The sequence below is a fragment of the Chelmon rostratus genome, chromosome 1 (assembly GCF_017976325.1).
Source record: "Chelmon rostratus isolate fCheRos1 chromosome 1, fCheRos1.pri, whole genome shotgun sequence".
In the NCBI taxonomy this organism is placed as follows: Eukaryota; Metazoa; Chordata; class Actinopteri; order Chaetodontiformes; family Chaetodontidae; genus Chelmon; species Chelmon rostratus.
In genome coordinates this window covers 23,722,873-24,010,079 of record NC_055658.1, presented here as the reverse complement: position 1 = coordinate 24,010,079, position 287,207 = coordinate 23,722,873, and the positions used below count along the sequence as shown (strand labels likewise).

The window sequence follows — 287,207 nt, the reverse complement described above, 5'->3', positions numbered from 1 at the left end:
TTTCCATGACAACCCCAGACTCAGGCCACCTAACAATAGCTGCCCCAGTCTCGCGTCTGCTAACGGGCTACAACAGGACTTAATGAGGACAAGGCGAGACAGGGCTCCTTCAGCACCATGACTGTTGTCACTTTAAAGAAAAAATCTGCACTAAAATGGAAACTTTTGTTATTTTTTTCAGTAGTTGAACCCCCAGTTGTGTACGGGCTTCTGTTCTAATTACATGCTGTATTACATTCACATAATTAATATTTAAATTCTCCTAGCATTCAAGACAGGAAAAATGTGTGCTCAGTAGTGTCAGAGCTCAAAATAAAGTTAAAAAAAAGTTGTTGTTGTTTTCAGTTTTACTGACTTTCAGCGCTGCAAATCTTCCTGATAGCTGTTGATTTCTTGTATGCGAAGTGCCAAAGCATACAGTGTCAATGGTTGTACAAATTCTGCCTTGTACTGAAGTGTGTAACTGCGTTGGATGAGAGCCTGAACTCAAAAATGAAAGAAAAATACATCCTGTACCTGCAGTTTCTCCATAATTAAATCGAGTACAGACTAGGTCTGTTTTCAGTGACTTTTTCTTTTTGACACCTGCAGAACGTTTTACAACTCCATGATAATCACTCAGAGAGAAAACTTTCTTTGTTTTACTTATTTTTTTGCCTATCCTCGTAAGTGGATTCTGTTTGGGTGGCATGTGGAAGTCCCACATCGGTGGGCTGTCTGCCACCCAATCTGGTGTCGTAGCCCACACTCAGAGAAAGAGCCAGACCAGCCTCCTTAGATTAGTATCAATCCCTGAAGGCTATTAAAAAGCCATTTGTCTCAATACAAATGGCAGCCAGTCATACGCAGCCCAAGTGTTGCTTGTTATACTTTAACCCTGTAGATTCTCCTCTGTCTGCCGTAGTGCTGCTTGTGTTACACCAGAGAGTCAAGATAAAAAAAGCTGAGGGGGTGTTCTCATCTCACTTATACACACTTTTACTGATTGTCCAGCTGTTAATACACACCGTGACAACAGAGATTCTTTCCACTGCGTCAATTAAAAAAAGTTACAGAAAAAGCACAAAAACAGTGTTGAAACTGGTGATTAATGTGACAGCACAATGTTTAATTGATGTCACAGAAATAAGTATCTAAATTCTTTGTACAGTTTTTTTCAGTTAAACAATGATCATATTAATGCTCCCAACCTCATATCAACTCTGGATATCAACCTTGCCACCAGGAATACAATGAAACACAACAGTAAAAACAGCAAAAAAGGCTTGAAATATAATTTGTAATTGATATTAGTTTTTTGTAGTTAGGCAAAGTTAACTAAAATAGAAAGCAAATGAGATGCGCTGATTTATTGACAAATGGCAAACTCTTATGTTTACAGTATGTCAATAAAATATTACTGAGTTACTAGCAGAATATTTCCACTGACTTTACTTGATCAGTCGCAAACATACAGCAGTACTGTACTCAATCATCTATATTAATCTTTTACATCTCTATCCAGCTGTCTGTTCCCTCGTCCTTCCTTTAATTCACTCACCGACACTGAGCAGGTGACCTCAGTTTCCTGCCCTGGATGTTAGTGAAGACTCCCTTTCTTTCAAGCATTACTTTTAGAGACAGAACTGTGCTGCAGTGAGGATGATGAGGCATTTTACCTGAGTGAACAAGGCAAGAAAAGGCACTTTATCGCTAACATTACAAATTAGTCACTGGGCTGCATGGCCTTTGTTGTGCTTGAGACCAGCGAGACGGAGAGCCAGATGGAGACAGTAGTGCAGCGAATGACAGATGACAACACTGAGAGAGAAAAGAAAAAGAGATAAGCATCGAGACAAAGGGAGGGTGAGAACGAGAGCTGTAGAGAACAGGCAGGTTGGAGTGTGCTGGCCGGGCCCCAGTGGAGCCATCGATCCAGGCTGGCCTTACATCAGAGACAGGAAACCTGAGCTGCATGCTTCATCACCTTCCCCACGGAGTCCTCCCTCTCTCCACTCCTCTAACTCATTCCCTACAACCATCTCCTCTCTTCTCCTCTCCTCTCCTCTCCTCTCCTCTCCTCCTCTCTCCTCTCCTCTCGTCTCGTCTCGTCTCGTCTGCTCCTCTCGTCTCTCGTCTCGTCTTTTCTCCTTTCCTCTTCTCTCTTCTCCTCTCCTCTCATCTGCTCCTCTCTTTTCTCGTCTCGTCTCCTTTCCTCTCCTATCCTCTCCTTTCCTCTCCTTTCGTCTAGTCTGCTCCTCTCTTCTCTTGTCTCGTCTCCTTTCCTCTCCTCTCATCTCCTCTCCTTTCCTTTCCTCTTGTCTGCTCCTCTCTTATCTCATCTCATCACCTTTCCTCTCCTCTCCCCTCCTCTCATCTCCTCTTCTCCTCTCCTCTTCTCCTCTCCTCTCCTCTCCTCTCGTCTGCTCCTCTCTTCTCTCGTCTCGTCTCCTTTCCTCTCCTCTCCCCTCCTCTCCCCTCCTCTCCCCTCCTCTCATCTCCTCTTCTCCTCTCCTCTTCTCCTCTCCTCTCCTCCCGTCTGCTCCTGGCTTCTCTCGTCTTGTCTCCTTTCCTCTCTTTTCCTCTCCTCTCATCTCCTCTTCTCCTCTCCTCTCAGCTGCTCCTCTCTTCTCTCGTCTCGTCTCCTTTCCTTTCCTCTCCTCTCCCCTCCTCTCATCTCCTCTTCTCCTCTCCTCCTCTCCTCTCCTCTCCTCTCGTCTGCTCCTCTCTCGTCTCGTCTCGTCTCGTCTCGTCTCCTCTCCTCTCCCCTCCTCTCATCTCCTCTTCTCCTCTCCTCCCCTCCTCCTCTCCTCTCCTCTCCTCTCGTCTGCTCCTCTCTTCTCTCGTCTCGTCTCCTCTCCTCTCCTCTCCTGTGATCCAGGGCCTGTCAGCCTCCTCTACAAGCTGCTGTCAATTCATCATTCTATGGCCGAGGCTGGCTGCACCCGGCGCTAAGTGCACACAGCCGTCCATTCACAACCACTCATTCATTATACTCCCTGTGCATGTGTGTGTGCACTTGTGGCTTTCAGTGTGTGAACATGTGTGCACATCAGTGTGTATATTATGCACAACCTGTCTTGCCTGTCTGCTTAAGCTATTGTTTTGAATGGGGGTATGTGTGTGTGTGGGGGGGGGGGGGGGGGGGGGGGGGGGGGGGGGGGGGGGTATTATGAAGGCTAGTGCCATGCGAGTCGGGGGTAACAAGGTTAGGTTATCGAATTTGTTTAGGCGTCACTGTCTCCTGTGGGACTGAGCTCAACCCCCACACTCCACTACCTCAACCCTCAGCTCTCAGCCCGCTCAGTCTAAAATATCTCAGCAGGCCAGTGTTAAGGGCTCTGTTGTGTAGCAGCTTGGGTGTTTGCTTATATATGTTTCATGACACTCTTAGACTCCATTCACTATACAGTTTAGGAGATGTTATCATTTACGCTCTGTAATTAGCCACAGCAAACAGTTAAGGACTAAAGCCATTACAGAGTGTCTTAAGTTTCACTGCTGAGTCTGGCAATAGTGACTGCTTTGAAAGTAATTATAAAATCAGGTTAAGAAAACTTAAATTCAAAACACAGTGCTGTTAAAGTGCTTGGTAGTTCTTCCTGTTTTCCACTGGCAGGAGGTCTTTATTCCAAAAGCAGAGTTTGGGTATAATCTGCTCTAATAAAAGTTCAAGTCAAGTTGCATTATACATCAGATTATAAATCAGAACGCTTCAGAAGAATTGGAGGAACTGGAAAATAATGCAGCTATCCTCACAGAAGACAGCAGATTCACAGCCGGTGAAATAATTTCAGTGAATCTGATTTAAAAGAATGTCTTACGGGGAAATATTTTAGCTATGAAACAGTCTGACCATGCCAAGTTGCAACAGCGATGCTGTTTGGATTACCTTTTGATGAGCATAATGAGAAAACGTTAATTATTAAACATGTTGATACTGAACATTTGTGCAAAATTTTCACTGACTCAACGTATTTTATCTGTAATGTAAGCATTATTTAACTTGTCTATGGTTGTGCTTAGGCACTCACAGTATTTTATTAAGGTTAGGGAAAGAATGTGGTAGTTTTGGTTAAATACTGAAGAAGTCGAACATGAAGGATGAGACAGGACATGTGTGACATACAGATACCCCAACAGGATCTCCTGTTGTTTCCTGCAGCGCCAATGTGCCCTTGATTTTTTTTTTTTTTATTATTGATGTATCTTAACAACTTTTGAATGGCATGCTGTTACATTTGGTGCAAACATTTATGTTCCCTGGAAGGTTAATTTTAATAACTTTGATCCAGACCTTTCATCAAATGGCATGAGGTAAAAGTTTCATTTTGTCCAGTTCTGTGGTTTATGTTTAAATACCACCAACTCTAATGACATCCCCATCAGCCTCAGCTGTACTTTCCCTTTAGTGCTAACTTGCAAATATTAGCATGCTAAGTGGCTAAACTAAGCTTTTGAATATAGTGAAAACTATACCTGTTAAATATCAACATGCTAGCATTATCGCTATGATAGGCTGCTGTAGGCTCACACAGCTGCCAGCACGGCTGCAGGCTCTTGTTTCAAACTCACCACTGATGTGATTTTTTTTGCATTAATCTGTAATGTAGCTAAAGATAATTTCTACATCTAACTGTCCAGGGAAACCCCAGTCCAGCTTCGCTGTTGAGTCCCATGCCATCTTTCAGACCACACATTCTGCACAACACACACTGCGTGGTACTCTCAGCTTTCACCAGGAGACATGACCCTAATGAACAACCCAAACAGGACAAACACACTTTTTCTCCTTTCTCATAGCGTATTGATTTATTCTGTTGATATCATGCTCCCTCCCTCCCTCTCACATACAAACGCACACCCCTATGATGTGTCCCTCCTCACACATCACCCCATCAAGTCTGCGCATCTAAAAGTTTAACAGCATTAACCGAGACGAATCCTCTTGAATTCCCTGCCTTCTTCTTCGTATCCTCCTCCTGCACATCCTGTTCGTCTGCTGTCCAGATCAATGCTGATGGAATTCCCTGGATGAGACCAGTGGAAGAAAAATATGCAGTATATATATACATTTTCCTATGAATAATACATTAACTAAGACCTGCAGAATGACATCACTGTGTGTGACTGTGTGTGCTTATCAGGAGAGATAAGATGCTTTTGATGACAGTTGCATCTTGGGGTTATAAACTTGTAGTCTCGTTTTTTTTTTTCTTTTTACTCATCCATCTAATCATCTCCAGGTGTTGTCTCCTAAAATCTGCATATATTTTCAGCAATCCAAAAGTAACTAATTAAAGAGTTGAGGCTTGGAGCTTTTTATGAAAGATGTTCGTAAAAATGATTATCTACTCACTGGTGTGAAGAAACATGGAGATGGAGAGGCAGATGTATGAGGGCTGATGACAGCAGAGCCTTTGTGAAATATTTCCCAAGATGCCCGTTTAGCTGTTCATGGCATCATGGCTAACTGGACTATCCTGAAAGGACATTAGCCTGTCCTTTTTACATGCATGACTAGTTGGTGCACTTGGTCCCTTCAATGAATTTTTCAACATCACAGGTAAGTTCAGGAGCCTGTTAAAAAAAAACTGCAGACACTAACAGAAGCTGAAAGCCCAGGCTTTAGTGTCTGGGCAAACAGATTTCTGCCATATGAATAATGTAAAAACCAGAAGAGAGGAGCTACATAAATAGCTGAGAGAAGAAGAGGATATGGCTTCATCTCCTACTGGTGGCAGAAAAATATGTGCCACCCTGGTAGATGGGCCTCAGCACAAAGGCTCTCGTCAACATTACAAGTTCGACAAAATGAAAAACAGGTCACAGATACATACTTTCATTACTGAAAAGGGCGACATAATTCCCTAGAACAGCTGGGAACAGTAGTTTTCAGCAAACCTTCCTGGAACTGCAGTTTATAGTGCATTTGCTGGGGACTATTTTCAGACGTGGATCCGATGCCTGCAAGAGTATGCATTGAGAACGGTGTATGTGGGATGTGTGTCGCCCAGTGCAACAGTGTGGTTCATTTATGTGTTTTTAATAGCTTAAATCCAGCTTTGGATACACATACAATACTTCATAGAATCTATTCATGTTGGTTTTGGTCTTTTCATGGGGCTTGTTGAAAATCGGGAATATATATAAGGTATCATCAGACTTGTTGTATATAGAAAACACAAGGCTGTTGTCTCCAATGAGTCTAAAAGGCAGCAGTGCCATCTCTATTCAACTAAGAACCTTCTTGGCAGGTCTTGCTTGGCCCCCCACGCAGCCACAGAGTGAGTAAATGGTCATCATGATCAATATCTATTTCCTGTGGTGTCAGGTTTCAGAATAATGTCCATATTGAACCAATGTTTCAGCAGACTCCCACCACAGTTTTACTCTCCCAGCCGTGCACCGTTTCCGTTGCTGAAGGAGAGAAAATCCCTACAAATCAGATTAAACAAATGATTTTCAGAGAAGCCATTGATCATCCATCTTGCTCCACTGGCCTAACTGGGAGATCCTAACAGCGCAGACTGGGCATCTGAGAAGGGAATGTGCCTCTAATCTGGTTTGCAATTCCTGTTTATCCTGCACAGATCAGCAGGGTTAACTTAATAGGTGGAAAATCTTGATCTCACTGCAACTCTAAGCTCGAGAAAATCCACCCTAAAACAAAATTCATGTGAAATGCGAAGGCCAAAAGCTTTTGATTTGTGAACAAAAACTCTCTAGAAACCAGAAACGGTGACCTGTGATCTCAGTAAAACCAGCTTACCTCCCTGACATTTCAGAGGACACTAATTTTATGAAATTTACCGTGGGTCAGGTCACTGTTTTGCGTTGCTGAGCACTGTAAATCAAGAAGGGGCTCGTGATCTGCCCGGTTTTGGCTATCATGTGTCCAACTGTGGGAAAGAGTTCAAGATTGACACCCCAAGATCAAAGAAACAAAAAGCATATATTTTGTTCAAAGGTGGATTTTCTCTTTGAAGGACAGTTAGGAATGAGATTTTATCAATAGAAAGCTTTCCTGAGAGGCGGCACTAGTCGGTGTGATGGTGAGTGGACCGCCCTGTTACTACCTCTCCCCACTAGTTTGTAACACTAAAAACCAGCTCATGTAAAATACATTTCTACATCAGTAAACAGTGTTATTACCCTAAGAGGAAACAAAAAGGCCAGAACCCATGCAAAGCACAAGTAAGCCAATCAATGTACAGTCTGTGCTAAAAGCACATATCGGGGAAGGGGGTACCTACTTAAAAGCCTGCACTTTAATGCCTTAATCAATTTATGGGTGTACTGGTCATTCTGTTTAAGCCAATAAAGTGGTGGATTACCTTGAAATACTGCTTAGTCCATCGACCAGCTATGTTTATGATGCCAGTTACAGAGGGGTGTGTGTGTGTGTGTGTGTGTGTATGTGGCCATGTATTACTCATGTTGTAAGGACATAAATCTGTTTACACAGTCACATTGTGGGGACTCACCTTACTTGTGGGGACACAATGCAAGTTCCCATAATGTAAATCATTCTGTTTTAGGTTGTACATTTGGGTTAAGGTTAGGCTAAGGTTAGGTTTAGGTTAAGGTTAGGGTACGGATTAGGCTTAGGCAAGTAGTGGTTATGGTTATGGTTAGGGTAAATCCAGGAAATGACTGTAAATCTATATAAAGTCCCCAGAAGTGATGGAACATGTTTGTGTATGTACGTGTGGGTGTGTTTTTCTGTTTAGATTTAGGCTGAACATGGTCACTGGTGCCTGTATTAGACCGCAGGAGTTACCCTGAAACACTGCTGGACTGAATACTCTGATGTTGTGAAGTCGAAGAGAGGTTAGGGTTTGTGCAGTGATTGAAGGCCTTGCAGATAATGAAGGTGACACACAATACGTGAGCATGAGAAATTTTGCACTTGAACTATGAGAAGAAAACAAGCACGCTTTCTTACTAATCAAATTTCTTACTAATCAAGCAAATGAAGTGATAGTGGTAGAGTGGTAGAGAGAGTGGACAAAGATGACGTCATGTACCTCTGGGCAGCAGTCGGGGTTGATCAATATTTGAATCTGATGACTAGCTTGGTTGCTTATTTTTATGTGAATTTTTTCAGCTGTTTTTTTTTTTTTTTTTTTTAGTCTCAGTCTCAGTCCTTTGTCAAATGTCCTTGTTAGTTTTGTCCTTGGTGTTTTTTGCTGTTGTTTGAGAATTTTTGTCTCAGCCTTTAGTCTAGATTTTGTCAATGAAGCCTGACATTTTTAGTCATCAGATTATATTGAACATTTCAGTGAGTGTTCTCTAGCCAAAACCATCATTTTTTGTCATTTGTTGTCATTTTTGATGGTAAAATTATTTAAGTTTAAGTATAAGTTTTTATCTTATTATTATCTGATGAAAAACATTAGTTGAATGACTAAGAGTGCAGCGTTGCGTTTGGTCTACTGATCTGATGATATAATTTAAGCAACGCATCTACATATAATTGACAGTTTCGAAATTGGCCGATACACATACCACACACACATACTGACATCTGCATTTACTGACACACAATTCCTCTCTCACACACACGTACTTACTTACACGAGTGACTGTGTTGTGCCGGTGTTGTTCTGATCTGCATGCAGTACAGGAAATGCTAATATAACAATATTGCACATTGATATAGTCACAGTTAACGTTTAATGATGTCGTCTCATCTCGTTATCGTCTGTGTGTGTGTGTGTCTTAGTCAATGAAAAAAGGTTGTTGACGAACATGCAGTCTGTCGTCATAGTTTTCGTTTAGGCAGCTAACATTGGTTTAGCTATTGTGAATCAAACCTGATCACACGACACTACTAACTGATTTTTGACTAATCTTCTCGTTTGGCGTCTTGCTGTGACCACTGGGGTCATATATAAAAAGGGAATTTTCTGCCACTGTTAGAACAGTTTGGATTATTTCATCCAGCATGAGCAATTTCTGTATTGCTGTCATTTAAATAAATGTGTGGGGTCTTTTTATGCTTTGTAAAATACAACAATAAGAACCAGGTTGTATTAAGCTGGAAGTGCCCTCAGACTGACTCAACTGCTGATACTCAGATGTCAGAACTAAGGGTAATAATTGTGACCTGAGACGTTCTGCAGCGGAGCTGGCTCTACATTTGAATGCAAATGCGCATGCTCCCTCATGGCACACACTCACTCGTCCCATTTCACTCACAGGTCCTGTCGCTAATGTCTAATCCTCATTCGGTTTCATTTTCAGTCTCTCACACTTTTCCCTCCGCCTTCCTGTCCTCCTGTCCTCCTGTCCTCCCACTCCTCTCTCTTTCTGCTCAGGCAGACAGGAAGTGTCAGGTCAGACCAGGTTATTTCAGGCCTAATTGGGAGACTGATGTTCCTCCAGAAACCTGGCACCTTGACATGCCTTTCATCCTCCCTCATGCACTTCCTCCCAAACGGCAAGAGCCAGACATGTTGACGGCTCGCCGAAACACAGACAACTGTCCTTTTTGAGGACTTTTCCAAGCCAATCAAAGGCAGGGATGACACTGGAGTGATAAACAGTTGCATCAGGGGGAAACCGCAAACAGTCAGAAAGATCTCTCGAGAAATGACTGCTTTTGATAACCACCTCTATCTCCCACAATTCCATTGCACTGGACTTACCTGTTACTGAGGCTATAGAAACGCTGAAAGGAAGAGAGTATCCTTGACTGGGCTGGAAGAATAGGGGCATCGGTCCCGGCTAATGGGGCTATTTGTGGGGAATGTCTGCAGGGGAACAGTGGGGGCAGTGGCTCTATCGTGTCCCCTATCACTAGGCCACGTTGGAGTGGGCCGCAACCTGAACCTCACGTCCACCACTTCTACAACACAAGCAACAAGCAGCTGGGGCAGAGGAGAGCCAGCGGAGCATGTCCTGACCAGCGTTTCCTGTTTAAATAAGATGAGACTCCGAGGGGTCTCGTCCACTTTTAAAGGGTTAGATCACCCAATTTACAAAAAACACATTTCCTCACTTAAAGGGTCAGTATGTTGAACACCATCTGAACACACACACATACACACCTTTCCAATGTTGCAGCTACATCCAACATTTTTGTGAGTTTTCAAAACTGACAATCTGACATTCACACTCCAAGCGACAATTCACCAGGTGTGCAGAGGTGAGGAAGTAAGCAGGGTTTGAACTTCTCTCTCGAGCTTGGTGTATTTTAGCTTTTACACAACCACTTTTGTCACTTTTTGTTTGAGAGCTTGTGCCAGTATCGGCATTTAAACTCCTGCATCTCACAGCTCAGTTTGATGGCAGGATTTGTGTCCCACCATCGAGTGTGACCTTTCAGAAAAGCCACAAAAATTTGTTGTACAAACTAGTTGGTTTCAAGCTTTCTTCAGATTTTACTCTTTGTGATGCTACTTCTAGTCATCTAGACTTCACATACAGGAGTTTAACTGTCCCATACCAATGTAATGGTAGAAATTGGTAGATATTAGCATGCTAACAGGCTAACCTACGTGTGAACAAGTAGTAGTAGCGCAATATTTGGTGCCTGGATATCTCAAAACCTGGGAAAATAGAACCTGAACAGTCTACACGGCCTGATACTACAAGAGATGATGCATGTTTTTTTTTGTTTTTTTTTTTTTTGTGTAATTTGTGCGAACCAATCCACAAAGAACAGTGATTCAACTTTACATTCACCTGCAATAAATTTTGTGCCAATTTTTAAAACAAAATATCAGGGAAAACACAATGCTACAAAAGTGAACCCATGAAACACTGGGAACCGCTGGGGTCTTCAGTGATTTCAGTAGCTCTGCAGCCACACAGCTCTGGGCTTTGCTAGCCTGAAGCCAAAAGCTGCACTTTTTTTGAGCACTGCCACAGTGAACAAAAGTCCGTCTGAGAGGCTCCCACCTAGAACGCCAGCACCAGCGGCCACAGCTAGATGCCCATCCATGACTAGATGGGCAGCTGAAATTACCAATTAGTTTACCAATTGGCTGCAGCGGATTCGATTGGTTTGTAATTAATTCTAGTTACTGGCCCGTAGAGCAGGACGGATGGCGCCATGCCTTTGTCCTACTGACACACTATCCCACAGAGCTGGGCCTCGGGGGGGGAGGCAGCGGACATCAATACAGAGCCCTGCAGCAACTGAGCCCTCCACCTCCTCCTCAGCACACACACACACACACACACACACAGAATACGCAGAGACAGCCCGCTCACGCTCACACACACTACGACACACAATACCTTACACACACTCACACTCTGATACACAAACACGCACAGACGGACCCCCTCGCAGCGCTCGGCTGATTCCGGAGAAGGCGAAACCTCAACCGCCTGAGAAGGTGCTGACGACAAACAAAGACAACAGAAATCTTGTGTTTCGAGACCCCGACCCCCTCCGTGTGTGTGTGTGTGTGTGTGTGTGTGTGTGTGTAGGAGGGTGTCTGTTTGAAAGGAGAGAAAGAAAAGGACAGAGACTCTTCTGCATGTGCAACAACTGGAGTCCAGTGTGGTTGGAGCGCAGAGGGAACTTTACACCTTTAATTTTCCTGCTTTTATTTTTTTGCTTATTGTTACCTATGATACCCTAAGCACATTTTTGCGTGTGCAAGCAGGTGTGTGTGAGTCCTCGTGTGTATTAGGGAGTGTGAGAGAACGGTGTTGCAGCAGTGGCCCAGAGCGGAGGTCACATGGCTCATTGATACCTCCCACACTGAAGGTCAAGGCTTCTACACCCAGGAGCAGAGGAGGGGAGGTTGAAACAGATCGATGATCCAGATAAAAATACACTGCACCTCAGCTACTCTCCTTTATAAACACAGAGACACACACATTCACAAACGTATTCGCACACCCTCAACAAATGACTTAAATGCCATTACAAATGATCCTGGCCTGCTTTTAATGAAAGTGATATCAAAGCGAGAGCAGCGACTGCTGGCTTTTAGGATAGCGATCCAGTAATGGAAGACTATTAAAAGATCATAACAGCTTAAACGATGAGGTCTCTATTGTTGCTCCGTCCTAAACCTGCTGCAATCAAACCACCGTTTGCACTCAATAGAAAGGGGGACAGGTTGGGAGGTAAAGTTACTTCTTCTTCTCATAATGGCACTACATTCAGAGAGCACGCTGGTCCAAAAAAAAAAAAAGGGAAAAAAGCTCCATGTGGTACAAAGATAGAAAGCTTAGTGGGGGAGTGGACAGCGGTGGGCTGGAGACAGAAAATCAGACAAGAGTGCAGCTTATGAGAGACGACCATGTGTGATTTATGTGAGCAGTGAGAGGAGTGGTAATTGGGAGTAAAGCTCTGCAATGCTTTTAGTTAATGACAAGTCGACTAGTGAGAGATGTCCACGCCACCACCGCTCCTTATTATGGATGCTGGTTAACAGCGGGAAGAGGGCCGTGCCGGTGAGCACTCATCAGGTAATGAATGAAGAGGCAAGCTGAGAAAGGATGGGGGCCCGTGGCGGCTACAGAGCATGTGCATGCGATCTGGTATTCAGGCAACCTTCTTTAATGGTCATCTGGCCAGTACATTATAGGAAGCTGCCAAAAATAGTTTGATAATGCTTGCAACTGATCTGCTCTGCTTTTAAACAAAGTTCCTAACGCTGTCCTCTGCAAAAACAATTCAAATTTCAATGACAATGCTCCCTAGAATGCTGCTAAAACACAGCGCTGCCTGAGTGACTAAGAGCCTTCAAGTCAACCGTGTAAAGAAACGGCCGCTTCATCCGAGAAAATGAATGAGCAACACATCTGATCTCACCGCACTCCTCATCATCAGCCATCAGCAGCAGAGACAGATGACTGAAATCACCACAGGAGAGTTCAAATCAATATTGTTGCTATCTTTCACCCAGAGACAACTGCTGGCATGACGCTGTTTGTTATTAGGATTAAATAAGAACTACGCCCTTCATCAGCTAACCTACCCCATCAGAGCACAGGAGCAGACCAAAGTTCTCCCACTCAGCGCATCGATGAGTTTCGTTCCACTCGTGCCCCGATGCGTTTGGCAAGAAATTATGCAAATAGTGGTCATTTGCAAGACAGTGAGAAGCGCTTTGTGTCCGGTAATATATGAGGTGACATAAATAAAGACAAGATGGGAGACAGTGTTTGATAAAAACTAATTAGGTATTTACACTCTGGGTTAGTGGGGTGTTATCCAAACACACTCATTAATCACAATGTGACTGTCAGTGGAAGATATACAGACTGAAGCATGACTGAGCTCATGCTGACACTTCCGCTGATATTACTAAAACAGAGGGCACTCAAGATATGAGGCAAATGGATAATAATGAGCTCATTTGCATCATCAAGCTAATAAACTTAATGTGACCATTCAAATTGTTAGGATTTATTCAGAGTTGCGGCTGAGCCGGCTCTTGCTTTGTAAAATGTGTCGCTGCAGCTTTAATCGACAGACCTGCAGACTGTACCAGCAAATCAGGTTAGAACTGTGATCCCTGGCTTCTCTGTGGACATTCATATTTGTCCAGTTGAATATGTGTATGAAAATTTTTCGTCCAATCCCATAGTTTCATGTAAATTCATTTATTCAGTCACTGGGCATGGCATCAGAGTGCACACATGCAGCCTTCCTTCATCCTGAAGTCACAAAGTTTATTGCACGTTGGGAAAAAAAAGTCCCGCAAAAGTGTAATAACGCTAACAAAACCACAATCAATAGTTCCAGGGTGTCATGACAAGAATCAGGCACAGTCAAGGTTAAATACATCGCATCAAACAATCGACTTTATGTTGAATGAGATGTCCCCATTCCACCACGACTGTATCAGAACTGCTCAAGCTTGCAAAACATACTGAGAGGGGACAGAGAAAGCAGAGGTTTAGGGTGCTCGGAGCATGCCTGTGGCAAACCTCCGTCAGATATTGTTTGTGTTTAGCGCTGGGCCACATGAAGAATTGATGAAGCTCTCTGGAATGGTGCTATCATCAGGACAGGGAAGAATCAGAGCATGGCAAAAACTACATCTCTGCCTCCCCCGTGCAAAGCTCCCGCCATTTATGAGAGCCATCCATTAGCTACAGCCACGGGGCCCAACTCCTGCACGCATCTGTGGTCACTGTGGTGAGAGGATGAGTGTGTGTGTGTGTGTGTGTGTGTGTGTGTGTGTGTGTGTGTGCATGCACATGGCAGCAGGGAGGGACAGGAGAATGGACAAAACAAATAAGAAAATAAGCAGGAGATGAGAGGGAGAACAACATGAAGTATCATATTATATTTCATATCTGCGAAGACTCAGTCAGCCAAGCAGTGAGGTGATTGGTTGAAAACATTTCCCTGCATATCAAAGTGTGCGCTGTGGCAAACATACACTCTGACGCAGTAGAGCCATTAGTACCGGTGGCTTGTTTGAAGCCTAAGGCACTTCCCAAATGCTCAATGGTAAACGTGCAAGTGTGTCTATGTCGTGTGTGTGTGTGTGTGTGTGTGTGTGTGTGTGTGTGTGTGTGTGTAAATTGAGGCAGAGAGAACAATAGCAGAAGAAATGAAAAGAAAAAAATGATGGACTGAATTTTCTTGTGTTTTGGACACTATGAACATTTCATGTAAATAAAATGATGATCGTCACATGAGACTTACTTCTTATTGCCAGTAGGTGGCACAAAGACTATGACTCCTAACTGACATGTAGATGTCCTCAAGCTGGGACTCTTATAAAAGGGAAGTTTTGGGTAAACTGTATGATGTATATGTGAGTTACAACATTCAATGAAGCATTTCGTAATTGTGTGTTTTACAAAAGTGTTATATAAAGTAGCAAAAAATGTACTCACTTACTTACAACAACTTCCTATTTCATGGCGAAAGCATCAAAATTTGCTCTGATTAATATTCTGTGGGAGTTTGTAGTACAACCCCTGAAATGACAAATACCAGCTTCCTGTTGAGTTTAGAGTTTGGCTCCAAGAGGCTTTTTTGTAAGTCTGGACATGATGCATGTGCCTACTAAATGTAGTACATCTAGATGAAATGTTCTGCCAGCCCCTGGAATACCTTCAGCTCCTCCAAAACGCAATTCACTTTGGCATTGAATAATAATCCCTTCCATTACAATAGGGCCTTAAATGTAGTAATAATGTGCAAAGATACAAAAAAATGAATACTACACGGAAAGGGCAGGAAAGTAGAAGAACCCTGTACACACACACACACACACACACACACACAGCTGATCTTCTTACACAGCCTTGGCTGTCTCTAGGCTAACCACAATCCTGCTCCCTGCAGTGCTGACCGCAAAGCAGTCAACAGAGGCACACTGGGCCTTATCCTGCATGACACGCTGGTCGATAATCATGCACACCACCGCATAGCACAACACCACTGTAACTGCTATACCTGGGCCTGCCTGCCTGCCGGCCGGCCTGCCTGCCTGCCTGCATAAACAAACACGTCTGGATGGAGCCACACTCACACAACAGCAATTCATACTGTGGAAATTAAGAATTTTTAAAGACTTACTGAAAATTTCTCCTCACGTGCAATATATGTGAGATTAAAGCAGTTTGAAGACACACGATGATCTTGTGGGGGACATAAAAGGAAGGCATCGGAGAATCAGTTAACAATCTTCCATGTGCTGTGTGACTTAGATATGAATTTATAGTGTATTTGAAGCATTTAGCACAATATAGATTTTATTATAACAATGATACATTTGCTCCGTCCTTGCAGTTGCAGGTACTGTTTGTTGAATTGTTGCAGATGTTGAGGCACAACGTAACGGATGTTGGTGGTAAAGATGTTCTGGTTGTGAACATCCAAAAATACGTTTCTGATTGCCACTTGGGCAGGGGCAGTGGAAAGTGTTTTTAGTGGTTTACTGGTAGGAAATGGTTACTATGACTACTGGTTTGTCAGATTATGACGATTAAAGATACACTGAGATGCACACTCAAACAAAACACTGAGTTCTTTTGAAATGTTATGTTAAATAAGTTAAGATATTCATAGTTATACATAATAAGCAGTCATTCTGTAGTTGATTGCCACCCTGAAAAGAATATAGATGATCTCTCTAATCCTCTATATCTTTACAAAACTTATATAAGTATTAGTATATATACGACCCATATCAGTGCAGTCATACACACAGCATTCATTATTTATTAGCTGTCATACATTTTGCTAGCTTAACAAACCGGATGGAGGACTGCAACAAGCCTGTGATGGAGGTAAAGAAAAGAAACGCTAAATAACTGTGAGACAACTGCCACCATCTTTCCTTCCTGTAATACTGTAAAATGCAACCTGTGCTGTCCTCTGTTTTACCATGGCAATAAAATGTTTGATGGATCACCAACAACCAACCTTGCAGTGTACAAAGTAACACAACAACAAAGACAAACTGTCACATAAAGCTGTGAAGTAGCCCTTATATAAGTCCTACATCTGCATGCACCACCAAATTACTGTTGCACCATCGGCCAATTCCCAGCATGAAGTTTGTGAACTGAACATCAGTTTAGTCCTCTTTTTTCACATATCAGCTGATGCAGGAAATAATCAGCTGTTTATGCACCATAAAGACCGTGATGGAGAGCAGGTGCTTGTGCTCTTTGCAACATTCTCTCGGCATCATATAAAGAGATGACTGAAATGCACATATCACGCAGGGTCAGACCTTAGGAGGCGGCCAGAAATATGAATTCAGACAGGATTGTGAAAGAATTTCATTTCCAGGTGTAAAAAAAAAATGCTTGAAAGCTTGAAAGAGGTTATAAAAGATGTATAAGAGAATATCTACTATTCACCATGTAGTGTGTGATGTGAACTTTTCTAAGGTTTTTGGTAGATTTAGCAAGACACTGTTGACAACAGTGGAGAAAGGAATTCAAGAGATACAATCCCAAACCAGCGAACAACATCTGGGCGGATGAAGTAAATGAGAAACATTCTGTCTTTATTTATGAACTATTGTTGCAGTACTGACAACTATTGCATCAGTGAAGCCTATTGTTGTACTGGGAAGCTTCCCGGTGTGAATGAAACAGTGATGCAGAGAGTTTGTTGGGATCTGGTTGACATGATCATTCAGATAAAGGTTAGAATTAGCTGCAATCATTAGAATTTAATCATCTGAGTGCATGTACTGTATCCTTTGTTTTTGTTTTTGTTTTTTTTTTCCCGCAGCTATTTGACAGCTCTGTCTGTGAATCACTCTGTGTTATCAGGCTTCCTCATATGTGGTGGACGAGCAGCAGAGCGGCCGGCGATAACTCCTCTCAGACGGCTTCACCGTTTGCCATGAGACTGAACAGAAAAACAAAAGGAATGTGGACGGAGAGATGTGTGAGGTGTGAAACTCGCATGACAACTTCAGAAACTCCACAGCCCCACCTGCTGTCTCATGTGTGCACTGACCCCTTGGCTCAAGTTTATCAGTGACTGGAGTCATTTTCACAGCATGCATGATTTCCAAATGTGCAGCGGAGGGTGGCTTTAAAAAGTCTGAATAAAAATTCTGATGAAAGGACAGTACAAAGTGTTCAAAGCAGGGGAGAAAACAACAGATTTAGTCAAGTCTATACTAAAATTCAAGGGCCATTCCAGTGATTTTACACTCATCAGGAGTGTCCATGAAACCCTGGGCTTGAGACTCTCATTGTTTGGGATTTGAAAGAGGTGGCCAGAGGAAATAATGAAAGACACTATCATGTTGCATTATGGGAAATGTAGGTGTGTCTGAGTTCATATTAGGTATGGATATCTGGACCTCTGCTGTTTTGATTTTGACCACTCTTTTTTCTTTTTTTATCTGTATGTTATTATTCCACCAACTTAATGAAAGTTCAGTACTAAATTGCTGGGGTGACCCTTTAAAACTCAATAAAATCGTGACAATAGAGACAGACATATGCATTCTGTTGTCCTCAGGCACATTATTCAAAGTCCTGGAGCCTCTTGCTGCATGTTGTTGAAACCAATAGAAATTTTCTCAGCAGTCCCAGCAAATGGCTCACATTGCTCTAAGACAGGCATCTCAAACCGGTTCCATAAAGGTTTTCATTCCAACCCAGGAGGAGCACATCAGGCCAACCAATCAACATCAAGGGATCACTTAGTTATCAGCTGAAGACTGAGATCAGCTGATTAATTGATTCCAGCCTGGTGTGTTCCTCCTTGGTTGGAATGAAAACTTGCAGCCACGCGGCCCTTTATGGAACTGGTTTGAGATGCCTGCTCTAAGACAGTGTTTCCCAACCCTGGTCCTGGAGTACCACTGCCCTGCATGTTTTAGATGTTTCCGTGCTCCAACACACCTGATTCAAATGCTCAGCTCGTTACTGGGCTCTGCTGAGGCCTGATAACGAGCCATTCATTTGAATCAGGTGTGTTGGAGCACGGAAACATCTAAAACATGCAGGGCAGTGGTACTCCAGGACCAGGGTTGGGAAACGCTGCTCTAAGACACAGCTTGAAAGCAGGCCAATCCAGTCTTAAATGAGATAAGTAAAACCGGTCAAACTTTAACATAGTTCTAGACATGTAAAAGTAGTGGAATGAAATTAAGATTTTTTTTTCCAGATACATAAAGAATAAATCCTGATTTATTTTCAATTTTTTACAAGTTTGAACAAACAATTTCATTTCAATTTAGCAAAGATGATTATTTGTGGAGTGGTTTGAAATGTCATAATGTCGGTAATTTTAAAAAGCCGAAATCAAGTTAAAACTGAGGTCGTGGCTGACACCTTAAGGTGGAATGTTTACGAATGAAAGAAAACAACCTGATACCTTTTATCGGTTTGTCAAATCACAGGTCATTTTCCACTTTATAGCCCTTTAAACCCAACAAACAAACACACACAAAGGGGAGTATGTGCAAGCACACACACACACACACACGCACACACAATCCATTATCTTCCACTGAACAAACATAAACTAAACCTGCACACACCTACGTGCATGCCCACACACATAAAAATCCATTTGTACTCTTTGAACAGACACAACAAAGCAAAGAAGGCTGCTGGTCCAGACTGAGTGGCCGCGTGTGTTGGTCTGCATCTGGGCGGACTTTGACTCCCCTTGTGGCCTGGATCAGAGGAGTGAAGCCAAGCAGAATCTCTGTCCTCTGTCAGATGGATGAAACCACTTAGCAAATTAGCAGCCTTCCGTCTCTGGCTTCACAACACACACATGGACACACGCAATGCAGATGCACTGTAAAGGCACACACAGAGGTGCACACACAAACAAGCGACACGGAGCGGTAAAAGGCCACGTCATGAGAGACCGGCAGGACTGGAAACATGCACAGGCCGGAGAGAGAACGACTGAGAGGAAAATGGGGAGTGAGAGAGAGGAGGTGGTCAGGAGGTGTAAGGAAAGAGGGGAAGAGGGAAGGGGAGGACAGGGGGGCAGGTGAGGGGGACAGGGTGCGTCCCTGTGGAGAGAGTGGCCGCCGGGCGAATTAGCGTAACACCAAAATCCAGTCTGCTGAAAAGACGGTGCGGGGGAAGGAGAGAGGAGCAGGACGAAGGGGGAATTGCCTGCAGCACGCATCCCTTTTACAGGGGTCATCACCAGTACACACCCACTCAAATGTACAGACGCACTCTTACATGCATGCAAGCACCCCACACACAATCCTTTCCCCACATACATATTATTATATCAACATAAAAACGTACACACACATGCAGGCGTCCGTGGACATTTTCGAATCACCACATGAACAGAAACATGGCCAAGATCGCATTATGTGACATCAGTGCTAATTAAATATTTATACAAAGGAAAATCCGCACAAACATGCATGGTAGACATGTATGTGTGTGTGTGTTCACACTGCCTTCATCCCAGTGTCCAGACAAACACATGAGGGAATAAGGGACACATGAGGATCAAACTGATTAAGGCTGGAGTTCTTAGCAGTAATACTGAGGATTAAGACAGCTAATAAATGTTTCATTCAAAGCCAGACGTAGATCAAACGTGAGAAAGGCCCTCGGCTCGCTCTCCGGGGTTAGTGTGTTTCTGCTCTTTCCTCCCCTGCTCTCCGCCTCCTTCTCCTCCTCCTCCGCCTCCCTCAGCTGTTGGTTTTCGGCTATATTATGACAGCCACTACAGATCGTCTCACTAGCAACTACAGGCCCTGCCCTTGTGCCTACACATCATTAGCTCTCCATCTGTCAGCTTCCTAACAGGTTCCCACTAATGCGGCCAAGGACTCACTTCATTGCATTCCTATCCAACAGGCAGCAGCAGTCAATTCAGAGAATCTCTCCTCTTTGACTTTTACTCCTCTCTCTTTCACTTCTTCCCTCTGATCTCTTGCCTGTCCTCTTGCATCCTTTTTGCCTAACCCCACCCCCATCCACTTTCAACCCCTCCACTCTGCTCTTCTCATCCCCTTCTTCATTCTTCTCCTTCCGACTTGTTCCCTACAGTTTCTAGTGAGATTCAGGGCTGGTGCCAATGGTCAACAGGGGATTAGCAAGAATGGAGGTTGGAGAATGTGTGAAAACCAGTTAAGTCACACACTCTGCAGGCCAGAGGCTCCCTCTCTCTCTATCTATCTCACACATACACACACAAGCATAGTTAGCACTAAGCAACCAGGCACAAGCTGCATCTGGCATCACATGTTTATCATCAACATGCACACATGGTCAAGACCCCTACCACGCGGTGCAATATATGCACAAAAAAAGGAATAAATGCTGTATGTGTTGCAGCTAAAGGTATGAGCAGGCTTAAAATGAAATGAAAATAAAATAGAAATATTTGTCAGAAAGCACAGAAAGATGTATTGGCTAATGGCAGCGACGGTGACACCGGTCCTGGCAAATGGGCTTTGTGGCCGTGTGTGTAACTCTATCTGTGGAGGGGGAATACAGCAGTGGTTGGGTAATGGAAAGGTCATTTAGCCAATCCCCCAGGTAGGGGGGCTGGTCTGACACGGCTCGTTTGTCACAGTTCAATAACTGCCACTCCGGGGAGTGTGAGGGAGAGAGAGAAAACGAGTGAGAGAGGGGCAGGAAACTTAAGTGTGTGTGTGTGTGTGTGTGTGCTGCAGCCCTGGTGTGTGATAGCGCACACAGACCCTGGCAGCACAGCTGATTCCCAGAGCTTGTCCCTCCATTAGAGGCCTCAAACGGGGTCACAGCGAAGGCCAAGCACCACGGACTCAGTCATCTCAACGTGAAAACTTGCAAGCCTTGGTCTGGAAGATTAGCCTCGCTCTAACTGGTAGATGTTTGCTTTTCCAAGTGGGAAAACTAAATTCTTACACCCTCTTGAACCCAAAGATGGCCTCTTCAGAAGGATGGCTAGCTGTAATTCAAGGATCAAGCATCAGAATGAGAAATAGTGTAGCCTGAATTACATTTTTACCAGGTTGAATTGTTAAACATACAGTAGGTTGAGAGGATGGGCTAGCTACAGTAAAATACATCTTCTGTATAAACTATGAACTGATATGGTAATCGCATCAGTACACTATTGAATTATTTAAAAATTAATCATTCCTCATGATTCAAATCATTAATTTGAAATATGTCTTAGTGGCGGCAGCCCACAAAAATCTGACACTTGATGCTCTTTATATAATACAGGTTTTTCGGTGCATTATGTGCGCCAATGCAGCTCAAAGTGCTTTACAATTTTTTTTTCCAAAAAGGACATATTCCTATAAAAGGAATAAAAACAGTAGAAGACTAAGCTCCATTATTCTCGGTTAGCTGTATTGATCGGCGCTGTCCCTTTAGCATGTCGTTAGGTGTGTGACAGAATGATCCCCCAGCTTAGTGAGAGAGCCAAAGATTTTCACACATCTCACTGAGCGACTGGTGAGAGGCACCAGTCTGTCCTTCTTCTCACTTTGAAAATCAATAATAAGCTTCGATGTGCTCGTTCACGTGTCTCCGTGTCTTCCCGGAGAGATGCCCGAGGCACAGATTTGTATTCATCTCGACTGGATTGAGAGATTTTGGATTTTATGTCCGACCCCCCATGGAGATTTAAGAGCTGCTGTCTCAGTGTGATGGGAGGGTTTGATCCCATGAAGTATTTAAATCCTGGATATGTTTGAGGTGGTTTAGAAAGGTCTGTGTCTCCCCCTTGTGGTCATCACAGGAATGTACACAACAACTGTCGGATGAAATTGTTTGAAATTGAACAACTAAGCTTTTGGAGATATTGTGAAAAATTTAATTTGCCTTTTATAATAAACCTGGAGGCCCAGTAAAAACAAAAGAAATGACTAAAATGAAGGAGCAGAAGAAACAAACAAACAAACAATAAAATACATGCTCTTCTGAGATTTGTACTGAATTCATTCAAATGAATAGAAGGTGTTAACTTATTGGTAAAAAAAATATAATAATTTCAGAAGTATAAGATAATAATCCAGGCCTACTCTAGGTGCCTGCTGGCAGCTGGTAAGCCTTCAGCCATCAGTGTTACTCACACCAACTGTGACTGAAACCGTCCTCGATATCTGTGTGAACTTGTCACTGCAAATCACCAAACCACCACTTTCTTCATCTGCAGCCAACAGATTATATCAAACACACACGGACCACATTATGTAAAAAGACAATTACAGTATATGATCTACTGATTTGTTTGACAAACAGAACAAGACTTTCTGTTGTACAGCGACCAAATGATAGTGAAAGAGATGCTGTCTCGCACATGCAGCCCTCGCTGAGCTGACTGTGGTCAGTGACATCATGGGACAGAAGCTCTTCCTCATTCAAAATGACTCACTGACGTTTGGGCCACTCACCGTTTTAAACACAGTGTACAGGCGTCCTACGACCTTCAGCAGCTTTATTTGAATTGCTGGTGAGAGATTAAGAGAGGTTCACACTGAGAAAAGCAACTGTGCTCAGTTCAAGGAATACTTGGGATGGCACCTTTAATGTTTAAAGATGCTTTCTGGGTAAGTCTATTTTTATGGTTTCATGCTTTGTGAAGCTGTGTGAAAACTGAAAGATCATGGTTAAGTTTATGGCCGTCCAATAATTTGTCTTAAACTTTTTTAATTTTTACATTGAGTTCACATGGCAAGTAAACTACAATCTAATTTATGCATTATACAGATAATCTAAAGTACCTACAAAACAAACAAACACTTGGGTTGTCGCTGGTATGTTTATGCTATATCTGAACTTGGGCCAGTCATTTGCAGACCTACATTAGCCCACATTTACACCACATTGATGTCATATAATGTAAACTGTGAGTAACAACACTCTATAGACCAGTATTTTACTTGCATGATGCGAATCGTAGAACGAAACTATTATGAGATAAAAGAACCTCTGTTGGGTTCATACGTTCTGGAAAAGTGCTGGTGAGCGGTACAGGTCACCAGTCCCACAAACTGTTCCTGCACTGTGCTACAAGTCAAATGAGCACTCTTCACCTTTACCTTATTTCACATCTGTTCTGTTCATAAAGGGCAGTTTGATGAAGCACTGAGCACGTTGCCATGTCGCATATATTTCTGCTAAATGCTACTTCTGCAATTTTACCACATAGAGAGCCCAGAATTGACTCAACAGCATGTTGCAATAGTTGTTGAGCAATGCTGTTCACTGCAGCATTTCTCTAAGGTTTTTCTATGTCTTCTCAATACAGGGGTCAGAGTTTACCTGTCATGCCGGGTATGACGCTGTGATCCAAAGGTTACGGGATGGAAGGGAAATGTGCAAAGATGTGGAGGAGCTTTTAAAAATGAGGTGTCTGTTTGTTTTTCAGTTGCTGAAATCAAACCTGAGTGCTAAACTCAGGGATTTGGGAAATTCTTAAAGCCACACGTTGCTAATTTTTGTGGTTGTTGTGTAATTAAAGCCATGACGAATTAGAATAAATATAAATGGAAGTAAATATCGCTTTTTCCAGCAAAGAATGACAGAACCATGGTGTTACCTGATTACTGTGTAATTCAATAATTTAATAATTAACATGTGACAGCAGAAGCTTAAAGCGCACCACTCAACAATATGAGGCTTGGATTATAATACCTATAAACTTAAACTTCCTAAAATTCTAGTGATAATTTGATCTAACCGTGAATCAGTCGTGGTAAGTGTTCAGTCAGCCTCACCACTTATTTGTGTCACAGTAAGTTAATAATTTATCTGATTGTTGACAGATTCCTAAACGGCGCTTTAGTGTGCTGGTCGGGTGTTCATGATGTGCAAAGAATACCTCTGTCTGTGAGGCACAAATACTCAGCACCACTCACACTGATTACTACACTGACTGCTACTTTGTACTTGTACTCCACTACATGTCAGAGGGAAATATTAAACTTTTTTATATGTAATTTATATGACGCTTTTAGTTATTATCATGAAATAACACACATGCTTATATGATAAGATGCAGTAATATAATACAAATCTAGCTAATAGTAGAGCAAGTATCTAAAATTGGCTCCATAATGATGAACTACAACATTAAAACACTCTTACACGTATTCGTTAATGATAAAAACAGAAAAATATAATATATTCACTGAGAATAGTAGATTAATTCAAGGTGAACTTCAACATTTTACCAAAGTGTAACAAAAGATGCGTCAGGCCAATGAAGGACATTTTATCAGCAAGAAAAATATGTGACTGTAATGGCATCATACAACTGTTAAGTGATTCTTGTTGCTAAACTGGCTTAATATAAAAGTCAGTTACTTTGTGCGGAAGAGTGAAGCCTCTTAAGCCTCTGTGGTCACAGGGTGAATAGTGCAAATGATAGTATCTGCATATCAAGACTAAATATGGTGCTTGCACACTGCTTCACTTTTGTTTGGACATATAACACAGTTCAGTTTTAGGACAAAATACTAAAACACATTCTGGGTATCTGTTCGTACCACACAGGGCGCTAGCAGAGGAGAAGTATGGGAGGGAACTGGTGACTATAGTTCGCAAAGCTGGAGGACACACAGAGATCAGGTAAAGTGTTTTCAGAGTCTGATGGTAATCAGTATATCCACATGCATGCCCATAATGTAAGTATAAGATATTGGTTAAAAAAATGTAGAAACTGGAAAGGGGTTACATATTAATTTTGTTGAAAGACAATGTGACGAGTTTACAGTACGGTTTAATGTGGATGGAAACTGACCTGTAACATAAAATCTAAAACATCAGTCAGGCGCCTATGAGTCATATTAATTTTAGAGGAAACACATATTTCTGTGCCTGTGAGACAGAAAGAGAAAAAAACAGACTGTGTGTGTGTGTGTGTGTGTGTGTGTGTGTGTGTGTGTGTTGGATGAGTGTGTACCTACTGCAGCGACCCCCCCTCAGTGTACAGAAGGTCATTATCTGTTGCCAGTTTCCTGTTGTGTGAGTTGTAATCAGCCACAATTTACCCTCTTTCAGCAAAGTGCCTGTGAGGTGACCTTGATACTGCGTTCAAACTGCTCTGGTGGAGCTGCTTAGTCACCACAGTCAGACAGTAATGTTGTGCTGACTGACTGTGACTGTGAGTTCTTAGGGATGAATAGGAAGAAACACACAAGGCTCAACACACATGGTATAATATGCACATCATATTATTATAACATTAACTGCAAAATATAGCAGTATGGATTAGCTCTCACACTGACATAGTTTTCAACTAGTCTATAAAACTATGATAGAACTCCTAAAGTTCAGTTCTGCCTTCTGGTTTTGGGGGCCACCCAAAGATTTTCAGTGGTCCTTTAGGACCACCCCTTTGAAAAGTGTCTGGGGGTGCCACTGCTGTATACCCTACAAACAATGTATACAGTTACTGAGTGGTTTCTGATCTGATCTGACTTAATGTCTTTTTCCAGCACCTTGAGAGCATCTTTTGAACAATTAAAAACACGTAAGTCCATCCAGCCAATCACAGTCCTAATTACTGCTGCTGTTGTTCATATTTGTGCCAAGTGCAGTGATTAATTTTTGCTGTTTTTGGCTGCAGAAATCGAGAACATCGGGAACTTTCACATCCAATTGGCTGATGTATTGAAAGAGGAGGTGAAAAAGCTTGAGACATTCAGAGAACGGCAGAAAGAGCAGAGGAAGAAGGTACTGGGCAATATGTGTTGCTCAAAGAGTCACTTAATGTACACAAATAGAGAGGTGAGGCTTGATGGCGAGAGTGCAGCAATCAATCTGTGAACGTTACACTGATTCTTGAAACTTTGGCAAAAACATGTCCCACTAAGAAAAGTGCTAATTCTGTTGGAAATAATTAACATTTTCATGAAAAAAAGAATCAAGGTTATAATCAGGGGGTCCTTTGCACATATGTAAGGTTCTTTTATAGGTTTATTTTTATTTTTTATTAATTCAATGATAAATGCTGGCCTATTACCTACAAAACCAGTTGTCCTCAGGTAGGAGATAATAATTTCAACTTGATTAAAAAAAACAAAAAGTAATTATTGAATTGAACAATATCTTTACCACATGAAAGAGTCATTACAATATGTATTAAAAACTACAAACAGGGAGCTTTGAACAATATTTACTATTATTTTTTGGTTGCTCAAAATGTGTCCCACATATTCGTCACCACTGTCAGATATTTATAAAAAGCAATAAAATCAGTCACCTACAAGGTCGGCTACATTCCTGAGGACCCCATTTTCACACCTTCAGCTCCACCGCATGCTTCAAGATCACTCAAGCTCCTGTAAGTTAGCTATTTTCTCTTAAACTTAATATTTTTGGAAACTGCTACTGTCGCAACCATGACATGTTAACACCGTCTCTTTTGTATAAAAAATATTACATTAGATTTTGACATAAATGTATACTTTTTAAGAAGAGGTATGAAGTAGCTAGCAACAGAGGGGAAGCAAGATGTCTAATGCTGACAACTCATGCATATCATGTGAAAGAGTAGGTTTTTGTCACCACCGTCAGACGTCACCACCGTCAGGTTTTCTGTCTGACGGTGCTGACAAAAACGTCCAAATGGTCCTTAATGGAGGCTAGAATAAAATTGTTGTTCACAATAAATACCAATATGACCTGTAATGTTTCATTAATCTCTTTTCTTGTAATTCCCCCTATATTTCTTCCATATTGTCCAACCCTAGGGGATAAGATGTGTCTTCCCCTCTCTCAAGTCACTATTATGCCATGTTCATTTGGCTTATGTCATTACATCTCCAATGACTAAAGCCAAATAAAAATGGCATGACAACATTTAACCAAATCTAACATTCACTGTAATTCCCCTCAATTTCATAGTCATTATTTTACAAAAAAAAAAAAGATACAAAAAGAGGAGGTTGCACCAGTACATCGCTGAACAGCCAAGACCTTGGTCTATAAAGATATACCTTTAGATTTTGTAATTTAACAAACTTTTTATTTTCAAAATTAAAACCTGTTTTATCCAAATTCCCAAGAATCAGTGATTACAATGTTCAGTTTTTGTTTACCATGAATTCTAAAAACCCTACGGTCAATTAATTACCTTTGCAGGTAAGATAAATAAATCATGTTCCACTGACATTCCCACAATATTCCAGTCATGAGCAAAGATAATGTCAACAGGAAGCTGAAAACCTTTTCTCAGCATTTCTATTCTCTATTTTATTTTTATTAAGTTTCTCCAGCATGATAGGAACTGTGGGTATCACAAGGATGTACAGTGGATGAAAAATGTTCCATGAAAATCTGAAGTCTGTTCATTTGGACCCGTCTGCTTCCTCTTATAGTTTCAAAGCATCATGGAGAAGGTTCAGAAGAAAAAGGTTTCTTTGTACAAGAAGACCATGGAGGTACTGGATCCACAGCTGATATCATTTAAATTAGTGTTTGACATTTAATCCAGCAAACACGTCTCATTTTCTCATTGTCATGTCTCACGACCATCACTGATATAAAGTGCCAACACTAAACAGCTCTTTCCTGTAAGTGGAACCTTGAAGCCTCTGTGGTTTCTCTCTGTCACAGTCAAAGAAGAACTATGAGCTGAGATGCAGGGAGGCGGACGAGGCCGAACACGGCGCTGAGAAGATGAGCGTTACTTCCAAAAACCCAGAAAAGGTGCAAAAAACTGAATGAGCTTGCTCACAATTAAATAATTCCGGACAAGTTTGTGGATTAAAGGGTACAAACTTTCAAGGTGTCTCATTTAGATCGTCTTTGCATCCCGCCTCACCACGGAAATGTCCATCACTTCAGTTCTGTTCATGGACTACAAATTTTTTGCAGTTGTGCACAGTGGCACAATAATGCAACATCTAGCAAGAGGAACTGATGTTCATGTGCTACTGAGGCATCTGTCATCACCAGTACATTTAATCTTAGGCAATTTCCCAAATGTCCCTGATTCAACTTTTGTGTATTCAGGTGCCAAAGTAACCTTCCCAGCACATCAGACATGCTTTCTTTCTTTTTGGGGGGATGATGTTGCATTAGTTTGTGATCAGAGGTTGTCACAGTGGTCATGCATGTCGCTTCCTGTGTAAAATTTATTTCACAGGTTCGTCTCAGAGCCAAGCAGTGCAGACAGACAGCCAATGAAGCAGGTATGAACCACATTTCATCTATGTATTTGTAACCTGTATGCACTTGTATTTTACTGTATTTTGTGACATTTCTTCATACAGATACCACCTGATTATGTTTAGAGAATACGTTATGCAAAGTCTTCTCTGTACATTGTTTATTAAACAAATCTTGAAAAAGATTAGACAAACTCAGCTTATTTCATATGGTCTCATTGCTGAGTTTCATTTCTAACTACACTCTAATCTCTTGCAGAGAAGCTGTACTTTACCAACACTGTTCAGCTAGAAAGTGTTCGCCAGGACTGGGAAGAAACACACAAGAGCACATGTGAGGTACCGTGCACCATATTCCTGTTACCTGTGCTGCTCTCTAACACATGCACAACCCAGAACAAGAGCTTCTACCCACAGACTAAACCTCACACCACATCCCCTGCAAAGTAGGATTTCATGTAATAGCACCTTCCTACTGCTGGCCAGACAGGAAATACATTTCATCTTGCTCCTGTGTGCTAAAAATGCAACATCAAACCCACAATCACACAAGTCAACTTTTTCTTTTAAGTAAATGAAAAGAATGAAGTCCCTGCAGATAGTTGCAGTACAGAGGAATCCAGTGGTCTGTATATATTTCTCAGGTGTTCCAGCAACTGGAGGGGGACCGCATCAGCATGCTCAGGTATGCTCTCTGGGACCACTGCAATCATTTCTCCATGCAGTGCGTCAAAGATGATGAGGTGAGCTCTCTTTCTTATTATTTATATGGTAGCATATGGATACAAACACAACTTCACCCTAGTGTTTAAAAGCAATTAGCTAAGATTTTCAAACTTCAATGAATCTGTTATTTTTTTTTTTATCAGCCATGTAAAAAAACAACAACAATTGGATGAACTGCAATTCAATTTTGTACAGATCTTCATGATCCCGAGAGGATGTGTGAATTAGCAAATGTTAGCATGCTAACAGGCTGAACATTGTGAAACAACAGAGTACGGTATAACTGCTAAACAACAACATGGTAACAGTCCTAGCTGATGTTAGCATTTAGCACAAAGCACAGCCAAGGTAAGCACAGTGCCAACACCAGTTGTTTGCATGGATAGCTGCACTTGAAGTGAAAGTCTCCAACCAATGAAATGTTTGCACAGTCGACCTTTTGAGTTGCACAGGAACAATGTACAGTTCTTATCTAAGAGGAATTGCCTCCTGTTTTAAAATCAGTTTTACGAGGAGGTGAGGAAGGTACTGGAACGGTGTGACATCACGACGGACAACAACTATTTCATAGAGACGAAAGGCACCGGATTGAGGCCTCCAGGTGAGCTGTCATGGTGGGTCGGGCATCTGACGTGACAAACTTGAAAACTACAAACTTGAAGTGGACAAGTGCCATTACAGAAGAACAGATCAGAGTGCTACTCATGTTGTAGACTTTCTGTTTCAGAAAGTCACACACAGGCACAAAGCAACGCTTGATCTCACTTCTCAATTGAGCAGCTTCCCATTTCCCCTCACAGAAGCCATTCTGTTTGAGAGCTGCTACCAGGGGGTCACCTCCAGGGACAGCAATGGCCAAGCTCAATTCACAGGAGCAGGAGACGCCATGAGGAGGTCTGCACCTTCGAGGAGGTGTCAGGAGGAGACAGCATTGTTACAGTGCAACCTGCCAGTGATGAGAGGATAACACATGAGTACTGGCAGGTTGTAGTGACAGTATGCTCTCTCCTCCTGGTTCATCTTTCTTCAGTATCTTCTTCTTGTTCTCGACCACATTTAGACCCTTTTGTCTGTTCATTGTGTGTCTATCCTAATATCTCTCCTGGCCTAGATCACTCAGCTGCTCTGGTCCCCTTTTTGTGAGTTCTGTGAGCATCAACGTGGACAGTCTTCAAAACTCAACCTCAGCACTGACATCTGTTGACGAGTGTATGTACTGCATCCACTTGTTAATTCTCTCCTGTATTGTGAGGTTTAATGTTGTTCCCAGTGGATCTTTTTTTATTGGAACACGGATTCTCATATTTAAACTTGTGCTTGTATAATCTTACATTTGGACTTTTAGCAGCCATAACAGTAAACACAACTCTTAAAAAGAAAGCTGCTCTAGATGTGTTGAAATAATGATACAGTAGTGACTCAAATAGACTATATAAATCAATTAGAAAGTCTAATTCCTCACCCCACTCTTCCAACTTTATACCTATACTTTTATTCACCATTATTATTTTAGTCATGTTTTACTCTGTGCTTTCTTCTCTTGGTTTTATTATTGCTATTACCTGAACTGGGACCTGAACCAAGTACCTAATTTCCTTCTCTTCCACGTTTAACATGTTTTTGGAAATAAAAATATAGTTTTCCTCAAAGATTGAGAGTGTAGGTTACATTTTTTATTATTTCTGATCTCTTAAGTCTAACTTTTTAAAGGAGTTAACATTTTTCATTTGTCTGCTATCACTCTGGCTTTAGCTCAGATTTCAGACGGAGGATATGCACCCCTACCAGGCCTCCAGTATGCACAATCACTGGCCACACTTCCATCTGATGAAGACAGTTACATTGTACTTTATGAATTTGCTGCACAGGTGATCACTACGAACACTCTATCTGGTCATATTGAGGTTGCCCATAGCAGAGTAACATGACTCTAATTGTACAGTATGTTAAAAAAGATATTTGGCAAGAGATTGTTAGTGTCACTCATCTGTAAGATTTGTCATCTTTTGTTCATGTTGACCAATCAGGAAGGAGATGAACTGTCGGTCAGTAGAGGGGACATGGTCCAAGTGCTGCAGCGAGGACACGATGGCTGGTGGCTAGTGGACAGGAACGGGCTGACTGGACTGGTGCCAGGAAACTATCTGGGCAAAATCTGAACGCACGCGCACACACACACACACACACACAAACATACATACATACACAGGAAAGCACAGACAAACACACACACAGAGAAAAGGCATCACACACATAGTCACATACCAAAACATGTGCAGGGTCATATGCTTAGAAATAGTAGTGTGCACATGCACACGCCACTTCACCCACACATTCACACATCTATCACACACACACACAAACACATTTGTCAGGCTTTCTAGATGACTTCTCTTTACAATCAAATGGATGTTCAAACTTCTAGTGTCCTTTCATCGGTAGTAGGTTATTTGAGCAATTAACCAAAGTTATGAAAAGTCTTCATTAGAGACCCTTTGCTTATTTACGCTGTAAAGCTTTCCAGAAAGACTTCCGAACTGATATGATTCTTTGGCATTATTATTTATAATAATGAATTATTCCTGAAAAGATGTTATATTGTGACCCTGCTACCTCATGTTTTGCACAGCCAGGATTGTCACTGTCCCAACTCCTTGTGCTTTCCAAAACTGTGCACACAGTTAGTTACAGTCTCGTGGGACTGAAGACTGATAAACCATCTGGTGTTGCAAATTTGAATGATAACAAAATGCAGCTGTATTGATTGACCTGAGCCTTGCATTTCATGTGATAAATCATGTGTTAGAATTAAGTAAAGTGTGTATGATTGAACCAAGGTACTCCAAGGATCTTCCATCAGTATGCACCAGGTGGGTTTCAGTTCCATGACAGCAAACTTCCAAGAGAAAGAAAGGGACTGAAACCAAATGATTAGAAGATCTGAAGCCTTTAAATGCACAAATGGATGAATGTTTTAACAGAATCAAAACTTTGTCTGCACACATAAATGCTGCAAATCAGTCGTTGTGCTTCGTCCCTTTATTCCCTTTTAAGTGTGTATGTTATACTGAAACAGACATTTTTTTGTTAAACTGTGTATAAAGATGATCCAACAGTCAACTTGGGATAAGTAGCATGTCGAACTAGCACCTCATTTGGTTTTGTTGCTCAGGTTATAGGTGTCACTTGTGTGTTTTTGTGTGTGTAGATATGCACTCACTGGCCACTTTATTAGGTACACCTTGCTAGTACCGGGTTGGACCCCCTTTTGCCTCCAGAGCTGCCTTAATCCTCCATGGCATAGATTCAACAAGGTACTAGAAACATTCCTCAGAGAGTTTGGTCCATATTGACATGATAGCATCATGCAGTTGCTGCAGATTTGTCGGCTGCACATCCATGAGGCGAATCTCCTGTTCCACCACATCCCAAAGGTTCTCTATGGATTGAAATCTGGTGACTGTGGAGGCCATTTGAGTACAGTGAACTCATTGTCATGTTCAAGAAACCAATCTGAGATGATTCGAGCTTTATGACATGGTGCGTTATCCTGCTGGAAGTAGCCATCAGAAGATTGGTACACTGTGGTCATAAAGGGATGGACATGGTCAGCAACAATACTCAGGTAGGCTGTGGCATTGAAACGATGCTCAATTGGTACCAAGGGGTCCAAAATGTGCCAAGAAAATATCCCCCACACCATTACACCACCAGCAGCCTGAACTGTTGATACAAGGCAGGATGGATCCATGCTTTCATGTTGTTGACGCTAAATTCTGACCCTACCATCTGAATGTCGCTGCAGAAATCGAGACTCATCAGAGCAGGCAACATTTTTCCAATCTTCTATTGTCCAATTTTGGTGAGCCTGTGCGAATTATAGCCTCAGTTTTCTGTTCTTAGCTGACAGGAGTGCCACGCGGTGTGGTCTTCTGCTGCTGTAGCCCATTTGCCTCAAGGTTCAACATGTTGTGCGTTCAGAGATGCTCTTCTGCATACCTCGGTTGTAATGAGTGGTTATTTGAGTTACTGTTGCCTTTCTGTCAGCTCGAACCAGTCCGGCCATTCTCCTCTGACCTCTGGCATCAACAAGGCATTTTCGCCCACGGAACTGCCGGACTCGCTTGATATTTTCTTTTTTTCTGACCATTCTCTGTAAACCCTAGAGATGGTTGTGCGTGAAAATCCCAGTAGTTGAGCAGTTTCTGAAATACTCAGATCAGCCCGTCTGGCACCAACAACCATGCCACGTTCAAAGTCACTTAAATCACCTTTCTTTCTCATTCTGATGCTCGGTTTGAACTGCAGCAGATGGTCTTAACCATGTCTACATGCCTAAATGCATTGAGTTGCTGCCATGTGATTGGCTGATTAAAACATGTATTAACGAGCAGTTGGACAGGTGTGCCTAATAAAGTGGCCAGTGAGTGTAGATGGTTAGTTCTGTATGTATCTGCTGTCCATAGGTATTTTTACCCATGGGTAGACGATTAGCACCATGGTAGCAGCTAATGGACATCAAAAATCTAATTTATATAACTGAAAAAACTATTTTCAGATCTGTCAACTGATGGCACAGCTGTTTGCTTTAATAAACATCAACTCAGTGCTTCTGTATGTATTGTTTAACTGGTAATATATTCACTTTCATATACAACCGCGTGGAAGAAATTAAACGGTCAAGTTGGAATGAGTTTATTCGCCTCCTCTCCGTTCTCCAGTCTATACACAATGTTTGCCATGTTTTTTTTTCTGTGGCACTAGCTAAATATCTAGGGGTCAACTTAACAGCTCAAAAATATCAAAACAGTGCACAACTTCACTAAAACGTAGAAAATAATGTGTCATGATTCTTTGTAGCAGGTTTATAAGTAACAAACTAAACCGAAGGAATTCTCAGACTGCAACAAACTGAATCTACACAGACACAGGTCTTCAGGTAACACTGATAATACATAGCACTGGAGACTAAAAGGTTCATTCACAATCTATATATTGGCAGTGCCTCACTAGGGAAGCCTGATTCAGAGCATCCACACCAAAACAATGTACATTATTCACAACCTGAATATTTGTGAATATGAAGAACTTTTTTCTACCAAACATGGCTTTGAGTGTCAAAACAGAGCTGCTCCACAGACTAAAGTGTAAAGATAAAACCATGAGATAAAATCACTGAATTTGTCTCTCTGTGGTAAAAAAAGTTGTTTTCATTTTCACAAGGTCAAACCAAGTTCTCAAGAATAGTGTGCATTTTTTTTGAGCATAGATTTTCCATTTTAACGACCATGAAATATCTCCAGAGCTCCAGTCATAGTGCAAACTAGCACACAAGGAAATACATTCCAACACTCCCAATCATAATTTCACACATATGCTCCAAATTACTTCTCATCATCCTCACTGGGGATGAGCCCAAATTTTATGAAGCCACATTTAATCGAAAAAAAAAAAAAAAAAAACTGCATCAACATCAGTAATGTCAATTAGCCATACACAACTTTGGCTTCTGTAAATATTTCAGTATTTGTAAGAAAAAGGAACATTTAAAGTAACAGTGACTTACAAAGCATGTCAATAAATAACTGGTTTCCCCCTTGAAGCTCCCTCCCACCCAAACCACATCATCAGTGTCGGCTACTTTATCATGAATTGTGCAAGGTGTGCTTGAGCTTATATAACTACAGCTGAAATCTACTGTGGACATGTCCGGTGACGCTCCTTTTGATTTTCTGAGTGCTTCGTTTGGCTAGCTGCGTTCTTCATGCATAGCTGTTGGTTGTGACCAGCAGCTCATACGCCGGGTCATGACTCCTCCTGCACAGCACCACACAGGCACAGAGCATGCCCAGCATCTGCAGGTAGACACCAAGGGAACAAAAAAAAATGTTACTTGAGCATGTATACCTGTCAGCAAACTGGGCAGGAATAAATCATGAGTATAATTAAAAAGCAAGAACTAATGATCAGTTCTTTTGAATCTGATCAAGCATCCTGGTCCTTCATCTCCTTTTACCTCTCTGGGAAATCAAACTGTATAAATGAATCATGTTAAACCAAGAAGCATCATCTTTTCACACATGCAGGATGCATAGTGTGTTCTAATGAGTGTGCCTGAGTGTAACATTAAGTGACTGTCCACACCGTCTGGGGTTTCCTGGTCAGCAGCAGCCCTGCTGAGCTGCTCAACACAGCAGAAGTCCTTTGACACAATCAGGTCAAAGCTACTGTCAGTGCAGACAGAGATTATTGCAGCGTTAATTATGCTACCAATAAACATGCTTTCACTCGAGTCAAAGAAAGTCACATCGTATTTTGTCTGCACACACACCCTGCTGATTGTGTCACTTTTCAGGTGACTCTCTTTGTCCTCCTCACCTGTATAGATGCAAAAGTGAGAGCAGCCCATATGACATACATCATGATCTCCTTCAACTTCTTCACAACAAGAGCTTCACAACCCTAAGACAGAACATAAATGACATTAGTCACGACATTTCTTACGAAACAAAATGTGTGTTTGTGCCATGACATGCATCATGCTGTGTGTTTATAGCTGGCATGCCCCAACACTTGAGCGTGCTGTTCGTACCTCTTGGTAGAGATCTGCTGGTCGAGTGAGAGTGCCAGTGCAGTTACTGATGCTGGGCTGACAGCAGCTGACTGGAACGCTGTTGTTCTTGGATTCTTTGAACCAGCGTGTGTTCCTCCAGTCAGAGTAGTTGTGAATGCCGCAGCAGTGCAGCTAACAGGAGGACAGAGGAGAACGGTGAGGGAAAATTTGCAGATTCTGGAGTTCAGAGTACGATTTGGTTCACAATCTCAATCTCAAATGTGCACACATCAAAACAATATATACATGATAAAGCATAAAAATGTGAATTTTTTGCCGTTTCTTCTCACCTGCCTCTGCACATAGTCTATAGCCCGGCTGGGAGCATCAGTGTTGGTGCCGTTGTATTCGTTGTAAACCTTCTGGATGGAGTGATTCACTTCATCTTCTACCTGAAACACAAACACAGCAGCTGTTACTGCCCCCGTTCAATGGCTGCACTACTTTTACATGTTATCTCTAAGAACTAAACAACTAAAAACTAATTTGCAATGTAGGCCCTTAGGCAACATTCGTACTGTACCATTCTTACCGGTTTTTGAAACACGAGAAGACAGTGGCGTGCACTAAAGTGCCCTCTTGAGAGCCAAAACACACGCTAAAGTGCCCCCTTGGTATCCAAAACGCGTGCTAAAGTGCCCTCTTGGGAGCCAAAACGCGTGCTAAAGTGCCCTCTTGGACGCCAAAACGCGTGCTAAAGTGCCCCCTGGGAGCCAAAACGCGCACTAAAGTGCCCTCTTGGACGCCAAAACGCGCTCTAAAGTGCCCTCTTGGACGCCAAAACGCGCTCTAAAGTGCCCCCTGGGAGCCAAAACGCGTGTTAAAGTGCCCTCTTGGACGCCAAAACGCGTGCTAAAGTGCCCCCTGGGAGCCAAAACACGTGCTAAAGTGCCCTCTTCAGTGGCGAGGACACACTATATGTGCCCTTTTTTTTTCCTTTCCGCCCCTGCCCTTCAAAAAGTCTGTGCACGCCACTGCGAGAAGAGCTAAACAAATCAACATTAATGAATAACAGCACAGGAAGTGTGGAGTCAATATGCTATGAGCTATATCAATCCTTTCTTCCACCAGGAACAAACATATAAAACTAGCTACATGGAATACAACATCACACTATATATATATATATATATATATATATATATATATATATATAAAATAAATGGATGATCAGCCTTTGCTGCAAACTTTCACCCACTTTTATTTAACTTCACTCGTGATATAAAACACTCGCTGTTTACCTTTGCCCTGTATATGTAGCCAAGCACCACCACCACACACTCTGTTGCAAACACCAGCAGGAGGATGGCAGCAAACTGAAACGACAACAGACACACATTGTTCAGAGGAAGTTCAGTTCAGTAAGAAATGCAATAACTATCTGACATGGCTAATGACGTTTCTGTGATGTTAAATCAACATTTTCCACAAATTCAGTGGATTTTAAAGGGTGCCGATCAAAGCAGTCCACACTCACAGTCACCAGACCACAGGAGCTTTCACGTATTGTTGCGCAGCAGCCGATCAAGCCGATGATGAAGAGAAGAGTCCCGACTGCTATTATTATGACAGCAGGGATCAGAGTGTACACGTCTTCGAAGAAGTGGTCATAGTCGTCATATGTGATGAACACGTAGGCTCCGATGTAGCATAAAATCCCAGCTGCGGCCTGCAGAGAGAAACAGAGGAACAGGAGTCAGAGATTTGTTTTCATTCATCTTTATCTGTTCTCTTCTCTGGGTTTCACATGGTAATTCCATGTTTCTTTGTTAATGATTAGTCTGTGATGATTAGTTTTACTTTTAATATGCTCTGCTTAATTCAGGTGGGTAGTGTATTATGTATGTTGTGTGTGCATACAGATGTGCTCAGCACTGCAGACTGAATACTATGATGTTATACAGTGAAGGATTTTGCAGAGCAGTTTTTGCCTTTTTTCCCAATCACAGTTAGCACACATTAAAACCCGTGTGTATGTCCAGCTAAAGAAAAGCAAAGGCAGCTTTTAAAGACTGCTGCAGTGTGAGCTGGGCCACGTTATCTCCACATTACTCAGACAAGCAGGGATAGATCGCATTCTGCACACTAAACCACTCGGACCTCTGTTCATCCTTCCCGTGTTCAACATATAATCATCTACATCCAACTCTGCTGGCCCGTTCGTGTCATGGCACACTCAGACAGCACTGCAGGTGAACCCAGCCGCCGCCACAGCACCTGGCAGCTGCTGCATAACGTCATAGCCACAACCTGTGGGCGGCAGCCACCGACACACTGTATCTCGCCGCCGTCGCATTATTGTTCCTCCAGCTAGCAGCCGTCAGTGAACACTGCAGTGGCTCCGTGTCCGTGGACACCTCGGCTCAGACGCGGCTCGGCACACCGCGGCGCATCTCTGGCGCAGTTTGCTAGCCTGCTAATGCTCTCCATCCCTGGCCTCTCTCGGGATGCTGCACATTGTTCAAACATCTGTCGTTTTCTTACCCAAAATATGAGATTGAGAAAAACCAGGACGGTTTTGGATGACGTAATTCCACACTGGCCCATGGTGCCGTGAGCTCTGAAACGAAAACTGTGGCTGTATTTAAAAATATGTACTGATGCACCTGCAGCTCTGCTGTTACAATAATAAAATGGCTTCGGTGTTCCTGCCCCGCTGTGCGGATTCCTGCGGGCTCCACCAATGAAATCGCAACAAAGAAATTAAATCAGAGGGTCACGTGCTCCTGTGACGTCACCATTCAAAACAAACAGGCTGATGGAGGACGTCGACAGCGGACCCCTGCAAGAATGTAGCATATCATACATTACATTCTATAAATACAGTGAAGCTTGAGCATCTATCTTAATTTGTGTGTAACGTATTTGAAGTTTGTGCTATTATTTACGGCAGCGAAACCTTGTTACACAGCCCATGATGTAATGTGGCAGAAGCAGCAGTGTGTTTCAGTTCACCCAGTGCTGGCACCATCATTCAGTGTCGTCTGTCCAAGGCTGCCTGTTTGACAGCTGAGTGTTTTCTTTAGATTTTTATTCTATTGGGAAGTCTTGGAATTTGATGCTGAGCGCTGAGATGCGTTCATGTGTAGTGTGGGTTTTACGCCAGGAGGTGGCAGTGTAGCATCGTTCCGCTGGCATAAAATGTGTGAGAGGAAGATGTATGAAGCGTAAGCAGTTGGCGATAACACCCTACAACCATATGGTAATCCTGTGCTCACCACATACATTTTTCATATGTTCAGTTATCAGGCTTGAATTAATTAATGATATGCACACTGCACCTACACAGTCCCTTGGCAAAAATGAATGATTATAAGAGACATGTGACATGCCTCTTCTTTCTTTATTTAAACCTACAAGATCTATGTATCTCCTATGAGAGCAGGATTGATTACTCACTTGAATATGAGTGCCTTAAAGGCTTGATTTTATTGAGTTAAAGCTTGCCACATTTGTCTCTGTCAGCTTTTGGTGCTCAAATAGAAGCCGATGCTACTACTGTTCTGACACAGCATACATTCATATTGTGAATTATGCATCAGGGCTACCTGTTGGCTAGAAATTGAGTCATTATTAAAACAGAACAATATAAAACAAAGAAAGAAGCAGATGTGCAGGGTAACAAAGACAGGATACCAAATGTCAAGGCATACACATACCTGTGACTCTGGGTCATGTGCTTCCAACTTCCACTGAATATGTTAGCGGCTGTGTTACAGTTTAAGTGTATAAAAATCACAGATTTCTGCATTATATGTTATGAAAAATTATGGATGTTTGTTTAATATGGCATCAAAAGCAAAAGAACTTGGTCATGTTCACACATGTTGCTCCTCTTTTACATGCCAGGTGAAAACACAAGATTTATTTTCATCCAAATGATTTCAAATTTCCAGTTCAGTCTAGCGACAAAATGAAAAAAAAATGATGATAAATCACTCTTGCACGAATGCAAATTGAGTTGCCTGGACAGGATATCACTATTTGCATGATAAACAAAACAATGTCCTACTGCGTGTCATGTTTGTTCAAATTAGAACGCCCTCTCGTGACATGTGAAACACATTTACAACCAAAGCTTTAATTAGTGAAAGACAAAAAGAAACATGCTCATGGAAACAACTGACACACTGTAAATCACGTTTTCAAAACATGAGCAAATAAAGACATTAGTGATGCATAACTGAAATAATCTGTCACCCAGCAGCAGTTTAGGATAACTGGTATTATTTTACAGCTGTATCCCCCCTTCTAGCCACTATACACAAGCCACATGGACATTTAATTTGAATTATTTTAATCACATCACAGCAGAGAGTTTACTGTTCGCTTAAATGATCATCTAAGCATTTCCAAGCTTTGGTGATTGTTAAATACAAAGCAAAGTATAGCGAATATATAAACTATTAAGGGCATCTTTTTTATATACATTTTTGTACAGTCCATACCTCAATTACCTCAAAAATTCAAGTCTTTCTCTAAAACATTCCAGCTTTCTCCCTTCCTCTCTAATTGAGATCAAAATAATTGTTGCCTGGATTCACTCAAGCCAACAAAATTAACAAAAAAAGGAAGAAAGAAAGAAAGAAAATCATGCAGTAATAACATTTTCTTTTCCTGAAATTTCATTTTCTAGTGGTCTTTGACAAGCATCGACCCTCGTGTGAATTCAGACGCAGAGCTGTTCATTTGTGTAGGTCGACAGAACGAGGGATTACTAGATAAAGCTGAACATATGAAGGAACGAAGCCTTTATGTGAGCAAACATTCAAAGTAAGCACAGGGCTCAGTGATGCTAATTGAACCTCTTATTCCCCCAAGAGTGAAGAATACGCTGTGAGAGATCCGTGCACGCTCAAATTGTGTGGAGACGTTTCTTTCCTCAGCAGTCAACACTGCAACATGTTTGGATCTGCAGTTTTAATTCATGAGAGGACTGTTGTACTCTCTAATGCACACAGTCACATATACACACATCCACACTCACAAATGAATAATTACAGCATCAACACATTGAGCTGCACTGTGCAACAGATTCACTTGCAGTTGCCTACATTTCAAATTAATTAATAAAAGACAGTGTTTGATGAAATTTCTCTCAATGTTCTTATCGGTGCTATCAGTGAAGCTCTGGCTGACTCATTACTACACAATACGATGTCCTGGATTTTAGCTTTTAAAAGAGTTTTCACTGCAAAGACCGAGGAACAGTTTGTATTTTCAACCCAAAACAACAAACAGACTGAAGAATATGTTTTCAAGCTGCTCGCTCTCCTCCTCAAAGTTTGAATGCTTTTCCTAAGGCACTTAAATTTCCTCCAACCTGTTGAGTCAGCTTATTTTTCAAATTGTACCCAATTTTCCAACCTACTAACCTACTTGTGTACAATGTTCTGCACCTGGCAGTTCCAGGACCTCGAGGCTGTTATTTGGCAAAATAATGACATCTTAAAATGTGTATTTATGGAGAAAAAAAAAACGATTTCTCGTCCTCCACTCACCAAGACTTGGTTTATACTGAAAAACTCTGAACAAAGACCTTGCTAAAATTGACTAATACAACGTGAAATTACCAACCTAATGGTCAATTTGTGTGACTGTGAAAACAAAAAGGCTAGACAAATTTATTAGAAACACCTCTCAGTGTCATGCAATACAATTCACCACAAACAAAAACCTCCAAAAAAGACCATAACACCAGTTTCAACAAAAACTGAAGTCAGAAGGTGCATGAAGGGAGGAATACTGCAGGACTTTTGTATCAGTCTACATTAGTTTTAGCTCAGTGTGCCTAATAAACTGGCAACTGTGTGTGTTCTTCACTCTGATACACTTATTGGGCCACAACTGTGTGGAGTTATCCAGATATCGAGACTCACAACTTTCATCTCTCACTCAAGTAGTGGATTTATAGTCTGCATGTTTCCACCCACCACTTTGGACAGGGAGCATATTCCTCACCTTGAAAATGACATAAAACAGCAGACAAAGCCTTGTGGGAGGATTATTGAAATAGCTTGCCCATTACCTACAAAAGATCAGCCCAAGGCAGGGAATGGGCCATCTCACTTCACCACTATTGATCGAAAGAACAGATCATCCCTTTATGCAAAGGACAGGGAAAGTACACAAGATGATATCGATCTCATGTTGAAATTTTCAGGAAACTGGAAAATGTGATTTATATAAGCTGCCTACATTTGTATTTATATAAGTGTTATTTTGGAAAATGCCTTTGGCACAGACATGAAAAAAATCATAGTCATGCTGACCAATCAGCCGGTTGAGTTGGGCCTATAAATAAGGGCTCTGAAGGTCACATGTACCAGACCCCTGTGAGGAAAACAGAAGCCGGCAAACTCAGTGTGAAAGTTTGCATGTTGTAAAGAGCAACATACTGCTTTAATGATGGAAACTGGTCTCTGTTCGTTATGGAACCTTAAGCGTCATGTGCACAGTGGGGCCACAATGAAGAATGAGTCATATTTCTCTCTAAAGGGGCTCTAGACATGATCTTATCTGAATTCTCCATAATCACACACTGATGCTTTAGAAACAAACAGAAGAATCACTTCGTGCTGATGTTCATTGTGACAGGATCTCAGAAATCACACCAAATCTACCAATATGTCATAATTCATCTACCAAAGTCACAGCAGTGCAAATAATTATTTAATATAAATAACTTTAAACGACAAGACAGTGCGAAATATCAGCATCAAAACAAATTGAGAACCTTCACGTGTATTGCAAATGGCACAAGAGCTGGAGGCTAAGTATGACAGTTACAGTAAGTTGCAATAATGATGAGCTGGACACTGCAGACTGTGTCTAACTTGTTTATTTAAACCCATGGGGCCGGATGACCAGGGATCCGTGTTCATGCGTGCCAGACTTCCATCCTCTGCATCACTTTCTGCTTTGGATGTAGCTTTCTAAAATCTTCATCAACAAGTCCGCCTCCTGAAACAGAGTCCATTGGAGCAACATTAGAGAATCATCATTTCAGTCCTTTTGGTCCTCAAAAATAATAATAATATTTATAATGATGATAATTAATTAAAAGTACTCACCTGATTTTTCGAGCGACTCTCTTGTGTATCCACCTGCGCTTGCAACGCCACCCGCAGGAACTCCTGGAAGAGCTCCCCGAGAGCGCTCTGCTCCGCAGGCAGGGTGACTTCCAGCGCATCGGCGCCCTGTCCCTCAGCTGCAGGCAGCAGGGGGGTATCCATCACACTCTTTTTGCCCATGAAATGTCCTGCCGAGTCGAAGAAAACGCTTATTAATATAGACTTAGATTAAATAAGACCTGAGTGAGGGAAAAGCCTTTTAGGGGCATGATGAATTCATCATCGTTAGCGGCAGAAAAGGTGGTCATGTTTAAAGAAATGTTTTACATAAGTAAATGAAATGAAAATTATGAGATTCCATCCAATGCAAACATAACCGATCGATCCATAGCTGCTGGACCAGAAGATGATTCTTACCTGTAGCCCAGAGATTGCCTCTTGGATTCACTTTAATCTTTGCAACTTTATTCCTAAGCTCAGTCAGGTCGAAACTGACCGCGGCGGTAAAAGACACGAAAGAAAAGAAGACAAGATAAGTAAATAAGCCACAGTGGCAAACAGTATTCAGCGTAAACCCTCTCATGTCAGCGCGGAGCGGCGAGCTGTTCTCCAGGGCGCAAATTTCCAAGCGTCTCCTCCAGGTCGTGGATCGCTCAGGCGCATCCTGCTTTTATAGGCTCTCCTGAGCGGGGTGGGCTCTGTTTATGTTGCGTGTGCTTTTTATTTAGCCAGCTGCATGAATCGAAACGTCTCCAGTCATTGACAAGGCTCCGTGCGTCTTTTACGCACCACGCGGGTCATCTAGAACTCGTGGCAGATGTGAATGTTTGCTGAAACAGACCAGCAACAACGTAGCATTGTGTTCATAAGGGTTAAGGGTTGATCATGTTTTCCGCTGTTAAAGGTTGAAATGATTTTCAGGTTTTGGGGCATGGTTTGGCGACATGATGGAGGTACCCCGCACAAACAGTAGTAAATATTTATATTTATTTGACGGGGATTTCCTCAAATATATTAATCGTGCTCTTACAGTTCATATTAACGCACTATACTGGAAACATTAATAGAAGCTCCCTAGAAATTGACTTAATTTCTTAGAGGTGCACTGTTGGTGTAAATGTGTGTAAAAATTGTTCAAAATGGCAGAAGTGATAGCTAATGCTTCTTTATAGTGGAACACATGTTGTCATTTCCTTCCCTCTATCCCCAAACCCCAGACTCTCAGGGCCAGGCCCAGCCGCCTTACAATGAGCAACATGACATTTGGCCAGTTGCAGCATGCTGCTGTGATCGCCATCAGTCCTCTGAGGGCAGGAGAACCTGCTGATTCTCTCTGCTAATTTAGAGCTGATAAGACAGGCCTCTTTGTCACTTCAGGGTGCTAAAGTTGCAAGTTCAGTGGAAGGGCCCCAGCTTGTATCTTGCTCTTTTAATAACCTTTGGCATTCACACACCATACTTGTGATTTCAGACATTCTGCACAGCTGAATGTCAGTCTCATTAGAAGACTGTCTGCCCATCACAGCATCACTCTCACTAAGTTCACAGATGAGATGAACTGAGACAGCTGTGGTTTTATGCTACGCTGCATTTTCCTTAAAAGACGTGATGGATATTTGCATCTCAGGCTCAAAACAATTGATTCGTGGATCAAGGGCCACAATTACAGCGCAATACTTTGTTTGCTCAGGGCCACACCAGAGGCTCTTATTCATTCCACAACTGATGCTGTGCTAACAACAAAACTATGCAAAGTTGATCTAAAAAGTAGTTAAGTTTAAAAGCACACTGCTTCAAGTCTGATCAGTTCAATTTCCTATTTCACATGACTTCTTTTGTCTAGTCGTGACCACTGAAGCACACTGGTTTTGTGCCAAACTGCTGAAAATAGCAGCGGTAAAACGCCTTACCCGACAGGTAACAAGCTCCAGGTCAAGGTCCTTGAGGTGTAATAGCTCCTCTAAGCTAGCACAGTATTTCAATAGAGTTTCAAGTGGATCCATATCAAATTATACTGTATGTTGACCCAAACTACTGTATGATTACATGCTACATTCCTGCGCTGAATAGCCTCGGCCCCATTCACCTTGGCTCCAAGAACACTGAAGTGTGCTCACATTGTATGAATGAGGAGACAAGGTTAATGCTTAAAGCACTAATGAAAAGCCCAGCCGACTGAAAGAGACAGAGCCTGTGTGCCACTCTAGTGACCTTTGCATAAGAAAGTTACCAACTGAGCCACTATGCCCTTTTCATTTGACTGAGGATGGTACTGGTTCCATAGAATATTTGGATGCTTTATACTACTTTTTTATGAAACAATACATTGCTCAACATGAGTAACAATGATTTAAAGGTCCATTTAATGTACGTTTCTATTTCACAGCAACAGAAAAAGTAAATTTTCCTGCAAAGAGATGTTACTTATCTCTTGCTAAAACAAATACTGACAGAAGACATTCCTACTTTTTGTGAAAGAATTTGATTCTGCATATTAATAAAACAGATGTAGACACAATAATCAGCCCCCTTGTGACATGCGCTCTATATTTCAAGGTCACTACTGCTCCATTGCATAAGAGAAGTCTGCAGGGCAGATATCCTCTGCAGTGCCTTTAATGTAGAGCAGGTGCCAAAAGAAAATGAGACAAAGAGTTGAAATAATCCGTAGTGAATGGTAACCAGATTTCATATTTAATATCATTCATATTCAGTTGTCATAAAATACTTCACATATCTTTTTCAAAGACAATGATTCAACAGGAAAGAAACAAGACTTAATTTATCTCGATGAATGCTCTTTCACATTCTGAGGATTACAAATAAAGATCGATTTCAAACTAAATCTAGCCTAGTTCCCTCACAAAAATATTTTAAAGCTTGGATTTTTCAAATGTAAACACCCTATCCACATTTCTACAAAATGTTCAAACAAATGGTACAAAAGAGCCAGTTGGGTTAACTTAGTTCTGTTTTGAAAGGCATGACTGAGGCTTCCTGGACGTAGTTTATCCTTCTGGAGTCCTGAAGTTTGGCTCACTCCCGATGGACCAACACAAAGAGACCCAGCATGAAGAGAACCGCATACTGCAGAACGGAAACACAGGAGATTTAGCAAATTAGATCATCACACTGAACATTTTGAGGCGTAAAAATTCTTGCAATTCTTGTCAACTGGGACTGGTGCGATGGGGTCGACCAACTTACTTTGAACTTGGGGTAATCGTTCATGAGAATGGTGACAATTCCAATGTATGGCACAAACCTGGAGATGATAAAAATGCGTGTCAAGAAATATCATTGATGCGTAATATATGTCCATTTGTAAAGGATAAAATTTCCCATGGTACACAACTTAATCTTAAAAATGAAAAAGCCAAAGTTTTAATACTAGAATTAAAAAAAGTATTCTTCGTCATATTGTACAATGCTCTTTCAAGCAATATGGCAAGGCAAGTACCGACAAGGCCACTACAAAATAAATAAAAAAGTTAAATAAATGGACACTGGGGATGCAGCCATGTGCTGAGAATAAAAGGGAAATGTAACTAATATATATCTTATCAGATATTGTCCAAGAACTTCATACAGCTACATTATACCCTAGTGTCTCTTTGACCTAATTTCAGCTAATTCGTGTTAGCTAAATTTGCAGTCGCTGGCAGATTTGTGTCTGTTTTAACGGACAAACACCTGATCACAGTTTAATTAAAACAAAAAAAAACGAGACAGAACTACACACCTTGCCTGTTTTATCTCCATTTTGTGACGGATCAAGCTTTATCAGGGCCATTAGCTTTGAAATAGCTAACATTAAATCAGGGTAGTTAGCTTTATCAAGCATTAGCTTTAAAATAGCTTCTTAAGGGGCGCAAAAACAGGAGGAAACAGACAAAGTGCATTTGTGTGTGTTACATTTCTTTTTAAATTTGAACCTGTAATCAAGTGTTTCTCCACTGTGTGGTTACTCTTTGCCTCGGCCATTTTTCAAATGCTTACACCAGAGACAAAGCAGACATCATTTTCCGCAGTTCATCGTGTGAACTGCCCAAGGTGCGGCGTTGGCGGGCTTACTGCCTCCACCTTAGCAGACGTTGCCACAGATGCTGTGCATCATCACATAGACCCAACTAATTAATGATGAAATTTGCTGCTCGTAATTTTCCTCCAGTTTTGAGGCACAAACATATCTTTCTGATACTTGTGACCTATACAATATCGCAGATTATCCGTCCTGCTATGTTATTAAGATTTCATTACTATTATAGATTTTTTTCCACAAGAGGTACTTACCCTCTAGCTCGTCCCACCACATCTTTTTTCTCCAGCCAGTGTTGGCCCTGCTTGTACAGTCCTCTGTCATCCACTGCATTGTTGTCCCCTTTGGTCAAGAACTTAATGTCTCCATTTTCCCTGTCGACAAAGAGATTTTAGACCACAATGTAAACCATTTTTTCCTTTTCAACACATCTGTATCTGGCTGAGGATACATGATAAGTGTGAAATATCACAGATGCCTCTCAGAGGATTTTTCAATACAGGAGACACACTATGAATGCCATTCTCAGGTTTGACACAAAGGCTTAGGACTCAGTGATACGTAAAGTACAACTTACTCATAGACAACAACATAAATAAAATGAGTATTCATACTTTTCATGGATCTTTAGTACTCTGTGTACTATTGGGATTTCTCTGCCTTCTATTCTGAAGACGACAATCTCTCCGACTCTAATGGGATCCTCTACCCGGTTGGTGAGAAACAGCAGATCTCCTCTGTGGAAAGCTGGTTCCATACTGCCACTGAAATGAAGAGCAGATACACATTATCAAAATCAGTGAAGACTTCTGAGATCATTTAAGCAGACCATTTCAAGGTGCTTTCACACCTAACTTGTTTGGTTATGTTAAAAATAACTCTGGTCAGTTTGCCCAGCTAGTACAGTTCATTTGGGTTGGTGTGAAAGCTGTCAATCAAACCCTGATATGGCCCAAAAAACCAGACTGAGACCGCTTGAAAAAAGGTGAGTCTCAGCCTGCTGTCAAGCGGTTTGTGGGGTGAAAGCAAACAAACCAACCACAGCATTTTAGCACAGCAGATAGTTGATTTCAGCAAGATTTCAAAAGCTAAACTACTAATAAATCCCTCTGCAGATTGTAACTGTTCAGGAAGCGGTCTTACAATTTATCCGTATAAGCATTGCAATCATTTGGTAGCCATGGTAACACATGTATGCGTCAGAGAGGGTATTTTGACTGATTAATAGGTCAAAAGCTGTTCAAACAGCTGTGCTTGTACCCTACTCAGTGTACTCAGTCAGTTCATGAAGTCCATTAAGAAGTGTGTGACAGCGACCCCACACTGATAAGCCCAGTATCATATGCCTCATTTTCGTCCTGTGTTTAACTGTTAGCATCATTTCATTGTGACACCAAAGGACATAAATATACACATCTGAAGCATTAAAGTGCTGCATAAACTTTATGTCAGTCGCCAGAACTTTATTTCCCCATGTGTGTCCTGATGATGCAATGATGATACAGGATGACATCGCTATTTTGTATAACTTCATGTTTACGCCTCTTGGTTTGTTCGTTAAAAAGTCAGTGTGAAAAGGAAAGCGTTTCCTTATCCACATAGAAGATTTAGACCCTGTTTACACTTGGCATCAACATGCGTCTTGGGTGATTTGATCACAAGTGCACACATGCACAGTTATTACATGTCACCAGATTTGTTCCACAAGGGCTGACAGCCAGCACAGAAAACAAAAATGTTTTAGGAGCTAATAAACATGTAATGTATCAGTTAAGATTGACATGATTGACATTGACATGACTTGCAAATGAGCAACACAAGTGTTGATGCTCAGTCACCAAAACAGCCCCCATGTCTGTATTGATGAGGTATGTTCCCGTTCTGTCCTTGTCAGGGACGCATCAGAACACAGTAGCGCTTTACACTACAAAAAGATATGTGGTCACATGCGTCCCTACCTTGGCAAGTAGTTTGAGTGATCAGACCATGCTTGGTGGTTGTTTAGAGTTGTATTTAGCAATGTCCAGTTGTGATTGGATCACCCTTGACATATGTTAATACCAGGTGTGAACAATGTCATAGGGATAGAGGGTGTGGTATGCTGTACAGATTGCAAAGCCCCTGTAGACAAATTTTAGGATTTGTGATACTGCGCTATATAAATAAAATTGACTTGATGAAGGTGGTCATTATGGTATTCTTTGTTGTTGGTAAAATCAGTGAAAAACTAGTTTGCTTACAGCCGAATGGACTAAAATGCATGACCAGGTATAACTGGAGCTAAACATATGGACTCTGGGCAGACTTTTTACCTTTCCAAATGGTGGCATTAGTGTGATCTTTTAAAGAGTCGTGTTTTTCTTTCGGAAACCAACAAAATCTAATTATCTGCTATCTACTTTAACTCAGTTTAATTGAGACTGAGGGCATGGGTGATCCTAACCCCCATGAACACTTAAACTGTAAATTTACAGTGGATAGAGACAGACGGTATAAAGTATAGAGATAAGTGGGAAAATTAAAATGAGAAAATCCACTGATGGACAGGCTTTGTGGTACAATGTAGTTTAAATGTTTGCAATTGCGCTACCAAAGGCCTCACCTCTTAGTGTCTCCATTTAATAATTTACAGCTGCGCGAGGGAAAATGTGAACCGCAAAAAAAAAAACAAATAATATCCATTGTTGAGGTATAAACCTTGTATGAAGCCACCAATGGCTTCATAAATTCATAACCCACTGTCCTTTTCTGTGCAAGACCGTATGTATACGTCCATGCAGAAATCACCACGATGAGTGGTTCTTTACAACTCGGTGAAAGCTAGCTAAGATCTCACAACACTACCTCTTCAGCAGACTCAACATCCCAACTTACCTGAGAACAACAACAATTGGACTCTCACTGCCAGTGACAACCATCAGACCCTTCCAGATCATCAGCGCAGAGGAAACAATCATACCAAAGTTCAGCACCTGGTAATAGAGCTGCAGGCAAAAAAGGGATATTGTTAAAGGATATGTGTGCTATATGAGCATAAATAAGACCATTTCAGGTATAAACTAGCTCAGGAAACAAGTACGCTAGCAGTGAACTCTTGAATTTCCCAGCATATGTTTGAGATTCTTTATTCTTTAAGCGGGTTAGCCCTATTAGCTTCCACAAAGTGGTCGCTAGTCTACTTGGGGTCCACTGAAAATAAGAACAATAAAGACACTGTCCCAAGTTAACATTAAATTCACTGGCGGATCACTGGAACGCATGTCTGCCGTTAGACTTGAGCTAACAGTGCCATGACAATAGTGTGGCAAAAGGAGGAAAACAGCTAGCTACACTGAAGTCAGGATTCATGTTTGAACACGGTTTCTATATGTATTTTACGCTACAGTAGAAATGGGACCTTTTAGAGACACGTGTGCATAAAACCGTTCACTTTATATGCTGGTAACAAGTGACAGACAGGGTGCAACGGTAAGAAGCGGTCGACGGCTAGTTACCGCTAGCTCATACAAAGAGGCGGTCGAAACAGCAGAGTAAACTACAGCTCGAGTACCTACCTGCCGCTTGTTCATGCGACGAACATCGTCAAGAAAGTCTAAAGATAACATTGCTGCAAATACTACTGGGTAGAAAAAGCACCTAAATCACATTAAAACGTTTTAAGTCACGAGCATATGGATGCACGGTCAAGCAGCGAAACTTGCATCCGAATCTTCCGGGTGCGCTCAACCGGAAGTCCCGCCCGCCAGCGAGCGCTGTGTTGAGGTGTCAGTTTAGGATACGAGAGAGCGCAGAGGGGCCCTCCAAAAGCACCACCCGGTTCACATGAAACGTGCACACACTGCCTCTGTGTTTGCTTAGCGGTGCAGCCAAATTGTCATTTAGGCAATCCATCCAAGTCAGAGTTCAATTAAAATATGCACAATACTTTGACAGTTGCTTTGATTTAAAACAGAGTAAAGAGACTAATTATTATTCAAGTAGCCAAAATGAATAATTAGATTTGTTTATGGATAGTATGTTGATGTTGTTATCTTGTTGTAATTTAGGAACATACAACATATAGGCACTCATAGGAAATAAAACAGGACCCACCTTAAAGCCATTATGTGTGAGCTGATAGTGTGCTTTTGTTTTTCCAAAACAAATTTCCAATAGAATTTGTGCAAAGCAAAGAAAAAAAACTATCTGTACTTCCAGCAAACACAGAGCAACAGTTGGAGACATTTTTCTGCTACCTGACAAATGAACATTGCGTCCAATATTTTTCTTCCTTTCCTCATCCACATTCCATTATCTAGTTTTGTCTCTACCAACCCTGACACAAAATACCTGGCTCGTCCTTAACTGCTAAACACACTTACTTTACTAGCTAGTTGATATCTTTGCCTATCATTTGGTGCTGGGCAGGTAGCGCTAGTTCATTGGAACTTTTTTGATGCAATCAGCTGCCTGCTTTTGACAGAAATGAGGTTAATGAGAGAGGTGAGAGTGAATCAATATGCAGGGAGTCTCTAAAACGCTCTGCGGTAATGAATCGGGTGATATTTCTCTGTGGGTTTTTTTAGATCGCACATTGTTGCACTGTTTTGATAAAAATATTGATGACTGCAGCTTTAAAAAAAAAAGTCATGCTTCGGCAAAACATTCACAATACAGACTAGCCTTTCCTTTAATAATTGTGAGTCGTAAGGCTTACAATCAGTGACATAGTTATTATGAGTCAGTGGGTATCACAAATCAAACAACCACTAAAAAAAACAATTACTCTGAATTAATCATTTATGACACTTTAATGGCTGCCTGTAAACTCTATTATGCAAATAAAACAGTGTGGGTTAAGGTGAGTTTGCTTTTCACTATAGGCTTATTAGTACCAGGACCATCTCTTAATCATAATGCTATAATGTAGCTCAAAGTGAGTGAGGCTTTGAGCACCACTAATTATTAACTGCTCTCTTTTATCGCGGGCCACGTCTAATTTCCTGGAGGAATTGAGTGTGACTGAGTAAGTGATAACAGAATAGTGACCACACACCTGAAATCCACTAGCCATTTTTGCTTGTTGACTTAGTCTGTGGGGATTATTAGGAACACATATGTTACACATGTTTGAGCCATCATTAAAAAGTCAGGTTTTATGTTAGCATTTCTCTGACTCATGTGTAATTGTGCCACCGCCCTCCCCCCAAGTGTTTAAAAGGGTTAGGGTTTCATTCATTTCACAATATGATTGGAGGCCATGTGTTTTACTGAATTGTGCTTTGTTTTCCCCTGATGTAATCTGTTTTATCAAGACTGTTTGGTTTTCCTGGGGACACCCATGTTTGCAGGGACACAATAATTAAAGGGCTGTCATACTAACATGTCATACTAACATAGTGTTTTGGAACTGTATAATAAATTGCAAATGTTCTGTCATTTTTAGCGGTCAAGTTTTATATTTCTCCACTGAAGAAGAACATAATGCACATTAATAACTGTTGATGTGGAACACAAGTTTATTCAACAGTTCCCATGTTTAAAAGAGTATCCTGAAAAGTATTATTCAAGATTCAAGATAACTTTATCATCATTAAGCATGACATGTCAATGAAATTTGCATTGCAACCCCCATGTTAGAAACAAGATAATAAGAAAGAAAGATTCTAAAAAAAATAAGATACTAGAATAAAATAACCAACACTGCAATAAAAATATTTGTAAATGCAATTAAAAATATACCAGAAATGAAAATATACTAAGACAATAAAATATACTAAACACTTGTGTCCCCTGATTTAGATTTGTATGATCTAATCTTTCAAACCAATCAAACATGGATTTAAGTTAACTCAAATCTTCCATAGTTTTGTGCATTATCAATTTTGAAAATATCTGATGTCATTTTGTGTTTTGACTTATTTGTGCTATCTGTGCTGCGTGCATGAATATCAGGTGCATTTATGGATGAACGGCACCTGTCAAGTTCCCACACACTGCAGAGTTGAGTTATTCATTAATTTCTATCTCTTAGGCAATTTCTAACCTCAGATTATTCTTTGGGTTCATTTCTTGTATATTCCTTAAAGCAATATTTAACTCAGCTTTGGCTGTCTCACTACTTGCATATATGCTGAAGGTAAGTGTATATCAACAAAGCAGAGTGTTGTATGCAAAGATCAGTTTCACAGTTGGTCCACGGTGGCTTTACGCTCCGTTAGATTGTTGTGATCTTTGAACATTGTGGCGACACATTTGCCATGCTTCATACAGAGGATGCTGTGGTCGCTGCATATCCTCTATCTGTTTTGCTGCAACCCTCCTCCTCGGAGCAGAGGAGGGTTGTTGTGAGGTGACATCAACTGTTCCAGAAACGATATTAAAGACTCATGTTTTTTAAAAACTACATCCCACCAACAGCACTGATTTTCCGCTATTGTGAAACCATTATTAGGTAATTCACTAAAGCTGTTTGGAGTTTGTTCACATGGCCTTTTGATGATCGTGGATAGTAGGGTGGTAGCTCAGGTGTTTTGATGTAGATATTACAGATGTCTCTTGACATCCAGTCATAAGACTGAGGTGAGCTTAATGCAAACCATAATTGTGTAGATTTTTTCCTTCACTTGGCAGCATATTGTTGTGGTTTCTTCTATCCTTACCTCCTTCTGCTGTATTGGAAAGGGAGACTGCACAAAGCTCAATTGGACCGCGCTAGCTCATGTGCAAATCTGTGCATATACAGCATTTAGACAACACTGATTTTATTCAGATGTAGCCTTTAAGTTCCCCCATGAGAGGAAATAACGTGAGATATGCATCAGAATGTCATTATTTCATAGTCAGCAAAAGCTTTCTGTGATATGGCAGATTAACTCGGCACTGACAGTCAACTTAGCGATGGCACCGAGACCACCGGCAGCCTGCGACTTTTGGTGTACCGGAGATAAAAGTTTTTTCAAATGCCAACTAGTCTGTGGCATTTAGGGACGTGTGATCCTTTTCATATCACCTGCCTAAATGGTCACAACTACCCTGGCCCGCCAATGGTAATTGAGGTCAGCCAGGGACAACGATGTGAGGTCAGAATCACAGGCAGCCTTGTGTGAAGGTGGACTTTACTGTAGATGCCACACTTGCCAGCCGCTGTTCCTATTTTTCCATTTTTTCCCCTATTTTATTTAATGAGATCTTACTGACTGTACATTCTCATTGTGAGTCTGATGTCCTCCGGCTTGCCTAATGTCTGGCTGAATGTAAAGATATTATTCTACATCTTGATATAACCTTGTACAGCTTTTGTAGACCATTTTTTCTGCTATCTGTTGCTGCTGTCATCTGTCCAAACCACCAAAATGAAATGCAAATACGATTTTCTATGTGGAGCACATTTTTACATGTTGCTACATAATGAGCCTGAATATGAGACTGAAGGCTGCAAATGGGTTTAATGTGCTAAAGACCCGGGTGCTGAGTCTGAGAACTTCACATCAACTCAACATTATGTCCTATTAAATGAAATGGCAATTACTTAGCCCTAAATGTACACACAGAATTTCTGCGGTTAGGGACTAACAATTCTCTCATTTGCTGTGCCTTATCATGGATATTAATGCTGAGATTACTGTGAGTGATCCAGTACACTTTATAGCATTCCGCCGGCACCGCTCAGTGCAGCAGGAAGAGCTGTGCCAATGCATCTTTTCTATGTAATTTCCGTGCTTCGCTCATAATTTTTTCTGTAATGACTTGCAGGAAACTCATTTGGATTTAGGTATGTCTCATTTCTGAAATCATTCCTCTCAGACAAATGACGTGATTTTTCAAAGAGACAAAGATACTGACAATGTGACCAGATCTTACTGTTAAATTTCGTGTATATTTCGTGATGGGTAAGTCACTTCTTGGAATAACATAACAAGGCATATTATACGATACTCCCCCTTTGTATATTGTGCTTATTTGCCATTGCCAGTTTGAAAACCACAAATCAGCAGCTATGTTTGGTTCATGAAACCTTAGTTGAGCACAAAAACTGTATTGGCAGATGTGATACAGACAGTGAGAAAAGTGTTCAGCAGGTTAACCATTTTCACAGATAAATCAAACATTCACCTCAATATCTCTGCATAGAGACGTCATTTGTGCAGGTAAGTAGTCCCTTTACTTGTCCTATTTTCATTAATGGTACGGTGATTGAACTAACAGTAGATGGCAGGAGTGTCTTGTCTCATGATAGGCCAAATCTTCTCCATGTTGTTACCACACATCAATTACTCTCGATCCAGTCTGATCCATCTCATCCTCTAGGATACCCAACAAACATACACCCAAGTCTTCAGAGAAAAGTAATGAATGGAGTACACCAGGTTCAGTAAATGGGCACATGGTGGAAATCACTGAATTAATGACACTCATGGGCCAGATGTCATTCAGTTTTGTTCGATTTTGCGTTAAATAAAGGATTGCTCTTATTACTACAGAAGACTGTTTCCTTTGCTCAAAACTATGAAACACATTGTAAAGTCTATGAATGCCATTCCTGATGGTGCTGTAGTACTGAAGCATTATTAACTGCTTTCAGGACAATATCAGGCATTTTGTTACAAATACTTATATACAGTAGTCTTTTTCGCTTGTGTCTTTAGTTCATACTGGGGGATCATTTACTGGGGTCCGATTGTACTGGCAGTCCTATTTCTGTCCTGCTGCCAACAAAGTACACATGCCACAGACTATAACAAACTGGTCGCGTGTAGGAAATATGGACTGTACAACAGAAGCATCAGCTACCTCCCACTAAGTCTGTCGTCTCTTCTTCCTGTTGACAGTGTCTGACCCTTTCATGCTACTGGACGACATCAGAAGTGACACAAAGTGAAATTTTTTATTGAGCGTACATTTAGCTTCCCGGCACTGTTCACACTTGTGCGTGAGCCCCCCACTTACATAAACGATGACTCACTAATGATCACAAACGATTACCCTGATGAAGTTAGCCTTTCACCCCACACGCGCTGGTTGCGAGCAACACTTCATTCTCTAATGTCTGTGAAGGAATCTGATTTGCCCCTGAGTGGTAGAGCTACTGAGCATGCAATGGCTGACAGAGGGATTCTGTATTTATTTTACACTAGCCACACTGCTTGTTCATGCTACACTGGATAACAGGATATTACTTTGATGAAGGATACGACAGCAAAGTAGATCGAAATTCTGAGGTAGCTGGAAAAATATTAGCAAAATATAGTGTTGCTTTACTAATATTGTCTAAAGGAATCAGCCCAAATATAGTAGACCTGGTGCCTGTCTGTGTGATGACAGAACGAAATGTGACGGGGTCCTCTCATATAATAGGAGTCAGCGAGATAACAGCAGGTTACTTTTCTTTCTAGAAGATAGATATGATAATGAGTGACTGCTGATGTCAGATAGAGTGAGTGGGATGGCTTTCATTACAGTGATTCAGCCCGCTCCATAATATGCTCATTTCTATCCAAAATGTTTAAAAAGCACGTGTCATTCACTTTCACAGCGTCTCCAAACGTACGAGGCGTAGTCATATCTTTTATTTTACAGGCAGTCGCATTCGAAGGTGCAGTACTGTGTCTAAAAATGCAGTGCAAGGTAGAACACCAAGTAAACATGACAGGGTACAATATAAAAGCACAGCACCGTTAGCCACTGTACAACAGTGTCACATGAACTGAAGTCTCGCAGCCTTAAAAACATGCTGTATGACCATGGAGCTTATTGTATATCCACGTTGTGGTTTCACTTCAATTGACACAATAATTCCCCTACATTCTCACAAGGGTGACTACAGAAGATACATGCTTGTGCTCTTACATCGAAAATTACACATAGGCTACATATAATGCCACTTCAGTTCAAAATGTTTTATTTTGCACATTCATTTAGTACAAATAGACTTACCTGAGACTGAGATCCACAATCTGTCACCTACAGCGGTACATGGATTGATAGAATACAAACCCAGGAAAGCTACTAATCACTACTAGCATAAACTGTGCCGAATGTAGGGTACACTAGATATTCACCACAACATGTGAGGGCATCAATCCACAATTAGTGATAATGGAGAGGAATGGTGGCTGTAAAAATTAAATAGTTAAGTCATATTATTTTTTAATCAATGTCCTGGTCACTGAGGGGTTTTTTACCTCACCCCAAAATTAGAGGCGTCATTAGCTTTCTGTCTTTCTTCCAGTTCCTCCTGTCATGTTTTGCTGATACGAGCCCAATAGTGGCTGGTTTAAACATGGCATATGATCAGGATACTGCTCCACATGTCTAATTACTTTATTCCATCTTAACAACTTTGGGAGCATCGGCAGGTTTTTGTTTAGTGGGGGTCTTTCTGCCCTCCTGCTCCGTCTTCCTGGGCAGTCTGGGGCTGCCAGCAGATTTCCGGCCGGTCTGAGGGCTGGAGGAGCCGGCAGCCATCTTGCGTTGAAGTAAGGGGCTCCTGGAGCCTTTGGGCTTTGTTGGCGTCAATAAAGAGTCCATGACCTTTAGTGACCTCAGGCTGAGCAGACCACAGAAGTAGTTACACTGGTGCTGGGAGACAAACTGCTCAAAAACTTTGGGATTCCCATCAACAGAAAGACCTTGATGCCTGCAGCAGACACACATCACACAACAAAACCAAATGTTACTGTCATGATCTGTATAAATGTAAATTACCTGTAAAATTAGCTTTTCACAGTATAATTTACAGGAACAACACAGTACAAATATACTGACCCTGTCGATTTCACTGAGATTCCAACATTGGTGATCTTAGTGTCAACACCTGCAAAATAACACCACGCAATTACTTTACTTTCTGTTGTTCAGGTAAAATATTCAAATGTGACAAACATGCAGCGTGAGCTGTCATCGCATTCACTCAAGCACTAAAAAATGTAAGAGGTAGAAAAAAAATACCATTAGAGTTTCTGTAATGCAGCAAATTTAACTTTTTTTGAAGTATCTTAAATCAAGGCAGTAAGTGCTTGTTTTCTGTCTAACATGATTGACCTCCTTCACAAGCAGTTTCTGTCAGAGCATTTCATTTGTTTCAGGCTTTTTGTCCTTACTTATAAGAGCATGAGCAGCAGGATTATAAAGCTGATTTATCAATCAGTACAAAACTGCCTTGTCGAAGTCAGAATGACTTTGTATCCAGACAAACGCACTTGGCTGCACCCTTTTAAGAGAACGATGTTTGATACCAGATATTTTTACTTGTTTAAAAAAAAGGGACATTTTACTCTTCTGTTGGCAATAATTTTGCTTATTTTGAGTAAAAGTTTTTACCATGTACTGCTTATTTTCTTGTTTTTGAGAGTTATTGCAGTGATATTGCTCTGCAGCATATGTCGCGTATGTTGTTTATGTGTGGCCTTAAAGTTGTTTATAATATATTTTCCTCTTTTAATTTCAAAATAAGGAAAGAGGAGGTACAATTAGCTCAGCACAAACAAATGTTTGCTCTCTCATATTTTACCTCCTCGTTTATGGCAAGGTGTGGAATCCATCAACTAATTTTGAGCTTCACAAGTTTATTACCTCTTCAATATGCTACCGATTTGAACCCAAACCTGGCAGGTGTGACTGTTTGTTGTGCTCTGTTGTGTTCATGTGTCAGCCCACCTTCTAGCCGACTGAGCAGCAGATTGCCATTGGTCCACTGAAAGATCCAGTGCTGCAGGGCGCAGCACTTCTGCTCCACCTCAGAGCCAGTCTTCATATCCATTCTGCCTGTATGATCCAGGGCGGAGTATGTCTGATAGACTCCTGTCAGATCAGCCTCCACGGTGGCATACGGGACAGCGTTTGCAGGTCGGTACATCAAGTAGACTGGCATCACCCTGTGTGACAGAGATTATTGTGAGGCCAATCACCCTTAGAGAGGCTAAATGGCTCATGTACTGTAAATAATACTCAGGAGAATGTTAACTTGGTGTAAACTGATCATACTCACTCAAGAGAGGGGCCAAAGTTTTCAATAACTCTTGCTTCCGTGGAGAAGATTTTGCAGTATTCACGAGCCAAGTTCTGGATTTTACACTCCTGTATGCAGAACATTGTAGAATAGCCAGCAACGATAAGCTCAACCTACACCAGTATCTTCATTCAATCTCCATTTGATTAGAGTTACAGTAATCCTACGTGGGTGGCAGGAATTATACCGTACTGATTCTCCGTCAGGTGACTGAATGACACATTTGAATTTAAGATGACACAAATAGATTAAAAAATCAAACCCTTCTCACATACCTGCTTGACAATGTCCAGGTTCCTCTCTATAAGGCAGCTTTCTCCTTTGCCTCCATAGGCGATGGGGTTGCGTGCTTTTATGATGCACGTGTTTCCAGACTCAAACACAGGCTCCAGACCATAGATGACTTTCGCTCTCCACACTTTATGTGAGCAGCCATCACCAATGTGAGATTCCTGCATCATTATACGGCCAAAGAATTTGTTGCCCCAGATGCCAGAATCAGCCACACCCTTGTTGAATATCAGCGGCGTCATTTCGATCTCTTCTCCAACTGCATGCAGAGGAATGTAAGAATGGTGATCAGAAGGACATTTGGGCTCTGACGCAGTAAACCTGTGATCTAAACACGTAAAATCTCATCTTACCTCCGAGGTCCTCACAGAGGGACATTCCAGCCAAGACTGCAACACGGTGAGAGAGAACACAGAGTGAGACTGTGGCCCATTAATGAAAGCAAAAATATGTATTTCATGCCACATGTAAGGTTAACGAGCACATACTGTCTGCACTAAGAAGACAGTCCGTTGAGTCTGTCCCATATTCATTTGTGATCGTGCATCCGTAAACACCAGAGTCTCTGCATGACGCCTGAACAATGGCCAGATTGACCTGAGTTTCATCCCCTGCACTGAGAAACACAAATAGCAAATGACCCAGAATGCTTCAGAAAATGTGCGGAGTCTTTATCTCTGGAACTTGTAGGGGTATATCTGTCAGCCCACTATTATGTTAATCCGAAGGGATTTGAAAGCAGTTTTTCTTGCAAGGAGAATTCATTTTAAAAAGCACAACATTTTATTGATGTGTTTCTACAGGTCTTTCTGAATACTTTATTTCCTGTGAAGCTGCAGATTTACTTTAGAGATACCCTGGAAACTTACTGTCTTTTAATCTGAGCAATCTCCTCTTCATTTCTGTACCATTTGATTGTAGAGTCACAAAGGACGTTGAAGAACTGGCACCACAGTTTCAAGTGTCCCGAGGCATCTGCAAAGGTTTCGCCCCTGATTTTACGTATAACTTGAGGAGCTGGAGACCCAACACAGACAACATGGTGAAGATGCACACTCTTCTATGTTCTAACTATCCTTAATGCAAACACATACTGCATGCACTATGTACAGTATACTTCCCACATTGCACAGTGTACTGGGATTGTATGAATAGTACAAAAGTGTCACATATAATATGTAAAACTCAGTTTAATTTGGTAAAGATTAAGTGAGAGTGAATTCTGAGGAGGTTGTGAATCACATCTCTCAGGTGGCTCTGGCAGCATCGCTGTCTTTTTTGATGGGGAGGGATGAAGAATTTTCAACTATTTCGATTAAAGCAGCAAGTCTTCAAGCAACTTTTGAAAGTGCTATTTCAACATGAAGACCATTTTACCTTTATATGGGTCATGCTTGTCCTTCTCTGCCGGTTTCCCCTCAGTTTTGGGCTGCTGGCTTGGTGCTTGAGTCTCAGACGTCATCTTCCTCCTGCTCAAGAGCGGAGAACGTCTTTCTGCGGGAGAGCTTTGCTCACCAGGGGGCTGCAGCAAAGCTGATTGTCGTGACGGGCTTTGGGGCATACAGAGGGTCACGGGACTCGTGGAAGGCTTGCTGCTCTGTGCAGAAACTTCCTTTTTCTGGGTTGGGCTTTCAACCGGTGATGTGGCCTCTGAGGCCTCTGAGGCTTTGGCCTTGGGTGTTAGGATTTTGCGTCGGGCCCCAGAGGCCAGCTCTTGTGCAGTAGCAGAAGGAATGGGAGATGCACAGTTTCTTGTCTTTAACAATGGACTAACCTCACCTGTTGGATTGACTGAGGAGTCAGTCCTATGCACAAGCGTAGAGCTGTCCTGCTGAATAAGCTGAAGATTATTCTCTCCTGTACCTGTGCCAAGTACACTTTTAGAGGAACACTTTTCTACACACTGCAAAGAACTGTTTTTTGTGCTGTGGTCTTCCAGGTTGTATTGATCTAAAAGTGTTTCCATAGTCCCCCTTCCAGGTTTGCTGTTACGTTTCATTTCTGGAGTTAACTTTTGTTTAAATCCCACGTCCTTGCCTTGAACTGGTTTATCTTTGACATGCTCCGAAATATTAATATTTGACTCTTGACTAGCAACCATTATAGGTGTCTCTGTAAGTGGAGTCCCGTGGTCTCGACTGACAGTTCCAGATTGGTTTGAAAGTGATCTGTTGGTCAGTTTGTCCTTAGAAGTCGAACAAAGATAATTGTGTTTGACATTTTCAGTCCCAGACAGGGAAACAACGGGGTAATCTTTCAGAGTAACCAGGGTCGATGCTCCAGTTTCCTGGCAAATGTCTGTCACACCTTCACTGTATTTTTTGGCACTGCCATGAGGTCCTGCAGTGTCTACAGTGGTGCCAGTGTCTACAACAGATTTAGGTGTGGTTACAAGAGGTTTTTGTAAGGCCTGAGCAGGTGGTGAAGTTGCACCTTGAGTCTGACTCTGTTCCTGATCAGTTTTATGTAGTTGATGATAAACCTCCATGAGTGTTTCCTTTAAGTTTCTGGGAGGAGCATTGTCAACATGCGTCTCAGTTTTCCTGTCAGGCATCGACTTCTTCGCTTCCTGTTTACATTTGCTTTCATCCTTTTTTAATTCCTTACACGTTTCTGTAAAAGTTGTAGTTGAATCTTCAACACGAACTGGTATGGTGGTCACTGAATTGGCAAGCATGGCGTCAAGAGCCTTTATTTGTGATCTCAAAAGTTCAGCTATAGATATGACTTTTGTTACAGGTTTTTGGATTTCTTGGAAGTCTTTAATTTGGGGTTCAGGCAAGTTTGTGTTTTCTGGAGTTTTTCCTAGGAGCGTGACAGCAGGCTCAGATATTTTGGACTTCAGATTGTGCAATTCTGAATTAGTTTCCTCTCCTATCTCTATTATATGCTCATTCCTCTTCATTTCTTGAGCAGATGCATCCACAACTGCTGCATCTTTGGTCTTTTCTGTTTCAGTGTGTTCAGTCATGTGCAGAGCAGCACTTTCCGTCTCCATCTCAACTATCTTCTCATCTGGGGCCACACTGTCAGACACTAATAACTTACCTACCTCCTTACCCTCTACCTTCTCACCAACTTGTATTTCTGTCCCTTCAACAGTTTTTATAGCTGTATCAACTTGGCTTTGCTGGGCGCTGGAAGAAATGTTACACCCTCGGGTGTTCTCACCACCACGAGGGCTTTGGAGGGGTGACTTCTGTAGGTCTGTAAAAAGGGCCGTATGGCTTTCATTTGATCCTCTGGAATGATCCCATGTGTCCTGTGTCATTTTGTCAATGGCTGCTCGAAGACCACTGTTCAAAGAAGGGGTCTGGATGTCATCTGTCGACGTATCTCTCTCTGATGGGGTCTTTTGTGGTGGTGGTTGTGCGTCCGTCGCACGCTGGTTGAGTGGAAGCTCAAGGTTGACAGGTGCATCATTCCTGTTCATCTTTGTCTGGGCATGTGTAACCTTGGGACATAATACAAGCAGAGGTTTCCATGCTGTGAATACTTATTCCTTTATCCCTGGCTATGCTGGACATGGATAAACACATGCAATTTTAAAAACAGCAACTGTGTAACCAGCAACAGAGAAAGAACAGAAACACCTCTGAGCAAAAAGAAATGTACAGACCAGAAAACAATACAGTTATTGATCGTGACAAGGACCTTTCCCTCATCTGTTCGATTGGCAATGTTGACATGGCTGTCAAAAGCTTGAAAACATGCCTGCCATATTAGTATTTGCAATCATGTTAGTAGATTGTATACAAATATTAGGATATTTCTATTTCTTTCTTCTTTTTTTTTAGCATGATAGCATATCAATTCACCTTTACCCAGAGTCCAAACACTTGTTTGAGAGTCTCCTTTTTGCCATGAAGCTTATGAACTGCAGGGCAGTGTGATGTATCTGCTATATATCACTATATATCATTGAGACATATGCATGGTAGGTTGCTTTGTTCCACAGCTATGTGCCATATAAGCATGTTTATTGAGCTGAATCCCTTTGTAAATCAGTTTTATATAGAAATCAGTATGTGTCATGTTACATTACAGATGAGATGAGCCATTATATAGCTCAAGGGTCATTCTCTTTTCCTATATTAAAATCATTATAAATATGTATATCAATAATAGTCATTATAAAATACAATCCTTGTATCTGATTCTGACATTGTGAGGCCCGTTCACATGTAAGGTTGCTATTTTACATTTAAGTGTAGCCAGAAAGGAATGCGAACCATTTCAAGAGGTACTTCAGCTGTGCAGTGTTTTGTCTCAGTGACGTCAGTATTCAGCCATGCAACTGGCGATTGCATAAGCAGACTGACAATACAAATAGCAAAAGAAGTGTCTTTTTCCAAAGAAAGCTAATAACTTCTTCATTCTTTATGCTATGTCTGCATATTCAGTTAGTTATATGCACTTACTTATATGACATCATCAATCTGGTCACCCCCCATTCACTTTCACTTTTAGAGGAATTAGTTGGACAATTGGGGAAATACACTGATTTGTTTTCTGGGAGAGAGTTAGATGAGAATATCAATACCACCCTCACGTCTGTTGGTTAAAGTTCAACTGAAATTAAATTGCATTTTTTTGTCTGCTGCAGAATACATATCTGCTCTAAGGCTACAGTCAGCAGCTGTTAGCTTAGCCTTGTACAGGCCTCTGTCAGATGTCAGTTTCTGTTGTTAGCCTGTATCTTATTGATTAATGCATACAATACCTGGAGTGTAAAAAGAAAAATTACCATCTGACAGAGACAGGCTAGCTGTTTTCCTGTTTCCAGTCTTCAATCATAATCAATTGTGCAAAGGCCAACTCTCAGACCTTTGAACTTCCAATATCAAATGCAGTGCATTAATATACCTGTTGTGTCTGTCAACATGTGCGTCATTTAATTCTCGTCACACAGCGGGGCATACTTGTAAAAGCCATAAATAGCTCCAGGTTGCTTGTGTTACTGATGAGGCCTGTGTTGGCAGCACAAAGCACTCATGAGCTCATGCGAAAAGGCTCACTCACCTCACTCAGCAGCGCTGGCCCAGACACACACACATTTTTTTGGCAGGAGCTTGTTTCCTTCTCAGACAGCTGATCTGCAGCCTGTTCACACGGACGCTGGGGTAAAGCAACCCCGCTTTCACACGGTGCGTTCACGGACTCTCTGTGTGCTAAAGATGCACCAGTGGGAGTATTTGACTTCTCGTCAACGTCCATGACTGTCACACGTTCTGTTTTTGAAATGTCCTCCTTTGCTATGCTGGGGGGTTGTTGGGATGGCGCAGCACTCATCTGCAGTTGTGTTGAGGTTATGTGGGGACTTTGGTTCTGCTTTTCCAAATGTTCCTCTGTACCTTTGCGTCCAGCTTCCTTCTCACGCTTTGCAGCTTGTTTACCTTCAGTTCCTGACAAAGTATGGCTTGTAGATCTAAGAGCAGCAGGGAAAACCGAGGCACTGAACTGTTTCTTCTGTGAAGGCACAGCTGCCTTAGTACATGTGTTTTCATGCTTTGACGGCCTTTCAACAAGAAATACTTCCGCTGTTTCTGATTCCTGATGTTCTGTCAGGTTTGTGGAGTTTGAATCCACAACGGCATTCTCTACTTCCATAACCTCTTCTGAATTGCCCTCAGACTGTACTGACTCTGTGCAGGCCAGAGCTCCAGAGGTAGAAGTCTCATCTTTTGCCCTTCTCTCCTCAGATGCTCGCTCTCCTGGCGTGTCTGATTTTGCAACCTTTGCACTGTTGGAAATTTTAATCTTCTTTTTGATGAAGGGAGTTTTGGGTTGATGTGCAGTAAAAATCTTTTGGGCAGAGTCATATATATATGTCCCACTCTTGTTACCGTTTTCACTGATGGCCTGTCCACTGGCGACAGGAGACACTGCTCCATTAGTGATGGGGATCAGCTTTTCTTCCACCTCTTCCACAGCAGCCTCCTGCAGCCTGGCTTCAGGTTCTACAGCTACAGCCTGGTGGCTCTCCTCATTGCCCTCATCCTCCATGGAGCTTGGCGTGCTGAGAAAGGCTTCCATCGTGGAGCGGCGTTTCCTCTGTGTGCGTTCTGGACTGATGGTTCGTAGTGGCTCCTGGTTTTCTTTCCCTTCCACTTCCCTGCGTCTGTTGTCGGCCTTTTGTTTGAGCTTGGCAAAGTAGCGCTGGTGGATCTTGAACTCATTCATTTCACCCACCTCCAGAACCCCAGAGCAGGACACAATGCCTTTGCTGTTGCTGGCTGAAGCCTGGTACATAGCTGCGTCCTCCACAGTGCAACTGCAAAGAAAAGCCAATAGAAGTTGCCTTTATTAAAATTAAAAGATTCAAATAATACACTATGGTTTTGTTGCCTCTTTGAGAGTGCCCTTTGCTGAGTAGTAATTTAAATGTCTTTATGGAGAGTTAATACAATGCTGATATTGGTATCTTGATAGAAAAAGTGCAGTCAGATGTCATACATACTTGTAAATGTGCAGGGAATGATTTTGTCCATTGCGGAATATTTCATATTTAGGCAGTCCACAGTATCTGTCTAACTGCACATCATCCTTATACCAGACAACTTGAGGAGCAGGGTGTCCTAAAAAAGAAACAAAGATGTGGCCATCAGGAAAAACAACTAGAACTAGTTTGCAATTGTGTAGCACACTAGAGAAAATTGGGTGCATCATACTTGCCTTGTGGGTATTATTATATTTCAAATGTAACCTGTGAAGCAGCGTTTACCTGTAACCACGCAGGAGAACTTCACATTGCAATTCTCGGACACGGCTTTTGACTTGAGGGTAGTTTCGAAGGAGGGCTGCGTTTCCTCCGTTAACTGTGCCATCATACTGCAGAGCGTGCTCCTGTGCGAGAAAAGAGAGCCGGTCAGTCGAGCTGTAAAGGTTTTTAAATTCAATACTGCATTATTGTTGCATGCAGATGAGCAGTTTTCAGACTCAATAGAAAAGGTATTGGCTGGAATGATTTATATGGTTGTTGGAATTAAAAATTGCAGCCTCTGATAGCTGGAGATGGTGGTGATCATTCTAACACAGGGCAGACAAAGAATCTGAAATAAAAACACCAGATGTGTTACTTGTCTTAAGACTGATGATGACAATTTCTGATTAAAACTCAAGATTTCTGTACCAACCACTGTAGAAAAAATGGACATAGTGACTGTGACGGCACACATAGTATCAGAAAAAGGATGCAAATAGTAAATAAATGTTTTGAACCAGTTTGTCACAAGATGAACAAGACAATCCAAATATCGGTTAGATCTCAATATGATGGAGGATTATTTTTTTTAAAGAACTAAAAAGACATAAGCTGTCATTGTATTATATGTTCTAGGAATTTAAAGAACTACTGAGCTTTTTGTAGTTTTATTTGTTCATCAAAAGCAAGTTTGAATGTATGCCTTCAATTACTTCAATAATACAAACTAAGACTAGACTAAGATTGATCTGTACTGAGTGTTAGGAAGCAAAATGTTCACATTCTTATTTTTACAGCCCACATAACACAGAAACAAAAGGAAAGTGTGTCTTGTGATCTTTAACTTCTACAATTCACTATGAACAGTTAGTTGGCGTGTCCTTAGAGAGGTCTAATTAGACCATATGACACTCATTATAAAAATGAAGCTATAAATATAATGGTTTAAGAATATTGAACCATTATAGCACTATAATGGAAAGGCGAAAGAAACGTCTCACAGATGCCGTATAATCTAAATCGATGTGGGCTTGCATGCATGATGTAAACGCTTTATAGTGATGCTTGTATGTATTCCGTGCAGTTGACCCACGTCCGATGCTGACATCCATTTCAGTGTTGGTTCAGTGCACGGTTAAAAGACACTGTTACACTTCACTGCATGTTACTCATGATTAAGCCGATTAAACAAGACACTAATACTAAAGACAGCCACACTTAAATAACAAAGTGTGCATACTGTATGGCGTGTAGCATGCGCTGTGTATTGCTATTTATCTTGTCAGAGTTCATTGCTGACCTATAGCAAATACAATAAAAGTGCTATAGTAATTTAGCTATGACAAAGGGAATTTTTAAGCTAAATTTCACTTTCGCAAGAAATTTTGCCCAACAGCATTTTCTGTTGCTTGTTTCAGGATATGATTTACTTTTTCCTCACAATGCTTGCCTCAGTTCCTGCTGTTGGAAACAATGCCTGCATCCATTGCTAAAAACTACCTTAACTTGTGATTTTGCAGTTAGAACACACGTGAATGACACAAGCAATTGTCTTGTTAAGGGCCAACAAAGGGTGACCCAAAATCAAATGTGTAGTTTTCCTCACTGGACTCCTGGAATCTAGTAAGGATGCATATCATTCTTATAGCAAATAACATGTGGGGTATGGTATCGTGGAAAAAGAGAGAGCAAAAAACGGCAATTTTAAATAACTTCTGTATCCTCCATAGTTACTTTGGTAATGTGGCTGTAGAGGCTGCCCTGTGCCACTGGCCACAAGACAAGGAGTGTTTATGATCATCTTAAAACACAGTTTCTTCTCTTGAACTGAGGCATAATTAGAGAGTCGGTCCTAAGTGTATTGCTTGTTGTGAAATGGGGCCCATGCTGCATTACTGAGATGCTGATCTTAATCACAAGTTTATTTAAACTTTGGTGGCCATGGCAACAAACAAAGAAATAACATGCCATACACGGACGCCCGCAGTTAGGAAAATCTTGAGGTAGTGATTATTATAGAGCACATGTTGGACTAACATGGTCCCTACAGAGGTGTGCAGGTAGCACAGCGCACTGTTAGTGTTGCACAGTACCTGTTTTCTGGCCTCACGCTGGAGAGGTAGCTGCAGCCACTGAGCCGGCTACTCCCACTGATATCATCCCCATTACTGGATCTTCCGTTGCCAAAAGAGGAGCGCGTCATCCTCCGTGAACCCATTTTCCACCAGATCGAGGAAAACTCAGGAAAAAAAAAAGTTCTCAGGGACGAAAAAAAAGTTTGTGGTGTTACTTATTTTTGTCTCTCAAGAGAGATTAGCAAGAGCTAAAAGAGAACAAGACATGAACAGTGATGACTTGACCACAGGCAGAACAGCAGGAAGTTATATTACATAAACTTACATTTTAACACTAATAAAAAAGTTATTCTGTAGTTAAGATTAAAAATACAAACATCAGGAGGAGATGCCATGTACAAACACACCTCTGTCCTATTTATGACTTACATAAACTACATTCAGCCATCGATTTCACTCAGTTAACTCACCATTCACAGGCTTCTTTCCCTCCTTTGACAGATACCCCACAGCAATGTCTGAAGGCACTGCAATTTCCAATCAAACATGAGCATGCGTAGGCTGCTGGACTATTTATAGTTGGCCTGCAAATAGGCACAAGAGCACATCACACTTTCCGAAACTTGCCTTTGGACCACTTTATATAAAACAATTTGCCAACACCGGAAAATTAAAAGCCAAGTAATAAAAAGTCTCTACAGAGACAAGAAAAATCCTTTTAAGGAACAAAAGTCCACGATTATTCCGAGTTAAACACAAGGTCATCCCAGGTTTGGTAGTTCCCTGAATAGGAGGAGAGGATTTCAAAAACAGAACGAATCTGTGACCAATAGATTACATGCGCTCAGAGAGGAGAGGGACCACTTGTGTGGTCAGTAGTCGGCGTTTAGCTCCGTGTACAAACTGTAGTTAAGAATCATATGAGCCTGTCAATCAGGAGGCTGACGCCTTCACTTTTAAGTCCATTAATATGAGCAGTGCATTCTCTCAGTCACACTTTCCAAACATACCAGTGACCTCTGTTTACCAGACGACTTGTTGACAGAGTTTTAAGCAGAACCAAACAAAAACAGCACAAATTGGTGCATTTGGTCTGGTTTTAAATAAAGATAAAAGTACATTTTTATCATATAATACAACCAAAAGATGTTGAAACCTACCAAGCTCTGTGGAATGCATTGTCCAGTGAGTGACAATTGCTTTGGATCCCCGGAGGAAAAGCAGTAGGAATAGAACAGCCTTATATAGGCAGATCCCTCTGACTGCCAAAGAGCTCTTATCTTTACACAAGCATGCACGTACACAGTCTTTCTCTCACACACACAAATCAGTGATTGCTGCTTCAGTTAGACTAGTGCTTACTTGATGAGTTGATTTTTAAAAATATATGTATAATAGGTTCCCTGACGGTGTTTTTCCTTTGAATCAAACAAACCATAATAAAGTACAGGTTGAATTAACCTGTGAGGTTGAGAACTAAAAGCTATTAAATCACCTTTAAGAATATTTATTTCCACCTTGAACTTATTTTGCCTGGTAAACAAACTGCAAACAACCAGATCTCCTTTGAACTGATAGCAACTGGCAGCAGGACTTCTCTGAATTACAGCGTACTGAGTGTGTTCTCCCTAAATCAAGTTCAAAGGTATCAATCCGAATTTTCTCTCATGTTACCGCACACGCTCCTCATATTACACATGCCTATGTGCCTTCTGATCAGCTATTTTAATTTTTTTGTTCCGTCCATCCATCATGGTCTTCTGCAACTCCCACACTTTCCACTTTTCTTGCCAGGGCGGTGATATACTGACTCAACTGAACCACCAACATGAGAAGAGAAACAAGCTTATGACATGTAAATATTCTTGTGAAAAAACAACTAAATTGGTGAGACAATGAGAGACCTTTAACCCCACAAAATGGACACACAGTGAGGTATTTCAGAATGGATTCCAGGAGCGATTCCCACACACACACACACACTCACACTGTAGAGACATGTGTGGGCTGCACAGCCTTGTGTGTGACTGGCTGCCAGTCCTCTGTGAAGGGGCTGGAAAACACAGTTGCCTCAGCGTGGTCTTTATGGTCTGGACGGGGCGTGCACAGACAGATCAAAGCACAGCAGCGTGTGAAGACACTACAGAGACTTGTGTGACTCTGTTTGACAGTGAATTCCCCTTTAAGCATGTTACCCAGCTGTGATGGTTGGAGAGGGATTTCCTAATGCTGAACCACATTTATGAAGATGGAGGAAAATGTTGTCAGGCAAGCGTAAAAATCTGACGACCTGCTCACAACAACAGCACCAATGGACAGAAAAGATTCTTCAGATGATAACACTTTGACAGACATCCATATGCAACTTTTCCAGGAACTTTTGTTTCGTCTTTTTTTTTTTTTTTTGCTATCCACCTAATATTATTCCCACTTTCCCCAAAGCAAATAATCACACCAATGTTTTAACAACCCTGTTCTAAATCTGAATTCAGATGGGGTCTGTTGGGGCCATGATTTCAGCATTGCGTGCCCATTGCCTCATGCTTTGCTATGTATAGCGCTTCTCAAAACCCTGTTGTGGCTTACTCTGGCAGATTTATAGGTGGGCTGTACATGATGCTCACTGGGATCTCTACCTCTGGCTTTGTTGATACCATTATCTGTCTTTTGCAAACATAATTGTGCACTCTCAAGAATAGTTGCAGGTTACCGCGGGGCACATGTAAATTGTCATGATCAGTCATTAGAGCCAGAGTGGTAATGGACATGCCCTGGTCTAGAGGTCTGCTGTTGTTCAGGATGTGTGCAGAGGTGTGTGCGTGCATGGAAATAGGGATAGACCAAAAGGTATGAAGCAGGTTGGACAACTGTCAGCTCTTCAGTTTCACTGTGGCATTTATTTACCAGCTCCATAGCCGTCCAATAAATAGTGACCTTTCAGCGTGTGGTCATGAACCTTTCACTCACAACTTGCTCTTGTCCGGTTCTCTTTCTCTGGTTATAGTGCCATTAGTGCAACTAAAAGGGAAAATTGTGATGTCTGCGCAGGATTCAGTTCCACTAATCTTCCTCCTTATTTGTTAGTGTAACTGGCCATTTAGAGAACGCCTGCCTTCAGCCTCCAGCAAACCATTATGCCCCTGATTCACGTACAATCTCAGCCAAAATGAACGTCAACGCAGTGTCATTTTTCTGCAAAACTGAGCTGCTGCCTGTTACTTGTCAGTGGTCTGACTGACGCAGCTCTGACAGTCCATTTTATTTGTCGGCTTTACGTACAAGCATATCATCAGAATGGGTATGTCCACTGGTGTTGAGGTGATCTTCAGGAAAAGTTTTAAAAGGTGGTGTAAACCTGGACTGATCCACTTTTAGCCGATGAAGCCAGCGCCTGCTTCAAATGAGTGACTGCTGGCCAATATTGTGCTTCCTCTTGTTTGTTCCTGCTAGCTAATCAAGTGGTTGAGTGCATTCACATTATTTGTAATGTCACTTGATGAAAAACATTTTGTACAAATGATGCTCCTAATGATCTTTGAGGAGCCCCTGCCCTATTATTGTGGCCACAGATTTGTTAAAAATAAAGGCTTAATTGGGAATTAACTGTTTGATGTTGCTGCCCACACAAACTCCTGAGATAAATCACTACTATTAAAGCTATATGTAACACCAGCTGCATGAGGAACACACTGTTCTAATCCAGCTGGGATATCACAGCAACCCAGATCCGAGATGGTTCGAGTGGCAAGGTGTCGACATGGGCAGGCGGGGAGAGGGGAACACCAGTGGGTAAGCAGGGATCGAGGTAGTTTTTATTGGGGATTTGATCACTGATTAATGACTCTTGGGAGCTGGGTCCAGTTTATAGGACCAAACTTGCAGAATGTATGTCGGCCTACTGACTTTTTGATCATTGTCTCTCATCTTAGAAAACATGTCACATAAATTTGTAATAAACTTAATCATTTCAGTTCAGCTCAGTTCTGTAAGGTTCTGCCATGAGAGCTTACTGGCAGGGTGGCCCCGTGCCAAGTGTACCCCCAAACACCCTCCCACCACATGCACAGTTGGACAGCAGAGTGTTTTGATGTTTGACAGGTCTCTGTGGAAACTGAGCTTGGCTTTGTACAGGCGTCCGGCCCGCCGCTGAGGCGGTGACATCATCTTCTGGATATTCACACCAGTGTCAGCTCCAAGGAAGCAGAAACAGGAGAAGACTTGACCTCCAAGGACAGCTGTGTGCCCCGCACACTCACACACATATTACGACTTTATACGCAGCATTGCTCACACCGCCTTAAGCCAATCACATGCACAGACTGGAAACACACAGTTGCCTATGCAGTCCTGTATTGACTAATGGTGCTACTTATTAGTGCAGGATATTTCAGCAGCTGACAGCCATTATGTTATTGGTGATAAATTTGGCCTCTTCCCGTTTTTAGTTAAACATTTTAGGAGTGAAGATGTGACTGAAGGGTGAAAATGAAATTCTCACAGAAAGCAGATGAATGGCAGTTTGGTGGGAGTTACTGCACGCTGGAGGTAAAATACAATATGAGCTTTTTGTTTGGGATATTAGAATTAAGAAATTGAATATGTAACACTGCAAAATTACATCACTTCTGATCTCACTATAATTTTGCAGGCTTGTGGTATCATCCGTTCGTTCCTTTGCCATACAAAGTTAGCATAAAATGGTCTGCTGCTCAGTGTTGACCACAGCTGCAGGGTGTGTATAAAATCATCAACTTTTTTTTGTTGTTGTAATTTTTGGTTATTTTAACAAATGTACAAATGCATTCAGAAATATTTCAGAACTCAACCTTTTGAAGATTAAAGCCCTAAACATATTTCGAGCACTTCTTCAGTTAACTTCTTCTAATTAATAAATAAATAATATAGAGAGCCAGTGAGTATCAGCAGGTGGACTTACAGTGACCTCTAGTGGCAACACTGGGAACTCTGTATTAACACCGGTGTACTTGCTTGGGTTTCATTTGGCCATTTGCTGCTCTAAGATGCTCTACAATCACCTCACTTGAGAATATCTGGCACATGTTTGGTATCAGTTTTAATTGAATTAGATGCAAACACCAAGAATAAAAAATAACAGTGAATTTCAAAGGCGTAACAGTTTTCCATTTCAGTTACAAAAAACAAAAACCTGAGAAGCAGACACAGTGTGTCTGAATACAAACTGAAGCCTTTACACAAAATGAGTCCATTAACTTTAGAAATGTTAACTTAATCCCCGTGAAAGAAACATTCTTCAAGCATACTGACCTAATCTAATTTACATTCACTTCTAAACAATGAAACAGATACAAAAAGTGAAAAATAAAAAAAGTACTTGAAATATACAATGGTAAACAATAAGTAGGAAGATATTGTAGACAGCCTGCATGTCTGAGTCCTGCAGCCCAGTGTGCAACATTACTTTTTTCTCTCTTTCTTATTCAGCATATCAACAACGGATGGTGTCTTGCGCTTTACACCTAGAAGGAAAATGTGAGAGGAAACAGTGAAGAAGCAGGGTTTTATTTAGATCAAACTACAATCAAAGGAGATGAGCCTCTAATATACTTTGAGTATGATTCCTCCAATACCTTGCTTTTTGCTGGGTGATGCTGCAGGGTCTGCAGATCTTTTGGCATAAGCTAACTTCATCCTCTGGATGTTCTTCTTGCTGATCACTTCATGCTGTACAATAGGATGCGGGTAGTCTTTACCCACAATGCATCCTGCTGCCTGCTGAACACTGTGCGGAGCTTTCCAGGGCTCATAGATATACTCAGCTGGGAACTTCTTCAGAAGAGGAAGGTACTTTCTTTAAAGCAGAGCAGAGGAAAAATGTTTGATAGAGTACATACTGTATATCATTTCTGAAAGCTTGAGATTGTTTGCATCGTGATCTTACTTGATGTAGTCTCCATGTTTGTCTGTCTTCTTTCCAAATGCAACAGGAGAGTAGACTCTGAAGAACTGGTGGAAGAAGGCACTTGCCGATAGCCACTGCCAGTTTCCAGCGTTCAGAGCCCAGTCCCCGTCCAATAAAAGCTCCTCAAACACCTTCAGAAGCAGCGAACAGACTCTGAAGAGTCAGGTTTAGCATTGCACCCCTACAGCTAGCCTCAAGCAGAAATGAGGAGTGGGCTACAGCGGTCTGGTTAAGACCCTACTTTCTAACTCTACACCACAGAGTGTAGAGTCTTCAGACTCGAGTGACATCGCTTAAGGCAATTTGTCAAACTCACTGGAGCCCTGAAAGGCTTCACACAACTTTCTTTCACATGTGCAGTAGCGCTCCCCAAAACCTGTAAATGGACTCTGTTGAGGCAAATCGATTGAGTTCCCCTTTATGATGGCTGGAGAAACCCTTCTGATAACAATAAAATCCTGTAGATGACAGAAGCCATTTCATCCAGATGTCAACATAGTGAGGTGTTATTCTGTAGCTGCCTACCACATACTGTAAACATGGGCTTGTGTGGCTTTTGTGCCTGTTCTTTGGCAAAGACATCATGCTTGACTTTATCCACAGCAGCAATAAAGGCAAGCTCGTTTTCTCACCTTCTGTCCTTCTTCCCAGCTGATCCACAGGTCTCCCCTGGTGAGAAAACAAGCGACAGCATGTCTGGCCAGGTGGTGGATCCAGCCCTCCTGCCTCAGCTGAGTCATGATGGCATCAATGAAGGGGAAACCAGTCCGAGCCTTAAGAGACACATTTACGACGCAGGAGATTAGATAATCTCTAATTAACAGTGATACCACTGAATCAACATGAACTCTTTTTCCAACAGCATCATCTCTCATCTCATCATCATTTAAGATAAGTTTAAAGCACTCAGTACCTCCCTCCACGCAGCCAGGTATTCAGGGTTTGTGTCCCAATCCACCTGGGTACAAACAGAGTTGCCCTCCATCTTGTTAAAGTGCGGGATCCCCACACTGGCTGTGTAGAAGAACTCCCTCCACAGCAGCTGGCCATGCAGGGAAACTGGGGGATCTGAGTGCTTCTTCTGCAAATACCACAAACCCACAACAGTCAAACTGAGTCAAGCTTCGACAGGATTTCAAAGTTAGGATGATGCATTATTAGCTTAACACATTTTCTGCCGTTTCTTTATCTTAATTTCTGCAAAAACCGTACTGTGACGGTGGCACTCACCCCCCGATAGACGTCTGTCAACCTCCACCAGAAGGTGCGTGCAGACAAGCAGCCAAAAGTGACATATGGACTGAGAACAGTGGTGCTGGGGCTCAGAGAGTTTGGAGAAGTCTGCGGCTTCTCAAAGCTACACACCCATGCCTGAAGTAAGAAAACAGATGTAACACGTAAATCCGACAGAGCAGACAAGTGTCCCTGTTACGACACCAAGATTCACTGACGCCTTCTTTCTTGCTGGTGTGGATGTTGGTTTTTTTTGTATCTCAGCAGATGTCTAAAGAAATTTGATTTCTATAAGTCTCAGCGGAGAGTTTCAGTGTATAAAGGCCTAGCAATGCTTCACATCCTTCAGCCATGTAGCACCAATGATACACGTGTATGAAGCTGAAATACCGTTCTTTTCATATGCTCATCCAGTCTCCTCAGAGCCTCCTGCTCTCCTCCCGGGAACTGCTCCTCTACAAGAGCCGCAGTGTCCCGGCCGAGCTCCTCCAGCGTAGGGATCCCGTATTTCTTCTCATGGTTTTCTGAAATAGGGGTCTTCACATCTTTGACAAGAGAGATACAGTTCGATTAAATGCTGCTTACGTTTAAAAATGTTACATTTTAAACAAATTGGTTTTAGTCTTTAAGACATTATAACACATTGGCATCATCCAGTGTTGTTTGTAGCACCTTTCATATCTTCCATGGTGGGAGCAGGGATCGGTCTCTTAGGGGGGCCAAGAGTCTTCACTATTGCCTGCATTCGGTTATAAGTCAGGGGAGCCTTCCCATTGTTGTCCTCAATTATCCTATGAAGAAATGACAGACAGAGGTATGCAGCAGCCTTAAAAAATTTAATACTACTGTCGAGGAAGTAAGATGTATGGAAGTAAAAACCATGCCGTGATGTGTGTACATGTTCAGCACGAGTAATACCTGTCTATATCGTAAAGAGTGTGTGAGATTTTGTAGATGACTTCGACTCCATGTTCTTTGGCCAGCGCGGTAACCGTTTTGTCCCGACTCACACTGTAGGGCTCTGTGTCGTACTCATAAGTCAGCTTTGTTACCTTCCATTCGTTGAACAGCTTGGGGAACACATCCTCCGGCTTCCCTCTCACGACAAAGAGCCTGAAGGAGTCCAAACACACCGACATGTGACGACAATATGATAGCAGCAGTGCAACCAGCCTCATAAATTCAGACCTAACAATTGCTTTATAATAGCAACTTTACTTCAGTTCAAGATTACTGAGTGAGCCCAGTGTCTCCACCTGGAGTTGAGTTTCCTGAGGCTGCAGTCCAGGTCTTTAAGGGCTCCGATGAGGAACCTCCAGCGGTTGATACCCACACAGGAGTTGTTATGGAGGTGTGGGTCCAGGATGAAGACTGGGTAGAGCTCCTTACAGTCCCTCAGAGCAGCCATCAGTGCTGGGTTGTCATGCAGCCTGAGTCCCTTGCGGAACCAGTGGACACATGTGTGAGCCATGCCTGTGAACGCATCAATCACAGACATTTCTTTAGACTTTTCTGTGTGACCCCTGAAAGAGGTACATGGTCACACAGACACACAGTTCCAGTCTCAAAGTGCAGGATGCATGTTTAAACACTGTCAAATGTAACAGCATGAGCTCGAATATTTAAAAAAGTCGACCACTTTTCACAGAGCTGCTTTAATATGATGCATCTGGAAGTTCAAGGCATCGACTCAGAGTCACAAACTCACAATATGAACCCTTTGCAGAAACAATGTGTACAATTATCAACCCATTACAGCCAACAAACGATATTAAAACAACATATCGCAGCGTCTCACTCTTAAAATAAATCCATATGGTGCACAGTTGTGCGGCGAAACTTTACCTTAACTGTGTCTTACTAAAGCTACAATTCCGCTCGTTGTGTAGCCTTCAGTGTTTACCGAATAACTTGTGTTTGGTAACCAGCGCGTCGGCTGCGTTACAAAACCGGACGCTCTGCTACGTCAGCAGCACCAACAGCCAACCAGAGGAGAGCTGGCGATGTCACGCATGCGTACACACGCAGCACCAGCAGTTCGTCAGTTTGCACACTAGATGTCACTGTAGTGCCAACAATACTAGAGGTGAGTGGTCAAAGCATTGTCACTATAACTTTATATTACAAACAACCGTTACCTGAGAGGTTACCTCCTGCACTGCCAAAGGGTCCTTCAGGATATATGACTTCACCCAGCTAAAGAGACGTCAGTTGGATATGTTGGATAAATTGTTAAAGGTGGTGGTGGGCAGATTCCTGAATGAAAATCTTCGTGCTCTGTGCTCTCCAGGTTTACTTTCCATTAAGCAGGAACAATTAGTTAATTTAAATCATATTTAAATAATCAGTAGTACATTGCGACTGTTCTCTTTACACCCCTCATGTATCAGGCACAGGGTCTGGGTCCGATTCAACACACCATACTGTGACTCACGTTTACCCGCCAGCTCATCGTAGCTCGCCGTGATCGTATAGTGGTTAGTACTCTGCGTTGTGGCCGCAGCAACCCCGGTTCGAATCCGGGTCACGGCATTGTGGTACAATGTCACGGCAGATGGGCTTCTTTTGACACTTGTTGTACGTTGTTATTACTCTATTGTGACAAACACTGATACATAAAACACAATTAAGAGCAACGACCCTCCTCTTCCCGCATGGAAAGCGTGTTAATTTTAGAAGATATATTATGGTGGTCGACATAGAGCCTAACTCTCGGAAGCAAGAGGTAAATTCAGGATGTCACTTAAAAAAATAGCCTAGATCGGAAATGATGATTTTACTCGCGCGTTTTATTGCCTTACATTGTCCTTACCATAAAAGCACCGCCAGAGGGAAACAAAGTAAGGGAAATGCGGAGACCGTACAGTTAACAGGTTGCCTCAACTCATCCAACAGAAACGGCTTTCGCTGCAGTAATCAGTTAAGGTGATCGGGGTATCAGTGCCCCTTTCAATGCATAGGCTATATAGGCGGCGTTTGTTTGCACAAACAAGGCAATTAATCCCCACTGATTTCAGTAGAGTTCAATCAATGCATTCTGCTAGCTACATCTCGTCTACATGAATGCGACTGAGACTGGTGCCAGAAAACAAGTAGTTGGTGTTTTTTTTTTTTTTAATCGGTTGTAGTTTCAAGGTGAAAGAAATGCATATTGGTCACGTGTCTGCTATGCATGTTATTTGACGTTTTGTGTGATCCGAAGGACTTCCAACACTGTAAAATACTCATTTATTTAGTTTATGACATTTAGAAAAAGTTCAACTTTTCGAGCCTAGTTGGTTGATCTCTCAAACGGACTCTGGTTACATGAAGCATGACTGTAATATAACAGATAATCAGAAACAAGTTATATCCTTGTTTAACATGGGTACTTGTTATACCGGCTGGAAGAACAGGAGATCTACCTGTGGAGAAAAAAACGTAAAATTTGGTGCTGCCTTCCAGTTCTGTCGGAAATATTGCCGCTGAGCAAAGAGCGCGAGCCAACACAGTGGTATAGGGCAATGTGGCTCATACTTGACGTGTCATTGAATGAATAAACACATTTTAAGGAAATCAAAGCACATGTATTTTATGACTGTAGTTATTTATGTGACATTAAATGTGTCTTTAATTTCACGTTTCATGTGCCTCGTGATAAATTGCAAAGCGATGCTAAGTGTTAATTTTCATTTCGTTCATTCACTCCTGCAGCAGCACAGGCTAAAGCGCCTGCCCATTGTTTGACTTGTGAAACTCCAGCCCCCTCCACACTGTGTTATTACTCTCAGCCATGTGGCTTTAGTCACGACGGACACCAGCCTATCGGAATTTCGCCTTCACTCGTGAACTCTGTGAAGGCAGCATCCCACTGGTGGCTTCGTTGGCTGACAGCCTCGCCAGTCACCGGCCTCGGCCCGCCCAGCAGCATTAGAGCGGCATGGCAACGGCGAGGAGGAGACAGGGGGGAGAAGGTGTGGTGAGGGGTGACAGTCTAACCGGACCAGAGAGGGAGCAGCAGCAGCTCCTCGCTGACTGAAGACGCGCACCGTGCGGCACCCCGGCGCTCACACACTGACGGAAACGATGCACCCCCGCCGCCGCTCTGCACACTCGCTGCAGCCGACCAGGTGCTGGACCAGAGAACAGGGACGGCGTTGATGCGACAGAAGCTCAAACTTGTATGTATGTGCAGAGAGACCTTCTCCCTGGTCCCGTACGCAGACGATCGAGAAAATGCTGAGCCGACTGATGAGCAGCAGCATCAGGAGTCTGGACAGGGAATGCAACTGCACTGTGAGGCTGCTGGACGATTCGGAGTACACCTGCACGATTCAGGTCAGTTGGGGACCAATCTTTTCTGTTTCCCATATTACCTTGTTGTGGAGGACGTGCTATTGACACGTAACGGGGTAGGGATCAGGTAAAATGACTTTACCCCCTGCACACATCCCTCTCTCTCTCTCTCTCTCTCTCTCTCTCTCTCTCTCTCTCTCTCTCTCTCTCTCTCTCTCTCAAGCTGCTGCTCATGAAAAACGTTGTGACTGAAGGAGATGTCATTCAGTGTCACCCAAATGTTTGCATGTTGCGTTGCGTTTATGGCCAGACGTCTGTCCTCAATGGGCTGCAGACGTTACCTGTGTGGACATCATGTGCTGTGCATAGCGTAGCAAATTCAAGGGTTATTAATCAGCACTATTCTGAATTTCCAAAAGAAGGTGGGAAATGATAAAATGAAATCAAATAAAATCTCCTCATAAGCTGTTGTCATTTCAGCAGCTTCATGCAGGCATTGATTTGAATGCATTATGAAACAAATCTGGTTAATCTGATCTTGAACGATTTCAGCGGAGGGCTCAGAGAGGATTTCTGGATCCTCTGGCTACATGAGACAATCCATTATCGAGACAGGTTTAAGGCTGTTTAGATTCTAATTAGTCTATGTAGAGGGAGGGCATCTTAATTTGCCTTAACAAAGCAGGTGTCATACCCTTGGTTGTCAGTTTGCCCTTCAGACTGACCCTGGGTTTGACCATGGGGGTATCACTGTGCTTTCTGGACCCCAGGAAGAATAGCTCCTGTGTTAATGGGGTACATTATGCAACTTACTTTACAGCAAGAACTGATCCCACTTTATCCGGGCCCATAAAGCTTTGAAGCAATGTCACGAATATCTGCTCAGCCTGATCTTGTTTCTCAGTGTTTTGGTAGAAGGAAGTCGTTGAAACACGGTGTGCTTTAGCTTCTTCCATCACTTACAGCTGAAGTAAGAGGAAACAAAATAAAAACTTTTGCTCCTACTTCAGAATGCATTCATGAAAGCTGAATGTTGGAAATGTTTAGCTTTAAAAACAAAGTAGTTTAAGTGTCTTTGGTTTAGTGCTGTGGTTTACTAAGTTTTACTTCCAACGTCCTCACTTTGTGGTTGTGGTTATTTATTTCAGCTCTTATACGAGTCCATCATTGGATTTATTTGTTGTTAATACACTGGCATTGATTCTGCTTTATGGCCACTTCTGAGGTTGTAGTTTGCAGTGTTGTTGTATAAGATGGACTAAGGCAGAATTTATAGCAGGCTTCCTCTGTTGCATCATGAGGGTGTTTCCATTTTTCTGGTTACTCGTTGTAGATCAGTGTCTTTTGTTCCCGTGACGTGTTTACTGATCGGTCTTCCATTTAATCTGGTAGCCTCGATTAATTCTGCACATTGGATTAGTCAGTCACTCAGTGAGTCCCTAGCAGACTTGTTTGAAGCATTTCTCTTTATTTCTCGCACTGAGTTGTCTCAAAAATCAATTGCTGTATTGACATGGATGAAGGCGAGACATGACCGGAGTCAATAAACAGAGTGTGTGTTTATGAGCGACAGAGCGGAGGAGTAAGCAACCGGTTCATGTCTGTTACCTGATTTGTTAACCTAATGTGTGTGTGAGCGTCTCTGTAGCGTCTGTGCAGAGAGAGTCTGTCGTGTGCGTCGTCTAACCTGGTCCCTTGAGTCGCTGGAGCTGCGTTTGATGCTCGCTTCTCGAAGGGATTCCATTGCTGCTGAATTAGAGACGACAGCACACAAAGACCATCACCACCTGTTCATTTCTGGGCTCTGATGGCAAAGGCAAGGCAAGCCTTTCAGCGTGCAACATCTTAAAGTGGAGGTGCTCGAGGGGACAGATGAAATGGTGATTTCACGTCAGCCTGCGGGCTCTTGCCTGCTTGTCCTCATCCCGTCTGTACCTGAACAATAAATATCGGCAACAAGTTGTTTTTCATGAGATGTCGTGCGCAGCCTCGTGTTTTTAATATAACACCATCGCATGGTTCTGGCCGTGACTTTCAGGCCAAGTGTTTAACTTTCTGTCAAGTCCATTTTCAGATAAAAAGAAATGCTCTGTCATTTATAGAAGTTTCGACCAACTTCCCGTCAGGTTTTAATGTTAACGTTTTACAAGCAAAACACTATGTGTGTTTTTGCCTTCTGACTGGTTAGGGGAAGACATGGTGTGCCTTGTGTATTTTAATGAGTGCTGTTTACCAAAGTACAGCCTGCACTTGTTCCCCCTTGACTTCTGAGCAGCTCCTTCAGTCAGTCATGATTCAAAGTGTTTGGCTGTCAAGATATGCTGATCCCACCCTTCTAGCAACTGAAAGCACACAGCAGGGACAGAATGCTTAATTTCTAGTGGAGCTTCTATTGAGAGGGATTAGCTCTCTACTGGCAATGTCATTATTTCCACCGTGGGAAATAATGAAATATGGCATTATTTCACACTATGGGGCTCTTCATGAAGCACAACTGGTCTAAATGGAAACATAAATAGGATCATCAGCTTAATCAGTCGTCTATTGTTTACAACAACAACATCACCATTTTTTTGCTGGCATTAGAATGTGTGAACACCACACACAGGGAGCGGTATTAATTATGCTTTACACTAAGCATCTGTAAAGCTAAATAAGCACAGGTGAGCATGCCATTTTTCATCTGCGTAAAGGACATCACGGTGACCTTACTGGAGCATGACAACACCGCCGGCTTACTGAAAATGGGAGCGGATGGCTGCTGTCCTCTCTCGCACACCTTGGAGATGTGGCCCAGAATAAAGGCACCTCGTGGGGCTCAACGATGGTCACGCTCTCCATTTAGCTCAATTAGCCTTCACCTTGAACTGCTGCTGCTATACTGAAGTCACATCATAGTGGAGCGATGGTAGATATGACCTTCATGACTGGAAAAAAAAAATAAAAATCTCAGTGTGCAGGCGGGATGGAGTGGAACATTAACATGGTCACAGAGACCCAGATCATCCAGATCCTTTTGGCCATCACTTTGGCAGGCGTACCTACTGTAACAGCCTCATCAGGCTCCACTACCACCACCCATGTACCTCAGCCATGCTGTGTGCGTCTCCCATTCTCATACTGGTGACATTGTTGCTGATTACATCATGACCCTGGAAGCACGGGGAGACTCATGTTGATTGTTTTCTCCTGTTCCTTTAACACCATTATGCCCTCCAGGATATTCACAGGCTTCTCGCAGCCACAGGTCACAATAGAGCCTCTTAAAGCCTCAATCCAGCATTGACAGAGAATTCAGCAGAGGGTTAATTGATGGGGGAGCGAGCAGAGGGCGAGCATGTGAATGTGCTGCGGAGATGGTGGGCTGCTGTGGGAAAGCAGTGGACGGTGCAGCACCACGGGAGCTTAGGGAAGCTCTGGACAGGCACCAGGCAGCAAGGAAAATTAGGATTTTGAAGAAACCAGCCACAGTGCAACGGAGAGTGTCGTCTCACCAGACATGGCCTGGCAAGAATGGTAGAGCAGCAACATGGACAGTGATACTTTGGCCACTTCCTCAAAGAAGACGTGTGGATCTTCCAACCAAATGTGTTTGGCGCAAAGCCTGCTTTCCTCCACACGACTGGGCTGGGCTAAACAGAGCTCAGAAGTGTCTGCAAGGCAAGCTTGGGCAAGGCAAAGGATTGAGATTTAGCCTTATAGCCAGAGGGATCAATATCTGGTTTGGAGTCCTTCTCAAGGGCACCGAGACATGTGGACAGAAGATGCCAGGGACCAGTTCTAGCTGCTGAGCCACAGCCGCCCGATCAGTAAGCAGGATAAACAGCTGCTTGATCGAATTTTTAGAAAATTTGTCACAATATATAAATATTGTGGTATGTCACAGAATAGTTTGTCATGTCGTCCACGCTGAGGTCCATGATTTCCCAGCACAGTTAAAAGATAAGCATGAAGAAACGCTTCTTTTTGTCATCAAATCCCATAAAATGACTAAACAAGCTATTCACTGATCCTGGATTCTGCTGTACGTTTTGTTTGGCAGTTCCACCCTGGATGGCTTTGAATGATGTAGTCATGTAGGGCGGTTTAACAGCCGCAGCCTAGCACCGTTCATCAGCAGTATCTCATTAGATACTGACCCACATCCTGTGCAGTTTAATTGAATGAGTTTATTATAGGATCATACAAGCTGTGTGATTCAAATCAACATTCATAACTCGCTCAGTGTAACATAACAGAGTAAACACAATGTGGAGCGAGGTTTACCATATGGTTAAAACATAGATATTTATCACTCAGAGCTCAACTTATTATACGGTATACAGCTCATCATCTGAAGAGGCACCGCAGCAGCCAGCCTGGGTACGTTTTTCAAGGAGAATGCTGTGAGCCATTTGCTCTAGATTAATATTCCTAGCGTGAACCAAAAGATGTATATCAGAGAGTGAAAGCGAGATGAATGATGGTATAGCATTGATCCAGAAAGATCCTGTGAGTAAGTGGTTCAGTCACCTGGCACCAACTCAGATCCTGTATAGTCCACTAATGAAATTAGGGCCCTTCTTTTGAAGCCAAAGGCAGAACTGCAAGCAGCTCCTCTTGTTTTGTGTGGTGAATGCATTATTGAAATAGGTTGCTCTTGTCTCCTAAGTGTCTCTCTGCATATCTCATATTGTTTTCTTCTTTGTGTGCACTGCTAAAATTGGACTAGAGGTTGTAACATATTTGGTTTTCATACAGGGGAGGACCTGCTCTTCTTCTGCCTCCTCACTGAAATAATGATGAATTCAACAACTTACCCCTAAATCAGACCAGAAGTTTCATCATTTCAATCTGCCCAAACCAGACTTACACTAATGTGCAAATGCATTTAATTTATTCATTTATTTATTTGAAGCCAGAAGAAGAACCGAGAGAGTGCTGGAGCATTTTACATTTACTGTAACATAGCAAAGTTAAAACATCAGTGCATTGTTCTTCCCTGTGGCTGGTGAGTATTTCAATGGGTCTAATGCACTGAACTACAGCAAGCCTTGATTCATGCTTGATAGATTCTAATGCACTTGACTGATCAGAGAGGATTTTACCTGCTGCAGTGGTTTTGATAGGACATTGAGGACATTAATGCCTATATCTTTTATATATCTCCAGGTACAGTCATCACCTCTGGCCAGAACAAATGTTTTATGTTGTGCTAAAATGACTAGCTGATTACTACATAGAAAATTATTTCCTGATAATTGTGATGAGCAATAAATCATTTAAGGTGTATATCAAAAAAACAGAATAAGGGCCCGATTCTCGAGGTGGCACAATAAGAAGCTCCAGCAGCACGCCGACCTTTTTCCTGACCTTGAAAATCACTTCCGTCTCTGTGGTATTTTGGTCCCAAGCGCAGAGCACACGGTGCACAGGTGAGAGGTGAGGAACAAACAGGTGGGAGAATTATTTAAATGAGGCAGCACTTAGCAAACTGTTGGTATTTTGGTGGAAATGAGGACTTTGCTGAGAGTAGACGTCTCATAGCCACGTCTGTTTATGGTACAGCATCAATCAGCTGACACTTTGGTGCTTTCATGAACTGAGTAAATGCTCAGCTGTAACACAGTTAAGCTTAACATGTAAATAAACTATTTTACTTAATCACCCTCTACCAGTAGGGTTCCAGTTGGCATCAAAAATTTAGTTTAATTGTGTTTATAGCAGAAAGTTCTATACATCAATGTGCATCTAATATGAGTGATTCTTACTGTATGTGTTGTCCAGAGCTGCGTTTGACTCTATGGAAACCTTAGTTCATCAAATCCCTGCAGCCACACGAAAGCAGCAGGACATGTTGCTGCGGTAGGCTGTATCGGCAGCCTCTGATTGAGAAGTGTCGTGCCAGTGTGCAGTGCCGTTATTACCTGCAGCCATCCACCATGTTTACCTTGATTACATTACATGCAAATGACATCAGCCTGCTACAGATTAACCACACACACACACCAGAGAGGTTGATTATAACTGTGTGTCTTTGCCTCCTTTCCAGCTTTTATTTTGGTGAAAGTGGCATTTCATGTTTTATTCTTAAGAACTGCATGGCAGTGCAAATGCTGCTGTGTCACTTAAGATGTCACCATTAATGACGTGGCGTATAGTTGAATTAAAACTGAAATAGTGTTGGGTTGATGTAGTCATATGAATGTCTTGCCTGTGGCTAATATAAGAATATATGCTGGTTTAAGTTTAAGATACTTTGGGGTTTGTAACTGTTGGTCAGGAAATTGTGACATTTATTGACTACAGTAAATGTGTAATCAGTCGAACAAAGAAATAATCAGCAGTTTAGTCAATAGCTTTGGGAAATACTGAGGCCTGATGCAGTCAGTGGACAAGCAGCCAAGCTTTGATATGAGCCGTGCATTCTGCACACATGTTTGAATCTTGGATATGCTGGGGCATGCATGAATGCTCTCACTTCACTCAGAAACTGCTGTCAAAATGTCTTTGATCAGGGCTCTTAGTCTCAGCTCCAGTGGATCTGCTCAGCAGCTGATAACAGGAATCTGCATGGATTGAAAAAGGAGCTAAAGGAGCTAAATTGGAAATATTATAAGGTGTTCCGTCTGTATTTTTAGACATGTAAATAATAAGTTCATTCTTGATCATTCTGTTGGTAGCCTCTCTCTCACACCACGGTTGCCTAAAGCTGGCACATGTAGCACCCTGAACTATATGAATAGTGGTGCTAAAAAAGCGCATGTGTGCACAGTCAGCCTTCCCTGGTAAAGGTTTAGCATACAGTATTTAGCATATAGTTAGTGGAGAGATAAATGTGAATTTCACCTGACGTCCAGACATTCAGCCTGTGGCTCTCAAGCATGAGATTGGAGAGCTTTCTGACTGGGAATGTTGGTCCCCTAAGTAGATTTTTTTTTCTAACCTGTAAAGGCTTAATATAGAATAAAAGTAGGATGTGCTTTAGACAGAGCTCCTGCTTATCAGCCTCGCTGCCAGCTATGTGCCGCCCAGCTGAAATCTGCCAGAGACATGTCTTCCTGATGCGAAGGCACGTCGCTAAATAACATGTTAATCCATAATGTGGAGAAATGGTGAGATCAGCCCTCAAGGCTTTGGTGTGCTTTCAGATTAGGACGCTCGGCTGTTGGCCACGACAGTAATATCTCCGACTCCAGTGATGTCATGGCCTCAGCTCCACTCAGCACACTGTACAGAGTGGATGTTATTTGATTGAAACTAATTTAATTGGAACCCAAATGTTTTTTCTCTCAAAATTCAGGTCACAGGTTCATAGAAAACCAAGACATTACAGTGTATTGGTTACTTCATGGCAATGAGGAATCAGTGAGGATTAGTTTCAGTCTTTACCAATTCCAATTAATGTTAAATTAGTGCAGCTTTATTATGTTCAATATAATCATTTGACTTTTATCTACCGACTATTCCACAGCTAATTAAACTGTGGATTTTCTCTGTCTGTTCTGACAGTTTTGCACCATGCAGCTTTAAAGTCATGACATTTCAATAGGAATATTTATTTACTACTACAAAAGCACAGAATTTTGAGGGCATATACACCTGAATCAGGTAGTTTATTATATGTTTCACACTGAAAAGATACCTTTTGGATGGAATATCACTTAACCCTAAGTCATTTTCATCTGTGTTTCAACATGTCATCTTTACTTAATTTACTGAATATATTATTCAGTTCAATCTTGAACGTGACACTAAATTCACCACAAGATAGACTGATGTTGGACATATCGCAAAAATGGTTAAAAACACATTAAAGATGAGAATGACTTTGCTGGGAAAACACAAATCGTTTGGTGAATAATATTGAAGTATGACTGGCATGCTTTTCCATATGTGTTTTTAATAATAATCATTCATCTTCATCTGCAGTGGGATTTACAGTTGGGTGTGAGTGGGGTTTGTTTAGCCTCACAGGCACTTGTGCCTCCATGTACTGTCAAAGGCTGTCATTCATAAATCATGCCGGTGAGGACGACTGAGATTGTGTAGTTGGGATTGAGGTTGCTGGGCTGTTGGCTGTTCCAAATGTGTGTGTGACGAGGGTGAATATTTGATGCTGGTTATCTCTGATGCACATGTTCCTGGAGGTGTTTGATGAGGTCAGCGTACAGTGGGGCAGAAACAGCGGTGGTGGGAGTATTTGGATGCTTCATAGTGATGTCACTGGACTCGCTGTATAGCAGCATCAGAAAGAGCCAGTGGTACAGTGAAGTTTGTTCTCCTCTGCCTTTTTCTCTGGCTCTCTCTTTCCCACTCGATGTCTCTTTTATACTTCCTCTCTTTTTTTATCCCGCTGGCCCCTCAATTCCACAAAATCCCCCCTTTGTTCCGTTTCACTTTAATTTCTCCTCTGCTTCTCTGTGTCTTTTAGTCTCTCCCCTCTCAGCCAGTAGCACTGCAGCCGAACAGATTAATGAGCTTGCCCTGACTGAACCTGACACCGGTAGACGACACAGCAAAGACATGCTATACGTGACACAGCAGCAAGGATGCTAGAGGCATTTCACTGAAAGCTCTAAGTGTTGCAGCCATTGTTAGTCACTTAAAGGCTTGAAGTATGCAATTGAGTCAATACTTTGCAAACATACAGCACAGTGCTTTCTCTGTTTTTAGCTCTGCCGGCTGCATGGCTCAAGGGATGGCAGTGTCGGTCGGTTGCACAGACATTCACGGTTCCCAGAGGATGTAGACTACAGGCTTTGGTGATCCCCTGCCTTTTTCTCTAGCGCCACCATGAGGTTCATGTTTATGGTTTTGAGCGAAATTTCACAAAAGCTATTTGATGGATTGCCATGAAATTTGGTGCAGACATTCATGTCTCCTTCAAGAAATGTAAAATAACTTTGGTGGTGGACAGATTTTTTAAAAAGTATCAAAACTAACACAGCAGAACCAGAGATATCATCCTCTTTATTCCAAACTATTGACTACAATCAATCAGAGATTCAGGTGTGTCAAGGTCCTTTCAGAGATCCTTTCTGTTATTAGCTGTAGTGAGTTTGTTTTAAATCTTCTGGAGTAGCAGAATACATTTTGTGGCTAAAACTGTTGTCTTGAGACTGCTGTGATATAAAACTGAGCTTCTCTGCAGAACAGACCACAGTCTGCATCTTCCTCTGCAGCTCAATATTATTAAAGTAGCCTAACACTGCCTTTCTCTCTTTTTTGTCAACCCTGAGGATTTGGCCATCTTGTATGAATAAACTTTATTTGACTTTTCGCTGCATATAACTGACTGGAGGTTCGGTATTTATGTTGGGCTTAAGCGGCCATGTTTTGGCCGGTCAGCTGATCCGTACTGCATGAGCATAGAAGTCGGAGGTTCTTGCTGTGCAGGAAGGCCGATGAAAACATGCGGTGTGAGTTAATATAATGTACAAGATCAATAAAGTCTGCCCACATTTAGTCTGGCATTTGTACTCGTAGTAATAGACATCTGTTAGTTTTCCATGCACACATGTATTACAGTCTGTCTTCCACCTTTTTTTTAGCATTGCTCAAACCAACCAAGACCAACCTTATTTTTCTCTCAAACCTCAGTGTAATAGCGAGGAAAAAAATGGACGCCACCAAGTAATGTACAAATTCATTCTCTGCCTCTTTTTCGCAGTGATGAATTACATCTCTCGGGGAGGCGGTGTGTTTTTGCAGTTGCCTTTGATGCTTCTAGAAATAAAAATGGGAGAAAGGAGTGGAGAAAACTGTTCACTGTTGGGAGGCAGTGAAGACAAGTCTGACACACCACAGTGCTCAGGTCCAAGCAAACGCATAAGGAAATGAAGGAGTTGCTGCAGAACAGTAGGTCAAGAGCACATCCAGTCAACCTGAGCCTCATCAGTTTAATTAGAATGGTTACGATCAGTATTACAGATTTTCTGCACCGTGGAGTGTGAATATTTTTCCATGGTATGGCTCCATTTAATTTTGTAGCTGAAACATTATTAAGTAATTTTGCTGTCATATTTGCGAGGCATCAAGGAGATTGTGCTTTAATGTGGGGAATTGAGCAGCAGGCAGCCTGCAACCAGCCAAACAAATCACCCCAATGCATGTATGGTAGCAGTTACCGCTTGGGGGTTTTGTAGTGCGACTACGACGGGACTGAGAAAGCACAACAGGAAAAAAAAGAGCCTGGAAATAAATGTTCCATAGTTTTGTGATTCTGTCTGTGTCTCTTTCTAACATCTTTCCGCGCATGTCCTTGTTAGTACATTCTGTCAATACTCCATCCACGACATTTGGCCCAGCTGCAGTCAGGTGTTGGGATACGCTGTGTCTTCAGAGAGCTGCAGCAAGGCTCTGAAGATTAGCAGAATGAATGTGTATTAGCCTCTCAACACTGGTTGATTTTCTCACCCTTGCACGGGCTTTACAGCAGGAAAATCTTGGAGGCTTTTACAGAAACAAGAGAGCTGCTCCTCTTCCACTTTGCTCTCCTCTTTTATGTCAAACATGAAAGGGGAGACGAGGCTTATTTGGGAAAGGCAGGGGCTTGCTGTGAAGCCGAGGACGTCACCGGGGAGGAGGAGTCCAGGCACAGCGGTGATTCTGCGTACACTGAAGTCGGCTGCACTGAACTTGGAAATCATTCTGTCGTGATTTTCGCTCAGACATCAGCCTCATGCCTTATTCATGATCCAGTTTCTTCTGGCTGCACCGGTTGCCATTTAATCACCATACTAATGATGTTTTCAGTGAGGCGCACCTAATTGTTAGTGCGTATGTCTTCTTTTTACTTGTGTGTTTGCATGTCTGTTGTGTAGCGGTATTTGTGTGTGTGTCTGTGTGTGTTAAAGAAGGAGTTCACCTGCATATCTGATTTTCTTCGGTGCAGCATTTGAGTGAATTCATGCATGAATAAAAGATGGCACCAAACAAAAAAAAACTGCTGGTGTCATGTGTCCGCTGGGGTATGTGTTGGGTGCTTTGTAAAGAAAAGGCAAGAAGCTTTAATTACACATGGATGCTGACGTCCTGTTGGGCAGCCTGCTGGCTCGGCACATTACAGACAACAGTATCCTCTGCTTGTCTGTGTGTGTGTGTGTGTGTGTGTGTGTGCCAGCAGGTGCTTTAGGAAGGAAGGTTTACATTGGACAAGAGGAAATGGAGACATTACACCATAAAGATGACTGTAATGACTCCAGGACTCCCGCAAACCACCTGCTAATTACTCTGCAGCAGAGTAACAAAATGCAAACGCACTAATGTTTGGAGATGAGGATCAGCAGAGACCTCATTACAATATGACCACTTATTTTTCAAGATTCTTATAAGTATTGCAGTCCTGCACTGCTGTGATTTATATGTATTTTGTAATGTGAGCCATGTGAAGCCGTGCAGTGATGTCTGACACAGCTACACCAATGAGTTTGGCATGTCACCTTTTATCTTGTAGATGGTCTACATGCGTGTGTAGTTCATACAGAAGGCTTCCCATATATTAAGAGAGAGTGCCTCTGTCTGTATGGTCAGTCTCGGCCATGTGTTTGCGGTCTGTGGTGTGTGTGTGTGTGTGTGTGTGTGTGTTTGTTTGCGGTTGTCTTGTTTGTCGTCTCTAGGGGATGTGCGGCTGTCTGCGCTGTAATGTGGGATGAAGATGTGCTCTTCCTGCTGGATCCACAGAGCCGGTTCCAGAGTAGAGGTGGAGGCCACACAGCCTCATATTACAGCATAATTCAGTCCATGTACTACAGTATACGAGGCATGAGCGTTCTTATCCAATCAGAATGGTCCTTATCGCTGAGGAAGTCGCGTTATGACAGTAGCTTGCTGTAATGCTGTCAACAGACACAAGTGCAAGAGCGAACATGCAAACATGCGTTGTTGCATGTTTACATCTTGTTTAACATACAGCTACTGCTTACAATATGATTTGTCTGCACCTAAACTGAATTCACTGTGCTGCTGTCAGACTGAACTGTCTGGGTTTTAGAGAGGTGTTGATTCACTGTTATGGGCATTTTGGTGCCTGTAGTTTGTGGTGCTGTTACATCACACTGAGAGGTGTTTCCAATATTTTGTCCACCCATTTTATATCACAGATGGTATAGACTACATGTCACTAAAACAGTTTCAACAAAAGCTTAACGTTATAACCTTCGTACTGGTAGGATTTATTGCAGGACTGTTGCATTAGCCTGCATTCATCTTAGCTACATGTCACCCATCAGCTGGCTGGATGTCACGTCACACACAGCAGGACACACAGACACGAATATCAGGAGGCTTCGCTTCATGTTCCGCTGTTTCGAAACATTGTGCCGCCTTTTTAAATGAGTCAGGTGTTAAACTATTATGTGGTTAAGAAATTCAACGGGACAGGTGTGACAGAAGTGTAAAATCACATTCACTGCTCAGTCGCACTGTCCTGAGGGACTCTTTGACAGTGCAATTTTTGAACGGGAGCTTCAAAGTAAGAAATACAAAGGCTATGAGTCAGCAGATCAGCGCGTTTGTCCGGATCACACAAACTGCGCTCGCAAATTCTGATTTACACTTAAAATCATTTGAGTGTCATGATGGTTTTTCTTTCAGATGATGCTCTATGACAGACTGTTCACATGCCCAAAATGTTTCTGTTTCAACTTTTTACTGCGGCCAAATGAAAACACAAAAAGCCAGTTTATTGTATCAAATCTCAGTGGCTACAGTAAAAGAACAGTAAAAAATGGTTATCCCCCCCCCCTTTCCACATTCACATAAGTCACTGCTTGGTGCAGCAGTCAGCAAATTCAGAGCTATCTCTCTCTCTCTCTCTCTCACACACACACACACACACACACACTCATACACACACTCACACACACACACTATGTTTCTAAACTCATATTCAGCAGTTGTTTTTTTCTGCTTTCCTTCCAGCTAAAATGCTGATATTTATTTAGACTTTTTTCCCTTGTATGAATTTAGATCAATGTGCATCTGATTTCCTTCAGCTTCTTTGGAAAGACACAAACGTGATGCGAGCTGGAGATGCCACAGCATTGCTCCTACCATAAAGACACAAATCTGGGCCATTCACTGTTCCCCATCAATAATGAGGCGGTCCATACTCCTGCTCTTACTTTTATACATCATCAAAGATCTGCTTTCATTTATCACACTCTCTTGCCATGTTTTCCCCGCTGTCTCTGCATTTGCAGTAACAGCCTTTTACGAGCAAAACACCTGAAGGCTTTCACTGTGAAGCAGCTACAGGAAGTGCGGCCATAGTTACACATGCTAAGTAAGTCACGCTTTGATTAAAACTCATCAAGCTGCATCGATGTTTTGTCAACAGCAAAAGCAAAAACAACGTGTTGCTGTGGACCAAAGTGCTGCAGAGATGGACGGACAGATAGATGCTGCCACTGTAAACAAAACATAATGTTGTCTTTATCTCTGTTGCAGCTTCCGAAAACAAACCTTTTTCGCCGCTGAGAGTATGAGGTTGGGTCCTAGGGTTTGCAGATTTGTGACGCGCACAGAGATTATAGTAACAGATACGCTGAGATCCAAGATGCGTTTGGTGCATTTATTGTGAAAAACCAGCACAGAGCTATCACAGCGCAGCAAGGATGATAGAATGGAAATGAAAACTAGCGGATTAAACAGATTACAACAAATGATGAATGAATGAGTCAACAAAAATTACGGCTACTACCCAACCAACCCAAGTGAGTGCACACCTTTACACACGCCTACTCCCACGTGAATCACTGCCCCTGCAGCACACACACATTCAGGTGAACCATGAACCTCATCTCCAACCTGTATGTTTCCTAAAATCTCTTTGTGTCTTTCAAAATCTCGGATAACATGAGATGCTCTTTAAAGTTACTCTAAAGTGAAAACAACCTTTTGCTTTGCAAATTTCACCTGATCTGCCAAGACGAGTTAAATTCTTTTCAGCCTTAACTGAAGTACTGTGAATGTCACTGCTCTTCTCCTGGGAAAATATAAGAACAGAAGTAAAACAAACCTGTCTAGTCCTTCAGATGGCTGCAATCAGATTTTCAGTCAAGGGTTCAACTGGGAAAAGAGCAAAAATCTGGCTGCAGTTTGCACTGATATAAATTACATCTAGGCTTATCAATTTTTCACAAGGCTTTGGAAGAGAGACACTGTTCATCTGCAGCTTTTGTTAAACCTCTTTGGTTGGCCCCTTGTGTTTTATAAAGGAACAATTGAATTTAGCAAGTGCAGCACATATCTCTGCAGAATGAAACACTTCAATCTATTGTTTTGTCCTGCACTTGTTTGAATGTAGATTTATTTATAGGGTGGCTCACGAGGAAAGTTGTGAGGCAGTTTGTCAGTGCCTTTACCATTAAATTCACTTTATGTTGACGAGGTGAACGGGGTGGCCTCTGTGTGATACAATGTTCTCTATACGCTGTTATTTTGCTTAACATATTTCCCTTTTCACGAATGGCACCTCTGTATATATCTTCAGAAACTTGATGAAAGTAACCAGACTCCTGACACTGGCCAAGAAACGGGAACGCAGCTAGCCTGCTTGTGTTTAAAGCTGGACAGAAGCTGAACAGATGAATTGGTCACCCTCAACTAATTTTAGAATCTGTCCCGATTTCTGCCAGATTGGTCATCACTCGGTTTGACCATCGGTCACGACACTTGATCAATGGCCGGAACGATCGTTATGCTCTTGCACAATCTTCAGGCAGGTCAGAAATTTCAGTCGGCTGTCTGTCGTCTGAGCAGGTCCGTGGTCTGTCTTCCCACATGGATGCTGATCCTGATGCTTGAGCAGTAATAGTAGTAGTCGTGCTTTGACTGAGTCTGCTGTGATATAAAACTGAACTTCTCTGGAGAACAGACAGACCATATTGTCTCCAACTTCCAGCCATCTGTTGCTCCATAATTTTCTTTTTTCCGCCTTTTTTTCCTGTTGGAACTAGAATTGTACAAACTACCACTGCCTTTCTACCTTATTCTCAGTGTTGATGACGACAGTCTCGTTTGAATAAACTTTACTGGGATCATCGGTGGACGTAAGCCACTTTGGGTTCAGTGTTTACAATCAGTGTGAACTCCCATGTTTTGGCCAGTTGTTTGATTCATACAGTGTGAACATAAACGTTGCAGGTTCTGGCTGTGCAGACGGGCTGATTAACACGTATCAGCTCACCTTAACAAATCAGTATGGAAGTGTAAAAATGACAAGTTGTGTTTTTATGGAGGGTTATGTGCAGGATAACTTTTTGAGATTTTGGCGGACGGCTTTTTATTTATCTTGTGACAGAGCCAGGCTTGCTTTTCCCCCTTTTTCCAGTCTAAGCTAACCAGTTTTTGTGGCTCTAGCTTCTTATTTATCTGATGGATGTGACAGAGGTATTGATGTTCTCATCCTAGTCTCGGCAAGAACACAAACAAGCATATTTCCCAAAATGATGCACTTTTTCTTTAAATAAGACGTCCTGTCCATGCCAGTCTAATGGTATTTCATGTTTTTGAAAGAAATAGGTCAGATCATGTCACAGCTGCAGAGATGTGAGGTTATTTAGGAGCACGTGGAAAGTAAACAAAGCAATAACCCATTCATATCTCTCACGCCTTTATTTTCCTTTTAGGTGTATTTTTTTTTCTCTTTCTGCACTCTAACCACCAACACAAAGACTGCATAGTAGACGCTGATGCTGAATCAGAGCGGATGAACTCCTGTTGTACAATATTTTTCTGAAGCTCTGTTTTACAGGAGGCATACGGTCAATAATTGCTCTTCCCAAGGGCAAAGCCATCCATCTTCCTCCTCCCCTTCACATCATCCAGACCAGTCTGGATCCCCCTCGTCGTACGCGACCGCACACCCTTTTTAGCTCGGCTCCTCAGTCCACAAGTCTGCTGCCGTCTATTTTTAAACTCTTGCTATAGTGGAGCAACCGTATGTGCGCGGAATATTAAGCACTCTGCCTCGCTCCCGCTCATCCCCTCTCTAACTCTGGGTAACTGTAGTCATCATCGGCTCACTTCCATACGCAGAACACTGCACACTTCAGTCAAGTGCCAGCCAAAGAGCCCTCGCCTTTCTTTCCTGGCTCTCTTGCTTCCCCTCACGCACTCCTCCATGCTCGCACGAACACACAGTCTGCTGTCTTTTCCCCTATACTGTATCTCTCTCTCTCGCCTTTCATCATCTCTCTAATATTCTCTTTGTCTCTTTCCTGAGCTTAGCTTCTTCAGCCTCTTCTGGCATGGTAAGCAGCGGGATCAGTGAGCAGACTGGCTAACAGGCTACTTTGTAGTCTCATGACGTCTAAGAGAGAGCTGCTGCTGTGATGGACAGGGCTGATCAGCACTGCCTTTCAGTGTGTGTTTCTCAAAACTATAGGCGAAGGAAGAGGCAGCACAGGTCTGTCTGACCTGTGGGAGCATTTTCTTCTTCTCTGCATCTTTCTTCGTTGCTTTCTTCAGAGAGGTGGACAGCAGGAGAATGACTCACTGAGAGGGGCTGAATTCCCGGGCTTGATATGCTCTTTGATATCAGCATTTACCACATATAGCTGCTGACATTTTAATGTAACATGCTGTTCTATGTTAAAATTAAATGGCTATTTTGGATGTAGACGGACGAAGCTCTTCTTTCAAACTGCTCAAAGGCTTGTGTTTGTGCATCAATGTATTGTCCAGCTTGATTTTAGACTTGCTCTTGTGAATCTGACTTTCAAGATGCTCATCAAGAGAGGAGAGGGCCAGAAGGTGGACCTATGGTTCGAGAGTCACCTTTCTATTAAGCAGCTGCCGTAGCTCGTTTTATAGCCTTTAGAGGGTTTTAACTGACTGAGAGGATCGCCATTACATTAACCTTCCAAAAATCAGTCAGCTGCATTTGGTCTTACATTTATCCCCTTGTCACACACCCTTAAAAACTTGGTTTCAAATCTTAGGTGCTTCTCTAAAATATTATTATTTGTGACTAAATAAGCAAGAATTGTCACTACCGAACTAGGACTTGAACCAAAAGCACGACTCAGGAGACAAAGTGCAACACAAACAATCTTTAATGACAAAGTAACAAAATAAATCGCTCTTTACAGAGGAAGACACTCTAATAACTAAAGATCGCTCTCAAGGAGGAAAAACAAAAAATCACTCTTACGAGGAAAACAACTGTGACAGGAAAAGGCAAGGCAAAGTATCAAAATAAAGCAAGGCAAGACTATGGCATATGCTTAACTAGACCAAGTAACAAAGAAATACAAAACCTGGTAACAAGACGTGGCATGGAATGGCGTAGGTTCAGACTGCACAAGACGAACTGGCACGGGACACAGGGAAACGCAGACTACATATACACATGAGGTAATGGGGAACAGGTGGAAACAATCAGGGCAGGGTAGACAATCAGACAGCGGGAAGGACACCAGGAAGTTAAGGGCCTGAAACAAGAGGAGAGTTAGGTTTCACAATAAAACAGGAAGTCACAAGACAACATGGACAAAAACATAACTTAACACAATTTCTTGGACATGACAAGAATTAAAGCTTGATGACATTTGACTTGCATGAACAGACCACCCCTGCCATCACATATTCAAATGTGGCTAAATTCTGATTGGTGCAGGAGTGAAATGAGAGATCACCCTTTTTCCCCTCCTTCGTCCAGCCAAGGGGAAAAACAATGACAAAAACAGAAACACTGAAGTTTCTCATGTGAAATAACCAAAATGTTTACTCATAGTAAGAAGCTGATTGAGATAATCTGAGCCAGATGTGGCCACCCCTGACCAATCAGGTTGCACTTTCACCATCTGAATATGTTAATTTATTTGTTTGTCATTGATTAAGGAGGTCTTAACCAGCAGAGTTGTGAAGTGGGAGGTGCAGCTGATGTTTATCCCCATTCTGTATTCCCATTTCAAACGTTACCCTCATTGTTATTGAACATAGAGACATGGGACTTCGCACACATGATGTAACGATGTTATGGACACCAATTTTAATTATTTCAGTGTAGTTCTTCCATTAGCCTCGGTCCGCTGTTGCCTTGGAAAAGAGGCCAGTGAGTTGCTGAATTCACCCACAATTGACCCAAAATTTATAAGTGAACTGTTTTAAGCTGCGGTTTTCAGCTTCCATTCGCTGTTAGCAGAGTAGGTAACAGAATTTTAAGCTCAGTGATTGGATGTTTCTTGCCAAAACGCATTTTGAATAAATGTGTCGTAAGATTGTGGCCTGACTTGGAATTTGCTGTCATGGCTTCACTTTCAACCTTCTCCCCAAACAATGCCTTCATGTGGGCAGGATTTCCTTGCATATGCTTGCATTTTATTTTAACCGAATAGGTCATTTTTCCCCACGTTTGGACCAAAGTTTGAATTGCAAATAAAAAGTGACAGCCTTGATATTCAGCCTAGTTTGCTAACACTAGCTTGCTTAGCAAAAATAGGTTTGAATTGTATTGCAACTTCGATGTTGCACACTTCACCACCATACCTTCACTTCTTCTTTTCACGAGCACCCGTTCTTCTATGAATTTGTGGCTGTCAGAATGGATGAGGAGAAACGTATTGTTGAGGGAGGAAAATAAACAGACCTGTATGTCCCACAGTCCAGGCAGGGAAATATTAACTCCAGCAAATTATATCTGGAGAGGCGGGCTGTTCAGATGAGGAATCAACTGAAATAACACCCAAAAGGCCTGAATCCAGGGCAGCAGTTCAACTTTACTTGGTGCTGTATATTACATACACACTGTGGTCTGCTAACCTGTTGACATGCTGCTCCAACAAGGACACAGAATATGTCATAAGAATTACTATTAAGCGGTTAGTTTTCTGTATAGTATAGTTTTATGTTGTAATTTATTTGCTAAACAATGATCCCTCAAAGCATTTCTTGTCATCTGAAATGTTTTCACGTACTACTCGTTTCTAATACAAACAGACGTCCAATTAGATTCCTGAGCTTGGTTTCTGGGCCTCAAACATCAAGAAGAGGGCACCGCTTAATTTCCATGTTTTGAATCCCGGGGCTGTGAGCGATATTCAGATTCAGGCTACTGCAAGCTCCTTTTTCTCCCCCTTTCTTTGTTTCCCCCTCTCTCACCGTCTCAGCCGATGTTTCCACCCTTTATTTCTCTGTCTCTTTCCTGAGCCTCATCTGGGTCTCAAATCATCCATATCAAAAGAATGAAGAGGCTCTCTGCCTCAATTAGGGGTGAAAACTGACTCAGAGGAGCACATAATAGACAGGTTGCTGCTGTGGGTTACTCTGAAAACTTTCCTCCATGTACATTTGCTCTACAGGACTAATATGATGAAAAACAGCAGAGACTCGTGAAATGCGGGTTTTCTATCATCCCCGACCACTCTCGCCAAATCGAATTCCAAGCAGCTGTTTGATTGGAAGGTTTACCTACTGACGACTCTGGCTGAGGATTTGGGCAATCCCAGAACAGCTGTTATGACAACATGGCAAAAGCTGACAAGGTTATGGTGATTTAGCTTGAAGGGATGACTTTCTTACATGAAAATCCTTCCTCTCTCATGAAGAAAAACATTTGCCTTTTTAATGTGTTGGTCCTCCCAATATGTCAGAATAGCACGGCAGTTTGTATTCTGTCTTACTTATGTTATATGTGTGCAACATAACAAGCAGCCATTAAGCTCATACTGCACGTATTGGCTCAATGAGGAGTGAGTTCAGATGTCTCTGTACGATTGGCTGTGTGGCATCTTGTCATAGCACTACTATGTCCCAGCCAGCCAGCCCAGTGACTTTCCACCGCCCTTGGATTTTTGGAGATGCCGGGGACCACAGGTCTCCATGGCAACAAGATTATTACATCACTACTCTCCAGCTGCTGTCGTCAAGCTGGTGTTTGGCCAAGCTCTGCGGCAGCCCAACAGTGACTCCACACACTCTTCACACACACACACACACACACACACACACTGCTGCGCATGCCAAAACCCTCACTCTGAACTCTTCCAACTAGAGGAGTATGACCATATGTTCAAACATATCAAGACTTTGATAGGAGGTACTTATTCCTATTTAGGATTCCTTGTGTAGGATCGCTAGTTAAAATGTGCTCGAGAATATGTGTGTTTAAAGGCAGAGTGCCGCCTCTCTTAAGCGACAGTATTTGTGTGTTTGAGCCATTACTCTGCAGTAAGATTTTAAAAGAGATTCATGCATTTTTAATCGTGTTAATCAGAGGAAAAATCTGAAACATTTGATGGTTGCAGCTTCTCATTGCTGACACTTTGCTGCTTTTCTTTGTCTTACATTATAGTAAAGTGGGCGTGTTTGGACTGTTGCATGATTGAAATTACTCTATTTTCTTTTTTACAGTCACATAATTATTGATTGATGTATTGAAGAAAAGTCAGAGGATTAGTAGCATAATGATAAGAGATATGGATCACAATAAGAAAAACTGGAAGAAAGAAAGGAAAAGACATTGGCAACACATGTTAACTAAACAACTTTAAGAAGGCAAGAATAAATGACACAAAAAACACCAGATGACCATAGATTGCCATGTTTTTGCTCTGTATCAGACTCTATAGTTGTCTTCTCCACTTGTAGCCTCCTTTACCCCAGTTTGGTTTTCGCCTTGGGGAAGGTTAGTTCCTAAAACGTTTGGCACTGTTTAAATGGGGTTAACAGTCTCTGTTAGCCCAGTTTCCAGTGGGCTGGGTCCCTGTGGATGCCTATGATAGATGGCCACATGAAAGCAACTTACCTACAGCCGCCTGTGATGTGCACATGCAGAGGATGAGGTTGTGATTGGTACAAAAAGGTCCAACAGCGTCACGCCTGCCATTTGTGTAGCTTCAACACAGCTGGCTCCCTGTTCCTAACCCCTGTCTCTGCCAGCCAGGTTGGTTCAAGAGCAAGAAGGTTGAACAATTTGCTGTGTCCCTCAGCTACATCATTCATCAAGTTGCCATAACTGCTGCAGACAGGACAGCATATCCCAGAAGGCCTTGTGTACTTCCTGCTTCAGCAGAGGTCAGCGTGACCTTGCCGCCTGACTGAATGTGCTCTGACTGTGGTCTCTCGGCCACTGAGCATTTATGTGTGCACAGCGTGCCGTAGACTCTGGGGTCTCGCTAAGAGGAGAGAGGATAGATGAGTGAGTATCAGGTGAGCTTTGACTCGAATGAGGAGTGAAGAAGGAGGACAAGAGGATGGAGGGTAGAAAGCAGGAGTGATAGAAAGCTTCAGGTGAGACCCACCTGGCTGGCTATGGCTGTGGTGCAATCTACCTAACATGGCTTTAATTTTACTGGATATAAAGAAGTAGAATTACAATAGGTTGAAGTAGCCATATGTATATCAAACTACTTTATTATGCTTTCATTACATTCATGGATGTTACGCGTCATCCTTGTGGCCTTGCTAGTCTAGTTACGTCATTCAGGTACATTTCTGAACAAATCTAAAATAAGAATTATGATGTCAGCACATGTGTCTGCAGAACAGCTACGGGTGGTGTAGATTAAAAATTCATAAATTGTCTGAAGGTGGAGGATAATGCAGCAGAATGAGAGGTGAGGTTCAGGCAGATAGTCATAGGGTGAGAGACACAGAGGAGACAGACAGAGGAAAGAAGAAAAGGCATGAAGGGAAGGGAGGATTAAAGAGTTACCTTTGAGTCGAGGCTTCACATGGGCACAGTCTCAGATAAAGAACTGGCATTGCGGGCAGTCATCCTGTGCCAGGGGACAGGTAGCATCACCATTTCTTCCATCTATCATCACTGCATGTCATCAGTCAATTACATGGTGACAAGAGCACAGAGAAATTACTAAAGCATGTTGGAGAGCACCTTGATATCCTTCCATTTCAGCACACCACTTTATTCTTCAAGTAGAATAGTTCCTATTGTGGTCATCACCTAACTGAGGATCAAAATAGGGATGGGGGCTCAATTTTTGAAGCAGAACCGCATGCAGGACTGGACTAAACCACCCAGCCTCAGGGAAACTTCAAGGCAAGGCAGCTTAATATATATATATATAACGTTTCAAACACAGAGGCAATCGAGATGCTTCACACATGGGCAAACAAGAGCACGAGAATGGCATCCAAAATCAATAAGCAAGCAATAAAAACAGAATATTATCAATTAAGATAAAAAAAAAATACAACACAAATTTACAAATAAATTGAGCTTTTTTAATGAAATAAAACAGTTAAAGTGCAGTAACAGGGCAGTCATAAATTGGAAGTTACCCCAAATGTATCAAAAGCAATAAAAGGGCAGCAGAGAACCAATCAACCAAAGTCACAGGAGAACAATGAAGATTTTAATTTAGATTTTAATGCAGTTGGTTCCAAAAGTGTGCAGCATAGTAGCTAAAAGCAGCGTCACCTCTTTTTCTTCTGAATGGAGGTTTAAAGATTTAAGGGCCACAAGATTATTGAATGACTTCTAAACTAGCAACTGCACTTTTAGAATATATTCTTTAAATATTACTGGAAGTCAGTGTGAAGATTATAGAACAGTAGTGCTCAGTGCTCTTGGTTCCTGTTAGAACTCTGGCAGCTGAATGAACTTAAGTTGTCTGACTGTCTGAGACTGTTAAAATAGTCCACCCTGCTGGAAATGAAGCCATGAATGAGTTTCTCTAAATGTGTCTAGACATGAGACCTCTAATTGAGACTGTTGAAGCTTAGATCTCTATCTATTAAAACACCCAAATTACTAATTTGGGTTTTTGTCTTCATAGCTCTGAGAATCAAGCTGAGCAATAACCTTCCTCCTTGTTGCCAAATACAATTATTTCTGTCTTGTCTTTAATTGAGGGAAATGTAATTTCATCCAGCTATTTCTTTGCGTCTTAGTCTGAGGGACCATAGTCACTTGGTGAGAGAGCTAAGTAAATCTGACTGTCATCTGCATAGCTGCGATAAGCAACATTGTTTTCATGTATGATGTGACCTAGAGTGAGTAGGTGAATAATGAAAAATAGCGGTCCAAGAATCGAACCTTGGGGCACTCCACATGGCATGGTGATCCATTCAGATTTATGATCAGCAATGGCAACAACATAGTCCCTGCCTTCAGTCCCACCCACTTCCATCTGTCAGGAAGTATTTTATGGTCTACAGCAGTGATTGCCAACTGGCGGCCAGTCGGCCACATGCGGCCTGCCAAAGCTTCCCCTCCGTCCTGCAGGATATCAACAAATTCGCAAAGTGCGCACATTTAACGTCAGTTACCTGTGTCTGTTCTGACAGTGATCACTGGTTAACTTGCTAAACCCTGGAACAAGCCAAAAAGTCCGTCATTCATAGTTCACCCTCTCTACAGAATCGGATTAGTCTCCATCTCCATCCTCTCTATTCCTTAGACCCACCATCATACCACACGGCCTGCAGGCTGGCCCTCCCCTGGAGCCGACAGCAGCACACTGGCCGGACTAAGAGAGGTAGCGCCTGAGTGGTCACAGCATCACAAAGCTCGTCTATTAAACGCAAGAGGCATCACTTGTCTGTATTTTTGTTCGCCAAATGTTGTGTTGAGTCTCAAAGGGAGTATTTTTGTTTGCTTTCTGGGATCACAAAGGGGAGTTTTTTGTTGAAATGATGACTCATTCATTGGTAGTTGAACTGTGGGTTTTGTATTTAGAACTGACTGCCTCCTTGGTGGAGGCCTGAGAGCATTTTCTAGTTATAATTATGGTCTATTCACACTGCTATAAGCTCATAAAAATAACATTAATTTTGTAAGACACTGAAAAAATTTAACAACGATAGGCTATTTAGGCTGAAGAATTCTGCCCCTTGGACAGATGCAGTTGATCTACAGTATGCTGAACTAAGATCAAACAGCAGAAAACCCGAGTGAGAATTCAGACAAATGTCACTTAACGCCTTTATCAGTGTAGTCTCAGTGCTGTGATGTGGCCTGAAGGCAGACTGAAATCTGTAGTTTATGTTTAAAAAGTTACTGAGTTGAATAAAATCATCTTTTTCAGTATTTCTTCCAAAGGAGGGAAGATTAGAGATCAGTTTGTAAGTATTTAATATTGGAGGATCCTGGTTGTCATTCTTTACAACAGCTTAGTAACTGCAGTTGTCTGATGGGAGTGATTAACATTTTTACCAAATTAATTTTCTATGCAAAGCAGCAGGTGGATGAATTAAGATGTTTGACTACATTCTACAAGGAAAATAGGCCATCAGATACGTATGTTAAGATTTCGTCTTTTGCAGCAGTGGGTTAGGAAAAATGTATATGTACAGCTTTGACATTCAGCCATCCCACATCCAGTTTTTATATGAGTGACCTTAGTTTCACCCTGAAAAATTAGCAGACTGTTCACTTTAGAAGACATAAAAGGGGTGTTAAATATGGGATAAGGTGGCTGTTATTCAATTAGTGAAACGTCGCCCGTTGACATCAATTTACAAAGACATCCATCTTAAAACGGATAAACGGTGATGTCAAAGCAGTGATGTCACAGTCAAGAATGACTCACATCCACAAAGTTAATATTCTTAAACTAATAAATATTGTATTAATTAATATCTACACTGCTGTGTCTATTTTGGGCAGGTCAGGGAGGATCAGAGAACCACTGTACAATCACTTGAAATAGAGGGCAAAGGAATGGAGAAAGTATTTAAAGCTGCAACAGTCTTCTGCATGTAATTTGAAGTATTGAGTTGTTTCAAACTGAATTGATTGTAATTTTGTCATTTCAGCCGGCATGCATCATATTTGGCTGAGAAACATCATTGAACTGCATGATATCTTTTACAGAGGAAAATGGAAATGCCTCTAAGTTTGAAAAAGGCAGGGGCTTACTTACTTTTTCTTTGACACCTAAAAGCATCTTTTCTGTTCGCCTCAGTCATAAGACTTCTAAGGCTTATGTCACCCAGTCTGAATGGGTGACATGACAGTGAATAAGGCACAATAATAAAAGGGACTTCAAACTGCAACAATCCGTTCAGACTTTGTGCGTTTTTAGTAAAATTTGCATTTTCCATTAATTCCCCTTCTGAAACACAATCTGATATCTGTTTGTTTGTTCTCTCTATCTGATGACATGACAGAAGTTATTGCACCAGAGCCCTTGCTTTGTACATCATTTACATTTTCTCTGAACTCGCCTTTGTACTGCATGGCACAGCTGTTGTCACTCATTAATTAGTGAGTTCTGACTTTGCAGAAATGCCTGACCCCAGTTTCCTACAATCCTACCTGCAGACTTGGGATGGATAGTTAATTTGCTCTTGTGGGGATAAACCACTATGAAAGTGCTTATCATGAATTCTGAATTATGGGTTGTGTTGACTTACTTTGCGTGTAATGAAAAAAGTGTTCATACGCTCATCCAGGTTCAGGACACTCTGTTAACAATGCACATTCCAACCAAGCTGTAAAGCTGGTTTGACATTTCTCTCATGTAAATGGTGATAACAAAGATCTAGTATTTGTCATTCAGTGGCTTTGCTTTTTGTAAAGTCACTTGTCAATGTCACAGTCTGTATGTCAGTCCTGTTACCTCTCCCTACAGCCAGCCAGGCTAAAGACATTAAAAAGGCATCTTAAAGTCAATTACCAACTCAAAGGATCAATAATTGCTCTGCTCTTTACAGGGAATAGAGTCAAATAATGATAGCAGGACCTCAAAACCCAGTTTCACTTGTGATTAATCTTTTTTTTCCCTTTTTTATCAGACTTGCTCCCTATTTCACTCCCAGCATCACATCATTTGTTCATTTGACATTTTGCTCAATATCGAAGCAGTGGAGCAATGATGAATGTTTATCAAGCCTGAGAAACACTTCAGCTCTGCTCTAAAGACCTCACAGGATGTTTGAGTGCACTCAGTTTACTGGATGCATGCGCTGGACAGCTCAATCCTGCATACATTAACCGCTCCTCTTCAGATGAAACATTAACGCTCATGCTGACATTGATGCCATGGCTTAAACAGGCCTTCATTATGTGTCAGACATCCTCCCTAATGGAGGCTTGTTATGTTAGAGGCTTGACAACACGTGATCATACAGACCTGAGCAGCCAGCTGCCATTTAAGGCCCTTCCTCTCCTCCTTGGCGCACAGTGAGAGTGATGCAATTGTCGGAGGTACTGGAGCTTTTAATTGAAAGACTTGTACTGGAAGTATCTGTCCTAAATGAAGTGTCATCTCAATGGGACTTTCACTCCTCCTCCTTTGCCAGGTACATGAGCTCAGCTGCAACTCTTCCCTTCTCTGTAGATGGTTACTTTTCACACTGCCAGAAGAGGTAAGTGTGGAAGACAGCTATGAAAATATAGAGCCCATTTTCATTCACCGCAATGCTCTTATGGCACATCAAAAGACAAGAGAAAGTAACCCACTAATGGATTATCCCTGTGTGTGGAGTAATGGTCACATGAAGCACGTGTCTGCATAGGACTTCCTTAAAACTTGGTATTTCACCTGGGGGCGGTGCCGTACGTCTGATGCCAATGTATTGTGACATCAGTGTAGTATCAGTATCAGTAAATACCCGGCCCAGACAGACTTACAAGGCAGACTATCGGCTTCCGTGTGAGACCAAATATACAAGTTATATGAAAACATGAGTAGTTTTTTCAGTATGCCTTCATACTCGACATGCATCAGATGAACTGATCTCATATTGTATGCATGTATTATTCAGTCTAGTCAGTGTAATTTTCCAAGCTTTTGAAATAAAAATAGCCCACGCTTAGCCACTCAGTCCAACTTATCAAGCACGGCGTGTGGTCACGGAGCTCACTGAGGCGTGCACTGCCATCCGGCTGAAATACCAAGTTTTTAAGTCCCACATCTGCACCTTCTGAGACACTAAATGAGATGCTACATACACAGCTATCAGTGGCTGTCCGCTCATTCAGTCAAGCTAACAGATTTTTTTGGGCCAATAGGGGGCAGCAGAATGAATCTAATAAACATAATAAAATTGATCATGCAAACTTGTTAGCATCAGTTGCTTTTTTACACATCCAGCAGACACGAAGCAACCTTAGCTTTCATTTTGGGTTTCTGTCCACCGTCGTTTTCGGTCTGCAGCAACACCTGAGGGAAATATCTGTCTCTTTAGCAGCCAAATGCTCCACTAATTGTCACAAGCTAGCCAGGAAGTTTGGGCTTAAAACAATTATCGATGTGCTGACAGATGCTGAAAAGCTCTGTAGGACTGAGGGAAAGTCGTGATGGTTATCTGTTGGTTTATCACTACAAGGGACCCCCTTCACATACAGGTAGTAATTTGCACAGACGGTGTGTCGTTATGGTGCATTTGTGTATAAAAGAATTGAATCCTATTGAACCATCACTCTGTCTCTTAAATCCCCTTCAAACTGTATATTTTCTCTGCTCTTTTATCTGCCTCATTTTCCCTCCCGCCTCAGGAAAGACAAATACTCAGGGGAATGGACTCCTCTGTTGTGTTGGACATTGTGTTGGCTGAGGCTGCCTGTGCTGTGCTGTTTGCCCATGTTAGCACTGCTTACAACGCCCCGCAAGAGGAAGCTGGCATGTCTGCTGGATTTAGCCGGGCATGTGCCCTTAGAGGAGGCTTAACCCACGTTGGGGCAGGGGGCAGAGCCCTGTGAAATGAGCCAGCTTGGCCCTCTGTGAGATTGCGTCTTTTAAAAAAATGCTGCCCCTGATGAAATATCCAGCTCTCACCCCCTGCATCAAGCTGCACTGTAGGCTTCACACTTACTCTAGCAGTCTTGTGTCAGTCAGTCAATGTTAGTTGAATAGCAGATGAAAACTTCACAAGGTTAGGGGCTAAACTGTAACAGCAGGATGACAAGAAAACAACGTCAGTCATCACACAGACAGCAAGCCTCTTATGCTGCTGCTCTGCGAAGGCACCCCCTCCTTGACCTGTCTGCCTTGTCGGACATTATGTCGGGCCCAAACATAAACAGCCTGAATCACGGCTCGCGCTTCCTTCAATTCCGCCAGCGTGGTTTATGTGTGAGGAGCGTGTTGTTGAGCTGAGGGCTGTGTGACAGGAATAAGAACGACTCCTGGTTGTCCTCTCAGGCGCTCAGTGAATCTCTGCAGCTCTGCAGCTAATTGTCTCCTTCACTGCGTGTCTGCATTTTGAATGCTGCAGCAGTGTCCCTGTCACAAGGCTGCTGCTTACTCCTAAAAATATTAATTGAGGAGGTGCTGCCAGTGACCAAGATGGTCATATAATATACAAGATATACTTATATAAACATATATGTCAGATAATTAACTTTCTCCTCAAGGTGTTTCTCTGTATCTGTATGACAGGACTTTGAAGACTAACTTATTATCTTCCTTTACTCCCAGGACTTTCTAATAAGTGTCAGTGAACTTGATGTGTGTGCTCATTTGCATCATCTGTCTTTGCGCATGTGTTTGTCTTGGTGTCAGTGCATGCATGCATGCATGCAGTCAATCAATTTGTGTGTGTTTCTCTTGCTTTCTCTCTCTGAGTGTGTGTGTGTGTGTGTGCGTGTGTTCCCCAGAGGGCCTTCTAGCTACACTGTAATCAAATAGGAGCTTTTTTATCCCTATTATCCCTGCACCCTGAATGGGCACAAAGTAGCAGGGTGATTGGGGTTAAATAAATGTGTTGCAGTCTATCTCTAACCTCTTGCCGGCCCAGTTTTACCTTAAATGATGATGAAAGATGAGAAAAAGCCAGGACATTCTCCACCATACCCAGTGGTTACTGCAAACTGGATAAAGTCATGTTAAATTTATGACTGGACAGACGTTTCGTCAGTTCGCCACAGCAGACACGCAATCATCACTGCTTGTCAGCTGAAATGATTACACACCTTCAACTTATTATGCATATATTTCTGCAAAACTGTGGTGGGAATACATCAGTGCATCTTTTCATCAGTTCATCAAATCGTTCTCCTTCTCTTTTGTCACAGTTTGATTTCAAGTCCAATTGGAATCACATTTAATAGTCGCCACGGTTGCAGATTTCACTGACAACTGAGCCAATTTTAAAGTGAATTGTTTTAAGTGACAGTTCATGTTTTTAGTTTTCTCAACATCTTAATCTTCAGGTTCCAGCCGGGCATAATCCCTGCATGACATTAATACACAAAACACACATTTGTAGTAAACATGCCTTCACTCATTAGATGTTCATTAAGAATTACGCTCCCAGACCTTACATCAGAGGTCTCAGCAACATCCTCAAGGCAGACACATAATAATCACACAGAGGCTCGCAAACAAAGCAAGCACAACAAAGCAGCACACATAATTATTTAACAGAGAGAGACTGTACATTGTGTTGCTGGCTGTAATAGCCACACTTTAAAGGAAGCAGTGGCACAATCTGAAGAGTTCAGTAGCATCATACTCCTTTGTCATCTGGGGAGAAAGAGCTTTGTGAGTTGTTGACTGGAGGACACTTTATGAACTTTGTGAAACACTGTCTACATCAAATTCAGAATGATTTGTCCCCTCTTGGGAAGAACATAAAGTTACTCCTTTGTTCGTGTAAAAATGCTTCTCCCAGCATGTTGATGTGATGGCATGTAAGCTCCTCGGTGTCTAAAGTGTGTTTTAGCTGCCAAGATAAGCAGCAGATATTTGTGAACAGTTTCAGCTGATTTCACCATTTACACTGTTTTCTGAAAGAAGTCACATTTTTAATGATGACAAAACTGTTGCCAAAACAGTAACTGCTTACCCTATTTGTCCCCTACTTGGCCCTTCTTGTAAATCTGGCAAATGAGTGAATCTTGACTTCTTCTCTCTGTCTTTGTGTTCTTCATTTTTCTTTTGGCAGTGCCGGGTGAACACTTGCATTTGCACCATCATACTTTAGCAACATAAAAATAAATCATTCTTAATAAGAAAATAAAACACATACCCATTTAAGAATGATCAGTAAAAACTAACTGACAGGGCCCGGAGGCACAAGGTTTCAGGACTCAAATGCAAGACTCAGACACAATCAGCGAAGTTACAAAATTAATTTAAAAGTAATTTATTAACAAAAGGCGCTCAGGATAAATAACTACAGCACATACAACGTATGGCAATAAAGTACAAACAAAGGATGCTAGGGATAATTTAGAATGCGAAGATCAAAACTCACAGAGGCTCAAATGGCTATGAAACAAAGTAACAAATGAATCAAGACTAGACTAGAAAAATACTTAATCAACAATGACTTACTTACAAACAACATACAAGGCACGAACAGGAAGACAAGGATCAAGAGAGCTAGATAAATCAAGGCTTGATACAAGGACATGGCACAAGACAATCTGGCACAGGACAAAGGGAGACGGGGACTATGTATACATGAGGTAACAATGAACAGGTGGAGACAATTAGGGCGGGGTAGACAATCAGACAGGTGGGAAACACACTGGGAAGTCAAGGGGCCTGAAACGAGAGGAGAGTTAGGTTTCACAATAAAACAGGAAGTGTAAGACGAGAAATGACACTAACCCATAATCACTGCATTTGTCAAACCACTGTTGCACATTAACTAAACATGGAATATGCCACCTGAATTGTTAGATTGTCTGGTATTATTAATTCATTAACTAATTCCTTAATGTATCTAATGTGAACTATTTCTTTTTTCTCACTTAAAAACATTCATAGTTGGCTCTTAAATGAAATCACTTTTAGTTTAATTTACCTTTTCAGAGACCTGTAAGTTACCATATCGGGCCAGAGAAGGTCCAAATGCTGCTAAATGTGCAAATCTGGCAACCTTTACTGGGCCAGGGTCGGCTGACGGTTGACGAGCTGTGTGCCAGAACACAGCCGAGCGCGTCAGTATAACCCGGTATAACCGGCCCGATTCAGCTAGTTACCTGGGAGCTTTGCTTCTTTAATTTTAATGTTCAGTGAAACTCTAAACTTGTGGTAATTCTCTATGTTTGCAAGACAGACGTGGTGCGTGCTCCTCAAATCCTCTTCTGCTAATGGAATCCAGCAGGCTGAATATATTGACATGATGTGACTAGACTTTCATCTAGTTATATGAGTTGGTTTGCAGTAACTCTTGTCATCAGAGATATTTGATTCTGACACTGGAGATGTAATCTGACAGAGCTGGAGGACGAGTAGAGCTGCAATGAACTCATCTCAGGGCACTGCTGCAGATCTGGGAAATGAATGTGCTTTCTGTTCCATTCAAGTCAGTGAATGTTGATGTTGTACTCCAAAAAATTAGCAGTGCCCGGTGTCTGCACCTGCTAGCACTTCAACGCTACAGAAGTTAATGTGGTAGCTTCCATACGACTCTGCACTGGAGGATGTAATTGTATCATGAAGTGTTGGATAAAAGACAGCTGGTTGCGTCCCTGTTGGAGTGATTGGATTTTGCAGGAAAAGAATAAAAACTGTGCATGAATTTCCTCTGAAGTAAATAAAATACCTTTCTTCTCCAGAGGTCGGTTAGACCACGTCAGGCAGGAACAGTATGCTGTACTTCTCCGTGCAGCGCTCTGACCCTGCTCTCTGTGTTTATGCCCTTGCCTGCCAGTACTTTGATCCTGCAACACAACTTCTTCTCTCAGTGTCATTTGTGTGCTCTGCTGCCCTTCATGCATTATCATTTCCCACTGCTCAATGTTCCAGAGACTATAGGAAAGACCTGGGTATGACAGTGTTCTTTTGTGTGTTGTTCAAATAAACAATAACGGGAGTAAATCCAGGACTTTGCAAGAAGAAAATACATGTTTCATCTTAAAATAGATCATTTGACAAACTGTAATGGCCTGGCTGAAAAGGTAGCACTTTCAGAGTGCTGCCCTGTAGCAGATGGAGCAGACTTTTCAGACTAGGTGTTGTGGATAAGAGCTAGAGCAAAGAGAGTATTTGATAGTGCGTCTTCATCCTTCTGGCTCCTTCTTCGACACGGGGGCTTTCCTCTTAAAGATCTCATGTCCTTTTTGTCTCTGCCAGGCGTGAACTTAGAAACAAAGTTTCCAAAACTCTTTTCCTTCCCCCAGCGCAGTAGTGATGTGAACTGTCAAGGACTTATGCAACGTCCAAAATTCAATCGTGAGACTGCTTTTCTCATACACACTCACTGTCTCATTGTAGGAGACTTGCTGTCAACTTCCGTTACTGTCAGCTGTCTCTTTGCCAGATTTCTCTCCACATTATCAGAGCTGATAGTCGTGCTGCTTTCAGAATCTACATCCCCTCTTTGCTCGTCTGCCTTCAGCTGCTCAGTGCTACTGTATATGTGCCTCATAAAGGTAATTTCTTCCAAAAGCTTAATTGGCAAAGCCGGCTTCCTTTTCAATCATGCAATTAAAAATGGCATTCACTTCAACTTTTCATGTCACAAGCAACACGTTGGCATTTTTGTAAGCATGAAATTCATTTTTAGTCATGTTGTTGAGCCTGATGGGAGGGTGAGAGGGAGAGTGCAACGAGGTGAGACGAGTTTGCACAAGGTGAGATGTTGGTATTTCGCTGAAAACTGGGTCTTGACATCAAGTTGTGTAAAAAATCTAAAGGGACCAAGCTTGATTTCAGTTGATAATTTGATATATTGCTGTTCTGCCAGATTATACATGAAACTAAATCAGGCCATTTAGTTATATTTGACAGAGGTAAGTCAAATCCCACAACTCTGTGTGGATACTTACTGTTTGCTATCAGAATTACGATACAGCTGTTTGTAAATGTAGCCAAATCTACCTGAAAAGGTAACTGTTTTCCTGCATTGCACAACTTTGATTGTGGCCAGCAGAGTCATTAAAACGCAATAATAGTTCATGTGTGGATCATTGCTCTGTAAAATAAAATTCAGATTTAATTATGCGACACTACATGTGGTGAATATGGTAACCAAGCTTTCAATAGCCCATTAGAAATAATAATAATAGCTCTAAATTCCAAGTGGCAGTAATATTTGCGGATGGTCATATACTGCCTTTCTGCATTTGTGTCTCCATTAGTCGAGCCATGTTCGTCATAAGCCACTGTGTGACTTGATTTAGAGGATTAATCATCACACACACTGATTTATATTCCTCTTAAACAAACCCTTCTGTGCTTCATATACAGCACCGTATATGAATGAAAATGCCAAGTGTGCTTATTGCCTCTGTGCTGGTCCCTCCACTTTCTCCAGTGATAACTGTCAGTCTTTTATTTAACGAGGTTTCTTGGATGATTTACTACGAGCTTCTTACTCTCCACTGTGGATCGCTGACTTTCTTACTTCTGCACCTCCAGGAGATTCAGAATTTCTTATTAATCGATACATTTCCAAGCTGTGCTTTCACATTTGTGCATATGCAGTGTTAAAGGTCTTGTGTGGGCGGTTAATCACTGCTCATGTGCCGAGGTTGTATCGCTGAGATGAATACAGCAGGGGGTTGTGCATGCCTGCAGGTTAAAACAAAATACGGTAGTGTAGTATTGTTTGTAGAACGGGGTTGTAAAAGGAGACAACTTCCACATAAGCATCAGGTTTTCAAAGAAAGAGTTGATGAATGATTTTTTAGTGTAAGTAGTAATAAGTGTAAGGTTCTGGACAAAAACCATCTTCTAATCTCTAATTAACAACATTTTCATCTTACTGTGTGAAACTACTGCTCACATATACTGCCTCATCTATTTCTGGCATTTCTAATGTAAACAAGTAGAGGTGGTTTGCCTGCGAGGTGGCTGTTTTCTCTGCGGGTAAATGCTGAAATGGTAGCTAAACTGTGTGGGCACTTATGTCACCAAGGAAATTGCTCTCAGCCAGCATTTGGATTGTTTTGAAAAAATTAAATAAAAATAGCCTATTAACAATAGAAATAATCCCTATAAATCTGTGGAAATGAGTTTCCACGGAGGTATAAATTCAAACATCAGTTCATTTTGCTGCAGTGGACAGTTTATGCAAATTTGTAAATGGCAGTAGTTGGCAAGTCATTCTCTAAGGTTTAATTTTAACAAGAGAGAATCACATTAAATGAATTTAGATAAAGAGAACAAGATGGACAGTAAACTGCTCAGAACGCAAGGGCTCAGAAATAAGGCTTATCTCAAACAGTGTTCCTTATGGCAATTGGATGAATTCATGCGAATCACATGATCCCTGAGAGAGTGTACGCAGAGGTCAGAGCCTCTGTGAGATGACTTTTGAAGCGTATGGCAAACACACACACACATTAAAAAAAACACTTTAATCTTAGCAGCCAGCATGATTCACACAGTTTGTCTTTTTGTTGTAGGAAGGATGAGTTCAAGACTTCCCCTGACATAGTGCACCGTGCTCTTAGTCGGTGTCGAGGGTTCTATCCTCTGGCCTTTCTCTCATCACATCCGCCCACAACAGTGACAGTGACTGTAGGGGAATAGTTCAGTGTGAGTTCAGCTCATAACTGCCTGAAACAGTGGTATCCTCTCAGTGTCTAAGCTTCTTGTGCTCTGTTTTAAATATAAGATCCAAGGTGTTGAGATCAGCAGTGTTTCCCTTGCTGTAAAAGAAGCACAGCTACTTTGTTTTTTCTCAGGTTTCTCTGCTCGTCTCACCGGCACGTCCAGCTCACTTTATTACCAGCTCGGTACAAGAGAGAAGCTGTTTTACTGCTGCTCGGGCTCAGTTTTCCATTCACAAAACCACTCTGGCAGCGTCCTGACTGTTATGACAGCACACTGACGGTCAGATTGTCCCCAAAGGAAATAAACCAATTCATCCAATGCACAAGTGTGCTCGTGGTGCATTCTGGGGAGCATGAGGAACGATCATAAAAAAGCTTTTGTGTGGAGGATACATTGCCTCTCTATTGTCTGAGAGCATGTCTGCCTGTGTGTGCACACCATCTGGTACTTTGATGAAAGAAGATAATGATAAACCTGTGTGTGTGTGTGTGTGTGTGCGTTCCTGCATATACGCATGTGCATGTGCTGTAGGATAGCTAAGTGCCTGGTGTGTGTGTGGGCTCTGAAACAACACAGTGTCCTTCTGAATCCTTGTCTGGATGCAAGCGCAGCAGATGCAGGGCGCCTCCTTCTATCATGGGCCGTGATCAGTAACACGTTTGACCTGCTGTCCGCTCGGTATCGGCTGTTTGCACTTTTTACACGGTGAACCGCTGTCTGTGTTGTTGGAGCTCTCAGCCTTTTGTTACAGTCCTGCCCTGAGGCTCTTCTCATAGCGTGCAGCCAACATCTTTCTAGATGCCGGCCATGTTTTTTGTAGCACAGTCTTTCTGCTCTACAAGCCACATTTAATTTGTAGACAGGTTTTTATATTGCATGTCTTTCACATGACTGTGTCACCATCGTTCACTCACTAATTCAGCCACAGTCTCACGCTGTGAATCGTATCGCTTACCTTTTCACAGAGAGTCGAAGGTTTGCTCAGCCAAATAATGTCTACATATTAGCAGTTAATCTCTTAAATGGACTGCCATTGTAGGGCCTAGGAAGCTGAGTAGTTGTTGGGTAAAGTGACCTCTGGGCATTTACTGCAGTTAGCTTAGCACTTAGCACTTAGCTTGAAATGGGAGTTTTATTAGATATTGTGAGCAGAACTGTCCTACACCGTGGTTTTAAATAGTCTCTTGACTTTCTTATTTCTCACATAGCAGCTATAGTTTTGCTCAATTTACTGTGATTGGTTCTTAATTGGTCGTTCTTTCTCTGCTTCTTCATGGTCAGTGGCTTTTAAGAGAACTGCTTGACATTTGCTGAGCAGAAAGCTATTATTCTCTCCAGTAAAATATTTCTCGCCGGTCCTTCTGGTCTGAGTTAAGTTTGTGTTGATTCAGTTAAAATTGATTTGGACTTTGTTTGAAGGCTTAGCTTAATAAAGATCAGAAGTTTTCTGCCTTGTAATGCTTTCTGCACACCTGCCTTGTCCTGCCTTGTTCTCCTCTGGTGTTCTTCTCCCTGCGCCAGCCAAGATGTTGGATTTGCTGATAATGTGTATTGCAGAACAGCAGCATCCAACATTCCTCCTCAGTGTCTTTGGTTGTGGGTTCAGGTCACAAAGTGAGATGACCAAAACCGTTTTAACCGCGTTGTGAATCTGTGGATAGCAATGTCTGTTGGTCCACCAGTTTGGTCCAGACTGAAACATCTCAACATCTATTGATTGAATTGCCATAACATTTTGTACAGAGATTCATGGTCCTCAGCAGATAAAGCCTGCTGACTCATCTAGTGCCACCATGAGGTTGACTTTTGTTATTTTGAGTGAAATATCTTGACAACTATTGGATGGATTTTCATTGCCCTTCACGTGCTCTGCTGTAACAAGCTTTTTATTGGAGCCTGTCTAAGACACGTTTGTGAGTTACGGGAACTGTTCCACACTCCGGCAGACGCCAGATGGTACAGGTGTGAAGAATGTGTTTGCAGTGATGCTTAATCTGTATCCAGAGGAACAGAGTTGATCCAATAAGAAAACATGGTGTTATATTATCCTACCTTACCTTGAATTTTGCTTGGTCAAACGTGTGTATGCTTGTCTTGGATCTCCAGCCAACAGGAGCTGCTGAATTAGGTTTGTAATCGCAGTTATTGTGTGTGTCTAAGTAAGATCCAAGACTAAAGTTGGGTCTCATGCAGAAAACCTCAGACTGATAAATGAAAGTGTGGAGAACATTTACATTTCTATTTGCAGAAAGTCTCCTGTGATCTGCAGCAATGTTCCAGATTTTTGGCACAGTTTAGTGGATCCAATTTAGTGTCCCCTCGTTTCTTAAAAGGCTCGTCTCAGAATGACAGTAATAGTTTAATGTGAGAAAAATGACACGTCTTGAGGCCAGAGTCGATTCCATTGCTTTTTGGAACTGAAAATCTGTAATATACATAAAATTATATTGTATATTTTCAGTATTTCTGTCGCCTGTGCTCTCAGACTAATTAATATAATAAAACAAATTTGAGTTTGTACCTTGCAGCTGTATTTAAGAAGTAACATTTAAATATTGCAAGATGTAACCATATTACACATTTGGTTTTATTGCATTTGGCTAAAAATCCTCCACCTCTTGTATTTCTGGATTACCTGCTTTGGTTGCTGTCAGCTAAAATAGCCTGAAATATTGACAGGAAAAAGAAGGAACTGTAACCGCTGATCTCTGCTGGAGCGGATGGCATCATACACTGTACATACTGTACCTGGCTGTGCCACTTTAATTGATTCTGTACGTTCTGCCCTGCACACACCTGTCATGTTGTACTAATCAACAGTAGCAGATCTTTGCACTGACTTCCTGTTTGTCAAAGAATTGATTTGAAAATAGTGTTGGTTTATGAAGGACTGAATTAGGCCCTGAATACATTTCTGATCTGCTGCTCTGTTATGAACCATCCAGACCTTTCAATCTGCTTACTGTCCCCAGAATCAAAACTAACATGGAGACGCAACATTCAGTTTTTATGCTCCACATTATCTGGAACAAAGTCCATCCCTCAGTTGTTTAAACTAAGGGGCCTCATTTATAAAAACAGACTTTGGATAAATTTTGATCCTAAGTATGACTTGAACAGAAAACCGTGTGTGAGGAGTTGTGTATGAAATGGAAATGATCTCATCTGAAAGCAAAGTCTAACCTGGTGTAAGTGATTTTCCTGCTGGTTCTGCAGGTGCACTGCAGACTGGGATGCCTATGTGTCCGAGCCTGTGGGGCACTTTGCATGAGCTTTATGAACAATTTGATAGGAATCAATCAGTTAAAGGTGTGAGGAATTAGCCTAGCCAGTATCACGCCAGTGTATAATACACACGTCGGTCTACCATGTCTGCAATAATAAATATGTCTGGTATTAAACTTTCAAAATAAAGCATACTGAAAAACATTTCAGGGAACCAAAACTCCTACGGTCATGATTTGTACTGTTTGCTTTTTAATGCCGCAGTTATGTATGGCTATTTTATGAAACAAACGAAAGCACACCGTCGGAAATTATCTTAAGTTCAAGAATAAATCTAAGAACAGTTTTATATTGACGCCCCAGGACTAAAGACTTTTATGTTTGCCACTGCAATTTATTGAATTAAATATTGGTCTGTTTATTCATATCTTGAATTGTGCTATAACTGCACTGTAATTTCTTTCTCCTGTTTTATCCGTTTTATTCTATTTCTTTCTTATTTTTAACTTCTATTGTATTTTACTCTTACAAATCCCATTCCAATTCTGTTGTCTTTTGAGATTGCCTTGTGTTTCTTTTCTGAATGTCTTTCATGTCATGTGAAGTCTTCCTGTTGAAAGGTGCTTTACCAGTAAACTTGCCTTGCCATTTTTGAGTCACTAAGGTGTCTTACTTTAGCATGAGGCTACAGTGGAAATGTTGACTGGGCATACTGCACATTACTGCAGAGCTTGTTTAAATGCCAGACACAGCACCAGCTCTTACCTCTCTCTACAGAGAACAAGCGTTCAGCTGCACTCCAACATGACTTTGAAACACTTCCCTGGTCTGAATCCATTTTTTTTATCACTCACCAGTTCTTTAGATTTCATGGCCACAATCCACTGACTTAGCAATGAAAGACACTTGCTATCTTCTGATCGCTTGTTTGTAGCTGCTTGCTCAAGATGTGTACACATCATCAACCTTGACTGTGAGCCCTGGATCTTTATTGATGCGTTCTCAGATGGTTTTGATGTACTGCAACATTGAAGTTTATTCACATAATGATGTTGATGTGAACGCAGCCCAGAAACTGCAACACCACATCCAACACAGCCGCATGTCTATATGACTGAATAGGTCGATTGCCAATGACGCCCAAAGTGACACATATCAGTGCAGCGATGAGGGCGGACCTTCATTGTAGTGGACCTTCATCCTCATGTTGTTAACGTTGTGAGACAGTGACAGTTTGCTTAGGTTTAGGCAACAAAACTAGTTGGTTAGGCTTAGGAAAAGATCATGGATTGGGTTAAAATAAGTATGTTACTGTAGCTTTAATACATTGTGTCACAGAATAGGTCAGTGTTGGCTTTTGGTTTCACACATGTCATGACTAGCTGTCTCCACCTTCCACCCGACATCCTCCATATGCAGGCTTTCTTGCTCTTCACACTAAATGACCCGACTTTGGAATGAAGTCGACATACATGGCCGTTTTTCTGGTGAGGACTGGCTCCCCAGCGATGGCTGTGTTGAAAGTTAAGGTATTCATGTTTTGTTTGTGCACTGCTATGGGACCAGTAGGTTGTCAAGGAAAGCACCCAAAGCATGTTTTTTCTACATTTTGGCTTTTAGCCTCATCAAAACGTGATGTGGTGCAATGAAAAAAAGATAAAAAATGTAGAAAACAGGATCCAGATTGATAATTGCCAGAGTTAGACCTAAAGCTTCAAAATGTTCTTCAATTCAAAATGACTTATAATAAGTGCGCTGCTCGGTCCCTCGAGCTAGAGGGTTAAAGGAAGGACAGCGAGAACAGGTGCTCAGTGGTTTGGCTTCTTTTTATGTCATCGCACATCACTGCCCATTTCCTGCAGAAAAGCCTGAGAGACCACTCAACTGGGGCAACAGGACACTTTGCCACTGTTGTCTTTCTTTTTGTACTGTTGCTTTCTCTTTTGCTTTATTATATGTTCACCTTTCCTTAATCGTCTTCCTCCATCACTTTACTCCAATCAACTACAATCATGTTCCTTTCCTGCACAGCATTTTATTGCCTTCTCATCTCTCCTTTTCAAAAACGTTCCTTACCGGTGCGTTAAAGCATTGCTGAGCACTCAGAGCACGGTTGCCCCTGTAACTCTTATGGGTTTCCTGCTCTCAGGGCCACTTCTCCACTGTCGTATGTAATGGAGCCCCTGGGAGCCTGAACCTCTATCTCAACTAGAGAGGATTTACACAACCGAGCACTGATTGGGAACGCAGTCCCAGCATCGCTGAGTCGAAGGGCAATAAGATGGCAGCCTGCTGACAGGGAACATCTTTTTAAGAGGATCGCTGTCCTTCCCTCTTGCAGCTAAGGGGTTGTTTAAGGGCATGTGAGTGAACATAAAAAGGCTATGATAGAGGTGACTTGCACTGTATATGTAAATAATATGTAAATAATGTCAAACCTGATATTTGTTTGAAGGATTCTTCAGGAATTTAAGATTCTCTCTTTGAGGATGTCAAAGGAAATCCACAGATTGAAACCACTTAACTCTGTGGCTGTTGGTGGGTGATAGTGTATTTCAGTACAAACCAAACAGCCACAGAAATGCTTAGCTTGGGTTATTTGTCAGTATCATTATCGTCTCACAAACTGGAAAGGGTGGAGTTTTCGTTTTTACAACCATGTACAAGTCAAGCACATTTCAGTTCAGACAACAAAGAAACAAATGAAGCAATCATCTCAAGCAAAAAAAAAAAAAAAAAATGGGGCAGAATAAGATGGTAAGGTTAGAAAACAGGAAGTAATGGTTCAAGTTGTTGGTAAACACAAATAGTCACTTTGTGTAAAATTGTCAATGACTTCCTGGAGTCTAGTTGTGGGACGTAAGCCTACCGCCTCATGAAACCACAACTCACCATTTCTTTTATCTGTAGATGGATTAAACAAAGAAGATAATTAGTGAATTGATTGATGAGCTTTTTAGGAGCTGGCAGGCATATTTTTCAACACTGGAAAGATCCAGGCTAGCTGTTAACCCCTGTATACAGTCTGTATGCTAAGCTAAAATAACCTGATCACCTCCTGGCTCTGGCTTCATGCTTAGCACACAGACATGAGTGGTGTCGATCATCTCATCTAACTCTCAGCGAGAGAGTGAATGAAAGCATATTTTCTCAAAATGTCAAACTATTCCTTTAAGAGAGTATTACCTGCAAGCTTTGTGCAGAGCCAGAATCTTTCACCAAATGTGACTGCAAGTTATTGCAATCTAAAGTACAGTCGAGAGAAAATGTTTTAGTAAAATGTTTAAGCAAGTTCTGTGCAAGAAGTCTCAAACTAACTCACTTGAAAGTAAAATAGAAAGTTAAAGCAGTTAAGCTCAGGCACATAAAACACATTCTCACTGCATTAGTTCACACTAGTGTTGCTTCTTGAGTTATGTAGAGGTTAAATCTGGGGACGGATGATATAGCCTGAGCAATTTAAATCAGTGCCACCGTGCTGTGCGGCAAGAGTGAATCACCAGCATGCGGCCAAATTTAAAGTAATGGCTGTGCAGGCAAATAAAGATCCGGTCTTATACATTTTTTGGAATTTCATAGAGAGGATCAAGTGAGTCTAAACTGTAAAGCAGTGAGTCATCCCTGTAGATTACCAGCAGAGGAGCTTATTCACGGTCTTTTTCACCACAGTCAGCATATTATACTGGTGTGTGGCCCTGTGTTTTTGGATGGCTTGAACTGAGCTATTGTCACTTAAATATTGGCTTCTTCCCTGCTCAGCTTGATCACTGAGTGTTTTGGATCTTACCTTTGGGTTCCGACATGCATTTTTGGCAATTTAGTTTATTTAGAGCTTTATATTTAGTTGTAGCTTTGGATAAAGACATGCCAGCTATTTCCAGTCTTTATCCTAAGATAGACTAACTAGCTGCGCACTCATGGCAGGAGAGTGGTATTGATCTTCTCATTGAACCCTCGGCAAGACAGTTAATACGTAATTTCCCAAAAATATCCAACTTTAAATTCCAAACACTGAGAGGAGGCAAAGGATCACTAACAACTTCCTCTTTCAGCAGCTCTAAAACCAATTTGTTCTTCATGAACTGAAAATATTATAATTCCCTGATAAATCTGATTGGCAGAAATAGCTTAGTTGCTTCCTAAAATTTAAGAGAAACCAACATCACCTTCATGAAGGGAACTGGTCTGCAGGATGTGTTTCCGCTCTGCTACGTAAATACTGAGAGAGGCCCAGTTAAATCTGCTTTAGCCCACAGTGCACATCACCAGGCCAAACTGAAATTTAAATTTATTTAATATTGTGAAGGCGTTATTACATTAGATCGTCAGGGAAGGCATGTTGAGTGTAAATCTTAACATTATTCAGCTGCTGACTGACAGGAGCATCCACTACGGTCTTCCACTTCTCTGCCTGCTCTCCAGAGTATGGAAAGTACACATTACCATATCATAAGATTACAGTAAGCCATTTACTGGCCCCGCCGCTCACGGCCTTGGAGGCAGCATCTTTAAGAACAGTGAAAATCAGCATAAAGATCATGCAGTGGGGCACTGAAATATGCCAACTATCAGCTCTGCAGTTGAGCCCTAAAGAAGCGGGCGTTGTTTAAGACCACCATAAACCATTCCTGGGCTTAATCACCTGCTTCCCAGGAGCTCGGAGCTATATGTAAATACAAAGCTAAAGCGAAACATTGTCGAGCACCAGTGTTACCAGAAGCTGCCCTAGAAGCAGTAACCTTTCAGGACCGTGTGCTTAGTTGTTGCACTTTCCATCCCTTAGCTTGAAGTGACACCATCATTTATTGATGTGGTGTTTCCCAAGCTGATATGGAACCTCTCTCAATAATTAATCTGACGCAAGGCCCGGCCAGTCAGAGGGAGCGGCGTGCCGCTGCTCATGCTCCACTAAGGACCACAGTGATCATTTGGCCCCAGTCTGGGTTATTTCCATCTCTCCGTTTATCACTTTTATTACAGCTGTGATGAAACACTGCGCGTGCTTCCATAAAGCACTTACGGGTCTCTGCTTGTTTAATGCATTCCTCCCCCACCGACGGGCCTGCACTAATCTCATTTACCCATGAGACACTGTGGCTAATACCACGGCTGCCCGCTGCACGCATTACTACTCTTATCGCTAACATGTCACATTTCTCATAGGGAAAATATTACGTACATGAACATGGGCACATGCATGTTGCTGCTAACACAGTTACTGCAGGCCCAACAACTGTTGTCACTACTAGCAGTTACCTTTACTACCACTGCTACACAGTGCCACAACAACTGTTTACTGCTGTCCAACTTTCTCCAATTTGACAAGAGCAGTTGATGCAATCACCCGTTTTCTACTGCTTAACAGAGTCCAGGTTGCAGTGGCAGATGTCCATCTCCTCAGCCACAGACTGCAACTCCTCCTGTGGGAGACCACAAACCGAACGGGATGTGTATTCTCTGCCGCGTCTTGTGTGTTGTCTCTGGGTCTCTGTCTTGTTGAACTTACCCAGAACAACTTAACAGGCATGCATCCAGGAGACATCTTGATCGGGCGCCTGAACCGCCTCAGCTCCCTCCTTTCAGTGTGAAGGAGCTACTGTGAGCGTTCAACTCGAGCTATGGGCCCGATGGATCCTGTCATAAGCCGTTAAGGCCACAGAGCATGTGTAGGCTGGATGAGAAAACCTTTGCAAGAGTCAAAAGCTCATCCACTGCTCCATAAAAGATGGAATCTGCATTGTTCCCCCTGAATTTCATGTTTGACGACCTGTGACAGACCCATCTGCCAGGACAGTCTGAGGCCTGCCTGCTCTGCCTTAGTCCTGTGACAGTTTGCTAGAGCATCCTCGAGACCAACTACAAGTCCTTCTTTGTGATCTCAAACATCTCCCGAATCTGCATTTTTGCTTCTGTGAACTCAAAAGCTGCAGTACTTCTGGTCTACACCTGTCTGCTCGTTCTTGATTACCCCAACCTTCTTCAGCTTCCTCTGTATCGGTGTGTGTTTGTTTATTGGTGTATGTGTTTAGATTATTTTGTCTAGCTCCTATATAGAATTGCAAGATGGTTTAAAGACTGTCTCAGCTAACTTGGCCTGTCATCTGCTGTAAATTCATATAGAGGAGATGCTTATCATGATTTTATTGTACAGGATAAATAATTTTCTGGCTCAGAAAAGACATTTGATTGATAACAAATAGATCAACCTCAGTAGTACTTCATATTTTCAGTAGGAAAGTGTGATCCTGTTCACACACCACACAGCTGAAGAGGCTGCACTCAGAGTGAGTTTGTTAAGCGGGTGCTGAATGGGGTTTAATTACTCTGGGAAGCTGGTTTGGGTCACTAAGTTTGATGAGTGCAAATGCAAATTTTTCAAAACTGGTTTAAAAATGGTGCAGGGCAAGTTTCACAGATCGAACTAATCTTACATGAGGGCCATCAGCGGGTCTGTAATGGGAAAAAATCTATTTCAGACATGAATAAGGACATCATGAAAATCCTACAGTCATTCAGTGACTTCAGCAGATTAAGAGAGAGCTTAATCTAGATCTCTGACTTGTCAAGAAACATAAAGCTTTATACTAAATGCAGGAAAATAAACAAATTTTCATGTCTATTCAGCTGCTTTTTTTAACTTAAGTCTGTTAGAGACTGTATGTCAGTACAGTCTAATTCCAAATGAACCCATAGGAAAACAAGCTGACACGAAGCTCATTAATAGTTCCAAATCTCTGCAACGTGATGTGATGAGATGACAGTAGGCAATGTTTAAGCCATGCTTTGTTTACTCTGAAATGTGATGTAGCATTACAGATTAAAAGTCAACTCTGCTTTAAAAGCCCAATTACTACAACCTCACTGCAGCACTCACATGAAAACATGACTCTTCCTGCCTCTTTTAAGAGTTTATAACAAAAATGCAACACTTGCACACATGAAATGTTGAGATTAATGCGAGCGACAGCTACAGTACAGTATGATGGGTTTACATCCATGAGAGGTTGCAGTTTACACAGTGCCGTGCATCCTAAAGAATTTATTCACAATGCGTTCTACAGTCTCAAACTCATACATTGCGTATAAACAAAGAACAATCCCACTGCAAAGCCTATTGTATAAGTTCTAAAGCCATTTTTCTCCCTTGCGGGTAATTTTATTTCCTGATTTCCTGATGCTTTGGCAATGAAATTGTTTTAATCCTAAAATAGCATGAATCTAATTATTCCCTCTGCAGCAATAAAACCTAAGGGAATGAAAACTGCGAGAGAAGCAATTACCACACTAAAATCACACGACCACAACCACATAAAAGATCTGCAATTTATCTACTCAAAAACAATAAAACACTGCTTTAACTGGCACCATATAGGATTTCCTCTGTGTAGCCACCAGTGTATTGCATCCTAGCTCTGGGTTTAAATCTCGTAAGGATGTAGAAGAACACTTAGCTTCAGATCAATAATGTTTCTGCCTCAGAGCCTGCCCTTGTGTCCCCGTGGGGCCCCGGTCAGCTCACTGAAGTTCAGTGTGTCTCATCAGTATGCAACACAACGCCACATATACATTACAAGTGTTTGGTCAGCTGCCTATGGGCAAGAGAGACCTCCCTGCTTTATTCTGTGGCTGTTCAGTGGAGCCAGACAATGAGCGTGGAGCAAACTCGGAGTGTGCTTCGATCTCATCGTTACAAACTGCATCAGAGTGCAGAGTCAGGTAAATTACCAGGAACAATGGGATTACCTGCACTCATTGTGATGCACAATAGAAGACTCAAGATCAGGAGCTCTTTATTAAGTCGTACCATTTCAAATCTGTCCTAACATCTGATAAATCCATTGTGGTTAATATGTGTGCTTGCGTTGTGCCGATGCTCGAAAAAATCACCCTGCCTTGTTTTTGTGACGACATTTTAGAGATGAGAATTCTTCATGAATGGCTTTTGCTAATACATTTCACTCCTTCTCATTTATGTGTTAAAATGCTGGACTGAGACAAATCGCCCTGCCTCCCTGTTGTTTTTCCATAACTACTAACTTGGACATGGATCATCAGTAACTTCTCTCTCACACACGCACACACATGGCACATAGAGACACAGGCAGTAACAACATGATTAATTGGGAAGGCTTTTTTGGGCATCGCTGTAGTTTACACTACAGTGCACAGCAGATGGAGGGAGTGGGAGGTATAGGCTCTGAAAATGTTGTGGATCTGGAGGTTTCACAGGTGTACCAAAGACATTTATAATAGAGCAAGAAGGACCGAGACTGCCTGCGTGCGTGTGAGACAGCACATGAATGTGCGTGTGTGTTTCTATTTTTGCTGCTCGGCCAGTCAGCAGGCCTGTCTCGGTGAGTCAGGGTGTGTGTGGTGACAGTGACATACAGACACACTGACAGAGGAGATGGAGGGTCGGCCCAGTGCATCCTGGGAAAGGTCTGGCAAGTGCATAGCTTGACACAAGTGGACCTGGGTTGTGCTTTGGTGTGGATTAAACTCTGGCTCACAGATTTTATTAAAAAAACACTATGAAATGATGTTTATCATTAATGAATCCCTTGGCTTAATTCGTATGCTTCTTTGATGCAAAGATGACGTACTTTATTGTAATAAAACCTGTTCAACTAATCTTCAGATCCTTTGGCAGGTTTATCATTACAGACCTAAGTATTTTTTTAATCTACAAATATTAAGCAAGTACAGAATGTGTGATTTCAACAGAAATTAAAGACAACTGTGTTCAGACAGAACACAAAGTGAATTTTCGGAGTGGTGCGGTTGCGTACAAAGTCAATGGAAAGATGCTATCAGACATGAATTTACTTGGCTGGTGTGAATTTACGTCATAAGTGCTACTAGAAACATTTTTCAGCTTGACTGAAGAATTTGTGCGTATCCTGAGGATTTATGAATCCGCTTCAAAAATCGTCCAGAAAGAAGAGACGGGAGGGAAATGAACAGAAAGAACCGGAGCTCAGAGTTCAGGCGGAGGCCGATGCACCGACCGTGTCTGTAGGTGGATACCTGTGTGGTTGTGTTCAGCTCAAGAGTTAGCTCAAGTTCAAATGTTTTCAGCTTGTGCAAGTGCATCTTTGTGTCCATTCTCACTACAAACATGCCAACAAACTGCCTGATGTTACCATCCCTATAGCCACACTGCCAGCATTACAAAAAAAGTTTTGTTGTTTTTTCATTTTTAAGTGGATTATAAGTAATATTACAAATTGTTACAAGATGAATGTTTGCCCGGGATAGACACGACAAAATTATTCTGGATTATTCTTCTTCAACCCACTGAGAAGCTCCACTTGATCAATTGTTGTTTATGCGTGTTGGTGACAGCCAGTCTGGTACTGGGAAGAGTGCAAGGAGTAAACCTTTAACATCATTTCTCAATGATTTTTCTCAGTAAGTAAGAATTTAAATAAGCAGCCCTTCACAACATGGTTGTCTTGTCATGAATGGCAATAAGTGCAGTTTGACTTTGAGAATAGAACAATGCAAAGCAGGGCAATAACTCAATCTTAGTGTGCCCTGACAATGTTAAGCCACATGCTGCCTCAGGGGTATTCATTCTGCCATTTGATCTGATATTGAGTGAAACAGAAGTGTGAACAGGCTTCATCGCAGAGATTCTCACATTGTCTAATGCATCTCAACAGGGACTGTGTCTGAGAACGGTTCATACATGGAGCGGCCCATCAATGCAACTCTTCTCCTGTCTTCTCGTTTTAATCGCTGTGCTGTGGCATGCTTTGCTGGGACAGATTAATCAGTGTCAGCTGGCCTTGCCTGTTCTCTCACTCTCTCCTTCCTCTGTTTTCTCCCTCTATTTATTTGGTTTTGTCTTTCTCTTCTCTTTTCCCCTTTCCGTTCTCATATATCTGCCTTTGAATTTCTCTGACTTTGCAGTTTTGTGTCACTTATGTGAATGCAGCATCTCTTCTAAAGGGCACTGTAGGGTATTTTACAGTGAAGGAAGAAAAGCTATAGCCTGTATGTACAGTGTGCATGATAATCGGTTCAGCTCACACTGGGTGTACATGCACTCACTATGCAGGCATATCACCCTGGTGTAGATGTACCAGTTCCAGTCTTTGTGCTAAGCTAAGTTATCCAGCAACTACTTTCATATTGACTACACATGCAAGTAACATGCAGTATGGAACCTCTCATGTAAACTCAGACTTCCCAAAATACTCAACTAATCCTTTAAACCTTTTCAGTTGCTTTGGAGAAGGCTGAGAATAATCTGAACTAGCTAACTTGAAGGTGTCATCTTAACCATCTTAACGTGTGCTTCTAGTGATATGATGTTGATATTCGCTGAATTTCTTTAAATATGTTGAACCCTTGAAGGAAACCATCCCGTCATTTATCTGTGCAGCAGCCTTGGAACCAGTTTGACACAGTTTTGGCTCAGATGACTCTGAGATGTGGTCTACGACCTGGGTCCATACATACTGACCTACGAGGGGGCCGTAACTATTTTAATATGTCAGTGGATTAGCTCAGAGTTGAATTTCGCCGGCCATGCATTCATAACCAAAGCTCCAATTACTGGCTCATGCTTTGTTGTGCATTCAGTGGCAGCCTTGTTGCCACATACCTTATTGTTGCAGTTAGATTTAAGTAAAGACTTCATTAAAACTGTTTTTTTAATGAGTCTTTTGGGGCAGATGCAGCTTTATGCAAGGGCCCAGCTCATTATGAGTTTTGCTGCCGCTGCCAGGACAGCAGGCCTTTTCCTCTGCTACTCACAGTCACACCTGAAAAACACTACACAGAACATTTGAATTTGGTTAGCTGAACAACTTAGCTTCTCCTCTTAGTGTTTTAATAAGCTAACTAAAATGCTGCAGGTTCTTTGACGATACAAAGAGGGTCAGATTTCTGTGCTGTGTTGCACAACCAGGGCTTCCTCTCCCTCTTCCTTCACCTGCACCTTGTCTCAGTGCGTTTCCAGGTCTTTTTCTGCTGCAGCATTTCTCAAAGCTTTCACAGGTGGCTGCTGCCTCGATATGAATATTTGATGGCCCTCATATATCTCCCTTGAGGATTGTGAAATATTAAAACATTTTCTGGTGGCCGTTTGGACTCTCAGAGGCTCTAAAAAATGGACTGATGAGAGGCTGAAAAATCATTTTGATGTGACCCTATCAGTATGTTTTAATTTCTTCTTCATTTCTGTCTTGGCAGAGTGTAAAATTTGGATGCGAGTGCTCACATATGTGCATCAATGACCTGCTGGGGCTTCATACAGTGAAGTGTGTCTGTGAATATGCAAATGTTGAGATGGAGAGGATGGAGGCTCTCATACTCTTTATTTTTCAGCGGGATGCGAAGGGACAGTACCTGTTTGACCTCATCTGCCACCATCTCAACCTGCTGGAGAAAGACTACTTTGGCATTCGATATGTTGACCCAGACAAACAGAGGGTGAGTATTCATTTTTAAAAATACATCCAACTAGTTCACATCATTTTCTTTCTCATTTTCATTTTTCTTTCTTGTCAAAGGTGATGCAGCGCTGTGTTTAACAGGCTCAACTTTGATTTTTAGGTTGATAACACTCTTTTAATGTAAATCTTAAAGTTCCAAGTGACGCTGATGCAAAGATAAGAAGCCGTCTGTGGCCACTTGTTCTGTAGCTGTTCTGTGCATTTGTAGTCTTCACCATCTCCACAGGTTTACGCTCTTCACGTACGCTTCCAGAGCCTATAGATCACCAGGTAGATCAGATTATCAATGAAGTCTCACAGGCATGGACGGATGCTTTTAAAAATGTTGTTAGGTGTTACTGCCAGGGCTTAATGGTCTAATGAATCTTTTTTCCCCTTCTAATGAGTCTTTTTTCATATTCAGGACAGGTATGCCACCAGGTCAATTATGCAGGCTGGCAAAAGGCCAACACCTTGGGCTGATGTGAATATCAGTCACAGAAATTAACACTCACACAGCTCTTGGTGCATTTGCAGGCTTGGGCTGAGTATTTGTTAATCATGCACTTTTGAACTTTCAGTGGGATTACAGATGCTTTCAAGGCTTGTAAATGTAATTCTCCTCACAGATTCTCAGCCAGCTGAAAGACACTTTACAAAAGTTAATAGTGAAAAGCAACAGCGTGACTGTGTTTTACAGTCACTGTATTGTGAGTGCGGTGGATTGTCAGCGTGTCATCATCTCACTGATTAGAGCCAGTTTCACCTCGTGATGTTTAAGCACTCTGACAGAAAACACCAGTCTCCTGATTATCTTCCAAACAGCTTTCTCCTCTCTGCATGGTGACTGTGTCGGAGTTCTGAATACACACAAGGCAAGGAGATGGGAGTAACTCTACCGTGCCTTCCAGCTATAGATTACAAGTCATCATGTTCTGCTGCTGAGCAATCAGACCCCAGACCGACAGTTTAGTGGCTAACGACTCAAAAGTGCAGGTCTTTACTTGTCTTTCTCTCCCTTTCAGCACTGGTTGGAGTTTACAAAGTCAATTTCCAAACAAATGAAATGTAAGTATTTCATTTCACATGCCTGATTAGTTGGATAAATCCAGTGTCCAAATTTGAGTAATAATGTGCAAAATATATCATCCAAAAAATGACAAAGACAAAGAAAAACACACAAATCATGCCAACCACATTAGAAACAATACATGAAAGTATATTTTAAGTGTTTGTCTTTCTTCTCCAGCCCAGCCTCCTTTCACCATGTGTTTGCGTGTCAAGTTTTACCCACCTGACCCTGCTGCCCTGAAAGAGGAAATCACCAGGTAAGCTTTCAAGATAGCCTGATGGGCTGCAGGTGGAGAGGGTGGAGGTGAGGGATGAATGGAGGTAAAAAAAAAATTCTCTTTCTCTCCCACTGATGATGTTTTAAAAGAACAAGTTGTGGTGCATTTTTGCCCACATTACCTACAATGCAGCTCAGACAGTTTGGTCAGAGATTCAGGGATGTTGTGCTAGTAGCTGCTAATGCAGCTTTGAGTTGCTAGCCTCAAGCAAAGATGAAGAGCAGACTACAGGGGTAAAAAACCCACTTCCCTCTAACTCTGCACCCCCAGAAGTCTGTTGTCTTTAGACCCCGATAACACTGACTCAAGTGACATCACTTGAGGCAGTTTATCAGCCTTCACACAGCTCCCTCTGGTGCCACAATAGGCTTGTGACAGCTATTTTCGCAAATGTAGGAGTGCTCCACAACACCTGCAAACATACAGCCTTATTAAAGGCGTTTTCCAATAGTCAAGGTGTAACTAACATCATGTCATCATGCCTCGCAGCCATCGGTGTACACACTGGTAACTCAGAAAGACTCAGTTTTATAGGCAAAGGCTAAAGAGAAGAGAAGAGCAGTGATTTGCGAGCACTATCTATATTAAGGATGTGATTGCTGGCTGCGTCACGTCTCACAAATAACTGTCACTTGCAAATTGAATTCCTAAAGGGCTCTCGTATACTCATGCATGGTCACAGGTATGGCACAGAAGAAGAATTGATCTCCTGTTGCAAATCATAGCTTGAGTGATGCAAATCTGGTGAGACGACCACCAGCATTTTCCACGGAGCTGAGCAAGCACACAGGTTTCTGAGTCAAACGAGTAGTAACATCTAAATATTTTGTCAGGCCTTTCCGCAGATGACCAGAACCTGAGAAATCCTTGTGGTATTGTTTTTGTTTCTCTTTTATTGCAGCTCCTCTTATTCATTTCAGCTTCCTGTTGGTTTATTTGACCGCACACTGGTGGTATCAAAAGTAATGAAAAATGGAAAAAAGTGATGTCTATTTTAAAAGAGCAATTCAACACAGGTGATCTATTAATAAGCTTCTTTTACTCAACCAGGGACGATTACATCACACATATTTTTTGGAAGTCATCACCACACTGTAAAAAAATGCTGACATAGCGCTAACGTGAATGGCATAAAATCAGTCTCTGCAGCACTTGAAGGCTGCTTTTATTGAACCAAAGGGGATGTCTCTATCTTCTGCCTTTCTATTAACTTCCTTGTCTCATAAAATAAGATCAAGACTATTCTCATATTTGACTGTTATTATTTTATGCCCTTCCAGCCAGCTTTTAGATAATTGAAAAATGAATAAGAGCCGCTGCAGTGTAGTAGAGGTTTTCAAGAATAATATTTGCCTTTGTCTGAACTGCGACTCCTTTCGATACATACTTCTGAGATCTGTAGAAAACACTATGTTGAGATGAAAACTGTGAAATTAAATAGTTTTATAATCATTTCTCATGCTAAAGTGTTTCATGGTATGTTTTCAGCTCGGCTTCTTTATTATGGAGTGAAAACGACTGTTTTATGTGTAATTACCGTAAAAGTATTGTACTGAAAAGGCATGCGGTGATGCAGGCACAAATGAAAAACCAGCGGGTCCATGTGCAGGAGGTTTTGAGTATTCCCTTTTCTATAAGCTGCAGTGTCATTAAGCTCCTCGCCACTCTACTGTACTGTGTGTAGCATCCTTGACAGCTGAACAAACTGCTGTGATGAGTGAGCCAGAGAGCTACCAAGCGCACAGATCCCTGTAAATCACATCCCTCGACGGGTTGCCACGCAGTGAAATCTCTTATTGGCAATCCAGCTTGTCTTGATAGAGCAGAGCGCCGGCAAGGGAGAGCTCCTCCATCCGCCGCCATCTGTTCTGACTGGAAGCTTTCACAGACACACAAATACGCACAGTAGTAGATAAGCAAAAACATGAAAGGTAGCAAGATTTTGTCTAGATTTATGCTGCCTTTAGCTTTTCATTTTCTTAATATATAATTTCACGGCAAGGGGGTGGCGGGATTTATTAGACCAAGTGACCAGCTTCACAAGCTCCTACCAGCCGCTGGGTGTTTAGCTGGCCGTAAAGACCCTGCAGGGAATAAATGAAGGTCAACACTTCATCAAAAACGACATGCAAGTGAACACAGTGTGTAACTTACATATAATTTACATTACAGACATCAGGCAGTATCACCAGGTGATAACCTGAGCATTCTGTAGTGTTTAAAGGCTGAATTTACAGCCCAGCTGTACATTTTTCATAGCAATGCTTAGTACTGCTATACTATTTATTGCTTTGCTGCTTGGAGAGAAGCCGACTCACAGGCGTTTGAAATGAATGCTGGGTGGGAATTGACATATGAGTAATCTCTGGATGTCGTGGACGAGACCAGAAGATTGAGTTGCTCCCAGCGGACAACAGTGCAAACTAGCAGTCATATTTTAAATCATTGTCAATTCTCAGAATGATTATGCTTTAGTCCGAGTTCTGCCTCGAGGGCAGGCTACATGTCCCGTGTCTAATGTTCCCGGGGAAAACTTTGGATTGCCAATCATGCAGTCATTTTATTTTTTTTTCTGAATTGTAATTATAGATTAATTATAAATGAGATGTGAAAGGGCTCTGGAGTAATGGAGTTGTCGCGCGCTACATTTCTTTTATTTTTCACTGTGTAGAGCTGCCAGCTTCTGTGCGTGATCTGTAATAACCACAGACACAGCAACACAAGCAGACTAGTGAAATCACAGGAAACCTGCCTCATCAGATACACTCCTGATTTTCCGATTTTGAGATGTTTCGCTTATCCTGTGAATTGTCTCGACATCGACTGATTGGAAATTTGGTGCACACGTTGAAAAAAAAAAAAAAATCCTTTTGCTCTAGTATTAAGATCAAACTTTTGATTTGTCCAAAACTTTTGTTTATGACTAAATGCTAGCAAAAATAAACGCTCTGTCCTCAGCCACAGCTCTACTTTGTGTTTTATGCTATTTAGCAAATGGTAGCATGCTAACATGCTAAACCATTAACATAGTAAATATTATACCTGCGTAGCATCAGCATCATCATTGTGAACATGCTAGCATAGTAAGGTCAGCCTCACCGAGCTGCGAGCCTGGCTGTAGCGCTTAGTCTTGCTTTGAACCTGTTTCAACTATTACACATTGGTTGCAGGTTCAGTATCAGGAACACATGAAAACACAGACATATGTACACACACATATTGATACAACATATTTTACAGTCATCAGCCTCAGGTGTCACGTTTCGGGGTTCAGAGGCTCAGGTGCAGACTCAGACACGGCAGACACAGGTTTGACAAAATAAGGAGTTTATTAACAGAAAACGCTATGCAGACAGGGCAAAGGAAAAAACTAAATAGACATGAACTACTAGCGCCCTCTAACGGACGGGAAAAGACAATACTAAACCGAAAATCACACCAACTGAAAACCAACACAGACTTCTAACGGTCTAGCGGAAAAAACTACATGGAGGGATAACTAATGAAAACTGCTTTGTACAACAACAACCAAAACACTATAATCACTAACAGAAAATACCGAACCTAGGTTTATTGGCAGGACGAGCCAAGAACTAAACGCAATACCAAGGATTAATAGGTGGGGCCGGAGAGTACAGGCTGGACGCAGGACTTGAGGGTTCCTGGATGGCAGAGCGTGGAGGTGGATGATGTGGAAATGGAGCCAGGGGATGCAGCGGAACAGGTTGCGGTATGGCAGATGAGACCAGGCAGCAAGGAGGGTATCTAGAGCACAAAAAAACAGAGTTAGAGCATATTCCTTTTCAGCAAGATAATCTATGATCAAACAACCAACAGACAGACTAACTGATGAGCTTCTACGATCCGGCGTCGAGTCGTGGTCAGCAGGCTTCTTAAATAGCGGAGAGAATGATGAACAGGCCACTCCTCGCCACAGCTGCAATCATTTACTCCAGGATCAGGAACAGGTGTGTCTCCAGGCCGTCAAAGTTGGCAGGAATAGGGTGATGAATGCTCCACTAGGCGGAGCCAGAGGTGGAGGGCATGACATCAGGTCCTTATTTTCTTAATTTTCTCAAAATTTCTTAATCTAGTAATCTCTGTGACACACCTTCAGCCTCCAGAGACACCTTCCCTCTAAACTGTAAACATCCACCGTGTGTTGCCAAGAAAGGGATGTCGATACTGATCCAATCTAAAGAGTGACCCGAATCAGTTTCTCTGTGTTCCACTCCACAGATATCTCGTCTTCCTGCAGGTCAAGAGGGATCTCTACCATGGTCGCCTCCTGTGCAAGACATCAGATGCTGCTCTGTTGGCCGCCTACATATTACAAGGTATGACAAAATAAGGAGTCATCATTTATGTATAAAAAATGCTGCAAAGCTTTCAACCAGACTGCTGTACCTTCATTTACATCAAACTCTCAAACAAGCACTAGTGTCCTTACATTAGGCACGCATTGTAACCTTGACCAGAAAGCCTCTGGCTGATACATCTGAGCCAATTAAATTTTAGATCTCACACATTTTTAATGGGAAATTACATGATTGCATTTCAGTGTTGAACAAACGACCATATTTCCTCTGGCGGAAGTGTGTCTACCACATATGACTGTGTATAATACTCGTAATGTTTGTGACCTTGTGTGATTTCCATATGATCCTGATTTGTCAATAAACACTTGCCGGCTGTGTTTCATGTGTTTGTGTGTGCGCTCACATCCTGCCATATGTGTGGGCATGTGCAAATGTGCAGTCAGAGCATGTTCAGAGGTTGAAGGCCTGTACTGCTCTTATGTTTGTTTGTTGGGCACCCTGAGAATCTTTTATTTTTGTCTTGGATTAAAAATGCGAATTTTGATAACCCTAAGCACAAAAAAAAAAACATTTACACACAATTATTCCTTAAAAAATTCAAGGGATTCAGTGAAAAGGTCGGCATGTTTTGTAAAGGTTGATCATTTTGGAAGATGCCAGGTTTTCATTTGACAGGCTCATTTGAGTGTCAGGCCGCTCGTCAACATGCGGAGAGGTGAGATGCGTTCAGGGACAGTTTCCCTGTCATACACCAACAAGCTCTCCTGCCAGCGTGCTCTTGGCCAGTCCCTGAATGTAAATGTTCTTGGCGTCTCTATGTGGCCCTAAACGCCACGAGACAGTGCATCAGTATATTGGAAGATATGATACTGGCTACTGGCCAGTATAATACTGGCTTGCTTGTTATACCTACATATACCTACATGTATACACATTCAGTCTATTCAGGGTTATTTCTAGTATATCTATTCATCTATTTATTTCCATCTTTAGATAATTTGGGGAAAACTACAGCACTGGCTAACTGCAGGCATGTATATTTTCTACAGGAAGTATAGTTATAGAGTATATTATTTTATGACCCAGTGGCTGCCTGAGCCTTCCCTCCTTCCCTTTTTGTAAAGCATATCTTCACCAGGTGTCTCTGGCTCTTAATGAGCACTCTTTGAGACTGACAACGTGTCAGAAAATGTGAATCCACAATGCATTCAAACTGAAATGTTTTTGATTGTCTAAAATGTATTTTTCAACAGTAATGGCTGCCTGAGCAGCGCAGTGCTCCCCAGAGAGCAGGCAAGTAGCCAAACTCTCCACGTACATCTCCACCATCTGCAGTCTGATGTCAGTGCTTCATAAAGTAACGGCGCTAAAGCTCGCTACAGGGATGCAGAGAACGCCTGCAGCGGTTTTTGATGGTGCAGATATGTCACCAGAACAAGCAATGCATGGAGACATTTACTGGTCCATACACAGTTTTGATGTTATCATGTATGTAAAATGGTCAAACAGGGAATGGACAGCATGAAATAAAGGCCTGCATTGCCTCAGTGTTTACAGATGTTTCAGTGTGAAAATAAAAGTTAGCTAACCAGCCCCGGACTATTCATTATTCATATTAATTGATGTTTTTGTGGGTGCCTTTTTGTGCACAGGTATATTCACAACCTTGGCTTCTTGGTCTTTGCCTTGTGTATCCTGCAGATTTATTGCACGGGCTTTTGTCTGTGTTTTACAAAAAGTAAAATCACTAAAGGCCCTTGGTGCAGTAAAAGATAGAATTTAATAAATCTGATTGTAAGAAGTTACTGAAATAGTTTTCATATTAAAAAACGGTATAAAAAGTTTCATGGTTGTTGCTACTTTTTTCTCAACCCATGAATCATCTGCCCACCCACCCACCCTGCCCACACTGGTTAGGTATGCATCACATACTTTTTAAATGTCCACATCTCGTATTTTGTACTACTTCTGGTACCTGCTGCCAGTGATAGGTATGACATTTAGAAAGGCAATTACATATGAAATTGCACGAGCGGATTAAAAAGTCATCATCAAACATTTAAGTTAACTTTTGCTTTACTGTGTATTTTTTCCAGCTGAAATTGGTGACTACGACCCCGGGAAACACCCAGAGGGCTACAGCTCCAAGTTCCAGTTCTTCCCCAAGCACTCAGAGAAGCTGGAGCGGCGGATTGCTGAGATCCACAAGACTGAGCTGATGTAAGGTGACACCTGTCCATGTCCCTGTGCACCTGTGCACTCCTTCACCTCTACAGCAGCCAGAGGCGTCACAGAAGCGCATCTAAGTGTTGGTCCTGTTCTTACAGAGCATCTTAAATTCATATGTCAGTCCTGGGGAAACTGAAATAATGATGCTGTGATGGTTGTGATGAGCTTTGAGATACTGTAGCAGTAACACTAAAGAAAGCCTACTCACACTATGGGTGCAACACTGATGCAGTCCAGATGTCGTCCCAAGTCTCCATTATTGTGAGGTGGAAAGTCCTGAATTGAAGCAGTAATAAGAGGAGCATACTGCACATGGAGATTATTTGCGAAGTCCACCACCAAGTCCACATAGATATTTTGACTCAGTCGAACCAAAAGAGGACATCTTGCATTCACAACACATCTGCACGTAAATAATCCGATCCGTTTCTGTTGGTTTGGCTTGTGCGTGCGGTTTCTTTAGGATGCAGTGTTGTTTAACAGGTCTTGCCTTCAGACAGGCTCTATGCTCTTGCCTCTGTGAAACAAAGCACTGAAATGTTTATGTTCCCCCTACAATTTGGCCAGTTTTGGGGGGGCGCTGGCTTCAGGCCACTCTTTGCCTGAGGCAGCCCCCCAAAGCGCCCCCCAGCCAGCCAGTAATTTTATAAAAAATTTTGTTAGTTACCCTTCAGAAGACTGAAAGGCACAGTTCACACAACTTGGTATATTCTCACATGTTTTATCACAACATGTTTCTGGATCCTTTTTTCTTATTTCGGGCTTTGGGAGAACTGAGGCTGCTGGGATGCTGCGTGGTCCGTCTTTTGGCAGTAAAAGGTCAGTTGGAATGGTGGGGGTGTCGGTTGAGGTGTCTGAGGTGGGGGATGTCACAGTCTCCGCTCATAGTGTGAGACACTTTGCCCCTCCCCTGGTCCATCTTTCAAAGAGGTGTTGTTGTGTGAGTGACGCTGTGTAACGAGGAAAAGCAGCTCGGCCTGATCCCAGAGATTGGTGGTGTTGGTTAAAGCTGTGCACCTTCAGGCTCTGTGTCTCCAGGCTGGTAGGTATGTCATGCTCCCTGCTGCAGTGTTTGTATTACGCCAGGGGACTGAATTTCTGCTGGTCAGTCATCTTCAGTTAGGGGTGGTTTGTCTTCTCGGCCTTAAAGTGGAAGGATGCCGGACACTGCCAAGGTGACCAAACCTCCGACTTTGGTATCCTGCTGCTCCTCCAGCTGATGACTTCATGCATGATGGCTTAGGGTGCAACAGCAATATACTGCAGGAGGTTGGCAGGACCCTCCACTGTGCCCATCGGTCTTGTTGTTAAGCCCTGTCTGTGCTCATAGATCCAAGGTTATAGTGTGTAACCTTTGTTTGGTTCATTAGCCCATAATTACCGTGAATCAACTGCTGAGCTGTCTGTTAGTAAAACGTGTATTTTTCTCTGCTCTCCTGTTTATCTCCACCTTTCACACACACACACACACACACACACACACACACACACACACACACAGTATATGCAACCCAGGTGGACACAGGCACTTGATCCTATACTGCCCTCTATTGCTCATTTTCACCTTTTTGTTTGACTTCGTTTTAAACAAACAGATGCATCTCCTCGTAGTTGGTTGTGTGTGTGTGTGTGTGTGTGTGTGTGTGTGTGTGTGTGTGTATGTGTGTGTCAGCACCAGGAAAAAGTTGCACCTGAAACCAGTTTAGGGAAAAATGATCACAGAGCTTGCAGAATTCAAGACTGTACAGTGCTGGGTGAAAGAGCAAACTGTCTCCTACCAGCATGTATTTGCTCCGAGGGATAGTGGAAGGAGATCAGGGTCGTCTACAATACCAGAGTGAAGGTGAAGAGCTACGCTTCATTCTCCACCTGAGCCTGTTTGACTAACACTAATCCCACTCACGCCTTTATTTCTTTTGGTCGGTGCCCGAGCTCTGACTACAACAGCTGTCTGATGATTAGCGACTGCTTTAGTCTTTGGCCTGGCACAAATGGGATCAGCCGGGTCTCTGAAAAATGAGTCTAGCTTTAATCTTTCGACACAGTGACCATATTTGATTATAAGACAACGGTTAACCTACTCATATTTTTTCCTGGCAGCTAAACACTCTCTGCTGCTGGATGAAGGTTTTTTTCAGTTTCCCTAAATGAGCACTGATGCAGAGTAAGTGGATGGTCTCAGGCTCCTTTGGCAAGATATTTGTTTTTCTGTAGCACATAAAACTTTTTAAGGTGTATTCATTATTCATTCCGCCCAGTTATTCCTAAATCATCTCTGTGGGTCACTTTACATCTTACTGACAAAGACATGACAGATGGGCTGTATTTGCAAAGGACATACTGCAGTAAATCTTTTGGACACTAATCAAGAAGCCATATGCGTTAGGCTTGTGAAAGGAGAAGGATTCAGTTCCAAAATTCTGATTTCCCATTAAAAAACTCTTTGGTTTCAAATGAGCACAAACTTTCAATCAGACGACGTCCTCTGAGTTGACAGATGGTCATGACAGAAGCCAGGATGCCAGTTAACTGACTTATTGTGTCTTTTTCTCTCTCTCTCTCTCTCAGAGGTCAAAGTCCTGAAACGTCAGAGCTCAACTTCCTCCACAAGGCTCAGATGCTGGAGACATACGGAGTGGACCCTCATCCATGCAAGGTGGGCTTCACAAAACTGATTCTGTTATTATGAGCTTGTGCTTTTTATGAACGTATTTGTAAGTGTGCAATGATGACTTGAACTATTAGGTCAATCATAAAATGCATTTTTATACGCCTATCTTGAAGATATAATCTCACTGTAATTATTCTGCCTCTCAGGATGTGTCTGGCAACCCAGCTTTTCTGGCTTTTACTCCTTTTGGATTCACTGTGCTGCAAGGAAACAGGAGGGTCCATTTCCTCAAATGGTGAGTGCAGTTAAAACTGGACATTATGCTCGATGATAACTATATTTAAATAACAGTGTGCAAGCCCACATGAGTGAGCAGGACTTTGTAGCTATTTGTGTCAGCTCCATATGGATGACATGAATCAGGCATGAATAAAAATTAATTTTCATTCATTTCATCATCACCATCATCGAGGGAGAGAAAACTTTAATCGATATACATCCTCCCTTAATTAACAGCTTGTACAAAGTAAAGCGTCAGCAAAGTCAACAGGCTGCTGCACATTCAAGTCCAAATTTAAGTTTTATGTCAACATAACACACATGTTGTGCGTCTTAGCGACACTCTTCTAAATAAAGCAGTGCTTCAGAACATGTTGTTTAAGGTGCCAGCAAAGGAAATCCAAAATCACTCCAAAGAGCTTGCATGGCAAAACTATTATTGTTCCAAACATTTGTTTCATGGTCTTCTAGATTTAGATTCTTAATCCTACAACTTTAAATGGAATAATACAATACACCCCATCAGGTGTTAAAGTAGTTCCAAATGTCTAATTTTGTGGGAAAATAATGAAAGATACAGTGTTTGCATATCATTTAAATTGTCAGAGGTGATCAGGAGACAGTGAAACTGCATAAATGAACTGAATTTGCATGAATTCGCCTTGAGAGAATATAACAAAAATATGGCGCTTTTGTACTTTTGGCTCCTGATGAAGCTCATATCAATTCGCCAGGAGCAGGAGCGCTTCGGTGTGATTTGGCATTATGCGCAGGGTTGTGACGCCCTCAGACTTTTTGCCACATATTTCTGTTACTAAAAAAAATGTCCAGATCAGCACATGAATTCACTGCTCTTTGAATTGATTGATCATTTCAACTATTATGTATAGTTACTGTAAAGGGTTGTATTCACTTGGTGAGCAGCTTTCATTGGAAATGAGGGGCTGCCTTTTTTGGACTCCATGACTGTTTAAAGCAGCAATCCAAACAAGAGGATGTTAGGGACGTTTCGAGATGCGTGCTCAGAAGTCTTCACGGTTCTTTGGAGTTGTGTTGTTGTAGAAATATCTTATTTAATAAATTGCAGCTTTTCTGTGACTGGGATCAATGTGTCTAGACTTTTCAACACAGCAATGAAACATTGTTGGCCTGATTACTTCGCCTCTAGCCATAATTAATATTTCACCACCTTTATCCATTTCTGTCTTTCCCTTCTGTCTCTCTTTCTGCCTCCATCTCTCTCTTTGCTCTGTTATTTTGTGTTATTTCTTTCTCCTTATTTTGCTTTGTCAATTTGTCTTCTTCTGTTTCCATTTGTCATCATTTTCCTCTCTGCCTGTCTGCCCTTTGTTCTGTCTGTCTCTGTGTCTCAACCTCAGGGAGGAGGTGACCAAGCTGAAGTTTGAAGCAAAGACATTCCATATATATGCAAATCAGAAGGAGGTATGTGTATGCATTATTGAAACGCCGCCTTTTCCAGATGGTGGAGCTCAGGAAGTTAAATGACTGTGGCCTTGTTTTATGCATGGAGACAGTACCACCATGGAACCAATATAATCTATCCTTAGCAGTGAAGTAAACGGGGGAATAATTGGACAAGAATGTGTGTTGGCGTTGGGTTTTAGCAGACAGAGGAGCAAAGTAAAGCCACTGTGTGAGAGGTGGTTAATATACTGTGTTGTTCTGCAGCTCCAGGTGAACTTATCTCGAGAGGTTGCTTTGGCTGGTCAGTCATAATGTCCCGTAGCCAAGAGCTCAGTAAATCCCACAGCAGTCTTCACATGATGAAAATGTCTTGAAAATCAGATTATGTATGTGTGAATTACTGTACTGGACTTCTTCCAGGATAAGAAGATCATACTGACATACTTCGCACCTACACCTGAGGCCTGTAAGCATCTGTGGAAGTGCGGAGTGGAGAATCAGGCCTTCTACAAGTGAGTCTGAGCCACCAAACTGCAGGAAGGACATCATCCCGTTTATTGTGTGCTTACGATTCTGATGTTTCCTGTCCTTTTACTCAGGTTGGAGAAGTCGAGTCAAGTCCGCACTGTGTCCAGTAGTAATCTGTTCTTCAAGGGTAGTCGCTTTAGATACAGGTATTTGTAGTAATTTATAGATGAGCAACTTCTGAATATTAAGTACATATTAAGAGCAGCCATAACTAAACATAGCTATTTACTACAGTGTTGCAGTATTTGTGTTAATCCTTAGGTTTTATATGAATCACATATTAACAGATTTTCTGTTTTCTTAGTGGAAAGGTTGCAAAAGAGGTAATGGAACAAAGTGCCAAAATTAAGAGAGACCCCCCAGAGATACACAGGTCAGAATTCTTCTGAAATATCCCTTTAAAACAATCTGAGTGTGTGCACAGTACATGTTGTGTGCTGTGTCATGTATATCCTATGCGGCCCATGTGGTGTGTGTGTGTGTGTGTCTCGGTTCAGGGCTGGCATGGTGCCAAGTAGGAGCTGTCCATCCATCACCCATGGCCCTCGACTGACCAGTGTGCCCAGGACCCGACGGAGAGCTGTGCACATCTCCATCATGGAGGGTAAAAACACACACTCAGAAAAACAGTGCATTATATTAAATCAAATGTTCATTTCTGTTTTTTCAAAGAGCCACTCCACACTCTTTCCATGTCGGGTACAACTTGGCAGCTGCAGTTGTGCTGCAGGTTGGGATTCACATGTTCATGTGACTCGATCTGCTCTGGATTACACGCACGCACTCACATACAGACACCTTTTTAACACCCTCACACAATGTTAACACACTCACACATGCATACATATCCTGTTTAGACAAAGTAGCCTTTCCATGTCAACAATCCCCGACTTATGTGTTCTTCATTCTGTCTTCACTTTGTGTGATAGGCCTCTCTTGCTCTTTCTCTCCTGGATGTGCGCTCCCTGAAACACACACACACACACACGCACACACAAGGAGCACCCATCAGCCAGTGGCGGCAGGCATTATTGTGACATGAGAAAGTCACCCTTCAGTTTATAAAGGGCACTTACTGTCCCCTCTTTCCTCCAACAGGCTATTAACCTTTTACCAATGTTGCCACTGTGAGTAAGTTTCTCAGTGCAACAGTCTGGCTAAAACTAAATTTATAACATAATCTGTTCCCAACAACAAAGGTCTTTTGTCTAACTATCCCTCTCCTTGTTATTGACATGGAGAGCGGGCTCTGACATTGCACCCCACTGTTGCAACACTGAAACAAACCCCCTGTGTTTTGTCCTGTTGCTCTGTGTGCGCTGGTATTTCCACTGGTAATAATATCTCAGCCTGAAAATAGCCGCTGCTGTCAGGGGCCATGCCGTGTGTGTCACAGCTGACGGCAGGGAGGGACGAGGTGGACTGTGGCACAAGTGGACCACATTCCTGGGCCTTGTCTTTCACTCTCTGTCTGTCTGTCCATTTATCTACGGCCGTCAGTCTGCCTGCCAGCGGGGTGGGGAGCTGGCTGTGGAGGAGGGAGGGCTGCTTAGCTCGCCAGCCACAGCAGGAGACAAAGACAGACAGCAGGAGAGGAGAGAGAGAGAGGGGAGGGGGTAGTTAGACAGAGACAAAGAGAGCAGCAGAAGTGTGTTGGAACACAGCTAGGGTTGGACCGGTGGTTTTCGCTCTCCTTGAACCATGGTGAAGTGTCTGATCCGGATCAAGACCAAGGTGAACGTTCACCTGCGCATGATCAACCACTGCTATCGAGATGTCAAGGTGCGCGTGCTGTCTCTGGGACCCAGGCTCTTGGGCAAAGCTCTGGGGGTCCTCCCGCTCTTCCCCGCCCTCCCTGGTGGTTCTGGTCCTGTGTCGGGTCAGAGCTCCAGGACCCCGTCAAGGTTAGCTGTCCCACCCCAAGTCTACGGCGGCTGCCCACCAGCCAACCACGCAGGTAAAAAGCGGGGCAGGTTTCGTCATGCGGGACTTATTGGGTGCAGTGGGTGCCGCATTTGAACCGAGAAGTTTGACGACTTTCTCTTGAAGTAGAGTCTGAACGATGAGCCAGATGTTTCAGGATGGTGCCAAAAACCAAATGAATATTCCATGGAATTTTCTAATTATATGTTGTTGAAGTGTAAAGCTGTGGATATGGAAGTTTAAAAGTTTAGCTTTCAGAGAGCGAGAGAGGATCGAGGGAGAGCTGAATTCTCAGAGGACATTGCTCTAATGTTTCATGCTTCATGGTTCGGGTTTCCACTTGTAAGTATTTCATTTCAACGCAGATTACGTGATGGGAGGACAGGATCAGTTTCATATGATGAGCTGACCATTAAACACAACTCGTGCTTCCCTTCTGGCCACAGCAGAATAATTAATGTTGGCGCAGTGTTCAGCAGAGGATCATGTACTTGAGTATTCTGGCAGCCCAGCAAGCCAGGCTCAAAATCAAAGCGGCCGAACAGAATTTCCCCTTAAATCTCCTCTATTAAGTGCTTAAAAAACAGGGACAGGTTCTATACAGTCACACATTTGCATCAGACCCTTGTAGATATAATAATGAGCTCTTTTCCTTCACAAGCATAATACACAGAAACATGAAATCTTTGATTGCAGAAATAAATATGTAAATATGTGATCCACAGACTACATAATATTTCTTACCTGTTTTTTCACATCTCTTTGTGTGTTTTTTCATCAAATGTGACTCCTTGACATTTGTCACTGGTAACACACAGACAGCACAATGCTACAGATGGAGTATTGTCTGGTTCTGTGAGGGTGGAGACACTGAATTGATGATTTATTCCCAGTTTGTCCACCTCACAAAAAACGGAGAAGTTGCTGAGAGTCCAGATTTCTTTTTGTAGTTCAGTTTTCACATCGAGAAAGTAGCTTTAGCCTTTCGAGGCAAACTGGAACATGCACTTTCTTGGATGCTACTTTTTCTCACGAGTCTCATGAGGTCTAAAGTCTAAGAAAGTCACATCAGAGTCTCTCTTTAAATGTCAGCGTGTCTTGCAATTAAATAAATGTCCCTTATGAGCTGCCTTCCTCTGCTGTGTGTTGTCAGGTCTGGAGTCCCTTCGAGACAGCGCCCACTCCACACCTGTGCGCTCCGTCTCCCACGGCGAGTCCTTCATGTCCTCTCGGGGCCAGATGGTGGACGGCAGCGAGGCGAGCACGTCAGCGGTCATCTCCGACGAGGCCTACAGCCCCTCAGACAGCGTGCTGCCTACGCCCGTGGCCGAGCACGGGATGGAGATGCCTTTGGCTCGTCACCTCAATGGTGCTCCCTGCAGCATCGATGAGGAGAAGGAGTCAGAGGCGGGCTCATCGAAGGAGGGGCAGGCGGCGGATTTCACGTCCGGCAGGAGAGCACTGCGTATGGTCAGGAGCAGGCCGTCACCGCCGAGCGACGTGGAGGAGCTGAACAAGTTCGTCCTGAGCGTGTTGCGTTTGTTCCTGGTCACCATCGGACTGCTGTTCGCCCTGCTGCTGCTCCTCATCATGCTGACAGAGTCGGACCTGGACATTGCCTTCCTGAGAGACATCCGCAAGACGCCGGAATTCCAGCAGTTCCACTTTGAATACTTCTGCCCTCTGCGGCGCTGGTTCGCCTGTAAGCTACGATGGATAGGAGGATTCCTCATCAGCAAGTGAGGCTGAGAAAGACGACAGAGGGACACAACGCAGGCCTCCGCTGACAGAGGTGGGACTCATGCGACAGAGAGGGTGGGAGGAGAGGAGAGGAGACGGATGGCAGCCCTGTTCCCAACATCAACTCTGCTCCTCCCAGCCACGGACTGACGAGCCCTCTTCATCGTGTTTGACCATCACTGCGAGGAAAGGAAATCTCATTTTACTTTGGAAATTCAGGTCATTTCAAGGCATTTTCTTTTGACACAGTCACATTAACAGGGTTTCATTTAAACGCAGAAAGGGACAAGCAAGTCTGTCAGACTTCACTTCTTCAACCACAGATAACAGCCTTTATTTTTGTAGTAATGTATATGTTGCCACTTCATTGTAAGACAGAGTGACCTGATGTGACGGAGTGTGTGTTGTGTGGCCCGAGAGTTTGAGTTAAGTTTGGTGAGAAGATGAGATTTGGTTGGCGGGGGCATTCTGACTCATCTAATTTCCATATTCCAAAGCCAACAGCAGCATTCATTATGATAAAATGAAATTACGGCCGCTGCGGTGAGGTTAAAGCTGCAGTTTTGAGTTGTGGGTCTGGGTGTTGAACAAAGTGTGAAAATGGAAAACCAAGCAGCACTTGCTGAATGTAGATCAGTCCTGAGTCAAATAATATTTGCAAATATTACAGTTTCAGGAAGTTTTTTTAATTTAGCAGACATTTAAGTGAACAACTGCCCTGACTTTCCTGAATAGTCCTGATGTGATACAAGCCAACATCTGGTATACTGAATGGAAACAGATTGGTTGCAGTAGCTATTTGACCCAGGAGTGAAGTTGGTGCTGCCGGCCTGCTGGAGGGCTTGAATGATTATTTTTGTATTAAGCGTGGTCGGACATCCATTAACAGTGTGCTCACGTTACCATTTTTGTCCAGCCACGAGAGCGCCAATGAAGCTTTGTTGTCCAGTGACTAGAAATTAAGGGTAAATTGTAAGGATTTAAGTAATGGAGGTGGTAGGGTTACTGATTTTATAACATAGCAGCCAAATAATCCTAATAGCTACAATCAACTTCTGTGTGTAAGGAACAGTTGTCACTTTGCCGTAGTTACTTTTACAGTAGTTGTAAAGGCGATGGGACTATGTGAGCTTTCCCTGTAGTGATAGTGAAGTGTCTGGTTAGCTCTTTGACCCCCACACTCTGTAGAAGGAGTTCATCTTGATGTGCAATACTGTTAATACAAAAAACCCAACATCCTTTCCATTAAAGGAAATCTGACCTTTGTAAATGCAAAAATTTGTGCTATTTTCCCCACAGTATACGGTTAAGCGAGCTTGTTTTTAGTTCAAGACACATGCCGAGTGGATCGTGGAGCCCTGCTGTGTTCCAATTCATGCATTTATCTGTAAAGGCTCAATATGTTTAAATCACGTTTCCATTTTTGTACAAACTGATGTCTGGTTAACACATGGAGATTTCCTCACAGTGACTTTTAACGGACTTGAAGCATTATTTTTTACAGTGGATATATAATTTTCAGCCTCCTGCTTAAGAGCGCCTAAGATAAAGTCATGTTTACGTCCTACTGCAAACGTCATCATCACACCTACCAAAGAAACCTCTGTTGTCTGATATTTCTGTCAGTTTGCGTCAACAGATGGAAACTCTGATAGTCTGCTGTCCTCCTCCAGCCTTATTACGTGTATGTTATTTCACAGTTTAGCCTGCAGTGCGTCTGTACAGCTCAGAGCAATCGACAGCATCATTTAAACCCTACTGGTCCTCTTACAAGCCTACAAGTAGTTGATTAGGAAGTGTATATGCTGTGTGTCAGTGGTAATTATAGGCTGATCAGCAGCTATACAATGTTACACCTAAAAAATACAAAAAATAAAAAAAAAATTGAATAAAAAGGATGTATTATTTATGCAGCAAGATGAATGGTTTAGGAAAGTGATTGGCTGAGGGGTTTAGGATGTGTAGGTGCCGAAAGGCAGTTTGGAAAATGACCATTAGTATTCATCTTTCCTAAAGAAAGTAAAAATTCAGTTTAAAAGTTAACACAGAAACCGGACTTTGAGAATCCCTTTAGTATTAAATTCCTGGGCTTCAACATTTTCACATTCAGAAACCCTCATATTATATTTTGTGGTTGGGTTTCAGACTTGATCGATTACTGATGTACGTGCTTTAACTCAGATGGTGCTTGGAGGTTTTTGATTGATGTGTTAGGTGGAAGGTGATTGTGTATGAAAAAAGTGATTTTTTTACTTCCAATAATTTGAACTTTAAAGTCTCATTTTATTTGAGCAATAAATATTAGATAATGTAACAAAAATTAATAACCACAAACTGCAAACTAAAGTTTGTCTCTGTCTGCTAGACATGCCTGTAGATGCATGTGTGAAGGGAACGGTGCCCATTGTTACCCACAGTGTCAAAGATATCGATTGTCAAAAAAGAAAAAAAAAAAAAACATGTTCATGTAAATCCTGTTGGATTGTTGCCTAATCCTAGACTGCTCTTCCTTGACTCAATTTATAGAAACAGAGTAAGATTTCTTGTGAAAGTACATGTAAATGAACTCAACACATCTGACAGTGGATCAATTTTCACTTGCCTCTCAACAGGTTTTACCAGTGAAAGCGAAGCAGTTTTGTATTTCAAGCCAATTTAAACAGCAGAAGTAGCATATTCAACTACCTGAATCTTTCTTTTTGCAACAGTTCAATATATTGTGTTTTTTTTTTTTGTATTGCTAAAATCTCTTTCAGATCACTTGAACTGGCACAGTGGTAAAGAGAGGTGACAGCTTCATCGACACTGATACTCATTTTACTGAATTATGTAAGCAGGAATAAGACCTCGGACGGGGTCTTACTGTAAGCTTCCTTCCTGTACCATGGAAATGTCTCTGTAAGCATGTGTTCTGCATTTATTACCTCCAAGACTGCTTATTTCCAATCACTGACTGAAGACTGGTGTAATCTATTTATGAATAAATATAATCTATTCTTGACATCTGGCAGCGAGTCTGGCTACAAATTCAATCCTAAATTCACAGAAGAAACAACCCAGACCAGCATGCCCCTGCTCCACATGCAACCCCACCACAACATACTGTAGTATGTCACAATGCTGCCATCTTCAGGTTGTAATAATACTGCCACTGCTGGAATTAATAGCATTTGCTATAAAAACATGTCTCTTAATCCCAGTGCTTCAGATGCCACCAATAAAAAAAAAAAAAAAAAGAAAAAATATGAACATAGTTTCACAACAGGCATTTCTCACAGCCCAAACTGTTCTGCTGTTTCAAATTCACTGCACCACACATGAACAATACAGAGGGAACCCACCTTAGAAACTGCTTGGGTTCTGGAAGACATTTGGAATACAACAAAATTGCATTTATGACATCAGATAAATATAGAGCAGAGTCAACAACACAAACTTATCAACAGTAACATTCAATATTTGCTACCTACAGTGCCTGAACAATGTTTTCAAATGCTTGCACTTTCCCTTTTATTCTGATCACACTGAGTGTATTCAGGATATGTCTTACTGATTAGCAGACACAAAAACAACCTTCTCATTAGCATAAACACGTTTCTGAATACTAACCTAAGTTAAGTATAAAACAAAGTAACTTACAAATACATGTTTTAGACAAAACAGCCATCAAATGAGAGATACCGATACAACAGTCTATACATATAGACTTTAAATGCACCTCTGTCTCAGACTGTCCAACAGCTGGTTAGTCAACATCCTGGCAAAAAACAAAACAAATGACAAACAACAAATCTGAGAGGAGGTTACTGAAAAGTTCCAATCGAGGGAAGTCAAGACAACTTGCAAGGGCATGAAAATCCCTGAGACAACAGTAAGGCCAATCATTTTTTAGAGCTAAAAAAAAGAAAGAAAGAAAAAATAAGACAGATGTCTTAAAAAAGTGCTTGGAGCAGAACTGAGCTTTTCGCCACCGTAGTAAATGCTGCATTTGGTAAATGCCAAGCTCCACGCATGAGCGGAAGCACACCATCTCCACCACGAAGGCTGGCAGTGGCAGCATCACGCTGTGGGGAAGCTTCTCTGCAGCAAAACCTGACAGCTTGTGGAGGGAGACAGTAAAGTCAATGCAACAAAAAACAAAAGGGCAAAACATGTTGCCATCCTCTAGAGAACTGTGACTTGACATTTGTTTTCCAGCAAAGCAAAAAAACCCAAACATGAAGCCAAGTCTACACAGGAGAGGGTTCAAAACAACACAGCATCATCCGAGTCCAGACCTCTATTCAGTCCACGGTCTGTCAGAGAACACTGCTGCTCACCCTCAGTCCCCACACAACTTGACAGTTTGACAAAATTTAGAGACAAGTGCATTGTCCTAATATGCAAAGCTAATGCGGCCCTATCCACATATAGTAGACTTAATGCTGAAAAAGGTGAATACAGTTGTGTTTTCATTTATCTGACATAACAGAAAAGCCTAGACAGACTGTGTCACATTCTGGGGCTGTGATGTGTTTTCTTGCATCTTTACTGAGAGCAGGGTGGACCACAGCGGACCAGTCAACATTCTGACACTGCCTACCAAGTGTAGAAATAAATGTGTATTCTGTTGTGAATACTGACGAATGCTTTGTTAATGATAAGAAGTTACCTCAAACTGTGTTATTGTTGCACATTGTAGGATTGTAAGGGTGGTGTTTCATTACATTACAGGTGTGTTACTTAGCTATAGTGTGAGAATTGGAACAATACTGTATTAAAACTCTACAGAGATCCAGAGGGGAGAACAAGCAAGAAACGACTGTAACAGTGAGATATCCAAGTACACTGTGCGAGTTGGACACCTTCACTGTGACAAAACTACTTCCTTCCTATCTGACTGAAAGCAACCAGTCTTGGTCATGCTGGTCTTCATCTCAGTCAGAGAACACGTGCAGGCGCCCTGACGCATTGCCGCCCAGTAAGGCGTTCCTGGTGGGGTGGAAAGCTGTGACGGACAGCACGGTGTTAAGGTGCTCGCCATCTGTGAAGGAGTGCTGCAGCTGGCCGTTTTCGTGGAACACTTGAACCCTCCGAGGCCTCGACATGCTTCCCACCACAAAACAATCTTCCCGTTTGGGGTCCCACACAGCAGATAGTTTGGTCAGCCAGCGCCCGGTGTGCATGTCATGTCTGAAAATGAAGATTGATAAAACAATCTGTGAGTAAGTTCAGGTCACACGAGTCTCAACTCACAGAGAAGAGACAAAAGAACAGGAAAGCAGCAAGTCTTTGAAACAAGTGGATGTACCTGATGGATGTCAGCAAGGGAGCTTTAGTAGTCATTGCAGATGTGTCGTATATCCTGGCAAAAGAGTTCAGGATAGACATTGAGTTGAGACTGAAATGAGAACAGCAAATGTAACACAACCATTCAAAGTGCTGTGCCGGCATCACCTTATGTTGTCATCCATACAGGAGGTGAGGACCCTGTTCCCTGTACAAGGGGAGAAATAAGCGCTGGATATGCTTAAAGAGTGGCCATGCAGCTGGGAGACTGCCTGGCTGTTGGTCTTCTTCAGGCATCTGCTGTCATAAATACGCACTACCCTGCAGACGAGATTAAACATTCATTCATTACAATCAAGACAAACTGGCACGCGATTGAGAAATGTGGACTATTTAATTAATAAACTCAATGAGACATACTTGCTTTCTGCCACAGCAAAGTACTGCCTCTGTAAAGGGTGGACGCTAACACAACGCAGAGTCTTGGGGTCCAACCGGTGGAGGGACTCGTGTGAATTCCTGCAGATAAATGAAGTGTTTATAAAATGTTCACCCGTGCTGCTAGAGCTACTAAAAACTACAACACATCATCAACAATAACACGTTACCCTGGGGTGCGTCTATCCACCATAGCAACTTCTCCATACCAGTTCCCAACCACTAATGTGGAACAGTCATGTGACATGAAGTCAAACGTTTTCAGGCCATCGTCGATGTCGTACACCTACAACAATGTACAAACAGACTGACGTCAACTGGAGCAGGATACTCCTAATTGGAAAGTTTGCATTCAGGCACTTTAACTAACAAAGCTTTAAAATATTGAATTTTAAAAGGTAGAGTTATCTCACATCATCAAAGACGGCCTTCTCTACATCCATGCAGCGTAGAGAGCCGTCATAGCTGAGGCTCAGCAGGTGGATGGGATGAGCTGTGGAGAACGCCATGCAGCCCACTGGACGAGTGTGGGGCTCAAGAACCAGCACACCATCATCGTCCCAATCACCACCCTAAAGGAATATACACATGCAAGAAACTAAAATTACCATCCTTTGGTTGTGTGCCTCCACCAACCAGTCGAATCACCAGTTGAGGTCACAGTGAACTTGAATCATTTCATCATTGAGTCCAAGTAAATGTTTGTGCCAAATTTGAGGAAATCCCACAAGGCTTCCATGATATATCGTGTTCACAAGAATGGGACAGACTGACAACCCCAAAACATAATGCTTCTGGTTACGGCTATCGCCAACCAACCAATTTACAACATCATCATAAGAACAGAGAAAAAGGAAACACACCAGCTTCCAGAGTCCAACTTTTCCCCACTTGTCTCCTGCAGCCATCAGCAGGCTGCCGGTGCAGGGGTGGAAGGCAGCAGAGAAGATGCGGTCCTTCACCACTTTGGCCACTCGGTCCTCAGTTATCCTCATGTTCATAATGGCTGAGCGGTACCTGAGTAACGAGGTTGTAACCACTTAAGATTTGTTCTGATCAACTGTCACAATCTGGCTCTTGGGCCATAACCAGACACACCGTGTTCAATGATTGAACCAAATAATTTATTTAACTGAGGAAACTAATGTAAGGATAACAAATGATCACAAAGTATGGGACTTTAACTGGTCTGTCAGGGGCGTGACTATTGTTGAGAAGCTTTCACAGAAAGTACAGTAGTAACCTACCAAGCCCAAGAAAAATGTCAACTCTCTGTAGCTGGCAAGGGGTACTGCACAACAGCTTTGACTTTAGTATCCATTGGGCACACCTGCCTGTGTCTGACAACCTGGCCGAGTTAAGTCACTATCGCCTTGGCACACTTGGCCAGACTGACAGAGACTAAGCCAAGCGAGGGAATGGACGCAATGGACATGAGTGTCCCACTAATCGCTGAAAATAATCGTCCGGATAGACTGCACAACCTTCCGAGACCTGACACAACCACATTCACGAGTTACAGGAGCATTGCGAGGCTCAAAACTCATTACTGTGTACTCATACAATCCAGCAGGTGTCATAAACGCAAATAATTCCCATGCATGAGCTGACAGAGGGAAGTACCCTTTAATAAGCTAAATTTATTCCCAATTTGGCTGCAACGACCTGGACTATGCGGTCTTCCATTTGCAGTAACAGCTATAAATCTAGCTTTGGTTGTGACTTTATCAACTTTGTGGTAACTGTAGAGAATCTAGAACAATCTAGGTGATGCCCAAATGTCGGATGGTGGTATTGCAGTATCATTTTCCAGCATGTATTTAACCTCAAACTCCTTCACATTTGTGTGGTGCAGAACTGAAGAAATGCTGTTTAATTGGTGTAGTGGCCTCAGTAACATGCTCTACAAGATGTGTGCGCGATGGTGAGTCATCAAATGAAGTTGGATACTTCCTAATTGCCTCCACAAGTTCAGTGATGACATTTAGGTAAATGAACAAACTCACTCTCCAACTTACATTGTCACACTTTTGCATACCTCAGAAAGTAGCACTTAATGCAGAATATGCCTCTTCAGCACTACCAATAAGGATGAACTGAGGCATTTAAGTCCTGTCTGCATTAAGGCTGTCAAAGAATATCCTAAATTCAAAGTCATATGCGAAAAAAAAAAAAAAAGCCATACATTCAATTGTGAAAATTAATATTTAAAACAGCACCACTGTGGCAGCTGTACTGAAAGCACTGTATGACGGACACGTTTTTTTTAAACTGGGAAAATCTGTTCAAGTTTGACATATTTAATTCACTCCAGTCATAATGTTGAGTGAAAATAACTGAGTCAGATGTTAAAATATTCTGGTGTTTATTGTTTCTGGCAGGTTTGGGGGACTTTTATTTTGTTTTGTTATGTTTTAATGAAGTGTGTTTGTTTCTATGAATGGAGTCTGGTGGCTTTGACAAGAGCGATTTAACTCCTGCTTCTGGTTATACAAAAAGGTCTCTCTCTTTAGGGATCCTTTCCATAATATTGTCAGACACTCAGAATAACAATCTGAGCCTGTCAGTCACAAAAACAAGCAGTTTTATTGGAATTGCGTGCTAACACCCAGAGGGATTACATTGCAGCGCATTTCATGCTGCCTGCAGGGCTCTCACAGAATACTGGAAAAACTTCAAAAATTGTTGACTTCATTAGTCACTTGGGCACAAAAACATGGGAAGATAGGGTCCATAATCAGATAATATGTGTCCAGAATTTCTTCCATTTATCTGGGCCACTGAAATCTTCCAGGACACGTGGACCAGCACCAATTAGAAGCTCTGCACACACAATGTCACTTTCATTGATTGAAAATGAAATGAAGGTCAAGCTGAAACAAGCACTTAATTCAACAGTGTGGTATAGGACATCATTTAATTTCTTCATTTTTTATTTGCCACCAATGCATCATGTGAAAGTTTACACAATCTAGGATCAAACTCAGTTTATACTGCTGCAAATTCAATTTCATTTTTTCCTTTTGTTGACGAAGTGTTTTAGTTCAATTTGCCGTTTCGTTTCTGTTTTCGGTCTAATTCTTCGCTACTTGAACTACAAAACCAGAAACTGTTTTCGCTGTATGTCTACCCAGCCCCTACTCCTGAGGGGTATTAAGCACAAACCCAGTGGGTATGTAAAGTGACCAACCCCCACAAGATCATATAATTGTGCCCTTGAAAAAACAACCAACACTAATGCCACAAAAAACCCTAACACAACCCAAAGGCAGGGCTCCAGACTGTAGAAGCACCAGTGCAACCTGCAAATACGCCGTACATAATGTGAACCTAGCCATGTGCATTCAGCCCACGTCGGACCTATTCATATGTCACTCTGTTAGTAGAGAATCCAGTCTGCAATGTAGTTCTTATACTTAACTAATAAACCAGAAGAATTTTTCAGTAACACTGGGCTTAGAAACTTTTTGTATCACGTCTACACTTGTGTCGATCCTTGCATGGCCCCTCTCTCATGCCCACATGAGCACTCTCTCTCCCTCTCTCTAAATTTCTCCCTGTGGAGTATAGCATGTTTAAACATTATTGAGTGAATACTCTGACAAACCTCCATATTTCCTGTTTTTGAAGTGGCACTTTGCACAGCAGTCAAAGCAGTTCACTTATGAATGCTCCAGGGGTCTCTCTGTTTAACCAACTTTACCGGCCATCAAACTAACAAACATATCAAAAGATGAATTTATTAACCACAAAGTAACCCGGGCGTCAAGCCCTCAAATACTTTCCACATTTTCAAAAAAGTGACCATGGATGCAATGGCAAAAAGGAAGCCAACATGCCCTCAGAGGTGGCGCACTCACTTTTTTTAAAGGCTGAGCGAGAGGATGAAATGTCAGAATCAAAACTCAAAATCTTACCCTTTCAGATCAAGCTCTATCTTTCTCTCTTCTTTTGAATCCTATGAAAATAAATTTTAAAATTTACTAATTTATTTAGAGGCAGCATAACAACAGTGGCAGTGGCACAACAGTCAGCAGCACTGCATTTAATAACAGTTTTCCAAGTAAAGCAGAAAAACTAACCACAACGTAAACACGTAGGGAGAGTCCTACCTCGGACCAGAGCTCAAGAAGTTGTGAAGGCAGCTTGCTTCCCTCTTCCATGTTGATTGGATTCATGGGAAGAGGGCCAGGAGGCTTCTTCAGTGGTGAAGACTTTAAAGAAATTAAATAACCAATGTGAGTAAAAGCAAGAAATAATAAAGAACAGCATGAAAAAGAAATGCTACACAGACATCAGTAGCATGCTAGCTACCTGTTCATGGATCAGCATCCCTCTGGGTTCAGGGGGAAGCGTCAAGATCTCTGCCTTTTTGTTTTGGAGGCGAAGGGATCTGCGAGCTGGCAGCACTTCTTTTACAGCAGCCTGTGACCTGCGACCACAGAAACTGATCTTTACAGTGACATCAACACCGGTTTGTCTGAGTTCTGAAAGCTTATTCTAAGATGTAAAAGTTAAAAAAAACAAAAAAAAAAAACAAAGTGAGTCTAAAGTGATGTCTGAAGACAACTTGTTTGTCCGACCAACAGTCAAAAACCACAAGTAATCAATCTTCATGGTACGAAATTGAAAAAAAGCAAATTCTCACATTTGAAAAGAAAAAAGAAAATGTAACAGGATTTCATATTTTTACTCAATAACATAAAGCAAACAAACAAAGTGATAAACAGCAGAATTTATTGACACATTGATTAGCGATATGCTTCATTAAGAGGCTAGCTTGTGAGGGTTTGTCGGCCCCATGTACCTCATGAAACCCCTCTGCGATGGCTTGGGCTGTGTCAACTGCTTCAGCTCCTTAGTTGCCTTGTGACAAGGAAAACAACAATTATTACCCATCAGTTCAGAGACAGCAAAAGGATTGAATCCCAGGATGAACAGATTGAATCATCCTTGTGCAAAATACACGCAAACAATTTTGACCTACATTTTCATTTAAAGCATGCAAAAAAAAAAGTTCATTTGGAGGAGACCTGTTGAGTGAGTCTGAGAAAGTACTGACAACTCTTTGATGATAAATTAAAAGCCTGCACTATTTACTGTACTGTATTATTAAATACGGAGGGTGATCCAAGGCTGGCAGCATAACCACATAGCTTGGCAATGTGATCTTAAATACATGATGATTATGATTAACTATCATGTTTATCTCAGTAACAACAGATACAATGATTGGAGGGTTTCGTTTGTTTGCTTTTCCTTTTTTTTTTTGTATTTTTCAAGATCAGTACACAACATTTTCTTTCTTGTGCTATGTTTATCTGGATTAAGTACAGTATGTCCAGCTAAACAAACTGCCATAAAAATACCAACATTGAAATTAAAAGCCTGCACTATTTACTGTATTGTATTAATAATGAAGTCTGATCTAAGGTTGTTGCACATCCACGTAGCTTAGCAATACAATCCTAAATACATATTATATTTAACTGTCATGTTTATATAAATAACAATAGATGTATTGACTTCAGGGTTTTAAATTTGTTGTTGTTGTTGTTATTTTTTTTGTTTTAATAAATCAGTACATGACATTTCCTTTCTTGCGCTTTCTTTATCTGGAATTAAATAAACTGGCTTCAAACAATCAAGACTTATATTTAGGTCTGTGAGACATTCACAATGTCTGTATTTATTGTTTGGCCCTAAAACCAAGTGCTTGTGGATTTCTGGGAGAAAGGTCATGTGGATGTGGGACTACCCCACCAATCTACCTACCTGGAATAAGTTGATGGAGGACAGGAACGCTTGGTTCTGTCTGATGTTCTCCAGTCGCTCCAGTTCATATGCTGAAAGTCCTCCATGTTCACCCTGTGTTACACAAACGATACAGCACTGACTGGAGAAACATTCAACAACTTCATTTCATTAGTCAGGCAGGAGTTCAAAACACTAGTGTCAGTCTGACACTCACTTTGGTACATGTTACAACAAAATTCATAGACATGTAGTTGTAAAAACCACAGTGTCCATCATAAATAATTCAGGGTTTTCATACTTACAGATGTATCCTCCACATCACTACTTTGAACATCCTCCTCCTCCTCCTTGATGTCTTTTCTGTTATATTGGGTGGTTTTGTTATAGCGCGTTTTCATCCTCTATCAACAAAACATGAGAATATTGGGCATACAAATTATAGAAATATATATATAATGTAATAACGTCACAAAAATTTATGTGTGTCCACAGTGTCTCTAACCCTTTTCTTCCCTGATTTTTCAGCTGTGTTGCCTTCAGAAGAGTACATGAGGCGTTTAGGTGCAAGGGCCTTTCGTGATGATCGTCGGACGGCTCCCTGGAGGTCCACAGGGGCCATTTCCTGCATTATTAACAATTAACGTTAGCTAAAGAAAATCATTGAACTTTTCCGCAGAAGCAAAAGTTATAGCAAAACTCACAACACATTTGCTCCTGAGATAATGCTCCTTGATATCAATGTTACCATAGTAACTAACGTTACGCAATCTTGAAGTTTAGCTCCCAGACGTTGCCGGTGTTAATGATACTGAGCAGCTAGCTAACAAGGATATGTAGGTTAACAAAAACAGATTTAAATTTCAACTCACCAATTTCTGCAACTTCACAGCAACTTTCCGTTTTCTTTGTCTTGTCGCCATATTAATGCGCTTACAGCGACACGTATGAAAAACAGACAAATCGACAAAACAGCAACAAGGTGGTAATTTTACTCCTGACTGCCGGTAACTATGACAATTCGGAGACTCGGATGAGTGTTATTTGCGCCTCGTGCTAAATGTTTAGTAGCTAGCCCCTCCACTCTGCGCTGTGAAACAGCATCCAAGCAGCTCATTGGTTAGTATTTCATGCTATCACAATAATGGGCAGGTCTCGACTGACAAACAGCCAATAACAATAATGATAATAATTTCACTCACGTCTTCTCTCCTGCTCCTGGTTATATCTCCAGTCAGAGGAAATGTCGCCACCTTCTGGCAGAAGCGGACAACGGCAGTGACAGGTGGTCGAAATAATTTTGCTAATATTTACAGCTCTAAGTCAATTATGGCAGTGTTTTACCACGATGAGTTAAGTCATCCTCATCAGTAGAAAAACACACCCATGCACACCTTGCAGAAAGACATCAACAATAATATAATGAAAAGCCCAGAAGCATAGAGAAAACAGTTTATTAGCAAAACATACAAAAATGGAAACAAACACCTGCATGACATCTAAACTGACTCCTTTATGGGCCTCTTGTGTATATTGTAGCAACTGCCCTTGTATAGTCCACACCCTCTAACATGTTTAACAGGAAAGTTATTCAAATCAAAGCACAACACCTTCTTTAGGTGTATGTGTACGTATATAATCCAGTGGAGATGCATCATAGCTACATGTACAAGACTGTGGTTACCAGGTAGCTCTGAGCTTGTAACATGTGACTGTGAGCATGTGAATTTCCTACAAAGTGGGCATGAAACACATTGTTGAACTTTTACTGATGGTAATGATGTGTTTGTATTCATGGCATTATGATATTGAACATACTGTTGAGAAATCAGGCGTTATTGTTGCACATTGTAGGATTGTAAGGGTGGTATTTCATTACATTACAGGTGTGTTACTTAGCTATAGTGTGAGAATTGGAACAATACTGTATTAAAACTCTACAGAGATCCAGAGGGGAGAACAAGCAAGAGAAGATTGTAACAGTGAGATATCCAAGTACACTGTGCGAGTTGGACACCTTCACTGTGACAAAACTACTTCCTTCCTATCTGACTGAAAGCACCCAGTCTTGGTCATGCTGGTCTTCAACTCAGTCAGAGAACACGTGCAGGCGCCCTGACGCATTGCCGCCCAGTAAGGCGTTCCTGGTGGGGTGGAAAGCTGTGACGGACAGCACGGTGTTAAGGTGCTCGCCATCTGTGAAGGAGTGCTGCAGCTGGCCGTTTTCGTGGAACACTTGAACCCTCCGAGGCCTCGACATGCTTCCCACCACAAAACAATCTTCCCGTTTGGGGTCCCACACAGCAGATAGTTTGGTCAGCCAGCGCCCGGTGTGCATGTCATGTCTGAAAATGAAGATTGATAAAACAATCTGTGAGTAAGTTCAGGTCACACGAGTCTCAAGAGAAGAGACAAAAGAACAGGAAAGCAGCAAGTCTTTGAAACAAGTGGATGTACCTGATGGATGTCAGCAAGGGAGCTTTAGTAGTCATTGCAGATGTGTCGTATATCCTGGCAAAAGAGTTCAGGATAGACATTGAGTTGAGACTGAAATGAGAACAGCAAATGTAACACAACCATTCAAAGTGCTGTGCCGGCATCACCTTATGTTGTCATCCATACAGGAGGTGAGGACCCTGTTCCCTGTACAAGGGGAGAAATAAGCGCTGGATATGCTTAAAGAGTGGCCATGCAGCTGGGAGACTGCCTGGCTGTTGGTCTTCTTCAGGCATCTGCTGTCATAAATACGCACTACCCTGCAGATGAGATCAAAACATTCATTCAGTACAATCAAAAAGAAAAACTGGCACTCGATTGAGAAATGTGGACCATTTAATTAATAAACTCAATGAGACATACTTGCTTTCTGCCACAGCAAAGTACTGCCTCTGTAAAGGGTGGACACTAACACAACGCAGAGTCTTGGGGTCCAACCGGTGGAGGGACTCGTGTGAATTCCTGCAGATAAATGAAGTGTTTATAAAATGTTCACCCGTGCTGCTAGAGCTACTAAAAACTACAACACATCATCAACAATAACACGTTACCCTGAGGTGCGTCTATCCACCATAGCAACTTCTCCATACCAGTTCCCAACCACTAATGTGGAACAGTCATGTGACATGAAGTCAAACGTTTTCAGGCCATCGTCGATGTCATACACCTACAACAATGTACAAACAGACTGACGTCAACTTGAGCAGGATACTTAGTTAATGTACTTATTTCAGGGACTTTGACTATATATAGAAGACTTTGAAGGAACATAATAAAAGGTATTAAGTGCAAATAAAAGATCTAAGACTTTTTCTGTGCACACAAAGGGCTTATTTCTCTCAAACTTTGAGCACAGATTTGTTCAAATCCATGTTGGTGAGCATTTCTTGAACATTTGATTGATCGTGTTGGGTGATAAAACTGTATTTCCTAGAGCAGCCTTTGATTGTGACTAGCCTTGACACACCTGTGCAATAATCATCCTGTTTAATCAGCATCGTGACATGCCACACCTGTCAGGTGGAAGCATTATCTTGTAAAAGGAGAAATACTCACTAACACAGATTTGAACAAATTTGTTCTCAAAATGTGAGAGAAATAAGCCTTTTGTATGCACAGAAAATTTGCATTCAGGCACTTTAACTTACAAGCTTTAAAATATTGAATGTTAAAAGGTACATTCGATGGATTTAGAGTTATCTCACATCATCAAAGACAGCCTTCTCTACATCCATGCAGCGTAGAGAGCCGTCATAGCTGAGGCTCAGCAGGTGGGTGGGATGAGCTGTGGAGAACGCCATGCAGCCCACTGGACGAGTGTGGGGCTCAAAGAGCAGCACACCATCATCGTCCCAATCACCACCCTAAAGGAATATACACATGCACAAAAAGGTAAGTGTGGTTTTTTTAATGTAGATTTCATGATATGAAAGGTTTGTGATTTTTTAAGGGCATTTACTTTAGGCTTTCTTCCTGTAGCTTTGTTGTTATTTACTAATGTGTTTACAGTAGGCTCTTTCCAGCTGATGCGCTACCTCAAGGCCTTTTGCTATGTGCTTGTTTTGGAACCAACTTCCTGCCCTCTAGTGGTCACATGCAAATTTACAACATCATCATAAGAACAGAGAAAAAGGAAACACACCAGCTTCCAGAGTCCAACTTTTCCCCACTTGTCTCCTGCAGCCATTAGCAGGCTGCTGGTGCAGGGGTGGAAGGCAGCAGAGAAGATGCGGTCCTTCACCACTTTGGCCACTCGGTCCTCAGTTATCCTCATGTTCTTAAGGGCTGAGCGGTACCTGCGTAAAGACACCAGTTTCACCATCAGTGACCAAAAGGAAGCTAATGTGCCCTCAGAGATGGAGCAGTCACTTTATAACCTGAGCGATAGCCTGAAATGTCAGAATTAAAACTTAAAAACTTACCCTTTCAGATCAAGTTCCACCTTTCTGTCTTTTGAATCCTATGAAAATAAATTTCAAGACTTACTAATTGATTCAGAAGCAGCATAAGCAAACATATGACACCCTGACCATCACTGACATGGGACATCTCCAAAATATTTTTACCTTTTAAAATATTTTTCTGCCTTCTTGTGTTAGTGGCAAAAAAGTCAACAACTAAACAGCACAGCGTTTAATTACAGTTTTGAGGGAAAATCAATTAACGCAACAAGTAAAATTATAATACAATAACTACAATGTAATGAGGACATGAAACACGCAAGGAGAGTCCTACCTCGGACCAGAGCTCAAGAAGTTGTGAAGGCAGCTTGCTTCCCTCTTCCATGTTGATTGGATTCATGGGCAGAGGGCCAGGAGGCTTCTTCAGTGGTGAAGACTTTAAAGAAATTAAATAACCAACGTGAGTAAAAGCAAGAAATAAAAAAGAACAGCATGAAAAAGAAATGCTAGACAGACAGCAGTGACATGGCATGATGTGTATTATTAGCTTATGTGAATGTAGCTACCTGTTCATGGATCAGCATCCCTCTGGGTTCAGGGGGAAGTGTCAAGATCTCTGCTTCTTTATTTTGGAGACGAAGGGATTTGCGAGCTGGCAGCACTTCTTTTACAGCAGCCTGTGACCTGCGATCACAGAAAATGATCATTACAGTGACGTCAGAAAGACACAGGTCTGTCTGACATCTGAAGGCTCATTCTAAGATCTAAAACTTAAAAAAACTAAACAAAACAGGAAAAAAAAAACAGTCTAAAGTGAACTTGTTGGCTAACCAACACTCAAAAACTCACAGTAATCAACTTGCTTTCAACATTCAAGAATCTCCTGGAAGTGTCAAACACCAACTTAATCCTGTCTGACTTCTTCTGCATTTCAAAAAACAATGTAATAAACAATGAACATGGCGATAAACGCCACAAAACCTTCTTTTCCATGCATATACTCTAATCAGCTCCATTTTCTGCTTAGTCTCTTCATGCATTGCATCATTTGAAATTTCTCTCCATTTCCCGAGCAGCTTCACAGCATCTCAAACCCTTTTCTGCTCTGATCTTGTTCACTTTTATTTCCTTAATTCTTTTCGGACTCTTCGCTGTCCCCACATGGCGATTTCCCTCGCAGTGCAGGCACTTTGAACTCCTCCACATAGCAATGCCGACATGTTCAGACTCCTCAACATACTGGAGCATATGTCCATATTGCTGAAAGCAGAAACATCTGAGAGGAGCTCTCTCACATGGCCTCACCTTGTAACACACATGTACACTCCCTTTGGCAACTCCCCTTCAAAAGCCAAAAACACTGACTGACTGTCCTCATTCTCCTCTTCTTGACATCTTGTCAGTCTTCTCGCTTCATACACAGTTGCAATATCCCAAAATGATTCAGCCTCTACTGACAGTGGTACGACACTTCTTCCTTGTTTCTGATTTAAGTGGGAAGCCAGTCACATGGCTTTTTTCTCCAAATACACGGGTTTTAAGGGCTCTCTCATTCCGACACTTTGATACCCCCTCAATGATATTGATCCCACTTCTTAGAATCCTGATTGAGCACACATCTCTGAAATTGTCCTACAAATTTTCCAACCTAACACGGATCTTTGAAATTCCCACCTATTTGTGTCACCACCATCATCCCCACAGGAGTATCCTCTTCCCTCGCTTTCTGACTGATCCTCCAGTATCCTCATTTTGCAATTTCAGTCTCCGACTCCAGCTTCGACGCCATTTCCACCATTGTCCCCAATTCAAAAGTTAGATGCATTGCAACAGCCCAGGATACACATAGGACTACTCTGTTGACACAGAGTATAATATATATATATATATATATGGATATAAGATTAACTGGATTATTTTCACATATGTTCCAGTCATGGGAAAAGGCCCTCTGGTGAAGAAGGAATTCAACATTAACTAAATTTAGAGCAGAGCAATAGGAGCTCAGATGTGAGTTGTTCATTTCTTCAGAAGGAATATTTTGATCACAGATGACTTCAGAAAAATTTAAATGAGGAATTTGGTAAGAAATAAATTGGAATGTGAAAAAATGACAACTGACTTCAAAGGACCCGACTGTTTGTCGGCTGAATGTACCTCATGAGACCCCTCTGCGATGGCTTTGGCCGTGTCAACTGCTTCAGCTCCTCCGTTACCTTGCGACAAGGAAAACAACGACTATTACCCATCTCTTCTGTTTAAAGACAGCAAGAGGAATGAATCACAAGATGGCCGTGATGAACCAAGTGCATCTGTATTTATGCAAAATACACACATTTTCATTTTATGCAAGCAGAAAAAAAGGGCCTAGTTCATGAAGACAGAACTGTTGAGTGAGTGTGAGAAAGTACTGACGACTCTTTGACGATAAAATAAAAGCCTGCACTATTTACTGTATTGTACTAATAATGAAGGCTGATCAAAGGTTGTTGCACATCCACGTAGCTTAGCAATACAATCCTAAATATATACTATATTTACCTGTCATGTTTATAAGTAACAATAGATGTTTTGACTTCAGGGTTTTGATTTTTTGATGTTGCTACTTTTTTGTTTTAATAAATCAGTACATGACATTTCCTTTCATGTGCTTTCTTTATCTGGAGTTAATAAACTGGCTTCAAAGAATCAAGACTGAGACATTCACAATGTTGTTTGGCCCCAAAACCAAGTGCTTGTGGATTTCTGGGAGAAAGGTCATGTGGATGTGGGACTACCCCACCCATCTACCTACCTGGAATAAGTTGATAGAGGACAGGAACGCTTGGTTCTGTCTGATGTTCTCCAGTCGCTCCAGTTCATATGCTGAAAGTCCTCCACGTTCATCCTGTGTTACACAAACGATACAGCACTGACTGGAGAAACATTCAACAACTTCATTTCATTAGTCAGGCAGGAGTTCAAAACACTAGTGTCAGTCTGACACTCACTTTGGTGCATGTTGCAACAAAATTCATAGACATGTAGTTGATAAAAGCACAGTGTCCATCATAAATAATTCAGGGTTTTCATACTTACAGGTGTATGCTCCACATCACTACTTTGAACATCCTCCTCCTCCTCCTTGATGTCTTTTCTGTTATGGGTCTTTTCGTCATCGTGTGTGTTTGTTCTCTACAAACAAAACATGGCCTTATTTAAAGAAGCAAAAAAAAAACAACAACAAAACAAAACAGAACATAATATATAATGACGTTACTCCTGTTTCTGTGTGTCTGAAGTGTCTCTAACCCTTTTCTTCTCCGGTTTTTCAGCTGTGTTGCCTTCAGGAGAGTACATGAGGCGTTTAGGTCCAAAGGCCTTTCGTGATGATCTTCGGACCGCTCCCTCGAGGTCCACAGGGGTCATTTCCTGCATCATTAACAATTAACGTTAGCTAAAGAAAACAACGCATCATTCAACTTTTTCACAGAAGCAACGGTTTTAGCAAAACTCAAAACACATTTGCTCCGAAAATAATGCTCGCTCTACGTTACCATAGCGACTACACAACCGCACGTTAGTTTATCTCCCAAATTTTGCCAGTGTTAATGATGTTCAGCAGCTACCTCATAAAGATTAGACAGGTTAACAAAAGCGGAAGGAACATTTCAACTCACCAACTTCGGCAACTTCACAACAGCTTCGCGTTTTGTTCGTCTTGTCGCCATATTAACGGTAGTAGCTATTTCTTCTACAGAACAACAAGAAGGTGACAAACTCACGCTGCACGAGTCGTCACTGTTATGGTAACTGGAAGACTTGGAAAAATAATTCGCGCCACATGCGAGAAATGTTTTGTAACTAGCCCCTCCCCCCTGTGTTGTGAAACAGAATCCTAGCAGCTCATTGGCCACTCGTGGTCCCATATGATCAGACTCAGGGGCTGTTCTCCGCTGCTAATAGCCAATGAATACCTTACATTTTGATTGACTTCTCATCTCTTGCTACCGTGTTGCAATTTTTTTTCCTTAGGATGACGAAGTCGTAACCCGCCCTACTCTGTTTCTGATTGGCTAGTTGTCGTTTACTTCCTTGGCTGGGTTGGTTTAATTTAGGTATGAAGAGTGAGATTTGTTAATGTTGGGCCGATAATACCAGGATACACCAATCAGAGGCAGGATAGGGCGGGTCGCCACCTTCTTTTAGATGTGGGGAATATCAGTTGTAGCGCTTGATATAATTTTAGATTTATCGACAACTCTGAGTAATTTATGCATGAAAAACATTGTAGTCAAATAAATTAATAGTCAGTCTCCTCTACAGATAAAAACACCCACGGACAGAGAGAAACATGTCAGTAATAGTATAATAAAAAATCCCAAATACATAAGGAGAAAACTGTTTATTAGCAAAACATATAAAAATGGAAACACACAATTGCATGACATCTGACCAGACTCCTTAATTGGCCATTTGTGTATATTGTAGCAACTGCCCAGCTTAGTCCACACCCTCTGACACTTCAACATGTTTAACAGAAAGTTATTCAAATCAAAGCACAACACACTCTTTAGACATATTTGTGTATGTACATAATCCAGTGAGGATCCAGGGAGCACAAAAGCACAGCCAACTCCAATGATGTCTCTGGGTGACATTTTAGTTTTTTCAGTCCTCCACATTGTCTCCATGTTACTCCTCATACTAAAGGCAGAGGGTAAGAAGAGCATGCGGCCAGTCCGCACATGTTTTTTCCTCGCTCAATCAAAAAATATCTGATGGAATAAAAAAGAAAGGTGTCTACAGAAAATTGCAGCAACCCATCACAGTGAAATACATGCACTGACACAGACTATATTTACCCATCAATACCCCAGGCTTCGCCCCAAGAGTTCTTCACAATCCAATATGGCGTGTCATTCTCTTCGGCGCCATAACCCACAGCCAGGACTGCGTGATTCACCTTCCCTGCCGTGTTCTTACACTGGGTGCTAAACAGACAACACTGATGCTTTTAGATCAATAGAGAACATGTCTTTTGTGGGGTGAGTGGGCTGCCATCCTCCCTCAATATCGCGTTACATCCTGCCTATGCAAAGATGTGCTGTGTGGCTGTTTCTGTAGATATTTTTATGACAGTCCGAGACAGAGCTGTGAAACAAGCACAGGCTAAACTAAATAAATACGATCAAAGCATTTTGAAAAGTGCCTCATTTGTCTCCAGTTACAGAACATTCACGTGACTAAAGTGTTGTAATCTCCTCAGTGAATGTTAGCAGGGTTATGATATAGAGGAGAGAAAGTTGAGTGAAGTGAACCACCAGTGCTGCTAAATCTAAGCACCATAACAAATGGGCCATCAGACCGTCTCAGTGGTCAACCTATGAATAGCTCCTTATTAGGGATGGACATGCTCCAAGCCAGCAGGCAGTACGCTGTGTGATGAAAGGCTTGGTAGCAAGAGGACTTTTGTCCTGGTCACTCCCCTTCACTAAATCCAACAAAGGTTTTGTGATTAAAAATGCACAAAACGTTGAACACGCAGAGGTAAAACTAACATTCTTGTCATTATACTTCAAATTCAAGAGGAGGTTGTCTTTCCTGACAAAATCTGAAATATTTTGCTCTAATGTAGATAGAAGCAGATTTCTGTCACATCTTACCAACAGCCATCAACCAGGTGCAGCATTGTAATGCCCCTGGGGGTGCCAACTTATACAACTGGCCCATGCTAATATGTATTTTCTTAACTTTTATTTCTAATTATTCTTAAGTAATGCCTAAATACATAATCAAAAACAAAAAATATGGTTAGTAAGAGGTTACTATCATGTGTGAAGTCTGGACGAATCACTGCCTCATTTCATGGGTGCATTTCCTGTTGAGACTAGAAGATCCGAGAAAACAATGTAGGCAAGATGGGAGGTGGAGCTGCAAATTCCGGCCTGCCTTTATTGCCTCTATACTGCCTTGAAAGCATAGACTGTTTCTGTTGAGACAAGCCGCTGACAAGACCGCGCAGTGTGAGCTCTCTGTCTCTTGTTAAAAGTCGATCTGGCTCACCTAGCAGCCTCTCTCTCTCTGCGATGATCCAACCGGATCATCCAGACAAGACGTTATTTCCTTAAGCAGAATTACAATGTCAGTGTTCTGAATGAATGAATGTGTTGGACTACACAATCCACAGCGCTAAATTAATGTTAGACAGGCTACTATGTTTCATTTTTGCACAATTTGAGCAGTGCAACAGTGTGTGCTCCTAGTAGGCTAACAAATACAAAGGGTAAATAATAAGCTATCTCGGCACTGAAAATGCTACAATTAACCAGACGTGCTAGTCGCCTTCCACAGCATATCAGTCATTTCTGTTTTAGCGAGACTACCAGTTGGAAACTGTCACAGGAAGGCAAACAGTATTAACTTAAAAGGCCCAGCCAAAATGACTGTGGCTCATCCAAAGTCCTGGCACCGTGCCTGTCATCAGCTAAGATTTTCATTGCTGCAGATTTCACTGAGTAGCCTTGGTAGTTCCATAATCCTCCTCCAAGACTAAGTAACTTCTGTGCTGGTGGATTACTGGACAAAAATCCCACTACTGCATTATAAATGTTTTCACAGTGCAGGGATCAGGGACAGAAACACGGTGGCCACAGGTCCTCTGAATATTTCTAACCACACAGTATTTGTGGACAACAGCAAATATGTAAGTGTTAGTCGAGTTATTGAGGTCTTTAGCTCACCTGGTGTAAACGCCTGCTTTGTAGTGCATAAATTCAGACGTGACATCAAAGGCGAAGGACACAGGGTTGAGCCTGGCCACAGCGTCAACCATGGCCTTTTCATCATACTGTGGATGGACCAATGCACAGAAACACAACTTTTGGCACAATGTTACACAATTATGGGAAACAAATTTGCCTACAGGCTACTAAAATAGCAGCTTCATGTCTCTTCCTCTTTTCAGCTCACCAACAAAGACGTGGTAGCTGTAACTCATTTGTGAATTTTGTGACCCAACAGTCATTTCTTTAAGGAAGCTTCATTACAATTTCCTGCACGATGCAACTTCACATGTTCACTCACGCGTGTTATGTTGACAACATCCAGAACAAAAGCAGCCGCCAGTGCAGGATCGAAATGGCAAGAGCCATCCTAAGACAGGAAGGGGAAGATTCATACACTGAGGAACTTTTTCACGTCAAAGTAATTACAGTGAGACGGTGTTTCAGAAAAGCCATACGTAGCCTTTGTAGGGATAGTCCTCCTCTGTCATAAGGCCGTTGCTGTATTTGATGTATTCGAATGCCTGGCTGGGGAGCCCACTGAAACAGACCAGAAGGTGTGTGACTGTCTGAGGCCTTAAACACAAGTATTTTTGTTATTACTATAACTTAGAACGTCTTAGAAAAAAGTCATGTTACTTACCCAAAGCATCCATGATTGTTGAAGTCTTTGGCACAGTCTATCAGCTGCTGCTCGGACTGATACAGAAAACAAATAGCATCAGACACGTACCCACAGCTGCACTGAGATCTGTTAGATGGATGACTTGAGTGTTACTAAACAAAGGTCAGACAGATCTCACCAGAGGTATTAGCTTTCCTGTAGCGATAGCAGTCACTGACTCCAAACAGCCAGTGGTAGAGAAGGTCCAGCAGCTCCCACAGTGGCCCTAAAGATGCAAACACAGTACAACTCAGCTGATAATTCACTCATGTTAAAGTGAAGCTCCGCTGATTTCACACGTGGAGGTGTGGGAACAGTTGCATAACATGCCTGTGTCTCGTGCGGAGCTTCGTAAAATGATAGAAAATGACCCTGATGATGTCATTATGGTTAAGACTGCAAACTTAGAAAATGTCAGCCTGTGTTACAAACCAGGTGCACAGACATATAAAAACATGAGCATTCACTATGCTACTTGTTGCATGATGGGAAATGTCGGATATTACCAATCTGCCTCTCACAAGGTCCCTGACTTTGTAGCCCTGATAACAAATTGCTGAGTACTTCTTTAAACTAATAATTCCACTTCTATTGCAGAACGTACTGTGACATTCAAAAGAAGGAACAACACCAGCTGCTGTTTTCTCTGCTGTCTTTGTCATTTGCTCTCAGATTAGTCAATTAATAAATAACAGAAGTACCTATATATTTGATTAATGGAACTACTACTGTAACATTAGTTGCTTTTTCTTGTATATTGCTCATATTTAAATCAAAGTACCAGGAACATGAGTGTTCATTTCCCGCATAATGCCACCATTAGCACTTGTTGCTTCCCTACCATGTCATACAAAAAATAATGTAATTAGCTGATTAATATATTTAACTTCATTAATACTGCAGCAGCTTTTGTCCAAAACGATGACAAACAAGGGAATAGAGAATACGAATAAGTTCAGCAGCACTCAGCTCCAATTTCCACTTTAAATTAGCAGTGAGGTTCATCTTTGGATTTATGTCCAAATTCTTGTCTTCCTGATTCCACCCCCTAGACTGTGGTGGGCACTGCTGGATGTTCAGCACATATTGAATACCTGGTTCTTCACAGGAGTCACAAAGTTGCCTTTCATCCTCCAGTCTACAAACTCAGGGTAAGGACCGGTCCTGCTGACATGACCCCCTTTAGTGACCGAGCAGTTCTACAAGAGACCACAATCACAAGGCAGTTATAAAAAATAAAAAGCTCAATTATTAAAAAGCTAGCTGCGTAAAAGTGTGTTGCATTATAAGATGCACCATACCTGAGTCTCTGTCAAAAGAAAGAATTTCCTGAATTCCTCAAATGTCATGTCTGAAAACTGATTCAGGCCCACTAGATTTGAAAACGAAAAACTCTGTGAGGACATGTCTTTCATGACGTCAGAGATGTAACAGGTCACCCTCTGTAGTTATGATCTGTACATTACACATTGTGAGACAGGAGCTAGTGCGGAGCTGTACTTGTGTAGGAGTGGTTCCCAGCATTGTGACGATCAACTGTCCTCTTATTCTCGGTGAATATGTGGAGCCGGTGGTAAAACTCCTCAGTGTCGTAAACTCGGTTGTGCTGCATGTTAAAAACAGAAATGTCACAGCGTGTACGGAGGAAAGAACTGAGGTTTAAAACGCTTGTTGTTAAAGCACTCAAAATGAAATAATTCAGAAGACTGTGAGGTATGAATTTTTACTAACTTTCACATGATGTACGCACCTTTGACATCCACTCTTTGAATTGATTTTCCTCTGACAGGACACAGAATGAAGCAGTTAATAAAGCAGAAATCAGCATTTCAAATTTAACCCTGAAGACATTTGTGATAGGGAGATGTAACAAAGCGCATTTACTCAAGTACTACTCCTAAGTACAGATTGGAGGTAATTTGAGAAACACAAACATAGCTGTAGACAGTTCTGCTTGGCTCATGAGATGCACCTGTGAGCTGTTTTATAATGCTGGTTGACATGGATGTAACTCTGCCCCCTGCAACGGTGAAAGTCACCTGCTCTCACCTGAGAGCAATTCATCACTTCAGGACATGTTCACAAAGAAAAAGTGATGGTGACAGGTTATAACAGGTTCGACCATTGCGCATACATGCTTACACAGTGAATCTAGATGACGACATGTGACGGGGGTTAGACGGAGAACGACAGAGAACCAGTAAAATACATTTTGACCAACAAACTTGTCATGTTGGTTCCTGCTGCTTTTACTGACGTAAGATGCCGAACACCTGGAGACAACACACATACTGATGCATCCTCGTGCACTCTGGCTGCTGTTGATTTTGCACGCGCTGCCTTCACCTGCGCTTTCGGTGTCCGCCTCTAAATCCCGTGCAGCGACTAACGCGCTCATCAACTCCACCCGTTAAACCGGTGTTCACTCACCTTCCAGCGACATCAACGTCGCTGGATGAAGTAAAAGGATGAGGCACGCAGCACGGAGCACCATGCTTTCCCCGCTGACTCCAATCCAACAAGCTGTGAGTGCAGAGCGTCACATGACTCAGCTCCCTTTTATAATAAACCCCTCTCACCCCTTAGACCCCCCCCCCCCCTAGCAAAGCTGCCACCACACAGCTCATGAGCTGGTACAGCTGGCACAGATTGCAGCGTAAAACAAACATGGCAGCCTGAGAGACACTTCTCCCCCTGAGAAAGAATAGATTTATTAACAAGAGGTAATCAGGAAAGAATACACTTTTATACAAAACTGGAAATACTACTCAAGCTGTTGAAATAGACTGAAAGATAATTCTCATACCACTGGGTATTGCTCACTGCAAACATTTGATGTGCCTTTTAGAGGGTAAAGATTCATGTGCAAGGGTGGGGTTTAAATACAGTACACATACTGTTCTAGATATAGATTTGATTTGAGCACATGGAAGTGGTACATGCCTGCCACTTAAGCTTTAGGTGTTTTTCTATACAAAGCCTGTAAAAAATACCTATAAATATTCCAAGAAGAAGCACAATATTACTACTGTATAGTTCCTGCTAACACATTGGAATAGACAGGATACAGAATGTGTTACACTTACAAGTTGTTTTCAACGTTTGTTTGAAGGTATCATACACAGAAAAGTTATTACAGAGTTGAACGATCATAAGGATAACACATTTCGAGGGATATGTTTTGAACACATTGCACATTAGGAAATGCATCAGACTGCCTGTACACGGTATTGTACACAGCAAATATTTCTGCTTCATTGGCAAATCGTAGAACAAAATAGTTTACATACTTTTGTGGTATATAATCCATTTCATCATTAAGGCAAAACCATAATGCACTGGCCAAAGAGGATTAGCTGTAGAAACTATGCTCTTAGTGTCTGAGTGTAGAAGCTGGGAATTTGACTTCCTGAAGTGGCTCAATATTGGTTACATCTGCTACATACACTGCCCGGTGCTTATACTATATGTACATCATGTTGCCCACCAGGGGAGTAAGGTGATAGTAAGCAAAGCATAAAAACCCATCCCTCCAAACTGAAAACATGTGCCCCAGCTCAGTCAGACGTCAGCAGGTGATCTTGTATCAGTTTGACTCCAACTCTCGCGAATCTCTAATCTTTGTCATTCAGCGGCTACATGAAACAACAGAGCACATGACTCAACTTCAGCCACAGCAGCAGTCCCACTTTTCACCTACGTTATTTCTAAAGTTTTAGAGTCAAAATTTCAAATCTTTAAGTCTGAATCCTTAAGATTTTTATACAAATTTACTTAAGTTACTATTGATGACAGCATTTTTTCCTGCAATAGCCATTCCATGTATTTACATTCAGTAATTAGTAGTTCTCAGTGTTAGTGGCGGAGTCCAGGAGTGAAACTTTAAGGATTACAACTTTAAATGGATGCTCATGCAGCTGGTGGATTAGCAGATATTTGTGTTAACTTTTAAGCTCTACACTTGAGGACAAACAGGCTGAAGACATGGCGCCTGCACTACTCAGGGGGAGAGTTTGCATGTGGACTTGTTTAAAGACACCTGTAGTTACGTGCAGCTCTCTGATGCTGGCATCTGAGCAGAAAAGTGGAAGTTGATCATCATGTGTCCAATGTGGCCACCATCTATCATGACCGAGAGCCTTTTCATACTGTACATTTCCATTAGGATGCGACTAAATATCACGTCTTCATACTCTCATCTGTTTATTCTGTGGTTGAAAATAACTTTATCATAAAATGGTATTTAAGACGATAAATAACATATAAATACTCTGTAACTATATAAATAAAACCTCTCTGGGCTTCTACTCAGTCTCTAATAACGATTATACACAACGAGTCCATTGGGGAGCACATACTAGAAGGGCACAGCCTACTGTGTCTAATACAAATAATAGTATATGTACATTATGATATATTATTCCTGTACAATCCCAATGAGTGCTGGAAGAGAGAGAAATCCTCTTCATGATGAAGTTTTAGGCTCGATTCTCAGAGACGCTTCATACAGGCTCTCCTCATCCAGCGCGCTGCTGCTGTCCAACAGGTACTTTGCAACCTAAAGTAAGAATGAACATCGACAGAGCAGTTTGTTCAAGATTTCCTCCGTTTTTCAAACTCAACATTTAAAATAGTGTAAGTGCATAGCTGCTATATGTGAAAATGTAGATTTATATAGAGTTCTGCGAGCCACTCCGACTGGAAACCAGCTCTTTATTCACTCTCTTAATCAAAAATTGTATATATTTGCTTGAGTAAATTTTGCTTGATTTGGTTATATGTATATATATATGTTTTAATCTTGAACAGAAAGATCCATTAACAAAGGTGATCAAGATCTGTAGCAGTACCATGGGTACTCAAAAGAAAAGTCTGTCTGATTTATATGACAGGCAGTTGTTACAGAAAGTGCCCTGCCCCCGTTACTGTTTTACTTTACTTTACTTTCAGTAGTGCACAGTGTTTTTTCTTATACTATGTTGTATTTAATTGCCCTTTGGTTGTTTTTGATATTCTGGGATGTTGTGTGTTATTACTGTGTTTACTGCTGTACAACCAACTGCCGCTCGGGGACAAATAAAGTACTACTTGACTACTTGACTCTCAATTAGCTAATATTTATCTTTGACTCTACCTCTTTACTTTCTGTCCCCTACCCGAACCAGGGTTTGTATTCCCACCCCGCTTTTATTGGTGCAGTTGGTGAGAGGCAGGGGTAGATGATGGTAGTGCGACAATTGGCAGTTACATGTGGCATCTAGGCCTGTGGTAGCATTGTAGCAGCTAACAATAGCTAAAGCGGTGGTAGTATGATAGTGGCTTCGCAGTTAGTATTGGCATCTAGCAGTTAACATTAACAGTATAGGTGAAACTAGCTGTATTGTCTTCTTCTGTTCCTCTTAGCAGGTAGCGGATAGCATTTAGCATTAGCATTAGCTAAATGGTAGCATCGGAACGTTATTGTCTTCTTCTGTTCTTCTTAGCGGTTAGCATTAGCATTAGCTAAATAGTAGCATTGGTACTGGCCACTACCTGGAGCATCTTCCAAACAGGCCTGGGTCAGTTGAACGTGGCGGTGCTGTTTGGATTGTGTAGGAGCAGTGTGAACTGGCACTAGGGGGGGTGACTCTGGGACGCCGGAGTTTACCGCCTAGCCTCCTGGAGGTGTAGTGGGACTAAATAGGCGAAACACTGTTGAAGGGAGTTATCCACCTGATGACCCCCAGAGACGTGTTAGGAATCACTGCTCTTTGGCATGTATGGAGGCAGATTAGGGCTCCAAGGTTCTTCACTGAGAATGAATCCTCTTTTTGAGCACAAGTATCTTGTGTTTAAATTAACTAGTGATCGGGAAACTTATGAGGGAAATACCTTTTACTAAACCATATATACTTATACCATTAGTAAAACTAAAATGATACTAGTCTATTAAAACGTCCAAACAGGTAATTCCAGTCCACAGCTACTGAAAAAGTATAAAATACACAATAGAATACAGACAGAAAATAATCTCACCTTTGGTTGATAATCAATCTTGTAAGCCGTTTGCTGAAACTGTCGTATCTCTCTGATAATGTGAGATATCTGAAGACAAATGAAATAAAATCATATAAAATACAGTCTTGCACGGCTGTATTGTCCACAAGGGTTGATGCACAGGTTGCTGAGTTTCTTGACCAGAAACAATGTAAAGCCCATGTTACTGTATGCGCTTCAGTACACTGCTGTTCTTTACCATTCTCATCTTAGAGAAGTTGACCAGGTTGTCCTCGGTGTAGTTGGGCGTCCCCTCCTCGATGAAGGCCAGGTCAGTCAGGTACATTCCCAGGTAGGGAACACAGGGAGGGTCACAGCTGAGGAGAGAGGGCGAGTCGGATACAGAGATATAGTACACAAACATAAAGGGGGAAAACTCCTCCACCACAATGTGTGAGCACAGGACAGTGACGAGCTTTAGATACTGACTTCTTCAGAGCTTCTCTCAGGTTTTTGAACCGTCCCTCTGATGACACCAGCTTCTGTAACTTGTCGATCACAGTCTTTGTCTGGAGAATCAAAGCAGAACGGTTAACGGTTTGCCAGCAGCCAGAAATGCACCTGAAATGTTCTGTTTATCAAAGTTTCATAAACTGAGGACAGTGTAATTAAAGGGAACATTATCAGCTTCTCTAAGAGCATGGTGTCTTCTTCTCATTTTGTTTTACTTGCAAAATGTCCTGTTTCATTTTTGATAGAAGTTATAAAAACAAAAGACAGTTTGAAATGCCCCAGAGAAATATTAGAAATATTAGTTAACTTCACTGAGTGAGGAACATGTCAGCAATGACGGATACCTGCTTGGAGACTTTGAGCCAGGTCTTCTTGAGGCGGAAGATGGAGCTGCGGTTGAGAGAGGACGTAATCTCCAGCATGGCGTTGTAGTTGTGGAGGCAGCGGCAGATGTCAGCCACCGCCACCCACTTCTCAATCACGGCCACTCGCATGTTGACATCGTCCCAGTGCAGGATCTCTGTGGCGATCCTGTTGCTGATCTGCCAAGAGAAGAGAAAAATACATGGTGACAACACTGACTATCTATCTAGCTCTATCTATCAGACACATTTATCTTTTTATTCACAATACCAGGGTAAACACATACATCGTTGAAATGCTTGGTTGTTTTCATAATGTATGGAGTTCTCTCGTTCTTGTCATTCTTCATCCAGCCTTGACCAAAGAACTCCCTGTAGAAAAAAAATATGCTTTTCAAGTAACGAACAATGAGAAACCCACCAACATTCAGAGCCTGCGCTCGTGTATGCGCGTATACTCACTCGTATGGAATGACCTTGAAGACCAGGTGGTCCAGCAGTGTGAGTTGCTCAGCTATCTCCAGGGCAGAGTGGCTCTCAAACGGCTCAGTCTTACAGTCCTCCATGGCCTGACACACAGACGCAAACACACGCGCAGCACTGCAGCTTAAGCACAAATCGTCTCTACAGTAGACCCAGTACTTTCAAGAAAAAAGGGTTTTTATCCTGAAAAGATCTTTCTCTCACCATCTGTGTGATCTCTTCCAGGGTGACCTGGTTATCTCCAGGGTCCTCCTGGGTGAGAGTCCTACATGCAGAAAGAGAAAAGTGCCATTATTTGACAGTTTTGTCCATAACTGCCATGACTCAAAGAGACATAAATGGACTCCACTTGTCAGAAAGTGTGTGGCGTGAGCCCGTACACTGGGTATTGATTTCTCTTTTTGTTCAGTTTGGGTGACAGGCACTTTCGGCTTCGGCTCCACAGGCTGATAATGTTTAGCAGCAATACTGCATGCTGACAGGTGGGTATTATTGCACTCCTTACCGGGGTTTCCACTCCAGTTCTGTCATGTTATACAAATGTAAATGCTTGTTTTGTTTTTCCCAGAGGAACAGATGATACTTTATAGATATTCAAAAAGTGCTGCTCAGGATAAAGGGTGAAAAGCGTCTTCTTTCTGTCGCTCCAGCGCCAGTGAAAGGGTCTATTTTATGTCCAATGGGGCTGAGATTTAGGCCAGGACCTGGTTTGATGTACTGTATCTCCAGTACTCCAGTTTTGATTACCATGACTGATTGCTGGCATCGGGTATTGCAGAAACTTTTCTTCTTCTACAGGGCACATACAGATGTGTCACATATGACTGTACGTGCGATCAAGCGATAAGAACAAAAAAACAGACCTGATAATGTTGGCAGCTGCCTTTCTTTCCTGTGTCAGGAGCTCTGGGTCATGCATCACCTCCTCCAGGAAGCCAATTACCCGCATCTTCAGCTCTGTGTTCAGCTCAAAGTCCTGAAGAACAACAGCAGAGTCATTACAGAAGTGTTTTTTTTTCTTCTGCAACGCCACAGAAGGCAGGAAAGAAACTAAGAAAAGGATAGAAGGAAAAGGTGAGCTGTACCTGCGAGTGTTTGGAGACCCAGTGACGCAGCACATTCAGGACTCTGTTGGTGGCAGCTCTTCTGATAACAAACTCTTTGTCTCCATTTCTCTGGTCTGTTGGAAAACCTGGAACCATGTTTAATAAAGTTAGTCAAACTGAATTCCTGCAGCGCAGCGCATGTTAAGTTTTTTCCTGTCTGAAAAAGCTGTTTATTTGAATATTGAAAGATTATTAAATAGTGTTCACAGCTGGTCAAACACTGTTCAATAGATTTGAGGCCCTGACCAGAATCATACTTGTATCCCCCTCATTCGCTCTGCAAAATTCCTTTAAAGGAAGCTGACAGTGAAACTAGTGGCACTGGGTATGTGGTGTACAGAGCACTAATGCATTAATTTGGGATAAAAATACATTTGAGGCAGTGCAGGTTTACAGTTAACTTTTCATTGCAGCTTTGTGAGAAAGAAAAAAATTCTTCTTAAAATGCTATTTTTCTCAATACAAGAGTGAATATAAACAGTTGAAAAATCAAAGTTAATATCACTGAAACAGATGCTTATATGCTGGCATGAAATGAACAAAGGACTTATCATTTGTTTGGAGGCCCCCTGGTGGTCATATGGCACTACACCGCTCATGCTTTGGACCCATGGTAACTTGATTTAATGTATGTCACAATCTTTTCCCAGAGGTGTTTCTTAATATTCAAACCATAAATTAACTACAATATCATCTTTTCTGATCAATGAGGTTTTTTTTTTGTCATTTTAACTTCTGTAATCAGATTAGAATATTACTATTGAGATTCCTTTAATTCTGTAGTATCTAAATGAAATGGACAATAACAGATGCAGGAAACTTCCAGATCATCCTCAACAGTATCCTCATCGCCTCATGTGACTGACCTGTGCTGGCGAGCGACATACGACGGTACTTCTCCTTGGTGGGCGTGCCTTCGTTGGCACCAGCCGTGGCAATGGCGAAGGCCGAGGCGGCAGAAAGGGCACTGCGGTTATTGTCCAGCTCCCGGCAAGATGACACCACCATGCCATTGTTGAAGGAAAACAGGGAAAACTCTGCGGGGGGGATAAAACAGAATAAATTAAAGATTAAAATCCTTAATATTTCTTTATTGTTGTTATCAAAAGGTTAACGGATACTTGGACTAAACTGATGTCATTCTGACATAAACCACTGTTACAACCCTATCAATGTACATTTCCAACCCGCCGAAAGGATCATGCTGAAAGGGAAGCTGCCGATGTCTCATCTGCCAGGTGACTAAAGGCGATTTGATTCCTCGTGTGAAGTGCAGAGGACACGTGAAGTGTACAATCAAACAAAGTTGTTGACCAGTGGAGGGCAACAGAGAGCTGAGACAGACCCAGCACAGTGTGTCCTGCAGCTCGTGCAGTGACGGTGTACACTCCGCTGTGTCTGCCTCCCTCCCTCCTTCACTCCCTCCCTTCCTCCCTGCCTTCCTCCGTTCAGCCGGGGGCGGTATGGAAGAACATGCACATCGTTGCTAAGGTACAAGGTTTCCTTCCACCTACTCACACAAGGCACTGGCTTCCCTTGTATCCAGCACCGTGGGAAGAGAACACACTGGGGATGAATTGTGCCTGACTACCTACGGGGTGGATGCTCCCTCTCTGTGCGAAGCGGGGAGGGCCAGGAGGCTGTGGGTGGTTTTTATAAAGACCTTATTTGGCTATAGTTACGCTTGTCATTTTCTGAAAAAAGTTTGCTATACAGTCTACTGTGGCAGGGTTTATTTAGCTCTAAGAATGACGCTTCTCATCTTTACACCTCTCACATGCACAATCTGACGCTGCTGGATGGTAAAAATGGATCTGATGGTTAAAATCAGACTGAAATCTTGACATTATTGATCTGAACCTTTTCCTACTATTCTGAGGAAGCTGCCAATTTCCTCTTCTTTGATTTTATTGCAGGTGCTTTGTACACACCAAGTAATCATGACAGTTGAAATGTTCACATATGTGACTATGTGCCCTAGCCTAAGTTGATGTTTCAAATGTATTAAAGCAGTTGTTTAACATTTTGTGAAACATGCTTATTTCCTGGCTTGCTGATGAATTAGAAGAGATCGATACCACTCTTGTTTCCATACAGTCGATATAAAGCTTAGCTTGGTTTAGCACAAAGCTGGGAAACGGGAAAACAGCTAGCCTGAAATGTAACACAATGTGTTCCTTTCATACTTATAATATATAATATTTCCCATAATGTCAAAAAATGCTTTAAGATTGACACTTCTGTGTAGCCACTGCTGACTCAGGCCAACTGGTGTTCCTACTGCAACAGGTCCTTCTTCACTCCAGTTTAACTGCTTATTTCATATTATCTGGTTTTCTTATAAGCTAGGTCATGCAGTCTGCCAGTTGTAATGATTCATTCAAGTGCTCAAAGAGGGTGTAACAAGAAAAGCAGGCCTGTTAAATGTGCCTCACATTACCAGTGGTTTTTATTGACATGATCTGCTATTGTTGATTTTATTTGGTCATATTTGCATTTGCCAAGACACTCCGCGAAGTAGTGTTAGTCACCAAGCACTACTGTAGTTTGCCAGCTCTTACATTCTTACCAACTCATTTGTTTATTAACAGGTGGGTTGGGATTCAAAAGTAGATCACATGACATTTTGAAAGGGTCCCAGATATAGAACAGCTTAAACTGGACAGGACAACAATGACGGAGAGACAGAGTCATACTGCACCAGAGTTTTTTGACTTGACGTTCTTGGGTGTTGATGGTGACTTGGGAGGAGACATTTCTGCTTCTGTTTCGTCACTCTGGCTTGGGTCTTCATCACATTCCTCTCTCAGATCTGGTCAGGACAAAAGTGTTTCGCAATCAAAAAAAAAAAAAAAACAGCATTCACTCTCACAATCACTGTCATTATTATCTCATTATTGCTCACTTTAGACCTCTCAAGACCCCTCCAAGCAAAATACACAGATAAATACGATTCAAAGTTGTGCTAGTATGAGCAGAGGATACATGCGAGATATTAGAATGAGAGTGGAAAACAGGACCACAGTACTGTGAAACTCATTAAAACTGAGCAAAGTCAGTTAGACAGCGATTCTGACCTTGCTTGTTGAGGACAGACTCCTCAGCCTTGCCTTCGGCTTTGGTGTCTCCGTCGTCTGAGATTTTGCTGGCCATGGTGCTGGACACATAGAGCTTGTTGATGTCAAGGGTGGTCTTACTGAAGGGTGACATGGTGGAGTGCATGCTTGCATAGCCATTGGGAGAACAGCTGAGTGCAGCCAGGTCCAGGGCTTTGCCCCCTGTGATGATGGGGATGTTGAGCGAAAGCTTGCGACGGCGGTTGGGCGAGGACGTCTTGGTGATGGAGAGAGGAGGTGGGGAGGAGAACTTGCGGCTGGCACGCGGTGATGTGGGTGGCTCGCCATAGAGGAGTTTGTTGTTCTGGCTGCTGGCAAAGAAAAGCTCCAAAGAACTACAGAAAATGAGAGAAAGAAAGAAAAGAGGGAAATGAGTGAGTAGTTAGACAGACAGAAGGATGAACATGAAGAAGAGAATCTGTTTACTACTTAAAAACAACTCTTTTCGGATTTTGGGTAGTTATTCCCAATGACCCGAATATGAGAGAGTGGAGAAGGGAGAAATGGCGATAGTGAGGGTGCATGGTGCAGAGAGGGAACACATTAACCACAGGGCTCTTCGGGAGCTCCTGCCTCTTTTATTTAAGCTACATTGTTTAAGACAGCATCCTCCTTGCACTGAGAGCCACCCCCTCTGAAGGCCTATAAATAGCATGTCAAGTGACAGTGTGGGAGGCACGGGTGCTGCCAACAGCAACCAGCCCAGGGGAGGCCCACAGAGACACGGGGAGAGAGAAACAGAGAGAAAGGGGGAGTCAGATGGAGACAGAGAAGGAAAGTGGGAGAAAGAGACAGAGGTGCAGTGCAAAAAGAAAAAAGAAAAGAAAAAAGCAGGGGCAAAAACAGTGAGACTGAGAGGGAGGAGGGGAGAGAGGAGCAACATAGTGGATATGGATTCCACCACAGCGAAGGCTGCTGGCTGGGAGTGGGCGAATGGGAAGCCTCCAGCCCTGTATGGTGTTAGCTGCAGCCATGTTGTGTCTCCTCACCTAAATTTGCAAAACAGTAAAAGAAAAGAGATGAGAGGAGCAAAGATGTGAATGGGGGAGGGAAGGGGGAGTCAAGAAGAAAATGAGAGCAAAGCAAAAAGCAAAGTGGAGAGTCAAGAGAGGACATGAGTAAAGCAGAAAAGAGGAAAGACAAGAGGAGGTAATTAAGTAGGAGCAGCGAGAGGAGTAAGATAAAAAAGAAGGGAGGGAGGAGAGGAGAGGAGAGAACAGGAGAGCAGGGTCTAGGTGCAAAACACCACCATCAATATTTAATACCGTAGAGTCGCTGCAGATGATGGCAGAAAGGGAGAGAGAGAGAGGGAGGCAGGGAGAAGACAAGGAGAGAGGGAGAGGGTGGGGTCCTGCAGCAGAGTGAAGGGTTGCCATGGTGACAGCGCAGCGGAGAGAGGAATGGTCAGACTTGTGGAAAGAAAAATAAAAGTGAGAGAATGGAAAAGGGTGAAGAGAGGACTGAGAGGAGGAGAAGAAGAGGAGGGGTTAGGGAGAGGTGGGCGGATGCAGGACCCAATTAACTGTGATGGCGGACAGAAAACAGAGGAGTGGATGTGTTGGTGTGACCTCTCGCCGCCTCTCCTCTAGTCCCTTCTCCCCTGGACAGGCAAAGATGGCATGATGGGCTGCTTATAGATGGTCCATGTGAGAGCAAAGACAAATCCAGGCACCGGGGAAGTCCCACCTTTTCACTGCACCAGTACAGTACAGTACACTGCTGCTGCTTCCTCAGGAGAAAATACTGTACGTGGAAATTTCAAACTTTGGTCCTTTCCCAGTTGTCACAGGCTACATGGACTGGCCTCGCGGTGAGGTGCAAGCCATTTTAGCTGCGTCCACTTAAACTCTTAACAGAGAATATGCAGATACAATTGTAGAAACACTTTATAAAGAAGGACCACAGTAATTCTGAAGTAACTTAATCACAGTTGCAAATGCTGCTACAGGTCCACTGCTTTCACTTGAGACCTACTGTTTCTGCTGGTTGATACACTTTTCCTGTGATTGGCTGATGTTGTCATACATTTCAAGTTTGTTCTCCTTCACATATACAGCACATTGATTGGCCTTGTTGTTGAAAGGTGCTATACAAATAAACTGGCCTTCCATGCTTTCACATTTCAGGTAATTAGGCTGTTTTTTGAGCGATGCACCTGGAGTTTATCACATTTAATTTGTCCTTGGAGCTCGTCCCATGTTGGTTAACTCGAACGAGACTAATGCCTAGTCCACACAAAAACGTAGGTTTTTCTATGTGTTTTGGCCTCTAATCCCCACACGAGCACAGCTTTAGGACACTGAAAATTGAGCTTTTGGAAAACTCCTTCCAGAGTGAAGATATTCAGCAACTCCCTTGCAGCGTTGACATATAGACAGGAAAAACAGAGCTTTTGGCTAGAGACAACAGAGAATCGTCCATTTGATGTCAGAGTATGCACCATTTTCTTCTTTATTTACTATGCAGAGGGCGTGTCATGCCTTTACAATAGTAGGATCGGACCTCTAGCTCCAGGTAGCCTACTGGTTAAAGCTTTTTTCAAGCTTCTGATTGGCCAACATGGCTTTTTGATTCGGGATATATCACCACCTTGACAGCACTTCAAATGTGTTTTTGTGTTTTCGTATGGGTGATATGGTTAGTGTGGACAATGTCATACCAGTGAGCTCATAAAATCCCTAATTAACTCTTGGAATCAGCTCACCGTGCAGGGATGGCACTGATGGGCTTCTTGTAGATGGTGATGAGCTTGTCCAGCACGACGTCAGCGCTGGTGAAGACGCGGTAGGAGTGGAGGAAGGTGTTCAGGAAGTCGATAGAGAGGAAGCGCAAGTCGGTCAGCCTCTCCAACAAGCGCTCCACGCTGGCATAGCGGATCTGCAGCACCTTGCAGGAGTTCATCATCTTGCTGAAACGGATGTCGACATCGTCACAGTACAAGCTGGTGTCCGACCTGCGTTGGAGTATAAGTGAGGTTAGGAATTGTACTCACAGGGATTTGAATCCCTGTATTTATGCAGCCCACCTCCAGTTAGAATACTTTTCTTCTCATGTGTGGGTCAGTGGGTAGAGCATTTACATTGCTATTGTAGGATACTTTCGCCGCTGGACGAAGCCCATACAAAAATCCATACAATTATCAGAGAAGACACATTTTAACCACTAGAATGAAAATGCGAAATGTGCAAACTCACATAATGTTCTGCAAAATACTGTGTGGGAACATGCAGCAGGCAAAGGATTGTAGGCATGTATTGTGTCAGAGTCACTGTTGAGTGGCCCTGATTTTCTAATGGTTTCTTCAAGAACAAAATTAATGTTTAAATGTGCTAGTCTTGTAATTCTATCTTTGTGAGGACCAATTTTAGACCCTGAGAGTGAGGATACTTTAGGAAAATGTTGTCCTGTTCACACTTCTTTAATGGGCTGTTTCAGAGTTAGGACTTGGTTTTAGAGCTAAAGTTCAAATACGTTTAGATTGGGGTTAGGCATGTAGTAGTGGTGGTTATGGTTAGAGCCTATAGGGAATAAGTTTTGTTATTGAAGGACCTCAAAAGTGTGTGAACGTGTGAGTTTGGGCACACAATCTTGCATTTTCCATGCATTTGTCATGTATGTGTGTAATGTCAAAGCCAGTCTCTGTTTGTGCATGTATAATGTACGTATGTGCATTCCTGCGCGGCGTTCGACTCTCACTTAATCATCTGTGGCACGGTGACTTTACTGTTTTCCTCGAAGGCGTTCATCATCAGACCATTGCAGCGGATGTTGTCGATGCACTGTGAGACAAGCAGAGAGAGAGAAAAAGGCTAACAGAGTTCACTCTTTTTAATGATGGCATCCTGTCCCGAAATTTATTTCATCATGCTGTTTGCAACTTCCACATCTATAGCAACTGACCTACAATACGTGGAGCTTAACACAAGCTTTCATCATTGCTGTCAGATGTTTGCAGCCTACAGTCTTAGCTATAAGTTTCTGCATAAACTCCGTCACCGAATGACACGTACCTGGCTGATGTCGCTCGTCCACGCTGACTTCTCCTGTCGGGATGAAGCCACCAGGATGACGGTGTAGGGCTGGCCATCTTTGGGCTCCACCATCACTTTAAAGTCCAGGTGCTCTGTGTCCTGGCCACTCCGCTCCCCTTTGGCTGCAAGGCACAAACACAACAACCTTCATTTTACTGGAACAAGGAGAAACGAAATGTACTGAGAGAAAACATCAGAAAAATAAGCAGGAACAAACAAGAAAACAGAAAAATAAAAATGAGCACTTTAGCAAGGTTCACTTTATTTTTTTCCTATTCACCACTGAGTGGCTTTCAAAGCTCTGCTCTGGTGAGTTACTGTGCAAGGAAGGAAAATCATCAAGGAGTTGTGTAATAGGGAGTCCTGCTGTGATTACTCAGATGGTCTTGCTAGTTTTGAGACACATTCTAGACATCCTCCGATCAATATTGAGCTAATCATTAAAAATACAAGCATTGTGATCAGTGAAGTTTTCCGTACAGAGCTAAAGATGACTGATTGTTTAGCTCAGAATGCATGCAAAACACAGCACTATTATCGACAATGACGCGCTGTGTTTACCTTGTCGAAATCTTGTGCCACCAACACCATTCAACAATTATGACGATAATTGTTTTGGTTCAATTTGATGGTAGCAAGTCAAGAAACAGGTCACTGCTATCATTGCTTGCAGCTCTAAATATTTACATCACGTAAACTGTGGGATTATGAAAAATTATCTTTGCATTAAAAGGGCTCAAAGAAATTCTGATTTAGTTGCAGTTTAGTTGTACTGCTTTATTGTAACCACTCCCTTTTGAGCTACCCCAACACAACAGTTACTGTGGGAGTGAAGGGGAAAAGGTGGAAATGATGCAACTACCAGGGGTCAGGATAACAGAACACAGGGAAATACTCAATACACAAAATAGTAGTTATTTGTTTATACGCTGTATAATCAGTATGGACGGGTGTCAAAGTTCAGTCCTGCCACTGCAATCACAATTCTGAATCTGAAGCCCAAAACAATTTAATCAATTCTAAAACAAAATCACAAAAGTTGAAGTGGTATATTTAATAATTATTGACAAGGAAGTGGCAAACTAAAGGTAACTAATATGTTCTACTCCTCAGAGATTTCCAGATTGTGTTACATAATATCAGCCGCTCAGAAACACGGCTGGTAGTTTTTGAGCTACAGTTAAAGAAAAACTTTCAACTACTGCATCCCAAATATATACACTTCCACATTCACTGTACATGAGCAGAAAACATTTGAATCTACTGTACATTGTAACTTACACTCGTCATCTGTCCCCTCTGGCTCCTCCATCAGTGTGCTGTCTATGAGAGAGACCACTCCATTCTGTGACGGGGGGGAAAGGTCACACACAGCAATGTTATACAGTCTGCAGAAAACTGAGATGCATCTTTATTGATCAATAATACAACGCCTTCACTGAATTCCAAGTTTAATTGGCATCATCAGGTTACATCACCGTCTGTATCGGGATTTACTTTTATTTAAAAATATTTTTTCACTGTGTATTATACTGTATGTTTGAACACTCATACAAATCATTGACCTTTTATAGAGCGTTTTGGATATAAATATGTAAAGGTTGGACACTACACAAAAACTGGCTTTGTCAAACTTTTGATATTCAACATCTCACGCCACATTCAAGGAAATTGTAACTTTTAACACCCACATTGCTTGAATTACCAGTTTTGAGGAGGAATTACATTTTTTTAAACGGTACCTTGGTGATGTGAAGTTTTCCCCCGGAGCCACGGGTGCAGATAATGAGATGTTTGGAGAAGAGGAAACACTGTCTCTCGCCCTCTTTCTTCAGGGACAGAGAGCCCAGTCGGCCTCTCGTGATCTTTCCTTTCTCGCTCATCGGCACCTGGATCAGAGAACCTGTGGAGTGTCAGTATCACACACGCACATACACACAAACACAGTTAAAATACAAATGCATGAATGTTAAATCCTGCTGTTTCTGTAATTTTTGAGTAATTTTTTTTTGTGTTGCTTGTAATTTGCAGTTGCAGTAAAATATATACCAGGCATGTGTTTGTGTGTCAGTCATTTTGTTCACATGTCTGCAGAGATGGAGGAAGGTGTTGAACATCTTTGTGAGAGTACATGAGATGCATCACAGCAGTAACGGCTGCGGGAGAGATGTGTGAGGATGTTGTTGAATGTATGTTGGAGAATAATATTTGACCATGATACATTCCTACCTTTGTCAGAATAACAACCGCCCCTTATGTGTATTTTTTTTTTGCACATTTAAGACTGTGTAGGATGATAAAATCCATCGCAGGTGGTCATGTCTATCTTCATCAGTTTTATATATTAGAGTATGCATTTGTGTTTTGACTTTAAGTTGTCCTATAAGCTAATGCATGCAACAGTTTCCGTGAGGACACTGTCACTCAAGAAACTGTTGATTAAAGGTCATAATGTCACATTTTAAAACAGATTTGCAGTTTGAAAGCTGCATGCAGTGTTTGGCAGTAACGCTCATCTCCTCATTTTCTACGTCTACATGTGTTAAATACAAAATATGTCGTATGTGGTTGTGAAGGAGTTATTTAAAAGCACCTCTGACAGAGCTGAGGTGTACGAGTACAATGCATCACTTTTGTTATTAGTATTAGTACTATTAGTACACTCATGCAATTATTTTTTCAAACATTAATGAATAATTGATTATAGTTTTGGATTAAATTGCATGACCTTTCTTATGGATTGTGCGTTCAGATGTGGCATCCTTAATTAGATATATTGAACACTGCCTTGAATGAATTAATGAGTTTCAGTGAGTGAGGCGTTCATGTCCGACAATGTTTTCTTATTGTCTTTGGTGTATTTGCTGACCATAAAGTTGACAAACAAACCAATATAAAAATCAGTGTTTATGACCTCAAAATCATTGGATTTTCGTGTTTTCAGTATCTATCTATCTTTAATCTGACCATGAAACAAACTTACCTTGCCTAACAAATGTCTGACTGGTGTCCAGCAGCACTTCACAACCCTCCACGATCATCCTCTCGATAGCTAGGTTCTTTCTGATGTTCTCCGTCTCACTCACTTCATCATGCATGATTCTGAAAGGACAACATTCAAGAGAGTTAGCTTACATAGGTACCACAAACCAGGACAGATGCACGGCAAAGCTCTAGATCCAAGTTTCTGTTAGTTGTAATATAAGGTACCCTGTGGTGCAATGTACAGTACAATCATTTAGCTTGATTGACTGAAAGATCTACCTGGAAAGTTCCTCCAGCTTTGACTTGGCGTAGTCCAAACTGTTTCTCTCCACATGCTCATGGGGGGTGTGAGCCAGCAGCTCATGCAATGTCAGGATGTAACGAGGGATCTGAGAGAGAAACAGAGAGAGGTTTGATGGAGTGATCATCTTTTTGTGTTAAAACACATACATAAACTTCCAACTTAGAAAGGTCAAGATATTTAAAGCTGTTTACAGAGCATCTTGACTTTAATGGCCTTGGACTGGTAATCAGTTGGTCATGACACCTGTCCAGGGTTTGCCTGAAAGGCATAAAGATCAGCTTGGAAATTAATAAAATGTGTTGCTTTAATTATGACTGCAACTATGCCTACAGCTCTTGTTCTCTTTCACTTGAAAACATAGTATTTCAATAAATATTCCATGAAACACTATATTTCCTTTATGACCTTAACACCCACTTTTCTGTCTTCGCCCAAAGACGACTGTTCTGCTACTGAAGTACTTTTGAAAACTTTAGTCCAACAAGTTTAAGAAACACAGGACAAGTTGTTTGTTCCAAAAACTACAAAGGTGACATCTCACAATGGCAACAACAACAACAATAATAATCACCTTTAAACATTTTTTTCCAAAGGCCATAACTGCAGCATTACTATTTTTATACTTAAATCCCATTTTCCAGAAATCTCTGGTCCAGTTTAGAGCAAACCAAGATGACAGAACTGTCCAATCTACACCTGTCTAATTTTGAAAAATCCCAAATGCAGCTGCATAAATCTCACCAACAATAAATAAATACAAATGAAACAATGAAACTGTTCGGAAAAACGTACTCTACAGACTTCACAAATGCCACAGAATAATTTATGAAACTGTGTGTTGATTGTGTAATAGTGCTGCAGTCGTCCACATTGTGACCCTGGAATCTTACCTGAAACATGGGGTAAGTGAGGAAGGTCTCCAGCGTCCTCTCCTCGCAGTCGGGCTTGGCCTCGTACTGTTTGAGCAGCTTGTCGAAGTCTCGGTTCTGTTTGCAGTGGGCCAGGATCTGCAGGCTGTACTGGTGGTTCCTCACAAACTCCTGGTAGATGTTCAGCATGGGGAGCAAGATGTCGAACAGGTCAGCTGTGAAGAGAGGCAGACATTCAGACAGTATACTTCCTTTCTGTTAATTAGAAAATATGAAATCTAATAGAGACGATGCACAAAGACATAAACAACCGATGAGCACGAGCTAAAAACACAGGCTATTTTCAGTCTGTCGCACTGTGTTAGTAAAACTTTACGCAATCATCTGAATACAGACAGTGAACATTTGTTTTGTATGGATCTTCATCCTGATCTGTGCTGTCATTAAATCTTAATTTGAAATATTAAACAGGTTGTGCATGCGTTAAGTGCAAAATTGTCATAACTGTTGACAGTGTGAATTGCTTGACGTAAAGAGACGATGTTTCTGGAAAATTACTTGCTGTTAGGTATTTCACATCTAATGTTTGGATGCTATAAACCCCACAAGCCAAATTCCATTAAACTGGGTTGGTGGGAATAGTCTCAGTGGCAGATATCTGAAAAACCTGCACTATCTATAATTTTGTTGTATTTTTTTATGGCATGTAAACTTAAGTCCATGGTGAACTGTGTGGGTGACCGAAGGGTCCTCTCTGTCTCTCTTACCCAGCACCAGCGTCGGCCAGCTGGCTATCCTGGCCTTCAGGCCCTGGTAGAAGATCTGATGGAGGAACATGATGGTCTCACTGACAAAACAAATAAGCAAAATGGTGGTCATGAGCTATTGTTTCTCCCTCTCTTGTTCACAAGTGTTGGCAGCTCCCACTGTGCCGAGTCACACCACCATCACAACCAGTCTCACTACCAGCCACCTGTTAAGGAAGATGCTGCTGACATCATCGTGTGTGATGGGCGGCTTCTTGGAGCTGGCGGCCATTCGGAGCGGCCGCAGGAAGTTGTTGACCAGGATGTGGAGTTGCTGGACGTATTCAGCCTCGGCCTCCAGCATGCTGAACACCACCTGGTTCCTCTTTCTCATGCTTTCAGCGTGGGGTGAACGGATGTAGTCCTGGATGATGGTTTTCCACTTTCTGCGGCAAATCCAACCTCGCAGGAAACTCTGGACCTGTGACGACAAGGAGTAGCGCATAAAAGCCACGTATGTTTGTATGTGTCTGCATGTATTTGTTTTCATACATTTCTGCGGTAATTTGAATAAAAGAAGAAGAAAAAATTTGGAGCTACCTAATTTTCACTGGACACCCGAGATATATTAATGTCATGATCTTATCTTGTTACATATTAATTAAAAATGAGGTCTGGAAAGGTACAGTCCAGCGTTACATAACTTTTTAGTGTTTTGTTAATCATTTTGCAGCTTTAAAGAAACTGGCTTTCCCAAACTTTCCAGAACTTTCCAAACTCTGCAGCTGTATTAAGCAGGCAGCTGCCTCAGCAGAGCTGAAGACAGAACTAAGCAGGTGTTTGTGGTGGATGAGGAGCTCCCTGCTATTAATGTGAGTGTGAGCATCCCTGAAAAAATGAAGGTTAAAATTAAAGCTTGCAGCGTTGATGTGAAGTGTTTAATAACTGTACTATCCCTGCTGGAACAGGTCACGCTTTGCCTAAACCCTCCTTTCTTTCCCCTCTTTTTTGCATTGCTTTAGTTTTCCTTGATAAAGAAAAGTGCACAATGAGTCCGGTTTTCTACTCTAAAACAGCACCAAAGCATCCAGCTCTCACCTTTTTGATCTTCTTGATCTCGGTGTCATCCTCGCTGGGAGGTACCTCTGGATTTGACTGGATCTTCTCATTGTCCTTGAGCAGTCCAGCGATCTGAAATTCAACACAAATCAAACATTGCATCGGCTGAGTGGGCTGAGACGAGTATACTTCATATTGTATGTAGTTAAAATCTTACTCATGTCGTATTCTCTCACTCCTTTCTGTGTTTTTATTATGATTGTGAATGATTTATTCAATGCTTTTTCATTTGGCTTTTTGTTCATCTTTGTTATTGTCCATTAGCTGGTTTCAAAGACTTTATATAAGAAGTAACTGTGCCAGCTGCATCACAATGTGTCCTATTTTATTTTATTCAATCCTTTTTCATTTGCTCCCATTAGAGTGACACAGTGTGTGAAAAAGAATAGACGGCTTTTAATAAAGGACTGAAATTGAACAAAACAACCCAAAAACCATTACTACGACACGTTTTAGCCGTAAAAAGTGCGACAGTTGATTATCATTTTCTGGTGCAGACTGCAGTATCATGTACAATAGAAGCTGATTCATGCATATTGAAACATTCAGTTGAATTGGAGCTATCCATTAGCACATTAAAGAGAGATGCATTTGATCTAGTTTAGACTGAATAATTAGGATACAAAACACTCAACAGTATTGCAGAGGCTCTAACGAGGACATCCCGGGGGCACGGCAAGCTACGATGCTTGACATGAACTCACAACATTGTGGTTTCTAATCTGGGTCCTGACCTTTGTGCTACGCCCCCTTTCTGTCTTTATCCTTTCACTCCCATATTTTCTCTCACTGCGTGCCATACAGTAGGACAAAACACACACATACATTACTAGCATGAAATTTCGAGGTGAGTTACCTCTGATTTTAGCCGCTCTATCTCGATTTCCCCATCCTCTATCTGTTGTCGAAGTTGCTTGGCAACCGTTTTCTCCGTCTCCACTATTTGGAGTAGATGGAGATACTTCTGCATGAGGGTCTCATGCTCTGTAGCCAGGTTCCTGTAGCTATACACACACAGACAGAGAGACATTGTAAGGACCTCATTAACGCATGTTTCATGGGCTCTCCATAGATTTACCAAAGCAAAAGCAGACCTCTGATCAGCATGTGTTTGAACCTCAAACCTGACATCCGCACAGAGCGCCGGCACTTACGCAACCAATTCTTCAAATACTTGCAGGCTTAGCAAACCATGTGTAAAGGCTGCCTCCTGCATGAGCAGTAATTCTGTGCATTACACAGTTCAACAAAGGGCATTAGTCTAATTTGATTCAGCAACAGCATGTTACACTGGAAATGTGCTGAAATAAATACATGGTAAAAAAGAAAACCAAAGCATTGTATCCAGAAGCCTCTAAAAAAGCAATATGATGATATGGAAATACAGATTATCATTGCCCTGCAGTGTATTACATGCTTACAAACCAAGCTACTCCTGTACAGTAAGTGCTACTGCCTCGACTGAGCACTAATCAATGTAATCTTCAATGAGTCCAATCAATTGACCTTTCACCATACAAATGCACACAGCTGACATTTAAAGTGTTTGTATTGCTTGGCTTTCATGACCCTCTTTGTCTCTGAATCTTAAAGGGGGATCTTGCTCACTATGCGTCACAGCTCCATGTTCAGGTCTAATAATGATACATTTTGTTCAATGGTTTATTCATTATATTCTTCCAAACTATAATAATAATAGACATCCACACAACAGTACGGTGGAGGGAGTCGTAAAAGAGTCGGGACTCTGTCTTACAGGGCTTTCACACCAAAAGGGCAAGTTCGACATTAAACAGAGCAAGGCCATTATTTCCAATGGAGGGAGCATCTGCACTCTCTCAGGAAACTGCACAAGCCACAGCGGCTCACACTACGTTGACTTTCCATTAGGTTGTGCGGCAATGGTTCAATTAAGTTCAACCTTGACCCCGCAGGCACTGACCTCGACGTCGTGCATCCAGTGGCATTCTGACATTGATGGGAAGTGGAAGTTATGGTAGCGATGATGTTAGAGAACAATGGTGAAAAGTTCATGTTGTGCATCTCTGAATTCACAAACTCCTGATACAATTGATTGTATGTATTTAATTTTAATGTTCAATTAAACTGTATTTAGTCAGTTAATCAATCACAAGTCATCATAAATACCAAATGCTAGGATGTTTTTTCAATGTATGCACTCTTTTATCATGAAAAGGAATGAAAAACATGTTGTGCTGTAGCCTGCATGTCACAGACAGACAGCTTGTTGTTAGTGGTATTGATATAACTGAAGAATAAGGGCGACATCAGCATCTAACTGGACCCAAGTGACATTTGCATGTACGTTCACATGCTGTTAAATGTGCTGCAGCTGAGCAGCTAATTAGCTAGCTAGCCTGCAAACTGACATTAGCAGCACATTTCTCCTCAGTCTGTGGCTCTCATGTTGCGTAGCAGGCTGCTGTCTGGCTCAGTGTGAACGTCTGCCTGGTCTGATTTGATTGGCAGTGTCAAAATAAGGTCTCCACCTGTGTAGACGGTATTAATGTGAATTAATGAAAAACTAGGGCATGCTATTACGAAACCAAAGAATACAAAACATAAATCGTTTTCTTTTGGTTTCTGATATCAAAAGACGAGCAGTGGACAAGTGATTCACAGAGCAGATATGTAGCTGTAGCAAACAAAAAAAAATGCAAATAAATTTCAGTTGAGCTTCAGTTTTGGTGATTTTAATGCTTTCGCATAAGAAGAAGAATTACATGTTAATCCATGGGGTGGTACAACTTTTCAGCCTGATTTAAAAAAAAAAAAAAAAAACCCTTTCAGTTTCCTTTTCTTAGTTCGTAAAAGCTCTTTCGTCTTATGGTGAGGTAAGTTAGAGCTAGAGATAGTGAGTGTGATTGATACTACGTCACAGGGTATACACACACACACACGCACACACACACACACATAATCCTCCTCCTCAGAACATCCTCAGCTGAATGTGTGCATGCATGTGAGAGGTCATGAGCGAGAGGTACCTGGCCTGTGTGATGGCAGCCACCCACTCATCACAGTCCTTGACGTCCTCTGTACGCAGCTCCAAAGCCTTCTGGTTGTCGTGATTGAACGTGACAGTGAAGTAATACTGGAAAACGACAACACAGAAAGAGTTAAATATTTGCTGAGCATGTAATGACACAATGAGAACAGTGTATTAAAGAGCTTCATAGTGAAAGATGTAGAATGTGTCCTTGATGGGCTGCAGGAAAGCCTATCAAAGGGAAAACCTCACGCGGCTCGTCATCATCGAGCAGCTTTTTCTAAAACCTATACTTTGCTGAAAACTGAAGTTGTATGCATACAAGCGTGAATGTCCGAGTGTGAATGAGTGGGAGACCGAGATCCTGAGGGAAAGGTCTTGAGAGATTCATTGCAAAGCCTCTGTGCATTCAGTCTGTAACCTGGCAACTCACCTCTGAATTGGTGGAAGCCTCCCGACTGACGCCATCTTTTGTTTAGTTTTGTTTTGCTTTGTCCCGATGATTTGGCCGCATTTTAGCGACACAAGCACCTCTGGGTACTCACCCCTTTTTACTCCCTCACCAATCATCTCCAGTGACCATGAAGCCTCGGTTATGGCAATTATGGCAAATGCACGCAGAATTGTTTTCTAAAAGGCTTATCAGATAAAAATCCTCAAATCAACAAAGTGGTGGTCATCGCAATAATAGTACAGACAGCCTGCTTGTGGTGGGAACACATCAAATTATATAACACTGATGCATTGTAAATAGACCCCCACAAATCCAATATATTGGATTTTTTTATCCCTCCCAAATGCCAAGAGCAAATCATTTGTGAAGGGGAGTAATGTTCCATATTTCCTGATGAGCAGCAGAATGGGCCTTTGTCAATAATGTGCTTCCCATCTCCTGCTTCCTGTGAGCTGGTGTGTCAAGCCTTTTAGGCAGCTATATTTAGCTCCACGTCACTACATTTTTTGCCATGGAGACATAATCTCTCGGTAAGTGAGACACCGTAGCCCGTAGTAAATCCTTGTTTAAAATCTGTGAACCAAATATATTGAATTTCATCAGGAATAGAGAAAAGGAGACAAGATTAAACACATATATTTATGTAATGATGATGATAAAGATGGCGTCCAATTACTAAACTTCAGACCAATATTATCTCTAAACACCTCTTTTATCATTTTTTTTTAAATACAGATACCTTTTCAAGTAGACTTTATAAAGCCCAGCATTGTTCATTGTGTTGGTTTAATTTTTTACTTTTTTGCTATTATACACTCTACATGCTCCTATCAACAGCTATACAGCTAATGTTCTGTTTGGGGTCATGGAGACCTCTTTAACCCTGCTCACCTTGATACTTGACTTTTTATCATTTCAGGAGAATTGCTTATTATGAGCTATTGACATGTTTGAGAGTCTGCTACAGAAAATTAGGTGTCCAGACTGCAGGTGTGAAACACAATAAAATACAACAGATTTTCATATGCTCTACATCTGTGAAAATCAAAGTCTATTTGCACGATTTCTCTTACTGGATGAAGAGTTTGTTCCTCAGAGGTGTAGGTCTAATTCTAAGAAATAAGCGATGTCTGACTGGGATAACATAATGTACATGTCTTTCACTATGATTTTTTTTTAATGAACCACATAACATTTAAATTAATTAAGAAAGAAAAAGAAAAAGCAAGAAAAATGCATAAACAGACACTCATTTCATAACAATTTGAAATATATTTTGCATATTGATACTCCATAGTGCTAAAGATATAATAGAGCACTATTGATGCATGGATAGAGCCATTCAGTCCTTCCATGCCTCATTTCTGGTCACAGATATTGTTGATTACATTAAACTGGCCACAGTCATGCTGCTTATATAAAACTGTTTACTGCATTATCAGCACTTTAACACTATACTAGAAATTCGTAGACTGTAGGTTAAGAGAAAATTGAGTTCCTAAAAATGTAACTGTGGTCATATGCGTGAAACAGCAAAAATAGAAACAAGTACTTCCACTTCACCCCCCCCCCCCAACAACACCACCAACCCACCTCACATTTCTCGTTTGCCCATATTTGCTGTACTTGCTAAGTGAAGCACAATGCCGAGGCATGTTGTTGCACATTTCGTTGGCCCCTTCAAATGCACTTTTTCAGATGCAAATAGGGGTTGCCATAGTAACTGTGGGCTTAAACGTAGGTCGCCTTCTAAATGGGGAATAAGAACATTTAAAAAGTAGAACACACCACAGAATACAATGCGAATGGAGAGACAGACGGAGAGGGAGAGAGAAAGATCTTTTGCCTTTTTGAAGAGTGAGGTCTATAAAAAGCGCTGTAGCAATGCAAGGTGGCAGTTGGCTTGGCATCTATTCGCTGCATTGTCCCTCTCCCTGTCACACACAGATAAGATCCAGCACTCGCCCCGGCCATCCCTTCTGCAGCTCTGACACACACACACACACACATACACACACACACACAGACATACAGTACAATACATGCACAAACCGCCACAAACACGCTGAACAGAAAGCTGAAATCTGTTGTAATCTCCATATGTAACAGGTTTAATGTCAGAAATCTACAGTAGCGTCGCCTCAGATGACCTCTGCAGTCTGCTCATTGACTCGAGTGTCATTCTTTGTTGTTCGAGAGTGGGGAAAGTGAAAAGGAAATCTGTATGCCCTCAGACACCTGGAAAGCATTGATTACATTCTCTGTCCTCATTCCACCTTTTATAGATCCACATCAGCCTATGCAGGAGGACACATTGGGGCAAATATAGGCTTCGAGCCATGCACAAGAGTCCCACAAGATGTACAGATGTGGACACATGTGCAACATGGCATGATTCACACTGCAGTTCTCAGACATGAAAAGCACATAATTGTGCAAATATACATCCAAATTTTATATATTCATTATATATGTATACATGCATATACACATTTCTACATATACATGTAGAAATATAAATGTAGAAATGTATGAAGAAATAACACAAAGTTCAGAGAATTTATTCCTGACACATATTACGTAAAGGGACATGTGCTGAACAGAAGACTGTGTTATGCTAATTGAAGGCTTTCAAATTAATTTAATTCATTGTTGAAATAAATTCACCGGAGCAGCCTGCATGCACAGCTGTCATTGCAAATGTCACTCAGTCCATATTACAGCGCATGCCTCTTGTCCTGACGTGGTTTTAAGAAAACGGGATTTGCAGTGAGCAAAGTTTCATAGTTTAATCCGTGAGAGGGACCAACGGGCCCACACACCTTAACAACAAAGCGGGTTGAAAAAAAAAACAACCTCCTTTGCTACTCAGAGTGGACAGTCAAACTTCAAGTCACTGCAAGGTGTTGCTCATCAGGAAGACGTATTTGAGCCAGCTCTTATTCCTACCCTGGACTGTAACGCCAAAAAGAAATTGTCTGGGGTAAAATAAAAATGCCTTTATTTGTTCTGAATTGTCTGATTTCTGCTGGCATGTCTGTGCTGTGCCCTCTTTGCGACACCGATGCTAATCGTGACAGCTCTGCCAACAAAGAGCAGAGGGCAAGTGATTGAGGAACATGACGTGACAGCAGAGTTCAGCACCATGGACAGCGACAGCAGGTACAGCTGATGGACACAGCTTCATACAGGAGCTGCAGCAGCCTCTGGACAATAGTCACTCATTATGAATTTACCCTGTCGCCATCCTTTACTCAATAGACGACAGCAAAATAAAAGTAAATATTATAACTCAGCATTGTGAACCTACAGCAACTTATAATCAGAAAGCCTACAGTAAGACACATTTTCATCAACAGCTTTCAATAGAGAATTGGTTAAATTTGGACAGATTTTCTATTACAAGACTGCAGAATTGTAGCTCTAGCTCTCTAAAACTGGACAGTTTTGTAAGCTGTATCTTAAACCTGCATTGTAGTTATTTCCAACACCTTTTTCTTCAACTACAAAAGCCTGCTCTGAACACCAGAGTCCAGAATAATGTGTCCCCAACTCCAGTGCGACCAGGAAACTTTGTCTCGCACCCACAAAATGTCCAAAAATACATTTTAAAAGAGACAAAACACTCCAATGCCATGGTGTGTGCTCGTGTGGAAAATGAAACTTGGTAGCCTTTAATTTGTCGTATCAGTTGTGTTGGTCTCTAACAAACAGCCTGCAAAGCCTAAAGTCCAGGATCTCTGACATTTATTGTGAAAACTTTTATACATGCACTCAAAAGGATTGTTAAATAAAATTGCCCTCATCCAGTGGCGCAACTGCCAAACTGAGCACGTTCTTGGCATTAGAAGAAACAAGCGACCACCTGTTTGCCTCATCAACAAAGACTGTGACGACTGAACAGATAAGACGACCCCTCACGTTGACTGTCGGCTTTATGGGCTCTGCTGCAGGGAAAGCAGGAGAGGCTGCAGCTGGCAGAGCGGATTTCAGAAGACGACTGCAGTCATAGCTCACAGCAGCTTGACCACTTCTCTGGCTCTTAAATGCTTTTGTGCCACAAGGTTTATTCCTTCCAGCAGCAGCAGCCTCCCTAACCCCTCCAAACTGTCTCAGTACAGGCTCCCAAGCTTTTGTTGAGATTATTTCTGACTGTGTCACACTGGCATATATATATAAAAAGAAAAAACAAAACAAACAAACAGTGGACACTGTGTAGCCCTCACACATGTTAATCCATGGCACTAAATGTCCAGGGAATTAAAACGAATGGGGATGTACTGAGAGACAAAAGCATGCCTGGGACATGTGTGGCTTTCATTCATGGCTGTCGTTAACAACCCCGTGATAATGAGAGAGCTACCAAGCCGCTATGAGCCGGGGAGACGCAGTTGCCAAGGTAGGTTGCTATTAATATCAAGACAAGGAATTAAATCAATACGTCAAAACGACAGGGAAGGGGGCAGCTCTCCTCCGCAAGATGGCAACCTGCAAACTTTGGATGCTGTGTAAGTTTACTCCCTGCATATGAGCTGCAAGCCCTGAACCTCTGGGATGTCTAAAAATACAATCTCTTATATAAAAATGAATGCGCTGCAACACATTTTGGGACGGTAAGGCGAAAAGAAGTGGGGGGGTAAAGTAGTCCCCGTGTTTGCAAAGTTTGCACAGAGAATTGCGTTAATCCCGCTGACTTTAAGCCGCTGCGTGTTTCTGCTCGCCGTTTGACGAGCTGCCTTGGAGGCAGGCTGCGAGGCTATTTTAGTGCAAAATCGAGACAATCAATCAGTTGGGATGACGCCATTACGTAACACTGAACGTCAAGTGAACATCTCCGGGACATTGTTGGCGAGATAAAAAGGGATAAAAACAGCAACTGTGTCATTTGTGCGAAATTTTGCTGCGTGCACAAAACACCTCCTCTCACGAATGTCGCTCCCACCGAGAGGCAGAGAGATGAAAGCAAGTTTTCTCCCGTGGGGAGAAGCACAAAGAGCAGCGTTAATGAGTGCGTCCGCTCGCTGAGACGGAGCATCTCCACGGCGTCGGGCGGTCACACTGACAGGAGCTTCCCCTGCGATCAATATCTTACCTGCTTCTCTAAGCATTCCTTCGCTGACAGAGACGGCTTCGGCGACGGTGCCCTGTCACACACACAGCCCTCCAACAGGTACAGTCCGGAGGGGCGTGAGCTGGAGTCGTTCTCGAAGTAAAACAGCATATTCTGCAACAAAGCGAACCACTTTGAATGCCATTTTGTGTTGTCCGAGCTCTTCTTGCTCAGGCAACCTCGCCTCGTCCCGTCCTTCTTCGCCAAAAGAGCCAGGTAGGTGATGTGGCCATCATTGAGTCTCATCCCTTTCTGCATCGTGGCTGTGACTCCGAGAGGAATCTGCGGGGATGGCGCCGGATTCTTACATGTTCTTCCTCTCAGCGCCTCCGAAACACCGTCAGACTTGGTGGGCAGCAGCCCACTCCTGTGTGCCCGTCCACAGTTGCCACACTAATGTCTGCAGCGGCGGAAGAAAAGAAGAAGAAGAAGAAGAAGAAGAAGAAGAAGAAGAAGCGAGCAGAGAGTCAAAGTAGCGCATTGGACTGCACAAATCCCTCACTGCGAGAACACAACAGCCAACACCGTCTTAGAGAAGCCTTCCTCGTGAGCCCGAGCCGCTCATGATGAGGACTGAGGTGTCCCCGTGCGGAGCCAACACCAGCGCGCGTACGCGCGCGCACGCACAGCATCCCGCTCTCGCACAGCGGCAGGAAGCGCGGTCACGTGACGTGTCCCCGGAGCAGCAGATTTCAGCACCTTGGTCAGAAACTCCGAGGAGCAACCGAGAGGAAGAGAGACGCAGCCTCTACCTACCGTTCAGGCCCCGAAGACCCCCCATTCCCACAACACACACACACACACACACACACACACACAGACACACAGTCACACACCTGAACACCAGCAGTCCGCTCTGAGAGGAGTTTTCTCTGCACCATAAACCATCATCTCTTATTGCTTTCATACAGTATTTATTCATTTTATTGACATGTTTTGTGCACCTTCAGAGGTTTAATAAAGTCTTCTCTTAGTTTACCCGTGGGGAGGAAGCATTTACTGATTTCACTTAGCCTTTTATTTTTAGACACAAATTAACAAGAAATTAAAGAATAAAAGAAAGAACAAAATACATTTTACACATTTGTAATCTGCACCCCTCCAATAATAATTGTACTTTTGCTATGGATTCGATTCAGTTTGTCACTGTCAGTGTTGCTGCTTTAGATTGCATAACAGGTGTTCCTGTTATTGTGTCCAGCATACACAATGAAAAGTTATTGTACACATAGTGCACACATGACAGACCTAGTAACAACATGACATATGACATCATGCAGAGGAGTGTAGGATAAGACTAACACCTGAACTAAGAATCCCAGGTGTGAAACTGAAAGAGCCTGAGCTGAGTGCAAATACCTTTCTGCCTACTTTTCACTCCTACTGGTTAGTTCTCACATTAAGATTTTACATTAAAAAACTTGTGATAATCTTATAAAATACATTGCATTATGACAGATTAAAGCAGTAGTTTCTCTGTGACTGTTGAGTTGGGGCTACTTGACACATCTCAGATGCCGTAAGCAGTTCTACCAGAGATACTTCCTCATTAAACGTCTTACAAGGTTTCATTTAAACAACCGTTTGAAGCTGAAACAGGTAGACGTGCTCCATCATTTCACAAGGAAGCAAACATTTGATAAATATCCTAAATATGAAGACAAATTTCAAATCTCTTTGTCTTCGTCCCTCACCTTTCACGACCAGGTCACAAGAGCACACCTCCTCTGGCTCTGCCCATGTTCACACTTCCTGTGTAATTAATAGGCTGAAAAACAGTTCGCAAGCCATGCTGCCGAGGAGACGCATAGCCACTGATAGAGAATGGTCCAGCAACAGCCATGTCGAATGGGTCTGGGACAGCTTGAGTTTGTGGGACTTGTGCAGTCTGTCTGAACATTATTAATATAATCTCTGTTTATCTTGGTAAACTCCTGTCTTTACTTCCACAGGTGAAATTCCTTCAAGTCGCATTTGCACAGATTTCCAGGCATCCCTCGACCCAGTGTGACTGAACCTCGTTTTATTCCAGCAATGATATATCATTTGGAACAATCTACGGCCACTAAACCTTTGTTCTTGTCTCTTTCTGTCCCGTCCTGCCTCTTTTATAGAACACAGAGTTGACAAAAGCCTCTCAAGGCTGTCCACTGCTGGAACATTTACATATCTAACAGGGCGAGGGAGATACTCATTAGGGTTGGCCCATAATTAATACTGGATTAGCATATTGGGGCTAGGACACACACAATGGTCTGTTTCATCACAGGGTGTTTCACAGTGGGATCGCGGTGCCGTGTCTGTGTGGGATCATTAAAAGCATCTAGGGAGGTAACAGTGCATAATTGAGTGAGATTTGACTGCTCTCATTCTAGATTCAATCCGTTTTTTAGTCTTTTTATAAAAAAGGAGAGCACAATCCACCTTTCTAACAATATCATTTCCATTTTGTGGGTGCGTTGAAGGGTAGCATGGACGTGAAGGGAGAGGGATGCAACAGTGTGTGAGCTGCAGTTCAACCCCATGCAGCCATTAGCTGACTGAGCTGCCAGGATGCCCCAGGCTCAGCGCTCCTTCCATCCCATAATCAGCCCCTCAGACAGGGGTGGTAATGAGGTAGTGATTCTCCTCTCTGACTGGCACTGATAGTAAAGATTATTTTTATGGCTTCCCATTATAGACAATATAAAATTAAAAGTGATGCTGATGGTTGGAGAGACAGAACAGCGGTGACATTTGACAAAGGTCATGAACGGGATTCAAACCCATGAAACTGTGGCCAATCAGGAAGCAGCTTTCAGAGGGCGGAGCCCACAGCTCCAGGTGATTTTTAGACATATTGTGCAACAGGATTTGGTTCTTTCTGGTTTTCTGGGTTGCCGTGTATCAAACGTCACAGTCAGTAAACTAGAGTTACTCATCAACCACGCTGGGATGAAAGGGGGTTAATAGAAGGCTCTGACAATCAAATTGAATATTAAAGAATAACTTAACGCCCTTTTTACATCTTGTTTTTGCTGACCTCCAGTGGTTTAACTTCTCCCCCTGCTGCAGTGACGTCAGTGTTGGGTGTGGTTACAGAAGCACACTTCATGCTGATGCTGGTGCTAAGTTATTGTTAAAAACCTTATGAAGTTGTTTTGGCGTGATGGAAAACAGTTGCATTGGACAGTCAATATTGTCCAATATTTACTCTCCTCTTAGCTTTGTTTTGGTCTCCATCAAACTGTCTGCTTCTTTAGCTGCTAGATGCTAGAGTTTCTCCACCAGCTGGTTGCAAGCTTTGTGTGTGGCAAATAACCTAATGTGAGTTTATCAGAGCTTTTTGCTGCGTGCTGCTGCTGGAGACTTTCATCTGTGTCATTACTGTCATATTTCTGCCTAAATGCTTCTTATCTGTTGGTACAAAGGTAGAACCTGACAGGATTATGGAAATTTTCTTCATTTGTTTCATGTACTATTTTTTGTGTATATTACAGCTGCAACGTTGACTGTGTAACATGATGAAATGAATGATTGATTAGGTTGCAGTTTTTGTTGCGAAGTCCACAAGTCTGCTCAGGAGTGAATCCATTCAGCCACAGTGATTGTCTGCAGTCACATCTCATCAGGGACGCTGTCAGTCTTCAGGGGAAGTTGAAGTAATGCAAAGACTTGCTGGACACTCAACTAACATTTGTCAGTGTATATATTATGTTTTATGCTGCTGGTATATTCTATGCTGTGGTATATTTTACTGTTTATTGTTCTAGTATATTCTTATTGCCTCAGTATATTTTCATTTCTGGTATATTTTTATTGCATTTACACATATTTTTATCTGCATGTTAGTTTAGTTTATTCTAGTATCTTTATTTTATTTTATTATTACTTTCTTATATTTTTTATTTTATTATATTTTTTATTGTTTCTAACATGGGGGTTGCAATACAAATTTCATTGACATGCTATGCTCAGTGATAATAAAGACCATCTTGAATCTTGAATCTTGAAATGCCAATTAACATTGTGCATTATTCGACCATCAAATTTAATGCATATTTTTACCGTGGGTTGACATCCTAAAGTCATGCTAAATTCCTGAATGATAGAAACAGTTGGGATTCATCAAGTGGATTAATTGTGTTGAATTGGCAGGATGTGATGTTTGCATGCTTCTTATGATACATTAAAAAACGCTCTCTGTTTTGCTGCTCGAGTATTTGCGTCAGCCTCCACTGCTCATTCTCTCTGGTGGCAGATTGGCCAGTGTGGGCAGCTCTCAGAGTCTGGGATTTGGCCGCAGCTCTATGCAGTCTGCTGTGTGCCAGGTACTGCATGCAGGGTCACCACCTGGCTGCAGCATCCTCAGGCCAAGCAGCATCAGAACTGACCAAGAGCATGAGCTTTACAGACGGGAATAAGCACACGGTCTCATCTACATATGCTGCCCCAACAAATACTAGCAAAACAGGAGGAGAAAAGTGGTTAAAAGATGACTCTGACTCTGAAAATAGGGCAGTCAGTTTTGAGAGAATTTATATGTGATTGTCAATGCTTGTTGTGTAGTGCTCACATGCGCATGTGTCTGTGTGTGTATCAGTCCACAGCTAATCTTACATACTACGGGACCTATCAGCCTAATATGTGTTTCCACATTTATGACTGTATGCTCAAGAACCTCTTGTGGGTGCAGTGATTCACAATTTTTGTAAAAACCTGCTCTATCGACTGTTCTGTTCTGTACCGTCATTGACTGCTGACTTCTGGCCTGCAAGCGCTGAACAACTGCCCCAGTCTGGATTCTTGTCTCTGTTAGCGACAATATGGCAAAAAACATTTCCAGCAATCAGGCTAAAAGCGAGGCCTACCTAGACTGTTGCAGGCTACATTTTGGCCTGTGTAGTTTGTGTAGTTTGTTGTAGTTTGTGGCTCAAAAACTGACAACCATAGAAAGGTTTGGTCTCATCTTGAGTGTCTGTGGATTAATTCCATACCTGATATGCAATGATCTGCTAAGGTAAAGTCTGCACTCTACTGATTGCACTCCTCTAGTTTGCTTTGCTATTAGTTTGCATTTTTCACTGCATTTTCATCAACTTTTTTTGTCCACTACTTTGGTCCAGACTAAAATATCTCAAAAACCGCTGAATGTATTTACATGAAATCTTGTACAAATATTCATGGTCCTCAGAGGATGAATCTCAATAATCTTAATGATTTTGATGATCCTCTGGCTTTTGCTCTAGTTCCACCGTGAAGTTGATGTTTGTGGTTTTGACTGAAATATCTCAACAACCATTGGATTAACTGCCATGAAATCTAGTATACGTACATTCATGCCTTGTTTGTCCAATACTTTTGAATATGACCAGATGCTTGTCAAATTAATGAGATTCCTATCAGTCTCAGCTGTGCTTTTCATTTAGCTGCAATTAGTTAAACAATGCTTACATGCAAAATTAAGAAGGTAAACATAATACCCATTCAAAATCAGCAAGTTAGCATTATCATTGTGAGCATGTTAGCATGCCGATGTTAGCATTTAGCTTGAAGCAGTGCAATGCCAGCCTTTTATGTTTATAACTTGCTTGCTAGTTTTAGATGGAACCAACTAATTTGGCGATGTGAACTCCATGGTAACAAACTTGACCAATTTTATATTTAAGCATCTTCAGCTGCAACCAGCCAACACTTTCCTCTGTCTCGCACCCTCATTCGCCCCTGCACCCAAACCTCCACCGTGTGACCTGCTGGAGTGGCATCTGCCTCTGTCTAAAAGGTGTCATTCCCACAAGCTCATCGTGCTGCGGCGTCTAACGGCTGGCCCAAAGATATATGCTAATGTCATGCAAATGCCGTATAGCAGATATGGAGGTGAGGCATGGTAATAAAAGGCAAAGTATCATAATCAGCCAGAGAAGTGCGCTGTCCTTGACAAGCGGGCCGCCGCATCTTCAAACGTTACTGAAGGTCAGCGGACAGCACGTCACTGAAGACACTGCTGAGGCTCCAGGCAACATCTGCTGTGACACGTGGCTGCGCGGACACTCGTGAACATGCACATAATTATGCATTTGCACTTACAGACACTGTCCATCATCGCACACACACACAGTCCTGGCTGTGTGATGGAGGAGGCTGACTCATGAAGGTGTGTGTTCATTATTATAATTTAGTCAATGTGGAGGCATCTTCATTCCATCATATCTTGGATAAGATGAAATATGTGACTGAGGGGTCGATTTTTCCTGACTTTCACTGCTTCTCTGTGTCAAGTAGGGTTCGCTCTGTTCTCGACTCACCGCTTCACAAAAGACTTTGTGCTTGTTCCACATACATGTCCACAGTGTCCACAGTGTGTGAAACACAAAGTCAGAGCGCAGGGTCAACTGCAGGGCAGCATGGCGCATTGCAGCACTACAGCATGAGAGGAACCAACAGAAAAAGGGGACTTCACCCAGTTTAGCTCATGTGTCTATCCCAGTAGAAATGTCATTGTGTCGCTAATCGCCCCATGCTAACGGGGGCATGCGTGGTGAAAGTCACAGTCACAACAGCTTGAAATTTACAACACTGCTCAAAACTGTATGCGTGCATACTGGCGTGGCTAAACTGGGACCTTAAAAGTGGCGGTACTCAATATTCTTATATTAACAATACCTCACATGATGACTTATATGTGAAAGGGGTCACCTGTACTGATGAAGTCTCAATGAATTATCGCCTCACTGTACAGTTCTCCTCAGACCCACAGAGCTTTAAAGCATCCTTAAGTCTAGTTTTTTCGTGTTTTTGTCTCTGGTTTGGTTCACTCTCACCGCTCTCATAGAGTTGTTTTCAGCTACAGGAAGCAGCTATTTTTGCCAAGAAAAAGAGCTAAAGGGAGAGTGAATATTTGGGCTCACATTCATCAGGTGGTCACTAACACGACTCCAGATGAGTGCTAAGGTTGCTCAGCGTTGTCAGCTTAAAATGTGATTATATGTCAGAATTGTGTTTCATAGCTTGTGGCCAAAAAAAGTCCTTTATTACAGGTTTATAGAGTCTGGTAGTGTTCAAGTAGAAAATAAAGCTGCAATCAATCTGATTTTTGACCAGTTACAACAACCGATCTGACTGATTTCTCGCCAATCATTGCTTGTGATTAAATTTATTTTGCTTGTGAACGACTGAGCCTTTCATACCCATCATCATGATACTATCACCTGTTACCAATCAACCTGTTTACCTGTGGAATGATCCAAACAGGTGTTTTTGGAGCATTCCACAACTTTTGTGCATATATATATATATATATATATATATATATATATATATATATATATATATATATATATACACACACACACACTCACACACACACACACACACACACAAATCAATGAAGCTGATGAGGTAAGGCATTATATTGCCTTTGCACTGTTTTAATAGAGGATATATTAAATAGGATTAGCAAAATTATCACATTCTGTTTTATTTATGTTTTACACAGCATCTCAACTTTTCTACAGTCAGGGTTGTAGGCCTTACATTGATCAATAGACCAATCACAGCTCTTTATTTACATTCTGTTAAATTAAAATGTGCTTATTGTTCTGTCGCTGGATTCCAGTTTGCAACCAAATAACTTAATTACTTTAATATTTATTTTGTCTTTGAACATGCAAGGGCCCACTGGCATGCTGGGCCCCGGAGCAACACCTGGTAAATACTGCCATGGTCTCGGGACATCTCACAGCCTGTAAATGCTGCATCTGTCTGTGAGAAATCATCATTATTATGACACAGCACGGGCTCTGCATCAGATTCTTTCAGATCAGGTTTGTTACTTCCCATTCACAGAAAAGCTGAGCTGCACATCAACAGGCGATTCATTAAAACACAATTGTTGTTTTGCAGCAGCTCTTTAAAATAAGTGTGTCATAAATATGAGCACTGCTTATATTTTATATATACTTTAGAGAGCTCTATGTTTGAGTTTTGTTGTTAGATGCAACACTGATGCAGCAAAGCATCAAAGCCAAACATGAGGCCAAACAAGCAAGTGTCTCGAAGCAAACTGACAAAGGCAAAGCTTCGGCCTCACAAGCACAGATGGTTGCACATTTAGTGGAGACGGACACACAGGTCCATCAGGCACATACCCACACTAACACACAGCCACAAACACTCAAAACACACATATTCCAGCTGAAAGTGTCATCAAGTGTTCAGCCTCTCTTCTGTCTCGTTCCTTTTATAGAAGCTGTTTGGTGGAGAGGCCCAAAATTCGATCATGCATTTTCTCTCGACTGAAGCCCTCCATATTTAGAGAGTCTATTTGTGGCAGTGTATCTCCTCAGTTGCCTTTGCCATGCCCTGAGGAGAGAGAGAGGGGGGGGATTAATAAACCTCCCAGAGTATGCCAAGCTTAGCTTCAAAACTGCAGCAGAACTGGCACTCACCGCCTGCAGTGCACAACAGTGCATGAACATGCTGATGAACTGGAATAGGCACAGACCTGAGGGTCAACATATAACTGGAGGAACAGATCGTCTGATCCATGCAGTTTTGTCCACATCCCTCCTTCTTGCAATGTCCCAGCCTGGGGTTGAACACCATCAGCTATTTATTGGCTATTTTTTCTGCAAATGCTGAAATCTCTGAACAAAAACATTGCTATAAACAAACATGCTCATGTCCTGTCCCCCCTTTATTTAATGATATTCTTAGTTACATAGTTTTTCCTAACAATGCATGAACTAACTAATATAATTAGATTATTTCTGGGGGTATGCTGAAATGAATCTTTCATATCAATCTCCTCCTTCAGGGTCGTTTTTTTTTCTATTGTGAGACTGAATTTAACATTCGGCTGTATGTAGAGCACCGCATGTATAATAATACGTTGTCTTTATTATGCTGCGGAAAATCATAATTCAGCTTTCACTGAGAGAGAAAAAGATTTGAACTTTAACTCCCTTTGACAGGACATATTGTATTAGCTGAAATAAATCCATGTCGAATTAGTTATAACACAAATAAAGACAGCGAGCTGCAGACAGGATAACCTCTGCACATCATGGATCAGCACCTAGTCCTGCAGATCAACAGGTTGTTTATTCATCCTCCTGTACATCATATCAAAAGCCCTTTAGTAGGAAAAAAGCAGGAAACCCCAGGAAGAGCAACAGAGGAGGGATCCCTCTTCCAATAGATGCAATAGATGCCGTATGTACAGAGTAGATGGAAGTAGCAGCAGCAGAGTTTCAATATTAAGTAAACAACAGATAATATTATGTATGTTTGAAGGATAATTAGTCAACTGGTTTGAAGTGAAGACTGTGGATCAGAAAGAAGATGTCCAGAAAGAACTGGTCACCTTCAACACCTCGTGTGCGCCACGGAGACCAGGAAGGAGGACAGACTAAACACACACATACACACACGAAACAGAACTCAAGGACACCATTTACACAAAGAGAAGAAGGGACACGAGGCGCTGAGAGAGGATGAAGCAGAAAAAACACATGATTCGAGTGCTGTACTTCTACTTCACTTGAGTATTTTCCATTTCACATACTTTATACTTCAGCTCTACTACATTTCACAGGGAAATATTGCTGTGAGGAAATAACAGCTGTGAATACTAGTGACTTTTCCAATTCACACTTAAGATACAATGCATTGTTATATATTTAGCCAGTAGTTCCTTTCTGGCTTGTGGTCCCTAACAAACAGCAAAGAAAAAATCCAAAACAGAGCAGAGTCTTGGGCCTCTTGTCATGTTTCAGATGTGTATGATTTGTTTGCAGTTCCACATAAGATTTCCCCTTTAATCTCCTGACATGGTAGCATTTTCAATTTGAGGGTCAAATACGTAAAATTATTCAATATAACACAAAATAACAGCAGATATTTGGTTTTCTTCTTTCCTCTACCATTAATCTTCTCATCTCATGCAGACTTTCATCACACTTCACAGAAGAACATGCTGTGATTCAACACTAGTACTGTCTGACCTTTAACCCTGGTGGAAGCCCCTCTGCCTCTTCCGCTATTCTTCCCCCTGCACAAAAGCACACACATAAGACTTTCGGCCTGATATCATCTTAGGAAAACAAGACTCATACATACTGACATGCTCACATACTGATGTAAGAGTTGAGTGTGAGCGTGGCGTACATACTGTACATAGTTGTCCCTGGCTGACCTGTGCCGCTGGGCACGGGGCAGTCCCTCCCCCTCTCTCTCTCTGCTGCTTCATAACATTTGGCAGGATCAACATACGGATACAATCACACAACCAGTGTCTGGGCAGAGCACAGCATAAAAACATACTGACGGATGCATTAATATGCACACAGATCCACCTTAATACCTTCAATGCAATCAGTCATAAAACGGAAGTAATCCTGTTCTACAGTCACAAAAGAAAATAGAGAGATTCAAAGAAAGAAATAAAATCTTGATTAAGAGATAAATAGTTAATCTATTTCCATCTTTACTTATGGTTTCTCCTCTGTTTTGCCCTGATGTGTGGTAGGTGTGATTGTGTCATGAACAGCAGAGTCAACAGGGTACTGATATAAAATCTACAAGATTGTGCGTGACCAACGTTACACTGCAGACACAAACTAGAACAGAACAAGTGAATATAGACGCTGCAAAGAGGCATCTATCCAGCAGGTGTCAGAGAGTCACCTCCATACGCTGCGTCACATTCAAGTCAGAGTCAGACTCCATAAGTCTTGTCCAATAAACATCATTAAGCCATTATAGGCTTGTTGTGGTCTTGAAAGCAAAACCAATTTTGGTAGTATTTTATAGTGCAGTGCTCCTATTGTCCCACATATTTCATTTGTTCTTCAATAACCCCTCCATCTGAGTTTGATATTTACCCAAAGCCCTTGTCATAACCTTACTGCACTGCCACAGTATTGGTAGCATATCAATATCCATGTAGTTAAAAACATTTTGCCCAAATTTCAGTTTTGTTTCCCAGTACTGTACCCTGTGTGTACCCAGTTTTTACAACAGTGCTGCTACTTCCTCTAAAATCAGTCAAGTTTATTGATCACTGTAGGGAAGTTCATTCTCTGCATTTAATCCATCCTAAGTATTATATTGTGTTGTTCCCCATAGTCTTGTTTTTTTTCCACTGCACCTACGTTGAAGCAAATTGCAGGCAGAACTATCAAGTTACCAGTTACACAAAACACGGTACACTTGTGGGGTTAAAAAGTCAACATCATCATCAACATAAATTATGTTTTGTTTTTTCCTGGTGCACTTTCGTTGAATCCACACGTTTTGTAGAATTTTTGTTTATGCATGTGCCTGTGAATATTTTCATTCATCCAGGTCATTGTAAGCTTTAGGGCATTCAATCGTTTGTAACTGGACCTCATCAGTTTGTCTTAGCAGACGTTTCGCCTCTCACCCGAGCAGGCTTCATCAGATCATGCGCACCAGACTAGATAGGACAGCTCTAGTCCAATGCAATGGTGTTAGGTTCAAGTATTTATCCAGTGAGTGAGGCCAACCCCCATTGGTTTTGGGGGCTAGTCTGGTGGGCATGAACTGATGAAGCCTGCTCGGATGAGATGCGAAACGTCTTCTAAGACAAACTGACGAGGTCCAGTTGCGATTGAATTGAATGACCTAAAGCGTGTTTATGCATGTGTTTTTCACTTTTGCGCATGTTTAGTATTTTCTGATTTGCACCACTCTTTCAATTTACTTGTGCTTTGGCTTTTTGCAGCACACTTCTTTGATTATAAAGCTGTTCAAAGGCACATTGCTGCCACTTCGTTGTACATCTGACATTGCAATTGGAAGGGAAACAAAAATTCACTTATTCAAGAACCAAGTAAACACTTAATGTGCATGTTTTAGAACTGCTAAAGTACAAATGAGTTGACGCTAATTTTTAAGACCATCTTTCCAAAAGGTACAGTTTGTTCTACTTTTTGTCTGAGTGTGATGCACACATGTAAAAAAATGATCCCTGCGTTTGGCACATGTGCAACAAGTTATCAAAGTCATCATTAAAACTTAATTGTCTGGTATAAACCTGTGGCTCTCGTCACATTTCCAGCAATGGGGCTCAGATCGTGTCGCTCCATAGCACTGCATCAATCTGTAATTTGCTTTCTAGACACCAACCATTAGATTAATCAGTGATTTTTTTCATTACATTATGCTACATGAAATGATTGTTTTCAGGACATGTTAAGAGGAGATCAGGGACATACAGCACAAAGACCATAGGCCAGATTCAAAGACACAACATGAGTGTCTCTCCTGCTGGGCAACCAGTCTGTCCCTTCCTGTTGACTCCATTAGAGTGTGGAGGCTTTTGTCCTGCCCAAACCCTTTTATCACTAAAAAGAGAACTAAAAGCTACACTGGCTGTTTTCTCTGTTCCACCTTTTTACATCAAGTGAGTGTCCTCACTGCATCACAGGCCGGACAGTGTCCATAAAGACACTGACAGGTAAACGCCGCTCTTGCCCTCTAGTGTTCAGAGGCTGACAGTGACAGCAGAGACGTGTTGGAGCTCAGCTCTCTGGGTTTGCCGTGTCATCTGCCGGGTCCTGATGTGCGCTGGCAGCCGTCCATGATCACATTTCACCCTTCAGTGAACAGCAGGGGTGTAGAGCAGCAAAACAACAGCAGAAGCTCTGAAAGCTCCACAGTGTTGCTTCTCATCTGTTCAGGTCCCAGTGAGGCTGACAAGCTCGGTCTCAAAGTCTATCAGTTACACATTACTCACTCTGTGCTTACAACTGGAGCTTGCAATGTGTTGTTTCTCCCACACAGAAACATAATGTTGTTTCCTTTTAGTTGCCTGACTGGCAGGTACCACTTATTGTTATCATTATTGTTATTATTATAGAATCCGTTTTATTGTGCTCATTTCTGCCTCAAGTGTTGCAGTGGCTCATACTCACCTGTGGGTAAAGGATAAGGAAGACGAGTCCCCACAGTGTGACCTTGCAGAGAGATTTATGTCCCCACAACGTGAGGAATACTCGTCAACACACACAGAGAAGCACCAACAGTGTGCTACATGTTTCAAACAGGTAAGTAAGGACACATTATTTATATGATCTGTGTCCATGGCAACTGAGTGCTGTTTGGCTTGTCAAAATGGACCGAGGATGGTCTGGAAATGGCAAGAAACTCAAGGCTTATATCAAGCGAAAACACATGTAAGCAGCTGCAAAATGACACATTTCAGCTAAGAACATTGATCGAGTGCAACTCCACTGCTTCAAGTATCTGAAAAGTGACATCAGTGTAGTTTAATTATCTCCAGTGTCCAGAACTGTGTCCTAAAATTGATGTGATTGACACATCTGAACATGGACTAAGATGAAACATGGCTGCTTTTTTGAAGTACTGATAAAATGCATTTCGTTCACATAGAAATAACAATATCTAACATTACCACATAATTTAGATGCATCCTGAGATCAGCACCAACTGCACTGAACCCCAGTCAAGCACAGTATGTGTCAGAGTGTCCGTGTACTTTAATGTGTGGGTTAGGAAGGGGATGTGTTTCTGCATGTCCAAACAAATATGTAGAAATCCAAAATCAAAGTACTGCAGTTTGTTGAGAGACCGAGCGTGGCAAAGGTTTAAATAGGCCGATGTTCTTTGAAAGCAGTGTTAAACAGCAGAGTATCAGCTCATTCAATCAGTCTGTATGTCTGTGCGTATGTATGAGATGGAGGTCAAACAGCAGGTTGTTCCAGGAGTCTCTGAAGTCCGGGACAGTCACTCTCAATCTGCTCAAACTACCCATCAACCAAATGACTTGCACTGTAAAAGCCAGCTCTCAGCAACTGACACAAAGGGGACTAGGAGAATTGTTCTGGGCTTCAACACTTTAGTGGCCATTACTAGCCTTCAGATGCTGCCATCAATAATTACTAACAGCATTTCCAACATTTTCGTTATTTAAAACCATTTACCATGCTGTGGCAATTTACACTTCAGGCCACTAGAAGGCATTCCACCCTTGGAGATCAACCAAATCATGTGATATCTTCTTTCTATCTTCTCACTTTCTGAAAGACTCTTGACACAGATCTCATTGTCAACAGTGCCGCAACAATAATCAGACTCTGGGACACTTAAATACAGCCACAAGGCAACAATAGAGGAATGCCATTGGTTTAAATTAGAACTACAGGCATGGCAGTGTGTTGTGTAGTTTTGCCTAAAACCTGTGCCACAGACACAACACACAAAAACAAATGTTAACAAAAACATCCAAATTTAACTTATCAAAAATAAGGTCCTCGAGCAGAAACACGGAAACACACACACATTTGGCTCTTGAGACCACCACTGTAATATCAAGTTCAGTCGTGAGTCCTTCTCACCTGTTAGTTTGTAGAAAAGCCTCACAGTAGAGGTGCTGAGTGCTGGATAGCTGTGTGGTTGCACTGCATGTCTGTTCCAAGGTGTGTTAAAATCTGGGATTTGTTAAAGGAAACGTATGAATTGCTTCACTTACAGTAGAAACTGGTCCTTAGAGAGGGCCATTCTGCTAAAAAAATAGCATTGGGTAATTATCATCCCTGAAACTTTTAGCTACATTTTGTCACAGGCCACTGGGTCAGCAGCAAAACAAGTCTGTGGGGAGCATAAGGCCAAGAAAGTGTGACGAGGCATAGAGGAGGAGAACAAATTGTCTGTCGTCTGTCCTCTGTGTAACTTTTTTCTAAAAACAAAACTGATTTTATGACCGAAATTGTCAGAGCATTTTAGTTTGCATAACAATGATAAGTTCCCCAATGCATAAACTCTGATTGCTTTGTTTCACAGCCTGATTGATGAAGTCTTTTATGCATATAAACCTGAGCTTTTCCAACTCAGACTCTGAGAAAACAGATCCTTCACAAACACAGTGTTCATCCAGCACAATTAAGTAAACCGTCACATCTGAACTCAACACTCAATTCTCCAGCAACTATTACACACCAATTTCAGGATCAATAAATAGGTGTTTTCTTTCCGGCCCGGTGGTGAAAGGTGTGTGACAGAGTCCTTACGAGAAAGAAAAACCATCTGCAATGCTGGAGGAAGCCTGCGGGGACATTCCACTGGAGTCCATCCAGGGGAGGATTCGACACGCCAGGGGGTACTTCCCCCGCTGCCTGGCCAGGGCTAACATCGCGTGCTAAGTGTGGATGACACTTTATAGCCTCATATAGCCGCAACCTTGAAGCTGCGGAAGATAATATAATGTGAATGTATATTAATGGTATGGTTTACAGTACTGTGGTGAAGTATTGCACAGTGCTTTGCCTTTGTTTGGTGTATTCTCTCATTTAGAACATTCTTCCACCCAAAACCAGTTTGGTGTTGTGTGCGGTCTTGAAATAAAACTTCTGAACTGAGCGATGAGTTTTTGTGTCCTGTCACGCTTTTGTGATTTGTGTTGATTGCAGTTAACTAGCGTTTTTTTCGTAAGAGTGATCTGGTTTTTACAGCAGCATTTAGCGTGTAACAGGTAAAATATGTAGTCTGTGTTTTCTGATGGCCTCGCCATCTGAAACAATGTTTCACTCATGACGAAGGTGTGTTTAACTTGTCATGTCAGAGGTTCGTACAGATCAGTGAGTGGTTTTGTCTTTATCTTTTTGAGAAAGTGGTGCATAAATTCTGGACGTGAACGGCACGGTGGGAGCCGTAGAGCACAGGAGTCAGGAATGTGTCCGCTCTAATCCCACTGAGGGACAGAAGATATTTTAGCAGATCTCCTCTGGTCCACATGAGTGGCCCTGGTGTCTGATGTTCCCACAAACTCCGGAACTGGATAAAGAGAGGCCGACGCCTGTTTGCTTAGCACCAGACTTTCACACTGACGAGAGGAACTCAACTAAATAATGGACAACAATGCAAGCAGAGATGGCGGCAGCCCTTCCTCTGCCTATGGTATGCTAAGACATCACAAAATATCAAGAGCAGTATGTCAAACCATGCGGAAGAGGGCTGCACGTTAAAGCTGCGTGCCACCAAAAAGAGGAAAGATTTAACGAGCTTACATGGTATAAAACCGAATTAAAAGAAGATTTCATCAAAATCTGCCTTGTTTCCATTTGGGCACTCAAAACTGCCAGAAAATAAACTAAATTAATGTTTTCCTTCGCCTGATCTTAAAACACGACATTTTTAAGCTACAAGACAAATCAGCTATCTTTTCCAGTTATATTAAGATCCCATGATTCATGGCAGCACATTCATCTTAAAGCAAACACACCTTTTTAAAAGCGTAATTTATGGCATTTTGAACAGAAGTTTTCCAAGTGTGCCCATAGAGGTTAAATGTATTTAAATTCCAAAAATTATAATCTATTGGTGTAAATTCAGTCAGAGAATTATAATTTTCATTCATGTAAGTTAAAGTTTGATGGTTGCCATTAATTATTTAAGATTTTGGAATTTTCTATGTAATCAAACACAAATCACAATAGATAGTTTCTTTAGTTCCCATCATGCACCAGTCTCTGCATGGAGGAGAAAAAGTCTTTCATCTTATATTTTGGATTTCTTTGCTTTTAAATGACTCCAGTCAAAGATTTGGCCTCATCAGTGTACAAATAAAGCAAGAATTAAAAATTAAGAGAATATTTGAAGTCCCCTCTTTGAATAGGAATGTGGCAGTCGTGGCTCCTGGTTTGAGGATCTGATGGGAACCATGCGGTGAAAAGTCCGGAGCAGCACAGCGTGCACTAAGCCAGGCGGACAGCTGACTCAGCACCTCCCCTGCTGTCTATGTGCTCGCTCGACAGTGTCTTTATCCGTGGCGACAGAATACAGCCTCAGGGCCCGAACACCCCTCGCAACCTTCTGAAAATCCTCCTCCCAGCCTGGGCCCTGGAATTCTTACAGACACCCCTGATCCTGATCCTGATCTGGCCTCTCTTCCTCTTCCCAAAACCACAAGCAGCATCACGAGAGAGGGCGTCGGGCTGTCACACTACCACATCGTAACTTTCCATAGGGTTGTTTCATTTAGGTTCTACAGGTGTGTAGGTGTGGATTACACAGGTAAAGTTAGCATTAGCGATCATGACCCAAAGCATATGTTCGTCTGGTTTTATATCTTCTTGTCAGTAGTGGCACCCACACCTGTTGTGTCCCACTGCTCACCTCTACTAAAGTCACTAACACCCATATCAACGCTTGTGTTTTGTCCACACTTGACTTCATTGCTGTTTGGGATCCTGCAGACCCCACTACTATGTAAAAATAAAGTATTTTTTTCCCCTTCGAATCTATGTTTTCTTTTGTTTTCTGACCTTATTAAAACACAGCTTGTAGGAAAGCGTTTAAGTGGCAACTCTTTTCCACAAACCTGGATTTTAACGTTTGATGAAAGTGGTAAAATACAGAAATTAGCAAATAAATAAATTGAGTTTTCTCTGATACAGTCTCAACTGAAAATGCATATTTTAACTTTTACATATGTAACATATATTGCTGTGCTTCTGAAGTGAATTGCATTATAAAACACCATAGGGGTGAAATTAAGCTATTAAAGTATGCATTATTTATTTCTTTGATGAATCACAGCACATTTCATTTTGTGAGACTTCCTCATAACCAGATACCAAATTGTATTGCCCATAACACATAGTTACATTTCACCATGCTGCATCTCAGTGGTAAATACTGCACTTTCTACTCCACTCCATTTTGATTTGATATATTATGATAAAGATTTTCATTGAAAATCACGTAACACCACATTTGGTGATTTTTAATGTTTCTGATAAACATTAAAGTGTTCCTTTATGTGGTGAGAAAATTCTCCCACTTCTACAGAGAAATAAACTTCTTGAAAACCCTCTTGGATTGTTTTTATTGACCTCGTGCAAAGTTGACTTTTTGGAGATATGTGTTTCTTACAGGACAGCAACACTACAAACATATGATCATCTTATAGAATATGAAGCAATGCATGATGTATATAACAAATGTGTATTAAAATCAGCTCAACCTTAAATGTCTACAGTGGTAAAATGCAATTTTTGCATAATTTTCTGTCTTATCCTAATGTGTGTATTAGAAGTAAACATTAGTAAATGTACTAAAATCAGCATTCACACACATACACACACACACACACACACACACACACACACACACACACATAATATATACAATTTACTAATCTTTACTTCTAATTCACACATTAGGATAAAACAGAAAATGGTGACAGACAGCCTGGGATATGTCAGTATATATCACATGTCTGCACACACACAGTATTTCACCTTTAGTTTGTTTCATTACTAAACTCCTGCATGACTTTGATTACACAACAGTTATCAGAAGCAAATATTCTGACTTATTTATAATTATCACACAGCCACATTAAAGCTCCTTGTTTTACACCACTGAATCCTACTGTCTAAGGACACAAACTGAGCTACTGGCCTGTTTCTGAGTTTAGGAGTTTTTTTAAAAAATAAACAAGCCAGGTCTGATGAGAGCATACATACAGCTACACTGCTGTATGATTAAGTGACTAGCGACACAGAGCAGCTTAGTCACTGTGGCTGCTCTGATTCAGCTCAACACATGCACAGACTCGTCTGAAGGTAATCACGGCATGGGCCGCTCTGCTCTGCTCTGCTTCAGGCCTGTGAAGGCTGCAAACCTGTATTCCCACACCTGCCTGAGGCACACACTGTTTGCTTCTGTACTCTGAGGGAGAAACTGGGAGAGGGGGAGAGACAGGGGGGATCCACTGCAAGATGAGGAGCCACAAAGGGGGTGAAAGAGATGAAGACAGAGAGGGAGAGACAGAAGGAAAATGGCTGGAGTAGAGAACGAGAGAGAGGTCTGCATACCAGAGGGGCAGACAACACAATACTACACTTCACACACATTCTCGTAAAGGCTTTATGATCTCCAGAGGGAGAAAACAGATGATCTGAGGTTCTTTGCTGGGGGGGAGCACATGCCACTGCCTGCACCTGTACGCTGACTGACTCCACATATCAGAGTGAATAATGAGATACAACCGTGGTGTGGTGTGTGGCTCCTGCAATAATTTGCAATATGATATGTAACATGTAATTATATAGTAATCCCAAGGTTTTGCTCCTGAATGGGACATCATAACTTTAAAGGAAGTGGCATACTTTAAGAAAGAATTGAAGACACACACGCAATGGGGAGAAAGTTGCTTATTTGTGCAACTGAAACAGGAGCTATTTCCTTCTCCCTCTGCATGGGCCCCAGAGGAGGAAAGGGGAGAGCGAGTGGTCAACAGAGGTCTTTCTAGGAGCAGCTGAATACCAGAGGAGCTGACAGGTATGTACATATTGGAATGTGCTTCTCAGCCACACCTGTGGGGGAACACACCCGCCAAGCCTGGCCTCTCTCATCCCACTGGCTGATCTCCCCGTGATTGACAACTGGAAGAACTATTTGGCTCTGGTCCACAAGAGCCAGGGGGCAGGTATGGCAAGTTCTGAATATGGACCAATGGCAGCCGGAGAAATCCCTGCGAGCCAGGCGGGGCTGCAGTCAAATAAAACTCATCAATGGGGTGTGTCTCAAAAGTTTGTCAGCAGTCAAACAGCGAAGGGCAACTGCTGCAGGAACTCGCTTTGACTGGTTAAAGCTTAACTAGTTGCTCGCTGCGTGAGGATCTGAGCGGCTCTCAGCTGGCAGAGATGGTTCGCCTCTTCTGTGGCTGAATGATGGAAGTGACCCAACAGATCTCATCTGCTCCGACCTCGAGAAGTCCTCTTTCAGGGCCAGGACTTCGCACAGGAAAGGGATGGCAGCATCAGGCGGTCCACGGCTGGGGACTTTTTAAACCTCTCAGGACCCTTAACGATAGGTCCTTCATCACAGTGTGATAGAGATTTAACAGCTGTTGTGGTTCTGTGGTCGCTCACATCTCCTTATCACTTTTCCAGCCCAGCTATAGATTCTGTATCCGTTGGACGGAGAACTGATAAGGGCATGTGCATGACATTACCTACAGATACTGGAGACATCTGAGTCAGAGGGCCTTGCGGTAATTAAGTCATTCAGTTCATAATTGGTGATCATGTTGAAGGCTGTAATTAGTTTTTGTGCTTTAGTACAAATTATGTTTTAGAAGGATGACTAGAAGTGTAATTTACTGCTTTTTAAAGATATAACAGTTGTTAAGAAAAGAAGAGATTTATGTCATACGTTTGAAAATGTGAAAATTCTACGTACCTAACAGAAACTTCAGCAATTACCAACGTTAATATCAAGGTCCTATTGTAATCTATCTTATGATCTGTCTACATTTAAACACTCTAAAGTCTCTTTTTAGATGATGTGGATGCAGTGGTTGATATGGATGAAATGGATACACTGAGTCGCACTGTCCATCGATGGACTGAAAAGTGGAAAGGTTTGTCTTTCTGTTTCAGTGGATTCCCTTCAGGCACCTCTGAGCACACCTGGTTTCAAGTCATATTTCACAGAAACATGACAGAAAGCCACTATGCAGCATTCTGTTACGTTTTACTCCAAAAGGGACAGCACACATTCAAGACCAGTGATTGACACAGTCTGGTTTGGGTCAACAGTGCGATTCATAAAAATTTAAATATAGATTATTGTGCAGAAAGACACTTAACATGTCGGGGGAGCAACATTTTAATATCCTAAAAACCTGCCTCCCCTGACTTTAAATGTATAGACCAGCAGGGTCACAGTGAACACAGACATCATAACATGATAGAGCATGACTGACATAATCCATTAAAGCTGTACACTGAGGATGATGCAACTGCTGAACTGGAATAAAAAATTTAGGTGTGTAATTTCAGTATGATGCATGCCAACGTACTGGCACGATTCTCACACCCAGAAACTGGAAGCCTTCTGCACTTAAATAACAGCTCAATGAGTGGACAGTTTCAGACTGAAGACTATATCTAAAACTTAACACACTGCGGAAGAATAAGCATGTTCATACAGAAGAGATGCCTCAGCGGGAGTATGAAAAGCCATAAGAAGTGGTATCTTGTTATAAAACGCATGTAAATGCACATGTGATGTGTAAAGCTGTTGATTTTATTTGAACATGTGGGGTAACATCCGAGGGATGCTTTATTCTTTAAAGCTATTCTGATTTCAACTGATTCACTTTTCATCTGGCTGTATTTAAGAGCTCTGGGAAAAGTCTTTTAAATAATTAAGCTTCCGATAAGGAGCTCCTCGATTCTCCCTGTTTTTCGGCACATCTTCATCTAAAACCGTGCTGATAACCAGGTCACAAATGACAAAAGATTTGTTTATCCTCTATTTATTTCTGATAGCAGTGATGGGATGTTACAAGTGTTGAGAATATATTTTTTTCTTTTATAGCCAATCTTCCATAAATACAAATCTATAGGAGTTTTACTTATTGTACCTGTTATTTAATAACTGCCCAGGAAAAAACCTCACTTTCAATCAGACGTTTATTGCCAGAAATATACCATCGCTCATGGTTCCCATTCTACATTTCTGTACTGTTCATTTTGAGTAAATTCAGTCAACAAAGGCACAGAATTATGAACTCTGTAAACAGCAACACACACAAACGTACACACACACACAGGAGGACACTCAGTGAGCTGTCGACTCTTCTGGATCTACTGGCTGCTTCCTAACTGCTCTCTGCCCCCAAGGCGTCCACTCCCTTTCTACACCAGGTGGAGGATCCTCTCCCCTCTGAAGTGCAGCACTCCTCTCACCACTTTGCTGGCACATAAGGCCACTTTCCGTAACACCTCAGGCACTACGTCAACACTTTCTACCTCTTCTTCACACATACAGCCTCTCAGCTTCCTTTCTTGTAGTTCATAGGAAAATGTAGTATTGCTTGACATGTGTTTATGGCTGTGTTTCTGCAGCGAGGTGGATACAGAATTGATTAAGCAATCATTTTACTGTATGTTGGCCGTTGTTGTGCAATACAATGAATAAAAGCAACAAGCTTTAAGTGTTCAATGTCTCTTTGAACTTGTGGAACAAATCAAAGTTAAATGTATGAAAGCAATTTCTCATTAAAATACATTAAAGTGCATCAACCAAGACGATAGATTACACAGCAAGTATTGCCTCTTTTGATTAGGACACCATAATAAAGCATAAAAAAAACATATTTTATATATATACAATAATATATAGAATATGCATAATCTAAGTGTAATAGTCAAACAACTGACTGGAGTCTGAGATTAAATAATGCAAACATTTCAGCAAATCAGCGAGTCATTTTAGGTCTAAAAGATTTGTTTAACCTTATTAGTGTAATACCCTTCTGCATTAGATAACAAAACAAATTGCTGTGCTTTATCCACCCGTGTAAACAACAGTGCCTTCAACAGGAGGGATGGGTGATAAAAGCAGGGCAGGCTGTTGTGTTTAAGCCAGACCGACCATGGACGCGCTGAGGTCCCACAGCCTCTTGGCTGCGGCATCATCCAGAGCCTGCGGGGCCGGCGTTTTGGGGGCGCAGTCACTGTATGATAGAAATAAAACAGGATGAAAAGATCGCCAGAAGTCACATGCAGAGTGGTCATAATCTAATCTATTGTACAAAGTGTGCAAGGTGGACTGAATTTTCCAGACATCTGCAACCATAAACACCACTCAAGTGAGTGAAGTTTTAGTGCGGGCATACTCGCCTGTAGTAGAGGCCGCTGGTGTTCGCCAGGCTCTCGTCCACAGCGCAGTAGATGGTGGTCTGAGCTCCTTGACGGGGACTTTTGATCAGCATTAAAAATGGCATGGCGATGATCCTCTTCCACAGGGCTAAACTGGGGAACAAGTGGCGGCCTAACTCGGTGCGGATGACCCCAGGGTGAAGACTGTACACAGTCACACCAGTGCCTGATGGGAGGGATTTGTTAAAAATAAAGTGTCATTTTCAATGCGTGAAATGTATCAAAATTCATTGTTAATGTAAGAAAATGCAGTATATCTGATTGATAATAACATGCAGTGCACATTTTTGAACAGCACTGTGTTAATGGGACTGATTGTACATTGGACTCCGACCTTGCAGCCTCGCAGCCAGTTCTCTGCCGAAGAGCACATTGGCCAGCTTGCTTTGGCGGTAGCTCTTTTCACGGTGGTAGTCTTTATCAAGGTTGATGTCGTCAAAGTGTATACGGCCTGCCAGAGAAACAATCCGAGGTAGTCTTTAAACAGAAATCACACTTTGAAATCCAGAAACAAACAGAGGCAAACAGCCTCCGTTCACAACAGTCACAGGTGCATTGAAGAACAATAATGAGACAGATTCACTTTACCCTTCTCGTGTGCCAGGCTGGACACGATGACAATGCGACTCGGAGCGGACTTCTTCAGCAGGTCAAGGAGACAGTTCGTGAGGAGAAAATGTCCCAGGTGGTTCACGCCGAACTGCATTTCAAAGCCATCCTCAGTCTTCCACTTAGGACACATCATGATACCTAACAACCAACAAAAACACTTCTATGGAAACAAAACTGGTCCACCATCAGTTGACCCCAGATTGAGGTCACTTACTGGCATGTAAAAGTTGAGCGAGGACAGCTCTGATAAACAGAGCCAGGTGAAACATATAGGATGTCTTTTCATTCAACTGATTGTTTTTGTGTGGTTTCACTGGGATATGTTATTTGTGCTCAAGTCCTCAATGTGTCTCAGAAATGATGATGATGTTTGTGATATTCACTGCTGCTGGCTGAGTGAGGGAGAACCGCTGCAAAATACCTGCATTGTTGATGAGGATGTCCAAGCGTTCCTCATTCTCCTGGACATCTTTGGCCAGGTCTCTGACAGACTGCAGCGAGGAGAGGTCCAGTTTCTTCACCACCACGTTGCCGTTTCCACTCTGCTGCCGGATGTCGTCAGCTGCAATGCGGGCTCTGGTCATGTCCCTGCAGGCTAGGATCACTCTGGCCCCTAGACAAACATGAGAAACAGTTAAACAGTTCAAACTGCGATAGTGGGAGAAGCACTGCGTTGCCATGATAAGACAAGCTGATAAGACAAGCTTTAGAGTTTTCAGTTAAACTCAGTTGTTGCAGCAAAAATAACTACAGATGAATACAGAAAGTAAAAAATAAATAATATGAGGTATAAAATGAGGATAGAAGCAAAAATAGAAACAAAACAAGAGCAATTAAAGACAAAACTACAAGGTAAAAGTGACAGTGGTGTGATTATTAGCAGCAGCAAAGTCAGTAAGCCAGGTCTATGGGAACACTGTAACCAGGCTAACATATAATATGATTAATGATGATCTCATTATGTCTGCAGTAATAAAGAAATAATGTAAAAAGACAATATACCATATTAACATAATATGGTGTGATATAGTACAGTATGGGATGTCAGATATAGTATAAGGTGAAATGTGTTGTGATATTGTATAACATAACATACAGTACAGTATAGCACAGCAATATAACAGAATATTAAATACAATATAGTGTGGCATGAGTATAGTGTAGTATTCCATAGAATCAATACAGTATAAAATAGAAGAAAATATATGAATCAGTCCAGCAGAGAGACAGTGGAGGGGGAGAGTAGGGTGAGGCGTCCGAGCGTGTCAGACAAGCTGGAAACTGTGTGCGTGCATAATGTGTGTGTGTGGTTTTGGACAGGAAGGGGGCAAAGCCAGCTGGTCAAAGTGACTGGCACTCTACACTGACTCCACTACTGCTGTACAGTCTGATGGAGGTGGGCCTCACCTCGCTGAGCCATGTCCAGCGCCGTCTCCTTCCCAATGCCAGTGTTGGCCCCCGTGATCAGGACTGTTTTCCCATCCAGCCTGACCTTGCTCCGACACACTCCCCCAGCCAGCCACCTCTGCAAGGCCAGCACGCCTGCCCCTGGCCCAAAAGAAAACATAGACACTGTAACCAAAACGTTCACAATGTGGTTTAATCTGCCATAGTATGGCATTAATTTCTTTAGGCTGTTGTGTGGTTTCTTGGTTCTTGTTGGTGTGACATGAAAAGCTGAAAAGCTGTGAAACCAATTCCTTTACAGGAAAATCAGATCTTCAGTTGAAACCCAGACCAGGAGACTTCAGATATGCCTGGAGCTCCGAAGTAAATAAGGATTATTTATGACAGTGAACATTTTAAGTAATAAATTGCTACAAACATTTCATTGTTCTGGTTCAGGTAGGCTGCTATGCCACTGATTATCCGAGATATTCACAAAGTGAGCAGCAGGAACAATGAATGTCTTATCTGAGGCTTCTCTGTCCTGCGAATGTCTGCATGAACGACGTTTTACGCATTAACCATGACGTTATACCTACAGTCTCACTAGTTTGACTTTGGCAGCTTCCCTTACATGGACATTCAAGGAAACGTGGAAGGGTAGAAAACATAGTTTACGCAACATCCTTATGATAAAATAATTGATTTACCTGCAACAAAAGCAACTGTGAGCGCGCTCGCGTGATTCTCTACAAAGGCTCTCATCACCTCTGCGTAACTTTGCATCTTCCAGCCTGTTAATTATTAACTTGGATAACTGCGAGCTTAAACGGGAATATTATCACAAACAGACACTAAAGTTATAAACCAGTCCGTTCAGAATAACTACGAACCGGATGAATTGTCCAATTCTGACTAATCCTGGCCAAAAAGGTGTTTCTCCTTTCCGTATTTCGTAAATATGATTCCCTGAGCGAGAGTAGGGGCGTGGCGTCCACCGACGGGGACTTTCAAAATAAGACGCCGTGTTACTATGTGCCCCGTGTTGTCATAGCAACTACTGTCTCACAGAGGGGGCCTGCTGTGTTTCGCTCCTGTCTGCAATGAAAATTACATTTGCTGTTTCTCTCACACAGGTTTGATCATTGATTAACAGGCCATGGAGCACCTGTTTATTGTACACATGACCTATTAAAACTACACACATGACAGCACAGCGCAGCTCGCTTACTCATTTTTTAAAGTGTTACACAATTTTCACCATTTTACCCACCAACAGCCAATCTCAATGTACCAATAACAACTACAATAACTACTTACAAACAACTTTCGATAGTTTAAAAACATACTTCTGTCGTGTTATTATTGCTATTATCTGAGTACTTCTTCCACCATCGAAAAACACATAAGTAACTCATAAATTGACGTGTAAACAAATAGTAAATTCATCTGTTTGGGCTTTTTCTTACCGAGGAGTTTGGGGGTGTATTAGTATAAGCAAAGACACCGCGTGTGCTAACCTTCGTTAAATTATTGAGACATTTATTTTGAAACCTGAACTTCCTGGCTGGTCGCTGTGAACTCGCCGTACTCATTCTAGCTTCGTTTGTAGCCGTGACTGCTCCTAAAAATGGTTTGTCTTATACTGGGAGGTTAAATTGGGAGTTGTCTGACAATAATTTACGTTTCATGTCTGTGGGCTAATTTTTAACCAAAAAAATAAACAAACCTGCCCCGGAAGTGCTTCGTGCTGGTGCCACGTCAGAGTTGCAGAGTCGCAGAGGTGTTTTGGTCCCCCCGCATCCTCTAGCGGGTCGCTTTCCGAGTCCATCATGCTGTGCTTGGGACTGGGCTGTCTGCTGCTGCTGCTGCATGTGTCCGTGGTGTTTGGGACTGAGCTCATGTTTGAGCTCCCTGACAACGACAAGCAGTGTTTCTACGAGGAACTAGAGAAGGACGTGAAGTTTGACATAGACTTCCAGGTGAGTGAGGGGACGCTGACAGCTGAGACCCTCTGTATGGTTTGGGTCTGTTCTGTCTGTTGTTCTGACGCATGTTGTTCTTGGAAAAGAAAAACATGCGTGGTTTTAGTTTTTGTTTGTTTGTTTGTTTGTTTTTTTTTACATAATTTCAAAATGTGTTTGTCTTAGTGAGGCGCCCATTTGGTAGCTCACGTGACCCTCATCAATTCCTTGCATCAATACCATAATTAAATAAAATTCTTTGTCACCCACTGTTGGCCACCTAACTGGTTTACTGCTTAGCCAGTTTGAGTAAGTTTCCCATTACACAGTCCATATGTCACAACAAAACGACATCTGTTACAGCTGTCTGTGCATGCGCATGTCCTGTCCATCCACGTGTGTCTTTGAGGTGTGTTTTCTCTTCTTTTAGGTCATCTCAGGTGGAAACTATGATGTGGACTGCTTCGTCACTGACCCTCAAAACAACGTCTTGTACAATGAGAAGAAGAAGCAGTACGACAACTTCTCTCACACCACGGCTATGAAGGGCGTCTACAAGGTCTGCTTCAGCAATGAGTTCTCCACTTTCACACATAAAATGGTGTACCTGGAGTTCAGACACGGAGCTGAGAAGCCTTACCTGCAGGGACTGACTCGTGCTACAGCGCTTACTCAGGTAAGTCTGGGGAACCCTTTCAAGGGCCCGGCTGTGTGTGACTTGAGGCACAGCATTGTTCAATAAAGATCCAATGTGATTTTATTAAAGTGTTCAGAGGACCACAGAATGGCAAAGATGTTTTATCTAGCATTGTCTTTTGTCTCATCCTGGTGGGCAGGCAAACAGAAAACAAACAAAAAGACATAAAAACACAAAAACACAAAATGACAGTCATTATTTTCACATTCAAGATATGAACCAGATTAAAGAGGCACTGTAGAAAGAAAAACACTGCATGCAAATAATGTTGTGTTTAGTAAGTTAGAAAACTAATCAGTTGTTGAGTTGATAGCAAGTGAACGCAAACTTGCTGCAGTTCCATTATTGTGAGTTGAATTTCAGAAGTGAGACAGTTATACATAAAGTCCACTGGGTGGAGCCAGAGTTGTTCTGACTTAATTCTCACCGTGTACAGAAATATTGTGTAAACCATGGCCAAATCTTACTTGCAAGTCCTTTAATGTTCCCGTTTTACTCTACAATACCTGAAACACCCTGATGTGTTTTACAAAAACTGGAGTAAGAAGTGTCAGCCTTTTACAATAAATACTGCAGCTTTCAGAGCTCAGAATAAAACATCAGATTCTTCATATGAGCCCACATTCAGAGCTCTTTAGCTATGGATAGTGTATACTGTGCTATACTGGATACAGCACACATTCACACACATACTGTTCACATACAGCATGCGTACCCTAACTTCCACTCCACGTTGTATGTTGCTGTGTTCGTGATTAAACCGTGCTGATCTTTCCACTTGCAGTTGGAGTCGTCTTGCGCCTCCATTCATGAGATCCTGAAGGTGGTGGCGGACACGCAGACATGGCAAAGGCTGAGAGAGGCGCATGACCGCACAAAAGCGGAGCATCTCCTCGAGCGGGTGACCTACTGGTCCATCGGAGAAACCGTCCTGCTGTTCGTCATCGGCATCGGTCAAGTCGTGCTGCTCAGGAGCTTCTTCAGTGAGAGGAAAGGCTCTGTGGCTACCACCACTTAGAACTCGTGGGTCTGAGCGCCCTCAAAGAGACAAGGAGGAACCTCGTCAATGTGAACACATTAGTGCGTCTGGAGATTAGTATGATTCTTGTAGTATTTTTACCAAAGCTCTGTGTTAGAGGGCTAGTCCAGGAAGTTTTCTCGTTTTTTCCTGCTCACAAAGAGTCAGACAAATGTGTGAATGCCTTTTTCATGTCTGTGTCGTTTTGTTTGTAAGAAGCTGTACTGAAAAGAAACCACAGCCGTCCCTGTGTCGATAATTGAGATTGACACCTTTCAGCCTTGCACAAACTTGACTATTTATTATATTTTTGTAGAAGTACAACATAAAGCGGGATTAGTTTGACCTAATGACCTAGATTGCTGTGCAGTAGGACCGTCGTGGATTTTCATCCCTATACTCTACATAGAAAGTTGTGGCACACTGATAGACACCAAAGAAGTGTTGTTTCTGAATGTCAGTTTTATGAGTTTTGTAGTGTGTTGTGTTGGTTATCACCTTAATTTGTGTGTAGAGTTGTTGTTACAAGTTGTAAGAGCTCTGTCATGTCCTTGAGTGTCTCACACAAGTGCCTTAAGAGACCTTTTTTTCCCCATTTCCTACCAAGTTAAATGTTTACCATTTATTCTGTCTGTTACCTGCCATCCTGTTTATACTGAGTACTTTGATTCTCACTTTTACATTTGATTACAAGTTAATGTTATTTCATGGAGATATGTTTAATGGAAAAGTGACCAAATATTATTGCCAAGAAAGATATGATTTCAGCCCTATTTGTTTATCTGTGTGTTTATTATCATTAAAAACTGTCAACAGATTCACGTAAAATTTGGTGGACAGTCATTTGTGGTGAAGTTGCAAATCCAGTGTCTTGAATATTGATTTTAGAGCATTTCTGGTGTTTTTCCGGCTTTATGTGCATTGAAACGTCAATTCAGATCCAGGTTCACATAAAAATGTATTTGAAATTTTAAAAGTTTTCTTAGATAATTGTACATGGTGGACATTAGCTCTCAGTGTTTTCTATTTGACAGAACCACAGATTTTAGGAGGTGACCGGTCATCTCAGCTCCAAAACTGAACAGACATAACTGAGTGTTTTAACCCTAGTGGGCCTTCATCTGGGTTGTCAGTAGGATTTAAGTGTTCAGTTAAAAGTTTCAGAGCTCTGTACTCTGTATGTTTGTATTCTTTACATGCAGAGGAATGCTACATATTGTTTTCAGTTTTCACTCGGTTAGGTTTAGGCAAAAAACACTTGCACATCATTTCTAGTTAAATGTCTGAGTTTAATATTGTAATTATATTACGTAATATAATCAGGCGCATATCATAGAATTTAGTGGGTTTCCCCTTTGTCTTTTTTTCCTTTAATTTCTATTAATGCTCTCATTTATCTATTACCGTATTTATTCAGTGATGTAACGCACAATGTGTCGTACTACACACTCTGGTACAGCAGGGGGCGGTGTACACCTGAGCAGTCACGGTTGCAACCCGCCATAAAACCAAAAGAAGAAGTCACCTGTCTAACGGGATCTACCGGCTCGTCGTTCATTCATAGGAAAATAGAGTCCAGTCGCAGTGACCGCGTCCGACACAGTCCCAGCAAACATGGCGGGTTACCTGAAAGCCCTGGCGGCCGCGTCGAGAGGTACAGCCGCCGCTCTGTCGCCACACGCCGCCGTGCTCTCACCGGCCGCCGTCTGCCATCACAGACTCCAGCAGAGGAACTGTAAGTCAGCCGTCGACCAAACGCGACAATACACGACTTAAAACTGTGTGTTTTCAGCGAGGTTCACCCGGCTGTAACTTATCTGGGCTGGATGCTGTATGAATGAGTAACACTGGTAGTCGCTGACAGTGGAGACTGTAGGAAGTCGATGTGGCTCTCTGATTGGCGAGCTGCCATCAATGAATCATACGTAGCAGCAGCTGAGCAGTTTTCATTAAGCACCGAAGTGCATGTGAATCACAAGTGAACGCAACATAATGGAGCGATGTCACGCTGAACACTGCATACAATGTGAAAAGTTAGTTTTATTAATGTTACAGGAGAGAGAGTGGACGTGCTGTGCTGAACACACTGTGTTACAAACACAAAGTAAATCCCATAATAGCATCTACTTCCAGCCTGTCCTGGCACGTGAGTCCACGTGTGGTCAGGTACAAACAGGGCTCGACAGGTAACGACTGTTATCAAAGCAGCCATATAATCCCAAGGTCACAGTGTCTGGCAGCGTTTCACTTTCTCAGCAAGTTTGAGCTTTGCGTAAAGAAGGCTGGTGAAAAGGATATAAAACCAAGTGTGGGCGTGTTGTGTGTCCTGAGACAGGTGTGGTTGAAGAGAGCCATTTTACAGTTCAGGTGTTTGAGCTATAAAATGTCAGAATATGGTGAAAAGTGTCGATCAGTGTTTTCCAAAGCTCAGGGTGAAATCCTCAAATGTCTTGTTTTGTCCACAACCCAAATATACTCAATTTACTGTCATAGAGGAGCAAGAAACAACAAGAAAATCACATTTTAAAATGCTGGAATCAGAGAATTTTTACTTTTTTTCTTAATAAATTACTCAGACCGATTAATCTGCCGTCTAAATAGCTGACAGCTCATGGATTAATCGTTGCAGCTCTAGATGTGAGTTCAAACACTCCTCCTGACTGAATTGCAGGCACAGTCGCACATCACCCAGAATGAACTCAACAACTGTATACAAGGCTGCGGTGAAAACATGACTGTTTGAAAACTGCCCTCCGGTGAGATGAATATTAAGTAGATAAACCGCGGAGTGGCAGCCTTGACTGCGTGCATCTTTGTTTTGTTTCTCCATCTTCAGTATCATCGCCCCCCCGCAGCTGTAAACAACACTGCAAACATGATAGTTAATGTAAATGTATGTAATGTTTCAGATGCCACGAAGCGCATCAAGGTGAACCAGCCGGTGGTGGAGATGGACGGGGATGAGATGACTCGCATTATATGGGAGTTCATCAAAGAGAAGGTAAACGGAACGGTCAAATACGGCTCGACTTTAGAGGTATCTCAGTGATAAAGAGACTGCCTTTACTTTCCAGCATGTTTTAGGATGTTTGTATTCAGAGATAATAATCATCTGTAACACTGTGTGTGTGTGTGTGTGTGTGTGTGTGTGTGTGGTTGCCGTGCAGTGTTTTCCTCGAACAAATAACACATGACATCTTGTACACATGCAGCTCATTCTATCCAACGTCGATGTTGAGCTGAAGTACTTTGACCTGGGGCTGCCCTACCGCGACCAGACAAACGACCAGGTCACCATCGACTCCGCTCTGGCAACCAAGAAATACAACGTGGCGGTCAAGTGTGCCACCATCACCCCGGATGAGGCCCGAGTTGAGGGCAAGTTTGACTCATTGGGTTAAATTAGATGCTATCTTTACTATTCTAACTGTGTGTTGAATTTACACAGCAGATCAGTGGATTGTTGATAGTTAATAGCGTCACATGTAGTGATACCACATCTGTTTTCCTCCAGAGTTTAAGCTAAAGAAGATGTGGAAGAGCCCTAATGGAACCATCAGGAACATCTTGGGCGGCACAGTTTTCCGTGAGCCGATCCTTTGTAAAAACATCCCTCGTCTCGTTCCCGGTTGGACACAGCCCATAACAATCGGCAGACACGCTTTTGGCGACCAGGTAAGAAATACGAATGAGTGTTTGCTCTTTGCGAAGATGCATCCGGCGTGACAGAAGAACAGTCTCACATACCGGGATCCATGTTTTAATCTCACAGTACAGGGCCACAGACTTTGTAGTTGACCAGCCTGGCAAGTTCAAGATGGTGTTTTCCCCAGCGGACGGAGGCAAGCAGAAGGAGTGGGAGGTGTTTGACTTTACCGCAGGGGGCTGTGGGATGGGAATGTACAACACTGATGAGGTAAGACGATGAGTGTGTCTCAGTGAAAGATTAATGCACAGTTCATTAGTATTATTTCTTTTCGAGATCTATTATTGTGTGATGTGGTTTGTTGTGTTTAAGATCTGATCCTTGTTATTGGACTTTGAATTATTGATTACGGCAATTATAGCAAAAACCATAATCACAATTATTTTGGACATATTATTTAATATTATTATGACTTTGGAAACATAATATTACAGCATTAGTGAACTTTACATATAATTCCACTGAAAAACAAAGAAAGGAGAAAAGATTGCTGAAATGCGACACTTGTTTCAAACATCATACTGTAACTGGCTGACAGTGAGTTTGAGCCTTTAGGGAGGGGCAAAAGCACACGGCTGTAAAGGAAAGGGGTACGCTGGATTTATAACACAAGACATAACAAGAGCATCATTGTAAAACGGAGTGCGTCACAATGATGCTTTTATTTGAGTGTTCATGTTTTCATATTCATCGGAAGCCAAATTGGAAATATAATTTGATTGACTGTCCGGTCCCACCTTGTTATTATATTTTCTTTGCACAGTCCATCAGTGGGTTTGCTCACAGCTGCTTCCAGTATGCCATCCAGAAGAAGTGGCCTCTGTACATGAGCACCAAGAACACCATCCTCAAGGCCTACGACGGGCGCTTCAAAGACATCTTCGAGGACATCTTTGAGAAGTAAGACTCCGATGAGTATTCAGACTTGATTATGAATGGAACAGTCACCGTTAAGGAGGCGTAAAATGTTTCCATTATTTTGTTTTTCAGGAAGTACAAGTCAGAGTTCGACAAGCTGAAGATCTGGTACGAGCACCGGCTCATTGACGACATGGTGGCTCAGGTCCTGAAGTCTTCTGGAGGATTTGTTTGGGCCTGCAAGAATTACGATGGAGACGTGCAGTCAGACATTGTGGCTCAGGGTGAGTGCACTTCAGTTTGACGACGGGTCGGCAGTCCTGGTATTGCCCTGCTTGCTCATAAGGTTACGTTATTATTATATTATTATTATTATGAGCTTATTTTTGTGATGGGGCTGTCTCATGAATGCAAGTTTGTCTGTGTTTCGTGTCCAGGTTTTGGTTCTCTAGGCCTCATGACATCAGTACTAGTGTGTCCTGACGGCAAGACTATTGAGGCCGAGGCTGCCCACGGCACCGTCACCAGGCACTACCGAGAACACCAGAGGGTAAGGTCCAGGACCAGGTCACACTGCTGGGAATGTTTGACTTCAGGAGCAAAGAATACTCTGCACTGCAATACCGCACTGTGTGTGTGTGTCAGTCAGGACTGGTGTTACATTTGAGGTTAGATTTAGATATAGGCCAAAGGTTTTCGTCGAAGCTGTGACGGTTTGGAGCTGTTGACATAAATGTGCTGGTGCAGACCTGTCCAACCTGCAAATATTTAACACTAATTCTTTAAATGGTAGAAGTGTACTGAAATATTAGCCCAGGGCTTACCAGAATTTGTGAGTAATTGCAGTTGCATCCAGTTTTGAAAGAAAGTGAGTTTAAAGCAAAAAGGAACTGGTGTTAAAAGGATTTTGATAGAGTTTAACTTAATATTTCAGAATCAAATTATGCTGACTTGCAGTTAAGCTACTAAACGCAGTGTTTGGTGGTGTGTTTAGCATTCCTCGGTCAGTTTGGTTATTCGGTGGAGTATTTGTGTTACTCTCACAGGTAAAAGCCTTAATGTATTCAACACCGTGTCATTTTGTGATATTTTCAGCAGACAAACAGTGAAGCACACTGCAAAAACAAAAGCATGAAAAAAAAAGCAATTTTGCAGTACAGAACTTTTCTGTTTCCGTGATTCGTGTCATTAATAGTGTGTGTTGTTTTATCCCTTTTCTCACTTGGTGCATATGATTTCTTTGTTGTAAAGCACTTTGAGCTGCAATCCCTGTATGGAAGGTCCTATACTAATAAGTTTATTATTATTATTACTAGACTCACCATGTAGATAGATAGATAGATAGATAGATAGATATACTTAATTTATCCCAAGCGAAATAAGTTAAATTGTGAAATAAGACTATACAGAACAAACTATACATAATAAAATATCACAATAGCGAGCAGTAAAAAGATTATATACATAATAATAGAATATCAAAATAGTAAACAGTAGTAATGAAAAGTATTGCACAAAAAAAGAATATCTACAGCAAATGGCAGTGTGTAGAAAATAAAGTGTACCTTGACTGTAAGCATTACACACAGTGAGAAAAGTGAAAATTTGTGAAATAAGACTATAAAGAACAAACTATATATAATAAAATATCAAAATAGCAAGCAGTAAAAATTATATACATAATAATAAAATATATATATTTTTTTGTTTTTGTCATGCCTTTTTCATGGTAGAAGAAGCAGCAATAATACTAATGTCTCCATAAACAGTAGCACCTGATCTGAACGAAGTGCAGCATGTTAAAGTTTCAATAAGTAACTTTAACTGTGTCCTTGCTTTGTAGGGAAGACCAACCAGTACTAACCCCATTGCTAGCATCTTTGCTTGGACCAGAGGGCTGGAGCACAGAGGCAAACTGGACGGAAATCCCGACTTGATAAAGTGTGTCATCTGATTGTTCAGTGATTGTTTTACTCATGTGACATATATTTATGTAATTTCACATCATAATTTGTCACTCTGCGTTGTTGCTGTCCAGGTTCTCCCAGACGTTAGAAAAAGTCTGCGTGGAAACGGTGGAAAATGGCGTGATGACCAAGGACCTTGCAGGCTGCATCCATGGCTTGGCCAAGTGAGTTAACGTTTTGTCAAGTGTGTGTTGTATGTGCGGGTCTGTTTTTAAGAAACTTTCTTTGACGTTTTTTAACATGAGGACAGATTTTATAACTTACTACACATGTAACCCCTGCACTGTGATCTTGCAGCTGTAAGCCGAACGAACATTATGTCAACACATCTGACTTCCTGGATGCTATCAAGACCAACCTGGACAAAGCTCTGGGTAACTGAAGAACAGTCGGAAGACACGCTTGCCTTTGTAGAGACACAAACTCTGTCTGGAGATTTTAGCTTGTTTTTACCGTCCATTTGTATGAACCTTTGTATCCAATTTTGAAGGACCCAAATTTATTACTTTTTGTGCCATTTTTGTATTTGTATAACTCACAGACACATTACTCTTGTGGCCAGTGGTGGTCAGCTTTTCATTTTTGTATTGCATAATTAACTGATTGTCCTGTAAAGGCCGTTACACAGCGGGGACCAAATCAATGACAAATGAATGACAGGAAAATGCATCAGAACTATTCGTACCGGCAGCAACAGGGGCAACACTTGTTCAGAAGGTTTGAATAGATTCACGGAAGCTCGTTCTTCAGAGGAAAGCATTCGACCTCAACCAGTGATGATAATCTTGTCCGCCTCCACCTCACAGACACACACACAGAGGGACAGAGGGACAGACAGGAAAGGGAAAACACAAGGAATAACTGATAATACTTATGTCCTTTGCCATATAATACAGTGTGATGAGAAACACAATCAACAGGGGCGCCATTGTCATTAGGAGCTGTGATGTGATGTTGCCTCTGCACAAAGTTCATTAATGCCTTTTTTTCTGCTGTGAACGATCAGCAGAATCAACCTTTTTCCCCAAAAAAACATAATATTCCTGCTCACGACAAAAAGCTAGTTTGAAAATATATATTGACATGCGAATTAATCGCATGGAAAAAACGCCCCTGTGTGTAAAGGCCTGAAGGATGAATTTAAAGGCTAAGGTTAACTTATAATGGGGATTTCAAAGAAGTTTCAATCTTTCACATTTAATTAGAGGGTACCTCCAGGTCAACAGAAACAAGGACAATATTGCCATGTTTTGCACAATCACCATGAATCTTAAAAAGAAATAGTGATTGTTAATCACTCAATGACAAGAAGTGTGTGGAGAGTCCTTTTTCTGCTTGGTCGTCGTTTTGTCCTTTACTTCAGCAGCAACACTTTTCAGTGCTGTTATCCTGAACAGTGGGGCAGTGGTTACCATTACGCCTCTAGAGGAGCCTTGAGAATGATTCAATGAGACATCAGGTAAGGAACACGAAGTAGTGCTCAACTTAAACCTCAGTCACATAACCCCTAAGAATCACTAATAGAAATGTCATCTGTATGCATTTAATTTATGCACTTCTGAGCCTCTGTCCATCAGTGCATTCATGCAGTGTCTTACACTGATTCAACAGCTGTCACGTGCACCCTCCTGTGCACGACAGTGAGTAGTGTTTGCGCCAGCAGGGGACCGGACCTGGTGGGAGTTTTAGCAAAGCTCTTTGCTTACTGTGGTGACAACTACAGTCTATCACGGATGTCGACATGGTCACAGTCAGCCAGCGATGTCGTGTATTGTGAATGAATGCTCATCCTTCATTGTAGCACTCCAAAAGAAGCACTGGTTTTAAATTCCCACTGCTCCTGTCAGAATTGATTCTGGGCAAAATTGCTCCTGTAGATCAGTTTTGATGGCTGAAAAGAAGAAGAAAAAGTTGAGGTTTGTGGCAGGTAAAAGTTACCTGAATTTGTCTTGGAGCAATGTTTCTGTTCATGTAGATTGCCTGGTTTTCATTATGTTACTACTCACAATAACCTGTAATTAGCCAAAGCAAACACGCCTTTAGAAAGTATGTGAATAGGCTCTCATCAGGCAAACATACACACACTGACAGAACAACAGTTTGGTATCACATTATCCTTGTTGCTCACTGTCGATATAAAGCATTTGGTGCTTTAAAGTCCAGACAGAGGTTGACTTCACACCTGGACCACTCGCCAAAGAATATGCTAGTCTGTCTTTCCCAGTCACTGAAAAGTCAAAGAAAATGAACAAGGTACCTCTAATACAAAATTACCAGAAATTAGCATTTAGATTACCTTTTCCCTCTTTTTTTAAAAATGTCCTCCTGGAAGAACATTCCCACAGAAGTGCTAAGTGTTGAAGAACGTCACATACACAATGGCAAACCTTCCGCCTCTCTGCTGCCTCCTCATGCTGGCTCCTCCCGCCAAATCCTCAATTTCAAATGGTAGCAAAATGAGTCATTCGACCTGTGAAACCTCGCGCCTCATACAACTCACTTTCCATGGCGGGAGACACCACTACTACTCATCTTCTCATAGACGCCCCAGGGCAGATCGCCCCAGGCGTCAGAGGCAGCTGTGATGCCGCCTAACAGCGGGATTAGGGGCAAGTACATCACATCCACACACCACGCCCCCCTCCCCCCTCTGAATTTAGAAAGCCTGAAAAACAGAGCCAGGAGGAGGCGCAGAAGTCAATTTTCTCTCAGAGCGCTTGAGTTACAAAATGCTGAAAGGTTATTATGGAATTTTTGCCCAATGACGCCAACAATAAATTGCCTACTGCAGCTTTAATATGATCTGCAGCCATAAAAGAGTCATAACTCACAGTGCAGATTTAACAGTGGTAAGGTCCTTACTGGAGTTCACTGAGGCTTCAGAAAGGCTTTAGAAACTTCAGTTCCCACAACAGGTTGTGTCCTGAGGCAAGACACTGACCCCAAGCAGCTGACTGCATGAAATAAATGAAAAAACATGCTGAACAGACGAGCTTACCCATTAATATAAAGGTTTCCCCTTTTCACTTAGTAAATAAGTGAGACATCTGTCTTATGATGTCTAATAGGGAGCACATCACATTTAACAAACACACACACACACACAACTCTCTTAATTCTATTTGTTTCTTCATACCAACGATTTAAATGTTTTTTAAATGAGTTTTTCCTCATTTAAGTAATTGAATATGTATCAGATTTGTGTGTTGTCAAGCACTGAATTACTAACAAGTTAGGGTGCTGTAATAGCTCTGCCCATGTGCTCAGACTGTGGCCTTACTGCAGCGGCTGGGATGATGATGATGATGTCACTGGTCCGTTTGCAGTGTTTTTGCCTAAAGACCTGTGCTGTATTTTTTAGCAAATATATGCCTGCAGATGACTAAAACTGATAATAGCACAGAAAATAAATATTTTGCATGTTTTTCTCTAATGGTCTAGATGTACCTGGACGATTAGCACATCTGCCAGCTAACTCGAAATGATCAAACAGCTTTCGGTGGATGATTATGGTGTTTTGGCCTAAATATTTTACTGAATTGGATCGTCTGGACTTCGGCAATATAACCACACCATTTTTGTCTGTGTGTTATCGATCAGTGGATTACTATGAGATTCCATCAGAGAATTGCTCCAATTTTATAACTGTTTGTTTCTTTGTTGTTGCAGTTGATTGTATCTGCTCTTGTGATTGTATCTTAATTGGTTTTAATCAATTGATTCATGAGAATCTGTCCATCAAAACTTAAAACACAGCAGTTGTGTACTTTTCACATCATCAGTACCATCAGTACTCACACAGCCCGCCGACGGGCCGTCGGAAGTGTTAAGAAGTGTCTAAAGCCGTGCTAGCCTCGCATAGCCAGACCAATCTCTACAGCGCTGTACAGCCATGCTAGCAGCTCTGTGAGGTTGTGGCTTACTTTGTCACAGTAGTGCTTTGAGCTACATGCTAACATGCTCATAATGAAATTGCTAACATGCTGATGCTAAGCAGGTACGATGTTTATCATGATCATCTTAGTTTAGCATCTTAGCATGCTAACATTTACTAATCAGCATTAAATGCAAAGTAGAATTGAGTTTGTTGGGAATGTCATTACTTTTGCAGACACTTGGTTTTAAACCAAAGTACACATTGTAATCTCAACCAGAAGGCAGTGCTAGCTGAAAAGTTAAGGTATCACCAAAGTTAATAGAATTTACCCTGAAGCAGACATGTGTGAAACACATGGCCACTCGTCCAATAGTTAATAGACATTTCATTTCAAACCATAGATGTCAGCCTCATGGTGGCGCCTCAGAAAAAGTCAAAGGATCACCAAAGTCATTAGGATTCATCCTCCAGAGACCATGGGCATCTGAACTAAATTTCATGGCAATCTGCTATTTGTTGAGATATTTCAGTCTGGACCAAACTGGTGGACCTACTAACAGACTAGCACTGCCATCCCTGGAGCTGCAAGCATGGCTAAAAATACCGGAGTGAGAGGATTACCCCCTCGAACAGTGACAGATTAAAACACCAGTCTCCATCATTTAAACTAGAGAACCTTTATTAAATAATTCATGGTCAATTTCCATGAGGTCTCAGTTTTATATTTCTTATTTCAAAAAAGAACTAGAAGACCATTCCTCTGGTTTAGTGTGCATATCAAGGCTGACCTGCATGGCAGGACAGGGGGAGCTGACTGTCTTCCCCAAAACAGAATTCTGAACAGCAGGACTAGCATCAGTCCACTTTCAATTCAACCATTCACAACGGACCCAGGGCCTCCTCTTTGAAATCTACAGATTAGATTTGACATTCACTCTCAGTCTTTTGTTGTTTTTTTTCAAATTGCGGAGGGAAATATCTTTCTGACTGAACTGAATTGAAAGTGAATTGAAAACAGTCCTGGATTTAAGAGTGCTGAAACTACAAACAACAAAAAAACCCAAACTGCTGATTCTCCGTACGAACTGCTCATCCTTCAATTCACATTTCAACTGACGACTGTGAAACATCCATATCAAGGAAACGGCAGTTCACAAAAAAACCTACTGAGAAAGCGTATCTGTGTTTAACAATATTGCCGTTATGGGGGTTTGGAAGATTACACAATCTTATTTCCCCAGCTCTTCTCCTTGAGGCAAATGAGTTCACTCTTACTGAAGACAGCCTTCACAGAAAAATAACAGGTCTCAATGAAAAAGTGCTTTTGTATTGTTCACTCACTAATTCAAAAACTAGAGCAGTATATTCACTACACGGGATAGATTATTCATGTAAAGCTAAACCATGTGAAACGAAAAACTGTGGGTAAACACACTGCATGTTGAAGAACCATTTGTACAGTGAGGGGGCTTTACATGCCGGTAACGTTGTTTTCTGCTATCAGCCGACATGGTACAGTTGCAACTTTGGTAGTAAGTGCCCTGTCAAGAAAAAGGCTAGAATGTCCCAAACGCATTGCGTGACGGGCCTGATTAAACTGAGGGCTGGGCAGGAACAGGTTACTACAATTAGGAACTGTTTAGTAAGAGCATTCAAACCTATGAATATGTTGTGACTATGTATCAAAAGTTGGATATACAGTGAGTAAATAGCTGACACGGTGGAAGCTTAGTTGCAAATGTATCTAGCTGGCACTTTCAGTCAAAAATATAAGGGCATACATTTGTTGTGAATGACGAAAATGGCAAAATGGTAAACAATTTTCTATCACATCAAATGTAAGTGATGGAACTGCAACTTTTTTCTCTTTTTTTTCCCCAAATAACTGATACATACACACAACATACAGATTCCACTGTCTGCCAGTGAGAGTCTTTGAGTCGGTAAGCGCAGTAATCCCAAAAAAGGAGCTCCAGACCACGTCAACAGTTTCAGTGTCTCTGCTATCTGCAGCAGAGCCGAAACGTCTCCTTTGAAGTGCATCTCCGTCTTGGCCTCCCATCAGAGTCCGGCAGTTCTGGCTCTTCTGGAAGGAGGCCAAAACTAAATGAAAAGCCCTTCCCCAGTGTCTCCCAAAGCCTTGACAACAACTCTGCAATTTCCCTCTGCCTTAAAAAAACAAAAAAAACCAAAACATGTTCTCTAGTCCATCACCGCTCAAGGTGTAGTGTAGCTGCTCGTATCCTTCCCAAAATTGTAATACTCCTCCATGTCCTCCATGTTTGCTGTAGTGAGTTTAGTGAGGTTTTGGGAGCCACCATTGTCCATATTGTCTGGTGATGTAAAGCTGAAGTTCTGTCCTTCATACTCCCCCTGGCTCTCCATTTCTGGAAGAACTTCTGGAAAATACACAAAAAGGATTATGAAGTAAATCTCCAAAGCTACCTTCTTCCCTACACAAAGCACAATCAGTGTTTTTGACCTGCTGAGACAACGACGGGCTTACACATCATATGAATTTCTTTAATGTCAACACATTTCTTCTTGCCTTGAATTGATGTCATTGAAGGTCTCATTAATTTCATATGAGTGTGCAACAAAACCTTAATCAAACCCCTTTATATATGGCTATAGTTTTCAGTTTAAAGCTCCTGAAAATTTGATGTAAAATTCTTAGTATTTCTCTGTAACATAAAATAATTATTTAAAAAAAGCAACAATCATGATAAAAGTTTGGAATATACATTTATATATAAACTGTAGGTTGGTGTGATCAGATTTGATTCATGATGGCCTGGCACCATAACATGACATCATGCTTGCCCAACTCAATCCTGTCCACCTCAAACCAGTGAGATCAGCATAAAGAAAAAAAAAAGAACAAAATACAGCAATCTCTCATGTGGAATAACAACAACTGTTCTACCTTTGGCAGAAAGTTGCGTGTTCATGTAGGATGCCATCACACATAATGAGAGGCTGATTGAGAAAATAGGTTTTCAGGGCCTTTGAGACATTCCTGCAATACTTACAGAAATGTTGCAGTAATCATAAAAATATTACATCAGTAATAACTGAAACTTTGCCTGAAAACATGGAAAGCAAAGACAAACAAGAGAAAATAGATACAACGATGTATATGCAGCCAAAAAAGAAATACAAATCCTGAAAAACATCATCATTGATTATCTGCCAAATACTATTTTTACGAAAATAAGTTTGCTATGCTATCATGAAATGGGCTTTGGTTGGTCCAAGAATATTGACATGTTCAGGCTGGGTTCAAGCCCATTTTTGTGTGCATATGGTCTGTTACTATCAAATATTACTACAAAATTAAAATGTATTGCCAGCAATGTTAATTACTTATATTTGAGGGCCTGTGTATATGAGAGTGTGTGTTTTAGAGTGGTGATGTTGGCTTCAAAGCTGCCGGACCAGGGCCGGGCCGGGCCAGGCCAGGCTAGGGTCACTGGTGTGGAATAAATAATAGTTAAAGGAAATATGCAACACTATGTGCAGAGGGTCTCACCTTGTCCTTCTGGTGAGACGTCCATGCCGTGCTTGACCTTCATGTGCCTGCTGAGGTTCCCCTTCAGGTTGAACTTACTGGTGCAGTAAGGACACTTGAAGGGCTTGCTGCCAGCATGGAGATGCATGTGGCCCAGCAGGTTGTACATTCTGTTGAAAGACTTGCCACATACCTGGAAGAAATGCAACCAAAAGCACTGACATTGATGAACACAGACATGATGATGAAAACACCCCGCCTGCCTCAAACCTTTGTGATTTTCTCCCACTGTAAGAATGTGAATTTCACTGCAGCAAACTACTGATATCAAAGCATACGATTAAGTAGCTTCCTTGCAGCATGTTTTCACATTTCTCCTCTTCGCATAATCCCGTCACATTAAATTGAACTGAACTTAAAATGCATCATCACATCTCATTTCACACCAAAATTAATTAGAAAATCTAGCTGTTATCGCCCAGAATACAATTTTTTTTTTTCCCTAAATTGATCAAGTTCAACTACTCACCTTGCATTTGAATGGCTTCACAGGCAGGTGGACGATCATGTGGGTCTTGAGGGTCTGTTTCTGGATGAAGCTCTTGAAGCAGACATGACACTGGAAGGGTCTGACGCTGTTGTGGATGAGCATGTGCCTTTTCAGGTTGGCCGACAGGGTGAACTCCCGGGAACACACGTCACACTTGTGGCCTTTCATCCCCTGCAGAGTCCAAACAGAAGGAAAGGGTTAATCATTTAATAGTGACTGTCTGTGTTTGATGTTTTTCCCTCATCGTACTGTTTGCTAAAAGTGAGACAGAAGAAGAGGTTTTCAAAAACTGAGGGGGAGGTGCGACAGGGTTGAGGGGTGAGACCGAGGCAAAATACTGTGTGAGGGGAAGTCGGTGCTTGTATCAAAGTAATCCAGTGATAGTTTTCCGTACATCCTCGACTATATTACAAATAGGAACTGCCAATAGCTAATTCAGCAAATGTTTAATGGTGCCACTTTTCCAAAATGTACACAAATATAGGCTAAAAAAATGGGGTTCCTGCTGTAGCCCACCACGTAACTTACTGAATCTATAGCAAAGTTACGCTTTCTGAAGTAGTTGTGAGGGGGCACCGGCATGCACCTGTCCCTGAAACCCTCTGGTTTCATTTGTGCTACAGCTAAATAAATCTAATTCCATCCACAAAACAACAGACATTCGGTAACCGTCCTGTCAAACATGGAGACCAAGGAGCAGGCCTGAAACCTTAATAGACAGAACAGGTTTTCCATTTGTAGAATGTAATACAATTCAAAGACAATGTGCTATGATGGCAAAGTAACTGTTTGTTTGGGATGTCAGTGTCCGTTTGGTATTTTAACCTAATGGTATTTACATCCTGCCTGTCAGATTTGGCTCATTTGTTTGACTGTATGAAAATCCACTGCAGCCTTTGCAGGCGTACTAAAGGAGATTGCAGGGAAAAAATAGGGCCCTTTCTACCCATTGTTATTCTGTTACCGTAATACTCTCAACCACATGCGACAGGAAATGTATAAAGCAGATAATTCACAGCATCTAAGGGCTTGAAGCTGGTATATATGAATGTGCTGCTGCACCATGCACTCCACGCTGCTGTCGGTAAAGCAGACAAAAAAGTGGGTGTGAATACCTGGATTCTGGGTTATTGAGAAAAACAAATATGTATTACAGGTCACTAGTACGCCAAGAGACAGTGTTTGTGTAAGCAGACAAATCTGGCAGACTGTCAGTCCACCCACTGTGTGCACAACAAATGGATTGTGATGCTGTTGTCCACCAGGGGGAGCAGTGAGCAGACAACAGGCTCAAATACAAATCAGAAAAGAGAACATCCTCCACCCATCATGTACGACCGCTTATGCTTTTGAGGGTCGCGGGGGCTGGAGCCCATCCCAGGTAACACTGGGGGAGAGGCGGGGGACACCGTGGACAGGTGGCGAGATCATCACAGTGCTGACACACGGAGACAAACAAGCGTTCACGCTCACGCAGAGAACGTCCTCTCCTCTGAGAATACTGACAGCGCTCTCATTTCCATGAGTGTGGCTTAGGATTTCTGTTCCCCTGACAGTAATCAAATTTAAGCAAATCTTTAGGAATTCAGCATTTTCATTTTTCATTTGTGTGATTTCCATCAGAAACCAGCTGAAATCACCTTTGCTCTGCTGAAATGAGGAACGTGGTTTCAGAGAAATGTCAAGATGACACATGTTGTGTATTTCAGAATGACAACTAACCACCAAGGCCTCAAACTGGGGGAGAATTGAAGACAAGACAGTACTGTGGTTATATTAAATGAATTGTGATCTCTCAGCGTTCTCATCTCTGGCTTCCTCACCTGTGTGTGTGCGAGTAATTGCGTGCATGAGTGTAGAACAGGCAGGGGGCACCGTGCAATTACAGACATTTCACTCAGACGAGGACTATAACGAAGAGGACATGGCCAAAATCTTTGTGAAAATGCAGCACTGAATCGGCATATCTATTCTACTTCTAATTTCCTTTGTTGTTGTTGGGTTTTTTTACGTTGCAGGTGAAACTTGCACAGTGCAAACTGGGTGGAGAAGCTTTTCCAATCACAGGATCATATCACCTGAGCAGAGCAAGCTGCATCTTATGTAAAAGAAACCGCTAATTAAAACATATTTTTGAGGGATTGTTTTTTTTTTACAGCTTACAGGAGATATATCTGGCAGCCGATCAGTCCCGATTTGTTAAGATAAACAAACCTCTTTCACAGCTAGAAACTCAATTCTCTTGATGATGTCCCCAGGACACACATCCTGGAGCTTGCTCTGTTGAATGGCAAATGGGTGATTAACCGTACTGAGGGTGCAGGCTGCAAAAATGAGCACACATCCTGATGCAGACTTGCTAGTACTACAATGACAAAAGCCTCATATTGATGAAAAAACATACGCCCTCCTATTTTTTCATTTAACATACAGGTCGATTGCTCGTTACTCTCTGTTAGAACGAGACATTTAGCCGAAGAAAGCCCAAGAACATTTTAGCCACAAAAATCTGACACAACAGGACGCAGTACAGAGTATGGACGCCTGGCAGGCTTACCTGTCTACTTCACCCAGGTGTCAGTGGGTGAAGGACAGAAGAAGAACTGAGGTGAGGCCTTTGGACTACAGAGGCGTGGTTGCCTCCCTTTGGTGAGCCTCTTTTTTTGCATGTCTGTTTGCTTTTGCTCTTTACAATCATTTTTATTTTCAGTCTAATGATCTACACATTAACTAGATCAGTCAGGAAGTCTGTGTGAGAGTGGAAGTGTCCGGGGGTGGTGTCAGTACCTTATGTGTGAGCGAATGCTGACGTAGGTGGTGGAGCTGCACAAATTCCAGGCCGCACTGGGAGCAGGTGTAAGGCCTCGGGCTCTGGTGCTTCAGGAGGTGGTTCTGGAGCTGGCTACGGTAGGCAAACGACTTGTTGCACTCGGTGCACTGGAAGGTGTGGGGGCCCTGGTGGCTGGTCTGGTGGCGTTTGAGGTGGGCGTAGGTGGGGAACTCCATGCCGCACTGCGAGCAGACGTGGCAGCGTCCGCGCTCGTGCTTCACCTCGTGCGCTCGCAGCTCGCTGGGATAGGCGAAGCCGCGGCGGCAGAAGCGGCAGCTGTAGGGTTTGACGTCAGTGTGTTGGAGCATGTGTCGCTTCAGGTGGCTGGTCTGGGTGAAGCCCTTCTTGCAGACGGTGCACTTGTGGGGCCGTGTACCTTGGTGGGTCAGCAAGTGGGTTTGAAGATGACTAGGCTGCTTGAAGAGCTTCCCGCAGTGTGGACAGGCGTGTGGTTTGATGCCATTGTGGCCCAGGATGTGTGTGACCAGGTTGTACTTGGAGGTGTAGGATTTATCACACATGCGGCACTTCCAGCGCTTCAGACCATCTCCCACGTCTACGCAGTAGGACTCATCAATCTGGATGTTGATATCTAGCCGATCCACTCTGCGGCCGCCGTGCCGACGAGGAGGCTGGGGGTGCGGCGGCTGCTGGTGCTGCCCTCCTCCACTCCCATCTGTCCACATCATACTCTGGCTGCCGTCTTCGTACTCAGCCCCCATGCCCATTTCCGTCGAGTCGTAGCTGCCAACTTCACTGGTCTGGAAGTAGCTGCTGATGGCTTCCTCCTGCTGCGTGGGCTTCATCATGTTGTTCCCCTGGTGTTCTACCTCTTCTTCGTCCTCTCTGCCGCCTCGAACGTGGCCCCCCATAGGGCGCTGGCCCTGCAGTCCTCTGTGGCCCTGCTCCCCTCCTCTGTGGCCCACTTGGGGGGGAGGAGGGTGAACATGTGTGTTGGCTTGCTGCTGGTTGGATGCCTCCCGCTCACACTCTGCACAGTTCTTGTTGGTGCCTCTGAGGGTGGCTGGATCCACTTGTACCAAACCGCCTCTGGGAGCCATATTGTTTAGCATGTGGACACAGGAGGACATTCCAGAGTTCACCCCTTCCCCTTTCACGTGGGACGAGGACACGTCACCGCCTTGGAGGCCGTGACGATCGGGGCCGACCATTTTCCCGTCGGGATGTTGAGGGGGCCCCTGCTGCCACCTCCTCTGACTGCAGCTGGGTTGCATCTGACCGTCTTCTCCCAAGTTGTCTCCTAGGTAATCTCCGTTGGCTCCGATAAGCTGGTCTGCGTACTCGTAATCGACTCCGTCTACTGGTGGTGCGGGGGACTCTTTGGGTTCGCCGGTGTAGAAGCCGTTAGGTGCAATGGTAGCTCCGAACACTTCATTCTGGGAGATGAGACCTAGCACGGCAGCCTGGGCCAAGGACAGCACAACTACTGGATCTGTCTGTGTGCCTATGTCCACCAGCCTGGCCATTACCTTGGGCTCACATCTACCCAGGCGCCGGCTCGCCTCCTCCTGGAAGAGAAAGAGACACACGCACAGAGAGGCAAGAAACATTAGCACAACGAGGAACCAATTAACAAATACAGCACATATCTGACTACAGTCGGCAAGCTGAGTTTGTTATGACTCATTCTACTACACGGTATTGGAAGGAAAAATAAATGAAACTATGGATTTTTTCTCTGTCATCATTTTAAGTTTAACCAAAGGTCTTGTTATTGTTTCAGCCAATTTCTCAAATCTAACAAACAAAATTCACTAAGAGACGCCAAACAAACAATCAAGAACACAACTTGCTCTTGACGACTTCAAAACCGCCCACATTTGTCAATACAGGACACTTAGTCCACAACCAAATGGCCTAGTAATGACAGTAATTTGGCTGCAGCATACTGTCCTAGAATGAGAATGCGCCCTTCATCAATAAGGACAAAAAGGTGTCGAGGCTGATCATCCAATCAGAGTGTCTCCTTGAGATGGCTGTCAAGAGAGACAGAACGAGACAGAGAGGGAAACAGATTTTGATTTTAAAGAAAGAGCCCTGTATCGCATCACTACGAAGGATGCAAAAAAAAAACTCAAAACATTTCCACCTACAGAGACCAACCTCATCCCGAATCTACGGGTTCTGGTACAAGAAGTCTGCCTGAATCAAGACTGTCCGAAGGCAAACCTTCAGATCTAGTGACTGAGACGCAGGAACTATGAAAGACACCATCCTAATCCAGCCTGATAACCATGTATGGCTTGTGTGTGTGTGTGTTGTGGGGATTAGATGGCCTACTGATCTCCACACAAAACACACACATTCAAGTGCAAGAGGGGGGGAAAGGAGGACAAAAAAACTGAGCAAGATTAAGACATAAAAAAAAAAGAATGGAAAAGCAGGAGAGGAGACAAAAACAGAGGAGAGCAGAGAGAGAACAGGGCAAAAAGAGGAAAAAGCAGCGACAGAGGGAGGGAGGGAAGCAGGAGAGAGAGAGCTTAGAGCAGGCAAGAGTCTAGTGGAGGGGAGGGTGGAGAGGAAAAAAGAAAAAAGAGAAAATGAAAGGTAGAGGGAGAGTGGAGGAGAGATAAGGAGAAGAGGGGGGAGGGGAGGGGAGACAGGAGGGAAGGAGGAAGGCTGAGAGAGAGAGAGGGAGACAGACACTGGAGAGGGAGGGAGGGGAGAGCTGAGTGGAAGAGTGAGAGGGTGAGTGTGAGGCAGCAGTCAGAAGAGAGCAAGAGGAAGAAAGAGAAATAAAGATATGTAGAGACAGAGGGAGGGAGGGAGGGAGGGAGAGGCAGTGAGCAACCAGGAGACAGAAGGAGAAAGAAAATGACAAAATGAAAGCCAGACAGAATGAAAGATAAAAAAATGTGAAGTAAAACGGGCGAGCCAGAGAAAAGAGGAACGAAGAAGAGTTGAGAAAAGCTAAAAAGAGGAAAAAACAGAAGGCCAGGGACAATTCTTCATTAGTGAGAAATAAGAAATCCGCAAAGGGCAACTTTAAAAACAAAGAAAATCTCCGAAGAATCAAAGCACCTCTGATCGATCGAACACGATCAACCCACGCTGCCCACCGCGTCGCTGAACTGCCACTTAACATGCTACGAGTGAGAGCCCATGAACTCACCACGCTCCTCCTGCTGTGAGGTTTCAGGTGCTTTAAGGATCTCATTCTTCAGTGCAAGTGTTGAGTGAGAATAGGCTCTGTTCGCCTCCCATTTATACGTGAGGGATGAGGGGAGGTGGGGCCTAACACTGCCCGCCTCCACCCCTCTTCTTCTTCTTCTTCTTCTTCGTCTTCTTCTTCTTCTTCTCCAGCGCAGTTTCGGTAGTGACTCTGGTCACACCAGCACCAGAAACAAACAAACAAATATTCCCCCGACAAACGAGCATGTGGCCGGCAGGTTTAAAAACAAACACGGGAAAAAAAAAGCGGCTCACATATCACTGACGCACGAGGCTCCTTGATAGTCTGGTGATAAATGGGCTAAGTCACCTCTAAGTCACAATACACACACACACACACACACACACACACACACACACACACACACCAACAACAAAAATAAAATCAACATCATATCAGTCTGAAATGATGGTTCCAGCAGGCTGCCTCCCGCCTCACTCGCCCTCCTTTCTTCCATCTCCGTCTGTCATTCTTTGTCTTTGTTTCTGCCTATCCCTGTCTGTCTCTCTTCCTTTATCTGTTTATTCCTGTAGCTCAATCTATTGCCGAGTCCCTCACTGTGTATCCTCTATGCATCTCTCTCTCTATCTGCGCCTTTTTTATCTTTCACTCTCTCATTTATCAACTCAGCTTTATGAGTAGGGAAAAGTGTTGGAAGATTGTTTCGTGCACAGACTTGGATGCAAGTGTGTGATAGGAGAGGAAGAGAGAGAGAGAGAGACAGGGAGACGGAGGGATGGAAGGTGACTGACAAGGAGATGAGCGAATGGAAGAGAGAGAGAAGATGGAGAGAGAAGAGGAGGGGGAGTGGAAGGAGAGAATACTGAAGGAAAAGAGAGGGGAGGGGTGGAGGGGAGAGACAGAAAGAGAGGGAGAGAGAGAGAGAGATGGAGGGGGATGGGAAGAGTGGAGCAGAATGCGGTAAAAGAATAAGTAGAAATGGAAGATGGATGGAGGGAAGGAACAGATAAAATGAGAGTTAAGGGAGAGAATAAAAGGTACTGCTACTCTCAGTGATGCATCACACGGGCCAGCGTGTCCCTCAACCACACACACATACACACACACACACAAATTAGGGCCGCTGATTGACACCTCAGGAAACGTCGAGGTTCGAGTGTGAAGGGCTCTCATCTCTTCTCACGTCATCTCGCGACCAGCGCACCGCCAGCAAAATTAGGGACGCGTGGAGAGACGAGCTAGCCGCGGAGCTGCGAGACGGTGCCAAACGGTGGCCTGAGAGTCCACAAAGGTCACGCGTACCCCACCAACGCTGAAACCGAGGCGGCAAAAATGAATGCGTATGACCAAGCTGCGAACTATGGAGGGAAATGAGAGCATGACTGACACTTCCTCCCAAGAAATGAATAAAAGTACGCTATGAGGAGTCACGTAAGGGTGCGTGGACAAACCAAAGGCTCGTTTCTTTTGCAGGAATTTCCTGAGACGACGCAAAGCTGCGAACAGGGAACAGACAGCTGATTGTAACTGTAGATGTTTGTGTGCATTAATAATGAGTGTGAGTGTATGAGCCCATGCAGTGTATGTTGAAGGTGTGTTCTCTCGACAACATGTTGTACAGCCAGGACACTTACTTCCATAGAGACACCATCTTTACTTGAGATCAATCATGCAGCCTCCCATGTCATAAGACTAGATTTACGTGGCTCCCGTGAGAGGTGAATACAGTAAAACACTTTGACGGTGCAGGGGTGTTTAAAGAAGAACCACCTAATGTTCAAGGAATGAAAAGTGGCAGCGGCTCACTCTGCGTAACCAGGGATCTGACTGACGGGTCCACAATATGAAAACACATGAGAGGAACTTCTAGTCAGGGAAGCATTAATTCACAACTACTTAGAAATAAAGTACATCCCGAAGCAGTCATGTATAAGTATGATTGTGCCTGAAACGTGAGAGTAAAATGTTGGCAGGTGTGTTCCTGAGGACCCAAGGAAGGGCAGTGTCGAGCATGAGCTCTTGAGGTCTAGGGGACATATTTATCAGTGCTGCTACACCGTGTAGTGTACTGAGAAGGGACCCATATTAACCAAATGGCATGCTGGGTACAGAAAATAACAGTAGTGTCGGCTGGTAATTAGTGAATCTATGCATATTCTAATAATGACCTCTTATTAATCACGTCACAACTGTTTCTCCTCATTTTCCTGTTTTCTCAGTGTGGATGACAAGCTGTTAGTCCTGTTTTACAGAGCTGCATCAGAGGGTTAATAAAGTGCTTAAAAACATGTTAAATGAGGTTTCTCTCACTGCTTCATATGTGAGCAGAGTGGGAGCGTCTTGCCTCTCAGCCTGACTGATTTCCATGTTTTCACCTACAAAATAAAACTTTCCACAAATAGTCGACGTTCACTGTCGTTATGCTACAACCCACCTCCTGTCAGTCACAACCCAGTCAAGCACAGAAGACGCTGAGTATAGTCTGTAAATAATGATTCTACATTATTGGGTCTCGCAATCCCATAATGAGATAAAAAGTACACTTAAGGAAATATGCTCTTTTAATTGGTTTGTTCTGGACAGCTCACCTTCAGACTCTCAATCGAAATGGTCAGTTCCTTTATCTTAAATTATTTAGACATTTGCTTAACAGAAGCAAGAAGTTCTCATCTTTAGAGGAAGAGGAAAATAAATCACTCTCCAACGCAGCTCCACATCATGCCAACGGATGTGACTTACATGTGTCAAGTGGAAGAGCTCCTGCTCTCTTCTGTCCTGTTCCAAAACTCCAGAGCTTCGCATTTAAAACGTCTGATCTGAGCAGGGGAAGACAGCTTTAAACATGAGCAGGATTTTCCCCAGAAGAAACGAAAACGCAATATGGGCTCTAATTACTTTCAAGTACACGCATACTGCGGCACAACAAACTTCCGAAACACGTTTTAGATTTGCGCATGCCGAGAAAACAAAAACAAAGTTAAACAGCCTGCATCTGATGCAAGGCACCGACTAGACGCTGCAAACCTGGCTTCTAGCTCTACGGTCAAAAAACAAGATTTTTCTCACTTTAGCAGCAGTCACAGTTTCCTACAGATAAAATCAAATGAGAGCATGAAGTGAAATCATTCCTGCTCGATAACTGCGCGGCCATAACTTCTGATTTATAGTCGCACCATTTACAAAGCATACACCGAAATTTGGCTATATATTAGGTCACAGTACTGAAAAACATTGATTTTCAATTTGTCAATCAACAGGAAATTGTCATCAATCCTCACAATTAACTAAGTGCTTAATTATGAAGCAAGATTCACCGGTTGCAGCCTCACAAATGTGAGGATCTGCTGCTTTTCTCTGCTTTATAGATTTTCAGGCTTTTTAAAGCATAACCTTGCACCCAGGGAAAGCGTGATGAGAATTCTTAATTGTTTTCTGACATTTCAAAGACTAAATGATTAATCCAAAATTAATCAACCAATTATTGATTGGTTCTGACAATTCTGACAATTGAAATTGTGCAATATAAATTGTTGCAGTCCGTTTAAAGAATACCATTTAACAGCAACAAGGGCCTGACATGTATTTGGATTAGTACTCACAGTTTCAACAATTTCACTGTAATTGAATTTGAATTGAATTTGCTGGCTGTAATGCATTCAGGTAGGTGTCTCGCACAGCTGCTTGAGATTAGACAACATTTAACAGCGAAGAACTTTGGCTTCTTTTGATATATGAAAAGGGTTTCTGTAAAAAACATGTTAATATTTCCCAAGGTGGTATCCAGAATGACTGTCAGGTGTGAAGTGGTGGTGTAATGATCTTAAAGGTGCACTATATGTGACGACCACTAGTATCAATTATACTAAATTCACGTATGAGAATTCATATTTTGGCAGACAGATCAAAACGGTTGTTGCTATGGAGAAGAATACAGCCAAAGGTGGGAATTCTGTGAAAAAGTCATTTTAAGTTAGTTGCTGAATTCACCAAAAGTAAGTAAATAAAAGGTGAACTGATTTAAACAGTAGACTCTAAAATGTAAAAAGCATCATCTGTAGCTCCCGCCAGCCCCAGAATTTCAAGCTCTGTGATTGGATGCTCGCCTATACGCACCTCGGGAGTCGTTAACTTCTCGCTTCGTGCTTTTTCGTGCTCGTACCTTCGACATTTCGTCTTCAAGGAACCAGATAACACGCAACACAAAAGCGACTTTCACTTCCCGAACCAGATGCGCCGAGACCATTTCAAACCACGCCGAGCCCTGGCGGCGGCGCCCGCATTTCAGCTGCGACAAAACCTCCGCAAACCACCAGCGGTTGCAGCTTCCAGCTGTGCAGCAGCGGCTCAGTTTACGAGGCCATCCTGTCTGTGAACGCGAGAGGTGAGGCAGTCACCTGGTTCATCTAGTTTGCGTCCCTCTGAGGATGACTGTCATTTGTGGTTGTTTTGTAGCCCTGCAAGGAAGCCACTTGTTGAATATAGACAAACAGAAGCAGCCACCATGTTGGGGTAAATGGCGAGCTTTGGGGCAGTTCCTCACAGGAGGCAGGCGGTTAAATTTGGGTTAATGTGAATAACAGAGGGCAGAAATAAATAGCACCATAGATGGATGGGTTAAATAAGAAACAAATATGTAATCATGGGGAGACAAGCTTTTAGTCAAGTTATGGCTTTTATTGTAGAATAATCAACTGTTTCTGTCCCTAACGTGTTTGTTTTTCTGCAAGAGAAAACAGTTTTTTTAATAAAGTTTGTATCATAAATGTCATGGGGGAGTGTGGTAAACAACAGGATAGAGAGAACATGGAGGAAAGAGAGAGAGAGCGAAACAGCAGAGGACAAAATGGGAGCGTAATAGAGGAAGCAGAAAGAGAGAGGAGAGAGAGAGAGAGAGAGAGAGAGAGAGAACAGATGATTGCATGGAATGAAAGGGGGATTGAGGGGGGAGGGAGGGGAGGAGATAAAGAGAACAAGGACGGGAGGGGGAGTAAGTGAGCGAGTGAGGGAATGAGTGAGTGAAATGGCAGAGTGAGAGAGGAAAGGAGAGAGAGACAGAAAATGAGAGGCAACGGTGGGGGAGGGGAGGATGTAGAGGGAAAGCGAGAGAAGCAAGAGAGAGAGACAGAGAGAGAGAGAAAAAAGATACAAAAAAGGGAGAGAGAGACATAGAGAGAGAGAGGGAGAGAGAGGGAGACAGAGAGAGAGCGAGAGAGAAAGAGAGAGAGATGGGGCAGGGAGCAACGTGAGAGTGAGACAGAGAGAGGGAGGGAGGGGCAGTGTGCAACGTGAGAGAGGAAGAGAGGAAGAGAGAGAGAGACAGAGAGAGGCAAAGAGAGAAAGAGGAGAGGGAGGGGTAAAGCGTGATGGAAACCGAGAGCAAGAGAGGAAAAAAGAGGGAGAGAGAATGAAAGAGGGAGAGAGGAGAAAAGAGGAACAGAGAGAGGGGGAGGGGAAGAGAGCTGGAGAGAGAAAAACAGAAAGAGGTAGAAAAAAATAGGGAGCGAGCGAGGGAGAAAGAGAGCAAAAAAAAAACTCGCTCTATTTTGTGGTTTCACAAACATGGCTGCAGCAAAAGAAGAAGAAGAATGGTATTGTTGGTTTTCTCAAGTCCTCCCTCTACAACACACACACACACACACACACACACACACACACACACACACACACACACACACACACACACAACCAGCATCGTTATAACATACCAGCATCAGTTGTAATCACCCATGTTAATCACTGGAGCATGAAAACGGCTCCATTCAGGTATATTCTGATGGATTCACAGATGAGAAGCGAGGCCTCACTGAAAGGCCCGAGATCTTTATTCTTCTCAGCAGTACAGTTCAACTATTACATTGATTTTATCACAGATATATTTACATTTACATACGACCATTGCAGAGCTTTTCAAATTCTGACCCCACCCCCACCCCCACCCGACAAAATTGAGACAACTGCGCCCCCCCTGCACCCCCCGCCATCTCTTTCTCACTGTTGTAGACTCAATGAAGTACATTGTGGGCTACAACTTGAGCCCCATTTTCACTTGCCTATATTTGTTCAGATTTTGGCAATTTGGCACCATTAAAAATATGCCGAATTGGCTCTCAGCAGTTCCTGTTTGCAGCGTACTCACAAGGAGTGTCCTTGTTGTATGATTGCTTAACAGATTTATGGACATTTTTTTGTGATTGACATTTGAGAAAATGTCATTTTGATACAAACATTACATTCATTTTCCACCAGAGAGCGCTCTCTTTCAGTATAGTGAAAAACTGCAAAACTGATGCACTGTGTCGATACTGACCCTTTAAGAGGATCGAGTATTGACCAGACATGACCAATCATCATCATCAACGACGTATGATCACATCAAATACACATTCCTTGTCAATGTATTCATATATTTCAGTGCTTCTTCTATGAGTTAGATTCATTCAGTCAGTTCAGGTCACAGACTCAGTTTTCAGGACCACAGTAATCCCTGACCTCATGTTACTGCACATAAAAAAATGATGTGAAAAGAGACCACTGCTATCAGATCAGTAATCGGGAGCGACAGGTAACCTGTGTTGAGGTATTGGAAGTGGTATCAGAGGAGAAAAAGTTGAATAGGTGCACAAATTCTTTAAAAACTAAATTCAAGTTATTCTGAGCAAAAATATTAAAACCCGACTACATGAGTGAAAAAGACGTGCTGTCGATGACATATTGGACGATTAGGCGCAACATGTGCACACATTTGAAATTACAGTGATATGAATATAATTGGAAGTCAGTCAGATGGTATGAGAGTCTGACATTCTTGTCATAGAGCCACGGGCTTGTTGCAATAGGAAGAGCCTGGAATATTTGTTTGGATGCTCGAGCACAAAGAAAAACATCGCTGTTGTGTTTCTGTATCAGCATGCTATATGTGTTTTGTCAGTTCTTTTAACAGGCCAGAGGGCCAGCAGCAACAAAGCATGTCGGATAGCTGCTAAAGTGACGACTGAAGGGCTTCAGACACACCAAGCTCACCTCAGAGATCTCGTGTCGAATGGTCAACCATCACCACTTTTAGAAATGTTGCACTTGACCAGAGCGCAAACTGGGTAGTTAACCACAATGAGCTGCAGCTCAGGCAAGCTGGCCCCCGCTCCACTAGGGCTGAACAATTAATTGAACTATTATCGAAATCACAATATGGCCAAGTGCAACATCCAAGAGCTGCAGTTTGATTAAGGTAAAATGTGTCACAACACACCATTATAAATAAAGCAGCGTGGTGCTTCAGAGATGCCCCGGCCTACAAATCACAAATCAATATGTGGCTCATAATCCCAATAATATGTTTTGCATGTTATCCAGCCTTAATCCAGGCTCATGGGAAAAAAACAAACTGACGTGCAGTTTCTACAGCGATGGTTGAGGTGTGCATTAAGTGTGAAAATGGGAAGCGCTCCAAGTGGCTCTGCAAATTCTCCCCTCCTTATTCCTATGCAGTGGTCCGGGTGTTGTCAGGTGTAGACAGGCACTCTGTCTTCAGCGATGATGCATGGGTGGAGTGTGACCTGAACACCACCAACTCCTCAACAGTCCTGGCACATTTGCTCGGCTTTTTATAGCTTCCATATACTTTGCACGGACCTTGTTACACCTGAACTCGACGTTTCTCAGACATGCACAGATGCCACTTAACGCAAAGATGGATGTGAGTACTCGTTTGCTATAATGGGTCTTTTCTTTCTTTCAGTTTTAGGCCTTTTTGTGTCAACTCTCCATAAGCACCTACCAACAGCAGCTGATCAGCCACGATGCTCTTTGTACGGTAATCATGTCACACTTTGTCCAATTAAACATACATAGGTTGAACTTGCCCTTTTCCTTTGTTGTGTTTACAAGTGAAAGGTCACACCAGTTCACTTTCCTCTCACACACACACACCATCCAGACCAACACGCCTGAAAATGCATATCACATGACCATGCACCATTGTACACGGTGCACGCACGTGCTGGCGTTCGTTGTTTGCCTCCTGCGCCTGTGGACAGTAGCAGTATGATAAAATGCAGAATTTAACTGCACAACAGCTGCTAGAATAGACAGCAAGGTCAGCAATGCCTGTAAATCGCTACCCATGGTGAATTAAACGCTGGTAGGCAAAGCTCATGGATACATACGGGCTGTCGTTTGCATTCTTCTAGAAAAGGGTCATGTGATAGGGGCCTGACGGTTGAGGGAAGGACAAAAACCCGGAAGCAAACGTGCGTGTCTAAGTCATCATTTCCACCCGTCCAGACTAGAACGCAATCCTGGAGTGAGTTGCTCCAAAATGCCAGCAGCAGTGTGGACGCAGATACAATATATTCATGCACTACATCTATTAATAGTTAATACTTGTAAATATTGGACTCAAGTGTTCACCACCATTAACAGTTATGAGGCATGAAATAATTCTACGCACTGACAGTCACAATATGCTGAGTTGAAACGAAAATTCATAAACTGAACCCTGATAATAAACACCAACAAGTTTATACAGACAAGGGACAAATAGGAAAAACCTGCATAAATTAGTTCAAGACTATAATAATAATATACTTTAAGAAAAGCAGCTCAACGTGATTTACAATAAGAAACTCGCATGCACAAATGCTTCACATAAAAAAGACGTAGAATGAACATAAAAACAAGGATAGAAAACCAATGTGAAATAAGATGGAGACTAAAACCCACTTGATAATAATATAGTACAAGGAATGAAAATAAAGACAAGAAGATGGAAAATAAAACGACTGAACAAAAGCAATAAAATAAAGTTCAGAATTGATCACATAGAACGCATAAAACCTCCAGCAGACCAGCAGCAGTGGACCAAGGCAGCTGCCTTGTGCAACCCCAAAACAAATGTCATGTTTCTCAGACACATGATCTCCAAGACTGACGCAGAACTGCCTCCCTTCGATTTATGTTTTAAACCTGCGTAACACAAAGTCAGAAAGACCAACTAACTGTTCAAGACGATTGATTAAGATATCACGGTCAGTCATATCAACAGTGATGCTGTTTAGCAATGGGGAGATCCTGTCAGGCGGCCTCTTTTTGACCTTCAGCGGAGCAACAGTATTTAAGGCAGATCACATGGTAATGTTGAAATGTTGATGGACTTGTCTTGGAAGAATACAGTTCATCACACAGGTAGAGAGTGAGGGAGAACTGAAGCTGTTCTGGAGGCTCATGCTGTCACTTCATGTTGATTTTTCTCCCTGTCAACCATCTTTATAGCTCTCCCAAATGTTGCTCCCGCTCCCCTGGACCTCCTTTGAAATGAATGACTACTGGTCCGAAGACATTAAAAGCTCATTTCCGTCAATAGTTCGATTCTCGAGCCGGAAAACAACAACCAACAACTGCTTGAAAGTCACAGCTATAAAATATTTGACCCCGCAAACCAACTTAAATGCAACATCCAGACAACAAAGATGAGAGCGTGCTGGATCTCACACTGATCAGCACTGTCCAGGGAGGAAGCCCTCTCCTCAAACACACATGCAGCCAACGCCAGCAGCACACAAATCAGCATTTCACACGGTAGAATCGAGCATCCAGGTCGAGCACCAGCGGCCCTGGGTCGAACTGTATTGACCTGCTGTTCAGTGACATGAAAACCTCTCACTCCTTTCCTGAAATTCCCCTGGATTTAAGAAAAGCATGAAACCTGAAGTATCGGGGAATACAGCGGAGAGCTGGAAGTGCTCACTTCCTCCTGCCATTCTTTCATATATTTTCTTTTTTTGCTGTAAGCGGCCAATAAAGAGAGAACAATTAACAGGTTTATGTGCCTTGAATTTAAGTTTTGATCCGAATCCCACATTAAACTGTCATTTATGACTGTGCCATCAAAGCTAACAGCAGGTGTAAACGGCAGATTAAAGAAGCCTATTTGTGGCGCTTGAGGCATGTATACAGCATAATATATTTATGAAGAGCCGTCCTTTGGGAATGAAGTCCCAAATTCCCAAACACGTGGCGTGTTCGCTGTTCCCGGGAACATCTGATCTTTGCTCTCCTCCAATATGAGTGGAAAACAGCTACAAGACTTATGAGATCCACATTCACGCACTGTCCCACTCCTCAGTCTGACTCTTTTCTTCATGTAGATATGAAACGATCCAGGGAGACGAGTCTGGATCCGTTTGATGTTTACGAGGTCGTCAATCCGAAGCAAGCTGACAGCATTAACACGTCAGTCTCAGACTTCACTTTATTCCTACCTTGTCTCACCCTTGTGTTACAAATTCACTTAGAATAGCACGATAAAATATCAAGGCATGAAGCCATCAAACAGAATCGCTGCGAGTGGAATTATGAGAAAAGACACAATTTTAAGTCTCGATAAACGTCGAGTCTGCTGCTGCTGTTAAGTGCTGCTGTGGGCCTACCATTTTGTTCCAGTGCGTTGTAACTAACAGTTTCAAACTACATCACTCATTTCTCCTCCTCCTCTCTTCCATCACTTTTTCCTCATGTTTCCATGGCTACACCTCCTCCCCTTTTTGCCTCTCCCTCTCTCTCCCTCTCTCTCTCCCCCCCTCTCCATCACTTCCTTCTTATCTCTTCTCTTCCAGTATCATCCCTACCACTCCTTCACTGCACTGTTCTTCTCCTCGAACCACGTTCTCTCTTGCACATGTAGTTTAATGCACATGTGGTCTGGTGAGGACAATAATGTCATTTATAAAAGGAAATTTAAACAACAGGATTAATGCACAGGTACTATATTGATCCCTGAAGGTTAATTCTCTCTTCTCCATTGTTCTTTAGGAGATCAGCGACACAACAGCGCCCCCAGAGGCGAGACTAAGATTTAGTGTCTTGCTCAAGGACACTTCAGCAGGGCACACATGACTATGTATGCACTCATGGCATGTCTTTTTCTCCTATAGTTGGTTGAGTACATGTGAAGAGATAATTGTGTTCATCATTTAGTTGATCTATTAAAGGCTCTCAGGTAGACAGACAGCGATACCTGGCAGCAGAACAGACGGCCATCACAGGGCCTCAAAATGCACAGCAGGCAAGCACATGCTGGGTCTGTGTAGTAAAAAACGTAACAAAGGATGTTAATATGTACAAATATATGGAAAAAGCTTGAGACCTCACTACTGAAGAACTCAGCTAACACTTTCACCCCTGCATGCAAAGTATTTAGTGCATTACGGTCCGTTCGCTGAGTCTTTCTAGATGATGCTAATCCAGTTTGTACTGTGCACTGAAATTCACAATCCTCCCGAAGCCTATCACTGGACTCTCTAAAGCTGATAACAATATTTTCATTACGCAACTTTAAGTCGATTTAAGAGCTCATTTGCCAAATGAAGCAATTCAATCTAAGGGCCGAGTTATGCTAGAAGAGAAGCGGTTCGCACGACGTGTTATCTGACCCTGTCGGAAATCGAGTGATTAGAATTGTTTCAAATGGGCGCGCTGGAAGGTCGGGAGAAACGCCGACTGTCACCTCTGCGGAGCCGGCCAATCATGGCATGAAGTGGGTTTGAATGTCAGACTGTCGGCACAGAAATTTACAGTAATGGTCAGACACAGCCCCTCTAATCCGATGCTGGAAAGGTTTGAGGGGAGGGGGTTTCCAAAGCTGTTCGACCAGTTCAGATGAAGCTTACTGGCAGCTTTATTCTACAATATTTATTCTACCATCAGCCTACATTCTAGGCAATTCTACACCTTGCAGCATCTTTTGGATTAAATCTCTCCCTTTAACGTGAATTCATTTGCATCGCACCGGCAGCACAGTCCGAGGCAAGTTGAGCAAAACCAAACAAAAATGAACAATATGATCATGAGAATGAAATGAAATAAAGGCAGCTCGACTGATACTGGATATTTGAGGTTGAAAATCTGATGAACATGCATCTTCTGATAAACAAACAAATAACAAAAAGTACCCTGATTCTCAATGCTTAAATTTTCACCTCTGAATATTTCTAATGTTGCACAAAATTTAATCTACGATGCTCCCAGCTCACTGCAATCTGCATTCAACTGGAGACGTCTCGATCCAATTCTTGAGCACAACTACTTTTCACAGCCCTGGTGTAAATCCGATATCAGCAGCAACGGCTGAGCAACACGAGGTGTCAATCAAACCGCCGCTGTAAAATGGCTGTACGGTCCGCGACTCCCTCGGGAGTGACATCGTCCATCCGCGGAGGTGTAGCACAGCTCAACATACATCAATAACTGCAAAACTAGTGAGGTGACCAGCCCAGCATCAGTGGCCCGAGCACTGCACAGCGCCGCGAGCAACGGGGGGAGAGAGACACGGGGACAGTGAGAACGGACAGCGAGGGAACGAAAGAACGGGAAACAGAGACGATAAGAGAAGGAGACAAAACAGAGAGGCGTCCACACAAACAAACACATTCAGACACACACACACACACACACACACACACACACACACACAGCTAAAATTACATTCAAGAGGGCATGAACTAGGCCACTGCTCTGCACCATGCTGGAAAGTGGTAGTTAGCTAAGTGAACAGAGGCTTGCAGTGACCTGAAGGCTAACACCGAACGTGGTCCCTGTTATCTTACTACACACCATTACTGTCGGCCCAGGTGATTGTGATCTGATCACCGCTCACCACAGAGGCTAATAATCAGGGTACGAGGAGAAAACAATGAGGAGCACGCGCCCGTCTTCATACGTGAAAGCGGAATATTCCAATATTGGATTACAAATCATGTCAGCTAGATAATAATTAACAGATTGCATGATATTCTGCTAAACTGCAGCAAAACAAGCTGAGCAAGCAATCGTTTTCACAAAGAGAATTTGGCAGAATTCAGGAGGACTCGCTGACAAACTGACTCACCAGACAACTAGTAACAACTTCACACAGCGAAAGCTGGCAAGGACAAGATCTAGCCAGACCAGCAGCAAGGCCAAGACCAAGCGGCATGACTGGCACCTAATGAGCATGACACACCGGAGCAGTCTATTAAACACTCCTTCTGCACGCCCACCGGGAAACAGAAACAGCGCGCACTAAAACAGTCAATTTACAGCGCTATTGTTCGCTCCTTCGCTTATTTATCAGCAGCAAACAGACACGGCTACTTTGCCAGTTGCTTGAATTCGAACAGAAAACGAACGCCACTTTATTTTAAGCGTGCAAATAAATCTGCAGCCTGCTAGCAGCTCTGTGAGGCTGTGCTCAGAGCTTAGCTTTGAGCTAAATACTGACATGCTCACAATGACAGAGTTCAGAAAGTAGAATGTTAACTATGTTCAACATCTTAGTTTAGCATGCTGACACTTAGCACAACACAAAGTACAGCTGAGACTGGTGGGAATTACATCAGTCTTGCAGGTATTTGGTTATCAACAGTAGTCGACAAAATTAAAATTTGTCCTGATGATGGCTCTGGATAAAAACCTCAGTGATCACTGAAGTTCTTTCAGTTTATTCGGAGGGCGACGTGAATATCTACACCAAAATTCATGACAGTACATCCAATACCTGTCGAGACATTTCACTCAAACTGCAAATGTCAACGTTGGGATTCATCCTCTGGGCACCATGAATGTCTGCACCACACTTCAAAGCATTCTACCCAACAGCTGTCAAGGTATTTCACCAAATCCACAAATGATCCGATCCTAGATCCGAATTGTGTAGCGAGGTTCCTACGAGTAAACAGTTAACACGGCTTTGAATCACACTCATTTCATATATTACCTATCCTATCCTATTACCTCAAACATACAGACACTTGAAACGAACAGTCAACTGCTATGCAACAGGAAAATAGCTAATACACAACAGTTTATTATTAATGAAGCCGTACAGAGTAAGCTGTTAGCCCACTCAACAACACAAAGCTCAATTTGATGTTATTTATGAACAATTCAATGTTGCAGGCCTTTTTTTTCCCAGAAGGCCTGATCATTGTGCCGTTTAAATAGGGCCTACACATTAAACTCGCACAGCGAACACAAACAAAGTGGCATTACACTCTGGAGGTCGTTCAGCATGGCTGTAACCACCAGGCCCTACACATTAGGCCTTTGTGCTTCGAGAAGCATCAGCCTCTTTTTTTAAAACCCTGCCTGCAGCACAGCCAAGCGCTGCAATGTGCTGACACCATCATCAGCTATTCTAAACCTTTTACCACAGCTATATTCTCACATGCTGATAAAGAAAGGAGGGAAAGAAAAAAGAGAACGCCTAATTTTCATCCATCTTCTGCTAGAGTCTAATTTTTACTGTCTGGTAAGAAAAATGCATCATTTTTTCTTTTTTTTTAGGAATATTGTGTCTGTCCTGATGTTCTGTCTGGCCCTGCTGGACCTCATTCAACACAGCCACCCTGCCACTGATGATCCATGGATGAATGGCTTATGATCCCCTGAGCAGCATACAGATTGTGTAGTAGCAGCAGCAGTGTAATAACACATTATTGATCCAAACTTGGGGAAATTCATTCATCACTGTACAAGTCAAGCTGGCCAAGAAATAAGAAACTGTACAGTTAAAGTTGGAGGCGTAAATTCTGCAGACAAGTATGAGCCTGAATCGTTGAGAACTTGCCAATCCTTTTTCTTGATCTGGACCATTTGTCAGCACCCTATTAAGAAATCAAGTTATGAGCATCATCATGCATAATGTCAAATACTATTCTAACATCATCAAGCAGCCTTTCAACACTATAAACAACGTAGGCTGGTCCAAATACCAGACCACAGTGTTATTCATCACAAGGCAGAGCAGATTAGATAGACCATTAACACAAGGTTAACACAGAAGACAACAAATATAGCAGCCAGCTGAGAGACAGCAAGTTTGCAAAGCAAATGAATATTTGGCGAAATGCCTTCAAGCAAAAACAGACTGGAGATGTTATCATCATCCAGCGTAATTCGGAGAGGCTCAGAACTGCACTCAGGGAGGCAAAGCACTCCAATGTGGCCATGACTGGTCACCAAAAAAAAAAAGAAACGCCTCCACCAGAGAGAGGTGGAGGTGGACTCCACAGTGAGAAAATACCAAAGCGGCGTCACTTGGCCAAAAACGACTGGAGCCGCTCAATCTAAGAGCAGCAATGAAGCAGGATCTCCTGACCAAAGGCTGCCGTAACAGTATAGGAGGGTGAGCTGGCCAGAGGTGCTTGATGGCCTGCGCTCCTCCTGGGCGCTGAGACGATGGAGTCAGTCAAGTCAAAGCGTGGGTTCAGGACACACGTCTGCTCAAACTGACAGCAGAACTGGGTCACTTTCAAAAACGCAAACCGTAAGATCTGCACGGGTTGGTACCTTGACGAACGATGCTGAGTCATTTGAACATTTCCATCTAAATGATCATCAATCAGATGAACCATAGACCACAAGGGAAGGATGTCTTTTTAATTACTGCCGGCCACTGAAGTGCACTGACACCGAACTGCATCAGAGCACATCTATAGGCCCGGGGCTGCCAACTGCTATGCACAGTACGCAGCTGCCTTGCTGCATGCAGTGCACCATCCACATTACATGATTAGACAATGCATGGCAGGTATGCAAGGGGTCAGCAGTGTTACTACTCGGTGTGGCTTTGAGTTTGAATCCTTGAAACGGCACTGAAGCAGTCCAGAATTACAGCATGCATGCAAGCGCAGGCAGCCATACAGGACCTTCACATCCCCTGACAGCCAGTCAGTCAGCCGGTGTGAGATGCACAGCCCCCATTAGAGCAGTGGAGGATACCTGTGGCCTATCAATGATCTGTGACAGCCCGCTGAGAGGTGCTGGCCTGCCTCCCTCCCCCCCAGGAGCGAGCGGCCGGGGCTACAGGTTATCCACTGCAGTGCATCTTCCCGGTGCTTTGCGGTGTCAAAATATCCCCTCTGCAACCGAACAGTGGAGGCTGTGCGCGCAGAGCCGCCCGGGGCCAGCCTGATCTCCGCACCGGGACTGTGGCCACTTCTCGCCCGCTCAAAATGAACCATTATCCCCCCCCGCAAAACTCGCGCTGTATCTTTAAAAGCAAAAGGCCCGACAACTTAACAGCAAAAAACTTTGTTGAAGGCAGGCCTCGGCGACGCGACGCGGCTCGGCCTCTCGGCGTGGAGAGGTGCGTTCGTGTGCCTGCGCGGGGTGTAGAGCGGTGATGGGGCAGACCCGGGCGGCTGTGGCCTGGTGTAGCCCCTTCTCCTTTATGCGTCTCTTTTCCCCATTCTCTCCATCCCCCCCTCCTCCTCGCCTCCTCCTCTCGACGCCATCTGTTTGTGGCATGAGAGAATGTGGAAGTAAAAAAAGAAAAGACGACATTTTGACTGTACTTGCTGACCTACATCGACCATTTGTTTTTGCGGACGGCGCGAAAGCCGCGCCGAGAGGCGGCCGTCCGCGGCGTGCGGCCGCTCGCACCGCCATCCGTACCGCGCATACGTTTTCTCTCCTGCTCAGGAGGAATTTAACAAGTTACGGCTGAAACACTCCTCCGCCTCGCCGGGCCGGACAAGTCAACGCTGCACACACATCTCCCTTACGATCGGCAAAGCGAGAGAAACAGAAAATCGCAACTCACCTGGTTCCAAAATCGGTTTATGGTGGCGACGTGATTGTGGTTAATTTTAATATGGGAAAAACAGTTACAACGGTGGGTCCCCGTTGTGCGGAGCAGGAAGGAGGGAAGGAGAGGCGAGAGGGGCTGACGTGAATGAATAAACAACTGAGCTCCTCCTCAACGCCACAAGTAAAGGCGGAATGTGGCCGACTGAGTGGATTTCACCCCCAGCCGTCAAACACCCTCTTTATGATGTCTTTATCAAATAATACTCGTGTTTTTTTAATCACCTTTGCAGCCTTTCGACTTGATTCCGACTATTATACCTGAGCCACGAGGTGCTCATTGGCTCGTTTAAAAAATGCCCAGTTTTTGTCGAACCAACGCGACATTTTATTACTCTATCGTCTGTTTGTTAATATCAAGTAACAAAAATCTGTGAGTGTTTTTTTTTTTTTTTTTTTTTAATGTAATGCATATTTTGTATGGTATGAAGAAAATCCACCAGGTGGCGCTGTCTGCGCCCTGACAACAGCACTGAATTTGGTGAGATGGCCAAACTCCATTAAGATCTCCTCTGTTTTAAGACATGTAGAAATGCTTTGCTTTGATTTATAATAATTTGTCCGAAGAAGCTCTGAAAAGCACGTCTTCTCCTTCTCCCTCATACAAAAAAACAGAATCTATGAAAATATTTTTAATTTCCTTATCTGACTGAATAATCCATTCTCAGAGAGGATGTGTATCACCTTTGTCTTTTGACCAGACTGGCCTCCAAACTAGTTCCTCCATCAGCGGAAGGATTTGAGAACAGTCCTCTAGTGTCAGTCTCTAACAACAGGCAAAACATACTGTTGAGTGGAGGGGGACTGTAACAAAAAAAAAAAAAAAACAAAACAGCGGTTTGTCCCCAAAATAGGATGTGAGTCTGCATAGTGTGACTGTGAGAACACATTTTTATCTCCACAGTGTGAGTAATACAAGCACACACACACACACACACACACACACACACACACACACAAGCATACTTTACCTATTTCAGGAAAAAGCTGTCACTTATATATTTGTAAAATTTTGACTGTGCGACAGGATCACACAGTAGATACCAGATCACCACAGAAATACTAAAATGTTTGCCTGTTTTGTTCATTTGTTTTTAGATTGAGCAATTTAGAGAATAATTGGAATAAAGTAGATAAGAAGCGCTATCGAGAAACAAGCCTCTTGATATTCCCAAATATCTCAAGACCCCTGGATCAAATCAAAATAATTGTATTACTTCCTTTAAAAGCTGTCGTCTGTATCGTCAGATGAGCCACTGGCAATGTTTTGATTTGACAGATTCAGAAATTAGGAGCACAACCTGAGCTGCGGCTATTAATACCCGAGGAGAAATGTACGATCCCGAACACTAGAGGGCACAAGCACTCCACTGAACGTGTGCGGCTGAGGGTAAAAACGTCTGTTCAGTGTCCAAATGATGCATGTGTCATATCATATGATTAAGATTACTTAATTAATTAATTGCTGTACAGTGGGAATAACTACACCAGTGTTCCTCTCACAGAACATCAAAGAAGGCCAAGGCAGGTCCACTGTAACAGCACTGGAACTGTACTGAAACCAGTACATGTTCAGATTTTTTGCAGCAGGAGTGGAAATGATGCCGGATGATCCAGTTAATTAAATGCAGGCAATCAGAAAATGAGTGAAGGTTTGTGCTGTATACATGTAAAGAATGCAGATGTGCTCTCAGTGTCATGGCTGTGCCTTCCGGCCCTGTTGTACTGTGCTATCAGTCTACACCGTGTGCAGCCCCCTGCAGCCTGCGTGTGATTATCCAGCGTTATTGACAGAATATGCTGTTTTACATAAAGATGCTGCTGTGCCCTTCAGTATCCGGATGCCCATCTGTACGAATGCGCAGTGAATTCTCAAACTTAGGTTAAAAGTGTGTCAGCAAAGTGCGTTTTTATTGATTGTTGTGTGTAAGGACACTGCATGCATTGTCAGAGGGAAAATGCGCTTGTTTTCCCACAGGTGGAGAACAGCACTGGAGCATGCAGCAGACAATGTGGGGGTGTTTGGGAAGCGCGCTGGGTTATAAGTCATACTTCCAGCCATTTGAGGCTTTCTCACATCTTTTATCACAGCCATAAGCCCCCTCTTTCTTTCATCTGCCGGCAGGAAAAGTGCTGTATGTAAGGTAATGTGCAGCAAATGCTCTGACTTACATTAACATACACTCCTTTTTTTCCTCCATGCCAGCATATTAATATTCCAGTCTGGTACTGTTGGTTCATCATGATGCGCTACCACGATAATTTGACTGCCTGCTTTTCGCATTGCAGAAATCTGTGCCGTGGCGTCTTTGAAAACGGCTTAAAAATGTTGTTCCTGTGGGTGGCTGATTTAACAGCAAGGCCCATCTCCTCCTCGCCTACCTCCTCTCTGCCCTGTCTGTCTAGACTGTGATTACCATCTGCTTCATCACTCTGGACGGTCCACTGTTTACTGTTCTCTCTCTCTCTCTCTCTCACGCACACAAACACAAATAGCAACAAACACAATAAGACAGATTCTTGTTTGCCAATGATTTTTATTCAAAGTGCATTTATCAGCAAATTGCAGCATTAGATGCTGGGGTCCATCCTGTAAGTACAGTATTTCCAGACTGCTGCAAGAATAGTGCGGTGAGTGTCGAGTTTATGACTGCATTTGTTTCGCAGAATGAGAAACACGTTGCACAATGATTAATCTGAAACAGATCTTCTCTTAAAGGGAAAAATACATCAGAGGGAGAATTTGCCATGTGCTACTTGTTACAGCCTCAGCTAGCTGAGACCTGTTTTGTGATCAAGTGTAATTTTCGTCTAAAACTACACATAACAGAGCCAGTGATGATGTCATCTGCAAGCCAAATGTGAAGCGAGTTACTGACAGTGGATGCAGGACGGCGTTTGTGACGGAGAATAACAGGAATGTGGGCAGGTTTGTGCAGCATACCTGAAATATAATCCGAAGAAAAATGTGAAATGCTCAAGCTACAATTTTGAGCCCACAAACCAGTTTGAAGTCAGCGATAAGTGAGCAACCTGCTTTGTCTCTTAACTACATAATAGTTCAGAGCCTTGATTCCCATCCAGCCTCAGGACCAGATGCACATCAGATGTTCATCAGACTTTCTGTTCTTGTTTGAAGGAATGGAAATGTCGATCTGTTGGTCATTCGCTCCACCACTTTGGTCCACTGGAGGGACTGCTCTTACATTTTGTACATTCATGGTCCTCAGAGGATGCATCCCCCTGCCATGGGTAACCCCTGACTTCTCTTTTAACACCACCAGACATTTTTAGCTTTAAGTGAAATATCTCAACAACTCTTGAATCGATTGCAATACATTTTGACACATTTATGCCCCCCTCAGGATGAATTGTAAAAATCCTGGTGAATCCTCTTATATACCCTCATCATCAGCTCAGCCTGTGACATTCCCATCTGCCTGAAATGTACTTTGCATTTTGTGCTACTTAGCATGCTTACATGCTAAACTAAGATGACAAGCATGTCATGGTGGACATTGTACCTGCTTAACATCAGCATGTTGGCATTTTAAGTTAGAGCACGTTAGCATGCCAACATTAGCATTTAGCTCAGAGCACCACTGTGGCCTACGCACAGCCTCAATGAGCTGCTAGTATGGCTGTAGACTCTTAACATGGTTCTGTAATGATTCAGAAAGAAATTACTCTTAGAGTGAAAACAGAAATCAGTCTTTCTTGTCCCTTACTTAGAGTTTAAAATTAATATGTATCAGCTGTTATCAACTTGACCCAGCTCACCTCCGAGACAATACGTATCAAACACTTAATGTCATGTCATATTTAATTACACAAATTTGAAAGGGCATAAAAAATGAAAGAGCCCAGCGTGTGTAGTTTGTTACACCAGTGGATTTTAACTCTGGGCGGCCATGTGTTTGCTATTCATTCAAGGCAGTGTAGTACTCTGTTTTCCCATTTACTTGACAGCATGTTTTTCTAGGGGTGTAACAGTATTACCTCATTCGTCCTATGACAGCTCGCTCCAAGCCTTCAATGCTTTCCAGAGATGTACAGGCAGGGCGTGTTGGGGCAACTGAAGTTCACGTGTTCAAATTCAAACCAAATCCCGAGAGAATGTACAAGCTGTTGCATAAGAGCCTCTTTCAAAGAAATCTCCTGTGTTGTCATGAAGCATTTAAAACAGAGAGCATTCTTTCTGCGCTCTGGACAGCTGTGCATGTAGGTGCAGATGCAGCTGCAAATGGTAGAAACGCATCAGTCTGTGCGCATTAACATCCTTATCCATGTTTCTTTCCAAAATGCAAAAAAATATTGACCAGAAGATGTTGCTCACACATTCCACAGGACCGAAGGAAAAGTATGCGAACTATGACAACAGTGTGAATGCCTCGGTGGGGTCAGAGCGTCTCAAGAATCCCACTCCAGTGAGGGGTTTAATATAGCCGAGGTCATTCTCACCCCCTGATGAGAGACCAGTAATTAACACACTGGCATCCTCCTCCTACGTGACATGCTGCCCCGCAGCCCACTGAGCCAGGTTCTTGTGCCTATTTCAGGATATACAGCGCCAGTTAGGTTTGTTCAGGAGAGCGCAGTGATACATGCATGAGAGCGTGCAGACAGACCGTCCACAGAGAGACGACGAGAGGGAAGACATGTCTTTATGGACAAGTGGGTAATAACCTCGACTGGGTGCCAGCACGGCTGCTACATTTGTACCTTTGAATAATGAAAAACAAAAGAAACCACTTGACGACGGAGTCAGAGAACAATGGTTAACACTGAAATTATCTCTGTAGTCAAGAGTGAAACTTCTTTGATGGCTGCAGACGGCAGTGCACTCCCACTCCGTCACAAGATGAATAGCACTTGAGGAAAAATATATCTGAACATTCTTTTGAATACTGATTTGATTATTTGAGTGCATGAAGTACTTGATTTATGATTCTTTAGCCAACCTTAAAATGTGGTTGCATCAGGTGAGATCCTACGTATTGCTGAGCCTTTGAGTCCACTGAAAAAGGGAGAATGCTTCAAATATTGTCTCTTTCCATTGTTTTATTCCAATTAAACTGTAATCAACATGGCACACACATTATCCCTTATTTTAACACTTCTCAATGTAGCCAAATTATCAACATTTTGGAGTTTTTAAGTGTACAGACGGAAATAACACAAGCTCATCATGTGGGCTAAGTAGGAAAAGTATAATGACAGACAAGACGGTGGGACTGTTCCTGGACAACTGGACCTCTGCTTTACCACACACAGTCTGACAAACACTGAGTGTGTAACCTTTAACATCCATTTGAATCAACGTTTATACACATACTTGCATAACACATGTCCTGTAGGTGGATGTGCACCAAAACATCACGAGTCTCCCACTGTGCATCGCACTTTGAGGGTTTAATGTATTGTTAAAGAGAACTACTGATGCAACATCAGCTACCTTTTAATTGCTGGAGCCATTTCTGTAGTGAGCACAGACACACTGAACAAATTGAACAAGGACCAATCCAATCACTAATTTGTCCTGCTATATACAAGTCTATTTTTGTTCTACCTTCAATCTGAAAATCTCTCAGTGTGATAACCTCCTTTCCTACAGGTTCTCTCAGTTTAGATTGCCCTACAAGCAACTTGATAAATATATTTAATCAGTAACATAATTAAAGCATGATAAATGACCCTTGTTACGGCTAACAGAAATTATCAATGCATTGTGTTTCCTGCTGCTTTTCATAATAAAAGCCACTCCCTGCTCTGCCATCAACTTTTAATGTGTAACAGTGCTCTGACATGATGTATAGACAGTAAACAGAGAACAGTGATGCTGTTATTATCCTAGATTGCATGCTGCTTTGTTTCTTGTGAATCACTCCTGCAATTGAATGCCATTTAAGTCCAATGTCGGAATGGCGTAGTCCGCCACCAACAATAAAAACTACTGTATAGAAAGGTCATTACAGAATGTAAGTACATGGAATGACTATTGCAGAAACAATGGCATACATAAAACAGTATCAGAGATTAAGTCAGATTTCATGAAAATCTGATGGATTACACCTTTCAACAATAATTGTGATTTCACTAATTGTGTTATTGCTCTCTTCTTGTTGACAGACCAGCAGTGTGCTAATGCAGCTTTTTCCATTTTACACGTTGGAAATGTGTTCACGTCTGTGAAGGATATCCTCATTACACGGTGTTTGAAATGGCACTGACCTGTCAAGTTTCCTCGAAAACTGCACTTTTAATCAGCCTGGAAGCCAGACCACCAAACACTTCATTGTTCTCGTGCCACTTTTTTCCTTTCAGACATTATTGGCCATTTCCACTTTTTTAAAAAAGCATAAAGCCTGTCCAGGCCTATGGCATTCCTTCCAAGTTCAATACAGTGTCATAGTGTTGGCTACAAAAAAATTCTAATCTGGATATTTTTAAACCTTTTATTATGTATTTCATCCAATGTAATATATTGATAGATTTCCTCGGAAATATCTTTAAAGGTATTTTTCAAATCAGAACAATCATTTGGAACCAGCCAGATTTCCATTTATCCAGATAGTGACACCATAATACATTAGAACTGCATGGAACAGAAGAAATGTTATTTTATCAAACAAGTTCCACAAAAACATAAATAGCAGTCACAATTACAGGCCTGTTTTCTACTAAGAGGACAAGATAGATGTGTATTCATCAGGTCCTGGTTGGGTTGATGGATGTTGTAAATGATCAAGTCTATGAAGACCTGATCATTTACATCTTCCCAAACTTGCATACGTAAAATGTTTCCTCAGACTCAAACAGCACAGATTAATTAATTCTACTGCAACCCACCCAAAAGCTTATGGTTTGTCTGTACTCATGTTAGCATAGAAGCGTATAGAATAAAATGATGCATGCATGTGCTTGCCTGTACTGAAACCATGAAACAATGAATGCAGGTGAAGCCATTCAGCTGATCACCAGTTTATAATGCTGAGGTTGTGCTTCTTTCCAGTACAATACAATAAATGCCCTCTTAATTATTCAAGAGATGCTGTCACTGCATTGCCCAATGCTGGGCTGGATCACATAGATGTGTGGATGACGGCGCAAATAACAGAACAACAACAACAACAACACTACAGCAACACTTCCTGTTGGTGGCATAACAGACAGTAAAGAGCAGAGGAGAGTCTGAAAATCTGTTTGTTCATTCAGGAGTCTTTAGGTTCAAATGGCTCATTGATTCTGAGCAGGTTTATACACCAATTCACCATTAAAGGCTGTGAGTGTGTGGTGTGTGCATGTGTGTGTGTGTGGACGTGAATCACTCATCACTCACTCTGTTTACACAGTCACATTGTGGGGACTCGCCTTCCTTATGGGGACAAAACGCAAGTCCCCATAACGTAAATCATGACTTGGGTTAAGGCTAGGGTTAGGTTTGGGGCTATAGGCAAGTGGTTCTTATGGTTACAGTAAGTCTCCAGGAAAATGTAAGTCAGTGTAATGTCCCCAGTCTGTGTGTGGGTAGAGTTAAAGTTTGAGTTGATGATGGGTTTGCAAATGAAGACATAAATGTGAAGCAGTCTCAAGATGGACGGTTTAAAAAAGGATCAAAACCAATTCAGTGGAATCAGTTGATCTTTTTTTTATTCCATGCATTCTTGTTCCTTGTCAAACCCTGGAGCCTACATTACCCACAATGCAACTTGACCAGCGTGAGTTGTTTTGTCAGTGAGTGAGAAGTGTGTTATGGTGCCTAATGTAGCAGAGGTGAGGAGTGGGCTATGGAGGTCCGATAAGGCTTCACCCCTAAGCGTTTTTTCATTTTCAGATGTGCGCTTAAAACAACTTTTATCACATATGCAGTTACTTTGGTGTGTAAAAACTTCCCCTTTAAGGACTCCACGGTACAGTCAAACGGGCAATATGATGCATTACGTGCAGTATTACATTTTTCTGAATACAGCAAAAACCAAAAGACACCACATGCTTATTGATCCTTGTCCAGCTGAACACTTGGGGAACATATACCCCCCCACCCCCGAAAGCAGAGAGCGGCTTATATGTGAGCAAGCAATCTTGGTCGTCTGCGAGAAAAGACATTTCAGGAAGGTTGTTCGTGTCTATCCGGCTCCTGTACAAAGCTTTGATAACAGGCCTTGTGATTTGGTGGATGGGAGGATGTAAGCTGTGCACCTGTAAGGTTTCTCTCCCTCGCTCCTTGAAAACGAGTGTTTTGTAGCCTGAGGTGAGCGGCTAGCACAGGTGCTGCCTGCGTTTGATGTAGACGCTCTGACTGGGGGAAATCCACCCACCTGTATCCACCAGACTTGTTGAAAACTTTCTTCTGCATTCACCTTTTGACATGAAGGACGAGTCTTTGGCACATGAGAGAAGAGATGGAGGTTGTTGCAATTTGAAAGTGAGATGAGATGTTAACCCGAGGCTTTCTTCGCCACAGGTGGCTTGAACTAAGGTTAAGCTTTAGTTCATGAGCTTTATACTTTCTATCATGAAGGGTATTGGATTTTTATTTTGCAATTCATCAATCAATAAGATCTTGACATGGGTTTTTATGTGGTTCTCCTGTGGTGGGGAAAGCAGCCTTTTTAACGCACTCATATTAAACACATTTATTCTAAGACACCTTTGATATCAAACCAATGGAAACAGATGGCCTCCACTGATAGATGATCTGTACTCACAGATTATTTGAAGCAGAAAGAAATACACTGTAAATATGCATATTAAGTGCAACGTAACATATGGTGTTGCAGTAAATACCTTCATCGTTACTGTGAGTCCTGTTTGTTCAATGGGGAGATGCCACAGTCTTCTATGTTCCTTAAAACAAGAAGGGGACATAGGTTTAGGGCTTGGGCTAGAATTTTAAATAAAGTGCCATTCTTCTAAACCAGCACCCTGCACATGCAGCCTTTCTGGGGAGTGGGTGTTTTGCTCGGTTTGATTGAATAGATGACCAATCAGTGGCCTTTCGTTCACAATAACTGACCGTTTCCAGGAACAAGCAAACACTGTGCGTCAGCGGCAAGAAATGCAACCTCACGGCACGAAGGACCTGCTTTTTTTTCCCTCTTTACCTTTGTAAGGAAAAGGTTTCAACAAAAATATTTGACAGCAAGGTTGAGTGTCCAGAGTAACTGGGACAGTGTGTCTGGAAAGACGTAGTTATCAGTGCTTTTATCGCCACAAGTAAACCTCCCTTCACCCTCATTGTGCTGGGGTTGCAGCACTTGTCTCTGAAGTGGCTGATTCCTCAAATCTCCACAAATAAAACCCAAACTCTTTGCATGGCTTTCCCCCAGCCGTTAGTTAAAATGCACTTTTTGTAGTTTTGGTGAACCTTTAATCAGGCTTTCTAATTATGTTTAGGTCAAGTAAATGATAAAAACTGTTGGCCTGATCTAACAAGAGCTGCTCTGTTTCCACTTCTTTATTGTTTCATAAGTAGTAGGCAGCGAAGAGCTGGTAAGAACTTGCAGCAGGCAAGTGAAGTGTCACAGAGGCCACATTTACCACATGGCTAAAAATATGAGACTGACTGACTACAGCTGTACTTCATACTCAGGAGATCTCAAGTGTCTGAAGGAATTTGCACAACCTGTCTGTGCTATCATTCAGCTGTTAATAGAGAAAAACACGGATCTTTGGATAGATGCCTTTCAGAGATTATTTCATCTTGCAGGTTGTCATTTGGTAATTGCCTCGCTTGAGTTTTTAATTTGCTGTCCTTTAATTTCAAGCATTTTGCAACCTTTTAGTTTTTCAGCTTTTCAGTAGCCCTGACACAAAGGCTTCATAGAGACAGCACTTGAAACCGGACGGCAAAGGAAATACTTTAACTAGGCACATTATAAGTCATTAAAGCATGACACCGGCCGCTGACTCATATGTCACCAAGACACATTCCTGTGTGATATTTCCACACATGCTTTTATCTATCAATTAAATCCCATCAGTCAAAGGTTACCCAGTATCTAGCCGGTCAAAAGATCAGCCTGGGATGATGCTTCAGCACATCCTGTTAGCTCTGACTCACTTCAGCTCTTAAAGACCAATTGTATTCATTAAAGAGAAGCAAAATGGTCTCGGTGGCCTTGTTGGTCACATCTCCCTGATTTTATCGTGGGCGGCGATGGTTATTATTCCTCTCCTCTGTAAAAAGGCGCATTAAGCCGTTTTAATTCTCCCACTTTGCGGGGATGTTCAGTTTTCGATGTCAGAATTTGTGAGGTCAAAGATGCCTTAAATGTCGCTTTGGCTGAAATGTGACTTTAACGGTGCCACATGAAAACTGTTTTGTGTCTCGGAAACTACATTTCAACTGTAATTTTGTTTTCAGCGTCTTTCAATGAAAGATATTGCGGGAAAACCGGATGGATAATATTTAAACAGGGAAGGCCATTCAAAGCAATAAGAGCAAGCTCTTTTGGAACGACGCCCCAATAGCGACACATAAAATACATCTAAAAATCACAATACATATAAAACAACAAAACTAAATTGCAATCCGGATTCATGTGGTCATATCCTTTATAGAATTATGTGGTTCACAACGTGATGAATGTGACCAGTCCCTCTGTGTGGGCATCATAGACCAACGTAGCTCCCAAACATGAATCTTATGTCTAATTTCATTTTTATTCTGCAGTTTAATGGTGTAACATTCAGATCAGTACATCTGGAAACACCATAAGGCACCAAGGGATCTACAAAAAAATTACTCTTAAGTACAGGATATGACGAGCGTTTCTGGAAAATGACTGTATTTATCGTCAGAGGCTCCGTCATATGTTGCATCATATCCTTTCTCCCCCTCTGGGCTGACTGGATTCGTATGGCTGGGATGGGCTCGGCTGGGCTGGACAGCGATGACTCTCCCACTTCTCAACAAGGTCAGAACTCAACAGTGCCAGAGTGTGTTTGTTGTCTGCTCTCTCCTGGCTCTCCCTTTGTCTTTCTTCTCAGATGTGTCAGTCCATCAATGATTGATGTCTCCCCTTAGGACTTGACTCATCTTTCACCTGCAGCCTGCCTCACAGCTGTTCAGTGAGCTCAGCACAGGCCCACATGCATGAGCACACAGCTCTGCACAACATAATATAAGCTCCTCAGAGGCTCTGTGGTTTTTGGAGAGTCCAAAGGCTGATGTATCACATGCCTCGATCTCAACATGAATCATCTCGCATCCAGTATTTATCTCCCCACTGAGTTTCTTCCTCTGCGCGTTTGTTTCTTCTTTATAGATTGGGTGGAGATGAAGGGGTGACAGGTCAGCCCAGATGCTAGCTTTGCCTCCTTTTTGCCACTTGCATCTTTGTATTAGAATCAATGCCATTATTCAATGTATGTCCCACCCTTTATTGCCATTCCCAGGAGCACAGGAATAAAAAGCCACTTTTCAGCTGCAGAGGCTGTAATTCCATGTTGTCAGAGCCCATTGTACTGCCGAAGCTGCATCTGTTCTTCGCTTGTATTGTCTATTGATGGTGTGGGAGCGGCAGGCGCCTCGACAGGCACAATTATGCTGCTTCACAAACCCGCGAAACTGCATTTCCCTACACATGGATCAGCATTTTCCTGAAGCCAGAGGTGAGGAAGGACTGAATAAATATGTTTATCCTCTTCGGCTACAGACCTCAAAGCTTTATGCTAACGCTCAGCTCAGCGCCTACAGTTACACATTCATGCAAATATGATGAGCGGGTCATACTGTATACTCTCAGCACTGGCTTAGCCACAGTATCGTTTCTGTTTGTTTGGCCTTGGTTTTTGGTTTAGGGCAGAGATTATGCTTGCAGAAAGTTTTAAACCAAAAGCCTTGCTTTAAACAGACAGGCCGACGTGTTTGGAAAGACGTCTGTAGAGCTGTTGGAGGAGTAACGGAGTCTTTCAAAGATCTGAATGGTACTGACAGCGACTATTTTCTGTTTCTTCTTAATACAAAGAGCAAAACTCAATGATTGTTTCACAAAGCAGCTGATTGTAACATGTTTAAAGTCTGTTTGAGGTTCTGTACAGCACTACTGCACATATGAAAAATATTTCATAAAGCCTTTTGTGGCACCAGCGGGAGCTCTGCATGGTCTGCTTAACTGCCTCAAGTGATGTCACTTGAGTCAGCATTGGTTGTGTCTGAAGGCTACAAGAGAAGACTATTCTGCTTGAGGCTACTGGCTCGATTAGCTACTATTAGCGTAACACATCCAAGCTGTCAGTGTCTGAGTTGCATTCTGGGTAATGTAGGTTAATGTAGGTTTCGACAAAGAAGGAGAAGAACATGCACAATTAAAAAAAAAAGATATCTCTGGCCCTGCTGCACTGATTATGAATGTTATAGGAGTGTAATACTAAGTCAGGGAGTAATCTTTTTACAAAGCTTTTTATTGTATCTCCACAGCAGCATTCACTATATTAAACTGCTAACACATTAGGTCTGCCAATAAATATTCTAAATTTGAATATGTGATTGAATCGTAAAAATAAAAATGAAAAAATCATTTTTCTCCTGATTCGGTTTATTTTTACTAAACCAGAGTTGGAGATGACTGCTGGAAGAGTGAAAGATGAACCAAAAAGGTTTTGGTGAGTTTTATTTAGTGTCTGTCCAGTTTGGATGTAGTTTACGTTGGTAAAATTACTGTTTCTGTGAATGGAGTCTGGTGGCTTTGGCGAGAGCGATATAGTGGCTGTTTCTCGTTAAACAAAAAGGATCTTACTCTGTAGAAAAAATGTTTATCTCTGTGGGATCCTTTTTTGTTAAGTTTTCAGACACTTGAATGAAGAATGATCTGACCCTGTCAGCAGCAAAAACAAGCACTTTTATTGGACTTACATTGACGGTGCACAAACACCCAGAGGGATTACACTGCAGTGTAATTCGTGGCTGCCGGCTGCAGCGCTCTCACTTATTACTGGACCAGTGTCAAAAATTATTGTCTCCATTAGTCAAAAACGTTGGGAAAATAGAGTCCATAATCAGATTATAAGTGGCTGGAATTTCTCCCGTTTCTCTGGGACATGGAAATCTTCCAGGACACGTGAACCATCACCAATTAGAAACTGCACACACAATGTCACTTTTATTGATTGAAAATTAAATGAAAGTCAAGCTGATGTAAGCGAATAATTCAACGACATGGTATAGGACATAATTTCATTTCTTTATTTTGGATCTTTTAACATGTTTATGCTATTGTGACACATAACACATGGCAAATTGTTGCAAAGGAGAGTGAAAGTAGAGAAAAACATGCCAGCGTACTGCTTTAACTCCAGCTTGTTAAAAAGCAGATAGCAAAACGTTTTTATCTTGTTACTGCAACCAAACAGCAATTTCCCAAAATCCCTAAACACATGGCTGTTACACAATGGATATGCACAATAACAATGTTAGATGACTCATGTCTCCACAACAGTTGATATGAAACACGACAATATCCAGGTTGTTTATTCCAGCTTTTTCCTTCTCTGTTTGGAAAATCCAAGGTTCAAAGAGTGGAAAGTAACGGCAATTATGACAGAATCAAGTTTCCTTGACAATAACACGAAAACCAGCGATCGAAACAGAATTGCTTTACTGGAACTAGACAAACAAACATCGACACTGCATGTGAATTGAATTACTGTTCTACATGGCTGGTCCTGAATCAATTGCTTCCTAGAAAACTGACACAATCCTGTAGTCCAGCTGGGAAGAAATGTGCTCTGACTGCTGTGCTCAGTCCCTCGAGCCATGTTTTAAAAAATAAATAAATCACTGCTTCACATTCCCTCAACACATGTCATTTTGTTCGTGTTTGTCCTTCATCTTATCCCCATAGTCTGCTGTATCTGCAGAGGGACGTCCATGAAAGGTTTCTCTTTCATTAACCTTTGTCATTGTTTGGCATTCATACATTGTGTTGTGGACAAATGTGAAAAAGTAATACTGATTTCTCCACTAGGCTACGGGCGGACCATTAGCAGGCTTGTTAGTGCAGAGTGCTCACCAGCTAACCCTGCAAGGGGTCACTACATCACCGACCCTCCAGCCCCACCTACTAAACATGGATGAGTGGATGTGGTGTGTATGTGGTGTGACCGTCACTTTAGTCTGTTAGCATGTGTTCTCACCACTATCCATAATAATAAGTTTTATTTTTGTGTGACATTGTTTTCTGATCCAGAGCTTCATCAGGTTGCTTCATTACATAAAGTAATGTAAGTATGTGAAGTAAACTCAAAATGGCGAGTGTATCTGTACTTGCTGAGGCACCAAGCCTCCTCTGCCATATATAGCTTTAATTACATTCTTTCCTCATGCGCACACATGTGGTGACAGTAGAATGGGAATACAGCCAAACCAAAATAATTTGCCCTGATAGATGTTGACAGAGGTTTAATTTACTGCATCAAACCACAGTTCTATTGGAATTTTATTTGTAACTTAAGAAACGCAAGCACAGAAAATCTGAGCGTTTCACTACTGTGCTACTGAACAAATTTACATGATTTCATTGGCACATTAATCCCAAACTTCTGATACATTTCTATCAGTTAATTTATTGGTGGTCTTTGAAAACATAGTTGAGAAAGTCAGCGACAACAAACTGTATCTGTTTGAACAGAAAAAAGTAACTGCTAGTGATGATTGTCTCTTGATAATGTTGATGCTGTTCTACTGAACATGTGATAAACTTTAGCATTAAAGCATAATAAATTATCAACATATAGTGTACAGCTTCCACAACACAATAGCAGGGTGAAAATACTCTCCGCCCTTGGTGTAAAGTCAAAAGATTGTTTGAAAAGGCACATGCGGCCCTGAGCTGCCAGAATCTGATCCCATTTAGCCAGGAGGAAGTTGACCTCATCAACATGAGAACCGTCAGATGGCTGACATCATGGGGAACCTATCCACAGCACTAATAGTCCCCCTCTCACATCCCAAAGAGTTTCCTCTCCCCCTTGTTGGTGTGTGTGCCTCCTGTTTAGGGGGACAGAATATGTTTGCATTCAGTCCCGGACCGGCCCTTGCACAAAACACTATTGAGACGTATCAGGGCGGACGCCTCAGGCTCCCCTTGACATCACATTCATTACAATAAGACAATCAAATTCCCCTGCGGTGCTGTGAATGGACGTCTGCCACTGCTTGACAGGTCTTCTTGCTTCTTGGGAGTAATGCTTTTAACATTTAACTGGGCCCAATGTGGCCAAGCTGACATTTGCACATGACCCTGACAGATTATATACAGCCAATCACAGAGAGGCAACAGTGAGCTTTTCAAGGTGCATTTCCAATCAGCTGGAAGATATACTGTATATATTCTCCCCTGTTCGTGGTTGTGAGAGGGGGAGTTGTTTCATGCATGTACCAATAGGGTGCGACTTCAGATGGTCCAGCAAATGTCACCAAACACACAATACAATTCACACAGCAATTAACTCACTGATTCGGTCGCTCATTCGGTTACAGCCAGCCCGTTTCTTCCTCTCTGCAATCCTGCTGAATGGTGTAAAGTGCTTCACATCTATGACAATATTTGTCCTCACTGAAGGAAAAGCTCTCGTCAGCTTTTTCCCATTTCCCTTATGTTCCCACTATGTCATCAGTCTTGTGGATGCCTGGCTGCCGAGCTGATTAATTGGCTGGCTGGCTGCTTTGCAATCAAACTGTGATTGTGTGACTGGCAGACGCACGGGATGAATGATCGACTAACTGTACAATCAGTCGGCTCTTTTGCTGACTGACCGTCAAGGTGACCGCCTGGCAGGTTTGCTGGCTGACTCTCTCATCAGTTGCGTTCACTTATGACTTATATGTTTCCAGCTGACTTACGGGGAAGGGGCAGGTGTCGGCCTGTTTTTCTTTTAAACTGCTGTGGGGTTGCGTTTGACACTTTCTGTAAACTCTGATCAAACCACTCCCACAAAGCCCTGAGGTAGAAAAGCTGAGTATTATTTTAACACCAGATAAATTATAACAAAGGATGTATTTCTCCAAAACTTTGATTGTAGTTATTGAGTCATGAACATTTAATGTTATGGAGAAAACAATTAGTTTTCAGGAGCTTTAAAATGAGGGACTGAAAATAGCTGACTAACAAATCCTTACATTCATTCCCTGTCCTTACATTTTCTATTGTGCCACGCACACAATGGAGCACTCGCTGCATCTGTGGGCTGAAGGCAATCAACTAGATAATATTATGCAGGATCAGATCTCTGAATCCCATATAAGGTGTGGGTTATATCTCGCTTTTGGGTCCATCACTCAGCGAAGCTTGGGAGCTCTCAGTTGTTGTGAAAGATCTGTCAAGCTGATGGAAGCGGATGAAAGAGGTCAGGAGGGGACAGATTAACTCGTTCTCATAAAGCTTTTACTTCGGTCATTGTTTGCATTTATGATTGAGTAATTATCTCATTAGGTTTTCGACTGATTTGTTTCTCTCGTTGCCAGTGTAAACAAAACAAGCTGTTCCAGAAGATCTATCTGCCTGTCACCCCGGGCGGTCACAGTCAGGGATCTCTGCAAGAAAACTCCATATTTGTCCCTTTTCTTTTCCTCAGCTGCCTCGTGAAACAGAGCTAAGTGATGGTTTAAGGCTGAGAGACTTCCTGTTTGTCTCTTCCTTCGTATCTCTTTCACTCTCTTGCACACAGTCAATCAATAAAAGAAGCATCTCTTTTGGCTGGTGTCTGGAAGCTAATAAATGCCAGCTATTTGTACAAAGCCTTTGCATACTTTATACCAGTAACATGCCGGGATAAACCCTTCAGTGTTTGTGTGTTGTTCCTGAAAAGGTAGTATCCAGGATCAAGTTCAGGCTGCACCTGCCTCTCTGAATCTTTGTTCCCCTAAGCTCTGAGAGGCCCTTGACCAGAGAGTCTATTAAACTGGAAGATCTTGTTAAGAACAGAACAATTTGTTCCGCCAAAGGGGAGACAAAACATACACACACCAACGAGTAAAAGTTCCTTCAAGACAAAACCAGGCAATTAAAGCTGATGAGTTACAGCTGAGGAGACAAAGTGATAACCATTCTCTTGACACTTCATTAAATCACTGGAAACAGAGCATGGGAAAAGGCCCCTCGGTCATATTGCATTGTATGGTGTTGATGTTATGGTGAAATGGGATGTGAGACGACAATAACTGCCCTCCGCTTGTCAACCTTGCATCTCTGTGGCTCCAGATAAGTGTTTTGGGTATTAAAGTGTTCAAAATCCTGTGTTGTTTCTTTAACATAGTGTCAGACGAGGCAATCTGGACTGCTATTTTCCAATGTCACTTTTGAAAGAGGAAACCATTTTTGCCAGCTGGACAGTTTCGGCATGTCCCAGAATCTACGGTCCAGCTCCGCTAGAAAATCAGTTTGATGGCTTACCGTCACAGAGCAGAGCAATTCACGTCAGACTGATTTACTGAAGTCATTATGTGTGTTAGCGACTGAACAGCAAGACGCAGGAAATGCAAAGAAAATATGATTATTAACTAAATTGGTTCCTCAGAGAGGCACACAAAGCAGACCTGACCTGAACTGAAAATACACCAACCTGAACTGCAGCAGATTTTCATTTAGACATTCTGAATGTCCAGAAATGCTACAGTTGACATCTGTTTGGGGTAAATGTATGTTTGCAGTTGTATTTTTCAACTGGTCTTTATGCTAAGCTAGGCTAAGCATCATTGCGTTTCTGGCGGCACTCAGTTGGAACAGATTGCACCATCTTGACCTAAAACTCGGGGCTGTTGAGCCTCGACGGCATCTGACCTTTCCATTCCAGTTTTCAGAATACATGCCCAGCGCAGTTTTCAGCATGGCATATAACTGTACGGACTTTATTAAGTCTCGAGACTTTATTCAATTTGAGTGGAGCTATTTTCCTGTTAATGGTCAGACGAGTGTCTCATCGGGGAGAGAAGACAAGGACAAGCCATGTACCTTTTTCTGTGCACAACCTTCTTCAGCAGCTTGAGGGCAAGAACAGAAGTCCCTGTGTATCCAGAGAGAGAGAGAGAGAGAGAGAGAGAGCGGCCTGGCCATAGGGTTGCCAAGGCAACAGGGAACAGTGCAGGCATGGTGGTGAAAGAAAAGGGGGTCCAGGCTGATAGGGATAACTGGAGACGCCAGGGGACACCTTTGTGCATTAAGATACTCTACACTCCCTTTTGAGGGGGAAAAAAAGAGACATTTTTTTTTTAAACCAAACTAAATTAAACTATAAATAGAGCTGGTTAGGCAGTGTCTGAAATTGAAGAGCCCCATATCTGGAAATGTACCTCACGGGCGGACAGAGAGAATTTTCCGGTATCCAGACCAGGGTGAATGGGCACTTTGATCTATTTCTCATGTCCGCTTTATTAGATACACGGGCCCCGGCGCACCGAAAATGAACACACTCAAAATGATGTGCTGTTATTCGGAACAAAGTCAAACACATCCCACATGAATTTACACCGATGCTCACACTAAAACACAAATCCTAACATGGGTTCATCCCTTCTACCTCGTCATTTCATTAATCTGAAACCAGCTGGTACAGAAAATCTATCTGCCGATAGACTGCTGTGTCTGTACTTTCTCAGCGACGATGGATTGAATGAAGTGTTCTGCCTTTTTCCAGGATATCAATATAGACACATTTACGTAAAATGTGGGAAACAAATGGAGACATATTGGATGTATCTGGTTAATATGAGTTATCTAATCTCACTTACTACAAACTACTGCTGGCTGTCTGGGTTGTTTAGGACAGGTGCATGTCAGGCATCCCTGCAGCCTAAGATGTGTGCCGTGTAATTGCAGCATCACTGGGTCACTTCCAGCTGTGCTCTTAGAGTATGTTGCATGTCTTCTCAGTCAATGATCAGCTACCTCAGCTGTAACCACTGATCCTCCGGCAGAGCAGATGACCTCCTCTTGGACCCAAATGTCCATGAGCGGATTGGAGAAGGAGGACTGTGTGCAGGAAAGACATTTTATCACACAAATGTTAACATTACAGTGTCCGTCCATCAGCCTACATGTTGATGAATAAAAATGAATGATTCCATTCAGCTGCTTCGGTTTCCGGGTCCTGGCGTTGTGCAGGCTGGCTCACGGTCACACTGTCATGGACACTCGGAGAGCCATCGTTAATGTTATTAGTAACACCTGTGCTTTTCCTCCTATGCCAGCGTCTGCTGTGAAAAAGGCGTATCAACATACTAATTAAATGCACATACTGTAATTTCCTAACTGCAGGATATGAACTCCTCGTTCATCAACTGTTTCATTGTTTAACAGAATAACCACAGCAAGCATTTTTTTTTCCACAGATGATAATTAAATCACAAGTTAAGCAATGTGGCAACATACAACAAATCAATGCTAAGTAATACAGCCAGTGGAAAACTGCATGTGCTCGTGCTGATAGATCATCCATTGCAGTTTGGCCTGCCATTCTCATGTCAGCAGTCTTAATTAGTGCTTAGTTTCCAGAGCCTGGGAATACTGCCACCATGTTGACTTTAGATGTGGCCCCCTCCCAACAGGCCACGGTTTTGTTTTTGTAAGACTGGGACGATACAGCTTCACTGGAACTTACGCATATGAAAGCTTGCCAGAATGGGCAAGATATGACGAGTAATGTAAGCAGCTTCAGGCTGCTACTTCATCTTCCAGCTAAGTGTTGGGAACCTGAAATGCTGCATACTTGGACATCATGTCGAACATTGAATAGTCATGAATCCTGCATGTTTGATCCAATATTCTGACATCATAATTCTCACACTCTGATAAATACACATTTCACACTGGATTACGTCACTGTGCCCCTAATCTTATCTGAATTGAATAGATGAGTTGACAGATAACATATTAACAACATATTAATGTCACTTTCAGTCTCTCACAGGGTTTCCTACAATAAACAGGCACCTACTCTAGGAAGTATACACGTTATGACCAACATGTAGCCTAAATGATTCACATCCACTCGCATGAGGCGCAGGTCCATTAGCCTTTGTCACGTTTCATTTAGTGAGTCAGGAGGATCTTTAATGGCTTGTGACAAATAAAAGGTCAAACCTATTTAGGCCATGTTAAAAAGGAAGAGGTGATTAATATCAAATTGGTGCCATATGAGCATGTCGATATAACCGATGTAAGAAAATGTTGCTGGAATTGAAAAGGAGCTGTGTTTAGTTGAGCTGAATCAATGAAAAATCTGCAGCATTACCGTCATAGACACAGTGGTGAACTTACTGCTGTGGATTTACTTTTTTGGTTACATTCCAACCATATTGCCCGACAAGTATGCTGAAATGAGTTCAAATGAGGCACTTTTCTGATCTTTGACAGCCCACCTCGCAGAAGATAGATGGAGCACTCCCGGTCAGCAGTTCCTATGTGGTGGATGAGAGGACAGAGACATAAAAGGCCATTCTTTAGCCAGTTACTGATCATGGCCAAAATCTGCCTTAACTTGAAACAGCAGTGAGAATCATCAGGTGAAGGTGCGTGTGTGTTAGTGTGTGTGCGCGCGCGTGAAAATATCCAATATCTCATAAAATGATATTGGCAGGAGAAGCTTGGTTGGCAGCACTTCTAAAAGCTGGAATAACAGCAAACGTGCCAGAAATATTGTAAACAGAGAACGATCATCAATCATTCCAACGCAGTGGAACTTTTTTTTTGTTTCCCCACTGAGATTTCCCCCGGTACTTGAAGGTACTATAACTGCATTCGTGTTGCATTAACCCGTGTCGCTGCTGAATCATCGTGCTTGTTATCTTTCAAACAGAGCCCTGCTGCCATTCCTGTAGTGTCACACATAATGAACTTGTGCTTGGTCAGAAATCTCTAAAGGTCTGGACACACCAGGATTTAAAACAGCCAAATGCTGCGATGAGATCAATTATTATCAGAGGATCCGCTCGAGGGGAAACACACACTCCAATCCAGCGTGTCACATGGAGTTCAACTTCGGTGAGCTTTGTTTGACTATTGACCGATAGCACGCTGTCCTGACAGAGCTATCATAGCTTATTAGTTGTGTCGCACCACTTAATTAATATCCTCTGTTATTGGAAAAACCGTTCCACAAAAGACATTTACATCATTTACAAAGAGTGTGTGGTACAAATTCATCTTTTGAATGAACTCTGAACACATTAGCGGCCTAGCTGGGCTAGCAAGCTAACCGTTAGCAAAGCTGGCTTGCTTGGAGAGCTGTATTTTTCCTCCTGAAAAACTTTTGTTTGTTTGTTTTTGTTTGAATAAAATGGTGTACAACTGCAAACAGAACGCCAGATGGAACAAAACAGAGCAGTAGAGAGAAAATTGGGGGGGCTCTGGGAGCTATTGCTACCGACTAGAGCTAGCATGCTGGGCCATGCCACAGCAGTTCACCAGCTAGCCCCTGCGAGTCACCACTATGTCACCAAGCCCCACCTGTTTTGCGTGGACAGGTGAATGAGAGGAGAGACAGGAGGTGGAGATAAGCCGTATCGTGAGTGAGAGTGCAAACATAAAAACATAAGTCACGCAAAGCCTGGGGGGCTAAACACAGACATATGAAAACTAATGAAGAGAGCTGGAAGGAAAGACTTCCTTATCTACATGTTTCTGCCACCTGCCTCCCTCCTATCTCGTTTTCTGCCTGTCTGGTGCCAGATTGGTACAGACGGAGCAAGAGGTGCAAGGATGACCCTGAGCTGTCATTGTTTTCCTGCTAACGCCTTTCCTTCTCACTCCCTCGTTCTCTCCTTCCTCCTGTCTCTGTTCCTTTTTAGGGATGGCAGGCTGCACAAAGACAGGTGATTGTTGCAGCTATAGGGTAAAAAAAAGAGAAATAAGTGTGTTTTTCTTTTTCTCTCTTCCATTTAGAGCTGTGCTACGTCAAAGCCAACAAAAAGTGTTTGGAATCGCTCACCTGAAATGTCAGTGACTTCCTAACAGGGTGTCCGTCAGTGCTTTTTTAAACTGACAAGGGAGCCATTAGCCGGTAGCTCTGTGTGTCCTGTGGTGGGAAGGGGGTGGGATTGACTTTTTTTTTTTTTTCAATGCCCATCTGCAGCAAACTGTATGACATCCATATGACAGGAAAAAAGGAAAGAAAAATCAGCATCTGGAATGTATCTGTACATGAAAGCTAAGAGAATGCTTATTTATAGTTACCAGGAGGTCAGGGTCTGAAATGTGGTGTGATTGTAATACCTTCTTGATTATAGCTGTTGTTTATATTCTGCTCATATGTACACAACCACACACACACACCACACACAGGTGCAGGCACCATGACGGAACTGCACTGTATGCAGCATGGACACAATCTTTAATCATCCTGTGGTCCGCTGCAGAGGGAGAATATACAGTGACGGTGATGCAGACACAAACACAAACACAAGGACACACACACACACACACCTTCCCCCACCCGTAGCCCACCCCCTGCAAACCTACCGTTCCCTAGTCCATGATGTAATGCTATCAGACCCCTCCTCTGCTGTCTCTCCCTCCCTCTGTCTCTCACACACACTCCTCTCTCTCTCCTTCTCCTCATTCTATTGGTGGCTCCCGCCTGCATCTGCTGGATCAGCTCTGACTCCTCGCACACACGCACGCACCACACACACACAAACACACACACTTGCATGCACACGCTCACACACACACGTGCACTCGCACACGCGCACACTTCCATGCGCCTTCTCACACACTCTTACACACACACTACCAGGGGGATTCCTCCGCCACTGCAGCCCCTGCTCGCTCCACCTGGCTCCTGTCTGCCGTCGTGGGGGGAACGCACGGTGAGTCCCTCCTTTCTCTTATGACAGCAGGCGATTGTGGTTCACAATCAGACAAAAGGATGAAAGGACATTGGGGTGTTTTTTTCTCTGTAGAGAGTGGCGGACTAACACCGGGAGGCATTGCTGCCACTGCAGCCTGGGAGGAGAGGCTGGCAGCTGAGTTTGTGCTTTGGAGTAATGAAGTGGTGTGAGGTTGCTCAGTTACTACAGATACCGGTCATCTAGGCGCTGGGTGCCATGGCAATAGATTGCATTCAGTCAGCGTCTTGGCTCATTGTGTGTCTGCGTCCCAAAAAGGTGCTGGGAGCCGTGGTCAGGTGCACGTGTGTTCCCAGTGAGATGAGGAATCTGTTTGCATGCGTATGTGTGCATGTGCAGCCTGAATTGTGAAGCCTGAATATGCTCCAGGGTGTTGTGTCTTATCTGGTTTCCTCTTTGAAAAATGTCAGTCACCTTGCTTTGAGATAACACAGGGAAGGAAAAAAGGAAGCTGAATCACATGGATGTAAACCAAAGCTGCTGCTGCATTAAGTTCCTGTGATGGTTTAGTTTGTTCTGTCTCCTTTCCGCTGGACAGGGAGGATATATTGGCTACAATGAAGC

At 42.3% G+C, this 287,207-nt stretch overlaps 15 protein-coding genes and 1 non-coding gene across 19 annotated transcripts; 5 read left to right on the top strand and 11 right to left on the bottom strand.

The window, feature by feature from the left end:
* Positions 1 to 22,789: 22,789 nt before the first annotated feature.
* Positions 22,790 to 31,436, top strand: LOC121604759 (proline-serine-threonine phosphatase-interacting protein 1-like). 2 transcript variants are annotated; one of them, XM_041934364.1, is made up of 15 exons: positions 22,790 to 22,928; positions 23,630 to 23,730; positions 24,877 to 24,951; positions 25,821 to 25,855; positions 25,952 to 26,058; positions 27,705 to 27,767; positions 27,943 to 28,035; positions 28,475 to 28,520; positions 28,756 to 28,835; positions 29,141 to 29,239; positions 29,727 to 29,823; positions 30,023 to 30,116; positions 30,334 to 30,431; positions 30,975 to 31,090; positions 31,250 to 31,436. In XM_041934364.1, exons 1-15 carry the CDS (start codon positions 22,896 to 22,898, stop codon positions 31,379 to 31,381), a joined length of 1,269 nt encoding a protein of 422 aa, XP_041790298.1. In that variant the 5' UTR covers positions 22,790 to 22,895; the 3' UTR covers positions 31,382 to 31,436. The 2 variants fall into 2 exon arrangements, with proteins under 2 accessions (XP_041790298.1, XP_041790306.1); XM_041934372.1 differs by lacking the exon at positions 23,630 to 23,730.
* Positions 31,437 to 34,847: 3,411 nt separating this feature from the next.
* LOC121608408 (tetraspanin-3-like) lies at positions 34,848 to 38,474 on the bottom strand. Its single transcript, XM_041939675.1, has 7 exons — positions 38,320 to 38,474; positions 37,313 to 37,504; positions 37,077 to 37,151; positions 36,126 to 36,227; positions 35,815 to 35,967; positions 35,601 to 35,684; positions 34,848 to 35,077 (listed from the first exon to the last, which is right to left on the bottom strand). The coding sequence occupies exons 1-7, from the start codon at positions 38,380 to 38,382 to the stop codon at positions 34,985 to 34,987; spliced, it is 762 nt and encodes a 253-aa protein (XP_041795609.1). The 5' UTR covers positions 38,383 to 38,474; the 3' UTR covers positions 34,848 to 34,984.
* A 4,270-nt stretch (positions 38,475 to 42,744) lies between these two features.
* nmbb (neuromedin Bb) lies at positions 42,745 to 43,504 on the bottom strand. Its single transcript, XM_041943108.1, has 3 exons — positions 43,326 to 43,504; positions 42,909 to 43,096; positions 42,745 to 42,798 (listed from the first exon to the last, which is right to left on the bottom strand). Exons 1-3 carry the CDS (start codon positions 43,489 to 43,491, stop codon positions 42,745 to 42,747), a joined length of 408 nt encoding a protein of 135 aa, XP_041799042.1. The 5' UTR covers positions 43,492 to 43,504.
* Positions 43,505 to 45,450: 1,946 nt separating this feature from the next.
* Positions 45,451 to 50,664, bottom strand: sec11a (SEC11 homolog A, signal peptidase complex subunit). Its single transcript, XM_041934835.1, has 6 exons — positions 50,502 to 50,664; positions 49,822 to 49,931; positions 47,562 to 47,711; positions 47,202 to 47,321; positions 46,116 to 46,173; positions 45,451 to 45,995 (listed from the first exon to the last, which is right to left on the bottom strand). The coding sequence occupies exons 1-6, from the start codon at positions 50,550 to 50,552 to the stop codon at positions 45,945 to 45,947; spliced, it is 540 nt and encodes a 179-aa protein (XP_041790769.1). The 5' UTR covers positions 50,553 to 50,664; the 3' UTR covers positions 45,451 to 45,944.
* A 5,822-nt stretch (positions 50,665 to 56,486) lies between these two features.
* On the bottom strand, positions 56,487 to 69,208 carry alpk3b (alpha-kinase 3b). Of its 2 annotated transcripts, none has more exons than XM_041934275.1 (15): positions 69,166 to 69,208; positions 68,476 to 68,589; positions 68,024 to 68,253; positions 65,952 to 66,073; positions 65,688 to 65,805; positions 64,250 to 65,501; positions 60,605 to 62,681; positions 60,097 to 60,244; positions 59,716 to 59,843; positions 59,581 to 59,616; positions 59,212 to 59,486; positions 58,916 to 59,004; positions 58,585 to 58,802; positions 57,694 to 57,742; positions 56,487 to 57,565 (listed from the first exon to the last, which is right to left on the bottom strand). In XM_041934275.1, exons 3-15 carry the CDS (start codon positions 68,146 to 68,148, stop codon positions 57,250 to 57,252), a joined length of 4,953 nt encoding a protein of 1,650 aa, XP_041790209.1. In that variant the 5' UTR covers positions 68,149 to 68,253; positions 68,476 to 68,589; positions 69,166 to 69,208; the 3' UTR covers positions 56,487 to 57,249. The 2 variants fall into 2 exon arrangements, with proteins under 2 accessions (XP_041790209.1, XP_041790203.1); XM_041934269.1 differs by having other exon boundaries at positions 68,024 to 68,188.
* A 3,854-nt stretch (positions 69,209 to 73,062) lies between these two features.
* cry5 (cryptochrome circadian regulator 5) lies at positions 73,063 to 77,129 on the bottom strand. The gene is made up of 11 exons (XM_041943930.1): positions 77,025 to 77,129; positions 76,436 to 76,652; positions 76,098 to 76,292; positions 75,852 to 75,970; positions 75,570 to 75,724; positions 75,177 to 75,317; positions 74,860 to 75,027; positions 74,579 to 74,719; positions 73,926 to 74,077; positions 73,615 to 73,835; positions 73,063 to 73,503 (listed from the first exon to the last, which is right to left on the bottom strand). Exons 2-11 carry the CDS (start codon positions 76,648 to 76,650, stop codon positions 73,442 to 73,444), a joined length of 1,569 nt encoding a protein of 522 aa, XP_041799864.1. The 5' UTR covers positions 76,651 to 76,652; positions 77,025 to 77,129; the 3' UTR covers positions 73,063 to 73,441.
* Positions 77,130 to 77,639: 510 nt separating this feature from the next.
* trnah-gug lies at positions 77,640 to 77,711 on the top strand. The gene has a single exon. It is a non-coding gene; the product is annotated as a tRNA-His (tRNA).
* A 1,683-nt stretch (positions 77,712 to 79,394) lies between these two features.
* LOC121606155 (FERM domain-containing protein 5-like) lies at positions 79,395 to 145,311 on the top strand. Its single transcript, XM_041936347.1, has 14 exons — positions 79,395 to 79,496; positions 128,369 to 128,473; positions 129,501 to 129,543; positions 129,725 to 129,803; positions 134,064 to 134,161; positions 136,240 to 136,363; positions 138,941 to 139,028; positions 139,190 to 139,278; positions 140,642 to 140,705; positions 141,108 to 141,199; positions 141,287 to 141,361; positions 141,520 to 141,588; positions 141,713 to 141,819; positions 144,292 to 145,311. Exons 1-14 carry the CDS (start codon positions 79,395 to 79,397, stop codon positions 144,879 to 144,881), a joined length of 1,725 nt encoding a protein of 574 aa, XP_041792281.1. The 3' UTR covers positions 144,882 to 145,311.
* A 4,483-nt stretch (positions 145,312 to 149,794) lies between these two features.
* On the bottom strand, positions 149,795 to 157,261 carry LOC121610231 (WD repeat-containing protein 76-like). Its single transcript, XM_041942247.1, has 15 exons — positions 157,211 to 157,261; positions 156,844 to 156,963; positions 156,644 to 156,742; positions 156,360 to 156,452; positions 155,392 to 155,450; positions 154,899 to 155,016; positions 154,697 to 154,798; positions 154,502 to 154,542; positions 151,448 to 151,601; positions 150,998 to 151,156; positions 150,755 to 150,870; positions 150,567 to 150,665; positions 150,315 to 150,467; positions 150,169 to 150,222; positions 149,795 to 150,050 (listed from the first exon to the last, which is right to left on the bottom strand). Exons 1-15 carry the CDS (start codon positions 157,259 to 157,261, stop codon positions 149,795 to 149,797), a joined length of 1,674 nt encoding a protein of 557 aa, XP_041798181.1.
* A 515-nt stretch (positions 157,262 to 157,776) lies between these two features.
* Positions 157,777 to 164,548, bottom strand: LOC121608862 (WD repeat-containing protein 76-like). The gene is made up of 15 exons (XM_041940268.1): positions 164,395 to 164,548; positions 164,027 to 164,146; positions 163,814 to 163,909; positions 163,530 to 163,622; positions 162,893 to 162,951; positions 161,302 to 161,419; positions 161,070 to 161,171; positions 160,757 to 160,794; positions 160,477 to 160,630; positions 160,040 to 160,198; positions 159,386 to 159,501; positions 159,198 to 159,296; positions 158,942 to 159,094; positions 158,796 to 158,849; positions 157,777 to 158,683 (listed from the first exon to the last, which is right to left on the bottom strand). Exons 1-15 carry the CDS (start codon positions 164,443 to 164,445, stop codon positions 158,428 to 158,430), a joined length of 1,668 nt encoding a protein of 555 aa, XP_041796202.1. The 5' UTR covers positions 164,446 to 164,548; the 3' UTR covers positions 157,777 to 158,427.
* A 621-nt stretch (positions 164,549 to 165,169) lies between these two features.
* LOC121605580 (pro-cathepsin H-like) lies at positions 165,170 to 170,683 on the bottom strand. 2 transcript variants are annotated; one of them, XM_041935561.1, is made up of 12 exons: positions 170,594 to 170,683; positions 169,914 to 169,945; positions 169,630 to 169,769; positions 169,465 to 169,535; positions 169,258 to 169,362; positions 168,303 to 168,389; positions 168,143 to 168,198; positions 167,958 to 168,039; positions 167,801 to 167,869; positions 167,458 to 167,564; positions 165,580 to 165,708; positions 165,170 to 165,492 (listed from the first exon to the last, which is right to left on the bottom strand). In XM_041935561.1, the coding sequence occupies exons 3-12, from the start codon at positions 169,685 to 169,687 to the stop codon at positions 165,417 to 165,419; spliced, it is 840 nt and encodes a 279-aa protein (XP_041791495.1). In that variant the 5' UTR covers positions 169,688 to 169,769; positions 169,914 to 169,945; positions 170,594 to 170,683; the 3' UTR covers positions 165,170 to 165,416. The 2 variants fall into 2 exon arrangements, with proteins under 2 accessions (XP_041791495.1, XP_041791488.1); XM_041935554.1 differs by having other exon boundaries at positions 169,664 to 169,769; positions 169,914 to 170,655.
* A 1,945-nt stretch (positions 170,684 to 172,628) lies between these two features.
* Positions 172,629 to 198,605, bottom strand: LOC121606981 (ras-specific guanine nucleotide-releasing factor 1-like). The gene is made up of 27 exons (XM_041937628.1): positions 198,330 to 198,605; positions 192,782 to 192,888; positions 190,630 to 190,777; positions 189,753 to 189,845; positions 188,882 to 189,135; positions 188,676 to 188,755; positions 187,930 to 188,123; positions 187,015 to 187,124; positions 186,734 to 186,852; positions 185,493 to 185,653; positions 185,032 to 185,095; positions 183,730 to 183,872; positions 183,416 to 183,498; positions 182,424 to 182,672; positions 179,669 to 180,054; positions 179,300 to 179,415; positions 177,470 to 177,638; positions 176,583 to 176,689; positions 176,361 to 176,473; positions 175,702 to 175,762; positions 175,477 to 175,583; positions 175,302 to 175,386; positions 174,997 to 175,194; positions 174,629 to 174,708; positions 174,399 to 174,516; positions 174,179 to 174,247; positions 172,629 to 172,721 (listed from the first exon to the last, which is right to left on the bottom strand). The coding sequence occupies exons 1-27, from the start codon at positions 198,603 to 198,605 to the stop codon at positions 172,629 to 172,631; spliced, it is 3,783 nt and encodes a 1,260-aa protein (XP_041793562.1).
* Positions 198,606 to 219,690: 21,085 nt separating this feature from the next.
* Positions 219,691 to 224,014, bottom strand: si:ch211-107o10.3 (uncharacterized protein LOC407663 homolog). The gene is made up of 7 exons (XM_041937952.1): positions 223,756 to 224,014; positions 223,067 to 223,207; positions 222,081 to 222,272; positions 221,636 to 221,797; positions 221,382 to 221,498; positions 221,009 to 221,213; positions 219,691 to 220,842 (listed from the first exon to the last, which is right to left on the bottom strand). Exons 1-7 carry the CDS (start codon positions 223,829 to 223,831, stop codon positions 220,746 to 220,748), a joined length of 990 nt encoding a protein of 329 aa, XP_041793886.1. The 5' UTR covers positions 223,832 to 224,014; the 3' UTR covers positions 219,691 to 220,745.
* Positions 224,015 to 224,811: 797 nt separating this feature from the next.
* On the top strand, positions 224,812 to 227,565 carry tmed3 (transmembrane p24 trafficking protein 3). Its single transcript, XM_041937961.1, has 3 exons — positions 224,812 to 225,027; positions 225,440 to 225,685; positions 226,491 to 227,565. The coding sequence occupies exons 1-3, from the start codon at positions 224,878 to 224,880 to the stop codon at positions 226,722 to 226,724; spliced, it is 630 nt and encodes a 209-aa protein (XP_041793895.1). The 5' UTR covers positions 224,812 to 224,877; the 3' UTR covers positions 226,725 to 227,565.
* A 679-nt stretch (positions 227,566 to 228,244) lies between these two features.
* LOC121607221 (isocitrate dehydrogenase [NADP], mitochondrial-like) lies at positions 228,245 to 237,856 on the top strand. The gene is made up of 11 exons (XM_041937942.1): positions 228,245 to 228,459; positions 229,634 to 229,725; positions 229,937 to 230,102; positions 230,239 to 230,399; positions 230,497 to 230,640; positions 231,194 to 231,330; positions 231,421 to 231,572; positions 231,726 to 231,838; positions 233,132 to 233,229; positions 233,327 to 233,419; positions 233,553 to 237,856. The coding sequence occupies exons 1-11, from the start codon at positions 228,339 to 228,341 to the stop codon at positions 233,635 to 233,637; spliced, it is 1,362 nt and encodes a 453-aa protein (XP_041793876.1). The 5' UTR covers positions 228,245 to 228,338; the 3' UTR covers positions 233,638 to 237,856.
* Positions 237,800 to 247,288, bottom strand: znf710b (zinc finger protein 710b). Its single transcript, XM_041937931.1, has 5 exons — positions 247,157 to 247,288; positions 243,981 to 245,552; positions 241,173 to 241,364; positions 240,665 to 240,836; positions 237,800 to 239,531 (listed from the first exon to the last, which is right to left on the bottom strand). Exons 1-5 carry the CDS (start codon positions 247,199 to 247,201, stop codon positions 239,350 to 239,352), a joined length of 2,163 nt encoding a protein of 720 aa, XP_041793865.1. The 5' UTR covers positions 247,202 to 247,288; the 3' UTR covers positions 237,800 to 239,349.
* Positions 247,289 to 287,207: the final 39,919 nt, after the last annotated feature.

Coding starts and splice junctions, on each gene's coding strand:
- alpk3b (XM_041934275.1), bottom strand. CDS start 68,148: ATGGGTTCACGGAGGATGACGCGCTCCTCTTTTGGCAACGGAAGATCC. Junction 65,806..65,951: donor GTTCTCCTGCGTGGTTACAG/GTAAACGCTGCT, acceptor TTTCTTTTTTAG/GACACCCTGCTCCTCAAGTT. Junction 59,617..59,715: donor CTGTCTTCTTAGTGCAGACA/GTATGTGCTCGT, acceptor ACCGTGTTGCAG/TCTTGGCTGGAATGTCCCTC.
- LOC121604759 (XM_041934364.1), top strand. CDS start 22,896: ATGGCACCTTTAATGTTTAAAGATGCTTTCTGG. Junction 28,521..28,755: donor ACAGACAGCCAATGAAGCAG/GTATGAACCACA, acceptor AATCTCTTGCAG/AGAAGCTGTACTTTACCAAC. Junction 30,117..30,333: donor GCAGGAGACGCCATGAGGAG/GTCTGCACCTTC, acceptor CTCCTGGCCTAG/ATCACTCAGCTGCTCTGGTC.
- nmbb (XM_041943108.1), bottom strand. CDS start 43,491: ATGAGAGGGTTTACGCTGAATACTGTTTGCCACTGTGGCTTATTTACT. Junction 43,097..43,325: donor AGGCAATCTCTGGGCTACAG/GTAAGAATCATC, acceptor TCGACTCGGCAG/GACATTTCATGGGCAAAAAG. Junction 42,799..42,908: donor AGAGTCGCTCGAAAAATCAG/GTGAGTACTTTT, acceptor ACTCTGTTTCAG/GAGGCGGACTTGTTGATGAA.
- LOC121606981 (XM_041937628.1), bottom strand. CDS start 198,605: ATGCAGAAAGGGATGAGACTCAATGATGGCCACATCACCTACCTGGCT. Junction 183,873..185,031: donor AGAGGGGACAGATGACGAGT/GTAAGTTACAAT, acceptor TGTGCCTTGCAG/CCAAAGGGGAGCGGAGTGGC. Junction 175,387..175,476: donor TTCAAGGTCATTCCATACGA/GTGAGTATACGC, acceptor TTTTTTCTACAG/GGAGTTCTTTGGTCAAGGCT.
- znf710b (XM_041937931.1), bottom strand. CDS start 247,201: ATGAGATCCTTAAAGCACCTGAAACCTCACAGCAGGAGGAGCGTG. Junction 245,553..247,156: donor CTCACAGCAGGAGGAGCGTG/GTGAGTTCATGG, acceptor TTTCTCTTCCAG/GAGGAGGCGAGCCGGCGCCT. Junction 241,365..243,980: donor AGCATTCGCTCACACATAAG/GTACTGACACCA, acceptor TGGACTCTGCAG/GGGATGAAAGGCCACAAGTG.
- sec11a (XM_041934835.1), bottom strand. CDS start 50,552: ATGTTATCTTTAGACTTTCTTGACGATGTTCGTCGCATGAACAAGCGG. Junction 49,932..50,501: donor GTCGCATGAACAAGCGGCAG/GTAGGTACTCGA, acceptor TTTTGCCTGCAG/CTCTATTACCAGGTGCTGAA. Junction 47,712..49,821: donor CCAATTGTTGTTGTTCTCAG/GTAAGTTGGGAT, acceptor TCTTCATTTCAG/TGGCAGTATGGAACCAGCTT.
- LOC121610231 (XM_041942247.1), bottom strand. CDS start 157,261: ATGGCGACAAGACAAAGAAAACGGAAAGTTGCTGTGAAGTTGCAGAAA. Junction 154,543..154,696: donor TTCTTGAGCTCTGGTCCGAG/GTAGGACTCTCC, acceptor TTATTTTCATAG/GATTCAAAAGAAGAGAGAAA. Junction 150,468..150,566: donor TTTGCTGTGGCAGAAAGCAA/GTATGTCTCATT, acceptor TCTCGTCTGCAG/GGTAGTGCGTATTTATGACA.
- LOC121607221 (XM_041937942.1), top strand. CDS start 228,339: ATGGCGGGTTACCTGAAAGCCCTGGCGGCCGCGTCGAGAGGTACAGCC. Junction 229,726..229,936: donor GGGAGTTCATCAAAGAGAAG/GTAAACGGAACG, acceptor GTACACATGCAG/CTCATTCTATCCAACGTCGA. Junction 230,103..230,238: donor GGATGAGGCCCGAGTTGAGG/GCAAGTTTGACT, acceptor GTTTTCCTCCAG/AGTTTAAGCTAAAGAAGATG.
- LOC121606155 (XM_041936347.1), top strand. CDS start 79,395: ATGCTGAGCCGACTGATGAGCAGCAGCATCAGGAGTCTGGACAGGGAA. Junction 129,544..129,724: donor AATTTCCAAACAAATGAAAT/GTAAGTATTTCA, acceptor TTTCTTCTCCAG/CCCAGCCTCCTTTCACCATG. Junction 141,820..144,291: donor GCACATCTCCATCATGGAGG/GTAAAAACACAC, acceptor GTGTGTTGTCAG/GTCTGGAGTCCCTTCGAGAC.
- LOC121608862 (XM_041940268.1), bottom strand. CDS start 164,445: ATGGCGACAAGACGAACAAAACGCGAAGCTGTTGTGAAGTTGCCGAAG. Junction 163,910..164,026: donor AAAAACCGGAGAAGAAAAGG/GTTAGAGACACT, acceptor TTTTGTTTGTAG/AGAACAAACACACACGATGA. Junction 158,684..158,795: donor CCCTTGCTGACATCCATCAG/GTACATCCACTT, acceptor CTTCATTTTCAG/ACATGACATGCACACCGGGC.
- tmed3 (XM_041937961.1), top strand. CDS start 224,878: ATGCTGTGCTTGGGACTGGGCTGTCTGCTGCTGCTGCTGCATGTGTCC. Junction 225,028..225,439: donor AGTTTGACATAGACTTCCAG/GTGAGTGAGGGG, acceptor CTCTTCTTTTAG/GTCATCTCAGGTGGAAACTA. Junction 225,686..226,490: donor GTGCTACAGCGCTTACTCAG/GTAAGTCTGGGG, acceptor TTCCACTTGCAG/TTGGAGTCGTCTTGCGCCTC.
- cry5 (XM_041943930.1), bottom strand. CDS start 76,650: ATGGCTCACACATGTGTCCACTGGTTCCGCAAGGGACTCAGGCTGCAT. Junction 75,725..75,851: donor CACCATGGAAGATATGAAAG/GTGCTACAAACA, acceptor CTCTTGTCAAAG/ATGTGAAGACCCCTATTTCA. Junction 73,504..73,614: donor ATCACCCAGCAAAAAGCAAG/GTATTGGAGGAA, acceptor TTTTCCTTCTAG/GTGTAAAGCGCAAGACACCA.
- LOC121608408 (XM_041939675.1), bottom strand. CDS start 38,382: ATGGGCCAGTGTGGAATTACGTCATCCAAAACCGTCCTGGTTTTTCTC. Junction 37,505..38,319: donor TTCTCAATCTCATATTTTGG/GTAAGAAAACGA, acceptor TTCTCTCTGCAG/GCCGCAGCTGGGATTTTATG. Junction 35,685..35,814: donor CAGCAGATCTCTACCAAGAG/GTACGAACAGCA, acceptor GTTCTGTCTTAG/GGTTGTGAAGCTCTTGTTGT.
- LOC121605580 (XM_041935554.1), bottom strand. CDS start 169,991: ATGCTGATTTCTGCTTTATTAACTGCTTCATTCTGTGTCCTGTCAGAG. Junction 169,536..169,663: donor TGGGAACCACTCCTACACAA/GTACAGCTCCGC, acceptor TTTCAAATCTAG/TGGGCCTGAATCAGTTTTCA. Junction 169,363..169,464: donor TTCTTTTGACAGAGACTCAG/GTATGGTGCATC, acceptor GGTCTCTTGTAG/AACTGCTCGGTCACTAAAGG.
- si:ch211-107o10.3 (XM_041937952.1), bottom strand. CDS start 223,831: ATGCAAAGTTACGCAGAGGTGATGAGAGCCTTTGTAGAGAATCACGCG. Junction 223,208..223,755: donor CACAGTTGCTTTTGTTGCAG/GTAAATCAATTA, acceptor CTTTTGGGCCAG/GGGCAGGCGTGCTGGCCTTG. Junction 221,499..221,635: donor CAGCCTGGCACACGAGAAGG/GTAAAGTGAATC, acceptor TTTCTCTGGCAG/GCCGTATACACTTTGACGAC.